The 250493-nt window shown below is 45.3% G+C and overlaps 2 protein-coding genes across 8 annotated transcripts; one reads left to right on the top strand and one right to left on the bottom strand.

The window, feature by feature from the left end:
- Positions 1 to 74780: 74780 nt before the first annotated feature.
- Positions 74781 to 206891, top strand: magi3a (membrane associated guanylate kinase, WW and PDZ domain containing 3a). Of its 4 annotated transcripts, none has more exons than XM_043716341.2 (22): positions 74781 to 75180; positions 146092 to 146208; positions 152973 to 153092; positions 162737 to 162943; positions 163687 to 163822; positions 164486 to 164565; positions 166340 to 166432; positions 174370 to 174427; positions 175700 to 175812; positions 178499 to 178681; positions 179322 to 179927; positions 180797 to 180828; positions 183826 to 183988; positions 185400 to 185491; positions 187391 to 187583; positions 190292 to 190501; positions 193628 to 193810; positions 195889 to 195997; positions 196309 to 196462; positions 198234 to 198377; positions 198795 to 198933; positions 203851 to 206891. In XM_043716341.2, the coding sequence occupies exons 1-22, from the start codon at positions 74904 to 74906 to the stop codon at positions 205032 to 205034; spliced, it is 4593 nt and encodes a 1530-aa protein (XP_043572276.2). In that variant the 5' UTR covers positions 74781 to 74903; the 3' UTR covers positions 205035 to 206891. The 4 variants fall into 4 exon arrangements, with proteins under 4 accessions (XP_043572276.2, XP_043572275.2, XP_043572277.2 ...); XM_043716340.2 differs by having other exon boundaries at positions 193625 to 193810; XM_043716342.2 differs by lacking the exon at positions 166340 to 166432 and having other exon boundaries at positions 193625 to 193810.
- Positions 206892 to 207472: 581 nt separating this feature from the next.
- LOC122563028 (protein PHTF1) lies at positions 207473 to 248643 on the bottom strand. Of its 4 annotated transcripts, XM_087973430.1 has the most exons (18): positions 248587 to 248643; positions 247618 to 247694; positions 243353 to 243409; positions 242772 to 242841; positions 237019 to 237177; positions 236755 to 236911; positions 235676 to 235748; positions 230753 to 230920; positions 228626 to 228715; positions 222036 to 222257; positions 216415 to 216543; positions 214711 to 214983; positions 212796 to 212927; positions 210433 to 210519; positions 209339 to 209494; positions 208886 to 208981; positions 208362 to 208487; positions 207473 to 208186 (listed from the first exon to the last, which is right to left on the bottom strand). In XM_087973430.1, the coding sequence occupies exons 2-18, from the start codon at positions 247675 to 247677 to the stop codon at positions 208169 to 208171; spliced, it is 2073 nt and encodes a 690-aa protein (XP_087829556.1). In that variant the 5' UTR covers positions 247678 to 247694; positions 248587 to 248643; the 3' UTR covers positions 207473 to 208168. The 4 variants fall into 4 exon arrangements, with proteins under 4 accessions (XP_087829556.1, XP_087829558.1, XP_087829559.1 ...); XM_087973432.1 differs by lacking the exon at positions 209339 to 209494; XM_087973433.1 differs by lacking the exon at positions 237019 to 237177.
- Positions 248644 to 250493: the final 1850 nt, after the last annotated feature.

Raw genomic sequence — 250493 nt, 5'->3', positions numbered from 1 at the left:
CCGGCACCTTCCCCTGCAACCGCAGGAGGTGCAATACTTGCGCCCACACCTCCCCCCTCACCTCCCTCCAAGGCCCCAAAGGAAACTTCCATATCCGCCACAGATTCACCTGCACCTTCACGCACATCATCTATTGCATCCTCTGCACCCGATGTGGCCTCCTCTATATTGGGGAGACAGGCTGCCTACTTGCGGAGCGTTTCAGAGAACACCTCTGGGACACCCGGACCAACCAGCCCTGTGGCTCAACACTTCAACTCCCCCTCCCACTCCACCAAGGATATGCACATCTTTGGACTCCTCTATCGCCAGACCACAACAACACGACGGTTGGAGTAAGAGCGCCTCATCTTCCGCCTAGGAACCCTCCAACCACAAGGGATGAACTCGGATTTCACCAGTTTCCTCATTTCCCCTCCCCCCACCATGTCTCAGTCAAATCCCTCGAACTCAGCACTGCCTTCCTAACCTGCAATCTTCTTCCTGACCTCTCCACCCCCACCCCAGTGTGACCTATCATCCTCACCTTGACCTCTTTCCACCTATCGCATTTTCCACGCCCGTCCCCCAAGTCCCTCCTCCCTACCTTTTATCTTAGCCTGCTGGACAAACTTTTCTCATTCCTGAAGAAGGGCTTATGCCCGAAACGTCGATTCTCCTGTTCCCTGGATGCTGCCTGACCTGCTGCGCTTTTCCAGCAACACATTTTCAGCTCTGATCTCCAACATCTGCAGTCCTCACTTTCTCCTCAAAGATTCTACAACTGGGGCATGGACTGCGAATTAGAGCCAGACCATTCAGGAGAGATAGTCATAGAGATGTACAGCATGGAAACAGACCCTTCGGTCCAACCCATCCATGCCGACCAGATATCCCAACCCAATCTAGTCCCACCTGCCACACCCGGCCCATATCCCTCCAACCCCTTCCTATTCATATACCCATCCAAATGCCTCTTAAATGTTGCAATTGTACCAGCCTCCACCACATCTTCTGGCAGCTCATTCCATACACATACCACTCTCTGCGTGGAAAAAGTTGCCCCTTAGGTCTCTTTTATATCTTTCCCCTCTCACCCTAAACCTATGCCCTCTAGTTCTGGACTCCCCGACCCAGGGAAAAGACTTTGTCTATTTATTCTATCCATGTCTCTCATAATTTTGTAAACCTCCATAAGGTTACCCCTCAGCCTCCGACGCTCCAGGGAAAACAGCCCCAGCCTGTTCAGCCTCTCCCTATAGCTCAGATCCTCCAACCCTGGCAACATCCTTGTAAATCTTTTCTGAACCCTTTCAAGTTTCACAACATCTTTCCAATAGGAAGGAGACCAGAATTGCACGCAATATTCCAACAGTGGCCTAACCAATGTCCTGTACAGCCACAACATGACCTCCCAACTCCTGTACTCAATACCCTGACCAATAAAGGAAAACATACCAAACGCCTTCTTCACTATCCTATCTACCTGCGACTCCACTTTCAAGGAGCTATGAGCCTGCACTCCAAGGTCTCTTTGTTCAGCAACACTCTCTAGGACCTTACCATTAAGTGTATAAATCCTGCTAAGATTTGCTTTCCCTAAATGCAGCACCTCGCATTTATCTGAATTAAACTCCATCTGCCACTTCTCAGCCCATTGGCCCATCTGGTCCAGATCCTGTTGTAATCTGAGATAACCCTCTTCGCTGTCCACTACACCTCCAATTTTGGTGTCATCTGCAAACTCACTAACTGTACCTCTTATGCTCGAATCCAAATCATTTATGTAAATGACAAAAAATAGAGGGCCCAGCACCAATCCTTGTGGCACTCCACTGGTCACAGGCCTCCAGTCTGAAAAACAACCCTCCACTACCACCCTCTGTCTTCTACCTTTGAGCCAGTTCTGTATCCAAATGGCTAGTTCTCCCTGTATTCCATGAGATCTAACCTTGCTAATCAGTCTCCCATGGGGAACCTTGTCAAAAGCCTTACTGAAGTCCATATAGATCACATCTACTGCTCTGCTCTCATCAATCTTCTTTGTTACTTTTTCAAAAAACTCAATCAAGTTTGTGAGACATGATTTCCCACGCACAAAGCCATGTTGACTATCCCTAATCAGTCCTTGCCTTTCCAAATACATGTACATCCTGTCCCTCAGGATTCCCTCCAACAACTTGCCCACCATTGAGGTCAGGCTCACTGGTCTATAGTTCCCTGGCTTGTCTTTACCGCCCTTCTTAAATAGTGGCACCACGTTTGCCAACCTCCAGTCTTCCGGCACCTCACCTGTGACTATCGATGATACAAATATCTCAGCAAGAGGCCCAGCAATCACTTCTGTAGCTTCCCACTGAGTTCTCGGCTACACCTGATCAGGTCCTGGGGATTTATCCACTTTTAACCGTTTCAAGACATCCAGCACTTCCTCCTCTGTAATCTGGACATTTTGCAAGATGTCGCCATCTATTTCCCTACAGTCTATATCTTCCATATCCTTTTCCACAGTAAATACTGATGCAAAATATTCATTTAGTATCTCCCCCATTTTTTGTGGCTCCACACAAAGGCCGCCTTGCTGATCTTTGGGGGTCTCTATTCTCTTCCCTAGTTACCCTTTTGTCCTTAATATATTTGTAAAGACCCTTTGGATTCTCCTTAATTCTATTTGCCAAAGCTATCTCATGTCCCTGTTTTGCCCTCCTGATTTCCCTCCTACTTTCTTTATACTCTTCTAAGGATTCACTCGATCTATCCTGTCTATACCTGATATATGCTTCCTTCTTTTAACAAAACCCTCAATTTCTTTAGTCATCCAGCATTCCCTATACCTACCAACCTTCCCTTTCACCCTGACAGGAATATACTTTCTCTGGATTCTTGTTATCTCATTTCTGAAGGCTTCCCATTTTCCTGCTGTCCCTTTACCTGCGAACATCTGCCTCCAATCAGCTTTCGAAAGTTCTTGCCTAATACCGTCAAAATTGGCCTTTCTCCAATTTAGAACTTCAACTTTTAGATCTGGTCTATCCTTTTCCATCACTATTTTAAAACGAATAGAATTATGGTCGCTGGCCCCAAAGTGCTCCCCCACTGACACCTCAATCACCTGCCCTGCCTTATTTCCCAAGAGTAGGTCAAGTTTTGCACCTTCTCTAGTAGGTACATCCACATACTGAATCAGAAAATTGTCTTGTACACACTTAAGAAATGCGTCTCCATCCACATCTTTAACACAATGGCAGTCCCAGTCAATGTTTGGAAAGTTAAAATCCCCTACCATAACCACCATATTATTCTTACAGATAGCTGAGATCTCCTTACAAGTTTGTTTCTCAATTTCCCTCTGACTACTGGGGGGTCTACAATACAATCCCAATAAGGTGATCATCCCTTTTTTTTCTCAGTTCTACCCAAATAACTTCCCTGGATGTATTTCTGGGAATATCCTCTCTCAGCACAGCTGTAATGCTAGTCCTTATCAAAAATGCCACTCCCCCTCCTCTCTTGCCTCCCTTTCTATCCTTCCTGTAGCATTTGTATCCTGGAACATAAAGCTGCCAGTCCTGCTCGTCCCTGAGCCATGTTTCTGTAATTGCTATGATATCCCAGTCCCATGTTCCTAACTATGCCCTGAGTTCATCTGTTAATTTTCCCAGATGCACTCCGATGTCCAGCGATACACGAATTCAAACAGCAAAGGCGGTAACTGTGCAGGTTCTCTCTCTCTCTCTTCCCCCCCCCCCCCCCCCCCCCCCCCCACCTGCACTGTCCTCACCATGTGCTTCCTTTGTCTGCTCTTCTCCCTTTTTAAAACTGCTGCTGTTTTGACTTTTTTTTTCCAAAGTTCCAAAACAATGCAACAGCATATAGAACAGGAATTGCTGCTCCTGGAATTTGAGGAAATCCCCTCGAACACCTAAAATACCTCAAAAAAAAGGAGCAGAATCTTCTACGTACTAAGGTGATAGAGGTTTGAAACTCTCTTCAATGAGTGGCGACTGATGCTGAATCAATTGTCAGTTTTAAGTCTGAGAGAGAGAACTTATTGTTAAGCAAAGGCTTAACAATTTGTATTCGGGCCACATATCACCTGCACTCAGTGAATGGCAGAACAGGGTCAAAGGGCTAAATGGCCAACTCCTGGGCGGCACGGTGGCACAGTGGTTAGCACTGCTGCCTCACAGCGCCAGAGACCCGGGTTCAATTCCCGCCTCAGGCGACTGACTGTGTGGAGTTTGCACATTCTCCCCGTGTCTGCGTGGGTTTCCTCCGGGTGCTCCGGTTTCCTCCCACAGTCCAAAGACAGGTGAATTGGCCATGCTAAATTGCCTGTAGTGTTAGGTAAGGGGTAAATGTAGGGGTATGGGTGGGTTGCACTTCGGCGGGTCGGTGTGGACTTGTTGGGCCGAAGGGCCTGTTTCCACACTGTAATGTAATCTAATGTAATCCTGTTCGTTTGTATTTATCTAATAATCTTTTGAGAGTTACTGTTAAATATATTTTCAGATCTCTCAGGCAGTGCATTCCAAATTATCACTTGTTGCGTGAACTGTTTAACTTTCCGCTGGCTATTTGATCAATTAATTTTAATTGGTGGTTCTCCTGCCACTGGACGTTTCCTCCTCAATTCTGAGTACTATTAAATCTTTCCCTTAGCCGCCTTTGTTCTGGCCCCTAAACATATCTGAAGTTGCTCATCTCTGGTGTCATTCTGATAAATGTCTGGGTTTGTTTGTGGGTAGTTTTTGGGTTCAGTGACAGTTGTTTTTAAATCCTTGCCATCTGCATTAACTGAACATGGATACCAGGCCAGAAAACTCTTGAATCCATTGTATCAACCTGAAAGGGCAAATTGCTCTCAAATACCCTACGTGTTTGTTTTCAAACCACAACTTTAGCTCAAAGCTGGTTATAAAGCAAGATCTTGCATTTGTGTTGCACAAGTTCTCAGAACACTTCGCACCTCAAAGAGTCATAGAGATGTACAGCACAGAAACAGACCCTTCGGTCCAACTCATCCATGCTGACTAGATATCCCAACCCAATCTAGTCCCATTTGCCAGCACTTGGCCCACGTCCCTCTAAGGAGAAAGTGAGGTCTGCAGATGCTGGAGATCAGAGCTGGAAATGTGTTGCTGGAAAAGCGCAGCAGGTCAGGCAGCATCTAGGGAACAGGAGAATCGACGTTTCGGGCATAAGCCCTTCTTCAGGAATGGGGAAAGTTTGTCCAGCAGGCTAAGATAAAAGGTAGGGAGGAAGGACTTGGGAGAGGGGCGTCGGAAATGTGATAGGTGGAAAGAGGTCAAGGTGAGGGTGATAGGTCAGACTGGGGTGGGGGCGGAGAGGTCGGGAAGAAGATCTCAGGTTAGGAAGGCGGTGCTGAATTTGATGGATTTGACTGAGACAGGGTGGGGGGAGGGGAAATGAGGAAACTGGTGAAATCCGAGTTCATCCCTTGTGGTTGGAGGGTTCCTAGCCGGAAGATGAGGCGTTCTTCCTCCAACCTTTGGACCCCTCCATCGTCAGACCACAACAAAACGACGGTTGGAGGAAGAACGCCTCATCGTCCGGCTAGGAACCCTCCAACCACAAGGGATGAACTCGGATTTCACCAGTTTCCTCATTTCCCCTCCCCCCACCCTGTCTCAGTCAAATCCATCAAATTCAGCACCGTCTTCCTAACCTGAGATCTTCTTCCCGACCTCTCCGCCCCCACCCCAGTCTGACCTATCACCCTCACCTTGACCTCTTTCCACCTATCACATTTCCGACGCCCCTCTCCCAAGTCCCTCCTCCCTACCTTTTATCTTAGCCTGCTGGACAAACTTTCCCCATTCCTGAAGAAGGGCTTATGCCCGAAACGTCGATTCTCCTGTTCCCTGGATGCTGCCTGACCTGCTGCGCTTTTCCAGCAACACATTTCCAACCACGTCCCTCTAAACCCATCCAAATACGTTTTACAAGTTGCAATTGTACCAGCCTCCACCAGTGCACCTGGTGAAATACATTGGAATAATGACCACCAATCAGATAGTTCTCTGTATCGTTCTGAATTAGGAAGCAGGCACTCGGACTAGTAAGAGTTTTGAAATTTAAGAGCAAAAACATTGTAAACATAAGTATGAATCAGTTTTGTCCAATAGTTCTCTAAATTGAAACTGAACTTTTATCAACAACCTGCCATTATATGCCTCCAGGATGACTGGAGGGTAGTGATTAGCAGTGAATGGAAGTTTCCTTTGTTCACACACTGTCATATGGTAGTGTGGAACTCATACATTGCTGGGAGAAAATATACACTCAGCTACGCTCTCAGTACATTCCAAATTGCCACCACCCTCTGGGCGGGAAAACATTTCCTCCAATGCCATCCAAATCTTCTGCCTTTCAGCTAACAATTATACCCCCTCATTATTGAGCCTTCAACTAAGGGAGGCAACTGCTTCCAATCCAACCTGTCCATGCCCCTCATAATCTTATACTTCTCACCCACCCAACCCTTCTCTACTCTAAAGAAAATAGCCCGAACTTATCCAGTCTCTCTTCATCACTGAAATGGTTTATCCCAGACCAGCATCCTGGTGAATCTTCTCTGCAGTCACTCCAATGCAATCACATCCTTCCTATAGTGTAGTGACCTGGATTACACACTATACTTCAGTTGTAACTGAAACAAAGTCCGGTACAGAAAACAACAAATGCTGGAGATCACAACGGGTCAGACAGCGTCCATGGCGAGCAAGAGCAAGCTAACATTTCAAATCTCGGAATGTTAGCTTGCTGTCTGACCCACTGTGATCTCCAGTATTTGTTGTTTTCGGTATATATTCCTGCATCTGAAGTAATTTGTGCCTACAGAATCCTGTACAGCTCCAACATAGCTTCCCTGCTCTTATTTATGCTGTGACTGATAAAGGCAAATACTCCATATGCCTCCACTGCCCGATAACCCGATAGCTGCCGTCAGGTATCTGTTGGCAAAGCCCTTCTACCCCTTTGAGCTTCCTAGTGTCCTGCCATTCGTGAAGTGCTCGCGTGGCTTGTTACTTCCAATGAGCATTGCCTCATAGTTATCAGGATTAAATTCCATTTGTCCAACCAGTTGAAATTTCTACAAACGTTTGCTCATAGCCAAACTTTTACAGTTCGAAGTTTAAGAATAGCTGCTTACTATTGAATCGTTTCCATGTTGTATTGGCCAAGGTTGGGGACACAAACAACTCATTGTTTTGTTGAGGCAGATTGTTGGATGGCTCTCGTGTCGGGTTTCTGGTGCAGAGAGGGAGACCGACTCTTGCCTCTGGGGAAACCATTGTCAAGGAATTTCTGTTTACTGTTGGAGATAAGTCTCTTGTGATGCTGCTTGAGATAAATACCGTCTGGTTTCAATACTTATTGAAGCCACAAAGGTAATCATTTGGTTCTGGGAACCATTTTATAAGATCCCCTGTGTATATTTTAAAGCCAAATTAACTTTTTATTTACAAAAAATGAGTGTCCATATGTTTAGCAAAATTATGGAAACACTGAAAGGGTATGTTGGCTAAATTCAGACTGATTTCAGTCCGGGTAACTGAGTAAATATGTTTTAATTCAGAAAGCACAATAACAAAATCAGGAAGAGTGGAGGTCCAGCTAGGTTTTGGGGTCCACGGTTACATACAAACAGGAACAAAAAGTCTGATGAAACGTTAAGACTTTGTACTATAGCCCCTAGTCCCAGGGGAGGCGGAACCTTTTCGGAGCGTTGTGTAACTTTGGAACACTCTGCCTCAGAAGACGATGGAGGCAGGGTCGTTGAACATAGTTAGGTGGGAGACAGATTCTCCTTAAACAGGAGAATTAAAGTCATCAGGGCTTGTTGGGATTGGAAACACAAGCAGATCAGCTATGATCTTATGGAATGCTGACGCAGGTTTGAGGGACCGAATGGTCTCCACTGCTCCCGATTCATATGTGACTACAGCAATTCAGTGGCTCCTCTGGACGTTGATTTGCTCCAGGTTCCCTGGCCCCAAAACCCTTTTTATATTCTTAGATTCTGAAAATATAAACAATCCCAGTTTTTAAATCATTTCATGGGAGTGTTCTACGCTTTTATCACCCTATTTGTGAGTGTTTCTTAAATTCTGTCTGGAATGATCTGGCTCTGATTTTAAGGTTATTATCCACTTGTCCTAGACCATTAACCATCTACATTCCAGGATACAGAGGCCCAATCTTAACTCTTACAGCCTTGGTGACGTTCTGTTGAATCTATGCTGTGTGTTTGCAGTGCCCAGGACTGTAATGTACACGGTGTTTTACGGGAACTAACCAGGTACTTGTATGTAGCTGAATCAAAACTACCTCCCTGTATGACTCAGGGGCTACAGTACAAAGTCTTAACATTTCCTTTGCCTTTTTTTATTCTTGATTACTACTGTTTCCATTTATCTGTGGGCCCCTAAATCTCAACGGACCTCCACCCTTCCTAGATTTTGTTATTGCGCTTATCTGGACTGAAATAGATGACCTCAGTTACCTACACCGAAATCCAGTTTAGCTGATACTCCATCAATGTCTCCATAATTTTGTGCTCTGGTTTGTACGCTATTGCCCACGCAGTGTTTAAAGTGACTTCCACAATTCCCTGTAGGAACGCTGTCTGCACTTAATCAAATGCAGGTGTAGACTGTCACCTGCTGTCAAAATTTATCCTTTTTAGCCCCAATTTGTCCTGTAGGCTATCTTGCCATTGAATAGCTAAGAATGTTATAAATTAGATTAGATTCCCTACAGTGTGGAAACAGCCCCTTCAGCCTCACAAGTCCGTGTCGACCCTCTGAAGAGTAACCCACCCCAGGCCCATTCCCCTACCTTTACCCCTGACTAATGTACCTAACAGGACAACAGGACCTAACACTATGGGCAATTTAGCATAGCCAATTCAACTAACCTAATCTTTGGATTGTGGGAGGAAACCCACACAGACACTGGGAGAATGTGCAAACTCCACACAGACAGTCACCCGAAACAGGAATTGAACCCGGGTCCCTGGTACTGTGAGGCAGCGGTGCTAACCACTGAGCCACCGTGCCACCCCTTTATCTGTGGACCCTTAAATCAGTTTGCAAATGTCAGTTTGTAACCTGACTTGCAGAAATAGAACAAGGGATTGCCTTGAAACATGGAGGAGGTAGGTTTAATTGAGACGTTTGAGAGGGTATTGGATTTTTTTTGGATTGTAATGGGAAATGAAGAATATGGGAAAAGAAAGAAAATTGACACAGGATAATAGAGCCAGACTAAATAAGGCCAGTGCAAGCACAATGGGCCAAATGGCCTACTTTTGCACTGTAATGATTTTGTGACTTTAGTAAAATGTTTTTCCCTTTACAGGGGGAAAGGATTGAGTGTTCCTGTTGTAGCATTTCCCTTTAAAATCTGCTCCAATTTGCATGGATTATCAGTCCAGTCCCTGTAATAAACTATTGCATTCAAATTCATATTCGTTCCCAGCTTCATATTAATCTTCCATAGACTAGGTTCATAATTCTGTCAATGTCAAGCATTGCTATTTCAAAATTCAGAAATTTACATTCTGTGAAATCTGGATAACTCAAAATGATGGCCTACTGGGAAGAATAGTTTGTGAGATGTCTTCTGTGAGAAGGAATTACAATCGTAGGAAAGAGGAGCCACAGTAGGCCATTCAGCCCGTTGAGCCATTGCTGTCAACAAGATTTTGATGGATATTCAAGTTTCAAATTCCACATTCCCATCTGTCCCGAATAACGTCTGATTCCCTTGTCCAGCAAAACTGTATATACCTAAATCCTCAGGTTACAGTAAGAGCACTTACCAGGGCATGTACAGCACAGAGTTAATTGCAGAGTAAGGCTAATAATAGGTATTTTTAATCAACCTATCCAGTGATGTAATTACACACATTTGGACAGGATGGGACTTGAACCCAGGCCTGCTAGCTCAGAGATAGGGATACTACTGCAGTACCACAAGAGTCTAGTCAGTACTTTGTTGTTTCAGGCTGGAGAGATGTCGGAGCCAGAAAGTCTGTATTAGTACATTAGAAACCTCACAATTCTGTTGTTTTTGAAGCTAAAGTTCTTCACAGCCGTTTGAAGTTGCTGCTGCAATGTCCGAAGCACAGCATTTACCTTGCACACAGCCTTCCAAACAACAATGAGATTCAGCAGGAGATCATTTGTAGGTGTTCATTCAGGTATGCATGTTGACGGACACTGAGACAAAATCCCCTTTGAAATACTGCCGGGGGATCAATTGTGTTCAACTGTCTAATAAAAAGGCAAACTGGGAAATTTATTCATAACTTCATCGACGAAAGGATAGAGGAAATAGAAGGAGATGGTTAGGGAGTCACAAGGAGGATAAGGCGAAACATAAGATTCAGAACAAAGGAAAGAAGTGTCTTCACATAATGCTTGGAGGTTGATTGCAAGATTGTGGTTGAGAAACAGACCATCAACATCCAAGATTAGATTCGACAGTGCAAATGTAAGAGCAGATAAATATGGTTAGTATTATTTGATTGTGAGAGGGGGAAGGGTTAACGAGTACTCTGTGGGACAAATGACCAGTTTTTCAACTGTTACTGTTCAGCGATTTTGTATTTAATTCTTGGAGTAGTTTTGAATCCCACGAGTGTTGTAACTTCAGTGGGGTAGAGCTAACACCAACCCCAAGCCATGGCCTGGCATTGATTTGAAAGCTGTTTTTGAGGTTTTACTGGCTGGACACCGGGTGAGGGAGAGTAAACATTGGACCATAAGCCTTGCCCACAGTGACACTGAACAGGACTTGTCTATTCCCCTTCATGTCCCATCACCCCCTGCTGTACCTTTGCTGTCTTGTGATACTGTGAGCATGTCCTGGGTTCAAGTCCCACATCAGATCTTGATAATCACAGAAGGTGGCTCATGACATGGATAAACAAATTCACCGTCAATCCAGAAACCTTCCTGTAGCAGGCGGTTTGACCTGAAACGTAAACTCTGATTTCTCTCCACAAATGCTGCCAAACCTGTTGAGCTTCTCCAGCAGTTTCTGTTTTTGAATCTGCCTCACTAACTTTCAACAAAGAGGGTCTGTATGGTGTGTCAGTATTTACAGGGGGTCCCTGGGGGAGTGTGTCAGTATTTACAGGGGGTCCTGGGGGGAGTGTGTCAGTATTTACAGGGGGGTCCCGGAGGTGGGGGGTGTCAGTATTTCCAGGGGTGTCCCTGGGTGTGTCGGTATTTACTGGGGGTGCCCAGTAGAGGGGGTGGGGGGAGCATGTCATTAATTACTTAGTGTCCCCCACCCCATCAGTAATTACAGAATGTCCCAGGGGAGTAGGGGAGCACGTCAGTATTTACCTCCCAAATGTTAGCTTGAAACCATATTTATGTTGAGAAGTGTGATGCTGGAAAAGCACAGCAGGTCAGGCAGCATCTGAGGTGCAGGAATGTTGGGGGGGGGGGTGCCCAAGGGGGCTGAGAGATAAATGGACGGGGATGGGCTGGCGGGGAAGGTAGCTGGGTAGGCGATAGGTGGATGCAGGTGTGGGATGATAGTGATAGGTCAGAGAGGAGGGTGGAGTGGATAGGTGTTAAGGACGATGGACAGGTAGGACAGTTCAAAAGGATGGTGTGAAGTTGGATGGTTGGATCTGGGACAAGGTGGGGGAAGGGGAGATGAGGAAACTGGTGAAATCGATGTTGATGCTTGTGGTTGGAGGTTCCCAAGGTGGAAGAATGAGGTGTTCTCCCTCCAGGCGTCGGGTGGCTTGGATTTGGTGATGGAGGAGTCTCAGGACTTACATGTCCTTGGTGGAGTGGGAGGGAGAGTTGAAGTGTCGGCCACAGATGTTTGGTGCATCTGTTCCCTGAAACATTCCGTGAGTTGGTGTCCTGTCTCCCAAATGTAGAGGAGACTACATGGAGAGCAACAAATACAGTAGAAAATATGTGGTGGTGCAGGAAAATCTCTAATCTCTGACAGATATGGAAAAATCCTTTGGGGCCTTGGACAGAGGTGAGGGTGGAGGTGTGGACGCAGATTTTGCGCCTCCTGCAGTGGCAGGGAGAAGGTACCAGGAGGGGAGGGTGGGTGGGTGGGGAATGTGGCCCTAACGAGAGAGTCGTGGAGGGGATGGTCTCTACGGAATCATGAAAAGGGTGGGAAGGGAAATATATCTCTGCTGGTGGGATCTGTTTGTAGGTGGCGGAAATTTTGGAAGATAATGCGATGTATCCAGAGGTTGGTGGGGTGGAAGGTGAGGACCAGGGGGGCTCTGTCCTTGTTGCGATTGGAGAGTTGGGGTTCAAGGACAGAGGTGTGGGGAGTGGAGGAGATGTGCTGGAGGGCATTGTTGATCATGTGGGAGAGGAAATTGCGGTCTTTGAAGTAGGAGGCCATCTGGGATATCCTGGAGTGGAATTGCTCCACCTGGGAGCAGATATGGAGGAGGTGGAGGAATTGGGAGTACAGGATAGTGTTTTTACAGTGGGGGGTGTGGTGGGAGGAGGTGGAGTCCGGTTAGCCGTGGGAGTCGTGTTGCCCTATCTTTGCTCTCTTTTCTCCAACCAATTAGTCATTAAAGGATCTGAGAATCTGTGCTGGGAATATCCCTGACCTGTATATTCACCCCAGCCATCGTAAATACTGGGTAGACAGGCAGGAGACTGGAAGAACACAGCAAGCCAGGCAGCATCAAGAGGTGGAGAAGTCAACGTTTCAGGTGTAACCCTTCTTCAGGACTAGGGGTGGGTGTAAAGGTAGCTGCAGATAAAGGGGTGGGGGAGGGTTTTGGCTGGGGAGGGGCTGGGCTATTGAGCTCGTAATAGGTGAACACAGGGCAAAAGTGAGGACTGCAGATGCTAGAGATGAGAGTCTAAACTAGAGTGTTGCTGGAAAAGCACAGCAGGGCAGGCAGCATCTGAGCAGCAGGAGAATCGATGTTTCAGGCAAAAGCCCTTCATCAGGAATGGAACACAGAAGTGAACACAGGTAGACGATACAGCCTGGTTGGTCAACGGGAGGAATAAATCAGGTTGGTAGCCGTACGGGTTGGTCAGCGGAATGGAAGGGAGGTGGAGGGGGTGGGAAGGAAGGTTATTTGAAATTGGAGAACTCAAACTTGAGTCTTCCGGACTCTAGGACTCAGGCAGAGGGTACGACCAGTAAATACTGAGCCAAATATTAGCATACAGTTGCACAAGCCCCCACAATCCTAACTCAGATCCAGCAACCCTGAGCATCCCAAACCAGAATTCTGATCCAATCTCACTGTCTGGGGTTGTTTGGAGTGGGGTATGATGATCTGAAACTGAGGAAAAAAGTCCCCATTGTGCCAGCCCACAGTCACACATTGTGCAGCTCAGTGACTGAGGGAGTGTGATCGCCACCTGCTGCTCTTTGTCTGAAACTGCACATCACCCACCAGGAACAATGAAGTTAATCAAAAAGCAGGTACAATATTGCAAATGAACAAATTCTGACAAAACAGGGAATGTGAGAATTACAGCAGGTCAGGCAGCCAAAGGAGGCAAGCAATTAATAACTTGAAAGGTCATATTGCAGAAAAATTGACAAAGTGGATCAAAATAAAATTTTCTTAATCATCATTCTTTTAAAAACTGAAATTTAGCCACACCTAAATGGTTCAGATTACCCATTCTGCTGTTAACCTTGGATAGTCTGGCATTGACCCCTGACTTTAAAAAGACTCAGTGATGCTGACACACTTCCACAGCTAGACAGCACTAACAGGCTCATCCACCAAAGAAATATTATTGGTCATTTATGTTTGTTTCTCAAAAGGTTTCCCAGGTCATAGGAACAGCCAGGAAAGGGATTTGATGTTACAGATCTGTCTGTCACATTATGTGAAAGTTACACGTTAACCTTTTGTAAAATGCTTAGAGGGTGGCACGACCACCTCTATGTCAGATGATCGTGAGCTTTAGTCCAGATAATTGACTTTTAAATCCCAGCTGATGATCCCACTGCAGTGCTAAGGGAATTTTGCACCTTCAGAGGGTCAGTGCTGAGGGAATGCTGTACGGTCAGAGAGTCATTACTGAGGGAGTGTTGCACTGTCGGATGGTCAGTGCTGAGGGAGTGGGCACTGTCGGAGGGTCATTACTGAGGGAGTGTTGCACTGTCGGATGGTCAGTGCTGAGGGAGTGGGCACTGTCAGAGGGTCAGTACTGAGGGAGTGCCGCACTGTCGGAGGGTCAGTGCTGAGGGAGTGACACACTGTCGGAGAGTCATTACTGAGGGATGCCACACTGTCGGAGGGTCAGTGCTAGAGGAGTGCCACACTGTCAGAGGGTCAATGCTGAGGGAGTGCCGCACTATCAGAGGGTCAGTGCTGAAGGAGTGCCGCACCGTCAGAGGGTCAGTGCTGAGGGAGTGCCACACTGTCAGAGGGTCAATGCTGAGGGAGTGCCGCACTGTCGGAGGGTCAGTGCTGAGGGAGTGACACACTGTCGGAGAGTCATTACTGAGGGATGCCACACTGTCGGAGGGTCAGTACTGAGGGAATGCCGCACTGTCAGAGGGTCAATACTGAGGGAGTGCCGCACTGTCAGAGGGTCAGTGCGGAGGGAGTGCCGCACTGTCAGAGGGTCAATGCTGAGGGAGTGCCACACTGTCAGAGGGTCAGTGCTGACGGAGTGCCACACTGTCAGAGGGTCAATGCTGAGGGAGTGCCGCACTGTCGGAGAGTCATTACTGAGGGATGCCACACTGTCGGAGGGTCAGTGCTAGAGGAGTGCCACACTGTCGGAGGGTCATTACTGAGGGAGTGCCACACTGTTGGAAGGTCAGTACTGAGGGAATGCCGCACTGTCAGAGGGTCAGTACTGAGGGAGTGCCGCACTGTCAGAGGGTCAGTGCTGAGGGAGTGCCGCACTGTCAGAGGGTCAATGCTGAGGGAGTGCCACACTGTCAGAGGGTCAGTACTGAGGGAGTGCCGCACTGTCAGAGGGTCAGTGCTGACGGAGTGCCACACTATCAGAGGGTCAATGCTGAGGGAGTGCCACACTGTCAGAGGGTCAGTGCTGAGGGAGTGCCACACTGTCGGAGGGTCAGTGCTGGGGGAGTGCCACACTGTCCGAGAGTCATTACTGAGGGATGCCACACTGTCGGAGGGTCAGTGCTGGGGGAGTGCCACACTGTCGAGAGTCATTACTGAGGGAGTGCCACACTGTCGGAGGGTCAGTACTGAGGGAATGCCGCACTGTCGGAGGGTCAGTACTGAGGGAGTGCCGCACTGTCAGAGGGTCAGTGCTGAGGGAGTGCCGCACTGTTGAGGGGTCAGAGTGAAGGAGTGCTGCACTGTCGGAGGGTCAGTACTGAGGGAGTGCCACACTGTCAGAGGGTCAATGCTGAGGGAGTGCCGCACTGTCAGAGGGTCAGTGCTGAGGGAGTGCCACACTGTCAGAGGGTCAGTGCTGAGGGAGTGCCGCACTGTTGAGGGGTCAGTAGTGAAGGAGTGCTGCACTGTCAGAGGTCTTGTCTTTCAGATAAAATGTTTAATTTAGGCTCCTTCTAATCTTTCTCATAGACATAAAAGATCCCATGGTACCTTAGTCGGGTGATGGTGTAGTGGTAATATCAGTGGACTTGTAATCCCCCGACCTGAAGATATTGTTCGAGACGTGAGTTTGAATCCCACCATTGCGATAGTGAAATTTGAATTCAGTAAAAATGGGAATAAAAGACTAATCTGCTGATGAACTCATAGCAATTTTTGTAAATTCCCATCTGGTTCACTAAGATCCTTACAGGAAAGAAACTTTCATCCTTACCTGGTCAGGCCTACATGTGACTCCAGACCAACAGCACTGCCCTCTGGGTAGTTCAGGGTGGGCAATAAATGCTGGACTTTTAAAATCAACTTGGGACTTGTCTTTAGCTAATTTTTTAACTCTCAACATCAAATATGCAAATCCATCAGGGACGTGAATTAGATATCACTGGTATCTTTGGATTTTACAGTTGTCTACACAAGAAAATGTGTATGTGAAAGTCACTGGATTGATTTTGATGCTTTCTGTAACAAAACAAAGAATTGGTGATCTGAAACAAACAAAAACTGAAATTGCAGGAGAAACTCAGCAGGTCAAGCAGCATCATGGACAGAAAAAGAGAGTTAACGTTTTGAGTCCAGTGACTCTGACATCTCTATCTCCCTCTCCACAGATGCCACAGACCCGCTGGGTTTCTCCAGCATTTTCTGTTTTTGTTTGTTTCAGAAGGCAGTTCAGAGTTATTGCTGTGTGTGAAGCCACCGCTAGTCCAAGCTACACAAAAAAGGGGTAGATTTCCCTCCCTAAAGGAAATTAGTGAACTCGTGTGGTACTTAGAACAATCCAACATTATCATTTCCACCAGATCAGCATTTTTATTGACATAGAGTCATAGAGATGTACAGCATGGAAACAGACCCTTCAGTCCAACCCAATCTAGTCCCACCTGCCAGCACCCGGCCCATATCCCTCCAAACCTTTCCTATTCATATACTCATCCAAATGCCTCTTAAATGTTGTAATTGTACCAGCCTCCACCACGTCCTCTGGCAGCTCATCCCATACACGTACCAACCTCTGTGTGAAAAAGTTGCCCCTTAGGTTTAGGGTGAGAGGGGGAACCTATGACCTCTAGTTCTGGACTCCCCGACCCCAGGGAAAAGACTTTGTCTATTTATCCTATCCATGCCCCTCATCATTTTGTAAACCTCTATAAGGTCTCCCCTCAGCCTCCGACGCTCCAGGGAAAACAAGCCCAGCCTGTTCAGCCTCTCCCTGTAGCTCAGATCCTCCAATCCTGGCAACATCCTTGTAAATCTTTTCTGAACCTTTCAAGTTTCACAACATCTTTCCGATAGGAAGGAGACCAGAATTGCACGCAATATTCCAACAGTGGCCTTACCAATGTCCTGTACAGCCGCAACATGACCTCCCAACTCCTGTACTCAATACTCTGACCAATAAAGGAAAGCATACCAAACGCCTTCTTCACTATCCTATCTACCTGCGACTCCACTTTCAAGGAGCTACGAACCTGAACTCCAAGGTCTCTTTGTTCAGCAACACTCCCTAGGACCTTACCATTAAGTGTATAAGTCCTGCTAAGATTTGCTTTCCCAAAATGCAGCACCTCGCATTTATCTGAATTAAACTCCATCTGCCACTTCTCAGCCCATTGGCCCATTTTTTAACATCACAATTCAAATATTTGGACAGTAGTGGTGGGATTTGTTTTCTGGATTTTTGGCTCAGTTCTCTGCGTTATTTTCCATAAAATACTTTTCCAGTAATGTTTATGGTGCTTTAAAAATTGTAATTATTTGTCTTCTTCTGATTTAACAGCAGGTGGGGCTATTGAGCCACAGGCTGAAAGCACGACTAGTTGCCAAATTAAATGAAAGCCTTTTTTATTCTGTGTATTCTTTGTGAAAGTTTTAATTACATTTGCCAGTCCACCTTCTCCCAAACCTTCAATGCTGTCTGAGAGGAAATAATGTGGAGGTGCAGGTGTTGGACTGGGGTGGACAAAGTTAAAAATCACACACCACCAGGTTATAGTCCAACAGATTTGGAAGCACTAGCTTTCAGAGCGCTGCTCCTTTGTCAGGTAACTAGTAGAAATGACAGTCAGTAAAATTTGTTGGGCTGGATTTTCACCCCATCAAATCCCTTCTTGATGAACTTGACACAACCCAGGACAAAGCAGCCAGTTTGATTGGCACCACATCCACAAAAGTTCACTCCCTCCACCACCGATGTTCAGTAGCAGCAGTGTGTACTATCTACACGTTGCACTGCAGAAATTCACCAAATATCCTCACACAGCGTCTTCCAATGCCATGGCCATTTGCATCTAGAAAGACAAGGGCAGCAGATATATGGGAACACCACCCCCTTCAAATTCCCCTCCAAGCCACTCACCATCCTGACTTGGAAGTATGTTCCCATTCTTTCAATGTCGCTGGGACAAAATCCTGGAAGTCCCTCCTTTAAAGCCTGCTTGTCTACCTGCAGCACATAGACTGCAGCGGTTCAAGAAGGCAGCTCATCCCCACCTTCTCAAGGACAATAAATGCTGGCCCAGGTAAATGCCCACATCTTGTGAATAATAAAACAATTTTATGATTTTTAAAATGATTCTTTCATAGGATGAGAGTGTGTTGTTTATTGCCTATCTCTATTTGCCCATGAGGAGGCAGTGGTGAGCTGCTGCAGTCTCTGTGATTACACAAATTCTCAGTGTATTCACATGCTCACACTTGGATTCTGGCACTTGAATCTCATGTACTCACTTTCACACGCACATGGACAAACATGGACTCTCACACATCTTCTCACAGCCACACCCCTGTGTGCGCGCACACATACATGCACTGAAGTACTCACACACATTCACCAACTCACACATTAATGCACATTGAAATGCAAATCCATAATGAATGTGTAGTGATTTTAACACGGTCAGCAAAGTGGACCTCATAGAATCTGGGTTCCGTGTTTGGGCTGTTAATCAGGGAGCCCTGGCTGACAGGTGGAAACAGGAGTGTCAGGGGTTCTGCTCACTCCAAGAGCTGGCTCTGGGGGAGCTGGATCAGGGTCTAGGACTGTGCCTCTGTAAGTAAAGGGGGACTTGGTGATGGGATACTAGCCTCTGTGCAGTTATTTCAGAATGCGGAGAAGGTAAAAAGCTTTGGTACAGAGTAGATGTTCATATGAAAAGAAGAAACAGACACAAGGGTGAAATGGTTTGAAGTTGTTGAACTCGTTGTTGACTCGATCAGGTTATGAAGTGACTAATGGGAAACTTAGTTACTAACAGTAGCCCTCTGTTTGCCTTCTGTTCTATGACACTCCAATTGTCCTCACCCTCTAACTTTCCCTGACCCGCCATTCCCATTCACTTGTTGCCTCACCATCATTTTCAATGGCATAAACCTGTCATTTTTCCAACTAAAACAGAAATTGCTGGAGAAACTCAGCAGGTCTGACAGCACTTGTGCAGAGAGAAAGCAGAATTAACATTTTGACCCAGTGATCTTTCTTCAGATGTTGGTCCGTCTGCTGAAAATGTTCAGGGGGGAGTTGGGGACGGTAAAGGAGTAATCAATAGGTGGAGATGGAGCCCAGGGAGAGAGAAAGACAGTGAGGCAGACAAAGGGATAGATGACAGTGAGCGAGGGAGAGCGAGGTGATGCTAATAGATACCATAAATACGTGAAGGAGAGTCACATTAGAATTGTGTAAATTGCAATGTCAAGTTGAGAGTCTACATCATTGCAATAATTGTCCTGGAATCTCTGGGAATGAAAGACTGGGTTCCAGGGCATTGCTGTTGGAAACAGCCGTGTGAGAAAACAATATGGGCACCATCAACCATGGCATACAGTTTCCTTATGTGCTCCATAATCAGACTGAAATCCGTGCTGTTCAGGTCACATTCAAGTAACCAATAACATTTATTTGCATAACATAAAATCTTCTTTGATTATTGCAACTGGGTAACAAAGCATCCTTGAATCATTTCTCATTTTTCTGTCCATTAGGGAATAGTCTCTGACATATTTAAGTGGTGGTAACGTGTCAGTTTAATTAATTCAGGGGAAATAGAGTTTATCACTGAAAATAATCAGGGTGTCCAGTCCATATCCCATGCGTAAACTGTTTAGAAAAGCTGAGAATGACTTTAAAAGACTACACGGAGCCATTTAGTAATTTTATGAGTACGTACTAATCAGTTGCTTAGCAAATCAAATAAATGCTAACACCTGTCAACCTGTGGAAATGAAGATAAATTGAAAACTTTCATGACAGAACGATTGACAGGATATCATACTCTAAATGGAAGCATGTCCAGTTTTGTGAGTGAATTAGAATAAAATTCACTGAAAACACAGAAAGGAACATTTCTTTATTATTCACACTTAATTTTCTACTGATTTATTTTGAGCCAGTTAAGCTGAGACAGATTGCCCAGTACAATAAGCTCTTGTTTATGATTTATTAAGATCCCACCTCAAAGGACCAAGAGAATAGATACGTAGGAGCAGCACCATCTGCAAACTGCCTCCCCCAAGCCCCTCACCATCCTGACTTCACCCAGAGAGTGCAAAGCCTGTGGAATCCTCTGCTGCAGACAGTGGGGTTTTTAAATTCATTTATGGGATGTGGGTGTCACTGGCTGGGTCAGTATTTTATTGCCCGTATCTAGTTGCCCCTTGAGAAGGTAGGGGTGAGCTGCCTTCTTGAACCGCTGCAGTCCCTGTGCTGGAGGTAGACACACAATGCCCTTAGGGAGGGAATTCCAGGATTTTGACCCAGCAACACTGAAGGAATAGCATTATATTTCCATATCAGGATGGTGAGTGGTTTGGGCGGGAACTTGTAAGTTGTGGTGATCCCTTGTCCTTCTCCAATGGAAGAGGTTATGGGTTTGGAAGGTACTGTAAGAGGATCTTTGGTGAATTTCTGCAGCGCATCTTGTGGGTATTACACACTGCAGCTACTGAGTATCATTGATGGAAGGACTGGTTAGCAAGGTTAGATCTCACGGAATACAGGGAGAACGAGCCATTTGTTTTTCAGTCTGGATTGGTACCACACCCACAAACATCCGGTCATAGAGTCATGGTCATAGAGATGTACAGACACAACTCGTCCATGCTGACCAGATATCCCAACCCAATCTAGTCCCACCTGCCAGCACCTGGCCCATATCCCTCCAAACCCTTCCTATTCATATACCCATCCAAATGCCTCTTAAATGTTGTAATTGTACCAACCTCCACCACATCTTCTGGCAGCTCATTCCATACACGTACCACCCTCTGCATGAAAACGTTGCCCCTTAGGTTTCTTTTATATCTTTCCCCTCTCCCCTAAACCTAGTTCTGGACTCCCCGACCCCAGGGAAAAGACTTTGTCTATTTATCCTATCCATGCCCCTCATACTTTTGTAAACCTCTATAAGGTCACTCCTCTGCTTCTGACACTTCAGGGAAAACAGCCCCAGCCTGTTCAGCCTCTCCCTGTAGCTCAGATCCTCCAACCCTGGCAACTTCCTTGTAAATCTTTTCTGAACCCTTTCAAGTTTCACAACATCTTTCTGATAGGAAGAGACCAGAATTGTACACAATATTCCAACAGTAGCCTAACCAATGTCCTGTACAGCCGCAACATGACCTCCCAACTCCTGTACTCAATACTCTGACCAATAAAGGAAAGCATACCAAACGCCTTCTTCACTATCCTATCTACCTGTGACTCCACTTTCAAGGAGCTATGAACCTGCACTCCAAGGTCTCTTTGTTCGGCAACACTCCCTAGGACCTTACCATTAAGTGTATAAGTCCTGCGAAGATTTGCTTTCCCAAAATGCAGCACCTCGCATTTATCTGAATTAAACTCCATCTGCCACTTCTCAGCCCATTGGCCCATCTGGCCCAGATCCTGTTGTAATCTGAGGTAACCCTCTTCGCTATCCACTAGACCTCCAATTTTGGTGTCATCTGCAAACTTACTAACTGTGCCTCTTATGCTCACATCCAAATCATTTATGTAAATGACAAAAAATAGAGGGCCCAGCACCGATCCTTGTGGCACTCCACTGGTCACAGGCCTCCAGTCTGAAAAACAACCCTCTACCACCACTCTCTGTCTTCTACCTTTAAGCCAGTTCTGTATCCAAATGGCTAGTTCTCCCTGTATTCCATGAGATCTAACCTTGCTAATCAGTCTCCCATGGGGAACTTTGTCGAACTCCTTACTGAAGTCCATATAGATCACATCTACTGCTCTGCCCTCATCAATCTTCTTTGTTACTTCTTTAAAAAACTCAATCAAGTTTGTGAGACATGATTTCCCACGCACAAAGCCATGTTGACTATTCAAGGTCGGATGGATTCAGTGACTGGTCCAGTCTTTACACAGATGTGCATCCAGAAAATGACAGGGATGAAGGGTTTATAATTAGCCCTGGGACCACAAGTAAACTAAACATAATCAGACGTAATTATAAGGTCAAATAGCATAACATTCAATTATGGCGCAGGTACAGAGTGATCGCAGGCAAAACTTTCAAACTTGTTCTCTCTTGAGTTTCTGACAGTCAGTGGGGGCGGGGGGGGGGGGTGCACAAATAATGCATCTGAATTCTGAACACATTGTAAATGAAAATGAAGGATATTTCACAGTTTCATACTTGACTGTTAATCCTCATTGTGGCTTCTTGTGAAGATTCCGATCGGCAAACCTTGTAGTGAAGGAGCTCCTGGGATTTCCCAGATTCCAGAAAGACAGAAGGTGTGGCTGATGAACGTCCAGCCTTGTGTTGCTCTGGTGGTGGAAATGCTTCACCAAGCCAGGGCACTGTCAGCTGTGCCATTTTGTCAGGGGAGTTTTTGAGTACAGGCTGAGTAACATTGTGGATATGATTCGGAGATGCCGGTGTTGGACTGGGGTGGACAAAGTTAAAAATCACACAACACCAGGTTATAGTCCAACAGGTTTAATTGGAAGCACACTAGCTTTCGGAGCGACGCTCCTTCATCAGGTGATTGTGGAGGGCTCGATCGTAACACAGAATTTATAGCAAAAATTTGCAGTGTGATGTAACTGAAATTATACATTGAAGAATTGATTGTCTGTTAAGTCTTTCATTTATTGGGGAAACCGAGCAAAGCCTACGACAACGGATGAATGGGCACCGCACAACAATCAACAGACAGGAGGGTTCCCTCCCAGTTGAGGAACACTTCAGTGGTCCAGGACATTCAGCCTCGGACCTTCGGGTGACCATCCTCCAAGGTGGACTTCGGGACAGGCAGCAGAGGAAAGTGGCCGAGCAGAGGCTGATAGCTAAGTTCGGTACCCATAGGGAAGGCCTCAACCGGGACCTTGGGTTCATGTCACATTACAGGTGATCAACATTGCACTACACACACACACAGATATTCCTACACACACACTCTCACATACACACAGACACAGATACACACAGACGCGCACGCAGACACCCACACACACCCTTATAGACACACAGACTCCCACACATGCACCCCCTCACAGACTTAAGACACTCTGCACTCACTACACACACACACACACTCACACTTTCTCACAACCCCCACCCCAGACAGACACACACACAGACAAAGACCCACATGCACACATATATATTGTGTGTGGTGAATTTTTTTGGTACAAAGTTACATTGTACTTTGCTCAAAAACCACATAGATTCATGTCGAACTCTGAGCTCAAAAACTGCATGAATTTATGTAAAACTCTGTTATCTCACTGTGTAGATTAGAATCAACCTAAACATCATAGACAGAGAATACAGGGGGCTAACACCTTCAACATATTGTCTAGCTATCACCATTGTTAACAGCTAACCCGAGAATGCAACTTTAAAAAAAAGGGTTTTGTGATTTACACATGAAAGAAGTGAAACTATCACTGTATTCTAACAGATGAAAAGCTTAACAGACAATCAATTCTTCAATGTATAATTTCAGTTACATCACACTGCAAATTTTTGCTATAAATTCTGTGTTATGATCGAGCCCTCCACAATCACCTGATGAAGGAGCGTCGCTCTGAAAGCTAGTGTGCTTCCAATTAAACCTGTTGGACTATAACCTGGTGTTGTGTGATTTTTAACTTTGTGGATATGGAAAGGGTTAATGTTGGAACTATGCTGAAGCTCCAACTCATGTATGAAATACGCAACTGGAAGAAGCTTCCGAAACTCCTGAGCTGTAGTTGGAGGGATGTGCTGCTTTCTATTCCTCGTTTTCTTCTGGTAGAAGGTTTAGCTGGGACATGAGGAATGTCTTTTACATCCAGAGGGCAGGGAGTGTCTGGAATTTGTTGTCTGATTTGGTGATTGGGGCAGAAACCCTCAACTCATTAAGAAGGGTCCTAGGTCTGTCTCTGATGCAGTGGAATCTGTGAGGCTCCAGATCACGGGCTGGGAAGTGGGATTTTTTGGTTTATTAATTTGTAGGATGTGACTGGGTTAATATAAATCACCCAACCCTAATTTCCCAGAATGCAAACACTGTGGGTCTGGAGTCACATGTAGGTCAGCACTTTCTGTCACTAAAGGACATTTAGGGAATGAATGGTTGGTTCTCCATCCCCATCAACAACAGTTTCATTGCCATCAGACACTTAATTCCAGCTTCCTATGGAATTCAAATTCCACCATCTGCCATAGCAGTGATTCAACCCCAGGTCCCCAGAACTTTACCCAGTGCTCTGGATTTATAATCTGGTAATAATGCCAACAGGCCTTTCACTTCCCCTAGAATGGGTGCCTGGTTTATTCAGCTAGTGTGGTTTATAAAATCATGAGGGGCATAGATAGGGTAAATAGGCATTTTTTTTTTAGCTGGGTGCGGGAGTCCAAAACTAGAGGGCACAGGTTTAGAGTGAGAGGGAAAAGATTTAAAAGGGACCTAAGGAGCAACTGTTTCACACAGATGGCTGTGGGTGTATAGAATTAACTGCCAGAGGAAGTTTGGTACAATTACAGCATTTAAAAGGCATCTGGATGGGTATATGAATAGAAAGGGTTTAGAGGGATATGGGCCGGGTGCTGGCAAATGGGACTAGATTGGGTCGGGATATCTGGTCGGCATGGATGAGTTGGACCAAAGGGTCTGTTTCCGTGCTGTACATCTCTATGACTCTATAATGGGCTGAATGGCCTCTTTCTGTGCTGTAACCTTTCTATGTTATCACCATGGGGTGGCAAGGTGGCTGAGTGGTTGGCACTGTTGCCTCACAGCACCAGGAACCCAGGTTCAATACCAGCCTCAGGTGACTCTGTAGAGTTTACACGTTCTCCCCGTGTCTGGGTGGGTTTCCTCCCACCGCCCAAAATTGTGCAGGCTGGGTGGATTAGCTACGGGGAATGCAGGGTTACTGGGATATGGGGAAGTGGGTTTAACTGGAATGCTCTTCAGAGAGTTGTTGCGGCTTCGATGGGCTGAATGGCCTACTCCTACACTGTAGGGGTTCTGTGATCAGTATAATGTAACCTGTTAAAAACAATGACTGCAGATGCTGGAAACCAGATTCTGGATTAGTGGTGCTGGAAGAGCACAGCAATTCAGGAAGCATCCGAAGACAGGCAAAATCGACGTTTCGGGCAAAAGCCCTTCATCAGGAATAAAGGCAGAGAGCCTGAAGCGTGGAGAGATAAGCTAGAGGAGGGTGGGGGTGGGGAGAGGATTGGGGAGACTGGGCGCCTCCTAGCAGAGCGCTTTAGGGAACATCTCCGAGACACCCGCACCAATCAACCAAATCGCCCAGTGGCTCAACATTTCAACTCCCCCTCCCACTCTGCCGAGGATATGGAGGTGCTGGGCCTCCTCCACCGCCGCTCCCTCACCACCAGACGCCTGGAGGAAGAATGCCTCATCTTCCGCCTCGGAACACTTCAACCCCAGGGCATCAATGTGGACTTCAACAGTTTCCTCATTTCCCCTTCCCCCACCTCATCCTAGTTTCAAATTTCCAGCTCCACACTGTCCCCTTGACCTGTCCGGACTTGTCCGACTTGCCTAGCTCCTTTTCCACCTAACCACTCCACCCTCTCCTCCCTGACCTATCACCTTAATCTCCTCCCCCACTCACCTATTGTACTCTATGCCACTCTCTCCCCACCCCCACCCTCCTCTAGCTTATCTCTCCACGCTTCAGGCTCTCTGCCTTTATTCCTGATGAAGGGCTTTTGCCCGAAACGTCGATTTTGCCTGTCCTCGCATAATGTAACCTGTATCTAGTTGCTAATCAACCTGATCTTGTTATCTAAGATAAAATCCTTTTCTTCTAATACTTAGCCATGGTCGATCCTTCACGGCCAACTATGAGAATGCCCTGAACCAGCATCAGAAAAAGGATTGGCTTCTCCCCAGGGTAGCTGAGCTATATCACTGCAATTATAAAGGGAGGCCATGGTGGAGTGGTTGTGTCACTGGGCTAGTAATCCAGAGACCCCAGGGTAATGTTCTGGGTCCAGGGTTTGAACTCTGAACTCAATAAAAATCTGGAATTAAACCTGGCCAAATGGTGACCACTTTGTTGTTGAAAACCCATCTGGGTCACTATTGCTGTACTGAATGAGGAGGTGCTGTACTCTCAGCGATAACAAGGGAAATCTACCATCCTTATTCAGTCTGTCCTACACGTGACTTCAGACCCATAGCAATATGGTTGGCTCTGAAACGGCCAGGTAAGACATTTAGATCAAGGATTGGACAACAAATGCTGGCCCAGCTAGTGACACCCACATCTCATTAGTGAATACAGGAAGCCTGACATTGCTGCATTTTAAATATTAATATTTAAATTTTAAATATGTAAGGACTACAGAATAGTCACCTGCTTGGCAAAGGTCAGTGAAAATCACTAGAATATTTCAATGACTTTCATATCATTTGCATGATAAAAGTAAACGTACCATTGATGTTGCTCCAATATGTGAAGGAGGAAGTTTAAATGTTAAGTTCCCTGAAGGCGATGCTATTGATCATAAATCTCCTCAATAATCACACCCATTGCCCAGTTTTGTGCATATGGAACGGAAGCAGATTCTTCTAACCAACCCGTACATGCTGACCAGGTTTCTAACCTAAACCAGCCCCATTTGCCAGCATTTGGCCCATATCCTTCTAAACCCTTCCTGTTAATGTACCTGTCCAAATATCTTTTAAATGTTGTTATTGTACCCACTTCCATCACTTCCTCTGCAGCTTGATCTAGACACACATTAACCTCTGTGTGAAAATGTTACCCGCCCCACCTCAATCCCTTTTACATTTTTCCCCTCTCACCTTAAATCGATGCCCTCTAGTTTTGGACTCCCCTTCCCTGGGAAAAAGGCTAATCAAGTTATCCATGCCCCTCATGATTTTATAAACCTCTATAAAGTCACCTCTCAGTCCAGGCTTATCCAGCTTCTCTTTATATCTCAAACCCCCCAGCGTCAATAACATCCTTCTAAATCTTTTCTGCAGCCTCTCCAATTTAATAATATCCTTCCTATAAACCTCACACCAGCTCTCCATCTGTGGCCCGTATGGTGTTCAGGAGAAAGTGACAGGCAGGGGTGACACGGTGGCTCAGTGGTTAGAACTGCTGCTTCACAGCACCAGGAACTTGGGTTCGATTCCAGCCTCAGGCGACTGTCTGTGTGGAGTTTGCACATTCTCCCAGTGTCTGCTTGGGTTTCCTCCCATAATCCAAAGATATGCAGGTCAGGTGAATTGGCCATAGTGTTAGGTGCATTTGATTAGATTACTTACATTTACCCCTTCACCTAACACTATGGGCAATTTAGCATGGCCGATTCACCTAACCTGCACATTTTTGGACTGTGGGAGGAAACCAGAGCACCCAGAGGAACCCATACAGACACAGGGAGAATGTGCAAACTCCACACAGACAGTTGCATGAGGTGGGAATTGAACCCGGGTCTCTGGCACTATGAGGCAGCAGTGCTCTCCACTGTGCCACCATCAGGGGTAAATACAGCATAGGGAATGGGTCTGGGTGGGTTATTCTTCAGAGGGTCAGTGTGGAATTGTGGGCTGAAGGGCCTGTTTTCATACTGTAGGGAATCTAATCTAATCAATAGCAGGGATTGAATCTGGGTTCGGCAGCCAGGGCTGAGAGTTTCGAGTTTACTCACACGTGCTCCAAGGATACAGTGGGAATGATGGAAGCAGCGACTGAAGAACTGGATTGCATTTGAAGGCTGAGGACAGATTGGTTGGATAGAGCTTCCAATGACAAACCATTTACCACCCGGTCAGTGAGCAGTCTTCTGCAGAATGGAGCCTGTAGCCAGCTCTCATTCCACAACAGAGTCTAGTATTTACACTTTTCACGAGAAGCTAGTCAATGTTGATGAGTATTCCCATGTGCGGTGCTGAGGGAAGAGGTGCTTCTGTCTCTGAAGTGACAAGGGAAATGGGAAGGCTAGTCTGCCCTTCATAGTGAAGATAGTTCCATGATCATTATTTGAAGAGGAGCTCTTTATAGTGTGTTGATTCACATCAATCCTCAAACAATCAATGCACTGACACTGCATTGTCACATTGCACTGAGACACTACACTGACACAGAGCTTGATCATAAGGAGCTTGTGAAGGCCATTCAGCCCCTTGCATCTTTTTCACCATTTAATACAATTGTGACTGATTTTATCTTGGCCTCAACTGCACTTTCCTGCCCGCCTACTACAACCTTTTAAGCTGTTATTAATTAAAAATCTGACCATCTCCTCTGTAACTTTACTCAATGTTCCAGCATCCACCGCACTCTGGGGGAGTGAATTCCACAGATTTTTTTGAGAGGAGTAACTTTTCCTCAACCCTGTTTTAAATCTGCTATCCTGATCACAAAACTATGATGTCTCATTCCAGTTTGCCACACATGAGGAAACAACCTCTTTACTAGGCGAAAGTGGGTACTACAGATGCTGGAGATCAGAGTCAAGATTAGAGTGGCATTCTGATTAGAATCCTAATGAAGGGCTTTTGATTTTCCTGCTCCTCAGATGCTGCCTCACCTGCTGTACTTCTCCAGCACCACTCTAATCTTAACATCCTCTCTACGTCTACTGTGTCAATCCCCTATAACATCTTATGTACGTTCTTTAGAACTCCTTTCGTTCTTCTCAATTCCAGACAGTATCGACCTTAACTGCTCAAGCTCTCTTTATAAGACAAGCTCTTCATCTCTGGAATTAATCTAGTGAATCTCTTCTGAACTTCACTGGTGCTGCCACAATGCTCTGCACTGTCAAACTACATTGGCATATTACAGTAACACTTGACAGTGGCACACTGCACTGTAACAATAACATAGTGTGTTGTATTGTTATTGCAGTTCACACAACACTGTCACACTGCCTTGTCACCCTGCAGTTGTACTGCACTGTCACTCCAGACTAACAGGTTATACTGATACACTGCATTGACATATTCTATCAGCACACTGTACTGTTGTATGGTATCAACATACTGTGTTGTTTCATTGCACTGATACAGTACATTTGCATATTTCACTGAAACGTTACGTTGACATGTTGCATTGTCACAATGCACTGTCACTGTACTGACACTGTACTTACACACTGCACTGACACTGTACTGACACTGTACTTACACACTGCACTGACACTGCACTTACACACTGCACTGACACTGCACTTACACATTGCACTCGCACACTGCACTTACACACTGCACTGACACACTGCACTTACACACTGCACTGACATTGCACTTACACACTGCACTTACACACTGCACTGACACACTGCACTTACACACTGCACTGACACTGCACTTACACACTGCACTTACACACTGTACTGACACACTGCACTTACACACTGCACTGACACTGTACTTACACACTGCACTGACACTGCACTTACACACTGCACTGACACTGCACTTACACATTGCACTGACACACTGCACTTACACACTGCACTGACACTGCACTTACACACTGCACTGACACTGTACTGACACTGCACTTACACACTGCACTGACACTGCACTTACACACTGCACTTACACACTGTACTGACACTGCACTTACACACTGCACTGACACTGCACTTACACACTGCACGTACACACTGTACTTACACACTGTTACTGACACTGCACTTACACACTGCACTGACACACTGCACTTACACACTGCACTGATACTGCACTTACACACTGCACTTACACACTGCACTGACACTGCAATTACACACTGCACCGACACTGCACTTACACACTGCATTTACACACTGCACTGACACTGCACTTACACACTGCACTTACACACTGTACTTACACACTGTTACTGACACTGCACTTACACACTGCACTGACACTGCACTGACACACTGCACTTACACACTGCACTGATACTGCACTTACACACTGCACTTACACACTGCACTGACACTGCACTTACACACTGCACTGACACTGCACTTACACACTGCATTTACACACTGCACTGACACTGCACTTACACTGCACTGACACTGCACTTACACACTGCACTGACACTGCACTTACACACTGCACTTACGCACTGTACTGACACTGCACTTACACACTGCACTGACACACTGCACTGACACTGTACTTACACACTGCACTGACACTGCACTTACACACTGCACTGACACTGCACTTACACATTGCACTGACACACTGCACTTACACACTGCACTGACACTGTAATGACACTGCACTTACACACTGCACTGACACTGCACTGACACACTGCACTTACACACTGCACTGACACTGCACTTACACACTGCACTGACACTGCACTGACACTGCACTTACACACTGCACTGACATACTGTACTTACACACTGTTACTGACACTGCACTTACACACTGCACTGACACTGCACTGACACACTGCACTTACACACTGCACTGACACACTGCACTTACACACTGCACTGACACTGCACTTACACACTGCACTGGCACTGCACTTACACACTGCACTTACACACTGCACTGACACTGCACTTACACACTGCACTTACACACTGCACTGACACTGCACTGACACTGCACTTACACACTTCACTTACACACTGCACTGACACTGCACTGACACACTGCACTTACACACTGTACTGACACTGTACTTACACACTGCACTGACACTGCATTTACACACTGCACTGAAACTGCACTTACACACTGCACTGACACTGCATTTACACACTGCACTGACACTGCACTTACACACTGCACTGACACTGCAATTACTCCCTGTACTGACACTGTACTTACACACTGCACTGACACTGCATTTACACACAGCACTGACACTGCACTGACACACTGTACTTACACACTGTACTGACACTGCACTTACACACTGCACTGACACTGGACGTACACACTGCACTTACACCCTGCACTGACACTGCACTTTCACTGCACTTACACACTGTACTGACACTGCACTTACACACTGCACTTACACACTGCACTGACACTGTACAGACACTGCACTGACACTGCACTTACACACTGCACTGGCCCTGCACTTACACACTACACTGACACTGCACTTACACACTGCACATACACACTGCACTGACACTGCACTTACACACTGCACTTACACACTGTACTTACACACTGCACTGACTCTGCACTTACACACTGCACTTGATCACTACACTGACACTGCACTTACACACTGCACTGACACTGCACTTACACACCACTTACACACTGCACTGATACTGCACTTACACACTGCACTTACACACTGCACTGACACTGCACTTACACAGTGAACTGATACTGCACTTACACACTGCACAGACACTGCACTTGCACACTGCACTTACACAGTGCACTGATACTGCACTTACACACTGCACTGACACACTGCACTGACACTGCACTTACACACTGCACTTACACAGTGCACTGACACTGCACTTACACACTGCACTTACACACTGCACTGACACTGCACTTACACACTGCACTGACACTGTACTGACACTGGACTTACACACTGCACTGACACTGCACTTACACACTGCACTTACACACTGTACTGACACTGCACTTACACACTGCACTTACACACTGCACTGACACTGCACTTACACACTGCACTGACACTGCACTTACACACTGCACTGACACTGTACCGACACTGCACTTACACACTGCAATGGCACTGCACGGACACACTGCACTTACACACTGCACTGACGCTGCACTTACACACTGCACTGACATACTGTACTTACACACTGTTACTGACACTGCACTTACACACTGCACTGACACTGCACTGACACACTGCACTTACACACTGCACTGACACTGCACTTACACACTGCACTGACACTGCAATTACACTCTGCACTGACACTGCACTTACACACTGCACTTACACACTGTACTGACACTGCACTTACACACTGCACTGACACTACACTTACACACTGTACTGACACTGCACTTACACACTGCACTGACACTGCACTTAAACACTGCACTGACACTGCACGTACACACTGCACTTACACACTGTACTGACACTGCACTTACACACTGCACGGACACTGCACTTACACACTGCACTTACACTGCACTTACAGACTGTACTTACACACTGCACTTGCCCTGCACTTACACACTGCACTTACACACTGCACTGACACTGCACTTACACACTGCACTGACACTGCACTTACACACTGCACTTAGACACTGCACTTACACACTGCACTGACACTGCATTTACACACAGCACTGACACAGCACTGACACTGCACTTACACACTGCACTGACACACTGTACTTACACACTGTACTGACACTGCACTTACACACTGCACTTACACACTGCACTGACACTGCACTTACACACTGCAATTACACTGCACTTACAGACTGTACTTACACACTGCACTTGCCCTGCACTTATTCACTGCACTGACACTGCACTTACACACTGTACTTACACACTGCACTGACTCTGCACTTACACACTGCACTTGATCACTACACTGACACTGCATTTACACACTGCACTGACACTGCACTTACACACCACTTACACACTGCACTGATACTGCACTTACACACTGCACTTACACACTGCACTGACACTGCACTTACACAGTGCACTGATACTGCACTTACACACTGCACTTACACACTGCACTGACACTGCACTTACACACTGCACTGATACTGCACTTACACACTGCACTTACACACTGCACTGACACTGCACTTACACACTGCACTTACACACTGCACTGACACTGCACTTACACACTGCACTGACACACTGTACTTAAACACTGTACTGACACTGCACTTACACACTGCACTGACACTGTACTGACACTGCACTTACACACTGCACTGACACTGCACTGACACACTGCACTTACACACTGCACTGACACTGCACTTACACACTGCACTGACACTGCAATTACACTCTGCACTGACACTGCACTTACACACTGCACTTACACACTGTACTGACACTGCACTTACACACTGCACTGACACTACACTTACACACTGTACTGACACTGCACTTACACACTGCACTGACACTGCACTTAAACACTGCACTGACACTGCACGTACACACTGCACTTACACACTGTACTGACACTGCACTTACACACTGCACTTACACACTGCACGGACACTGCACTTTCACTGCACTTACACACTGCACTTACACTGCACTTACAGACTGTACTTACACACTGCACTTGCCCTGCACTTACACACTGCACTTACACACTGCACTGACACTGCACTTACACACTGCACTGACACTGCACTTACACACTGCACTTAGACACTGCACTTACACACTGCACTGACACTGCATTTACACACAGCACTGACACAGCACTGACACTGCACTTACACACTGCACTGACACACTGTACTTACACACTGTACTGACACTGCACTTACACACTGCACTTACACACTGCACTGACACTGCACTTACACACTGCACTTACACTGCACTTACAGACTGTACTTACACACTGCACTTGCCCTGCACTTACACACTGCACTTATTCACTGCACTGACACTGCACTTACACACTGTACTTACACACTGCACTGACTCTGCACTTACACACTGCACTTGATCACTACACTGACACTGCATTTACACACTGCACTGACACTGCACTTACACACCACTTACACACTGCACTGATACTGCACTTACACACTGCACTTACACACTGCACTGACACTGCACTTACACAGTGCACTGATACTGCACTTACACACTGCACTTACACACTGCACTGACACTGTACTGACACTGCACTTACACACTGCACTGGCACTGCACTTACACACTGCACTTACACACTGCACTGACACTGTACTGACACTGCACTTACACACTGCACTTACACGCTGCACTTACACACTGCACTTACACACTGCACTGACACACTGCACTGACACTGCACTTACACACTGCACTTACACACTGCACTTACACACTGCACTGACACACTGCACTGACACTGCACTTACACACTGCACTTACACACTGCACTGACACACTGTACTTACACACTGTACTGACACTGCACTTACACACTGCACTTACACACTGCACTGACACTGCACATACACACTGCACTTTCACTGCACTTACACACTGCACTTACACTGCACTTACAGACTGTACTTACACACTGCACTTGCCCTGCACTTACACACTGCACTTATTCACTGCACTGACACTGCACTTACACACTGTACTTACACACTGCACTGATACTGCACTTACACACTGCACTTGATCACTACACTGACACTGCATTTACACACTGCACTGACACTGCACTTACACACCACTTACACACTGCACTGATACTGCACTTACACGCTGCACTTACACACTGCACTGACACTGCACTTACACAGTGCACTGATACTGCACTTACACTGCACTTACACAGTGCACTGATACTGCACTTACACACTGCACTTACACACTGCACTGACACTGCACTTACACACTGCACTTACACACTGCACTGACACTGCACTTACACACTGCACTGATACTGCACTTACACACTGCACTGACACACTGCACCGACACTGCACTTACACACTGCACTTACACACTGCACTGACACTGCACTTACACAGTGCACTGATACTGCACTTACACAGTGCACTGATACTGCACTTACACACTGCACTGGCACTGCACATACACTCTGCACTGACACTGCACTGACACTGCACTTACACACTGCACTTACACACTACACTGACACACTGCACTTACACACTGCACTGACACTGCACTTACACACTGCACTTACACACTGCACTGACACTGCACTTACACACTGCACTGACACTGTACTGACACTGCACTTACACACTGCACTGACACTGCACTTACACACTGCACTGACACTGTACGGACACTGCACTTACACACTGCACTGGCACTGTACGGACACTGCACTGACACTGCACTTACACACTGCACTTACACACTGTACTTACACACTGCACTGACTCTGCACTTACACACTGCACTTGATCACTACACTGACACTGCACTTACACACTGCACTGACACTGCACTTACACACTGCACTTACACACTGCACTGACACTGCACTTACACAGTGCACTGATACTGCACTTACACACTGCACAGACACTGCACTTACACAGTGCACTGATACTGCACTTACACACTGCACTGACACACTGCACTGACACTGCACTTACACACTGCACTTACACACTGCACTGACACTGCACTTACACACTGCACTTACACACTGCACTGACACTGCACTTACACACTGCACTGACACTGTACTGACACTGGACTTACACACTGCACTGACACTGCACTTACACACTGCACTTACACACTGTACTGACACTGCACTTACACACTGCACTTACACACTGCACTGACACTGCACTTACACACTGCACTGACACTGCACTTACACACTGCACTGACACTGTACCGACACTGCACTTACACACTGCAATGGCACTGCACGGACACACTGCACTTACACACTGCACTGACACTGCACTTACACACCACTTACACACTGCACTGATACTGCACTTACACACTGCACTTACACACTGCACTGACACTGCACTTACACAGTGCACTGATACTGCACTTACACTGCACTTACACAGTGCACTGATACTGCACTTACACACTGCACTTACACACTGCACTGACACTGCACTTACACACTGCACTTACACACTGCACTGACACTGCACTTACACACTGCACTGATACTGCACTTACACACTGCACTGACACACTGAACCGACACTGCACTTACACACTGCACTTACACACTGCACTGACACTGCACTTACACAGTGCACTGATACTGCACTTACACAGTGCACTGATACTGCACTTACACACTGCACTGGCACTGCACATACACTCTGTACTGACACTGCACTGACACTGCACTTACACACTGCACTTACACACTACACTGACACACTGCACTTACACACTGCACTGACACTGCACTTACACACTGCACTTACACACTGCACTGACACTGCACTTACACACTGCACTGACACTGTACTGACACTGCACTTACACACTGCACTGACACTGCACTTACACACTGCATTTACACACTGCACTGACACTGCACTTACACACCACTTACACACTGCACTGATACTGCACTTACACGCTGCACTTACACACTGCACTGACACTGCACTTACACAGTGCACTGATACTGCACTTACACTGCACTTACACAGTGCACTGATACTGCACTTACACACTGCACTTACACACTGCACTGACACTGCACTTACACACTGCACTTACACACTGCACTGACACTGCACTTACACACTGCACTGATACTGCACTTACACACTGCACTGACACACTGCACCGACACTGCACTTACACACTGCACTTACACACTGCACTGACACTGCACTTACACAGTGCACTGATACTGCACTTACACAGTGCACTGATACTGCACTTACACACTGCACTGGCACTGCACATACACTCTGCACTGACACTGCACTGACACTGCACTTACACACTGCACTTACACACTACACTGACACACTGCACTTACACACTGCACTGACACTGCACTTACACACTGCACTTACACACTGCACTGACACTGCACTTACACACTGCACTGACACTGTACTGACACTGCACTTACACACTGCACTGACACTGCACTTACACACTGCACTGACACTGTACGGACACTGCACTTACACACTGCACTGGCACTGTACGGACACTGCACTGACACTGCACTTACACACTGCACTTACACACTGTACTTACACACTGCACTGACTCTGCACTTACACACTGCACTTGATCACTACACTGACACTGCACTTACACACTGCACTGACACTGCACTTACACACTGCACTTACACACTGCACTGACACTGCACTTACACAGTGCACTGATACTGCACTTACACACTGCACAGACACTGCACTTACACAGTGCACTGATACTGCACTTACACACTGCACTGACACACTGCACTGACACTGCACTTACACACTGCACTTACACACTGCACTGACACTGCACTTACACACTGCACTTACACACTGCACTGACACTGCACTTACACACTGCACTGACACTGTACTGACACTGGACTTACACACTGCACTGACACTGCACTTACACACTGCACTTACACACTGTACTGACACTGCACTTACACACTGCACTTACACACTGCACTGACACTGCACTTACACACTGCACTGACACTGCACTTACACACTGCACTGACACTGTACCGACACTGCACTTACACACTGCAATGGCACTGCACGGACACACTGCACTTACACACTGCACTGACACTGCACTTACACACCACTTACACACTGCACTGATACTGCACTTACACACTGCACTTACACACTGCACTGACACTGCACTTACACAGTGCACTGATACTGCACTTACACTGCACTTACACAGTGCACTGATACTGCACTTACACACTGCACTTACACACTGCACTGACACTGCACTTACACACTGCACTTACACACTGCACTGACACTGCACTTACACACTGCACTGATACTGCACTTACACACTGCACTGACACACTGAACCGACACTGCACTTACACACTGCACTTACACACTGCACTGACACTGCACTTACACAGTGCACTGATACTGCACTTACACAGTGCACTGATACTGCACTTACACACTGCACTGGCACTGCACATACACTCTGTACTGACACTGCACTGACACTGCACTTACACACTGCACTTACACACTACACTGACACACTGCACTTACACACTGCACTGACACTGCACTTACACACTGCACTTACACACTGCACTGACACTGCACTTACACACTGCACTGACACTGTACTGACACTGCACTTACACACTGCACTGACACTGCACTTACACACTGCACTGACACTGTACTGACACTGCACTTACACACTGCACTGGCACTGTACGGACACTGCACTGACACTGCACTTACACACTGCACTTACACACTGTACTTACACACTGCACTGACTCTGCACTTACACACTGCACTTGATCACTACACTGACACTGCACTTACACACTGCACTTACACACTGCACTGACACTGCACTTACACAGTGCACTGATACTGCACTTACACACTGCACAGACACTGCACTTACACAGTGCACTGATACTGCACTTACACACTGCACTGACACACTGCACTGACACTGCACTTACACACTGCACTTACACACTGCACTGACACTGCACTTACACACTGCACTTACACACTGCACTGACACTGCACTTACACACTGCACTGACACTGTACTGACACTGGACTTACACACTGCACTGACACTGCACTTACACACTGCACTTACACACTGTACTGACACTGCACTTACACACTGCACTTACACACTGCACTGACACTGCACTTACACACTGCACTGACACTGCACTTACACACTGCACTGACACTGTACCGACACTGCACTTACACACTGCAATGGCACTGCACGGACACACTGCACTTACACACTGCACTGACGCTGCACTTACACACTGCACTGACATACTGTACTTACACGCTGTTACTGACACTGCACTTACACACTGCACTGACACTGCACTGACACACTGCACTTACACACTGCACTGACACTGCACTTACACACTGCACTGACACTGCAATTACACTCTGCACTGACACTGCACTTACACACTGCACTTACACACTGTACTGACACTGCACTTACACACTGCACTGACACTACACTTACACACTGTACTGACACTGCACTTACACACTGCACTGACACTGCACTTAAACACTGCACTGACACTGCACGTACACACTGCACTTACACACTGTACTGACACTGCACTTACACACTGCACTTACACACTGCACGGACACTGCACTTTCACTGCACTTACACACTGCACTTACACTGCACTTACAGACTGTACTTACACACTGCACTTGCCCTGCACTTACACACTGCACTTACACACTGCACTGACACTGCACTTACACACTGCACTGACACTGCACTTACAGACTGCACTTACACACTGCACTGACACACTGCACTGACACTGCATTTACACACAGCACTGACACAGCACTGACACTGCACTTACACACTGCACTGACACACTGTACTTACACACTGCACTGACACACTGTACTTACACACTGTACTGACACTGCACTTACACACTGCACTTACACACTGCACTGACACTGCACTTACACACTGCACTTACACTGCACTTACAGACTGTACTTACACACTGCACTTGCCCTGCACTTACACACTGCACTTATTCACTGCACTGACACTGCACTTACACACTGTACTTACACACTGCACTGACTCTGCACTTACACACCACTTACACACTGCACTGATACTGCACTTACACACTGCACTTACACACTGCACTGACACTGCACTTACACAGTGCACTGATACTGCACTTACACACTGCACTTACACACTGCACTGACACTGCACTTACACAGTGCACTGATACTGCACTTACAGACTGCACTTACACACTGCACTGACACTGCACTTACACACTGCACTGATACTGCACTTACACACTGCACTTACACACTGCACTGACACTGCACTTACACACTGCACTTACACACTGCACTGACACTGCACTTACACACTGCACTGACACACTGTACTTAAACACTGTACTGACACTGCACTTACACACTGCACTGACACTGTACTGACACTGCACTTACACACTGCACTTACACGCTGCACTTACACACTGCACTGACACTGTACTGACACTGCACTTACACACTGCACTGGCACTGCACTTACACACTGCACTTACACACTGCACTGACACTGCACTTACACACTGCACTGACACTGCACTTACAGACTGCACTTACACACTGCACTGACACACTGCACTGACACTGCATTTACACACAGCACTGACACAGCACTGACACTGCACTTACACACTGCACTGACACACTGTACTTACACACTGCACTGACACACTGTACTTACACACTGTACTGACACTGCACTTACACACTGCACTTACACACTGCACTGACACTGCACTTACACACTGCACTTACACTGCACTTACAGACTGTACTTACACACTGCACTTGCCCTGCACTTACACACTGCACTTATTCACTGCACTGACACTGCACTTACACACTGTACTTACACACTGCACTGACTCTGCACTTACACACCACTTACACACTGCACTGATACTGCACTTACACACTGCACTTACACACTGCACTGACACTGCACTTACACAGTGCACTGATACTGCACTTACACACTGCACTTACACTGCACTTACACAGTGCACTGATACTGCACTTACAGACTGCACTTACACACTGCACTGACACTGCACTTACACACTGCACTGATACTGCACTTACACACTGCACTTACACACTGCACTGACACTGCACTTACAGACTGTACTTACACACTGCACTTGCCCTGCACTTATTCACTGCACTGACACTGCACTTACACACTGTACTTACACACTGCACTGACTCTGCACTTACACACTGCACTTGATCACTACACTGACACTGCATTTACACACTGCACTGACACTGCACTTACACACCACTTACACACTGCACTGATACTGCACTTACACACTGCACTTACACACTGCACTGACACTGCACTTACACAGTGCACTGATACTGCACTTACACACTGCACTTACACACTGCACTGACACTGCACTTACACACTGCACTGATACTGCACTTACACACTGCACTTACACACTGCACTGACACTGCACTTACACACTGCACTTACACACTGCACTGACACTGCACTTACACACTGCACTGACACACTGTACTTAAACACTGTACTGACACTGCACTTACACACTGCACTGACACTGTACTGACACTGCACTTACACACTGCACTGACACTGCACTGACACACTGCACTTACACACTGCACTGACACTGCACTTACACACTGCACTGACACTGCAATTACACTCTGCACTGACACTGCACTTACACACTGCACTTACACACTGTACTGACACTGCACTTACACACTGCACTGACACTACACTTACACACTGTACTGACACTGCACTTACACACTGCACTGACACTGCACTTAAACACTGCACTGACACTGCACGTACACACTGCACTTACACACTGTACTGACACTGCACTTACACACTGCACTTACACACTGCACGGACACTGCACTTTCACTGCACTTACACACTGCACTTACACTGCACTTACAGACTGTACTTACACACTGCACTTGCCCTGCACTTACACACTGCACTTACACACTGCACTGACACTGCACTTACACACTGCACTGACACTGCACTTACACACTGCACTTAGACACTGCACTTACACACTGCACTGACACTGCATTTACACACAGCACTGACACAGCACTGACACTGCACTTACACACTGCACTGACACACTGTACTTACACACTGTACTGACACTGCACTTACACACTGCACTTACACACTGCACTGACACTGCACTTACACACTGCACTTACACTGCACTTACAGACTGTACTTACACACTGCACTTGCCCTGCACTTACACACTGCACTTATTCACTGCACTGACACTGCACTTACACACTGTACTTACACACTGCACTGACTCTGCACTTACACACTGCACTTGATCACTACACTGACACTGCATTTACACACTGCACTGACACTGCACTTACACACCACTTACACACTGCACTGATACTGCACTTACACACTGCACTTACACACTGCACTGACACTGCACTTACACAGTGCACTGATACTGCACTTACACACTGCACTTACACACTGCACTGACACTGTACTGACACTGCACTTACACACTGCACTGGCACTGCACTTACACACTGCACTTACACACTGCACTGACACTGTACTGACACTGCACTTACACACTGCACTTACACGCTGCACTTACACACTGCACTTACACACTGCACTGACACACTGCACTGACACTGCACTTACACACTGCACTTACACACTGCACTTACACACTGCACTGACACACTGCACTGACACTGCACTTACACACTGCACTTACACACTGCACTGACACACTGTACTTACACACTGTACTGACACTGCACTTACACACTGCACTTACACACTGCACTGACACTGCACATACACACTGCACTTTCACTGCACTTACACACTGCACTTACACTGCACTTACAGACTGTACTTACACACTGCACTTGCCCTGCACTTACACACTGCACTTATTCACTGCACTGACACTGCACTTACACACTGTACTTACACACTGCACTGATACTGCACTTACACACTGCACTTGATCACTACACTGACACTGCATTTACACACTGCACTGACACTGCACTTACACACCACTTACACACTGCACTGATACTGCACTTACACGCTGCACTTACACACTGCACTGACACTGCACTTACACAGTGCACTGATACTGCACTTACACTGCACTTACACAGTGCACTGATACTGCACTTACACACTGCACTTACACACTGCACTGACACTGCACTTACACACTGCACTTACACACTGCACTGACACTGCACTTACACACTGCACTGATACTGCACTTACACACTGCACTGACACACTGCACCGACACTGCACTTACACACTGCACTTACACACTGCACTGACACTGCACTTACACAGTGCACTGATACTGCACTTACACAGTGCACTGATACTGCACTTACACACTGCACTGGCACTGCACATACACTCTGCACTGACACTGCACTGACACTGCACTTACACACTGCACTTACACACTACACTGACACACTGCACTTACACACTGCACTGACACTGCACTTACACACTGCACTTACACACTGCACTGACACTGCACTTACACACTGCACTGACACTGTACTGACACTGCACTTACACACTGCACTGACACTGCACTTACACACTGCACTGACACTGTACTGACACTGCACTTACACACTGCACTGGCACTGTACGGACACTGCACTGACACTGCACTTACACACTGCACTTACACACTGTACTTACACACTGCACTGACTCTGCACTTACACACTGCACTTGATCACTACACTGACACTGCACTTACACACTGCACTGACACTGCACTTACACACTGCACTTACACACTGCACTGACACTGCACTTACACAGTGCACTGATACTGCACTTACACACTGCACAGACACTGCACTTACACAGTGCACTGATACTGCACTTACACACTGCACTGACACACTGCACTGACACTGCACTTACACACTGCACTTACACACTGCACTGACACTGCACTTACACACTGCACTTACACACTGCACTGACACTGCACTTACACACTGCACTGACACTGTACTGACACTGGACTTACACACTGCACTGACACTGCACTTACACACTGCACTTACACACTGTACTGACACTGCACTTACACACTGCACTTACACACTGCCCTGACACTGCACTTACACACTGCACTGACACTGCACTTACACACTGCACTGACACTGTACCGACACTGCACTTACACACTGCAATGGCACTGCACGGACACACTGCACTTACACACTGCACTGACACTGCACTTACACACCACTTACACACTGCACTGATACTGCACTTACACACTGCACTTACACACTGCACTGACACTGCACTTACACAGTGCACTGATACTGCACTTACACTGCACTTACACAGTGCACTGATACTGCACTTACACACTGCACTTACACACTGCACTGACACTGCACTTACACACTGCACTTACACACTGCACTGACACTGCACTTACACACTGCACTGATACTGCACTTACACACTGCACTGACACACTGAACCGACACTGCACTTACACACTGCACTTACACACTGCACTGACACTGCACTTACACAGTGCACTGATACTGCACTTACACAGTGCACTGATACTGCACTTACACACTGCACTGGCACTGCACATACACTCTGTACTGACACTGCACTGACACTGCACTTACACACTGCACTTACACACTACACTGACACACTGCACTTACACACTGCACTGACACTGCACTTACACACTGCACTTACACACTGCACTGACACTGCACTTACACACTGCACTGACACTGTACTGACACTGCACTTACACACTGCACTGACACTGCACTTACACACTGCACTGACACTGTACTGACACTGCACTTACACACTGCACTGGCACTGTACGGACACTGCACTGACACTGCACTTACACACTGCACTTACACACTGTACTTACACACTGCACTGACTCTGCACTTACACACTGCACTTGATCACTACACTGACACTGCACTTACACACTGCACTTACACACTGCACTGACACTGCACTTACACAGTGCACTGATACTGCACTTACACACTGCACAGACACTGCACTTACACAGTGCACTGATACTGCACTTACACACTGCACTGACACACTGCACTGACACTGCACTTACACACTGCACTTACACACTGCACTGACACTGCACTTACACACTGCACTTACACACTGCACTGACACTGCACTTACACACTGCACTGACACTGTACTGACACTGGACTTACACACTGCACTGACACTGCACTTACACACTGCACTTACACACTGTACTGACACTGCACTTACACACTGCACTTACACACTGCACTGACACTGCACTTACACACTGCACTGACACTGCACTTACACACTGCACTGACACTGTACCGACACTGCACTTACACACTGCAATGGCACTGCACGGACACACTGCACTTACACACTGCACTGACGCTGCACTTACACACTGCACTGACATACTGTACTTACACGCTGTTACTGACACTGCACTTACACACTGCACTGACACTGCACTGACACACTGCACTTACACACTGCACTGACACTGCACTTACACACTGCACTGACACTGCAATTACACTCTGCACTGACACTGCACTTACACACTGCACTTACACACTGTACTGACACTGCACTTACACACTGCACTGACACTACACTTACACACTGTACTGACACTGCACTTACACACTGCACTGACACTGCACTTAAACACTGCACTGACACTGCACGTACACACTGCACTTACACACTGTACTGACACTGCACTTACACACTGCACTTACACACTGCACGGACACTGCACTTTCACTGCACTTACACACTGCACTTACACTGCACTTACAGACTGTACTTACACACTGCACTTGCCCTGCACTTACACACTGCACTTACACACTGCACTGACACTGCACTTACACACTGCACTGACACTGCACTTACAGACTGCACTTACACACTGCACTGACACACTGCACTGACACTGCATTTACACACAGCACTGACACAGCACTGACACTGCACTTACACACTGCACTGACACACTGTACTTACACACTGCACTGACACACTGTACTTACACACTGTACTGACACTGCACTTACACACTGCACTTACACACTGCACTGACACTGCACTTACACACTGCACTTACACTGCACTTACAGACTGTACTTACACACTGCACTTGCCCTGCACTTACACACTGCACTTATTCACTGCACTGACACTGCACTTACACACTGTACTTACACACTGCACTGACTCTGCACTTACACACCACTTACACACTGCACTGATACTGCACTTACACACTGCACTTACACACTGCACTGACACTGCACTTACACAGTGCACTGATACTGCACTTACACACTGCACTTACACACTGCACTGACACTGCACTTACACAGTGCACTGATACTGCACTTACAGACTGCACTTACACACTGCACTGACACTGCACTTACACACTGCACTGATACTGCACTTACACACTGCACTTACACACTGCACTGACACTGCACTTACACACTGCACTTACACACTGCACTGACACTGCACTTACACACTGCACTGACACACTGTACTTAAACACTGTACTGACACTGCACTTACACACTGCACTGACACTGTACTGACACTGCACTTACACACTGCACTTACACGCTGCACTTACACACTGCACTGACACTGTACTGACACTGCACTTACACACTGCACTGGCACTGCACTTACACACTGCACTTACACACTGCACTGACACTGCACTTACACACTGCACTGACACTGCACTTACAGACTGCACTTACACACTGCACTGACACACTGCACTGACACTGCATTTACACACAGCACTGACACAGCACTGACACTGCACTTACACACTGCACTGACACACTGTACTTACACACTGCACTGACACACTGTACTTACACACTGTACTGACACTGCACTTACACACTGCACTTACACACTGCACTGACACTGCACTTACACACTGCACTTACACTGCACTTACAGACTGTACTTACACACTGCACTTGCCCTGCACTTACACACTGCACTTATTCACTGCACTGACACTGCACTTACACACTGTACTTACACACTGCACTGACTCTGCACTTACACACCACTTACACACTGCACTGATACTGCACTTACACACTGCACTTACACACTGCACTGACACTGCACTTACACAGTGCACTGATACTGCACTTACACACTGCACTTACACTGCACTTACACAGTGCACTGATACTGCACTTACAGACTGCACTTACACACTGCACTGACACTGCACTTACACACTGCACTGATACTGCACTTACACACTGCACTTACACACTGCACTGACACTGCACTTACACACTGCACTTACACACTGCACTGACACTGCACTTACACACTGCACTGACACACTGTACTTAAACACTGTACTGACACTGCACTTACACACTGCACTGACACTGTACTGACACTGCACTTACACACTGCACTTACACGCTGCACTTACACACTGCACTGACACTGTACTGACACTGCACTTACACACTGCACTGGCACTGCACTTACACACTGCACTTACACACTGCACTGACACTGTACTTACACACTGCACTGACACTACACATACACACTGCACTTACACACTGCACTGACACTGCACTTACACACTGCACTTACACACTGCACTGACACACTGCACTGACACTGCACTTACACACTGCACTTACACACTGCACTTACACACTGCACTGACACACTGCACTGACACTGCACTTACACACTGCACTTACACACTGCACTGACACACTGTACTTACACACTGTACTGACACTGCACTTACACACTGCACTTACACACTGCACTGACACTGCACTGACACTGCACATACACACTGCACTTTCACTGCACTTACACACTGCACTTACACTGCACTTACAGACTGTACTTACACACTGCACTTGCCCTGCACTTACACACTGCACTTATTCACTGCACTGACACTGCACTTACACACTGTACTTACACACTGCACTGATACTGCACTTACACACTGCACTTGATCACTACACTGACACTGCATTTACACACTGCACTGACACTGCACTTACACACCACTTACACACTGCACTGATACTGCACTTACACACTGCACTTACACACTGCACTGACACTGCACTTACACAGTGCACTGATACTGCACTTACACTGCACTTACACAGTGCACTGATACTGCACTTACACACTGCACTTACACACTGCACTGACACTGCACTTACACACTGCACTTACACACTGCACTGACACTGCACTTACACACTGCACTGATACTGCACTTACACACTGCACTGACACACTGCACCGACACTGCACTTACACACTGCACTTACACACTGCACTGACACTGCACTTACACAGTGCACTGATACTGCACTTACACAGTGCACTGATACTGCACTTACACACTGCACTGGCACTGCACATACACTCTGTACTGACACTGCACTTACACACTGCACTGACACTGCACTTACACACTGCACTTACACACTACACTGACACACTGCACTTACACACTGCACTGACACTGCACTTACACACTGCACTTACACACTGCACTGACACTGCACTTACACACTGCACTGACACTGTACTGACACTGCACTTACACACTGCACTGGCACTGCACTTACACACTGCACTGACACTGTACTGACACTGCACTTACACACTGCACTGGCACTGCACTTACACACTGCACTGACACTGTACTGACACTGCACTTACACACTGCACTGGCACTGCACTTACACACTGCACTGACACACTGTACTGACACTGCACTTACACACTGCACTGGCACTGCACGTACCCACTGCACTGACACTGCACTTACACACTGCACTGACACTGCACTTACACACTGTACTGACACTGTACTGACACTGCACTTCACACTGCACTGACACTGCACTTACACGCTGCGCTTACACACTGCACTGACACTGTACTGACACTGCACTTACACACTGTACTGACACTGTACTTACACACTGCAATGACACTGCATTTACACACTGTACTGACACTGTACTTACACACTGCACTGACACTGCATTTACACACAGCACTGACACTGCACTGACACACTGTACTTACACACTGTACTGACACTGCACTTACACACTGCACTGACACTGCACGTACACACTGCACTTCCACACTGCACTGACACTGCACTTTCACTGCACTTACACACTGTACTGACACTGCACTTACACACTGCACTTACACACTGCACTGACACTGTACTGACACTGCACTTACACACTGCACTGACACTGTACTGACACTGCACTTACACACTGCACTTACACACTGCACTGGCCCTGCACTTACACACTGCGCTGACACTGCACTTACACACTGCACTTACACACTGCACTTACACACTGCACTGACACTGTACGGACACTGCACTTACACACTGCACTGACACTGCACTTACACACTGCACTGGCCCTGCACTTACACACTGCACTGACACTGCACATACACACTGCACTGACACTGCACTTACACACTGCAGTTACACACTGCACTTACACACTGCACTGACACTGCACTTACACACTGCACTTACATACTGCACTTATACACTGCACTGGCACTGCACTTACACACTGCACTTACACACTGCACTGACACTGCACATACACACTGCACTTTCGCTGCACTTACACACTGCACTTGCCCTGCACTTATACACTGCACTGACACTGCACTTACACACTGCACTTACACACTGTACTTACACACTGCACTGACTCTGCACTTACACACTGCACTTGATCACTACACTGACACTGCACTTGCACACTGCACTGACACTGCACTTACACACCACTTACACACTGCACTGATACTGCACTTACACACTGCACTTACACTGCACTTACACAGTGCACTGATACTGCACTTACACACTGCACAGACACTGCACTTGCACACTGCACTTACACAGTGCACTGATACTGCACTTACACACTGCACTTACACACTGCACTGGCACTGCACGTACCCACTGCACTGACACTGCACTTACACACTGCACTGACAGTGCACTTACACACTGTACTGACACTGTACTGACACTGCACTTCACACTGCACTGACACTGCACTTACACGCTGCGCTTACACACTGCACTGACACTGTACTGACACTGCACTTACACACTGTACTGACACTGTACTTACACACTGCACTGACACTGCATTTACACACAGCACTGACACTGCACTGACACACTGTACTTACACACTGTACTGACACTGCACTTACACACTGCACTGACACTGCACGTACACACTGCACTTCCACACTGCACTGACACTGCACTTTCACTGCACTTACACACTGTACTGACACTGCACTTACACACTGCACTTACACACTGCACTGACACTGTACTGACACTGCACTTACACACTGCACTTACACACTGCACTGGCCCTGCACTTACACACTGCGCTGACACTGCACTTACACACTGCACTTACACACTGCACTTACACACTGTACTGACACTGTACTGACACTGCACTTCACACTGCACTGACACTGCACTTACACGCTGCGCTTACACACTGCACTGACACTGTACTGACACTGCACTTACACACTGTACTGACACTGTACTTACACACTGCAATGACACTGCATTTACACACTGTACTGACACTGTACTTACACACTGCACTGACACTGCATTTACACACAGCACTGACACTGCACTGACACACTGTACTTACACACTGTACTGACACTGCACTTACACACTGCACTGACACTGCACGTACACACTGCACTTCCACACTGCACTTTCACTGCACTTACACACTGTACTGACACTGCACTTACACACTGCACTTACACACTGCACTGACACTGTACTGACACTGCACTTACACACTGCACTGACACTGTACAGACACTGCACTTACACACTGCACTTACACACTGCACTGGCCCTGCACTTACACACTGCGCTGACACTGCACTTACACACTGCACTGACACTGTACGGACACTGCACTTACACACTGCACTGACACTGCACTTACACACTGCACTGGCCCTGCACTTACACACTGCACTGACACTGCACATACACACTGCACTGACACTGCACTTACACACTGCAGTTACACACTGCACTTACACACTGCACTGACACTGCACTTACACACTGCACTTACATACTGCACTTATACACTGCACTGGCACTGCACTTACACACTGCACTTACACACTGCACTGACACTGCACATACACACTGCACTTTCGCTGCACTTACACACTGCACTTGCCCTGCACTTATACACTGCACTGACACTGTACTTACACACTGCACTGACTCTGCACTTACACACTGCACTTGATCACTACACTGACACTGCACTTACACACTGCACTGACACTGCACTTACACACCACTTACACACTGCACTGATACTGCACTTACACACTGCACTTACACACTGCACTGACACTGCACTTACACAGTGCACTGATACTGCACTTACACACTGCACAGACACTGCACTTGCACACTGCACTTACACAGTGCACTGATACTGCACTTACACACTGCACTTACACACTGCACTGGCACTGCACGTACCCACTGCACTGACACTGCACTTACACACTGCACTGACACTGCACTTACACACTGTACTGACACTGTACTGACACTGCACTTCACACTGCACTGACACTGCACTTACACGCTGCGCTTACACACTGCACTGACACTGTACTGACACTGCACTTACACACTGTACTGACACTGTACTTACACACTGCACTGACACTGCATTTACACACAGCACTGACACTGCACTGACACACTGTACTTACACACTGTACTGACACTGCACTTACACACTGCACTGACACTGCACGTACACACTGCACGTCCACACTGCACTGACACTGCACTTTCACTGCACTTACACACTGTACTGACACTGCACTTACACACTGCACTTACACACTGCACTGACACTGTACTGACACTGCACTTACACACTGCACTTACACACTGCACTGGCCCTGCACTTACACACTGCGCTGACACTGCACTTACACACTGCACTTACACACTGCACTTACACACTGCACTGACACTGTACGGACACTGCACTTACACACTGCACTGACACTGCACTTACACACTGCACTGGCCCTGCACTTACACACTGCACTGACACTGCACTTACACACTGCACTGACACTGCACTTACACACTGCAGTTACACACTGCAGTTACACACTGCACTTACACACTGCACTTACACACTGCACTTACATACTGCACTTATACACTGCACTGGCACTGCACTTACACACTGCACTTACACACTGCACTTACACACTGTACTTACACACTGCACTGACTCTGCACTTACACACTGCACTTGATCACTACACTGACACTGCACTTACACACTGCACTGACACTGCACTTACACACCACTTACACACTGCACTTACACACCACTTACACACTGCACTGATACTGCACTTACACACTGCACTGACACTGCACTTACACAGTGCACTGATACTGCACTTACACACTGCACAGACACTGCACTTGCACACTGCACTTACACAGTGCACTGATACTGCACTTACACACTGCACTTACACACTGCACTGACACTGCACTTACACACTGTACTGACACTGTACTTACACACTGCACTGACACTGCATTTACACACAGCACTGACACTGCACTGACACACTGTACTTACACACTGTACTGACACTGCACTTACACACTGCACTGACACTGCACGTACACACTGCACTTCCACACTGCACTGACACTGCACTTTCACTGCACTTACACACTGTACTGACACTGCACTTACACACTGCACTTACACACTGCACTGACACTGTACTGACACTGCACTTACACACTGCACTTACACACTGCACTGGCCCTGCACTTACACACTGCGCTGACACTGCACTTACACACTGCACTTACACACTGCACTTACACACTGTACTGACACTGTACTGACACTGCACTTCACACTGCACTGACACTGCACTTACACGCTGCGCTTACACACTGCACTGACACTGTACTGACACTGCACTTACACACTGTACTGACACTGTACTTACACACTGCAATGACACTGCATTTACACACTGTACTGACACTGTACTTACACACTGCACTGACACTGCATTTACACACAGCACTGACACTGCACTGACACACTGTACTTACACACTGTACTGACACTGCACTTACACACTGCACTGACACTGCACGTACACACTGCACTTCCACACTGCACTGACACTGCACTTTCACTGCACTTACACACTGTACTGACACTGCACTTACACACTGCACTTACACACTGCACTGACACTGTACTGACACTGCACTTACACACTGCACTGACACTGTACTGACACTGCACTTACACACTGCACTTACACACTGCACTGGCCCTGCACTTACACACTGCGCTGACACTGCACTTACACACTGCACTGACACTGTACGGACACTGCACTTACACACTGCACTGACACTGCACTTACACACTGCACTGGCCCTGCACTTACACACTGCACTGACACTGCACATACACACTGCACTGACACTGCACTTACACACTGCAGTTACACACTGCACTTACACACTGCACTGACACTGCACTTACACACTGCACTTACATACTGCACTTATACACTGCACTGGCACTGCACTTACACACTGCACTTACACACTGCACTGACACTGCACATACACACTGCACTTTCGCTGCACTTACACACTGCACTTGCCCTGCACTTATACACTGCACTGACACTGCACTTACACACTGCACTTACACACTGTACTTACACACTGCACTGACTCTGCACTTACACACTGCACTTGATCACTACACTGACACTGCACTTACACACTGCACTGACACTGCACTTACACACCACTTACACACTGCACTGATACTGCACTTACACACTGCACTTACACACTGCACTGACACTGCACTTACACAGTGCACTGATACTGCACTTACACACTGCACAGACACTGCACTTGCACACTGCACTTACACACTGCACTGATACTGCACTTACACACTGCACTTACACACTGCACTGGCACTGCACGTACCCACTGCACTGACACTGCACTTACACACTGCACTGACACTGCACTTACACACTGTACTGACACTGTACTGACACTGCACTTCACACTGCACTGACACTGCACTTACACGCTGCGCTTACACACTGCACTGACACTGTACTGACACTGCACTTACACACTGTACTGACACTGTACTTACACACTGCACTGACACTGCATTTACACACAGCACTGACACTGCACTGACACACTGTACTTACACACTGTACTGACACTGCACTTACACACTGCACTGACACTGCACGTACACACTGCACTTCCACACTGCACTGACACTGCACTTTCACTGCACTTACACACTGCACTTACACACTGCACTGACACTGTACTGACACTGCACTTACACACTGCACTTACACACTGCACTGGCCCTGCACTTACACACTGCGCTGACACTGCACTTACACACTGCACTTACACACTGCACTTACACACTGCACTGACACTGTACGGACACTGCACTTACACACTGCACTGACACTGCACTTACACACTGCACTGGCCCTGCACTTACACACTGCACTGACACTGCACTTACACACTGCACTGACACTGCACTTACACACTGCAGTTACACACTGCACTTACACACTGCACTTACACACTGCACTTACACACTGCACTTACATACTGCACTTATACACTGCACTGGCACTGCACTTACACACTGCACTTACACACTGCACTTACACACTGTACTTACACACTGCACTGACTCTGCACTTACACACTGCACTTGATCACTACACTGACACTGCACTTACACACTGCACTGACACTGCACTTACACACCACTTACACACTGCACTGATACTGCACTTACACACTGCACTTACACACTGCACTGACACTGCACTTACACAGTGCACTGATACTGCACTTACACACTGCACAGACACTGCACTTGCACACTGCACTTACACAGTGCACTGATACTGCACTTACACACTGCACTTACACACTGCACTGACACTGCACTTACACACTGCACTTACACAGTGCACTGACACTGCACTTACACACTGCACTTACACACTGCACTGACACTGCACTTACACAATGCACTTACACTGTACTGACACTGCACTTACACACTGCACTGACACTGCACTTACACACTGCACTTACACACTGTACTGACACTGCACTTACACACTGCACTTACACACTGCACTGACACTGCACTTACACATTGCACTGACATACTGCACTTACACACTGCACTGACACTGCACTTACACACTGCACTGACTCTGTACCGACACTGCAATTACACACTGCACTGGCACTGCACGGACACACTGCACTTACACACTGCACTGACGCTGCACTTACACACTGCACTGACATACTGTACTTACACACTGTTACTGACACTGCACTTACACACTGCACTGACACTGCACTGACACACTGCACTTACACACTGCACTGACACTGCACTTACACACTGCACTGACACTGCAATTACACTCTGCACTGACACTGCACTTACACACTGTACTGACACTGCACTTACACACTGCACTGACACTACACTTACACACTGTACTGACACTGCACTTACACACTGCACTGACACTGCAGTTAAACACTGCACTGACACTGCACGTACACACTGCACTTACACACTGTACTGACACTGCACTTACACACTGCACTGACACTGCACATACACACTGCACTTTCACTGCACTTACACACTGCACTTACACTGCACTTACAGACTGTACTTACACACTGCACTTGCCCTGCACTTACACACTGCACTTACACACTGCACTGACACTGCACTTACACGCTGCACTGACACTGCACTTACACACTGCACTTACACACTGCACTGACACACTGCACTGACACTGCATTTACACACAGCACTGACACAGCACTGACACTGCACTTACACACTGCACTGACACACTGTACTTACACACTGTACTGACACTGCACTTACACACTGCACTTACACACTGCACTTACACACTGCACTTACACTGCACTTACAGACTGTACTTACACACTGCACTTGCCCTGCACTTACACACTGCACTTATTCACTGCACTGACACTGCACTTACACACTGCACTTACACACTGTACTTACACACTGCACTGACTCTGCACTTACACACTGCACTTGATCACTACACTGACACTGCATTTACACACTGCACTGACACTGCACTTACACACCACTTACACACTGCACTGATACTGCACTTACACACTGCACTTACACACTGCACTGACACTGCACTTACACAGTGCACTGATACTGCACTTACACACTGCACTTACACACTGCACTGACACTGCACTTACACAGTGCACTGATACTGCACTTACACACTGCACTTACACACTGCACTTACACACTGCACTGACACTGCACTTACACACTGCACTGACACACTGTACTTACACAGTGTACTGACACTGCACTTACACACTGCACTGACACTGTACTGACACTGCACTTACACACTGCACTTACACGCTGCACTTACACACTGCACTTTCACGCTGCACTTACACACTGCACTGACACTGTACTGACACTGCACTTACACACTGCACTGGCACTGCACTTACACACTGCACTTACACACTGCACTGACACTACACATACACACTGCACTTACACTACACATACACACTGCACTTACACACTGCACTGACACTGCACTTACACACTGCACTGACACTGCACTTACACACTGCACTTACACACTGCACTGACACACTGCACTGACACTGCATTTACACACTGCACTGACACAGCACTGACACTGCACTTACACACTGCACTGACACACTGTACTTACACACTGTACTGACACTGCACTTACACACTGCACTTATACACTGCACTGACACTGCACATACACACTGCACTTTCACTGCACTTACACACTGCACTTACACTGCACTTACAGACTGTACTTACACACTGCACTTGCCCTGCACTTACACACTGCACTTATTCACTGCACTGACACTGCACTTACACACTGCACTTACACACTGTACTTACACACTGCACTGACTCTGCACTTACACACTGCACTTGATCACTACACTGACACTGCATTTACACACTGCACTGACACTGCACTTACACACTGCACTTACACACTGCACTGATACTGCACTTACACACTGCACTTACACACTGCACTGACACTGCACTTACACAGTGCACTGATACTGCACTTACACTGCACTTACACAGTGCACTGATACTGCACTTACACACTGCACTTACACACTGCACTGACACTGCACTTACACACTGCACTTACACACTGCACTGACACCGCACTTACACACTGCACTGATACTGCACTTACACACTGCACTGACACTGCACTTACACACTGCACTTACACTGCACTTACACACCGCACTGATACTGCACTTACACACTGCACTTACACACTGCACTGACACTGCACTTACACAGTGCACTGATACTGCACTTACACACTGCACTTACACACTGCACTGACACTGCACTTACACACTGCACTGATACTGCACTTACACACTGCACTTACACACTGCACTTACACACTGCACTGACACTGCACTTACACACTGCACTGACACACTGTACTTACACACTGCACTGACACTGTACTGACACTGCACTTACACGCTGCACTTACACACTGCACTGACACTGTACTGACACTGCACTTACACACTGCACTGGCACTGCACTTACACACTGCACTTACACACTGCACTGACACTGTACTTACACACTGCACTGACACTACACATACACACTGCACTTACACACTGCACTGACACTGCACTTACACACTGCACTGACACTGCACTTACACACTGCATTTACACACTGCACTGACACACTGCACTGACACTGCATTTACACACTGCACTGACACAGCACTGACACTGCACTTACACACTGCACTGACACACTGTACTTACACACTGTACTGACACTGCACTTACACACTGCACTTACACACTGCACTGACACTGCACATACACACTGCACTTTCACTGCACTTACACACTGCACTTACACTGCACTTACAGACTGTACTTACACACTGCACTTGCCCTGCACTTACACACTGCACTTATTCACTGCACTGACACTGCACTTACACACTGCACTTACACACTGTACTTACACACTGCACTGACTCTGCACTTACACACTGCACTTGATCACTACACTGACACTGCATTTACACACTGCACTGACACTGCACTTACACACCACTTACACACTGCACTGATACTGCACTTACACACTGCACTTACACACTGCACTGACACTGCACTTACACAGTGCACTGATACTGCACTTACACTGCACTTACACAGTGCACTGATACTGCACTTACACACTGCACTTGATCACTACACTGACACTGCATTTACACACTACACTGACACTGCACTTACACACTGAACTTACACACTGCACTGACACTGCACTTACACACTGCACTGACACTGCACTTACACACTGCACTTACACACTGCACTTACACACTGCACTTACACACTGCACTGACACACTGCACTGACACTGCACTTACACACTGCACTTACACACTGCACTGACACACTGTACTTACACACTGTACTGACACTGCACTTACACACTGCACTTACACACTGCACTGACACTGCACATACACACTGCACTTTCACTGCACTTACACACTGCACTTACACTGCACTTACAGACTGTACTTACACACTGCACTTGCCCTGCACTTACACACTGCACTTATTCACTGCACTGAACTGCACTTACACACTGCACTTACACACTGTACTTACACACTGCACTGACTCTGCACTTACACACTGCACTTGATCACTACACTGACACTGCATTTACACACTACACTGACACTGCACTTACACACCACTTACACACTGCACTGATACTGCACTTACACACTGCACTTACACACTGCACTGACACTGCACTTACACAGTGCACTGATACTGCACTTACACTGCACTTACACAGTGCACTGATACTGCACTTACACACTGCACTTACTGCACTGACACTGCACTTACACACTGCACTTACACACTGCACTGACACACTGCACTGATACTGCACTTACACACTGCACTTACACACTGCACTGACACTGCACTTACACACTGCACTTACACACTGCACTGACACTGCACTTACACAGTGCACTGATACTGCACTTACACAGTGCACTGATACTGCACTTACACACTGCACTGGCACTGCACATACTCTCTGTACTGACACTGCACTTACACACTGCACTGACACTGCACTTACACACTGCACGTACACACTACACTGACACACTGCACTTACACACTGCACTGACACTGCACTTACACACTGCACTTACACACTGCACTTACACACTGCACTGACACTGCACTTACACACTGCACTGACACTGTACTGACACTGCACTTACACACTGCACTGACACTGCACTTACACACTGCACTGACACTGTACTGACACTGCACTTACACACTGCACTGGCACTGCACTTACACACTGCACTGACACACTGCACTGACACTGTACTGACACTGCACTTACACACTGCACTGGCACTGCACTTACACACTGCACTTACACACTGCACTGACACACTGTACTGACACTGCACTTACACACTGCACTGACACTGCACTTACACACTGTACTGACACTGTACTGACACTGCACTTCACACTGCACTGACACTGCACTTACACGCTGCGCTTACACACTGCACTGACACTGTACTGACACTGCACTTACACACTGCACTGACACTGCATTTACACACAGCACTGACACTGCACTGACACACTGTACTTACACACTGTACTGACACTGCACTTCCACACTGCACTGACACTGCACTTTCACTGCACTTACACACTGTACTGACACTGCACTTACACACTGCACTTACACACTGCACTGACACTGTACTGACACTGCACTTACACACTGCACTTACACACTGCACTGGCCCTGCACTTACACACTGCGCTGACACTGCACTTACACACTGCACTTACACACTGCACTAACACACTGCACTGACACTGTACGGACACTGCACTTACACACTGCACTGACACTGCACTTACACACTGCACTGGCCCTGCACTTACACACTGCACTGACACTGCACTTACACACTGCACTTACACACTGCACTGACACTGCACATACACACTGCACTGACACTGCACTTACACACTGCAGTTACACACTGCACTTACACACTGCACTGACACTGCACTTACACACTGCACTTACATACTGCACTTATACACTGCACTGGCACTGCACTTACACACTGCACTTACACACTGCACTGACACTGCACATACACACTGCACTTTTGCTGCACTTACACACTGCACTTGCCCTGCACTTACACACTGCACTTATACACTGCACTGACACTGCACTTACACACTGCACTTACACACTGTACTTACACACTGCACTGACTCTGCACTTACACACTGCACTTGATCACTACACTGACACTGCACTTACACACTGCACTGACACTGCACTTACACACCACTTACACACTGCACTGATACTGCACTTACACACTGCACTTACACACTGCACTGACACTGCACTTACACACTGCACTGATACTGCACTTACACACTGCACTTACACACTGCACTGACACTGCACTTACACAGTGCACTGATACTGCACTTACACACTGCACTGACACTGCACTTACACACTGCACTTACACACTGCACTGACACTGCACTTACACACTGCACTGACCCACTGTACTTACACACTGTACTGACACTGCACTTACACACTGCACTGACACTGTACTGACACTGCACTTACACACTGCACTTACACGCTGCACTTACACACTGCACTGACACTGTACTGACACTGCACTTACACACTGCACTGGCACTGCACTTACACACTGCACTTACACACTGCACTGACACTGTACTTACACACTGCACTGACACTACACATACACACTGCACTTACACACTGCACTGACACTGCACTTACACACTGCACTGACACTGCACTTACACACTGCACTTACACACTGCACTGACACACTGCACTGACACTGCATTTACACACTGCACTGACACAGCACTGACACTGCACTTACACACTGCACTGACACACTGTACTTACACACTGTACTGACACTGCACTTACACACTGCACTTACACACTGCACTGACACTGCACATACACACTGCACTTTCACTGCACTTACACACTGCACTTACACTGCACTTACAGACTGTACTTACACACTGCACTTGCCCTGCACTTACACACTGCACTTATTCACTGCACTGACACTGCACTTACACACTGCACTTACACACTGTACTTACACACTGCACTGACTCTGCACTTACACACTGCACTTGATCACTACACTGACACTGCATTTACACACTGCACTGACACTGCACTTACACACCACTTACACACTGCACTGATACTGCACTTACACACTGCACTTACACACTGCACTGACACTGCACTTACACAGTGCACTGATACTGCACTTACACTGCACTTACACAGTGCACTGATACTGCACTTACACACTGCACTTACACACTGCACTGACGCTGCACTTACACACTGCACTTACACACTGCACTGACACTGCACTTACACACTGCACTGATACTGCACTTACACACTGCACTTACACACTGCACTGACACTGCACTTACACACTGCACTTACACACTGCACTGACACTGCACTTACACAGTGCACTGATACTGCACTTACACAGTGCACTGATACTGCACTTACACACTGCACTGGCACTGCACATACTCTCTGTACTGACACTGCACTTACACACTGCACTGACACTGCAATTACACACTGCACTTACACACTACACTGACACAGTGCACTTACACACTGCACTGACACTGCACTTACACACTGCACTTACACACTGCACTTACACACTGCACTGACACTGCACTTACACACTGCACTGACACTGTACTGACACTGCACTTACACACTGCACTGACACTGCACTTACACACTGCACTGACACTGTACTGACACTGCACTTACACACTGCACTTACACACTGCACTGGCCCTGCACTTACACACTGCGCTGACACTGCACTTACACACTGCACTTACACACTGCACTGACACTGTACGGACACTGCACTTACACACTGCACTGACACTGCACTTACACACTGCACTTACACACTGCACTGACACTGCACTTACACACTGCACTTACACTGCACTTACAGACTGTACTTACACACTGCACTTGCCCTGCACTTACACACTGCACTTATTCACTGCACTGACACTGCACTTACACACTGCACTTACACACTGTACTTACACACTGCACTGACTCTGCACTTACACACTGCACTTGATCACTACACTGACACTGCATTTACACACTGCACTGACACTGCACTTACACACCACTTACACACTGCACTGATACTGCACTTACACACTGCACTTACACACTGCACTGACACTGCACTTACACAGTGCACTGATACTGCACTTACACACTGCACTGACACACTGTACTGACACTGCACTTACACACTGCACTGACACTGCACTTACACACTGTACTGACACTGTACTGACACTGCACTTCACACTGCACTGACACTGCACTTACACGCTGCGCTTACACACTGCACTGACACTGTACTGACACTGCACTTACACACTGCACTGACACTGCATTTACACACAGCACTGACACTGCACTGACACACTGTACTTACACACTGTACTGACACTGCACTTCCACACTGCACTGACACTGCACTTTCACTGCACTTACACACTGTACTGACACTGCACTTACACACTGCACTTACACACTGCACTGACACTGTACTGACACTGCACTTACACACTGCACTTACACACTGCACTGGCCCTGCACTTACACACTGCGCTGACACTGCACTTACACACTGCACTTACACACTGCACTAACACACTGCACTGACACTGTACGGACACTGCACTTACACACTGCACTGACACTGCACTTACACACTGCACTGGCCCTGCACTTACACACTGCACTGACACTGCACTTACACACTGCACTTACACACTGCACTGACACTGCACATACACACTGCACTGACACTGCACTTACACACTGCAGTTACACACTGCACTTACACACTGCACTGACACTGCACTTACACACTGCACTTACATACTGCACTTATACACTGCACTGGCACTGCACTTACACACTGCACTTACACACTGCACTGACACTGCACATACACACTGCACTTTCGCTGCACTTACACACTGCACTTGCCCTGCACTTACACACTGCACTTATACACTGCACTGACACTGCACTTACACACTGCACTTACACACTGTACTTACACACTGCACTGACTCTGCACTTACACACTGCACTTGATCACTACACTGACACTGCACTTACACACTGCACTGACACTGCACTTACACACCACTTACACACTGCACTGATACTGCACTTACACACTGCACTTACACACTGCACTGACACTGCACTTACACACTGCACTGATACTGCACTTACACACTGCACTTACACACTGCACTGACACTGCACTTACACAGTGCACTGATACTGCACTTACACACTGCACTGACACTGCACTTACACACTGCACTTACACACTGCACTGACACTGCACTTACACACTGCACTGACCCACTGTACTTACACACTGTACTGACACTGCACTTACACACTGCACTGACACTGTACTGACACTGCACTTACACACTGCACTTACACGCTGCACTTACACACTGCACTGACACTGTACTGACACTGCACTTACACACTGCACTGGCACTGCACTTACACACTGCACTTACACACTGCACTGACACTGTACTTACACACTGCACTGACACTACACATACACACTGCACTTACACACTGCACTGACACTGCACTTACACACTGCACTGACACTGCACTTACACACTGCACTTACACACTGCACTGACACACTGCACTGACACTGCATTTACACACTGCACTGACACAGCACTGACACTGCACTTACACACTGCACTGACACACTGTACTTACACACTGTACTGACACTGCACTTACACACTGCACTTACACACTGCACTGACACTGCACATACACACTGCACTTTCACTGCACTTACACACTGCACTTACACTGCACTTACAGACTGTACTTACACACTGCACTTGCCCTGCACTTACACACTGCACTTATTCACTGCACTGACACTGCACTTACACACTGCACTTACACACTGTACTTACACACTGCACTGACTCTGCACTTACACACTGCACTTGATCACTACACTGACACTGCATTTACACACTGCACTGACACTGCACTTACACACCACTTACACACTGCACTGATACTGCACTTACACACTGCACTTACACACTGCACTGACACTGCACTTACACAGTGCACTGATACTGCACTTACACTGCACTTACACAGTGCACTGATACTGCACTTACACACTGCACTTACACACTGCACTGACGCTGCACTTACACACTGCACTTACACACTGCACTGACACTGCACTTACACACTGCACTGATACTGCACTTACACACTGCACTTACACACTGCACTGACACTGCACTTACACACTGCACTTACACACTGCACTGACACTGCACTTACACAGTGCACTGATACTGCACTTACACAGTGCACTGATACTGCACTTACACACTGCACTGGCACTGCACATACTCTCTGTACTGACACTGCACTTACACACTGCACTGACACTGCAATTACACACTGCACTTACACACTACACTGACACAGTGCACTTACACACTGCACTGACACTGCACTTACACACTGCACTTACACACTGCACTTACACACTGCACTGACACTGCACTTACACACTGCACTGACACTGTACTGACACTGCACTTACACACTGCACTGACACTGCACTTACACACTGCACTGACACTGTACTGACACTGCACTTACACACTGCACTTACACACTGCACTGGCCCTGCACTTACACACTGCGCTGACACTGCACTTACACACTGCACTTACACACTGCACTGACACTGTACGGACACTGCACTTACACACTGCACTGACACTGCACTTACACACTGCACTTACACACTGCACTGACACTGCACTTACACACTGCACTTACACTGCACTTACAGACTGTACTTACACACTGCACTTGCCCTGCACTTACACACTGCACTTATTCACTGCACTGACACTGCACTTACACACTGCACTTACACACTGTACTTACACACTGCACTGACTCTGCACTTACACACTGCACTTGATCACTACACTGACACTGCATTTACACACTGCACTGACACTGCACTTACACACCACTTACACACTGCACTGATACTGCACTTACACACTGCACTTACACACTGCACTGACACTGCACTTACACAGTGCACTGATACTGCACTTACACACTGCACTTACACACTGCACTGACACTGCACTTACACACTGTACTGACACTGCACTTACACACTGCACTGGCACTGCACTTACACACTGTACTGACACTGCACTTCCACACTGCACTGACACTGCACTTACACACTGCACTTACATACTGCACTGACACTGCACTTACATACTGTACTGACACTGCACTTACATACTGTACTGACACTGCACTGACACTGCACTTACACACTGCATTTACACACTGCACTTACACACTGCACTTACACCCTTCACTGCTGTAATGCACTTTTTCAACTGCACTGGCACACATTGATCTTGATGAAAGTGTGTGTACCGACATTTACAATGCAGCCAGTTGTAAGCTGCCTGCCTCACCTGAGTGACATAAATAATTGAAACCGTCGCCAACAACAAAACACACAACAATTTGGGTGAAGTTGCTCATTGAATTTCCAAATCACAACAGTTGTTTACTCGCGTTTCTAACACTGGATCAAAGAGAGAGCCCTGCAAGTCTGAACATAATGCAATGGAGTACAGTAGGGAACAACCTGTTCAGTTTGAACTATGCACCGTTCAGTAATTATTAACCTGAGCATTGTGCTGGGTGCTATCAACGCTCATACACCTGCTCCTGCAGTCTCGTTATGTGTTTCTGTAATCTATGATTTCCTACATTTTGAACATAAATATTAAAACTGCATCAATTCGCTCTGATGGCTGAGTGTTGTGTAGTTTACTCAGTATAGTGCAGGTTATGTTCAGTATTCTTGTTTCCTGTCTCACTGTATGGACTTGTATCAGTAAGAAGCTGAATGCAGCCTAGTGTGATGTCACCACATTCAGATGGAAAACCAGTTTTGGAGGGGGCTAACATTATTAGAATGAGGCAAATGATTCTTGATGGGGATCAGGGTCACTTAGAATAAATGTGATTGCAGCTTTGGACAGAGGTAAACAATTTAGTAGCCCTTAGGAATGTGCAGGTGTGTTAGATACTTTTCTGTGTGTTATGTGCACCATTACATATTACGTGGAGGAAATAGTCTCAACCTCAACCTTGAGAAGACTCAAATCTTTTACCTCCTCACACCCTGCCTCCTGTAAAAATGCTATCTCTTTTTCCCAATTTCTCCGCCTCTGCCGCATCTATTCCCAGGAGGACGAATTCCACCACAGAACACACCAGATGGCCTCATTCTTCAAAGACGGCAATTTCCCCTCCCACGCAGTTGAAGATACCCTCCACCGCATCTCCTCCACTTCCTGCACCTCCGTCCTCGAACCCCACCCCACCAACCGCACAAGGACAGAACCCCTGTTTCAAAGACTCCCTGCAAGCTTCTCTCAAGAAACAAAACATAGTTGTCAGCAAGAGGAAATCTGGAAAGGAGGTAGGAAAAGGAATGCCAATGATTTCCAGGTGATCTCCAAGCCAAGAACCAGGTTCACCTTCTGGAAATACCTGATACATGTCACAGAGATGGCTCTCAAATTGGGCTCATTGGTCACGCAAGGACCTACAGAACCCATGACCACTGAGACAGAATTTCTAAAGACGATAATTATACTCATAGAGTCATAGAGATGTACAGCATGGACATAGACCCTTCGGTCCAACCGGTCTATGCGGACCAGATAACCCCACCGAGTCTAATCCCACCCGCCAGCACCCGGCCCATATCCCTCCAAACCCGTTCCTATTTATATACCCATCCAAATGCCTCTTAAATGTTGCAATTGTACCAGCCTCCACCACATCCTCTGTTAGCTCATTCCATACACGTACCACACTCTGCATGAAAACGTTGCCCCTTTGGTTTCTTTTATATCTTTTCCCCTCTATGCCTAAACCTATGCCCTCGAGTTCTGGACTCGCCGACACCAGGGAAAACACTTTGTCTATTTATCCTATCCATGCCCCTCATAATTTGGTAAACCTCTATAAGATCTCCCCTCAGCCTCTGATGCTCCAGGGAATACAGCCCCAGCCTGTTCAGCCTCTCCCTGTAGCTCAGATCGTCCAACCCTGGCAACATCCTTGTAAATCTTTTCTGAACCTTTTCAAGTTTCACAACATCTTTCCGATAGGAAGGAGACCAGAATTGCACGCAATATTCCAACAGTGGCCTAACCAATGTCCTGTACAGCTGCAACATGACTTCCCAACTCCTGTACTCAATACTCTGACCAATAAAGGAAAGCATACGAAGCGCCTTCTTCACTATCCTATCTACCTGCAACTCCACTTTCAAGGAGCTATGAACCTGCACTCCAAGGTCTCTTTGTTCAACAACACTCCCTAAGACCTTACCGTTAAGTGTATAAGTCCTGCTAAGATTTGCTTTCCCAAAATGCAGCACCTTGGATTTATCTGAATTAAACTCCATCTGCCACTTCTCAGCCCAATGGCCCATCTGGTCCAGATCCTGTTGTAATCTGAGGTAACCCTCTTCGCTGTCCACTACACCTCCAGTTTTGGTGTCATCTGCAAACTTACTAACTGTACCTCTTATGCTCGCATCCAAATCATTTATGCAAATGACAAAAAGTAGAGGGCCCGGCACCAATCCTTGTGGCACTCCACTGGTCACAGGCCTCCAGTCTGAAAAACAACCCTCCATCACCACCCTCTGTCTTCTACCTTTGAGCCAGTTCTGTATCCAAATGGTTAGTTCTCCCTGTATTCCATGAGATCGAACCTTGCTAATCAGTCTCCCATGGGGAACCTTGTCGAACACCTTACTAAAGTCCATATGGATCTCATCTACTGCTCTGCCTTCATCAATCTTCTTTGTTACTTCTTCAAAAAACTCAATCAAGTTTGTGAGACATGATTTCCCACGCACAGAGCCATGTTGACTATCCCGAATCAGTCCTTGCCTTTCCAAATACATGTACATCCTATCCTTCAGGATTCCCTCCAACTACTTGCCCACCACCGAGGTCAGGCTCGCCGGTCTATAGTTCCCTGGCTTGTCTTTACCACCCTTCTTAAACAGTGGCACCACGTTTGCCAACCTCCAGTCTTCCGGAACCTCACCTGTGACTATCAATGATACAAATATCTCAGCAAGAGTCCCAGCAATCACTTCTCTAGCTTCCCACTGAGTTCTTGGGTACACCTGATCAGGTCCTGGTGATTTATCCACCTTTAACCGTTTCAAGACATCCAGCACTTCCTCCTCTGTAATCTGGACATTTTGCAAGATGTCACCATCTATTTCCCTACAGTCTATATCTTCCATATCCTTTTCCACAGTAAATACTGATGCAAAATATTCATTTAGTATCTCCCCCATTTTCTGTGGCTCCACACAAAGGCCGCCTTGCTGATCTTTGAGGGGTGAAAATGTGTTGCTGGAAAAGCGCAGCAGGTCAGGCAGCATCCAAGGAACAGGAGAATCGACGTTTCGGGCATAAGCCCTTCTTCAGGAAGGGCTTATGCCCGAAACGTCGATTCTCCTGTTCCTTGGATGCTGCCTGACCTGCTGCGCTTTTCCAGCAACACATTTTCAGCTCTGATCTCCAGCATCTGCAGCCCCCTCTTTCTCTTGATCTTTGAGGGGCCCTATTCTCTCCCTAGTTATCCTTTTGTCCTTAATATATTTGTAAAATTCCTTTGGATTCTCCTTAATTCTATTTGCTAAAGCAATTTCATGTCCCTGTTTTGCCCTCCTGATTTCCCTCTTAAGTATACTCCTACTTTCTTTATACTCTTCTAAGGATTCACTCGATCTATCCTGTCTATACCTGACGTTTGCTTCCTTCTTTTTCTTAACCAAACCCTCAATTTCTTTAGTCATCCAGCATTCCCTATACCCACCAGCCTTCCCTTTCACCCTGACAGGAATATACTTTCTCTGGATTCTTGTTATCTCGTTTCTGAAGGCTTCCCATTTTCCAGCTGTCCCTTTACCTGCGAACATCTGCCTCCAATCAGCTTTCGAAAGTTCTTGTCTAATACCGTCAAAATTGGCCTTTCTCCAATTTAGAACTTCAACTTTTAGATCTGGTCTATCCTTTTCCATCACTATTTTAAAACGAATAGAATTATGGTTGCTGGCCCCAAAGTGCTCCCCCACTGACACCTCAGTCACCTGCCCTGCCTTATTTCCCAAGAGTAGGTCAAGTTTTGCACCTTCTCTAGTAGGTACATCCACATACTGAATCAGAAATTCGTCTCCATCTGAACCTTTAATACTATGGCAGCCCCAGTCGATGTTTGGAAAGTTAAAATCCCCTACCATAACCACCATATTATTCTTACAGATAGCTGAGATCTCCTTACAAGTTTGTTTCTCAATTTCCCTCTGACTATTAGGGGGTCTATAATACAATCCCAATAAGGTGATCATCCCTTACGTATTTCTCAGTTCCACCCAAATAACTTCCCTGAATGTATTTCTGGGAATATCCTCCCTCAGCACAGCTGTAATGCTGTCCCTTATCAAAAATGCCATTCCCCCTCCTCTCTTGCCTCCCTTTCTATCCTTCCTGTAGCATTTGTATCCTGGAACATTAAGCTGCCAGTCCTGCCCATCCCTGAGCCATGTTTCTCTAATTGCTATGATATCCCAGTCCCATGTTCCTAACCATGCCCTGAGTTCATCTGCCTTCCCTGTTAGGCCTCTTGCATTGAAATAAATGCAGTTTAATTTATTAGTCCTACCTTGCTCCTGCCTGCCCTGACTGACTCACTTCTGTTCTCAGCTGTACCCGTCTCAGATCGATCTCTTTCCTCACTACCTCCCTGGGTCCCACCCCACCACCTTACTAGTTTAAATCCTCCCAAGTAGTTCTAGCAAATTTTCCTGACAGTATATTAGTCCCCTTCCAATTTAGGTGCAGTCCGTCCAGTGGCTGCTCATGAGGACACCATTACGTTTTATACATATTTCTGTGTTTCATTTCTGTAAAACAGTCAATTTCCAATTCTATAACATTAGATTAGATTAGATTACTTATAGTGTGGAAACAGGCCCTTCGGCCCAACAAGTCCACACCGACCCGCCGAAGCGCACCCACCCAGACCCATTCCCCTACATATACCCCTGCACCTAACACTACGGGCAATTTAGCATGGCCAATTTACCTAACCTTCACATCTTTGGACTGTGGGAGTAAACTCACGCAGACACAGGGAGAACCTGCAAACTCCACACAGTCAGTCGCCTGAGGCGGGAATTGAACCCAGGTGTCTGGTGCTGTGAGGCAGCAGTGCTAACCACTGTGCCACCCAACTCTGCTGTTGCAATCCCAAGCCTTTCCTGATGAAGGGCTTTTGCCCAAAATATCAATTTTCCTGCTCCTCGGATGCTGCCTGACTTGCTGTACTTTTCCAGCCCCACTCTAATCTTACTCTAATCCCCAGCATCTGCAGTACCCACTTCTGCCCTGTTGCATTTCCAATCCTTGTCTTTGTTTACCTCCAGAGTTGACTAAGTGTTTCTTCTGTAACATGATAGTTGTGTTCCTGTGTGACCCCGTGCTAAACAAAAATCGTACAATGCAAATACCACATAAAGTGTTGGCGATATAATCATTGTTATAGCCGACACACACTTTAAAAGTCCACATTTTAGAAACAGCCTTCCCTATTTACCCAATCGCCTTACAGCCAATTTGTGTTAACAAAACATGTGTTATAGTAGAACTGACTGTATTTGAATGCAGTGCTCTGTAAAATTTGTCTTTCACATGTTACACATGTCTGAACTTAGTCCTACTCTGTGACCACTGACTTACAGCAGGTCTCTGTTGAGCAACGTTGTGATTTTAAAATTCTCATCCATGTTTTCAGATCCCTCCTTGGTCTCGTCCCTTCCTACCTCTGGCATCTTTTGTCCCAGACCCTGTAAGATTTCTATACTCCTCCAGCACTGGAATGTTGCACATTCCAGGTTTTAATTACTCTGCTTCTCGAATATGCAGCCCTCTTTAATACAGGCCTCCCTTAAACCAGCTTTTGCTCATTTGTCTTATTATCTAATTTTTTGTCTCAGTGTTGTAGTTTGTATACTAACAATTCCATGAAACACCTTTTACTGTGTTATTACATGACAGATGTAATATAAGTTTGTTGTGTATGTTCAATACATTTCTAGTTTATATAACTGTGTTCATTTTTGATATCGCTCTACATCTTGTATTCATCTATACTTCGTCATGTTCTATAATTCTCTGGATGTTAATGTGAATTGCATTCTTACAGACAGACTTCATTACTATAAGACTTTTAATTAATTACTCACAGCTTTGCCACAGTTTTTATCATGTGGCAGGTCAGGAGTGTTGGGAAAGGAGTGATGCTGAAAGTGTGACAGGCAAGTGTTATAAAAACTGAGACTGATATGGGTAACACGCTGTATACACACAAGTTTTAGCATGTGGGACTCTGATCATTTCGTCAGTGTTTTATTTATCCAATGGAGTTTAGGAGATGAAGGGCATTTCATTGAAAGTTACAGAATACTGAGAGGTCTGGATAGAGTGGACAGAGAGAAAATTTTTCCACTGGGACCTGAGGGCACAGCCTCAGAGTGGACCGTTTTAAACTGAGATGAGGAGGAATTTCTTCAGCCAGAGACTGGTAAATCTGTGGAACTCATTTCCATGGAACATTGTGGATGCCAAGTCATTGAGTGAACTTAAGACAGAGATAGGTTGATTCTTGATTGGAGTCATGGTCATAGAGTCATTGAGTCACACAGCATGGAAACAGACCCTTCAGTCCAACCAGTCCACAGCAAACATAATCCCAAACTAAACTAGTGCCACCTGCCTGCTCCTGACCCATAAATCTCTAAACCTTTCCTATTCATGTCCTTATCCAAATGTCTTTTGAATGTTGTAATTGTACCGACATTCACCACTTCCTTAGGAAGTTCATTCCACCTGTGAACTACCCTCTCTGTAAAATATTTGCCCTTCATGTCTTTTTTTAAATCTCTCTCCTCTCATTTTAAAAATGTACCCCCTAGTCTCAAAATCCCCCATCCTTGGGAAAACTACCACTAACTCTATCTATACCATCATTATTTTGTAAGCTTCTATCAGGTCATCTCTCAACCCCCTATGCTCTAGTGAAGAAAGTCCCAGCCTTTCTTATAATTCAAACATTGCATACCCACCAACATCCTGGTAAATCTCTTCTGAACCCTCTCCAGTTTGATATTATCCTTCCTATAAATTGGGTAACTAGACCTGGACACAGTATTCCAGAAGGGGCCTCACCAATGTCCTGTACAACCTCAACAACTGTTCGCCGAGCTGGAAATGTTTGTTGCAAACGTTTCATCCCCTGTCTAGGTGACATCCTCAGTGCTTGGGAGCCTCCTGTGAAGCGCTTCTGTGGTGTTTCTTCCGGCATTTATAGTGGCCTGTCCCTGCCGCTTCCGGTTGTCAGTTTCATCTGTCCGCTGTAGTGGCCAGTATATTGGGTCCAGGTCGATGTGTTTGTTGATGGAGTTTGTGGATGAGTGCCATGCTTCTAGGAATTCCCTGGCTGTTCTTTGTTTGGCTTGCCCTATAATGGTAGTGTTGTCCCAGTCGAATTCATGTTGCTTGTCGTCTGCGTGTGTGGCTACTAGGGATAGCTGGTCATGGCGTTTCGTGGCTAGTTGATGTTCATGGATGCGGATCGTTAGCTGTCTTCCTGTTTGTCCTATTTCGTGTTTTGTATACAACACACTGCAGCACACCAGAACTGCAAAAAGAGGAAGAGGAACACCCATACAAGGTATTCGCCAAAAACGGATACCCGCGCAATTTCATCAACAGATGCCTAAGAGAAAGACAACGGAACGAGGACATGCCGCAACCCAAAGGACTAGCCACACTGCCATACATCAGGAGCATTTCAGAACTGACAGCCAGATTACTGCGACCACTAGGACTTATAACAGCACACAAACCAACAGCCACCCTCAGACAACAACTCACCAGAACGAAGGACCCGATACCCAGCATGAGCAAAACTAATGTAGTGTACAAAATCCCATGCAAGGACTGCACAAAACACCATATAGGACAATGGGTAATAACCGTACTCCCGGTCCAGAGACACTGACTGTCCCACTCCCTGGTCAATGGGTAATAACCGTACTCCCGATCCAGAGACACTGACTGTCCCACTCCCTGGTCAATGGGTAATAACCGTACTCCCGATCCAGAGACACTGACTGTCCCACTCCCTGGTCAATGGGTAATAACCGTTATCCCGGTCCAGAGACACTGACTGTCCCACTCCCTGGTCAATGGGTAATAACCGTACTCCCGGTCCAGAGACACTGACTGTCCCACTCCCTGGTCAATGGGTAATAACCGTACTCCCGGTCCAGAGATACTGACTGTCCCACTCCCTGGTCAATGGGTAATAACCGTACTCCCGGTCCAGAGACACTGACTGTCCCACTCCCTGGTCAATGGGTAATAACCGTACTCCCGGTCCAGAGACACTGACTGTCCCACTCCCTGGTCAATGGGTAATAACTGTACTCCCGGTCCAGAGACACTGACTGTCCCACTCCCTGGTCAATGAGTAATAACCGTAATCCCGGTCCAGAGACACTGACTGTCCCGCTCCCTGGTCAATGGGTAATAACCGTACTCCCGGTCCAGAGACACTGACTGTCCCACTCCCTGGTCAATGGGTAATAACCGTACTCCCGGTCCAGAGACACTGACTGTCCCACTCCCTGGTCAATGAGTAATAACCGTAATCCCGGTCCAGAGACACTGACTGTCCCGCTCCCTGGTCAATGGGTAATAACCGTAATCCCGGTCCAGAGACACTGACTGTCCCGCTCCCTGGTCAATGGGTAATAACCGTACTCCCGGTCCAGAGACACTGACTGTCCCACTCCCTGGTCAATGGGTAATAACCGTACTCCCGGTCCAGAGACACTGACTGTCCCACTCCCTGGTCAATGGGTAATAACCGTACTCCCGGTCCAGAGACACTGACTGTCCCACTCCCTGGTCAATGGGTAATAACCGTACTCCCGGTCCAGAGACACTGACTGTCCCACTCCCTGGTCAATGGGCACTGACTCTGAGTGCAAGGGGAAAGGGGCGTGGCGGTCGGTGTTGGGCGGGGCCATGCCAATGGGCGGGACAGATGGTGGGAGCGGGGTGAGGCTAGCCATCTTTGATTGGTTGTGACATGCCCAGCCCCCACCCTGACGTCAGGGGCAGCGTGCGGACGCGATGACGCCATGACGCAGATGGCGGTCGCGGTGGTGGCTGGGCCCCACGGTCAGTGACAGCCCGGAGCCCGGAGCGGGAGCGGCCCTGGCCCCGGCCCCGCGCCGCACACACACCGTCACCGTCAGAGCAACCCCGGCAAGCAGACAGCGACCCAGCCCGGGCCGGGCCGGCTCGGCCCCGCCATGTCCAAGTCCCTCCGCCGGCGGCGGCACTGGCTGAGCCGGGCTCAGGAGGTGGCCGTGCCCGGGGACGCGCTGTCGCTGGGCGGCGGGGCCGAGTTCGGACAGTTCCCGGTCCTGGCGTCACCGCTCAGCGGCTCCGAGATCGGGCCCAGCCCCGGGCCCGGGGACATCCTGCTCGAGGTGAACGGGACCCCGGTGAGCGGCCTGACCCGCCGCGATGTCCGCGCCGTCATCAGGCACTTCCCCCAACCCGTCCGAGTGCGGACAGTGCGGCCAGGTGAGGGGGGAGGGGGCGTGGTGAGGGGGGAGGGGGGCGTGGTGGGGGAGGAGGGGGCGTGGTGAGGGGGGAGGAGGGGGCGTGGTGAGGGGGGAGGAGGGGGCGTGGTGAGGGAGGGGGGAGGCGTGGTGAGGGAGGAGGGAGGGCGTGGTGAGGGGGGAGGAGGGGGCGTGGTGAGGGGGGACGAGGGGCGTGGTGAGGGGGGAGGAGGGGGCGTGGTGAGGGGGGAGGAGGGGCGTGGTGAGGGGGGGGAGGGGGCGTGGTGAGGGGGGGGAGGGGGCGTGGTGAGGGGGGAAGGGGGCGTGGTGAGGGGGGGAGGGGGCGTAGGGAGGGGGGTGAGGGGGGGAAGGGGGCGTAGGGAGGGGAGGTGAGGGGGGGAAGGGGGCGTAGGGAGGGGGGGAAGGGGGCGTAGGGAGGGGAGGTGAGGGGGGGAAGGGGGCGTAGGGAGGGGAGGTGAGGGGGGGAAGGGGGCGTAGGGAGGGGAGTTGACGGGGGGAAGGGGGCGTAGGGAGGGGAGTTGACGGGGGAAGGGGGCGTAGGGAGGGGAGTTGACGGGGGGAAGGGGGCGTAGGGAGGGGAGTTGACGGGGGGAAGGGGGCGTAGGGAGGGGAGTTGACGGGGGAAGGGGGCGTAGGGAGGGGAGTTGATGGGGGAAGGGGGCGTAGGGAGGGGAGTTGACGGGGGAAGGGGGCGTAGGGAGGTGAGTTGACGGGGGAAGGGGGCGTAGGGAGGTGAGTTGACGGGGGGAAGGGGGCGTAGGGAGGTGAGTTGACGGGGGGAAGGGGGCGTAGGGAGTTGAGTTGACGGGGAAGGAGGCGTAGGGAGGGGAGTTGACGGGGAAGGGGGCGTAGGGAGGGGTGTTGACGGGGGGAAGGGGGCGTAGGGAGGGGTGTTGACGGGGGGGAAGGGGGCGTAGGGAGGGGTGTTGACGGGGGGGAAGGGGCCGTAGGGAGGGTGTTGACGGGGGGAAGGGGCCTGGGGAAGGGGCGTAGGGATGGGGGTTGACAGGGGAAGAGGGTTGATGGGGGGGAGGTGGCTTGACGGGTGGAAAAGGGCATAGGGAAGGGGGTTGACCGGGGAATGGGGCGTAGGGAGGGGGGTTGACGGGGGGGGAATGGGACGTAGGGAGGGGAGTTGATGGGGGGAAGTGGGCGTAAGGAGGGGAGAAGGGGGCGTAGGGAGGGGGTAAGGGGACGTAGGGTTGGGATTGACGGGTGGGAGGGGGCGTAGGGAGGGGGTTGACAGGGGGTGGTGGCGTAGGAAGGGGGGTTGACGGGGGGAAGGGGCGTAGGTAGGGGGGTTGACGGGGGAGGGGGCTTGACGGGTGGAAGGGGTCATAGGGAAGGGTGTTGATGGGGGAAGGGGGCATAGGGAGGGGAGTTGACGGGGGGGAAGGTGGCGTAGGGAGGGGAGTTGACGGGGTGAAGGGGCGTAGGGTGGGGAGTTGACAGGGGGAGGGGCGTAGGGAGGAGGGTTGACGGGGGTGGAAGGCGGCGTAGGGAGGGGAGTTGATGGGAAGGGGGCGTAGGGTTGGGGGGGTTAACGGGTGGAAGGGGGAGTAGGGAAGGGGGTTGACAGGAACAAGGGGGCGTAGGGAAGGGTGTTGACGGGGGCAAGTGGGCGTAGGGAAGGAGTTGACAGGGGCGTAGGGAATGGGGTTGACGGGGGCAGGGGGCGTAGGGAAGGGGGTTGACGGGGGAATGGGGTGTAGGGAGGGGGTTTGACGGAGGTGCAAGGGGACGTAGGGAGGGGAGTTGACGGGGAAAGGGGCGTAGGGAGGGGAGTTGACGGGGGGGAAGGGGGCCTAGGTAGGGGAGTTGACGGGGGGAATCGGGCGTAGGGAGGGGAGTTGACGGGGGGAAGGGGGCGTAGGGAGGGGAGTTGACGAGGGGAAGGGTGCGTAGGGAGGTGAGTTGACGGGGAAGGGGGCGTAGGGAGGGGAGTTGACGGGGGGAAGGGGGCGTAGGGAGGGGAGTTGATGGGAAGGGGGGTGTAGGGAGGGGGGTTGACGGGGTGAAGGGAGCGTGGAGGGTTGACGGGGGAAGGGGGAACGTAGGGAGGGGTGGGGGGGGCACAGGGAGGGGGGTGGATGGTGGGGAAGGGGGGCATAGGGAGGGGGGTTGACGGTGGGGAAGGGGGTTTGACGGGGAGGGATTTGACGGGGGAAGGGAGTGTAGAGAAGCTTGGTTGACGGGGGAGGGGGTTAACGGGTAAAGGGGGCATAGGGAAGCGGGGGTGACTGGGAAAGAGGGTGTAGGGAAGGACTGAGAGAAGTGGCTGTGGAATAATGACTAGTTGTGGCAAAGGCAGTGAGTAGTGTTAACTGGCTGGCAGGATTTTGAGAAAAAGTGAATGGGAATAAAGGACCACAGGATCTGGACAGTTGTGAGACACAAGATTATGTGGGAGGTAAATAGAATGGGGAAAACTATGAAATATTGGAGGCAGGGAATGTGGTTTCTAGGTATTTGAAATAACAGGATTTGTAAATGGAAGACAAACTGGGAGAGACAGAGAAGGGAGGTAAACAGAAGAGTTTGTATAGATAAAACAGTGAGCTGCTGATGTTGGAAATCTGAATCAAAAACAAAAATTGCTGGAAAAACTCACAGGTCTGGCAGAGTTAACGTTTTGGATCCAATGACCCTTCTGTATTCGGATCCCTGAACCTGAAGCATTAACTCTGCTTTATGTCCGCAGATGCTGCCAGACCTGAGTTTCTCCTGTGATTTCCATTTGTGTTCAGAGTTAGTGAAGAGACTGGGTTAGGGATGGGAGGAATGGACTAAGGATTGAGAACAGTGACCTGGGAAGAGACGTGGACTGACATCCACAGTTAGAAGGATTTGACAATGATTACTGATTACGTACATAGTGCATCAAACAAATGTTTTACATTGCTTGTGGCTGCCACTGTACCAATGAGGTGGTACTGGATTGACAAATTGAGATGTTGTGCTGGGTTTGCGGGGTTGAATTACTTCAGTGTGTCTTATCTCAACCAGTCTGTACGGCTGGATGTTGGGCCAGTACTTTTCTGCAGAAAGACCATGAGAGAACGATAAGAGAAAATCACCCTAGAATATATTCTTCACCTTATACTGAAGGGCGAATTAAATGATATAATTTCATTACTGTGTATTATGAGGGAGGGGAGATGAAGGCGTATTGGTAATGTTGCTAGACTTGTAATCCAGAGTTCCGGGCTAATGGCAGCATAGGCTCAGATCCCACAATAATGTTTGGTACAATTTGGATTACATCAATAAGTCTGGAATTGAAAGCTAGCCGCTGGAATAGTGATCATGAAGCTGTTATTGATTATTCTAACAGCTCATCTGGTCCATTAATATTCTTCAGGGAAGGAAATCTATCCTTACCCAGCCTTATCTCTATGTGACTTTAGTCCCTGAGCTAATTCACTTTGGGGCAATTAGGATGGATGCACTATAAATGCTGGCCTTGCCAGTAATAGGAGAAAGTGAGGGCTGCAGATGCTGGAGATCAGAGCTGAAAATGTGTTGCTGGAAAAGCGCAGCAGGTCAGGCAGCATCCAAGGAGCAGGAGAATCGATGTTTCGGGCATGAGCCCTTCTTCAGAAACAAAACGTTCTTGAAGAAGGGCTCATGCCCGAAACGTCGATTCTCCTGCTCCTTGGATGCTGCCTGACCTGCTGCGCTTTTCCAGCAACACATTTTCAGCTCTTGCCAGTAATAGCCATATTCCATGGGCAATAAAAAATATAGTCACTTCCTGAATTGTTGCTATGTTTAGGTAGTTGTTTATTATCTTATTATCAAAGTTTTGATTATTGTTTAAAAATCGTTATCAGAAAAAGGCTCTTTAACCAGGATACTAAGTTAAAATTCTAAGTGTTTGTCTGGTATGGATGGGATACAGCATAGACGCTTTAGTCTTGCTGGCTTACACTTTAGTTTTAAGATCAGCGAAGCTTGTGACAATGGGGTTAAAAAAAATCAAGATGTTGGGAATCCATCAAAAATTTCTGTTTTTGTTTATGACAATGGGGTAAATGTGCACTCGAGTAGTGGAGATCTATGCTTCTGTTAACAAGCTGCTAATCTCAAGCCAGTGCAATGTAAACCATTTCATACATTGTTCTTTAAACAGAATTGGGTTTTCAGTGTGTAATGAGTGTTGCCAATAATCATCTTAGTCTTTGAACTATCTTCCCTTGGGCTCAGACAGCTCTTTGAAATAAGCCATTCTGTCAGCCTATCGCTTACCTGTCTCATCTTTGCTGTAAAGGGATTATTCCCAATTTTCATTTTCTACTGTCCAGCTGGGAGAGTTCTGCTTTGTTTTCGATGTCCATGCTGAGTGCATGAAGTTAGTAACGCTTGTTTCTGCAGTCCTCCCCTCCCCACAGTATGTGAATAGAAGTGGGAGAGAACAAGGGTACAAGGAAGAAACCACCTCTATCTGATCATCCCTTTAGTAAACTGGTGGGTAGTGGTTTGATAATATTGGTTTTGTACATTGAGCACGTGGTGGGATCAGTTTGATTCTGCTGTCTGTCAGGAGAGTTAGTCACTTGTGTTGAACCTCTTAGCAGCACCTACAGCTAGCTGGAAACCACTGCCTGAGTCAAGGAATGAGAATAAATTCAGGAGTGATCATTTAATTTCTCACGGAAGATGTGAAGGTTGAGAGATGATGCTGTAGCATTCTGAGGGGATTGGATAATTTCCTCCAAAACAAACTGTTTCACCTTGGCTAGAGTAGAACCATGGTGCACTACCTGCACTTGATGTGTGAAAATTCCATATGAATCTGAGGAGTCAAGTTTTTGGGTGATTTAAGTGAACGATTGGTTATTCTGTTATAGCTCCCCGGGAAGACATCATCAATTGATACAGGTTAACTTAGTGTGCAGCTTAAAGATTTTTTTCAAAAAATGTTTTCGGATCCAGACTCTGAGTAATTTCAGATGTTTGGTTAGTGGAATGTACTCAAAAAGAAAGGATGACTTTCTGCAATGGTTTCTAACGCTGTCTTCCTTTGTAGGTTTCCTCAACTTGTATTTGGATCTGTTGTAGACTCATTGACTAATCAGTGATCATGTTCTGTCAGCAAACTCCAATGTTGTTTCATGTGTCTATGTCAAAGGCGAATTTGTTGAATCCTGGTCTTTCTTGCTTTGTAACTCGGACCTTCTTATTTGACCTCCCTAGCATTGCGTTTATCAATGCTAAGGTCCCTAATTGATCCACTAGCACATTGTGTGCCTCGTTTGATATATTTTCAGCATATATTAAGTATTCCCTCAGAGCCTTAGATGTTTTTAAAAATAATTGTAACTCTGTTAGCTGTGTGCTCTACCATTGTATGTTACTTGTTAGCAGAGCTGTTGTCTGTCTGTTTCGGCATCAGGTGATTTTATCATATATTTTTAGAGGTGCCATGATTTAGATGAGATCTATACTGCTATGGGAGGAGAGCTATTGAGATGCATTGATAGTGTCCTGACCTCTGAACCAGGAGATGTGTCATAACATCTCTCTCAACTGGCTGATTTAGAAAATATTTATATTGCTGTGGGATCGTCAACCTCCACAAAGTACAATTTGAGGAGCAGAGAAAGTGCCTGTCATATTATTGTTTGAATGCCATTGTTTAAACAGATCATCTGGTTTTTATCGCAATGCTATTTGTGGAAGTTTGCTGTGTACAAATTGGTGGTCATGTTTTTGTTTCTTTTACTTGGTCATAAACATGGGCATTGCTGGCTGTGTATTACCTATCCCTCAATGCCCTGGCGAAGGTATTGGTGAGGTGCTATCACGAACCCCTGCAGTCTTTGGAATGTAGGGGCATTCACAGTGCTACCAGGAATTTGATCCAGTGACAGCGAATGCACGGCAATATATTTGCACGTCAGGATCGTGAGTGGCTTGGAGAGGAACTTGCAGGTGATGGTGTTCTGTTGTCTTTATAGCTGGTGGGGGTTATGAGTTTTAAAGTACTGGCGAAGGAGCCTTGGTCAGTTGCTGTTGTACATATTGATGATGCACACTGCTGTCACTGTTCATCAGTGGTGTGTGAGGCACCAGTCCAGTCAGCTAATTTGCCCAGGGTGGTTCTTGTGTTGCTGGAGCTGCATTCATTCAGGCAAATTGAGAGCACTCTATCACAGTCCCAATGTCTACCTTTTGGATAGTAGACAGATGTTGGGAAGATGTAAGGAGAGGAACTCGTCTCAGTTAATTTGAACTGAGTACCATTGTAAGTAGCATTGACCTTTCTATTGTAGCAATGGTTTTGATATGGCTGATCCAGATTTCTGTTCATTGGTAATTTGCAAAGTACTTTTAAATTTTGTTCATGGTATCTGAGGATTACTGGTCAGGGCAGCATTTATAGTCCATCCTTAATTACCCTGGAGAAGATGGTGATGGTGAATATCAAGTGGAAATGGTTTGATTCTCTTGTTAGAGGTGCTTATTCCCATATACTTGTTAACACAAATCTGGAATTTGTCCTGGTCTCATTGCCTATGGACACAGGTTGCATCGATATCTGAGGTGACTCAGCGGTTAGCACTGCTACCTCACAGCACCAGGTACGCAGGTTCAATTTCAGCCTTGAGTGAGCGACTGTGTGGAGTTTGCACGTTCTCCTCGTGTCTGTGTGGCTTTCCTCCAGGTGCTATGGTTTTCTCCCACAGTCCGAAGATGTGCAGATTAGCTGGATTGACTATGATAAATTGTCTACAGTTTGCTGGTTAAGTGGGTTAGTCGATTTTATAATTCTGAGTTTAATGGTCCTGAATATTATGCAATCATCTGGAAATATCCCCACTCCTGATTTTTATGGTGAAGGTGTTTAGAACATTACCCTGAAGCACTAGAGCATTCTTGTGGTTCAATGCTAGTATCTGGGCAAAGGGTTTCAGGTTAAATTCCCACCTACACTAGCAGTGTGTCACAACATGTGCAGTCGCCTCCTTCATTTGAGTTAGTTGTCCACCTTTTATGACTGGAAGTGGCAAGACTGCAAAAATTCGATCTAATCTGCTCACTGTGGGCTCATTTAGCCCTGTCTATTTTGTGATACGCAAATAGTCCTGTGTTGCACTTTCTCTAGGTTAACTCCGCATTTTTAGGTCTGCCTGGTGCTGCTCCTTGCAGGCCCTATTGCACTGTTCATTGAACAAAGGTTGGTCCACTGACTTGGTAATGACTGGAGGAAATACTGGGTAACAGGGTTACAGGTTGTGGTTGAATAAAATTCTGCTAATGGCAATACAGAATACAGCACAGTGCAGGCCCTTCGGCCTTCTATTCTACTCTAAGGTCATGATTTGGCGATGCCGGTGTTGGACTGGGGTGTACAAAGTTAAAACTCTAAGGTCAGACTAACCTACATACTCCTCATTGTACTGACTTCTGTGTGCCTGTCCAAGAATCGCTTAAATGTCACAAATATAACTAACACCATGGAGCTGTAGCATAACCTTGCGCCTGTTAAACTCAATCCCCTGCTAATGAAAGCCAATGCACCATACGCCTTCTTAACAACCCTAATAACCTGGGTGGCAACTTTGAAAGATCTATGGACATGGACCCCAAGATCCTTCTGTTCCTTCACACTGCCAAGAATCCTGCCTCAACCCTGTATTCTGCATTCAAATTTGACCTTCCAGAATAAATCACTTCACACTTTTCCAGGTTGAACTCCATCTGCCACTTATCAGCCCAGTTCTGCATCCTGTCCATGTCCCATTGCAACCTACAACAGCCCTCCACACTATCCACAATTCCATCAACCTTTGTGTCATCGGCAAACTTACTAACCCACCATTCCACTTTCTCATTTAAGTCATTTATAAAAGTCACAAAGAGCAGAGGTCCCAGAACTGATCCCTGCGGAACAGCACTAGTCACTGTGCTCTAGGCTGAATACTTTACATCTACCACAACCCTCTGTCTTCTATGAGTCAGCTAATTCTATATCCAGGCAGATGGATTTCCCTGTATCTCATGCCTCCTTACTTTCTGAATGAACCTAACTTGGAGAACCTTGTCAGACATCTTGTTAAAGTCCATGTACACCATAATCACTGCTCTACCTCCTTTGTGTTGTCACATCCTCAAAGAATTCAATAAGGTTTGTGAGGCAAGACCTGTCCCTCCCAAAGCCATGCTGACTACCTCTAATCAAGGTATGGTTTTCCAAGTAATCATAAATTCTGTCTCTCAGAATCCTCTCTAATACTTTGTCCACCACAGATGTAAAATTGACTGGTCTTTGATCCCCAGGATTATCCCTATTCCCTTTCTTGACCAAGGAAATAACATTTGCCACCTTGCAATCATCTGGCAGTACTCCAGTAAACAGTGAGGATGCAAAGATCATCACCAAAGGCACAGCAATCTTCCTTCACTTCCTGTAGTAACCTAGGGTATATCCCGTCTGGCCCAGGGGATGATTTTCAGCACATCCTCCTTCCTAATATCAACCTGTTCTAGCATATCATTCTGTTTCATGCTGTCCTCAGAAACATCAAGGTCCCTTTCAGTAGTGAATACTGAAGCAAAATATTCATTAAGGACCTCCCCTACTTCCTCTGACTCCACGCTCTAGTTACCTCCCCTATCCCTTATTGGTCCTACCATCCTCTTGTAACTCACGTAAGTGTAGAATGCCTGAGGGTATTCCTTAATCCTAACCGCTGTTGTTTCCTAATTTATAACAATGACTGAACTTCAGAAGTACTTTATTGTCTATTGGTCATTCATGGATATTGGTTCCAGGACGATTGTACTTGTTCATTGGTTGCAGATGTATTAGTCTGCTAGACTTGGTAGTGAGAGTCAAAAAAACTGCAGATGCTGAAATCTGAAGCAGACGAAGAAAGAGGGAGAGGAACACAGCAAGCCAGGCTGCATCAGGAGGAGAGGAACACAACAAGCCAGGCTACATCAGGAGGCTGGAAGAACACCAAGGCAGGCAGCATCAGGAGGGAGAGGAAAACACAGCAAGCCAGGCAGCATCAGGAGGCTGGGGAAGTCAACATTTTGGTAGTGAAGCCTATCCATTACTGGCAAAATCTCATTCCCCGTAAAGTATTTGAAATGCACAAAGTAAGGAAGTGTGGTACATCGCACTGTGAGGAAATGAATGTCTGCTGTTCACTACGGACTTATGATTCATATAGTTTGGTCTGAGGTTTTGAGGGTTCAGGGAGGAGGCAGTACTGCTGCAGAGTAGTGTTCAGTTCGGATTCCTATTACTCCAGCTGTGGTGACAGGCCGCAATCGGTTGAAGCCGCAGAGCCTTCATGGTACAATTTTGTTTGCATGGATTCCAGATTGGTCGTGGCAAACTGTGCGCCTGCAACCTCTTGCGTTCCTACCTATATCCAGTCCATCTTTGAAATGTGTGTGTTATATGGAAGGTGATTATTAACCCTTCTTTCTCTGGCTGTTTTTTTTCTCACTTCTCACACTCTTGTTACCATCATATTCCCCCTCCTCCCTCTCGCACTGACAGTTAAGTATCTTGCTGTGCCTTTTAATTTCTTTCTCTTGCTTACTGCCTTTTTTTGTTGGACTCTTTTCCCAGTTACTTTTTCTCTCTCTTACAATCCGTCTCTCACTTTTATCCTCCATTTCCCCTCTGTCTCTCTGCCCCGCCTCCCCAATTCCTTGTTTTCCTATCTCGCTCTCTGCTTTTTTTTCCTGTAAGATTCTAGCAAATCTTTATCGTCAAATTATTTTCTCTCCTTTTTTTTAATGGAAAGCAGACCAGTGATCACCTCACTGACAGATGTGGGGCTTTATCCCAGCCTGATCTAGCTCAAGCTGGATTGTATATTCCCCCCCCCTCTCTGATGTTCCCTAGTTTTGTGAGAGGAATTGGGAGGTTGCCAGATGCGGAGGTTTAACTTCAGCCTTGGGGAATGGTAAAATGTGAATTAGTCTCTCGCTTTGCAATATGGAGGCTCTAATGCTGAGCACTAATATTTTCCCACTTCCCCGCTTCCTTTGTGTAAAACAGCAGCAGCGCGACTTACTGGAAATTGCTGATTAACACTTGCTGTTTGTGCTTAACTGGTTTAAAGCTGCACTAAAATCCAAAGTCTTTGGGAAATTGGGTATTTGTAGATTACTTAGCAGTATTTATTGGCAATGTGCGTCATCACTTGCCCAGTATACATGGAGTTCAGGGCATCATGAACTTAATGGGATGAATGAGCTGTGGTAAGTTTGACTGCATATGCCTTCCAGTTTTAATTGTTACCAAGCAAGGGATTGGCAGAGACTGGGTGCTGAGTATGGGATACTCCTAGTTAAGCAGTGTCTGTACAATCTGAGGAATGTTTTGATCTGGCTCAGCTCCAAGCTGCCCAACCCCTTGGAATTTGTTTCTATGTCCAGTCATCTCATTGCTTCAAGTATTTATGCTAAGATAACTCTGACTTTGACCACCTTTTTAAATGTTTATTGGTAATTGTTTTAATTCCTCCTGTGTATTCAGTATCCCATCTTCTGGATGACACCAGTGTTTAATTCCTCATTGAATGGCCAGTTTACTGTTTGTTTGTTGATTATGGCTAGTTCTTGAGCTGATTTTGGGGATCTGAATAAACGTCTCCAGTCCCTGCATCATTCTTTGTGCTCGCCAAATTCTGGCCCCTTAGCATCCCTGATTTCCTGGCTCTACCATTATATCGTCTGTACCTTTTGATAAGCATAGGAGGTTCAAGCGTGACCATATAGATGTTTATAAAATCAGGAGGGGCATAAATAAAGTGGGTCTTTTCTCTAGGGTGAGGGAGTCCAAAGCAAGGGGTCGTATTTTTAAGGTGTGAAGATAAAGTTTTAAAAAAGACATGAGGGGCAACTTCTTTTATACTGTGTTTTGTGTGTGAAATAAACTGCCAGAGGAAGTGGTGGATTCAGGCACAGTTATAACATTTAAAATACATTTGGATAAATAAATGAATAGGAAAGGTTTGGAAGGGTATGGACCAAATGAAGGCAAGTGGGACTAGCTTAGTCTGGGAGCATGGTTGGTCAGGACAAGTTGGACCGAAGGGTCTGTTTCCATGCTGTATAACTCAAATATCTTAATCTCTGGATTTCCTTGCATAACTCTTTTTCCTTGAAGACATTATTTAAAATTAGATATTTGATCACGTTGTTAGTTAGCTCTCCATATGTGGCTTGGTGTTATACTTGTTTTTGTGAGTTAACTTGCTATGTAAATGTAGTTGGAGTGTATTGAAATTGGGCTGGAAGTGTGACATCAGGCTATATTATACTGTAACATTGTGTGTCTTCGCAAATTGACTGCAGTGGTTCCAGAAGGACAACTTCTGAGGACAGATAGGGTTGGACCAGCCAGTGATATGAAAGAATCTATACTGATCCGTTATGAATGTTCATCTGTGAAATAGAACATTACAGCGCAGTACAGGCCTTACGGCCCTCAGTGTTGCGCTGATCTGTGAAACCAATTTGAAGCCCATCTAACCTACACTATTCCATTTTCATCTTTTTTTTAATCCAATGACCATTTAAAAACTATTAAAGTTGTGGAGTCTACTACTGTTGCAGGCAGTGCATTCTACTAGTCTCTGAGCAAAGAAACTACCTCTGACATCTGTCCGATATCTATCACCCCTCAATTTAAAGCTATGTCCCCTTGTGCTAGCCATCGCCATCTGAGGAAGAAGGCTCTCGCTGTGCACCCTCTGATTATCTTATTTGTCTCAATTAAGTCATCTCTCAACCACCTTCTCTGTAACAAAAACAGCCTCCAGTCCCTCAGCCTTTCCTTAAAGGATCTTCCCTCCATACTGGGCAATATCCTAGTAAATCTCCTCTGAACGCTTTCCAAAGCTACCACATCCTTCCTATAATACGGTGACCAGAACTGTACACAATATTGCAAGTGTGGCCGCACCAGAGTTTTCTACACCTGCAACATGACCTCATGGCTCCGAAACGCAATCCCTCTACCAATAAAAGTGAACACACTGTACACCTTCTTAACAACCCTATCAACTTGGGTGGCAACTTTCAGGGATCTATGTACATGGATGCTGAGATCTCTCTACTCATCTATACTACCAAGAATCATCCTATTAGCACACTACTCTGTATTCCTGTAGCTCCTTCTAAGTGCACCCAGGCACAAACTTAGCATCAATAGCCATGGATTCAGCAACTGGTTGGCAGGAATTACTGAGGCTGACAGTATGAGAGATAAGTTGCAATACAGTAGCAGCATTGTGACTGCAAAGTTAGTAAGCCCAACAATGTGAGGACGAGAATTTACGTACAACATTGAAATTCTTCTAAGGCAATGGTCATTCTTGGTGCCTGAGCAGTGTTTTTTTTCCTTGCAGAGTTGTAATATTTTTGGTTAACTGATACAAGTTTTAACACTTTTGGATAAAAGGAGACTGTGTAGTCTCCAGCAGTCAGCTTTGCAGGTGGAATTCTCTGACTAGCACAGTGTTAACTGATTTCACAGGTCAGAAGCTAAAAGTGTCTCCTGGAGCCACAGATATGATGAAGAGGCAAGTATTCTGAAAATAGATCTGCATTAGTGCCTATTTCTCACTTTTAATCAATTTCATCACTGAATGTTGTAGTGAGGAAATAGATTACAGGGATTACAGATTGATCAATTAAGCTTTGAATACTGCAGTCCATTCATAAAGAATAAAGAAAGACATGCATTTCTTTCACGCCTTTCAGGACCTGCAGATATCCCAGGATTCACCTGCAACTCTTTCACATTGTTATAGAGTTGTATAGCATGGAAATAGACCTTTTGGTCCAACTCGTCCATGCTGACCAGATATCCTAAATTAGTCTAGTCCCATTTGCCAGCATTTGGCCTATATCTCTCTAAACCCTTCCTATTCATTTACCCATCCAGATACTTTTTAAACATTGTAGTCATACTAGCCTCCATCACTTCCTCTGGCAGCTCATTCCACCCTTTGCATGAAAAAGTTGCCCCTGAGGTCCCTTTAAATCTTTCCCCCTCACCTTAAATCTATGCCCTCTAGTTTTAGACTCCCCTATGTTGGGGGAAAAGGCTTTGGCTATTCACTGTATTGAATTCTGTCATGATTTTATAAACTTCTATAAGATCACCCTCAATCTCCTCTCCTCTCAAAAAAATAGCCCAAGCCTATTTTGCCTGACCCTATAGCTCAAACTCTCCAAACCTGGCAACATCCCTGTAAATCTTCTGTGCACTCTTTCACCCTTTCTGCCATCCTTACCTGGTCTGACCTGCAAGTGACTCCATATTTGCAGCAATGGGATTGACTCTTAGCTACCCTCTGGGCACTTAGGGAAAGGCATTAAATGCTGGCCTAGCTAGCAACACCTACATCTCATTAATTAATTTTTAAAAAGCAAGAGCTGCCAGGAATGTTTTCCCCACTTCTCATGGCTTAAGTATGAGTTTGCTCGTGACTACTGTGTGTCCGCTGTACAGAATCTCCAGGTGATTTGACCAGGAATCCATGTCTTAGCTGATTCTTCATGTAGCAGAGTAGATTATGAGTCTCTGCCTGTTTGTGGGATGCCCTGTATGTGAATTGGCAGTATCTTTTGACAGGCTAATGGCTGGCAGCACCTTCAAGTGTACTTCATCGGCTGTTTAATCTCTTTGGGATAACCAGAGGAATTGTGGAAGTCGATACGTAAACAGTGTTTTGTTTTTTGAAATATTGGAACTTGGCAATAATGAGGGGCTCTAGCTGGCATCCCTGCTTGGAGGCTGAGTTTAGAATCTGTTGTAAAACTTCAGTGACATGAAAGAAACCTTTCCTCATTGAAATAATTGGTTGATGTCTGGAATGCACGACTTAAGAGTCTGGTGTAGACAAGTTCAATCAAAGCATTCTAAATTGAGATTATTTGAAAATTGAGACAGAGGAAGGAGGCCATTAAATTTGTCGGGCTGGAACATTGGGCAGTGAGACTGGATGAGTTTGTGGGGAGCCGGCAATGAGATCAGGGAACTGAATGGCTTCCACCTTGCAGTGTTGTGATTCTGTGATGACTGGAACCTCTGGCTTCTCAGTGTTGTTCAATCCTTCTATTTTCTAATGGGCGCCTTCTCTATATAAAATTACTCCATTAAGTTATTTACAGATTGGGAGATGATAGCTTGGTGAGTGAAGTGCCAGTCAATGTACAGAAATTCTGTGGACTTGTTAGGCAAGCTGAGGTGGCAATTAGTCACAGGGACTGCACAGTAATCAGATCTATAATTAGTTGTCAGGCAGGTTTTACTAAGGTGCAGGAGGGCATGCAGTTTTTAAAATGGCAGGCACTTCCATTCTACAAAGTCATATTTAGAATGAAAATTTTATCAGCAAACCGGGATGTCATAAAAGATTGCAAAGGCTGGTGCTTTTTATTTTCTCTGGAAAGAGAAGAAACTAAGTGGAGTCTTGAGTGGTTTTTAAAATTTGTTGCGTTCCCTGCAGAGATCTGTAAGTTTAGAAAGAGATTTGAACTTCTAGTCAATAGCTGAAAGAATGACGACAAGATTTTACGTCTTCAATTTTTTGCTTCAACAAATCATTGGAACCAATATTAGCTCAACACTTCTTGTATTGTAACATGAGAGAAATAACATCATTCCCTCTTATATTTGTTAACTAGTGAGCTCTTCACAGAATTGCAGTACTCCGATACTCCCAGCTTCCAATCTCTTTTTGTAGCACTATTTTGCTGACCTGTTAACTACTCTACAGTGAGCTTCTCCAGTGCTTTCCTCAATTTTTGTAGAGTTTCTTAATTTCACCACCAGACATAATGCATGTTCTATTCTCTTTTTCTCTCTGTTTTTCACATAGAACTCTACTGTCTGATATTGATTGATTTATAGGGAGGCCTGTGACCTGATCTCAAAATAGCTCCCTCTACCACCTCTGTGGCAAGATGAAACACATAAATCTTGTATTTAGGAAGAGATGCAGATTTGTTATTCTTGACCTTCTTGTTAAAAATAAATGAATAGTTTACAGCACAACTGTTTATAATCATGTACTTACAACATCTTTTCTAGTCTTTAGGAGACTGATAGTTCATTTCATGCAAATTTGGGTACTGGTGCCTTTGTTTCTGGGTGTCAAAACTTTGGACTTTGTTGGAGAGCAAAAACTTGTTTAATCAATCAAATTACCTAAATTTACTATCAGACAGACTGCAGAATAGTAACGTGTCCCCCTTTATTTAAAATTATTTGAATTTAAATCCCATTTCTGATATTAAGCTGGTGTACGTGGAGAGGAACTGTTTTCACCACCATGAATCTAGAACAAGGAGCATGAGTGTAAGACTGACACTAATAGCAAGTAAAGTTTAGGAACAAATTCTTGAAGGGGTGGAGATAATTTAGAAACTCATGGTCAGGTGAAATGGTTGAGATGAACAAGAGTGCATTTAAGAGGAGGTTTGTTGCATACCTGAGAGAGATGTGAATATCTGGCAGGTTGTTTAACCTTTGCAAGGATGCCTGCCTTGAACAAGTTTTCCTCCCCTCTGTACAAGAATCTCAGGGAGTCCCTCTCCCACTGCAACTCCCAGGTCATTTCCTCTGCCCTGAAGCTCTTCAACCATGTCCTGAAACAAACTTGCTACCACAGCCACATTTGCTTGCTCAGTGCCTGCCTCAATAACCAACTTATCCCACACGGACTCCGGACCACCTCTAAACCAGCAGAGTTCAGAGCCAAACAGGACAAACAGTACAGACTGCAGATTCAAAAACACCAGCAACAGTTCTCCTTCAGGATTCTCCGCTCCATGCTCACAGCCATGCGCCGGCACCTAACCTCTCTACAGTCAGCCCTTCCTCAGCTGAGGGCCACACTCTCTCAGAATTGCAAAGGACCTACTCTGTACTACATCCTCAGGAGAATTCATACTCTCAACAAACAGTATTTCAACTCCATCTCAAACATCAAAAACTGTAAGTACAACAAACTTTTATCTACCCATCTACATAACCAGCACTCCTCAAACATTCCAGTAGACTCCCCCAGCCTCTGGAACTGCTCGGATGCCATTAGCCATGTGGCTCGTGCAGCCACCATCCCCATGCTGATTGATGTCACTTCCGTCCCCATCGTGGCCGCTTCCACAGCCACTTCCGTCCCTCTCAATTCCTCATGCACCACACGTGACATCACGTCCGCCCCTCACATAATCGCTAATGTCACATGCTCAGTGACTTCCGCCCCGCCCCCACTGCCATGTTTGCCACCACTGCTGCCCCCACCAACGCCACTCACCTGCATTCTGCTGACACGTCCCACACAGATCACACTGTCACCATCCCTGCCCCCCAGAACCCTGAGAGGAACACCACCCCTGCTCATGACTCCACCCCCATTCCCCCCACCATCACACCCACTCCAGTTACAGGCTCCGCCCCCACTCCCAGCTCCACATCCACACCAGATCCCAACTCCCAGCCTGCTGAGTTTTCACCATTCCCCTGACCTCCCTCTCACTGAGGACGAATGATCAGTCCTCAGCAAAGGGCTCATCTTCATCCCCGTCCGCCCACGCATCAATGAATTTAATACACGCCATGACATCGAACACTTCTTCCTCCGCCTCCGAGCTTACTTTCACAATCAGGACTCCCGCCCACCTTCCGAGGACCCCTTCACCCACCTCCAACACATTGCATCCACCTGGACACCCCATGCTGGCCTATTACCCACCCTTGACCTCTTCATTTCCAACTGCTGCCGGGATATTAACCGCTTCAACCTGTCTACCCCCCTCCCCCACTCCAACCTTTCTTTCTCAACGCGCAGCTCTCCAATCCCTCTGCTCCAATCCAACCTCACCATCAAGCCAGCAGATAAAGGGGGCGCAATGGTAGTCTGGTGCTCTGAAGCCAAACGCTAACTCGAGGACACCTCTTCCTACCGCCCCCTCGACCATGACCCCACCCCCAATCACCAAACCATCTTTTCCCAGTCCATACAGAACTTCATCACCTCAGGAGATCTCCCACCCACAGCTTCCAACCTCATAGTCCGGGAACCCCGCACTGCCTGGTTCTATCTCCTTCCTAAGATCCACAAGCCTGACCACCCTGGCCGATCCGTTGTCTCAGCATGCTTCTGCCCCACTGAACTCATTTCTCCCTGCCTCGACACTGTCCTATCCCCCCTAGTCCAAGAACTACCCACATATGTTCGAGACACCACCCATGCCCTTCACCTCCTCCAAGACTTCCCTTTCCCGGCCCCCAACGCCTCATCTTCACCATAAATATCCAATCCCTCTACACCTCCATCCGCCATGACCAGGGCCTCCAAGCCCTCTGTTTCTTCCTCTCCCAGCGTCCCCAACAGTACCCTTCCACCGACACTCTCATTCGTTTGGCCGAACTGGTCCTCACCCTTAACAATTTCTCCTTCGAATCCTCCCACGTCCTCCAGACCAAAGGGGTAGCCATGGGCACCCGTATGGGCCCCAGCTATGCCTGTCTCTTTGTTGGCTACATAGAACAGTCCATCTTCCGTAATTACACCGGCACCACTCCCCACCTCTTCCTCCGCTACATTGATGACTGCATTGGCGCCACCTCGTGCTCCCGCGAGGAGGTTGAGCAATTCATCTACTTCACCAACACGTTCCACCTTGACCTTAAATTTACCTGGACCATCTCTGGCACCTCCCTCCCCTTCCTGGACCTCTCTATCTTCATTAATGACGACCGACTTGACACCGACATTTTTTACAAACCCATCGACTCCCACAGCTACCTGGATTACACCTCTTCCGACCCTACCTCCTGCAAAAATGCCTTTCCGTATTCCCAATTCCTCCGCCTCTGCCGTATCTGTTCCCAGGAGGACCAGTTCCACCACAGAACACACCAGGTGGCCTCTTTCTTTAGAGACCGCAATTTCCCTTCCCACGTGGTTAAAGATGCCCTCCAACGCATCTCGTCCACATCCCGCATCTCTCCTCAGATCCCACCCCTCCAACCGTAACAAGGACAGAATGCCCCTGGTACTCACCTTCCACCCTACCAACCTTCACATAAACCAAATCATCCGCCGACATTTCCGCCACCTCCAAACTGACCCCACCACCAGGGATATATTTCCCTCCCCACCCCTTTCCGCCTTCCGCAAAGACCGTTCCCTCCGTGACTACCTCGTCAGGTCCCCCCCCCCCCCCCCCCCACAACCCACCCCCCCCATCCTGGCACCTTCCCCTGCAACCGCAGGAATTGCAAAACCTACACCCACACCTCCTCCCTCACCTCCATCCAAGGCCCCAAAGGAGCCTTCCACCTCCATCAAAGTTTTACCTGCACATCCACCAATATTATTTATTGTATCCATTGCTCCCGATGCGGTCTCCTCTACATTGGGGAGACTGGACGCCTCCTAGCAGAGCGCTTCAGGGATAATCTCTGGGACACCCACACCAATCAACCACACCGCCCTGTGGCCCAACATTTCAACTCCCCCTCCTACTCTGCTGAGGGCATGGAGGTCCTGGGCCTCCTTCACCGCCGCTCCCTCACCACCAGACCCCTGGAGGAAGAACGCCTCATCTTCTGCCTTGGAACACTTCAACCCCAGGGCATCAATGTGGACTTCAGCAGTTCCCTCGTTTCCCCTTTGCCCACCTCACCCCAGTTGCAGACTTCCAGCTCACCACTGTCCCCATGACTTGTCCTACCTGCCTATCTTCTTTTCCACCTATCCACTCCACCCTCCCCCCGCCCCCAGACCTCTAACCTTCATCCCCTCCCCCACTCACCTATTGTACTCTATGCTACTTTCTCCTCACCCCCACCCTCCTCTCACTTATCTCTCCACCCTTCAGGCTCTCTGCCTGTATTCCTGATGAAGAGCTTTTGCCCGAAACGTCGATTTTCCTGCTCCTCGGATGCTGCCTGAAATGCTGTGCTTTTCCAGCACCACTCTAATCTAGACTCTGGTTTCCAGCATCTGCAGTCATTGTTTGAGGCAGCAGTGACTATGTTCTTCATCCCAGCTGTTTGGTAGTGCTTTGGTGAATATGTCAGTGATTGTAAGGCTGATCTGTGCCTGTGCTAAATATTATACGATACTGCAGTCAGGTGGAATTTGGCTCGAGTTGCTGCCTCAGATTTCTTTCTGATGCTGATGTATGCATGCTTTGAAGAAAGCTGTCATTCGGTTGTTATTTGACAGCAGTCCTGCATAAGCTTCCCCCTGGTTGTGAAGTTGCTATCAACACTGCTAAGTGTGAATAGTTTGAAGTGTCGTTGCAGCACACTCCAGACTTGTGCTCTACATGGGAGATTTAGTTTTGCTGAGAGTGTGTCAGGCGTTCTGATTCTTTGACCAGTTTCATGCGGTCGTCACTGTCTTGATGTGGTGAGGATGCCTGGCATGCCAATGTGGCTAAATGCACAAAATAGGAGAATGAGGGGAGGTGCACAACATTTGGCCCCTCAAGTCTGCTCTTGCATTCAGTATGATCATGGCCAATCAGTTTGCTTTGAATTCCACATTCAAAGGTTTTGGTCATGGGCTGGAACTTGGGTTTGATAAGCTTCCCTTGAGAGGGTTGATGCTTTACTTCAGCTTTCTTTGTACTGATTGTGAGCCTGAAATTGCCACATACATTGGAGGAAAGCGTCCACACTAAATTTCATGTTGAGCTCTGAACTGGCAGCTAGTGCAGTCAATGGGAAACCGGAAACTATGAAGTGTACCATAGAGACTTGATGCTGATTGTTTCAGATTAAGAAGCTACTCATCCTTGGGATATGTAAATTTTGTTGCCTGGATCACTGTCATGGAAAGCATTGAAGAACCTAGAGTAAAAGAAGGCAGCACAAGTGGGGAGCTCTGCTTAGCTATTGACTGGGAATACGCTAGACTCCCCAGCATCCAAGACCCCTGCAAGTATTCCACATGGGAATATTTAACTATTTGTCTGTGACTTTATGACTTTCACTGCTGATTGTTTCAAAGGACTTAGTCAGGTCATTAAACATAGTGTAGAGGGTCCATGTTCTGAACTTGGCATTCCACCTGGAGCTGTCTAACTGCATACACCACATCAGGGGCTCCTCGAGCTTTGCTGAAACTGTACTGACTCTTGACAGCAGATTCTGATTGAGATGCGGCACTGAGCAGTTTAGAAGGATTCTGGTGAATATGTTGCTGGCACTGGTCAGGAGTGAGGTTCATCTAGGGTTATCACAACATCTTAAAATTCTTTTCTGCATGTACAGGTGAACCAGTGAGACATTGGTTTATTTTTATCATAATTCCTTGCTTCCATGTGTTTGTGAAGGTAATTAGGGACAGGAGGTTAACATGAAGGAATATGCATTGTCTTAGAACAGGCTGAATGTTATGTTCTTGTGCATCAGATTTTATGATGCTGTATTGCTGATATCAGAGTTATGGATTTATCAGGGAAAGCTGTTTTCCTTTTGTGCGTCTCACTGTCAACACTTGAGATTATTCAAGTTCACTACCTGGCCTGAAATGGTTAGTAGTGGTGATATTTTGGTTCAAGAGTCTTTTCTCTGTTCTTTTCCATTTATAAATCCCCAGTCCCACCATCTCATTGCAATTGCTTGAGATTCATTGGTTTATTAATTTTCTTTAATATTGACCTCTAGCTCATTGTGGAAGCTCTTACGTCACTGCAAAGCCTGAAAAAATTAATTTGAAATGAATCAATGATTAATGTCTAGGAATTTGGTCTCATGCTGTAGTTGTTTTGTTTAGCATATTGTGCTTGTACTGGTTGCATGTAAAATGTGCTTTGCTTGGTCCCACCCCCTTTTTTTATGTCTATAGTCCTGTCACTTCCTTATCCAAGTTCCAGTACAACAACTTGTTAAAACTATTTATTGAGTCGGCTTTCATGACTTTTCCAGACTGTTCCAAACCCTGACAACAGGCAAAAAACCAGTCTTATCTCCCTTCTGAACCTGTTGCTAATGACTATGAATCAATGCCCTCTTTTTATCAATTCAGTAATCAAAGGAAACTACTTTTCTTGACTCCCCCATAAAACTGTGATAACTTCATATTTAATATTGAACTGCTTTTGAATAATTTTTATCAACGAAATCTAATCTAAAAAAATCAATCTCTTCTTGTTCCCAACATTTTAACTGAATGTTTCTCAAGACTGGCTGTTCTGGGGTTTTTGGTTTTTCTCTTTGCATTAAGCTGAATAGTGATGTGCATAGCAGGATTCTGCTCGAGTGAATTGAATTGTATTTCCCAGAGTTTGCCTGAATCCGTTCCTTTGGCGAGTGTGCGCTGGTGTGGCCCAAATTGTCACAGGCTGGGTACAGCACTGACCTACACATGCAAGCCTTCTCTGGCCACTGCACAGCATGTAGTGGAGTGGTAGTGTCCCTACCTCTGAACCAGAAGGCCAAGGTTCATGTCCCACCTGCTCCAGAACTGTGTCATAACACATGTTTACAGTTTGAGTACACATCTGTAGCATTGTGAGCAGCAAATGCCACTGCAGCCTCTGAACTGCCTGTCAGTGATAGGTGACTGGTGCTATATGTGTTGCACTGAAGAATGAGGATGGTTGTGTTCTCTTTATGTGCAGTCCTGACTAGTGCCTTAAAGATCTGAGAAAGATGCTGTATAAATACTGTTGGTGAGATCAAATAATTTACCAATGGCCAGGTTTACACTCAGGGCCTTCCAGTGCTCACATATATGGAAGAACATGAGTTTGTCTATCTTGGTTCCAATGTTTACTCAAAGCAGAGAAAGCAAGTAACGATTTTGGTAACAGAAATGGAAATTGCTGAATAAAGCATGTCTGGCCCTATCCGTAGTGACAAAGTAGAGTTAACGTTTTGAGTCCAGTGACCCATCTTCAGAACTCTTGTCACTACTTGAAATGTTAACTCTGTTTTCTCTCCCCACCTGCTGCCAGACCTGAATTATCTCCAGCAATTTGTTTCCTTTTCAAATTCCTGGCATCTGCGCTTATTTGTTTTATTTCACTGACTTCAGTGGATGTCAGAATGTATCTTCATGAGTGGTCCATGCAGTTTGAATTACGTGAAAATGATGTTGCGTATGTTCATGATCTCACTAGTTGCTCTCTGGAGCCTTCCGTCTGATTCCTGATGCAGTTTGAACTTGCGTAGTGCGTCAGTGGCATTGTAACAAGTAATGCTTGAAGCTGCTGCGGAGCTTTTAATCATTGGCCATTGGCCTCGTGGTGTTGCTGTCAGCAAAAAAGAACAATGTGGGGGTTGGGTGGCCATCGAGCGAAACCGTTATGAACTGAAAACTGATGGAATTTTTCAGCACTTCGGTGGAGCTGGATCATTACTCTGCCGAGGGATGTCGCTTGCAGAGTGATAGATTTCCGTTTGTAATTGATGTCTGCTTGACTTTGTGTCACTGGATGGGAGCACGCCAGTCTTTTATAAAATGTAGCATCATTGGTTTGCAGGCGGCTCTTATGTAACCACTATTTCATTCTCTGGGAACTTTTGCCACAAACGGCATCGCTTTCTATCCAGGCATCAGGCCCTGACTCATAATTGTAAAGGACATGTTGCAGAAATAAGTGCATTTACCTTGTGCTTCACAAGATTCCATGTATGGTGGACTCGTTGTCTGAAGGCGATAGCTAGCAAAGAATAAGCAAGCAAATCCATCTGGAAACATAACTGGAAATATAAAAGTACAAGGGCTTAACAATTAGATTCCTGCTGCAGTGCTTGTCCACAGGTGGTTTTATATCTAGAAAATCTTACCTGTGAATTTGAAGAATAAGGAATTTTTGTAGCATGTTTTGTGTCCTCGACATTCCAAAGCACTTCATAGCTAATAAAGCATTTATTCTAGTGTGGTCACTGAAAATGTAAGTAATAGAACAGTCAGTTTACACACAGTAAGATCCCAGAAATAGCAATGTGGTGATGACCATTCACTATTTTGTGAAGGTTTGTTGAGGTTTGATTGGTTGGGAGGTGCTGAGGAGACAGTTGCTGCTCTTTATTGATCTTTTACATGAACTTGTGGGTGCTGCCAAGACCTCAGATTAATGTGTCACCTAAAAGTATGCACTTTCAACAGTACAACGCTTCCTTACTACTATACTAGGCATGTCGGCCTAGATTTTATGCCGAAGTACCTGGATTTGAACTTGATTAGAATGTTGCTCAATGTGGCACATTCACCACTGGTATTAAAAACACCAAAATTCTGCTTGTGAATTGCTTATGTTCTAAACTGAACCAGCCAGGTTGATACTGTGGCTGCAGCAGAACATCTAGTGCTAGTAATTTTATCATGATTAAATTGCCTCCTGACTCCCTAAACCCATCTACAATGCACAAATCTTAAATGGATGAGTGTAACTTCAACAATACTAAAGAACCTTGTTACTATGGAATGCAGTTCTTTACTTGAAGGAGAGCATTCCACTTTATCTATTGTGTCTTCATTTCTGGAACCACTCCAATAAATATTCTCCTCGTCTTGCATCAAATCACCCATGTTTGAATCAGGATTTCAGATATTTACAGAGTGTGGGTTGAAGCACTGCAGTAGCACTGTACTGTCAGGTCTGTTTTTCAGATAAGACAATAAACAGACACTCTACCCAACCTCAAGTTGTAAAGGATCCCATACCATTATTTTGAATAGTGGAGATCTCCCCATTCGAGAGTGAGGTGCTGGAAAAGGACAGCAGGTCAGGCATCAATTTGGGCATCCTGATGAAGGGCTTATGCTCAAAACATCGATTCTCCTGCTCCTCGGATGCTGCCTGACCTGCTGTGTTTTTCCAGCACCACACCCTAGATTCTGATCTCCAGCATCTGCAGTTCTCACTTTCTTCTAGATCTCCCCAGTGTCCCATTGTGATATTTTAGCCTTGAACCAATTTCAGGCCTGTTTGTTATAATTTTGTTAGTGGAAGCTTGAGTGTGCAAATTGAGTGACAGCTGTTATGTAGAGATGTAAAGATATACCCTCATTGGTGCCTTCATGTTTGCTACAAATAGACACAGTCATAGAGATGTACGGCATGGAAACATACCCTTCGGTCCAACCCGTCCATGCCGACCAGATATCCCAACCCTATCTAGTCCAATCTTCGGACATTACTGATTGTCTCCTATCCCTTTGTATGCTTGCACAGTTTTGCACTGTGCCTTGGTGAATGCCATTTAGGGCGTCAAAATCTGTGGTTTCTCATTGTTAAACTATTTCTTTTCTTTGCCATTAAATAATTAGTGTGAGGCAGTTCTCAGACAGATGTGTGCAGCTGTATGTGGCTGTAATGGATTTCCTGGTGATTGACTCTGGTCAGATGTTGGCAGGTTTAGCTTGACTATTAAGAAAAAGGAGGCAGGGTTTTCAGCACTGAACTAGCTATGTGCAACTGGGAATTATAACTTTATAACTTGGTACATTTCTTGTGAATTGGTTTATTGAAAAGGTTGGATGAATGTTTTATTATATGTATTTTCTCTCATCAGTCAAAGGCATCTGGGTGATATTGTTCTTAGTTTGATTAGAATTCTGTGAGGAGAGTGAATAAATGTTCTGAAAATGAAAAAGTAAATGCCCTTAAAAATTGCTGGCAGCTTGCTGAGTCATTGTTTGAAGCAGAAGAGAGGGAATTCTTCATAAATTATTCATTCAAAATCTCAGTCTAAGAAAAGCTCATACTCCTATAATCCCAGTGAATTGATTCAACAATCTGCTCTTTGCTTTTAATTTTTTTCTTTAGCCTTGTCTCATCTTGGGGCCCTTCTCTCTGTGTGTGCACATACATTACTGCTTTCTTGTAGTGTACCCTTTACACATTGGAAATGTAGTCACTGTAATGATGTAGGAAGCACAGCTAGTCCCCCACATATAATAATGTGACAATCACCTGGCGATCTGTGTTCTTTTTTGGTGTTCGTTGAGGAATAAATATTGACCAGACACTTTAGAGCACTCCCTTTTCAAAGTTTTGGAATATTTTAGGCTTGCTGCAGAGGACGCAAGGGACCTCATTGTAATATGGCATCTGAAAGAGTTCAGTGCTTCCTCAGTATTACAGTGGATATGTCAGCCTAGATTATGTGCTTAATTCTGTCCATTTTCTTATGTCAAAGCAGAAATGAACAATCATAATAGTTAATGTGCCTATTTTTAAAGATGGATGGTCAATCTATATCTAATGGGGATACCATGAATGAAACTTCCATCGTTTTTTTTTGTTACCCGAGTTACTTTGTTCTGGTTTCCTCCTGAGCTGCTGTTTTGTGTTTGCCCCTCGCTACCCAATTTGTCTCCTAAAGGTTTGCAGTGTGTCTTAAGTAGAGGGCAGGAGAAATCTCAGGGGGTGAGCTCTCTGATTGTTCATTCAAGGAGATCTAATTCGGTATTCATAGAGCGGAAAAATCTCTGCTGCTGAGCTCAGAGTTAATTAAACTGTAGGTGACCTGAGAGACTGCTATTACTATAGACTTTCAATCTACTTTTTACTCTAGCAGTTAACTCTGTAAAGCTGGTACACACCCAGGAGCTGTGAATTCAGTGCCAGGAAGCAGCTGGGTCTGAGTGTGCCAGTCAGAATATTCGTTAATGACAACAGCTTGCATGTATATCAGTCTTTTAATGTAATGAAAATGTCTTAAGGCTCTTCACTGGAACATTCAGACAAAATTTGATGCCAACTGCATTAAAGATTAGGACAGGTAACTGAAAGCTCAGTCAGAGGCAAGAGCTAGAGAGGCAGACATTTTAATAAGAAAGAGAGCTTGGGGCCTGAGCGCAGCCACCAAGGATGGAGCAATAAAAATGTCAGAAGGTGATAGACTGAGGATTTAAAATTATGCTAACCCCTTAGATGTGGGATCGTACAGCTAGGTGTAAATCATTTTCCACTTTAAATGGCCCCTTTGGTTCATGGATTCGATCTTGATTCTGACTGTGTGGCAAATGCTGAGCATTTACATTTCTGTAGTGCCTTTCACACCCTAGTGTCCGAAATTTCATGAAGAGCCTTTTTAGTGCAGTCACTTGGAGGAAATGTTGGAAGGAAATTGTGTTGGGTGCATGATGTGGAGGGTCCGGTGTTGGACTGGGGTGGACAGAGTTAAAAATCTCACAACACCCCCAGACTATAGTGATGGAGACAGACAGCCTTGGTTTAATGTCTCATCCAAAGGTGGCACCTTCTATACTCCAGTGCTCCTTCAGTGCTGCACTGTGACTATCAGCCAGAGTTAGCAGCTAAATCATTCATTAAGGTCAAGTCTAACCATCCTGATTTTTGATCTGCTATGGCTCAGTGATGCTCATTCATGCTTCGAGTTGAGAGGTTGTAGGTTCACGCCACACTGCAGACACATGAACACAGAATCTAGCTTGACCCTCTCAGCATACCCCTGAGAACTAAACTGGCATAAATGTTATCTTTCAGATGACATGTTCAATTAAGTATCCTCTCAAAGATGCGAAAGACCAGGTGACGCTATTGGAAATAGATTGGGATTGTTCTCCATGGTATCCTGGCCCAAGTTGGTGGTAGTGTGTTTGGATCACTGATTCCTGCTATGTTTCACTGATTCTGGGTGTGGCTGTGTTCAAGTGCCTAATTGTCATGTGAATATTGTCATTCTACAGTTCATTTATTCTGGATATACTGCGTTTAAGGAGTGAACGTTTCAAAAAACAGTTTTTGGTCTTTGGTAGCATGGCAGAAAAGTAGCTGTGGATGGAAGTTAGCAGCAAAGCCTACTATAATTTGGATGTTTCTGTTTTGGTTATACCAGAAATTGAAAGTGTGTGCTATTAAGTTACAGACTACTAATTCAACAATTCAGTTTTGAAATTCACTGGTATTCATTTAAGTAACTTAAATTCCAGAGGTTTGACGTTCAGACATTCAGACTGATGCTCCTCCTCAATGTCCCAATGATGACTTGCTCTAAATTTCTTGCTTTTCCATTGTGTAGTGCTGTACCTGTTTGGTTAACCGCTGGTGATAGTGTGTGTATCAACTATCTACCTTTTCAGCACTTTCTCTCCTGATGGTAGACTGTAGGGAGAGGGGGTTGGAGTGGAATGGGTGTGGAGGTACTTTGAGCTGATATGTTCAGTGCATTGGGACAAACTGTATTTGAAGATTAATAAGTGTGAGCGATTGGACTGCTCTACTACTAATTGCGATTGATTTTTGTCAATTATACAGGCAGTTGTGATCAATATTCTATTAAATATTGATTCTGAATGAAGTTAATTGAGTTACCTGTTTATATGCAGCGTTGGATTCTTTAGAGGATGCAAGATGTTGATTTAAGAGATTGGCACAATTGCTGAATACTGGAACATTACAGACAGTGTCTTTCAGAATCCAAGGGCAGAGAAAGATCATAATTCACTTTGTATGGGGCAGATCATTACAAATGGAGAGAAGAAATAAGAAAATTTGTTTTTGGTAAGCTAACCGACTCTCTTAAATGACACAGTTCAGTTGGTGTTAGATTATGAATCAATGTTTTTAAATTCTAGCTGTCTTCTGTTTACTTTCAGTCTTTTGTTGAAAGAGGAGTAATTAAACATTGGAGTGTTCAGTATTTTCAACTGTGATTCATTTGACCTCATTCTTTCAGAATTCCCAACCTACCCTCCTAATGCCATCCTGCTGGTTTCTTAAATGAGTTCAGAGTCCTGGCCTCAACAATCCTTCCTGTCAGTGTGTTCATCTGTTGATCACGCTTGCTCCTTTTCTCACTCTTTGTAAAAACATTTGGTTTGGTTTTCATTTGTAATCCTAAAGCCATGTCCTTCTGGCCTATTTAAAAATGATTGTTTCTGTATTTAGTTTCTCTGTTCTGTTGAGTAGTTTGTGTCCCTTTAGGCACTCCTCCTAAAGATGTGACTATCTTTGAATTCCAAGAACAAGTTGTAGCTCTTGAAAAAAGTCAGCACTGTCCGTTGCATTATGAAAAGTCTGTTCAGATAAAAATTTTCTGTAGGATTGCTCTTAGGACACCTGGTACATTGTATCAAACAGTTGGAAAGGATTTTTTGCATGAGAATGGGTAGTTAGTCAGGGCTTTGTTTTAGCACTTTATCCAAAAGGGAGCACCTCTGTACAGCACTCCCACTTCTGCAATGGAGTGTCAGCTATATTCAATATTAGGGACCTCTGTTCACAAACCTTTGCTGAAGAGTATCATCCACTAAAGAGTTGTCAAGTCAGTTATAGGAGCTCTCTGTGAACAGTGCATTCTGTATTGTTTAATTAAAATTACGCTCCTACCTTTGGGATGGGATTGGGGTGTAAGGAGGAGAACTCCCTTGCTGTTATAATGTGCAAGACCACTGTCAGGAGAATTATACTAAGCCTTAAAGGATTACTTTGAAAACTTGTATAAATTTGGCTTGTATTCTCTTGAGTTCAGAAGATTGGGTAATCTAATCAGAGCACTGAAAGCAATAAAGTGGTTTTCGAGAACATTGAACAGAATTCCACTGAGTTTACTCCACTGAAACACAAAATTTGAGTTAACTGAAGACCAAAACAATGACAACAGGAGTAACACCCATTCTCCCCCCCCCCCCCCCCCCCCACCAAAAGGCAAATAACCATTGTGAATCATGACCATTTCCCCTACTGAGGAAATGATTTCAGGGAGGGTGTCATAGAAATTGACATCCACGCAAGAATTGTCAAAAGAGCATAAGATTTCCAGCGTTTCCACATTGTCTAAGTATTCAATATTACTGACACAGTCATGAAGCTGAAACTTACTGCACTGTGTGCCAGCAAGACAATTGTCCAGGTATGCCCTGTATAGAAAGCAAAAAAACAGGATAAATGCAATCACTGCCCTATACATCTCCTTAATTATCAAAGGTATTGTTAACAGTACTATCAAACAGCACTTAACAAAGCAATAACCCACTACTTACACCACATGGCCTACAGTGGTTCAAAGAGACCAGTCATTATCATCATTTCTGAGACAATTTAGACTTAGGAATAAATAAAAATACTGCTGGAAAAAACATAATAGGTCTGGCAGCATCTATAGCAAGAGAAACAGTTAACATTGAGCTAAGTATATTACTCTTCATATTCCAAAGGAGTGTCATATTGAACTTGAAATGTTAGCCCTTTCTCTCTATTGTTGGTGCTAGATCTGACTTTGTCGAGCACATTTTTTTCAGCTTACCAGCATACTATTCTGACGTGTAACAGAATAGTATATTATGTTTTGGGGAATAAATGGGGGCCTTGCCAATGATCCTCATACTTTGTGAATAAATGAAGTAAAGTATTTAACTTGCTATGAAGTGCTTTGGGCTGTCTGAAGATGTAAAATGTATGCTATATAAATGAGAGATATTACTTCAGAATCAATCTCTAAAAGTGTGCCATCTTGTATCTGCAACGTGGGCTCCTGTTTATTACCCTCCAGTCAGTGCAAAATACATCTGTGTACTCCTGGTATTGTCACTGGCGCTCATCCAGTGTCAATTGAGATGTGCTACAGTGTGATGAAACACCTTCGAAATTTAAAACCAGTTGTGCTACTTTACTGTTGATATTAAATTAGAACAAAAGCAGTCACCTTATGGAGAAATATTTAGCTTGATGGAGCCAAAAATGTGTAGGCCTATTGTTCATTGTGTGTATTATTCTTTGTTCTCTCACCGCTTTTGGCTTTATCTTGTTGTACACCTCCCTCTGCGCCATGCCCCCTTACATTGCATTTGTCCACTCTGTTTCTCAATTTCTGCATGTCCCCAAGTGCCTCAACACCAATAAAGTGCATTTGAACTGCAGTATCTATTTCAATGTAAGTAATTCAGCAACCAGTTTGCACCAGAGGAAGAACCTGCTAACATATGTGATAAATAACCCAGTAACCTGTTTTAACTGGTGCCCATTGAGGTATTAATATTGGTCAGGCCTCCAGGGAAATCCCCTCTTCCCTTTGAATAGGGCCATGGAATCATTTACATCCAGCTGAGAAGGCAGTCATGGTTTCGGTTCATGGTGCGTCAGAGAGATGGACTTCTACAACTGTAACATTGTTAGTACCCTCCCTGCACGAAATGGCAGGATCTCCTAAATTTATTGTGTTTTTTTAATCCTAAATGCTTATTTTGCCTAAGTTGGCACAAATTCTGTCCAACACCATTTTAAAAAAATTTGTTGCTGGTGTCAGGGTATCACTCGGTTGGCTTCATTTATTGTCCATCTATAATTGTACTGGAGAAGGGGGAACACCACTTTCTTGAACATTTGCAGTCATTGGGGTGTGGGGAGTTCCAGGAAGGGAGGAGAACTCCCTTGCTGTTAAGAAACAAGTTCCTGGATTTTGACCCAGTGAAAGAATGAAAGTCTGGTTTCAAGTTTGGATGGTGTGTGGCTTGGAGGGGAACTTGTGGGTTGTGGTGTTCCTAAACATCTGCTATCCTTGCCCTTCTAGTTGGTGGAGAGCATAGATTTGATAGCTGTTGTTGGAGGCGTTTTGGTGGTTTATTGTAGCACATCAGGTAGATGGCTGTTTGCATCCATCTCACTTAAAAATATTACATAAGTGATCTTCCTCGACTTTTCTAAAGGAACTCAGCATCACAGAGGCCAGTCTTTGACCAATTCGATTCAGACCATGTGATGTCGAGAAACCGATGACGTTAGATAGTACAAATTCAGGCTTCTGACAACATTCCAGCCCTATCTCTCTACACTTGATCGTGCAAACTAGTGCTAGCATGCAGTTCATGCAGAGGAATAATCTGCTTATTGATTCTCGCTTTGAATTTCACTAGGGCCATCTGACTCCTGACCTCTTTATAGCCTTGGTCGAAACATGTACAAAAGGACTGCCATAAACACTACATAGGACAAACAGGAAGAAAGTTAGCCACCAGGATACACGAACACCAGCTAGCCACAAAAAGACACGACCCTCTCCCTCATAGCCCTACACACGGATGAAAAAAAAACACCATTCGCACTGGGACAACACATCTATCCTGGGACAGGCTAAGCAAAGACATGCCAGAGAATTCCTAGAGGCCTGGCACTCCCAACCACAACACCATAAACAAACACACAGATCTAGATACCATCTATCAACCCCTCAGAAAACGAACAGGAAATGACATTACCACAAACCCCAGGAACCTCATCCAGGACAAACCTATAAATAGAAAGTAGGAGACAACAGCTTCGCTTCACTTGGAGGTCGCCACTGATGATGTTACCTAGCCAGGTAATGAAACGTCTGGATATCAAACCTACAGCTCAGCGAGCAAACCTACACCCTAAACCTCAACCTGAGCTACAAACCTTCACAAACAAAAGAGCTAAACTCCTAGAAGTAAGGTGACTATCCTTGAGATTAAGGCAACATTTGAATGAGAATGACATCAAAGAGCCCTAGCAAAACTGAAGTAAATGGCAACTAGGCCATAAGCTAATGGAAATTATACTTGGTACAAAGGAAAATATTTGTGATTGTTATAGGTCAATTATCATAATCCAAGGGCATCGTTGCAGGATTTCCTTGAGGCATTGTCCTAGGCCTCTAATCTTCCACTGGAAAAACTCTCTACGATTGTTTCTAGTATCAGTTGTTCTCCTTTTGACTGATATTAGTGTAACTTATGATCCCATTAACAGTATTGTGGTGTTTTACAGAACAGAAAGCCTGTTTAGCCTATTATGGCTGTGGGGTCTTTTTGGAGGAGCTATTGTCATTTTCTCTGCTCTTCCTTAGACTCTTAAATTTATTTGTATTTAAGCACTTTCTTTGCCGTATATTTTGAATTTCATAATTTAGGCATTTAAAATCAAATTAAATAAAAAGCAACCAAAACTCTCCATCTGAAGTGATAAATTGGCAGCCACTATTTATTAGTTTGCTGATCAGTTTAAAGTTTTTTTTTCAATTTTGAACACCTGCATCATATTTCCATTTCTAGGACCCTCTATTTCTCTTGCATCTCTTAATAACTAATGCCTCTCCACAGCCTCAATGCCCCCTGTAAACTGGGAAAGAAACTGGATCATGGTCTGTTTGATGGCATTGTGTTGAATGAGCGAACATTTTCCTCAATTTCATTTTACAGGCCAAAGTCACCTTGCTTGAAACCTTCCAAAAACATCCCAACAATGTCTGGCTCCCTTGTATTGAACAGTATTGTCTATCTTCACTCCTGAACTGAGCTTTTAATCCTGCCATGTCAAGATTATCAGTTTCCACTTCCATAGCAATTTCCCAACTCCATCCTTCACAGGGACTATTGGCTGAACCTAACATCCATGTCTTTGCCCCTCCTTATATTTATTGACTCCATTGGTCTCCTTGTATTCCTATTAGGTTTTCTAGAATTTCATCTGTTCCAAACTATCCAACCTTGTCCATTCCTCAGTCCTGTTTTCTTAGCCTGTAAAATAACTCTCAATCTGTCTAGTAAAATTAATTAACTTTAATCTATATTGCAACAATCATTATCATGGAATGCCTTAAAGTATAAGAAAGGCATCATGTGTCAGTGTAGCCTTCATACATTGAAGGACCTGTTGCTGTGCTGGATTATTTTTTGTTCTTTGCCTCGCATCTCATGAAGTGATTTTGAAATATGTTGATTTGATTTTCAAACAGGCTAAATAATTCTTTTGTCAGCTAAGTGTTCTTAACATTGTGAAGCTGTTATGAGTACACAGGCTGTGACCGACAGGTTTCTGAAGGATAGAGCACATTCTCCTGTCAGAGGTGAGGGCTTTGTTTTGCGTTAGGTGCTGGCCTGTCCAGGGATGGTTTGTCCTGTGTGCTTCAATGAACAGTGGTCAAACACTCTGCAGCTGATTCGGCTCTGATGCTTTCTTCCTATAGTTTCTGTTCACTAGATGTGCTATATTAAATCTTCTTTCACTGGATCTTAATTAGGTGGAACAGGCTGTCTGCTGAGAATCTAGAAAGGCTCAGTTGAGTAGTCATAGCTGAATGAGGCAGTTGCCTCATCTAGTAGCTTCATTAGTAACAGTCTCCTCTGAGTTTGGGGACTCCATCCCATTTCAGAAACTTGAGTACAAATGGGATGGAGTCCCATTTGTACTTAGTAGGCGGCATGGTGGCACAGTGGTTAGCACTGCTGCCTCACAGCGCCAGAGACCCGGGTTCAATTCCCGACTCAGGCGACTGACTGTGTGGAGTTTGCACATTCTCCCCTTGCCTGCGTGGGTTTCCTCCGGGTGCTCCGGTTTCCTCCCACAGTCCATAGATGTGCAGGTCAGGTGAATTGGCCATTCTAAAATTGCCCGTAGTGTTAGGTAAAGGGGTAAATGTAGGGGAATTGGTGGGTTACGCTTCGGCGGGTCGGTGTGGACTTGTTGGGCCGAAGGGCCTGTTTCCACGCTGTAAGTAATCTAATCTAATCTTAAAAAAAAATGTAGGCTGATAACAAACGAAAAGTTAATCAGAAGAAACAAATTAGAATGAGCGTTATCTATGGATGAAAAAAGTGGATAACAAGAGTTTCTACAATTTTTTAAAATGGAAAAACAAAGCATTGGCTCTCCAGAGACGGACAATGGGGAATTAATTAATAGAGACGAAGGAAGTGGCAGATGAAATGAACAAATATTTTGCTTCTGTTTTTATATAGAGGATCCAAACACATCCCAGTAATAGCTGTAAACCAGGAGGTGGAAGGAAGAGTTGGGACTTGGTGAAATTACCATCACCAGGAAGTGTTGTTTAGTAAACTGATGGAGCTATGACAAGTATCCGGGTTCAGATAAAATTCAGGCTAGTGTTTTAAGAGGTTGCTAATGAGGTAGTAGGTGCATTGGTGTAAATTTTTCAAAATTCTCTTGACTCAGGAAAGGTTCCTTCGGACTGTAAAGTAACAAATATAGCCGTTTTATTCAAGAAGGGATCGGCAGGAAGTTCTATGCTCCTGTCATGGGGAGGGTTCTAGAATTGGTCGTTATGGAGATTGTGTCTGCACATTCATGAAAACTCAAGGTAATCGGGGTGGTGGGGGGTGTCAATATGGGGGGTGTTAAAGGGAAATGGTGTTTAACCAATTTGTTAGATTTCTTTGAAGGAGTAACATGAGCTGTGGATAAAGGGGAACCTCGACATATCATGGATTTCCAGTAGGTATTTGATAAGGTGCCACATCACAGCTCTTGGAGAAAATAAGAGCTCATGGTGTACTAATGTATGTGGATAAATAGAAAATTGGCTGGCTAATAGCAAAGTATGCATAAAAGGGTCTTTGTGTGATCGGCAGGATGTGATGAGTGGAGTCCGATGCGGGTCTGTGCCTAAACTTTCTACGATTTACATCAATGACTTTGATGAGGGTTGTGACTGATTGGTAGCTAAATTTGCAGATGGCACGGAGATGGTTAGAAAAGTGTGTTAAGAAGAAGACATGAAGTTGCAGGCTGGTATCGGTTAAGTGAGTGGATAAAACTGTGGAGTATACATGGAACATAATGTGGGCAAATACAAAGTGGTTCACTTTGGCAGGATGAATATAAAATCAGTGCTAAATGGAGATTGGCTGGAATTCCAAAATGCAGAGGCATTCGGGTGTTCCACGACATGAAACCTGAAAAAATAGTGTTACATGCTGTACTTTATTTTGAGGGGAGTTGAATGTATAAAAATGTTATGCTTCAGTTAAGCAGAGCATTAGTGAGAGCATTCTTGAATATGGTGTACGTTTGGTCTCCATATTTAAAGATAGATGTTAATGTATTAGAGGCAGTTTGAAGGAAATTTAGTAGATTGAGCAGATTGTCTTCTGAGGTTAGTTGGACAGGCAGTGTTTGTTTTCACAGGAGTTTAGAGGGGTGACTTGTTTGAAGCATGTATGATCCTGAAAGGTCTTGACAAGATAGATGTTTCATCTATCGTGGGCAGCACGGTGGCATAGTGGTTAGCACTGCTGCCTCACAGCGCCAGGTGGTGAAGGCAAGATCACGGAATATTTTTAGGGTTGAAGTAATTGGATTCTTGTTAGGCAAGGGATTTGAAGGCGATTGGTGACGGATGGAATTTACCAGGTAAATAGATCAGCCGTGATCTTATTCAATAGCAGAGCAGGATTGAGGGATCAAATAGCCCTCTGCTAATCTGTGCTTTGAAGAATGTGATCTTTTGAATGAGACATTAAACAATAGCCCTGTTTGCTCACTCCTAGGAAAGATTCCACTGTTATTTTCAAAGAAGAGGGGCATTCAGCCTAATGTTCTATCCAGTGTATACCAATCAAACTGCCAGATTGTCACTGTCTATAGGAATTTATTATGTGCAAATATAGCTACTGAGATTACTACATCATAACCATTTTTATGCTTCCTAATAACTTCATTGACTGTGAATAACCTGGAGCTCCTTAGGCAAAGATAAATGCAAGTTTTATTTTTAATTTCTGTAAAAGCTGTCAGTCCCCCAATTGAATATGCAATGCCTTATTATTTTTCTCTCTACGCCACGACTGTTCTTGCTCATTCCATGCCTTGGATTCATGATATTCAAGAAAAACCTAGGAAACAGACGATAGGATCACTTGAGGGCAATGCTTTTATTTAAGACAACTGAAGTTAGACTTTGCATTTATTGAAGTCTAGTTTCATGATTAAATTTGCAGAGTTCATAATGTTCCTGTTTATGCGACAAATGCATTACCAGCAAATGGCTTGATCTTTCTGTGCATCACCTGAGGTGCAAATGCAGTACTGGGTTCTAATTGCTATTTACTGAAGTGTTTTTATGGAGAATCTCTGAAAGCATGGCCTAGCCTGATCTTAAAGGGTAAGCAGTATCAAAGTAGGGAGCATCTGGGCCAGTTTCATACCCAATGCACTAATTTGATGCACTGCAGCAGAGCCAGCTGTTATTGTAAACTATCATGATTCATGTTTTGCTTGCCTTGATACTTACAAATAACTGTTTAAAACAGCAGGATTCATTTCTCCCAGTTCCTAGTATTCAAAAGCTGAATAGGGATAGTTTAAGATCAAATACTATGTGGTCAATTCAAATTTGAGAAGACTCTGTGACCTGGCAAAAAGGATATGGTAATAAGAGGTTTCAGCATGGTAGATCCAGACATCAGAAACTCAGCCTTGCAGGAGGACAAGGATGTTGAGTCAAACTGGGAGGTGTTCTGTTCATGGAGTCTGATTAATGTTTGGAACAATCTTCTGTGACAGTGAAGAAGAGTACCTCCATGCGCTTTAAGGAATGGCCAGATGATGTACTGGGATATCTGAATGGATGAGATGATCATAATCACTGTCTCCTTTCTTCTCTTTACCTCCACACCTGATGGCAATTTGTCCCTAAACTTCCTAACAATTTGACGACTGTAGATAATTCATGCCTGCAGAAGTTAGTGTCAATGTGTATTATAATACTATCTTGCTGTTGTAGTTGTATAGGTCTCTCTTACTGCAGTTATAATACTTGATGAAGTGGGCGGGGTTGTATCTTGCTGTGTGAGGCGGTTGAGGGTTGGCCTCGCTTCAGAGCGGGTATGGGATTGTGTTGGGGCGGTACATTGTCCAACTATAGTTCTGGATTTGTTCCTTGCAGTGAGGGATACTGTGTCTTTTACTCTGTCCAGATCGCTCGGTATTCTGTAAGTTTTCGGTGAGATTCCCCCTCATCCTTCTAAACCCAGAGTCCTCAACCACTCCTTAGTGATAAGTTATTCATCCCTGGGATCATTTTTATAAACCCTCTCCAAGTTCAGCACATCTTCCTTAGAGGGCTGAAAACTGCTCTCAATATTCTAAATGCAGTCTGACCAGAGCTCTATACCACCTCCGTTCATCTCTGACCACGTACTCTAGCCCTCTTGAAGTGAATACTAACATTATATTTGACTTGCTCACCGCCAGCTGAACTTTCCTGTTAACGTTGAGAATCCTGAGCTAGTCTTTGTACTTCAGATTTCTGAAGCTTTTTCCTGTTTAGAAATTAGTTTAACCCTGTTTTCTTCCCATCAGTGTGCATAATCTCACACTTTTTCACATTATATTCAATCTGTCACTTCTTCGCCCACTTGACTAGCATGTTCAAATTCTCCTGCAGCCTCTCCACTTCCTCAACGCTGCCTGTCCCTCCACCTGTCTGAGTGTCATTTGCAAACTTAGCAACAATGCCTCAGTTCCTTCTTCCAGATCATTAATGTATAACATGAATAGTTGTGGTCCCAACACTGACCCCTGTGGAACTCCACCAGTCACTGGGTGTCATCCTGAAAAAGGTAACTTAATTCCAACTCTCTGCCTTCTGTAGTCAGCCAATCCACTATCAATGGACTCTTATCTTATTTAGCAGCCTCCTGTGTGGCACCTTGTCAAATGCGTGTTTGAAATCCAAATAGATCACATCCACTGACTCTTTTGTCTGATTTGCTTGTTAGCTCCTGAAAGAATTCTAATAGATTTGGCTGGCATGACCTCCCCGAGATGAAGCTATGCTGACCCTGCTGTGTTTTACCATGCACTACCAAGTACACCACCGCCACATCCTTAATAATGGACTCTTAAAATCTCAACATACACCAACCATAACTAATCTATAGTTTCCTGTCTTCTGTCTCCCTCCCTTCTTAAACAGGGGTGGTACATTAGCTATTTTCCAGTCCTCTGGGACCTTCCCTGACTCGTGATTCCTGAAAGGTCACCACCAATATCTCCACAGTCTCTTCAGTTAGCTCCTTCAGCCACCTGATGTGTAGTCAATCCAGTCCAACTGATTTACCTAGCTTCAGACCTTCCAGCTGGTCCTTACAGTTTTCTAGCACCTTCTCCTGAGTGGCTACTCCACTCACCTCTGCCCCCTGACACTCCATTCTTAATGCCTTTCACTGTGAAAACTGATGCAAAGTAACTGCTGAGTAACTATGCCCTTTCATCCCCATTTTTACTTCTCCAGCCTCATTTCCAGTGGTCCAATATCCACTCCTGCCCCTCTCTTGCTGGAAAAAAAAGCACTTGCAATCTTCTTTAATATTACTGGCTAGTTTACTCTTCTGTTTCTTCATCACCTATCATATTGTTGTTTCATTTAGAGTCATAGAGATGTACAGCATGGAAACAGACCCTTCAGTCCAATCCGTCCATGCCGACCAGATATCCCAACCCAATCTAGTCCCACCTGCCAGCACCCGACCCATATCCCTCCAAACCCTTCCTATTCATATACCCATCCAAATGCCTCTTAAATGTTGCAATCGTACCAGCTTCCACCACTTCCTCTGGCAGCTCATTCCATACATGTACCACCCTCTGTGTGAAAACGTTGCTCCTGAGGTCTCTTTTATATCTTTCCCCTCTCACCCTAAACCTATGCCCTCTAGTTCTGGACTCCCTGACCCCAGGGAAAAGACTTTGTCGATTTACCCTATCCATGCCACGCATAATTTTCTAAACTTCTATAAGGTCACCCCTCAGCCTCCGACGCTCCAGGGAAAACAGCCCCAGCCTGTTCAGCCTCTCTTTATAGCTCAAATACTTCAACCTGGCAACATCCTTGTAAATCATTTTGTGTGGATTTTAAAGGCTTCCCACTAATCATCTTCACATTGTCTACTTTATCTTTTATATTGTCCCTGGCTCCCTCTGTCAGCCATGGGTTGCCTCATCCTCCCCTCAGTATGTTTCTTCTTCCTTGGGGTTGATTTCTGCGCTGTCTCTCGAATTACCCCCAAAACTCCTGCCGTTGCTGCTCCACCATCTTCCTTGTTAGGCTCCCCTTCCAATCGACTCTGGCCAGATCCTCCCTCATGTCTTTGTAGTTACCTTTACTCAATTGTATTATCATTGCATCTGATTCAACCTTCCTTACTGTCAAACTGCAAGGCGATTTTTAAAAAAAAAATCATATTATGATGACTGTCCCCGAGGGATTCCATCACCTTTAGCTCCCCAATCAAGTCTACTTCATTACACATCACTAATTCAAGTTGCTTTAAATAGCCATCTCGTAGACATTCTATGAATTCCTTTTCTACAGACCTGCTACCAGCCTGATGCTTCCAGTCCACCTGCAAATTCAAGCACCCCCATGATTGGTGTAATAGTGCCTTTCAGACATGCCTTTTCAATCTCCTGTTTTATTTTCTTCCTCACATCCTGACTACTGCTAGATGGCATGTACGCAACTCCCATCAAGATCTTTTTTCCCCTTTGCGGTGCCTCAACTGTTCCCACACAGATTCTACGCCTTCCAACTCTACAGCACTTGCTATTGATTTAATTAAATTTCTTACAAACAAGGCAACCCTGCTCTCCCTCTCCCCATCTACCTGTCCTTTTGATATCTTTGTGTATCGTTGGATATTTAGTTCCTGGCCCTGATCCCCTTGCAATCACATTTCTGCGATACCCACAACACCATACCTGGCAATTTCAATCTGTGTTACAAGCTCCATTTACCACAGTTTCATATACTGTGTGTATTTAAGTACAATACCCTGAGTCTTGCGTTGACTGCCTTCCTTTTCACAGTTGTCCTCTTATGTGCTTTGCCTGAAGTTAGATTCTTGACCTCTCCATACTGTGTCCCGTTACTTATTCTGGAAACATCAACCGTTGCCGAATCCTACCCCTCCCTTTTAACTTTATTAATCATTTTCCATGCAACTGACATCTCCCCCCTCCACCCCCACCCCCCAAACCACCATCATGCATGCACTACTTAGTTTAACAAGCTATTCACAGCTGTGGTTTTGCGATTTATAAGGAGTCTAGTCCCAGCATGATTCAAGTGCAGCCTGCCCCGTCGGAACATCTGCCTCCTTCCCCAGTACTGATATCAGTGGTCCCGTGCAGTCAAACCCATTTCTCCCACTCCAATCTTTGAGCCACACATTTATCTCTTTAATCTTATTGACTCTGTGCCAATTTGCTTGTGGCTCAGGTAGTAATCCAGAAATCAGTACCTTTTTTGTTCTGCTTTTTATTTTAGCTCTTAGCTACTTATATTCCCTCAACAGAAACTCTCTTCTCTTTCTACATATATCATTGGTATCTATGTGAATCTTTCCCCTCCCACTCCAAATTCCTCTGCAGCCCAGATTTTGAACTTGCGCACTATGCAACACAACCTTCAGGACTCTCAATCCTGGCCACAGAGAAGTGTCTATTCTCATGACTATACTATCCCTGAGGCAGAGTGAGGACTGCAAAACGTCGATTTTTCCTGCTCCTTGGATGCTGCCTGACCTGTGCTTTTCTAGCACCACTCTAATCTATACTATCCCTGAATGCAACTGCATTTCTCTTTACTTCACCCCCCCACCCCCAACTTTGAATGGCTCTCTGTACCACCATGCTATGGACAGTTTGCCCATCCTCCCCACATCCTACTCTATTATCCACACAGGGGGGGAAAGAATGTCAAATCTGTTAGACTGAGGCTACTTCAGGGAGGTGAAAAATGTGTTGCTGGAAAAGCGCAGCAGGTCAAGCAGCATCCAAGGATCAGGAGAATCGACGTTTCGGGCATAAGCCCTTCTTCAGCGCTACTTACTGCCTGTGTTGCTGGTAGAGGCATGTCACACCCTCCTGACCCTGACCATTGACCTGAATTTAAGATAGTTAATCTGAGGGGTGCGACTGCTTTCTAAAACACAGCATCCAGGTAACTGTCCCCTCCCTGATGCGCCATAGCGTTTAAAGCTCAGACTCCTGCCCGTTAACTCTGAGCCGGAGTTCCTTAAGCAACCAACACTTGCTACAGATGTGGTCACTATGACCCACAATAGGGTCCACCAGCTCCCATATCATGCAGTTACAACACATCACCTGGCTTCCCTTACTTTGTTCTTAATTTGATTTTTTAAAGATTTGTCTTGGTCTTTTAGTTTGTAGCCAGTAAACATTTCCCCAATTTACTTTCAATCTGAGAGTAACCTATAATCAAATTAGTAGCTGTCACTAGCTAATACACTTACAGTTTACCTGCAATGCCACTGTTGTGCTGGACCCTTGTTCCTCAGCTTTGATTTACCCTATTAAAAAATAACCATACAAACTAGGAGCCAAAAAAAAGCAAGCAGAAAGCACCTCTTCCCTTTTGCATCGACTTCCTATGTTGCCTGTCAATTCCCTGAACTATATACTCACTCAATGTATCTCACTCTGGATGTGATCTCTCCTTCCTGTGTGAAGCTTACTGACTTCAGGACAGACAGGGTCTGTGAAGAAAAGAATTAATGTTTCAGGTCAAGCTGATCTTTCATTGGAAATGTTTTGGTGAAAAGTCACTTGACCTAACACTTTTTTTCTTTCCTTTTTCATGGGATTTTGTACTGCTGGCAAGGCTAGAGTTAGATGCCCATTGCTAATTGCCCTTGGTCTGAATGGCTTGCTCGGCCTGAGAGCATATCAACTACAGTGTTGTGGGCCTGGAGTTGTGTATAGATTGGACTGCTTAAGGATGGCAGATTTCCTTTCTTAAATGGCATGAGTGAAGCAGATGCCCTTTTATGACAGTCGGTGGTAGCTACATGGTCACCACTATGGAGACTAACTTTGTATTCCCTTGCTGGTATTAGCTGATGATATTCCTAGCTAGTATACCCACTGAACCACCGTCTCCACTTCAGCTGTCTGACCTGCTGAAGATGTTCAGCAGTTGTTTTGAAGTTTTGGTGCTAATGTGATGCCTTAGCAAATGTACAGAGTAGGTTTGTGTATAGATTTGTAGCTCGGGTGCCAGTTGTCGTAATTGTGGGCATGCTCGCCGAGCTGGGAAGTTGATTTGCATATGCTTCATCCCCTCCAAAGTGACATCTTCAGTGCTTTGGAGCCTCCTGTGGAGTGCTGCTGTACTGTCTCTTGGATTTATTTGGTTCTGTTCCTGCTGCTTCTGGTTGCTGGTTCCTGTTGATCATTGCAGTGCCCGGTATATCGGGTCTAGGTCAACGTGTTTGTTGATGGAGTTTGTGGATGACTGCTATGCTTCTAGAAATTCTTTGGCTGTCCTCTGTTTGGCTTGTCGAATATCGTTGTGTTGTCCCTGTCGAATCTGTGGTCCTTGTCATTTGTGTGTGTGGCTACTAGGGATAGCCGGTTGTGGCGTTTAGTGGCTAGTTGCTGTGTGTGGATTGCAAGTTGTCTGCCAGTTTGCCCTATATAGTATTTCCAATAGAATAAATAACAGTATGGAATCTACAAAAAACAGACTAATAAACAGGATTGACCTACAAAAGATGAAACCAGAAAGCAGCAACACCCCAAGAATTTATGGATTACCCAAGGTACATACCACTTAGACCCATTGTGGCATTTCAAGGCACTCCATCACATAAACTGGCCAAAGAACTTCAACAAAAACTAAAACTTCAGCGGATCCAAACACTCCATACAATCATCACAGGAATTCCTAGACAACATCAAGAACATAAACGTAGACAAAGATGAAGCAATGGTCTCATTTGACGTAACAGCACCTTTCACTTCAACTGACAAAATTCGAGCCAGAGAGACAATAGCCAACCTCCTGGATAGACAGAGCAGACAAAATGATGGGGAACCTATCAACGAGGACTGCATAATCAAACTACTAGACCTGTGCTTAACGACACACTTCACATTCAACAACCAAGTTTATGAACAGATCAATGGGGCACCCATGGGCTCAGCTATCTCTGCGCTGGTAGCAGAAGCAGTGATGCAAAGACTGGAACAAACAGCCCTCTCACATAAACAATCTAAACTCTGGATCAGATACATGGACGATACTTCTGTTATATTAAAAGAACAGAAATCAAGAACACGCACCAGATTATCAACACCATACTCACAGGGATCAGATTTACAAGAGAGTAGGAAACCAACAATCAACTCCCATTCCTGGATGTGATGGTAGAAAGAACATAGAACATAAATGCACTATAAAACTATACAGGAAAGCCACACACACCAACCAGGTCCTGATTAGATTACTTACAGTGTGGAAACAGCCCCTTCGGCCCAACAAGTCCACACCGACCCGCCGAAGCGCAACCCACCCATACCCCTACATTTACCCCTTACCTAACACGGGCAATTTAGCATGGCCAATTCATCTGACCTGCACATCTTTGGACTGTGGGAGGAAACCGGAGCACCCGGAGGAAACCCACGCAGACACGGGGAGAACGTGCAAACTCCACACAGTCAGTCGCCTGAGGCGGGAATTGAACCCGGGTCTCGGGCGCTGTGACGCAGCAGTGCTAACCACTGTGCCACTGTGCCGCCCACATCAATCTGTGTCCTGAACTACAACATCAACCACCCCAATGCACACAGGAGGAGCTGCATTAGGACCCTGTTCAAAAGGCTACAACACATTGCAGCACTCCCGACCTACAAAGCGAAGGAGAAGAACATCTCTACAGAGTGTTCACCAAGAACAGAACCCCCACAGATGCCTAACAAGCAGGCAATGCAATGAGGACATGCCACAACCTAACTCACTAGCTGCACTACCTTATATAAAAAAACGTTTCGGAACTGACCGCCAGACTTCTGTGACCACTGGGATTCATGACAGCCCATAAACCGCCAGCCATGTTCAGACAACAACTCTCCAGGGCAAAAGACCCAATACCCATCATGTGCAAGACAAATGTAATTTACAAGATTCCGTGCAAAGACGGCACAGAACTCAAAAAGGGCAAACTGGCAGGCAACTAGTAATCTGCATTCACAAACGCCAATTAGCCACTAAATGCCACGACCTGTTGTCCCTCGTAGCCACACATACAAATGACAAGGACCACAAATTCGACAGAGACAACGCAACGATCTTAGGACAAGCCAAACAGAGGACAGCCAGAGAATTTGTAGAAGCATGGCACTCATCCAAAAACTCCATCAACAAACCATTGACCTAGACATAATATACCGGCCACTACAACGAACAACCGGAAATGACAGGAAAAGAATCAAATAAATTCCAGAAGAGACCATACTTCACAGGACGCTCCAAAGCACTGAAGATGTCACCTAGGGGACAAAACATCTGCAACTCAACTTCCCAGCTCAGCGAACATATTCACAATCATGACAATGTGCAGAGAAATTAATCTCTCTTTTTCAATGGTTGATTAGAGTAGACTGTTCGCAAGTGAAAGGACATCTGACAAGGCATTCAAGAGTGTAATGACAGTTCAGAGGCATTTTGTTCCTGATGGAATGAAAGGTAATGATGATAAGATTAAGGAACAATGGATGAATAAAGATATTGAGGTTCTAATGAAGAATAAAAGAGTCTTATTTTAGGTATAGACAACTTAGTTCATTCAAATCTCTTAATATAAAGAGTGTAGGGACATTCTTGAGAGATCAGGAAGGCAAAGAGGCTATATGAGATAGCATTGGCCAATAAGGTTAAGGATAATCCAAAGAGTTTCCACAAATACATTAAGAGCAAGAGGATAACTAGAGAGTGGTTAGGGCCTCTTTAAGATCAAGGAGGTCGTCTTTGTGTTGAACCCCGAGAGATTGGAGAGATACCAAATGAATATTTTCAGTTTTTACTGTGGAGAAAGAAATGGAGTCTAGAGAATGCAGAGAAATAAACTTTGATACTTTAACAACAGTTCACATTATGAAGAGGAAGTTCGGGAGGTCTTAGAGAATTTAAAGATGGATAAATCTCTGGATGTGATCTACTGTTCCTTAGAATGAGAAGTGGGAAGTAAGAGAGGAAATTGAGACCCCTTGTAGAGATATTTGCATCATCTATAATCGCAGGTGAGGTGCATGATGACTGGATGGTGGCTAATGCTCTACCTTTGTTTAAGAAAGGTTGTAAGGAGAAACTGGGGAGCTAATGACTAGAGAGTGTTATTTCAGTCGTGAATTGTTGGAAGGGATTATAAAAGATGGGATTTATGCACATTTAGAGTCAAAAATTGATTAAGGATAGTTAGCATGGTTTTGTATGAGGAAAATTGTCTTAAAAAGTTGACTGAGCTTTTTTGAGGAAATTACGAAAAAGATTGATGATGGCAGAGGAGTGGACATTGTTTATTTGGATTTTGGTAAAGCCTTTGACAAGGTTACACATGGTAGACTAATTAGTAAAGTTAGGTCACATGGGATTCAGGGTAAACCTGCAAATTGCATACATAATTGGCTAAATAGCAAGAGACAGTAATGGTGGAGGGTTGCTTTTTGGACTGGAGGCCTGTGACCAGCGGTGTTCCACAGGGATCAGTTCTGCATTCTCTTTTGTTTATCATTTATATCCTCATCCAAATCATTTATATAAAAGGCATGGTTAGTAAGTTTGCAGAGAACACCAAAATTGACCATAGTAGACAGTGAAGAAGGTTTTCTAAGATTACAAAGGGATCTTGATCAAATGGGTCAATGAGTTTAAAAAATGGCAGATGGAGTTCAGTCTGGATAAATGCGAGGTATTGCATTTTGATACAACAAACAAGGCTAGCGCTTATACAATTAATGGTAGGGCCTTGGGTAGTGTTGTGACAGAAGGGTGCAGGTAATTCTTTGAAGTTTGTGCCACATATCGACTGGGAGTTGAAAAGGCGTTTGGCACGCTTGTCTTTATTGCTCTGTCTTTTGAGTATAGATGTTGGGATGTCACGTTGCGGTCGTACAGGACACTTGTGAGGCCTCTTCTGGAATACTGTGGCTAGTTCTGAAGAGACTTAAAGATTTAGAAGAGACTTACCAGGATGTTGCCGGGTATGGCAGGTTTGAGTTATAAAGAAAGGCTGGATAGGCTGGCACGTACTTCACTGGAGCATATAGATGGAGTTAATGGTAGTTGTCTTTCCCTCGCATCGTGGATTTCAAGACTAGTTAGCGCATTTTCAAGATTAGAGGAGACAGTTTAAAAAAAGATGTCAGGGGCAAATATTTTACATGGTATGAAATGAGCCTCCTGACAAAATGGTGGATGCGGGTACAATTACAATGTTTAAAAGACATTTGGTTAGATACATGATTAGGAAAAATTTGGAGATTTATGGGCCAGGAGCAGGTAGGTGGGACTAGCTTAGTTTGGGATTCGGTTCGGCATGGATTGGTTGGACCAAGGGTCTGTTTCCAAGCCATGTGACTCAGTGGAAGAGTTCAGAACAATGGAGCCAGGCCGCTTAGCACTTACGTTTGGGGCCAGTTGTTAACATGTTAGTGGAAATCTGGGACATTGGTTCCCATCATCCACAATTATTTTGGATCAGTTGAACTCCTTTTAATTTAAGGATTGCTGTACATTTGGGTCAGGTGATTTTCAGTTAGAGATTGACCGTGATCTGACTGCCGACTGTTTTGAGAGGCTGAATGGTCTCCTTGTTTTCCCAACTTCCTATGTCCTGATGTAGATTATAACTCGACTGTATCCCCTCACTCCTTGTGACCTATGGCCATGCAGTTCCCTGGTAGAAAGGGTGTTGAGGGTCGGTCTCAACAGTTAGAAACAGAGGGTTAGGTAAACAGACCCTGACTGTCCCCTCCTCCCAGAATTGCCTTGAATCAGGAAGACCCTTGTAAGCAGGCAAAATAAATCTTGTAGCAATATCATTTTATTTTTAATTATTAATTCTTAAAGGTGCCACTTTTTCCCCCAGCCATAAGAGTCATAGAGATGTACAGCACGGAAACAGACCCTTCGGTCCAACCCGTCCTTGCCAACCAGTTATCCCAACCCAATCTAGTCCCACCTGCCAGCACCCGGCGCGTATCCCTCCAAACCCTTCCTATTCATCTCCCCATCCAAATGTCTTTTAAATGTTGCACTTGTACCAGCCTCCACCACTTCCTCTGGCAGCTCTTTCCATACATGTACTACCCTCTGTGTGAAAAAGTTGCCCCTTAGGTCCCTTTTATATCTTTCCCCTCTCACCCTATACCTATGCCCTCTAGTTCTGGACTGTCCCAACCCAGGGAAAAGACTTTGTCTATTTATCCTATCCATGCCCCTCATGATTTTGTAGACCTCTATAAGGTCACCCCTAAGCCTCTGACACTTCAGGGAAAACAGCCCCAGCCTGTTCAGCCTCTCCCTATAGCTCAAATCCTCCAACCTTGGCAACATCCTTGTAAATCTTTTCTGAACCCTTTCAAGTTTCACAACATCTTGCCGATAGGAAGGAGACCACAATATTCCAACTGTGGCCTAACCAATGTTCTGTACAGCTGCAACATGACCTCCCAACTCCTGTACTCAATACTCTGACCAATAAAGGAAAGACTACCAAATGTCGTCTTCAATAAACTATCTACCTGCGACTCCACTTTCAAGGAGCTATGAACCTGCACTCCAAGGTCTTTTTGTTCAGCAACACTCCCTAGGACCTTCCCATTAAGTGTATAAGTCCTGCTAAGATTTGCTTTCCCAAAATGCAGCACCTCGGATTTATCTGAATTAAACTCCATCTGCCACTTCTCAGCCCATTGGCCCATCTGGTCCAGACCCTGTTGTAATCTGAGGTAACCTTCTTCGCTGTCCACTGCACTCCAATTTTGGTGTCATCTGCAAACTTACTAACTGTACCTCTTATGTTCGCATCCAAACCACTTATGTAAATGACAAAAAGTAGAGGGCCCAGCACCGATCCTTGTGGCACTCTACTGGTCACAGGCCTCCAGTCTGAAAAACAACCCTCCACCACCACCCTCTGTCTTCTACCTTTGAGCCAGTTCTGTATCCAAATAGCTAGTTCTCCCTGTATTCCATGAGATCTAACCTTGCTAATCAGTCACACCTGACTGAAGTCCATATAGATCACATCTACTCCTCTGCCCTCATCAATCTTCTTTGTTACTTCTTCAAAAAACTCAATCAAGTTTGTGAGACATGATTTCCCACGCACCAAGCCATGTTGACTATCCCTAATCAGTCCTTGCCTTTCCAAATACATGTTCATCCTGTCCCTCAGGATTCCCTCCAACAACATGCCCACCACCGATGTCAGGCTCATTGGTCTATAGTTCCCTGGCTTGTCTTTACCGCCCTTCTTAAACAATGGCACCACGTTTGCCGTTGAAACACTGAGCAAGATATGAATATGAAGCTGGTAATGTCCCAAGTGGGATCTGTTACTTTGCTGCAACAATAGCAGTCCTATCATTGGGACATTCTTTCACTTTGTATCATATTATATCTTAGGTCAATGATCCTTTTGAAAGGTCTCATTGTTTACTTTAATCATTTGACTGAATAACTCTGCTCTTGGATTCCAGGCATAGCACCAGGGAGCTGCTGCTTTTACCATTCTTGTAAATGTTCCTGGCAGCTCCCATTTTTCAGACTGCAGGGTTCCAAACAGTTTGGGGAAAAAAGTGATATTTGGCATTCATCCTAGTGCCCCAGATTTCACTTGCAGGCTTTGGCATCTGTCATAATGACTGAAGGTGTATTGAATTATAGTGCACCTTCTGAATGAGAAATCTGAGAAATTTGCTTTGCTGATATTTTGAGGAAGAACAGTAAAACGCTTCTGGAATCTTGATAAATAGATGTTTCCTTCTGAACTATAGGCTAGTGAGTTTGATGTGAACGTAGCAAAGGCATAGTGTGTTACATGAAGAATTACAGGCTTGAATCTAATCAAAGGGCTCACATTTCACCATAAATCACAAAAACAGTGTGGGTATCCTTGTCTATGAGTGTCAGGCTCGTGAGACTGTTTTGCACAGATTTTTATCTTAATATTTACCTGAATGTGTTATCTGTTGCTGCGTTTTATTGGTGAATGGACAATGAACGAGCAATGTTGTGTGATTAATAAAGAGGTGACGCGGTCTCTTTTTGTCACACTTGGTTAAATAGCAAAGTATCCAAAATCTAATCACTGGCAAGCAGCTGCTTATAACTTGGGTTCTCTCATGAGTCGTGGCCCCTCGATCTACTGAGGCTGAGTGGAAGTGCGCTATCACCTGAGTCAGGTTGTGGTTTCAAATTTCACTTGAATCTTGGACATGTGATCCAGTCTGAAACTCATACTTTAGTACGAGTGTGCGCTCCACTGCATCTGGTCTCATCTTTCAGGTGAGGTGCTAAATTAAGACCCTGTTTGCCCTCCATTCCATTGTCTTTAGACTCCCATCAACGTTACTAGCTGTCATCTCAAACCCAGTCTCACTCCAATGACATGAGACCATAATGCAGCTGACATTTCCACTGTATTCCTGAAGGGCAGTATTAACATGAGGCATTAACTGTAAATCCCTGCCTACTGCTTACTCCACGCTTTGTTTCTCATTGGTAGTGATTTGTTTATTTTCTCTGCTAGAACCTCTGGATCTCCCCCCGAAACCCTGCAGCTTCCCACTTAACTCTCAAAGGTCATTTTCTTGGTGTTTGCAGTATTTTTGAAAGGCTTGGAGATATTACTTTTAGATGAAAGTGGCAGAGAAATGGACCCCTGTCTATTGCCCCTTCGTGCTGCCTCTATTTCTGTCTTCCCTCTGACAATACAGTGCTCCAAGGGTTTGATGCTAGCTGAGTGAGTTGAGCTGGCAGTGAGAGCAGGCACTTTTAAAATGTCACACAGTGGTTGGTTGTTACAGTCTGTGTTGTTAATCTAAGTTAACTGCTATGTGTCTCAAATACTGACTCATTTCTATGTCATGCCACCTGTTGCTTATGGATTAATTCCTACTGGGTTTACTGGTCAGTTTTGATAAGGAAGCAAGTGTGGAGTTGCAGCAAAAACAGAAATTGCTGGAGAAACTCAGCAGGTCTGACAGTATCTGTGGATAACGTACAGCTAATATTGAGTGCAGTGACTCTTTGAGTTAGAAGCCAAATGGATTGTAAATCTTTTCTTTGAAGTTGTCACCGTTCATGAAGCGCAACTCAGTGTCCTACCCTACCCAGTAACTAAATCCCGTTTCTCACTGTTTAGGAGAACTCATGGATTGGGCTCCTCCTGCAGAATAAATCCACAGCAGGCAACATGAATGAACAATGTCTTGCCTGTAGCACCACATAAGGTAGCAGCTAATATTTGCTCCCTTGTCAAAAATGTTCCAGTGTTGGTGTGCGGGAGGCATTTGTAAAAGCTGAAATCTTTGTGTTGGTGTCCTATCTGTCTTTGATATCTTTCAAATGTAGCAGTGGGAGCATGTATAGTGCTGCTGATTTTTCTGGCTTGCCCCAGAATACTTAGGCATTGGAGTTTGTTCTTCACTGCTTGAAACAGCCTGAAAAATCTCAATCTTTGGTTTTTAAAAGATTGAATTTGAGTTGGGGGCATGGGAAGATGGGTGAGATTTGTTTGAGCAATATAGGGTTCATTTGCTTTCTGTCGGTGCAGGTGTGATGCATTGCAAAAGAAGGAGAAAAGGAAGCTGCATTTATACAGTGCCCTGTATAATCATGGGAAGCCCCAAAGTGCTTTCTAACCAATTAAATACTTCTAAGTGTGGTCACATTGTACTGCAGGAATTACAACCATCAATTTGCCCGTAGCAAGCTCCTACAAACAGTAGCCTGATAATGACCAGATCATTTGTCCTTATGTCACATTGAGATAAATATTGCTCTGGAAGCTAGGGATGTTACAGCTGATTGAGGGTGAGTGTGACAAGCCCCTTACAGTGGGAGGGGAGGGGAAGTTTGTGTGATACAGTTAAACATGTTTAGCGACTGAGGTTTGTGGTGGGTAATTTTATCTGTTGAATAAGGAATGCAGTTCTTTGCAATTTCCTCCTTTGCTCACAGCTCCTGATTAATGCTATAACTTCAGGCCTTCACCTGATTAGCATTCTGTGTTCCCCATATTCGTAAACCCAAGTTAGATTACTGAGAACAGGTCTGGACACCATTCCTTAGGAAGGATGTTTTAGCCCTGGATGGAGTTCAATGTAGACTTTCAAGGAGGATACTGAGCTTCGGTGTTTAAGTTATGAGGAGACATTATATAAATTAGCCTTTATTCTCTAGAATTTAAAGTGTTAAGGGGTGGTCTAATTGAGGTCTTTAGGATGGCAGGGCAGGTAAAGATAAACTATTTCCACTGGTTGAAGATTGCAGAAACAGGAGCATAATCTAAGAATTAGGGCTAGGCGATTCAGGAGATGTGTTAGAAAGCACTTGTACGTGCAAAGATTAGTGGAAGTTTGGAACACTTCTTCAATCAGCAGTCAATGCTAATTCAATTAAGTTTAAATTGGAGATAGACAAATGTTTATTAAGCAAGAGTATTTAGGGATTTGTGCCTGAGGCAGGTGGATGGAGTTAGGTTACTGCTCAACCATGATCCCATTGAATGGTGGAGCAGTGTCGAGGGGCTGAATGGCCTACTTTTCCTATATTGCAGGATGAGCAAAGTTTCTTAATGCAGTTTGTGTGGGGCCCGGTTTAAAGGCACATTAATGATCAGATACAGTGGAGTCGGCAATGACCCTCCCAGTGAGAATGCTGTTCCCACTGGATCCGTTTTCAGCACTGTGACTATAACATGAGAGTTCCATGCTATCCCCTTCAGGTTCTAGGCGCTTTTCTTTTTTTTGCTTGTGTAATGACTGCATTAAATTTCCTGTGACCATTAGGCTAATTGGTTTGTAGTTTCTTGAATCTACCCCTCTCTAATTTTTTTCCATTAAAATTGCATTAGTTATTCACTTTGGCACAATTCCCTTTTCTAATTAATTTTTTATGTGTGAGATGGTGCCACTGCTATTTCTTCCCTAACTTTTAACATCAGGTGTAATCTCTGGTTTATTCTTCTATGTTTGATTAATGTATCAATTATCTCTCACCTTTCTAGCATAAATATCTGTATATCCTTTTATTCTCATCCACTGTTAAGTCTACCTGTTTACTTTTCCCTGATACATGCTGAAGTGAAGACTTTTTCCTGTCATGACCTTTTGGGATTTTTTTCATGTATCTCTTAATGACACATCTCTACTTCAATTTGCTGATGGGATGTGAGGGTTGCTGATAAGGCCAGCATTTGTTGCCAACCCCTAATGGTCTTTTTGCAGATTGTGATGAACCCATCATTATGAAGCTGCTTCCTTGAGCAATCCACTTAGTGTGGAAAGAGAACAGTCCAATGGAAACCCTTTGGTATATTGTATCCATTTAGTCCCACTCCCCTGAGCTTTCTCCATGGCTCTGCAAGTGTTTGTAGTATTTATCCAGTTCCCTTTTCAAAACTATTTTTCAATTGCTTCTGTTGTCTTTTCAAGCAATGTACTGCAGATCATATCTCGGTGCAGTTAGGGAAGAAGTTCCAAGATGTGCACGTGGGTACAGTTACAACATTTAAGATACATTTAGTTAAGTACATGAGTAATAAATGTTTGGAGGGATATGGGCAAAGTACAGACAGGTGGGACTAGTTTAGTTTGGGATTATGTCAGCGTGGACTGAATGGACAAAGGGTCTGTTTCAATGCTGTACGGTTCTATGCTGACCCAGCCGCAGTGAAAGAGCAGTGGTATGGTGTGGTGTCGGGTTGATGGATAACTTAGAGGGGAGCTTGCACTTGGTGGTGTTCCCATGTATCTGCTGTCCTTGTTCTAGGTGGTAGAAATTGCCAGTTTATAAGCTGTCAGAAACACTACTAATCAAAGATTTTGTGAGTAGTCGTTGGGACTAATTTTGAATGCATTTGCTGAGCAGCTTTTCAGAGCAAGCAGATGTGAAATTGGAGCTGATGGGACTAGTTCAGATATCCACTGGATTATAACATTTTACTTTTGTGATTGTCATGCAAAGTTCAAGATCCTTCCCACCCAGCAAATTCATTAGAATTAGGTTCTATTGTCAAGGATTCAAGTACAAGGATACAGCAGTACAGTGAAAAGTGTACAAAGCCGCCATTTCCTGTGCTATCTTGAGTGCAAAGGTGCCTAGGTCCAAAATCTTAGGTATAACTTAGAAAAATAAAGAAAGTGTAGTTAAAAGTGTAGCAGTATAGTCATCTAAAGCACAGAAACAGAGGAAGAAAATAGCAGTTAGAGCAGACGAGCTTGCAATGGGCTCCACCTTGAGGCCAGGTGTCCACAACTGGGATTTGTTTGTTTCGTGATAATGTCAGCGGACATTAATCCAGATATTCTGGGTTCATCATGTAGGTAGGGCCCTAGTCATGACCAACCCATCTCCCAAACTTCAACTCTCATCCCTTTTCTTCCCTCCCACAATAGTGAGAGGGTACCCCTGTTCTCACTCACCACCCCACCAGTATCCATATCCAAAGATCATTAGCTGTCATTTGTGCCACTGTCAGGCACACATTCCCCCTCTCTCCCTTGTCAGCCTTCTGCAAGGACCATTCCCTCCAGGACACCTAGGTCCATTCCTCCACTCCCAACACCTCCCACAGCACCTTCCCATTCAATCATCTATCCATTTGCTTCCTCTTCCTGGCTTTCCAAGGCCCCAGACATATTTCAGGTGAAGCAGCAATTTGGCTTGAACTTCCCTCAAGCTAGTCTACAGTATTTGCTCACAATATGGTTTGCTGTACATTGGGGATGCAGACTGGGTGATCATTTTGCAGAATACCGATGTTCTGTCCAAAAAACTTATCCCTGAGCTTCCAGTTGCTTGCCACTTCGTTGCACCACCCTGTTCCCTGATCAGCATCTCTGTCTCAGGCTTGCTGCAATGCTCCAGTAAAGTTCAGCACAAGTTGGAAGAACAGCATCTCATTTTCCACTTGGGGACCCTGCGACCTTCAGGATACAATATCAAGTTCAATAATTTCAGGCCTTGAGCACCACCTCGTGTGTCCTTACCCCAGTCCTCACATGGGCTGCTACAACAACAATCCATTGTCAGCTACACATAGTCCCCATTAGCATCTATCTATTCTCCTAGGCTGACCTTTACCCACTCCTTTGTCTTTCCAATTGTTTCTCTCTCTGGGCTCCATCTCCACCTATCATTTACTCCTCCCCACCCCATCTTCAACATTTATATCAAAATTAACTAGCCAAAATTAACTTTGAAGAGGGTCACTGGATCCAAAATGTTAACTCTGCTTTCTCTCCACAGATGCTGCCAGACCTGAGTATTATCAGTAATTTATTTCCTCTGATATTCAGGCAACCTGGGTTCAAATCCCACTCTGACAGATGGTGGAATTAAAATCCCATTAAAATCTGGAATTGAAAGTGAGCTTCAGTAAATAGTGACCATGAATTGTCATAGAGGCCCATCTGTTTTGCCGTTGTCCCATAAGGAGGGGTTTTTTGCTTTTTTTTTTAGCAGTGTGGCTCACCTTTGAATCTGGATTTAAGTGGTGTGGCTGGCTTACAATTACCCTCCAAAATGGCCCTGCAAGAAATACTGGTCTTGCCCACATCCCATTTTTTAAAAAAGGTAAAGAAGAGGAGCAATAATTATTTGATTGGCTAATTAATGATGTCTTTGATTTCCGATGGTGTTATTATAGATATGAAGAATGTGTGGGTGACCAGTGGCAGAGGAATGGGGCTGGTGGCGGTTGGAGGATTTGATCAAATCACCTAGAATACAGCCAAACATGTTTGGTCACAGGGAGATTTGGGTGTTTTGACAAAGGCATGCAGCTTTCACACCAGTTAATCGCGTAGATTTCAGCTTTGAATCAGGAGCAGTCAAGTTTAAAGGCAGATGCAAAAGGATGGAGGTACTTCTGCTTCAGTGGTTGTACTCACCCACATCAGCAAGATATGGTTTTCAACTGCAAACGCAATCCTGAATCCTCAACAACAAAAACAGAAATTATTGGAAATGCTAAGCAAGTCTGACAGCATCTTTGGAGAGAAATCAGTTGATGTTTCAGGTCAAGTGACCCTTCTTTAGTGTCCTTCTGAACTTTTCCAGCAATTTCTGTTTTTGTTTCTGATTTACAGCATCTGCAGTTCTTTTGGTTTTTATTTAATATCCCAAATCTTCAGTCTTGTTCAGCTTTAGGGGCGTGCTGCACTGTTGGAGCAGCATAATTAAACTATTACTCAGAATGGATGAGTTTCTTACAAAGAAAGGTTAGATAGGCTATACCTATATCTGTTAGAGTCTCAAAGAGTCTCGATGTGACTTGTTTTAAACATACGCAATCCTGAGGAGTCTTGACAGGGTAGGAATGGAGAGTATATTTCCACTCATTGGAGACTCTAGAACTAGAGATCTCTGCTTAAAAATCAGAGAGCGATTATTTAAATTAGGTGATTTTCTTTTGAGGCTAGAGTGTCTTTGGAGCTCTCTTTGCAAAAAATCTTCATGAAATCAGATGCTTTCTAAGGCAGATGCTGGAGATTAGAGTCAGGATTAGAGTGGTGCTGGAAAAGCACAGAAGGTCAGGCAGCATCCGAGGAGCAGGAAAATCAATATTTCAGGCAGGAGCCCTTCATCAGGACCTTCCTGAAACATCGATTTTTCCTGCTCCTCGGATGCTGCCTGATTTGTTGTGCTTTGCCAGCACCACTCTAATTTTGACTCTAATCTCCAGCACCTGCAGTCCTCACTTTTGCCTTGCAGGTAGATTCATGTTAACGAAGGAGTTGGAAGGTTCTTGGTGATAGGTGGAAATGTGGATTTGAGTCCACGGTTGGATCGGTCATTACCTTATTCAATGAGCATGTTCGAGGGGCTGAAAGACTGACTTGTTTTGCTTCTAATTCATATGTAATTACGCAGCAGAGCATGGTTAGAGGTGAATGGAGCAGTGCACAGTCAGAAGGACTGGCAGTGACAGGACTTAGCTGAAGTGAGCTGACTGAACAAGTTCATTTGGATGTTTGTTCTGATCAAAATTGGGAGAGCGCTCGGTAATGTTTCTTCAACTGACTCCATCATGATGGATGAGCTTGGTGTTTTTGTGATTGCTGTTAATGGAGTCTTGCTGTGTATGAATTGCACCTTAAACTTGTTTTATTTAAAATTAAAAGCAATTGATCTCATTTGCAATGCATTTGTGAAACAGGGTCAATCTACCTGCAAGCCTTGTCCTCTTGTGTCTTGCTAGCCCATTTCGTAACCACTCAGGTTGTAGGCATTGCTGGCTGTGCCAGCATTTATTACCTATCCCTTACTTCCCTTGAGCTAAATGGCTTGGAAGGCTATTTCAGAGGATAGTTAAGAGTCAACCCCATTGCTCTGACTTGGAGTCATATATTGACCAAACTAGCTAAGAAAAGCCGATTCCCTTCCTTAGTGAGTGAATCACGTGGGGTTTTACGACACTGGTAATGGTTACGCAGTCACCGTGAGACCACATTTTAATTCTGAATATCTGTTAAGTTCAAATTTTACCAACTGCCATCAAATCAAACCCACACCCTCAGAACATTAGTCTGGGATCCTGGATTACTCATGCAGTGATATTACTATTAGGCCACTGCCTCCCCATGAAGGTGTTGGTATCTTGATGAAAATACAGTGCCTTTGCTTTCCTCTTGACTGTGTGATGCTCTTCACACATCAACAGTCCCCACTTCCTTTTGAAGATCTTTGTGTGACGCTTGGTAATTCAGTAAGGATGATTCAACATACAGCAAAGATATTGAAGGTCTGATGTGGCAACTGGAAACTAGGAACTATAAATTTGAGAGTCACAAATTAATCCGGTAGAAAATTCCGGGAAAACATCTTTACCCAGAGCTTGTGTAAGTATGGAACTTGCTACCATGTGGAGCAGTTCTGACGAATAACATAGATGTATTTAAGGAAATATAGGCAAATCCATGAGATAAAAAGGAATAGATGAATATATTAATATGAAATGAAATAGGCTGGGAGGGAGGTTCTTGGGGAACAGTGATACCTGTAATAACCAGCTATGTTGCATGTTTCTGTGATTTATTTCTGCACTGACTGCTGTTTGGAATGTACAATCATTTTTAAAATTGTACATTCCACACACACTCCCCACCCTCCTGAGCTGGATGATGTTTTATTTCCATGTTTAACAAAATGACAGCAACAACAACATTATTTAAACATGTTTTTATTGAAGCTATGTTGCTCAGCTCCAGTGTAGTTAATGTCACCTATTTTGAGTCCCAGCTGCTTCTCTCAGCCACTGCAAACAGTTATGATGACTGGTTTGCTATTTGAGTAAATGTGTGTATATATAGTGAGGAACTGGTCAGAGGAAAAATGGAATTTGCTTTCTCATTCCCGAGAATAGAGAAGATGGGTGTTTAAGGTAAAACTTGGAAGGTTTTGGAGCAATGAAAATGGTCGATGCTGTTAAAGCTATTGTCTTGTTGGCACGGTGCTCAGTGGTCAGCACTGATGCCTGACAGAGCCAGAGACCTGGATTCAATTCTCCTGGGACGACTGTCTGTGTGGAGTTTGCACATTCTCCTGGTGTCTGCTTGGGTTTCCTCTGGTTTCCTCCTGCAGTCCAAAGATATGCAGGTTAGGTGGACTGGTCATGCTAAATTCCCCTATACTTTGCAGGCTGGGTGAATTAGCTATGGGAAATGCAGTGTTACAGGGGCAGGGTGGTGACGGGGGCTGGTGGGGGTTCAGTGGGAGTGATGGGGTTCAGGGTTGGATTCTCTTTGGAGTGTCTGTGTTCATCCAATGGGCTGAATAGCCTGCTCCGACACTTTACAGCTTCTATGATTCATCCCTGTCTTAAATGGCTGACCCCTAATGATTGTCGCGAGTGATGGTTATTGCGCACTGTTCTTCCATGCAAAGTTCAATCATGGTATTCATTTGGAAGTCTTTTGCATATTGCTATCCTTTGTTCTGTGTGTCTTGGTAGCAGGTGCTCTCAGACAGTGGTGCCTATAATTTATATCTTGACTTCTAAGTTAGATGTCAGCTTTGGTACATTGGGGAGCTCTTTTTGCCCAGCATCTGAAATGCATAATCTGACTTCCTTAGTGTGGTGCAGAGAGGCATTGTCGAGCATGCTATCTTTCAGATGAGACAAACCAAGTCACCATCTGCTTTCAAGGGAGAATGTAAAGATTCCTAGGATACCGTTTGAAGGGAAGCAGCAATATCTTCCCGTTGCCCTGGCTAGTTTATCTCTTGACTGTCATTGTTCAGTCTGTTATCATGATCTGTTTGTGAAATTACCATGTGCAAATTGATGATTACAATGAAAGCACATGATGTCCTGAGATTGTGAAAAGGATTGTATAAGTATAAATGCAAGTTGTTCTCATCTTTCTCAAAATCCTAAACTGGTTCTCTAACCAGCCCTGAATATTGAGTCTAATTTGCAGGTGTTAATTTATACAGCATTATCATCATTGCACTTGAGCATGTTATACCTTTCTCTGGGGTCCTAAACCAGTTACTGGCTGAGTATTCTCTGGCTACCTGTGTATTGAGATTGTTCATCAGCGTGTGTGTGTGTGTGTGTGTAACTTACACAATCTCTAATTCTAAAGCGTAACGACTTCAGTTCCTGTAGTATGCCTTTTTGAAGAGAAATTCGCTGACCAACATTTTAAAACATTCAGGCAGACTGGATTGATGTAAAATGTTTAGACTTTGACTTTGAACTGATTTAAGACTGTTGCCTCATGCTAGTGTGGTTACTGGCACTCTGTGCCAATTTATGCAAACCAGCTGTGGCTGTAGAATCTGTAAATTATTGCCATCCTGCGTATACCTGCCATTGGTGTGAAATATTTTGGAGATTGGGGAAAGTTTGCACCAAAGGGTTATGTGTACCTGATCCATGACCCAGCAAACCCCTTTGGCTGAACAATTTCTTGAGTCCCCTTAAATGATGCAAAAACTTTTCTGGAAGTGATGTTTGGATTTATTTCCAGGAAATTGATCTTACTTGGGATGACAGTGATTGCCTCTCTTCTGGAACATTTAGATGTGCCTTGTTAGCTTCTGTGCCCCATATGCTGCTCCTAAGTGCTGTAAGCAGTTATTGCTCTGGCCAACCACTTTGCTTTCTTAATTCTCAGATTCTAACATGTTTGAAGTACTTAGAAATTGGAAAATTAATCCCTTTTACCATTGGATAGTCCTGTCAGGATTCCAACATGTTTTGGGGTGTTATTTAAAAGTACATTTTTAGAGCATGGTGGCTCAGTGGTTAGAACTGCTGCCTCACAGCACCAGGGTGCCAGGTTCGATTCTAGCCTCAGGTAACTGTGTGGAGTTTGCACATTCTCCCGTGCCTGCGTTGGTTTCCTCTGGGTGCTTTGGCTTCTTCCCACAGTCCAAAGACGTGCAAGTCAGGTGAATTGGCCATGCTAAATTGCCCATTGTGTTAGATGCATTAGTCAAAGGGAAATGGGTCTGGGTGGGTTACTCTGCGGAGGGTCGGTGTGGTCTGGTTGGGCCGAAGGGCCTGTTTCCACACTGTACGGAATCTAACCTTTTATGACCTTGGCTGTCCCATAGAGTTGTATGGCCAAAGGGTTATTTTTGTAATTAGGGAACACAACAGCTAGTTTATGCGCAGCGTACTTGCACAAATGATAGTAGTGGTAGTGACCAAGTTGTATATTTGGTGCTGGTGGTTAGTAGATAAACTTTGGTCAGGCAAGGGGTCAGTTGCCACAGTCTTACTAGATCATTGGGCTGCTGACTCATTAGAGAGAGACAACTGGTGGTGGTTTAACCTGAGGGCCATAATACCTCATGCAAGGGAGAGGTTGAGAAGAGTCCTTCATCGTAGCCTCAGTTACTGAGGGAATTGAATGCACACAGTTCGTATCACTCTGCTTTGCAAACCAACCACATAGACAACTGAGCTAAACCTATTCCCGGATAAGGAGTAAAATTACTCTCTAGCTTTTGAAATAGGGACCATGGGATCTCTCTCACGATGGTGAGTTTTACATCTCATCTGAAAGGCAGTGCATTCAATCATGCAGCACACCCTTGGATACTGACTTGGAGTGTTGACTGGACTTTGTGTTTGGGTTGGGGACACAAGGTGGATCTTGTGCCTGTGACCTTTTGTTTCCAGAGCAAGAGTGCCATCAACTGTTGGAATATTGCGTGCAATTCTGGTCTCCTTCCTATCGGGAAGATGTTGTGAAACTTGAAAGGGTTCAGAAAAGATTTACAAGGATGTTGCCAGGGTTGGAGGATTTGAGCTACAGGGAGAGGCTGAACAGGCTGAGGCTGTTTTCCCTGGAGCGTTGGAGGCTGAGGGGTGTCCTCATAGAGGTTTACAAAATTATGAGGGGCTTGGATAGGATAAATAGACAAAGTCTTTTCCCTGGGGTCGCGGAGTCCAGAACTAGAGGGTATAGGTTTAGGGTGAGAGGGGAAAGATATAAAAGAGACCTCAGGGGCAACCTTTTCACACAGAGGGTGGTGTGTGTATGGAATGAGCTGCCAGAGGATGTGGTGGAAGCTGGTACGATTGCAACATTTAAGAGGCACTTGGATGGGTTTATGAATAGGAAGAGTTTGGAGGGATATGGGCCAGGTGCTGGCAGGTGGGACTAGATTGGGTTGGGATATCTGGTCGGCATGGACAGGTTGGACCAAAGGGTCTATTTCCATGCTGTATGTCTCTATAACTGATCAGTGATTGACAGCTCTTAGTCTCTTTAACTTGCTTGTGTTATGATGTTTACCTTTTTTCCTCTTGATATCTGATTTGAAAAGCAGCAATTGCAGTTATAAAGGCACAAATACTCATTTTGTAAGCAATCGTGTGACTGATGTACGGAAATGCTAGGCTTGCTGTAGCTTGCAGTGCTGAAGAGACAAACCTATAATTTGTGTGTATTTAAAGCTGCCACTAAGTGATTCTGATGACTGGTACTTTTGTTGAGGTGTACATATTTAAATCAGTTCTTTTGGCTCGACTGCTGTTCTTTCTTTGAAAAGGGCCCTCTTTCCCCCTTCCCCAATTTATTTAAACCCTCTTTGAGCATCCTAAAATGAAGTTGGTCATTAACATAAAAGAAAGATACTGAAAATTTGAAATGTGAACTGAAAGTATTGAAGTGCTCAGCAGACTAGGCAATGTCTGAACTACTGAATATTTCCAGCATATTCCAGTTTTATGTTAAAGTTAATCTCACTCTGTTATCTCTGCATGAAAAAATTTCTTAGTATTTGTATGGATTTTTCTCCTCCCTGGTGCTGCCTGTTATCATCTCCATTTACAAGTGTCTTGCCAGTATTTACCATTCAATTGGCATCACCGAAGGCAGATGATGTTGTTACTTGTTTCATTACCATTTGTAGGAGCTTGCTATGTGTGAATTGACTACTGCATTTCCTACAATACATCACTAACTACACTTTAGAAATACTTCACTGACTCCGGCCAACATGCTATTATAAGCTAAAATAAAGAATTGCAGATGCTGGAGATCTGAAACAAAAACAAAAATTACTGGGGTTGCTCAGCAGATCTGGCAGCAGCAGTGGGAAGAAAGCAGAGTTAACACTTTGAGTCTGAACTCAAGTTCTTGATGTTAACTCTGTTTTCTTCCCACAAATGCTGGTAGATCTGTTGAGTTTCTCCAGGAACTTCCATTTTTGTGCTGTTATAAGTTGATCATGATAAAAGTGTGGAAAAATCTTTCTCATGGTGAGTAGCTAGGGTTGTGAACACACTGCCTGAATGTATATTAGAGATGGGTTGAATTGAGGCTTTCAAAGGCCGTTGAATGATTGGTTCTGTTCATGCAAACAGTGTGCATGATCCTCAGAAGATGCAGTGGAAGGGCATTAAATCATGCTGCTGAATAGCCACCTGCATTTTAACTGTTCTGTGATTCAAAGTATTGGTCCTCGTTGTTGATGAGAATAACCTTTATTTGCACCATGTGTTATAAGCAACCACAGCATTGTGTGAAGATGAATGGCTGGAAGTGAATGCTCGTATCAAATTATTGAGCAAATGAGGACAAACATTGAAGCTGTCTGCTGTTTGCTGTAATGGGTGCCCGGTTTTGGGCATGATGTTTGTGATATTTTGTGTGTAATTTTTTAAGTTGGTTTACTCTGAGATTAGTGTGTTGAGTTTTCTGATTCAGTCATTTCCTAAAAGTGGAAGTTTCATTATATAAGGGCAATTAGGGATGGGCAATAAATGTTGGCCCAGCCAGTGACATCCAAATCCCATGAAGGAATTAAAACAAAGCCATAATGAAGGCTGGAAACCATTGTAAAGGGTTGGTGATTCTATCCCAACAAGGCTGGGGAAATAATGAGGAGCCAGGGGGGCATGGGAGTTGAATAAATACTTTCCATCAGTACCGATAGTAGAAAACACCTAAAGCCTCCAGGAGCTACTCTCTCATAAGAGACAGACGACTGGTGTTCATTTAACTTGAGGGTCACCTTGCCTCAGGCCATAAGAGAGATTTGAGAAGGAGTGGTAACATCAGCTGGTTGTTTCTCCTACTTGGAGAGTCTGGGACCAGATGATATGTTCATAATAAGAAGTTGCATGTTTAAGATGCAGATAATGAGCAATTTATTCTCCGTATACTGAATCTGTGGAATTATTTACTGCAGATGTTTATTTGGTAAAGGAATCCAAGAGTATAGGGAAGAGACAAGAAAGTGGAGTTGAGGATTATCAGGTTATAGTCCAACAGGTTTAATTGGAAGCACTAACTTTCGGAGGTGATGAAGGAGCGTCGCTCCGAAAACTAATGCTTCCAATTAAACCTGTAATGCTGTAACCTGGTGTTGTGGGATTTTTAACTTTGTCCACCCCAGTCCAACATCGGTGTCTCCAAATCATGAGGATTATCAGGTCAGCCATAATCTCATTGAATGGTGGAGCAGATTTAATGGGCTGAATAGCCAACTTCTGCTCAGACATTTTATGGTCCTCTTCCTGGATGAATTTATAAATGTCATTGTGTGCGTCCAGAGCACAGATCGTAAAGTTTCTCAAATGCCTAGCTGACATATAAAAAAGGAAAAAGGGTGAGTGTCAGACTTATTCGACACCCTTGTGCCTGAATCTGAATGAGGGAGTACTAAACAAATCCTATTCAACAAATGTGATTTATTGCATAAGCATTCTTTGTATTGGCATTATCACAGTAACTACAGGTATGTGATTCTGTTAAAATGGTAACAAACAGGATGAAAACTAGAGAGGTTGAATAGACTGGGCGTTATTCCCTGGAGCGTCGAAGGCTGAGGGGTGACCTTTATAGAGGCTTATAAAATCATGAGGGGCATGGATAGGGTGAATAGCCACGGTCGTTTCCCCAGGGCAGGGCAATCCAAAACTAGAGGGCGCGGGTTTAAGCTGAGAGTGGAAAGATTTAAAAGAGAGCTAAGGGCCAATGTTTGCACACACAGGGCGGTGCATGTATGGAACAAGCTGCCAGAGGAAGTGGTAGAGGCCAGTTCAATTACGACATTTAAAGGCATCTGGGTGGGTGCATGAATAGGATGGGTTTAGAGGGATATGGGCCAAATGTTGGCAAATGGGACTAGATTAGTAAAGGATGTCTGGTCAGCATGGACAAGTTGGACCTAAGGGTCTGTATTTGTACTGTATAACTCTAAGACCCTTCATTTTAAAAAAAAATTAAAATCTAACCAATAGATCTGATTTCTGTCTGACGTGGTGAACCTCCCCACTGTGAATGGGGGAGTACATCTGTGTGGGTTTAAGCAATTAACCAAAGAGCTTTTAGTAACATATACCAGACTAACCGGTTGCATACCATGATGAAATGCGTTCTTCACATTGTCCTACTTGTCACTAGAGGGGAGTGCCACTAGTATGTGACACCACTATTTACCAAAATAAATCCTAGTAACCATTTACCTTTAGAAAAGTGTACACAGTGCTTAATGACAAACCTGACTCTGTGACCACACTGGCGCTGTGATTGTGCTCTAGGACAATGCATGTCTTGGTATCTGGCGGTCTGGGGTCATTCACCTCCATGAGGGTGTGAATGGATATCTATAATGGTGAGTGCCCCAGGCTTGTCAGTCTCTGACATTCCATACATCTGGTTGGTCAGAATCCAACACTGCCCATCTCCTTGAATTTGCAAAGCAGCCTCATGTCACTGTTTCTGTAGTAACCTCAGGTTCCTGTTACCTGCCTTCTGGTTAATGTTAAATCGTTGGCCTTGCTCCTTTAGGTGGATTCAAAAGATACGGTGACATAACTTTGAAGAAAGTAAAAGTCTGGGATCATGGCTATTGGACTGCACTTACTTTATCTTGAAGTATGAATGTGCTGACACATTCCTGCACATTCTTAGTTGACCCTGCAGAAGGCGCTACTGAGCTTCTTTGAATTGCTGCTGTCTGTGTGGTGAAGTTAGACCCACAGTGCTGATAGACTATATGCCAGGATTTTGATCCAGCCACAGTAAAGAAGCAGATTATATAACCAAGTCAGGGTGGTTTGCTGCTTGGTTGCAGGTGGTGCACGGTTGCAGGTTTGGAAGGTGGTAATGACACCATGATAAGTTCCTGTGCTACATGTGACTATATGAGCCACACTGAGGTAGTAAAAAGGAGAAAGTGAGGACTGCAGATGCTGGAGATTAGAACTGAAAATGTGTTGCTGGAAAAGCGCAGCAGGTCAGGCAGCATCCAAGGAGCAGGAGAATCGATGTTTCGGACATGAGCCTTTCCTGAAGAAGGGCTCATGCCCGAAACGTCGATTCTCCTGCTCCTTGGATGCTGCCTGACCTGCGCTTTTCCAGCAACACATTTTCAACACTGAGGTAGTGTCAGATTTCTGAGTGGACAGCTTAGAGCAGCTGGTATGACTTACATGATTTCTGAAAGTTTGCCTTTATTATAAAAAGATTGTGTGTCAACTATGTCTCACTGGGCAACAGGCTACGTTTTGAAGTGGAAGCGCATACATTCAGTGATTCGAGACCTGAGCACACAAATTGGGCTGACACTTGATCGCAGTATTGACGGGAGTGCGCGTTCAGTGGTCCCTTCATTCAGGTCAGTCATAAACAAAGGGCCTATCTGCTCTGTTTTTAAAAAAAAACTTCTATGACCCTATTACAAGTGCAGGCAGTTCTCTCTGGTATCCTGGTCAAACATATCTCTCAGCTAGCATCAAAACAGTTGATTATTTTGCTGTCATGTTGCTGTGTGAAGTTTGGTTATGTGTTTCTATGTACAGCAGTCAGAGCTGTCCTGAGGATACGGCTGACAGTGCCAGACCTTGTGCTTCGAGAGGGGTTGAGCTGTGACCATAAACACTGGAAGGGGTCGGGGTGACCTTTTGAATGGTAGAGCACAGCACAGTAGGATCTTTTGTTTCATTGCTGCCTTCAGACTAAACTGGAAATGTCATTAATGCACAGGAGCTGCAGATTGTGATTTTCCACAGGGTGGGGCTCTCTGCTTGGTTTTCCCTGGGTCCTGCCTCCCCACCCTCAAGGGTCTTCTCCAACAGCAGTGGCTGCACTTTATTGACTATGGACTGTCATGAGGTTGCAAAAGGCTCAAGAGACATGTCTCTTCCTTCAAATTTACAAGCAAGATTGAACTTAGACAAGATTCTGGCTCCTGGGGAAGCATTCGTTATTAGGTTATCGAATCTGGGACTACAGAGTGGCCGATGAAACAAAATGTATAACAATCCCTTCAACTTGTGCTTGTGTGTTTCACTTTATTCTCCAATTGAAAGGTGAAGTAAACACATGGGCATGATTGAGCACTTGGGTTGATAGCTACTCTTTCCACTTAGTTTTTCAGCCAAAATTTATTTCCAGAAAGTGCTGATTTCCTCTCCACTCACCTACCCTTTCATGACAGAGGTAAAAACAATGACTGCAGATGCTGGAAACCAGATTCTGGATTAGTGGTGCTGGAAGAGCACAGCAGTTCGAAGCTCCTTGGATGCTGCCTGAACTGTTGTGCTCTTCCAGCACCACTAATCCAGAACCTTTCATGACACTTCAGTTCCTGTGGTGTGGTTTTGCTCCAAGGACAGCCGCCTCAGAATACCTTCAAAAATCATCAGGAAGCTAAGTCTCAATGGCTGACTGACCCTTTGAAAGCTTCAGATAAGGCCATTTCTGCATCGGTTCAGTCTCCAGCTTATAATTGCTTCCGTGGCCAAATCAGAGAGAAATTGGCCACTCCCTTTGTGGATAGAGCGGGAAGCTGTTCCCCCCACCTTTGTCAGTACCCTCACATGCATCCTGTCGAATCAGAGAAGAAAACATGGTTAGAAGCGGGAAACTATTGAGATGCAGAGAGATTTAGGGGTCCACATATAAAAATTACTTCAATTTAATGAGCAGGTGACAAAGTAATTTGAAAATGCTAATGGGATTTTGCCCGTTACTGCAAGAGACTGAAAGACCAAGAGGTGGCAGATATATAAAGCTTGTGTTAGACTGTGTTGGGCTTTTAGTCAGGATCCCAGTCCAGAATCTCTGAGAATGGTTCTGGTATCCCAAGTATTTCTTTTGGTGACCTTGGAGTAACTGTCTTTGTACAGACACTTCATGAATGTGAAGTACCCTGTCCTTTAGTTTTTAATTGATTTGCATTATCTGATGTTACGAGGAAGCCTACATCTATGTAGGTGGAAGTTACCTGGGAGCTCAGCAGAATCCAGAAACGCTATGTAAACTGTTCAGAGGGAAGGAGGAACCAACACAAATTGGTGAAGGAGAGAGATGGAAACACAAATGATGGAGGGATAAATGCGTAGACTGGCAAGACCTTGGGAGCTGGAAATGTCAGCCTGCGATGTGCGAGATTGTTTGATGTGCTCTGTTCCAGTACTTGGGCAGCTCCGATGGTGCTCCTTAGGTTTGCAGCCTCATCTTGCTCATGCTGGACTTTAAGGATGACATACATGGGTCAGTAAATTGAATTAGGATGGTTTTGGTTTTATTTCCCTTTAACATGCTGTGCATTGTAAAAATTCAGAAAATTATATAAAATTCTTAGGGGTTACTTTCTCAGATTCAACAAATCGATTGAAGTTGAATTTTTTTGTTTGCAACTGATACTGCGGGTTTTTAAAAAATTCAAACATTACTGTTTCTTTGTACTTTCCTGATTTACAAGTTGTTTGGTTGATTGTTAAGCAAAAGAATGTGTAGCAGCATTCACCAGTGACAAGTGTAGTGAGGATAAATCTCTAGGACGAGTGGCAATGCTGATATTTTATGCAACTTATTCTCGAGAGCATTGTTGGCCAGGCCTGCATTTATTGCCCATGCCTTTAGTGATGATGGTGAGAGCCACAGCCATCATGTGGATCATGATTTTGTTGTAGCCTTTTACTTCTATTTTGACATGGCTGTTTGAGTGCATTGAACTGTCAGCCATATTGGGTCAGGGGTCAGCTATAAGCAAGAGTTGAAAAGGTGATATGTATCCTAGTTTCCCTAACCGCTTTGGTGGGATTTGAACTTTTAAACTGTCAATTATTAGTATCATAACTATTCTGTACAAACCCTTATGCATTGAATTCAAGGCACTGGACCTCCAGTAGCACATATTGCCCTTGGTAGGGAGAATGTGCAGCATCCATTCAACACCTAGGGGTGGGAAGGTTAAGTTGTGAAGACTTAGTGGCACATATTGCATTATGAAGTTTTAATCTGCTCAGGTGACTTTACCCATTTGGTGGGTAGTGGTGGGGCGGGGACGTGGGGGAGTGGGTGGGAAATGGGGAAGGATTTCACCATCACTATTTGTTACAGCGTGGTTGTGTGGCATTTGTTGTCACATTCTGTCAACCCCATTGATTTGAGCCGCAGTGCAAGGTAGGGGAAGGGTTTATCTATGATGCTGTATTTTGAGTAAGATGCAATCTTACACAAATTCACCTACACTAGATTTAATCATGTTGTCCACAACATCTGAATGGATGAGCTGGTTCCTTATGGGGGATGTTTTTAAATTCTTTGCTAGTTTTATGAGACAGTTTTCGCACTATGATATCTATACTTCTGCATCCTGTTCTAATTTCACAGTAATGTTGCCTGGTTTATGTGGCTTGCTGAGAAACCGATGGCCAAGACTGCAAGCTCACTGAGGATTACACTGGACTCCTGGCAGTGAGTAAAGCACTCCTGCCAATGGCAAGGTCACTGGGAACCTCTGACCTCTCATGTGCTGTGTAACCAAAAGCTGATGAGAAAATGCTGAGAATAGTTGAAGCACCTTTCAATGCTGGAGAGCATTCAATCCAGGGAGACTTCAAAATTGGTTTCACATGTTTTGAGTTTGCTTGACTCTGAGCACCACTCTAATCTTGACTCTGGCAACTTCAAATCAAACATCAGCTTTAGGCATACTCTGGTTTGTCCCAAATTAAGTGAGTGAGACTACAGTTGCATTTTAGAAACTAACATGAGATTGGAGAGGGCTTTTTGCAGAGAACTGTTCAACAGTACTGTTAAAATGGATGGGGTCACCTGAACCTCTTGTAGTACATCGCCTAAGGGCTTGTGTCTGTACTTTTTGGAGCACATTACTGGTTCCCTTTTTGCCTATGACTGTCCTGAAATTTGGAGGGAAACTTTGCACATAAAAGGAATGGAGTATCAAACCCAGAATGGTGAGGTAATCTTCAATTTCTTTTGATGTTACTGAGACAGCCTTTCTGTTGGTTGGTTTTATTTCAGAGCAATGCCTAATTGCCATTGATTCCTATTTCTCTGCACTCCAGCTGGCTTGGAGTAGTCAAGACACAGGGGGGAGGTTGGAGCCAAACATTGATCAGATTTTCTGGAGAGGATGTTGTGAAATTTGTTTCATTTCCTGCATGGTCTTTTGGACTCTTGACAATATGAGCTCCCTTGCAATGATTGCTCACCAAGCAGAGAGGCAGCTGTAGTCACTGAACCTTACATTGTAGATGCACACTGTTTGTTTTAAACTGAAGAGCACTGTTGGTGTACTTTATCTCTCAGACTCCTGTAGTTCAAGGAAAACACCCACCACACCTGAAGGGTAACTTGGAATGGTCAGTGACTTCGAGTCTTGCAGTGGAGTTGAGCAAGGAGAAAGAACATTTCTAAATTGGCCAATCCTGAGCTGTTGAAACGGGTGTGCTGAATGATAATTCCCATCCCAAACTCGCCCTCCCAGCTCCAAGCAGTAATTTGTAGGTAGGGAGCAGATGAGTAGTTTTGTACATAGTGGGGTAATATTTGAACCCTGAACTAATTAAATACTAAGACAGACTTGGACGACTGAATGGCCACTTTATTGCTATTTTCCTCTGAACTAGTATCACATGGTGTGCAAATAACAGGAATAATGGAGTTTGCAAGAAACAAAATTCCCTTCAGACTGTTTATACTCGTTTCCTTTTAGTGTTAGGTAATACCCTGTGGTGTTTCAGCACAGCAGTAATGCTTAGATAAAAGAGGTAATAATCAGAGGTAATAATCCTTAAACTTGGTATAAGGAGTAGAGTTATGAAAAGAGGAAAATGGAGCAATGGTTGTGTTTCAACAGAACTTTCTAGCAAAAGAAACTTGGGCAACTGGACAAAAGGGGAATGCCAAAAGCTCTGGAGGACCAGAAGTGAAGCGTTCTGGGTGTGATGTGGTTTTTACAGTTAGTTAGAAGTGGGAAGCAGCCAGTGTCACATGGAAAGAAGCCCGTAATTGAGGTGCTAGGGCACCGAGAGCTAGTAAAAGTCGGAATGCGGGATGCGTGCAACCAGGAGCATAGAGCTTTTTGTTGTGTGTAGCAAACTAGCATACAGACAAAATAAAAACAAATTGCTGGGAAAGCTCAACAGACCTGGCAGCATCTGTACAGAGAAATCAGAGTTTACGTTTCGGGTCTAGTGACTCTTCCTCAGAACTCCTCCATTCGGAGGAAAGGTCACTAGGTCCAAAATGTTAACTCTGATTTCTCTCCACGGATGATTAGATTCCCTACAGTGTGGAAACAGGCCCTTCGGCCCAACAAGTCCACGCCGACCCTCCAAAGACTAATCCACCCAGACCCCATTTCCCTCTGACTAATGCACCTAACACTATGGGAAATTTAGCATGGCCAATTCACCTGACCTGTATATCTTTGGACTGTGGAAGGATTCCAGAGCACCCGGAGGCAACCCATGCAGACACTGGGAGAATGTGCAAACTTCACACAGTTGCCTGAAGCAGGAATCGAACCCAGGTCCCTGGCGCAGTGAGGCAGCAGTGCTAGCCACTGTGCCACTCTGTGCTGAGCTTTCCCAGCAAATGCTCTTTTTGTCTCTGATTTCCAGCATCTGCAGTTCTTTTGGTTTTTATTTAGCATACAGACAGAATAGTTGACAGTTTTATCCTTGTTAAGTCCTTGTAAAACCCTTTATGAGCAGTATGAGGTGATTTTGAAGCCTCAGGATGTCCTGGAATTCTTCCGCTAAACCGTTCTGAAATTCTAACTTTCCTACCACTTCTAAATCCTCCTGAAAACTCATCTCCCTGACAATACCATAATATCTCCCCTTTGTTTTCATGTCCCTCTTTCTAACCATCGTTCTCTCTCTTCCCCAATTCTTGTTAAAGCCTCTGTTGAAACTGATCTTGTTGTGACTGAGATTGTGCACTCAGGCTAACATGTTAATATTGTATCAAAGTTGCCTCTTCACCATTCCTCCATTCCAACAATGAGATTTTCTTTCTACATCTGTAGGCTGTTTTAAGGAGTTAATGCATATAACTGAATATGTTATGATTGCTCCAGGGCAGTCTGGTCTGTCCTCTGTAATCGAATCCCATTACAGCCTGGCAGAGCTCAGTTTGACTTCTGTTCAATCCAGTGACATTATCGTGGAAGTATTTATTGCTTTTAGAAGCTCCTTTTAATGTTATAAATGGAATCATTTGCTCAATGTGTGAGATAAATCCAGTGACCCTGGTGATGGGTAATTCTGCACTAAAGCAAATTATTGTTGTCCTTGCTGCAAATTGTCCTTTCTGTGCCTTCTGGTGCTCCTTTTCACAGGCTGTGTTGATGGATGAGGTTGTAAAAAAAAATTAAACCATTGATTGCTTTTTACAGGCAGAATAATAAACAAGGAGCTTCGCCACTACCTCAGCCTGCAGTTCCAGAAGGGATCGGTGGACCACCAGCTACAACAGGTGATCCGTGACAATCTCTACCTGAGAACAATCCCATGTAAGTGCAGTCTACCATGCAGCAATGTGGATGGTGTGCCTGTGTCTATGTCTGTTGTATCAGTCGTAGTCTGGTCGCATCATACAGACAGAAACTGATGAGTTGGCTATGTGTCTCTCTCATTGCCTTGCAGCTGTCACATCACAGGAATGCAGCCAAATCAAGCTCTATGTTCTATAGTTTTGGCTGGAAAATTAAAGATTGGCTTTCCAACAAATGATTCTGGCTTTAAGTCCAAAAATATGGGCCATAACAAAGACAAATCAAGAGTAGTAAGATCGTGAAGCATGCCACACCAGGAGTAGTTGTGAATGGTACAGTGGCTTTTAAGAAGAGGCTGGATAAACACGAGGGAGAAAGGAATAAAGATTATGTTGATGGATGTGGCTGAAAGATGAGCACTAGCATGGTCCAGTTCGACTGAATGGCTTGTTTCTCTGCTATAAATTCCATTATAGCTTCATGAATAATTGAATTGGTGAGGCCAATGGTCTGAGAAACTATCATGGTTGCGAAGAGGAGTCGTTGGACTTGAAATGTCAATTCTGTTGCTGTCTTCACAGATCCTGCCAGACCTCCTGGCCTTTCCAACATTTAGTTTTTAATTTCAGGTTTCTAACATCTGAATAGTTAACTGATTTTATGGCACTGTGGGGCATTCCTGTTGGCCTTGGTGCCTGGAGGTCGGGGGGAGCGGCATTGTCCAGGTGACCCTGATCAAGGATGCACACCTAAAGGATACTTCTTGACACTGTCGTGTTGGAGGTTTCCTCAAGTCAACTGACCCAGTGTATTGTAAGTGTTGTGTATTTACTGACCTGCTCAAAGATCTTAGCCTGTGAAATCCTTCTCACTAGCAATTATCTCTTCAAGAATAAAAGAAAGCCCTTAATTTATATCTGCCAATAACAGGCAATGACATGTAAAAGCTAGCACATTTTTGGTCAATAAAATCCTTTTTTAAAAAAATCTCAGGTATTAATAGTTTTTGCCCAGAGTTTAGACCATAACCATGGTTTTTGAGAGTCAGGGGAAGATCCTGTTCATGTCTTTGATGTACAACACTGAAGTTGTCTTGATCCAATAAAGTTGTTTTCAGGGAACAGAAAGACACTTGTGTTGTTTTATTTAGATGCTTGACAACCTGACTTGGAATTATATCATTTATTCCTTGACTGTTGCCAGGTCAAATCCTGGAATTCCTAACATCACTGTGGAGACAGCTGTGCCACATGGATTATAAATGTTCAAGAAGCTGGCTTGCAACGATCACTTTTCAGGGCAATTAGGGATGGGCAATGAACGCTGGCCAAGCCAGAGGCACTTGCAACCTATCAATGAATTTAAAAGGAAGCACTGCTCCCCACATAATCCCAGCTGTTTTGTTTTTGAACTGAGAGCCCTGAGCCTTGAGAAACTTGCAAATTATTTATCATAAAATGCAATATTCATTGCATGAATGAATTAGTAAGTAAAATGGGAAAAAAAGCCTTAGATGTGTAATAATATGAAGACCACTGGAACCTAAAAAAAAAATTTCATCAGTAAAATGTAGCACAGATTTACAACATTCACTGCTCCAAGAACTTTCTGATTCATTATGTGGTTGTATCTACTAAAGAAGGTGCAAAACTTGACCTACTCTTGGGAAATAAAGCAGGGCAGGTGACTGAGGTGTCAGTGAGGGACTACTGTGGGACCAGTGACCATAATTCTATTAGTTTTAAAATTGTGATAGAAAAGGATAGACCAGATCTAAAAGTTGAAGTACTAAATTGGAGAAAGACCAATTTTGACGGTATTAGGCAAGAACTTTCGAAAGCTAATTGGGGGCAGATGTTCGCAGGTAAAGAGATGGCTGGAAAATGGGAAGCCTTCAGAAATGAGATAATGAAAGTGCAGAGACAGTATATTCTTGTAGGGTGAAAGGAAAGGCTGGTAGGTATAGGGAATGCTGGATGATTAGAGAAATTGAGGGTTTAGTTAAGAAAAAGAAGGAAGCACATGTCAGGTGTAGACAGGATAGATCGAGTGGATCCTTAGAGTATAAAGGCAGTAGGAGTATACTTGAGGGAAATCAGGAGAGCAAAAAAGGGACATGAGATAGCTTTGGCAAATATGATTAAGGAGAATCCAAAGGGTTTTTACAAATACATTAAGAACAAAAGGGTAACTAGGGAGAGAATAAGGCCCCTCGAAGATCAGCAAGGCGACCTTTGGGTGGAGCTGCAGGAGATGGGGGATATACTAAATGAGTATTTACTGTGAAAAAGGAAATGGAAGATATAGAATGGGAAAATAGATGGTGACATCTTGAAAAATGTCCATATTACAGAGGAGGAAGTGCTGGATATATTGAAATGCATAAAGGTAGATAAATCCCCAGGACCTGATCAAGTGTACCCTAGAACTCTGTGGGAAGCTAGAGAAGTGATTGCTGGGCCTCTTGCTGAGAGATTTGTATTATCGATAGTCGCAAGTGAGGTGCCAGAAGACTGGAGATTGGCTAACGTGGTGCCACTGTTTAAGAAATGTGATAAGGACAAGCCAAGGAACTATAGACTGGTGAGCCTGACGTCGGTGGTGCGCAAGGTGTTGGAGGGAATCCTGAGGGACAAGATCAATACATATTAGGAAAGACAAGGACTGATTAGGGATTGTTAAAATGGCTTTCTGTGTGGGAAATTGTGTCTTCGAACTTGATTGAGTTTTTGAAGGAGTAACAAAGAGGATTGATGAGGGCAGAGTGCTGTGCGGGATCTCTATGGACTTCAGTAAGGCGTTCGACAAGGTTCCCCATGGGAGACTGGTTAGCAAGGTTCGATCTCATGGAATACAGGGAGAACTAGCCATTTGGATACAGAACTGGCTCAAAGGTAGAAGACAGAGGGTGGAGGTGGAGGGTTGTTTTTTAGACTGGAGGCCTGTGACCAGTGGAGTGCCACAAGGATCGGTGCTGGGTCCACTACTTTTCATCATTTATATAAATGATTTGAATGTGAGCATAAGAGGTATAGTTAGTAAGATTACAGATGACACCAAAATTGGAGGTGTAGTGGACAGCAGAGAAGGTTACCTCGATTACAATGGGATCTTGATCAGATGAGCTAATGGACTGAGGAGTGGCAGATAGAGTTTAATTTAGATAAATATAACGTGCTGCATTTTGGGAATGCAAATCGTAGCAGGTCTTGTACATTAGGAGAAAGTGAGGACTGCAGATGCTGGAGATCAGAGTCGAGAGTGTGGTGCTGGAAAAGCACAGCAGGTCAGGCAGCATCCAAGAAGCAGAAGAACCGATGTTTCTGGCATAAACCTTTCATCAGGAAAGGCTTGTGGGTTGGGGCTGAGAGATAAATGGGAGGGGGGGTGGGGCTGTATGGAGGTAGCTGGGAAAGCGAGAGTGGATGAAGGTGAGGGAGAAAGTGATAGGTCAGAGGGGGCAGTGATGGACGGGTCCGGAGGGCAGTGATGGACGGGTCCGGAGGGCAGTGCTGAGTTGGAGGCTTGGGACTGGGATAATGTTGCGGGAGGGGAAATGAGGAAGCTATTGAAATCCAAGTTTATCCCGTGTGGTTGCAAGGTCCCAAGGCGGAATATGAGGTGTTCCTCTTCAAGGCGTCCAGTTTGGTGGTGGAGGCAGCCCAGGACCTGCACCTCCTTCAGAGTAGGAGGGGGAGTTGAAGTGTTCAGCCTCGGAGCGGTAGGGTTGGTCGCTGCAGATGTCCCAGAGATGTTATCTGAAATGATCAGCAAGAAGACATCCTGTCTTCCCAATGTAGAGGAGACCACACAGGGTGCAACGGATGCAGTAGATGACATTGGTAGAGTTGCAGGTGAATTTCTGATGGATGTGGAAGGATCCCTTGGGGCCTTGGACGTAGATGAGGGGCATGATGTTGGTGCAGGTTTTGCACTTCCTCTGGTGTCAGGGAAAGGTGCCAGGTGTGGGGTGTGGGCTGATGGGGGGGGGGTGTGGACATGATGAGGGAGTCGTGGAGGGAATGGTCTTTTCGGAATGCTGATAGGGGTGGGGAGGGCAATCTATCTCCGGTGGTGGTATCCATTTGGAGGTGGCGGACGTGGTGGAGGAGGGCGCATTGTATGCGGAGGTTGGTGGGGTGGAAGGTGAGGACCAGGGGTTCTATCCTTGTTGCGTTGAGAGCCGTGGGGTTCAAGGGGGGTGGTGCGTGAAGTGGAGGAGATGTAGTGGAGGGCATCGTCAACCACGTGGGAAGGGAAGTTGCAATCATGAAAGGAGGAGGCCATCTGGGACTTTGAGGTGAAATTGATCATTCCTGGGAACAGATGCGGCGGAGGTGGAGGAATTGGGAATAAGGGATGACATTTTTACAGGAAATAAGGTGGGAGGAGGTGTAATCCTGGTAGCTGTGGGAGTCGGTGGGTGTGTAGTAGATGTCTGTGGTTAATTGGTCACCAGATACTGTGATGGCTAGGTCCAGGTGAATTTGAGGTTGGGGTGGAAGGTGTTGGTAAAATTGATGAACTGTTCAACCTCCTTGTTGGAACACGAGGCAGCGCTGATACAGTCATCGATGTTGCGGAGGAACAGGTGGGGCGTGGTGCCGGTGTAACTGCGGAAGGTGGACTGTTCCACATATCTGACTAACAGGCAAGCATAGCTGGGTCCCATGCGGGTGCCCATGGCTCCCCCTTTGGTTTGGAGGAAGTGGGAGGATTGGAAGGAAAAGTTGTTGAGGGTGAGGACCAGTTCAGCCAGGTGGATGAGGGTGTCAGTGGAAGGGTACTGGTTGGGACGGGCATGAGAGGAAGAAATGGAGGGCTTGGAGGCCTTAATTGTGGCGGATCGATGTGGACAGGGATTGGATGTCCATGGTGAAGATGAGGCATTGGAGGCCAGGGAAATGAAAATCTTGGAGGAGGTGAAGGGTGTGGGTGGTGTCCCGATCGTAGGTGGGGGGTTCCTGGACTAAGGGGGACAGGATGATGTCAAGGTAGGAAGAGATGAGTTCAGTGGGACAGGCATAGGCTGTGATAATGGGTCGATTGGGGCAGTCAGATTTGGGAATCTTAGGAAGGAGGTAGAATCAGGTGATGTGGGGTTCACAGACTGAGAGGTTGGAGGCTGTGGATGGGAGATCCTTATACACTTAATGGTAAGGACCTAGGGAGTGTTGCTAAACAAAGAGAGATCTTGGAGTGCAGATTCATAGTTCCTTGAAAGTAGAGTTGCAGGTAGATAGGATAGTGAAGAAGGTGTTTGGTATGCTTCCCTTTATTGGTCAGTGATGAGTATAGGAGTTGGGAGGTCATGTTGTGGCTGTTCAGGACATTGGTTGGGCCACTGTGCAATTCTGGTCTACTTCCTCTCGGAAAGATGTTGTGAAACTTGAAAGGGTTCAGAAAAGATTTACAAGGATGTTGCCAGGGTTTGAGGATTTCAGCTATAGGGGCAGGTTAAATAGGCTGGGGCTGGTTTCCCTGGAATATCGGAGGCTGAGGGGTGACCTTATAGAGGTTTATAAAATCGTGAGGAGCATGGCTAGGGTAAATAGAGAAGGTCTCTTCCCTGGGAGAGTCCAGAACTAGAGGGCATAGGTTTAGGGTGAGAGGGGAAAGAGAACTGAGGGGCTATTTTTTCATGCAGAGGGTGGTGCGTGTTTAGAATGAGTTGCCAGAGGAAGTGGTGGAGGCTAGTACAATCGCAACATTTAAAAGGCATCTGGATGGGTATAGGGTTTGGAGGGATGTTGACTGGGTGCTTGCAAGTGGGACTAGATTAGGTTGGGATACCTGGTCAGTATGGACGAATTGGACCGATGAGTCTGTTTCCGTGCTGTACATCTCTATGACTCTGTGACTCTAATAGCCCCTGTTTTTAAACTATTAAGTTTCTTGAGCTCTTTGATCCGAGAGAATGGGAGGTTCTTGTGGACATCAAGGGGAGTGGGCAAATGCTGATCCTTCCTCAACACCAGCTTTATGATGAGGGATGTTGGTTCTTTCCATATCTCCTACATTTCTCCTATATAAATCAATGTCCTTTTTTCCCTAAATAATTGGCCTGAAGCTCTATGCCTTTGCATAAATGTATATGTTTTACAGCTCAGGATATAACAAAGTTCTTTACAGCATATTTGAGCTGAACCAGTGCTGGATCCTCCGAGCTCCCTGCTTCAATCATTGCTTTCATTCACCATGTCCCATCTCAACCAATGCTCCAGCGCACTCACTTTGAGTAAAACGTTTTCCTTGATGTACAGCCTTGTGTTTAAGATGTAAGGAATAAGAGCAGGAGAAGGCCACGTGTCTCCTCAAAACCAGTGAGAATCATATTCCAAACAAGCTGTTAAACTGAGTCCAGGTCTGCCCTCCTGCCTGGGCATCTGGAGCAATATTAATTTTTCAGCCAACACCTATAAATAAATTGTCTTTATCACCTTGCTGTTTTGAAGGAACTTGCTGTGTGGAAATTGGTTGCTACAGCTTCCCAGACTATAACAGTGACTGTATGTCAAAAGGGTTTAATTAGCTCAAACCATGATTGGTTGGTTCTGTATAAATACAAGTCTGTTTCTCAGTGTTCCTCAAGTACTCGTCCAATTTAGTTTTAAATGGTTGTCTAATCTCTGTTCTTATTGATCCTCGGTGAAAGCTTTTTTCTTTCATCCAGATTCTACACTTACTCATCAAAATATCTTTCTGCTCTCAACAAACAAACTCTTACTGAATGGTAACAAACTGGAATCTGATTGCTTGAATTTTTTTTGGTTTTGTTTCAGGCACTACAAGGCCACCCCGTGAAGGTGAAGTGCCAGGGGTTGATTACAACTTCATTTCTCTAGAGGAGTTTAAAACCCTCGAGGAGAGCGGAGCCCTTCTGGAAAGTGGAACCTTTGACGGTGAGTTACTGAATCCTTGCCTTTATCTCACTTGCCTCCTATTACAGCTGCTTTCCTCAAGAATTGTTGTGCCAGATGCTGGGAGGCAAGGGGGCACTCACAATGACACTCTTATCCTTAGGGTCACTTCTGCTCCCCTATATTCAAAACGCTTCTGAAATCACCAAAACCAGCTGGTATTTATCTAGTGCCTGTTATCATTGTTAAACATAACAAAACACTTCATAAAAGTCTTGTCGAACAAAGTTGTGTCCAGTATTGGAGCTATTCAGAAGTAATCAAAAGTTTGGTTCACGTGGTAGTAATCTAGGCATTTCTTAGAAATGTGGAGTGGTTTAGGGAGAAAATTGTAAAGTTTTATAGAGGACCAGAACTAAAAGGAACTGGAAAGTTATAAGGCTGGAGGAGATTATAGTGATAGAACAGAGGGGGTTGGTGCAAGACCATGGGGTTTTGAAACTGAGGATGAGAAAGACCTGGAGCTGGCAATGGTCAGTGAGCACAGAGGTGATGTGAGTCAGATTCAGTATAATTCAGGGTTTAGTGTATCCTTTACGTAGCTGCAGCAGTAACTTAGCATGTGAATATTGTGTTTAAAAAGTAAACTTTGCAGAATAGTAATCCGTGAACAGTGTCCCATCTGGCGTCTATGGCAATGCCACTTTTCAGTGCCAAAGTGCATGTTTAGGCTTATGCTCAGCCTATAACAGATATTCCCATATTTGTAGCTAATAAATGCATTTTTAGATTTTTTTTGCATGTTAGGAGTTGGCAGTGATTTTTCAGCTCAAATGCCTGTCTACTGTTAAATTGTATTGATTGCATAAGTTGCCACATTGGATAAGGTGAGTGATGCAAGCCTTATTATCTCGAAGAACGCATGGAAGTTTAAGACACCTCCTCACAAGCAGCTTGTTTGCAACCAACAAGCAAAAGATAAATTGACTTGTACCAACACCAGTTTATATTTAATCGACATGTTGGTCCCCGTTTTCAAAGGAATTTTCAACATTTCAAAGTCAATTTATGTACAGTGATCAATGGCAACCAAAAATGTCCAGATGAGAATGAGTTCCACCTGACTGTGAGGCTGCCAATATTCTGCCTTTCACTGAAGTTTTCCCTACTAGTGACTCTGAAGGAAGAAATTTCTGAATGGGAGGCTCCTTTATTTTTAAGCTCTGTCCTTTGGTTGTTTAATGTTTTACCTACTTCAGCCCATATTGTGTGGTTCTGGTGTTCTGTACAAGGGTGAAACTGCTCATCATGGTTAAAATTATCTGGTCTCTTGACAGTCCTAAGTACAAGTGTTTGTTGACTCTCAATACCATTTCTCCTCATCAAATTCCTCTCTCCCATTGTCAGTTTTGATTGCTCTCTTCTGTATTCTTCCATTAACTGCAATCACCTTCCTACACTAAGGTGACCAGAACTGTACATAATATTCTAAGTGCTGTCACGCCAATGATTTAGGAACTGTTAGAATTGCCTTACTTTCAGCAGAGTATTGACCTTCTGATGCATCTCAACATCTGATGATTCACTGCCACTAAGCATTGTTGTGGTAGTTTCAATTTGTCAGTCACTAGCCTTTCATTTTCCATGCATACTGTTCTTTCCAGTTTAAGAAATCATCTATCCATATTTCTATAATTTCCTCAACCTTTCAATCCTCTGATTAAGAGCTACTTTTTTACTTCTTTAAAATTGATTTCTGACCTTTATGCAGCTTTTCTGCTACTCAAACTCATATTGCTACCTCCAAACCTGACCATTCCATTGGAGTCAAGGCTGTTCTATCCTGCAGAAACTTGAGGTCACCCAGAACTCTACTGCCTCATCTTAAATTGCGCCAAAGTTCTGTTCATCCCTGATTTTTGTGCTTCCTATCTACATTGGTTTCCTCGAACCCATGATTAAAGTTAAAAACCATACAACACCAGGTTATAGACAAACAGGTTTATTTCGAGTACAAACAGCTCCAACCTTGAGTTGCTTGTACTTTCGAAATAAACCTGTTGGACTATAACCTGGTGTTGTGTGGTTTTTAACTTTGTCCACCCCAGTCCAACACCCACTCCTCCACAACTCATGAGAGTATAAGAACCAGGAGCAGGATCACACCATTCAGACTATTGAGTCTGCCTCATTCAGTAAGTCATAGCTAATCTGATTGTGATTTTAACTTCACTCTCCTTTCTGTCTCTCCTGTAGATCAAAAATATGTCTGACTTAGTGTTGAATATATTCTATAAGCCATAACTAATTCAGTAATTAGTATCCTTTAAAAAAGAAAATCTGCAGTCCTTAGCTGGTCTGGCATATGTGTGAATTCAGAAATACAGCAATGTGATTGACTCCTAACTATCCTCTGGGCAATTAGGGACAGACAAGAAATGTTGAGGTAGCCAGCAAAGCCCTCATTCCATGAACAAATTTTTAAAATCTTGCCTCTAATACTGTTCATTGAATTCTAAAGACAAAGTATCCTTTGAGAGAAGAAATTCCTTCACCTGTCTGTCTGAAATCGGGACCTCTTTATTTTTAAACCAAATCTTGATGTTACCAGAACTTATACTAGGTTCCCCAGTTTGTTAGGATTCCATATTGGATATCTCAAGCTGTTGTAGTCCTGTGAGAGGATGTTGAACTGGTTCCCCTTCTTTATTTACCCACCCCCTCTTCATCCTAACTCCATTCTTTTAAACTGGTGTGCAGCACTTATTTAGAGCCAGTCTTTACCTCCAATACAGAGTAACTAGGGAATAGTTCTTCAACTGTAATTTCACTGCTGGCTAATGCTTGAACCCTGCCTAGTATACGCAGACACTCAGTCACACTCGCACACTCCGGTAGAGTTGCAACTGGCTTTGTAACCCCTATCAAAGGGAAAAATGCATAATGTGTCTGCATTTGGGACATAATCTTCAGAGTAATTTGCTGTTATGTAGAATTGTCAGATAATTGTAATCTTTGTAGTCACAAGATCATCATCCAGACTGCTTGAAGTTTCTTTGACATCTTTAGGTGTTACATTCCATTGGTCCGACACAAGTTTTTTTTTCTTACTCTTGTAATTGTCTGTCTAGCTGTTCTTTTTTGCTTTTTTTTTAAAAAAACCACACATATTGGAAATAAGGGAAAAAAACTGTCCGCAGAACTTTGGGGTTCTGACCTGTGGTCATGTCAGCCCCCTTGTTCTAGAACCCCCCAACAGGGGGGAATTTATTCTCAGCATCCACCAGATCCAACTCCCTCAAATCTGAAAAACATTTTAATCAGGACAGCTCTTGTTCTTCTAAACCTCCAATGGATAGAAGTCTAACCTTCTCAACCTTTCCTCGTAAGATAAGCCCTTCATCTCAGGAATTAGCTTGGTGAAGCTTCTCTGAATGTTTCCAGTTAAGCAACATCATCTCAGTTTTAAAATCCTCATCCTTGTCTTAAATCTCAATCTTTTCTTGCCTTTCCCAATTTCTGTAACTCTTTCCAGCCCCACAGTTTCCAGTTCCTTCATCCCCATTTTGATTGCTGCACCATTTGTGGCTGTACCTAAAGACTCTTTGTTCTCCTTGAAGGTGGCTCACAGTTAAATGTGTTTTGTTAGCGCTTTTTGTTCCAAATTTAGAATGTTTTAGTATATTAAGCATGCTTGCTGAAGGCATGTGGTTAAGTGTAAACTGCCAGCGATGGGGCCAGTCTTGGGTAAGAACTTGTTCATGTGCTTCTGCAGCATAGTGATTATCACAGCCATTTTCCACGTGAAGGATCCCTCATTTGAAACAAGGCAGGAACATTAGGGATGCTGATTTTAATTCAGTTGCGGGGAGGCATTGCTCTGAAAATCTAAAGGTTCAGGCCTGGAATTAAGCAGCTCTTACTCACTGCTTTTCACTGTTTCAGAAATTTTTGAAGGTGGTGTTTTATAGGGTGATGAGCTATATATATATGACTCTCTGCTCTCAAACTGAATAGAGATTGACTTCTGGATTCCACCTTCTGAACCAACTGGCTTTCATGAGAATAAAGCAGGGTGTTGTGATGATTCCTTTCCTCCTTGAAGTTCTCGTCTCTTCATGAAGCACTTCCAATTTCTCAGTGATAGAACCAACACACAGTGACCTTTGCATCTTAGGTGGTCAGTTTCCATTATAAATTTGTATATGGGTAGTCCCAGTGGTCAAACAACAAGGTCAGAACATATAACTGGAAAATAAGAATGGAATTCTGTCACTGCTGTCATCTAGTTATCCTTTGTTCTCTGATTTTAATTTACTTTAATACCATACTTGCAATTTCACAATGTGAACTAACATGAGTATCCTTACATTCCATGATGACTGACATTATTGTGACCATTAACCATTTTCTCAAGTTTGACAAATCCCAAGTTAAGGAACTAGATAATGAAGTCAGCGTGACTAAGGGGAAGAATAGGCAGAGAGCAGATGATGAATGCAAATGGACAGGTGGTCTGAGGTGCATTTGTTTTAATGCAAGAAGTGTAGTAAGGGTAAGGCAAATGAACTTAGGCCTTGGATTAGTACCTGGGAGTATGATGTTATTACTATTACAGAGACTTGGTTGAGGGAAGGGTGTGATTGGCAACTAAGTATCCCAGGATAGTGATGCTTTAGGTGGGATGGAGAGGGAGGTAAAAGGGTGGAGGCGTTGCATAACTGGTCTGGGAAGATATCACACCTATGCTGAAGGAGGGGACAATAGAGGACTGGAGCAGTGAGGCAATGTGGACAGAGCTCAGAAATAGGAAGGATGCGGTCTCAATGTTGGGACTGCAGTACAGACCTCCCAATAGTGAGCGTGAGACAGAGGTACAAATATGTAAACAGATTATGGACAGATGTAGGAGCAACAGAGTGGTGATGAGAGGAGATTTTAATTTTCCCAACATTGACTGGGATTCAATTAGTGTTAGAGGTCTAGATGGAGCAGAATTTGTAAGAAATGTCCAGGAGGGTTTTCTAGAGCAGTATTTAAAGAGTCCAACTCTAGAAAGGTCCATACTGGACTTGGTGTTGGGGAGTGAGCCCGGCCAGGTGGTTGAAGTTTCAGTAGGGGATTACTTATGGAATAGTGATCACAATTCGATAAGTTTTAGAATACTCATGACAAAGATAAGAGTGGTCCTGCAGGAAGAGTACTAAATTGGGGGAAGGCCAATTATAGCAAAATTCGGCAGGAGCTGGGGAATGTGGATTGGGAGCAGCTGTTTGAAGGGAAATCCACATTTGATATATGGGAGGCTTTTAAAGAGACGATGACTAGAATGCAGGAGAGATATGTTCCTGTGAAAATGAGGGATAGAAAGGGCAAGATTAGGGAACATGGATGACAGGTGAAATTGAGAGACTAGTTAAGAGGAAAAAGGAAGCACTCGTAAGATCTAGGTGACTGAAGACTGATGAAGCTTTGGAATAATATCGGGAAAGTAGGACCAATCTGAAACAAGGAATTAAGAGGGCCATAAGAAGTCATGAGATAACTTTAACAAAGAGGCTTAAGGAAAATCTCAAAACCTTTTATTCATTTATTAGGAGCAAGAGGGTAACTAGAGAAATGGTTGGGCCACTCAAGCACAAAGGAGGAAAGTTATGAGTGGAGTCAGAGAAAATGGGTGAGATTCTTAATGAGTACTTTGCATCAGTATTCGCCGAGGAGAGGAACATGATGGATGTTGAGGTTAGGATAGGGGTTTGATTACTCTAGGTCAAATCAGCATAAGGAGGGAGGAAGTGTTAGGTATTCTAAAAGGCATTAAGGTGGACCAGTCCCTGAATGGGATCTATCCCAGATTACTGAGGGAAGTGAGAGAGGAAATAGCTGGGTCCTCAACAGATATCTTTGCAGCATCCTTGAACATCAATGAGGTCTTGGAGGACTGGAGACTTGCTAATATTGTCCCCTTATTTAAGAAGAGTAGCAGGGATAATCCAGGTAATTATAGACTGGTGAACCTGACGGCAATGTCAGGGAAGATGCTGAGGGATAGAATCTATTCCCATTTGGAAGAAAATAGGCTTATCAGTGATCAGCAACATGGTTTTGTGCATGGAAGGTCATGTCTTACCAACTTAATATAATTAAAAACCTCTCAACACCAGGTTGTAGTCCAACAGGTCTATTTGGAAGCACTAGTTTTCGGAGCGCTCCAAAAGCTAGTGCTTCCAAATAAACCTGTTGGACTATAACCTGGTGTTGTGTGATTTTTAACTTTGTACACCCCAGTCCAACACTGGCATCTCCAAATCGCAATTTAACAGAATTCTTTGAGGAAGTGACAAAGTTGATAGATGAGGGGAAGGACTGTAGATGTCATATACATGGACTTCAGTAAGCCATTTGATAAGGTTCCCAATCATAGGGTGATGGAGAAGGTGAAGTCGCATGGGGTCCAGGGTGTACTAGCTAGATGGATGAAGAACTGGCTGGGCAACAGGGGTCAGTAGTAGTGGAAGGGAGTTTCTCAAAATGGAGAACTGTGACTAGTGGTGTTGGGGCCACTGTTGTTTGTGATATACATAAATGATTTGTAGGAAGATATAGGTGATCTGACTAGCAAGTTTGCAGATGACGCTAACATTGGTGGAGTAGCAGACAGTGAAGGGGACTGTGAGAGAACACAGCAGAAGATAGGTAGATTGGAGAGTTTGGCAGAGAAATGGCAGATGGAGTTCAATCCGGGCAAATGTCAGGTGATGTATTTTGGAGGATCCAATTCAAGATTGAACTACACAGTGAATAGTTAAGTCCTTGGGAAAATTGTTGTACAGAGAGATCTGGGTGTTCAGGTCTATTGTACCCTGAAGTTGGCAACACCGTCAATAGAGTGGTCAAGAGGCATATGGCATGCTTTCCTTCATTGGACAGGGTATTGAGTACAAGAGTTGGCAAGTCATCTTACAGTCCTTTAAGACTTTGGTTTGGCCACATTTGGCATACTGTGTATAGTTCTGGTCGCCACATTACGAAAAGGATGTGGATGCTTTGGAGAGGGTGCAGAGGAGGTTCACCAGGATGTTGCCTGGTATGGAGGGCGCTAGCTATGAAGAGAGATTATGTAGATTAGGATTATTTTCACTAGAAAGATGGAAGTTGAGGGGTGACCTGACAGGTCTCCAAAATCATGAGAGGTGTAGACATGGTGGATAGCAAGGAGCTTTTTCCCAGAGTGGGGGATTCAATTACAAGGGGTTACAAGTTCAAGGTGAAAGGGGAGAAGTTTAGTGAAGATATCCGTGGAAAGTTCTTTATGCAGAGGGTGGTGGGTGACTGGAATGCTTTGCCAGCGGAGGTGGTAAAAGCAGGCACAATAGCATCATTTTAAGATTTATCTAGATAGATACGTGAAGGGACAGGAAGCAGAGGGATTCAGATCCTTAGAAAATAGGCGACAGGTTTAGATGATCTGAATTGGCGCAGGCTTGGAGGGCTGAAGGACATGTTCCTGTACTGTAATTTTCTTTGTTCTTATCTGCAGTACTGGGTAGTGGTGGCATAGTGACAGTAGCACTGTATTAGTAAGCCAGAAGCCAAGGCTAATGTTCTCAAGTCAGGTTCAAATGCTACCACAGCAGATGGTGAAATTACAATTCACGTTAAATTCAGAAAATTTAAATTTGAATTCAATTTATCAGCATTTAATGACCATAAAACCATTGGTTTCTGTTGTAAAAATCAAATTGGTTCACTAATGTCCTTTAGGCAATGAAATTTGCTGTCCTCACCTGGTTACTTATGTGTGACTCCAGACCCATAACAATGTGATTGATTCTTAAATGTCTTCTGAAATGGCCCGAGTAAGCCACTGCGAAGACTAAGAGAAGGAAGTAGGTAGTTAGCTGTGTTTCTTTTTGGTGGTACAGACTTGATGGGCTGAAGACCTTTTTCTGTACTCCCTAATTCTGACTGAAACTGATGGAGGCAACAACAGATTCAGCCCTTGGATCCTGCAAAGTCACTGAAGTTGGAAAGGGTGCGATATGTAATCAAGGTGGGGTACTTCATGCCATGGCATATGCCCCAATTCTACCATTGCTTTCAAGGTGGGGCACCGGCCTTACTTCAATGGACAGTGTAGGAGGGCATTGCCAGGAGCAGCTGTAGCTGTCAACCTGCAGAAGCTGTACAGGACTGCTTACATATCAAACAGTGAAAGCAGTATGCATAGACTCGGCTTAAACTCTCACAGCTAACTGATCGGACTTAACCTCTACAGTTCTGCTGCATTCACTCATGGATGGTGATTGGCATTTAAATAACTAACAAGTGTAGAAGGCAGCCCACCCTTAACGATGGGGGAGCTTACTGCATCAATGCAAAGGTTGAGTTAAAGTATTTGCCCATCTTCATGACGTGCTGAGTGCATGATCCATCACTACCTCCTGAGATTTCCAGCATCAAAGATTCCAGTGTCTTCGACTAATTCCATTCATTCCGTGTGATATCAAGAAATATCTGACAGCACTGATTACTGCAATGTCCTGATGGCATTCTGGCAATCATGTTGAACTCATGCTCTAGAACTAGTTAAGCTGTTCAAGTGCAGCTACATCACTAGCATCTACCCAACATTGTGAAAAATTGCCCGTATTTGTTCTTCGTTATTACTATTTCACAATGCTGGAACTTTGTTGCTAACAGCAATGCTTGTCCCTACACCCCAAAGACTGGAATCGTTCAAGAAACAGTTCACCATCTCCTTCTCAAAGGCAATTAGGAATGGGTAATAAACACTACCCCATGCAATGACAAGCTCATCCCTTCAACACTTTTTAAAAAGAATTCAATATACTTTTGCTCCATGTCACCTCCTTTCACCTTTCCTCATCTAACTTTATCATATTCTTCTGTTCCTTTAACATTCTTATCTATCTTGTCCTCAGTTATATCTGCACTGCCAGCCCCTCCACTTTTTGCACTTTCATTACTCTCTCGATAAAGAGCTTTCTTCTGAATTCTCTGCTGAATTTATTTGTGACCCTTATGGTTGCTAGTTTTGAACTCCCCCACAGATCAAAACTTCTCTTTGTACGTGCACTACCAAACTCTTTATATTAGCGAGTTTTGAGAAGGTTTGTAGCTCAGGTTGAGGTTCTGGATGGAGGTTTGCCTGCTGAGCTCAGCGAGCAAACCTACATCTCTTTATATTTTTGTATCTATGGAATCATTCAAGAGCAAACTGTTTTTGCAATCCATCCACACCCATCTCCATTCAAAAAAAAAAGAAACCCTCCTATCAAGCAAGATAAAATGAAAGTGTTCTGGATGAATTCCACTTCATCTTGAACTCAAACACTTCCAGCCAAGGTTAGTATTACTGTCTGCTGTATGAGTCTTGGTTGGTTTTGAACTTCTGTTGCTCATCTCAACTGTTAAATCTGATTTCTCTCCACAGATGCTGTCAGACCCGCTGAGTTTATCCAGCAATTTCTAGTTTTATATCTCACCTGGTGATCTGGTTTTACGCTAAAGGGAAGCTTTAGCTTTGCAAAATTTTTGACGTGGGAAATATGCAACTGAATGATACAGTTTTATTTCTGAACTTTGATTGAGAACTGAGTATCGGTAAAGTGGTGTGAAGTTGAGAACCTCACTTGTTCTTTGTGCTGCCCTGAACTCAACAGGTAATTTCTACGGGACACCGAAACCTCCTGCAGAGCCTGGCCCCTTTCAGCAGGATGTGGTTGATCAGGTTGTTCTGGACGATGGGTCAGAGGAGGCACAGAGGAAACGAACAACATCTGTGAGCATGATGCAGCGAGCCGACACCATGGTCCCAGATGAAGAGGAAGATGATGAAAGACCCACTGCCAATGGGACCAGTTACCCAGGTGAGGCAGAGTGGGATCACAGGCATGTTCGGACATTAGGAGAAAGTGAGGACTGCTGATGCTGGCGATCAGAGTTTAAAAATGTGTTGCTGGAAAAGCGCAGCAGGTCAGGCAGCATCCAAGGAGAAGGAGAATCGACGTTTCGGGCATATTTCTGAAGAAGGGCTTATGCCCGAAACGTCGATTCTCCTGCTCCTTGGATGCTGCCTGACTTGCTGCGCTTTTCCAACAACACATTTTTATGTTCTGACATTGTCTGGTATTGATGTTGCTGTGACTGTGTTTCTTTTTACTGTGCTTGCACTTTTGCTTAGAATGTTATGTGGTAATCCATCACTAAGGGAAGGTTTGCTGATGTTCATCTTGCTGTCACACTTTCCTTTACGAACAAACAAGGTGAGAAAAGCAATTAATTGAAGTAGTTGCAGTCACCGAGTCAGAGAGCTGGAACTGAATGTGATATTCCACATGGGCTGTATTTAGCTTCTTGTACAAGACTGCTCCTCGTGCCTTTCTTCTTGTACTTGTCATAGCTAACTATACATCCAAGCATTTCACTGCATATTTTACAAAGCGTAACCAGCACAGACACTTGTATTCACTAGCTGCGTGATATTTTATCCCAGGCCAACATAAATCTGTCAAGGTTGAATTTAACTATTCAGTCTTGTGCAATCCGTCTTGCGTGGCTTTCACTTTTCAGTCTCAAGAGTGTAATCAAGGGACTTTTTTTCATTCTGAAGGACCAGGGCCCAGCCACACCGAGGGCGTAACAGAGTTCAGGTACTTGGATCCGGTTACCAGGGAAGACTTAGTCGAGCCATTGCCAAACAATTGGGAGATGGCCTACACTGACAGTGGGATGATTTACTTCATCGAGTGAGTATCTGTCACTGAATGTGTCAGGGTCTTTGTAAAATTGAGATTGATTGTTTTGACCTTTAGTAATATATAGTAACAACAATTCACATTCATATAGCGCATTTAACAAAAGAACATCCAAATTGCTTCTCAGCTGTGTTAAGTGAAAATTTGTCATGGTGCTATTTTCGGGAGGATTAGCACAGATGACCAAAAGCTTAGTCCAAGAGGTGAGCTTTAAATGCACCTTACACAAAATAGGATGGGTGCAGAGTTTTCTGAGGGAATTCACACTGAGCTACGTGATCGGCTGTAATCGTAGGGAATGCAATTCCATTTTATTGTCCGCAGCAAACTGCCAAACTCAGTTACTCCTCTTGTACCCAGTCCAGCCAGATATCGATTAATAACCTGACATGTTCTTAGCAGGCATTGGGAAGATGTTAAAGGTGTGCAGCCTTGTCTGACATTTAGATGTTTGCAGATACTTCCTCCTCTTTACTTCTGGATTCCTCCTCAGCCCCTGGTACTATATCATTGTGTTTCAGTAACCTTACACAGTCTTTCTGTAATCCAGCTCCCTTTCCTATGCTCTCGCTCTCATGCATCTATAGATAGATAAGGAGAGGTTTCTTGCATCACTGTTATTGTTTGAATTGTAATTTTTCTCTCCTTTCACAGTCATAACACTAAGACAACTACTTGGCTGGATCCCCGTCTTGCAAAGAAAGCAAAGCCCCCAGAGGAGTGTGGTGAAGGGGGTAAGTAGATGTGGCATGATTTGCTCTTCAGGCATAAGTATTTTTAATCAAGGATACAAAACTGTTTCCATTTAGTTTTTCCATTGAGAGTGCAATTTGACATTGAAGCACACTCCTCTTGTACTGTACTGGGGAAAAAAAACATGTCTCTGAAGGTAGCCTCACTTTTCAAGTCATCCAAAATGGTGTAACCACTTTGTTTTTGTTTTGGGCTGTAGATTTTGTATAAATAATTGTTAGTGATTCTGTTTTCTATGTTGCGCATGTACCCTACTTTGTTAACTTGTTCCAGCTATGTTGCATTGTGTATTTACATGTGTTTATACAGAAACCTCTCCATGTAACAGGAAATCCAGGGGGGGGGGGGGTAGAAATTCAGTAATTCTGGTGTTAAAACTGAGTGCTGAATACACACAGCAGACCAGTCAGCATCTGTAGCAAGGGATGAGACAGGTTATCACTGCTGTGCAATGTTTGTGGGAACAGCAATACACTGATCACGCTGCACACTGTTCAAACCTTTTCCTTACTACCATTCGCTCAATAGGTTTTGACATGTGGCTGGCAAAGATGCCTTTTATGGCGAAGTTGGCATTTAGATGATATCCTTTCTCTTAATCCTGAAGTTCCAGATGTATCAAGGTGGTCAGACAGGTCAATTACATCACATAAAAAAGCTGTATCCTATTAGTTTCTTGGTTTCCTCAAGATTCTGTAGGTTATTTATTGCATGTTTCTTTGTAAATCTGATAGCTGTTTCTCGTTGCTAGTGATCAGTAACTGCTATCATCTGTGTGACACCTTTTGTTGTCAAGTAGGCTCAGGTGGAGCATGAGCACCAATATTGATCAGTTGGACTAAATGGGCATGCTGTTAATATAAAGGAATAGGAAGAGAAGCTGTGCACAAACTACAAATTGGACAGGTAAGAGTGGGTCAAAATGAGTTTCTTGCTCTGAAGTGAAAGTGTTGAAGGATTATTACCCCTGCTGTGTGGAGAGAAGCAAAGAATATTTACATTAGTTTGGAAGAGGCTGCCATTCTCCCTTCAGGGCAAAGGAATCGAGCAAATCTTATGAGTTGGAGTTTAGGAGTTATCAATATCTGTAGCCAGCAAAGAATAACCTTGCCATGGGTTTATGGTGACATGTTCCTTTTGATAGATGCTGACTAGATACCCTGTGCATCAATTATCTCAGTCTCCTCAAAGTTTCCTTTTTGCTTCATGCAGGTTGTTGGTGAATTTATCTACAGTCAGACTGCAAGACGCTCTCTTGTGTAGACTGCTACTCAAATTAACAAAATGTTACATGGAGAGTCTGATATTAGCTGAGAGCATCAGTGGCTGTCATTTGATTGAGGGGTTCTAACAATATTCCAAACTGGCAGAATGAAGCCCTAGACTAGGGGATTCTGCACCTCATTGGACACCTATTTTTCTGTGCATTTTATCTTGACTCCCAAAATAAACCTAAAAAAAACCCCATAACTTGGTCAGAGGTTGTGGTGCCACAAACTTCTGACCTTTTTTCAGTGTACACTTTGCTGTGTGAGGTATTTGTGCATTTGGCATAAGGTGTCACGTTGAGAGATGTGTGGGTATGGGAAATTATTACATAGGGAAATTTCACTGAGGCAATGCAAATCACGAGGGTAAAGTTTGAGCAGCGACTGACCTGCAGGTGAACCCTGAGATTACATCACAGCCTGAAGCTGCTCCCTCGTGTCTATTTTGTTCCTTTTTCCACCAGTTTTCTCTCTTCCTCTCCTGAAGGCGCTGACCCCATGCTGGGGCAAGGTTCCACGGGCACCGGTTGCCCTCCAGCACCTCGCCCAACTGGCCAGTCTACATCTATAAGCCTATACGGTGAGTTTTGACAGCCTGTTCAACCCTGGAGGCTTCACGGATGAGTCCGTCCTGGATTCTATCCTCATGTTGATGTCCACACAATCATGCTTGGCTGCCGTGTGGAATCTTGACCCCTCCTTAGGATGTCAGCAGTTTATTCGGGCGGGTAGAGCTATACAGGCACAGAGTGGGGCACTGAACCCTGAGATTTCCTCAACTGTATCTGTGACCTTGGACATCCGAAAGACCCATATATGTCTATTTTTAAAGAAGTAAAGAATGCATTCCTGTATATAGTGCTTTGCACAGTATCAGTTCATCTCAAGGTATGTTGCAGACTGGGTAATGTACTGACATAATTTAAATTCAGGTTTTTGGATCTGGTTTCTTTGACTGATTTGGCATTCACACTGGAGTATTCACCATTGCTTGAAACTTTAAATACAGATTAAAGAGAGAGAGAGTTTAGAGGTGAGAAGAATGATACGGGCATGTGTATTAGGAACAGGAAGTAGTCACCTGGCCCCTCGAACATGCTCTGCCATTCAGTAAGATCATGATTGACCTGCTTGATCCAGGTCCCTACAAACCCCACTAAGCTTACAAACAATCTGCCTACCTCTGCTTTAAAAATATTCAAAGACTGCTTCCACCATCTTTTGATGAAGTATTTGAAGAACGCAAAAGTAAAAACTCAAATCGCAAGCAATAAATTCAATCAGTATAACTGTACAAAGATGTATTTACTATTTTGCTATATAGCCAAAGGTGTTAGGAATTGCAAGCACTTGAGTCTATACAGCATTTCCTGTTCTTGTGACGTGCTAGGTCTATTGAATTTTCAAGATTGCAATCAATAGATTTTTGTTGGGTGAAGGTATTGAGGAATATAAAGAGAAGGCGAGTAATTTAAAGTATTGATTAGATGTTACCAAATAGAATGATGGAACAGCTTCGATTGAATGGTCTCCCCCCACCATTCCAAAGTATTTCACCATCAGTTCAGTACTGCTGTCCCCTCTTTACTTATGTAAAAGGGATGCAGCAGCCAGTTTGCACGCATCAACTTCCCATAAACTGATAGTCCAATTGGTGAGTTAACCTGTTCCTTGCATTCTTGGTTGAGGAGTGAATGGTGGTCAGAATCTTTTACATCACCTCAAACGAGGAAATGAGGTCTTGGATTAAGATCTCTTCCAAATGGCAGCAGAAATGACAGCATTCCCTCTGCTCTGTGATAAGGATTCAGACTAGATTTTGCACTGGAGGTCCTGAACCCTGATGTTCTGATTCGGAAGTGAGTGTGCACTCTCTAATGTAATGTAGATAATAATGGAGCTGTACATACTTTCAGGGATTATGGGCATGCGCTCATCCTAAAAAATAGGACTGAACTCAGCAACAGGATATTCGGCAATAGTGAAGTAATGAAAGATATCATACACGTAGCACTTATCACTGAAAGCTTTTAGAGTGCTTGAAACAATTAATTTTACAGTGACAGGATAAAAGCAAATACAAATGCTCTATGCCAGTAAACAGCAATGAGAAGAATGAGCGATGGATTTATTTTTGGTTGTGTTTTAAGTGAAATGTTGGCTGGCACATCAGGAGCATATCCTGCTCTTTACTGCCATGGGATCTTCAGTACTTGTCTGGCATGCCAGAGAGATGGGATCTTGGCTTTTGCCTCTTTGGTTGCAATGCCAATGTTTAGACCTGTAGACCTTTACACTTTGAGAAAGGAATGATTTGCACTGAACCAACCTGGGATTGAGAGGTGGCTGTGTGTGTGCGTGTGTTCAAGGTATCTTGAAAAGTCATGAGGCTGAACTAATGGCATCCATCATATGAAATAGTTTGGTTGGAGTTGTGTGCAGGAGTAATTCTGTGGATGGAGGTTTTTGTCATGTTTTTGATAGCATGTGGATGTCACTGGTGTGGCCAACGTATGTTGCCTGTTCCTAAGTGCCCTTGAACTTGGCTTGCCAGGCTATTTCAAAGGGCTGCTTAGAGCCAACTACGTTGCGATACAGGCACCATTGCGATGTGTCTGGAGTCATATGTAGGCCAGGATACATAAGGATGGTATATTGCCTTCAAGTTTTCTTGAGCAGTTATGGCTGACTTCAATCCAACCTGAAGTGGAAGTGAGTGAAAATGAAACAACAGAGGCAGAAACAGTGGGATTGTTTCCTGACTCACCCTGTTATAGACACGACTTGGAATCAGTTGTGTCTTGAACTCATTTTTCTGTGAGCAGTTAAACTCCGGTGTAGGACTGGAGAAGCATTGGACAAGTGACAGCACCATTCATTCAACAAGCCATAAAGGAATAAGAAATGGCCTTGAAAATTCCCGTTGAAGAAAAAGCCTGAATGTAACCAAGGGTAATAAAGATAAATTGAGCAAAATGCTCAAATATGAATAAGATAAATCAAAAAATTAAATGGGATTGGAGAACTGGAGACATTGCCTGAAACAAATCAGAAGAGCGTTGGCATTGATTTTTTAAAAAATGAAACCGAGAGATGATTGCAACTTTAGACTATGGAGCTTGGAGTGCATTCATGGAGTCTGTTTCTGTACTCACTCTTCAATTAGAAATGCCTGCCTTATACCCGCTCCCCTACGTTCTTCCTGTTCAAATAGTTAGCATTTGCTCAATAGAGGATTAACCGACAGGAGGATTGTATTTGGCATGGACACTGATATTCTGGAAATCAGGTCATGAAATCAAAGCAAGACAGTTGAAATGCTGAATTAAAATTCTCTATGAAGAATGCCTCAATGTCACTGATGTGACCAGCTTCTGTGGCACATGGCACATTCAAGAGAATTTTGAAGTCAGTATAGTACAACCACATAAATTAAAGGTTCTTTATTCAATTTTCCCAACCACATTGCTTACATCCTGTGGTCTCTGAATATTTTCCCTTGGAGGGAAGGATGCTTTAGGGAACAATCTCTCATTCATAAAGGATCTTTCATGTTGTCGGAGCATTTCAAACTGTTGTACATTCGTGGACCTTTGTAGTGTGTAAGCAAATGTGACAATGAATTTAAAGATCTCTTGGGTAATATGGGATAAGTGAGAAGTAAATTTGTTTTGGCTGTGTTGGCTGAGGGTTTATGTTGGCAGGACATCAGGGTGGATCCCTCTGCTGTTCTTTAATGCCATGGGGTTTTATTTCACCTTTGTTTCAAATCTCCTTTGAAAGACTGAAAATGCTTCATGCTGGCAGGGCTCTCTGTGGCACATTCTCTTTACTGCGATGATGACAGCCTGGATTATTTCCTTCGATGGATCTTGAATCCACAATTCTTTAACATAGCTGAGGAAGACAGCAACTTACTTAATGCAGTGTAATGTCTAACACACTCCATCTGAACATAAGGAAAAAAAATTGACACTAATCCCTATGATGTACTCAGGCAAATGACCAAAAGCTTGGTTAAAAAGTTTGCTTTTGAAGAGTGTCTTTGTGAGGGAATAAAGAGCTTGCGGTGCATGGAGCTGAAAACATCTTTACCAGTGGGGTTGAATTTAAAACTGGGATGCTGAAGAGGCTAGATTTGGAGCAGCTCAGATTTCGGGGAGATTAGAGGAGAAGGATTGTGGAGAAACCTGAAATGAAGGATGATGATTTTAAAAAAGGAACATTTTACTGGGAGCCATTGTGGGTACAGAAGATGGGTCAATGGGACTTTGTGCATGTTAAGGTAGGATACAGGCAGCAAAAGTTTAAATGAACTTAGGTTTATTGGGTAAAACATTGGAAGATGTCCAGGAGTGTACAGTAGTGGTCAAGGGCTCAGATGAGAGAGCAGCAACTAACAGAATCAACTTTGTGTATTCTGAGGTTTTGAGGGAGATTTTATAGGTACCTCTCATAAGGGTTTGGCTGTGGAGCAATCTGAGCATGAAGCATGGTATCCATTAGTTGAATGTCAATGAACTTGAATTGTAACTAGCAGTTGGCATTGAGTTACCAGAGGAAAGTTCTGCTTGACAAATGTTGCTGCTTTTGTTACAGATTGAGCACCCCCTATAAATAGTGAAAGATCCTGCAGTGATGTAGGTCCTTCATGTCATCTTCCTGCTCAGTAGTCTGATTAGTTGTCAGACCCAATTTGTGTGCAGCAATTTGCTACAAATAACAATAGGATTACTAACTTTTTGGTGGACAATTAAAAATACTTCTCAATACCAAGGGTAAATTTTCCCAATAGTACCAAAGGTGTTGTATGCACATTCACCAACAGTGGATGTGGAATCTTTATTTAATACCTTATTTGGAAGATATCTTACACAGTGCAACGATCCATCAGAAGTGCACTGGAATTTTGTCGCATATCAGAGTGGGGTGTGAATCCAAATTAGTGTGTGATCACCAAATCAAACAGACACTTGGTATATGTTAAATGTGGCATTTACAAAAGCTTTGTTCCACGTTGAAGATTTTTAATCAGATTAATAGCCACTGGAATTCATAGTGGTTTGCATAGACCTGATTTTTAAAAAAAAAACAAGGAGTATCTATCTGATCCTGAGGTGTTGGCAGGCTGTGCTTGGACCTACATTTTTTTCTTTCTGGATGAGAGCCCTCCAATTCAACAACTAGGAAAATAATTATCTAAGGTGTGTGGTACCTTGTCAACTTGTCTCTGTTTATCAGAAGTGCTGAAGTTCCCATGATTCTGCTCACTGTTAGTCAAGGTCAATCTTCCTTACCAGTACAGCACAATGTGTTGGCTGTGTGTAATTCAGTGTCTCTAAGGCCACAAGGTGTGTGTTGTGATTTGCTCGATTTTTTTTGCAAGCTGATTGATCTTGGCAGATGCTCAAGTCCGGAAGAGTATTTTAGAATTTGTTCTTGGGAAATAGGAGATTGTGGTAAAACTGTGTTTACTTCATATCCTGAGGGCAATAACGGCTGTTTATTGTGAGGTTGACTTCAAATGTAACTTGACAGAATAAAATCAGTAGATTCTCTTTTCTTAACAAACAGTAGTGAACCATTTAGATTTTATACAGCTTTCTAGCCTGTTTTATCTGTTGTTGAATTATCACGTTGTTGAATCTAGTTTCAAAGATTGCTATGATTGGATTTGAATTCGACCTCCAGTTACTCGAGCTAGGAGCAAAGTATCGAGGTGCTTATTTTATCATTTCTGTGCTGATTTGGAAGCATCATTGTGTAACATCTTAGGCATAACAGATGTATGCTTACATTTTCATATGTTTAAAAAAAATCTTTCAACTGTGGATGCTATTTGCAGCAATTTTTCCTCTTGTAGAATCTGTGTGGGTAACAGTACAAAAGGAGGCCGTTCAGCCCCTTGAATACACACTAGATATTTGCAAGAGCAAGTTAAGCTAGTTCCTCTCCTTTGCCTTTTCCCTATAGCCTGCAACATTCCCCTGTCCTGGTGCTCAAACAATTTCCATTAGAAAGCCACAACTGAACCTGTCTCCTCTGCGTGCTTTCAGGAAATGCATTCCAGACTGTAATGATTGCTGCATGAAGTTTTTCCCTTGTGTTACTTTTGATTCTTTGGTTAATTGTAATCATTTAAATTACAAAGACCACATATTATACTGGGAGCTACCTTATCAACTTGTTATTTTATCATCGCCTTTCACTGGCAGAGAATGTAATTTCACCAAAACTGTACTGAAACATCTCAAGATATTTTCTAAATAAGGACATTGAAGTTTATAATGAAAATATGCATTCACAGAATGTAGAAATTCAAATTGGGCACCGAATACATACATGTACTTTGGTCCAATTATCCTGAATCATCGGATTTTGGAATAGGGCATTCAGACACTCTGACCTACTCTTCCACTCAAATAGAATATGGTACATTTGTAGCTTGACTCGACTTTTCTGACTTCTTGTTCCACGTCTTTTGAGATCTTCAAAGAAAATCTAATGACCTTGTTCCAAAGTACCTTCGTTGACTACCAGGCTCAACTGTTTTTGAGAAACAAGTTCCAGATTTCCATTGTCCTTTTTGATTCTTGGTTAGAATGGTGCTGGAAAAGCACAGCAGTTCAGGCAGCATCCAAGGAGCAGGAAAATTGACATTTCGGGCAAAAGCCCTTCATCAGGAATAGAGGCAGAGTGCCTACAGGATGGAGAGCTAAGTATTCCTGATGAAGGGCTTTTGCCCGAAACGTCAATTTTTCTGCTCCTTGGATGCTGCCTGACCTGCTGTGCTTTTCCAGCACCATTCTAACCAAGAATCAAAAAGGACAATGGAAATCTGGAATCTAATTCTAATCTAGAATCTGGTTTCCAGCATCTGCAGTCCTTGTTTTTACCTTTTTGATTCTTGATTAGTCTGGTTCAGCTTTTAAAGATGTGTCCCCTTAATATGGCTTCCCCCAGAGCAGTATATTGCTTTAAAAAAACCAAAGGACTGTGGATGTTGGTAATATTGGTTTTTCAGTTTCCCTGCAATGTTTTGGAAATCTTGATCAGATTATTTCAAACCTATTGAATTGAAGGGTCTACGGGTCAAGTTTATGAAATCTGTCATCTTAATTTAGCTTGCTGTCCTGCTGCACCCTCTCCAAAGGCTCACGTATCATTTTATTTGTGGTATCCAAACTGAACAGAGTGCTTCAGATGGAGTCTGACCAAAGCTGGACAATTGAAACATTTCCTCAGTTGTGTTCCAACCCCAGTGAGTTAAAGCATTTTGAGCACTAGGGTGTTTTCCAAGCCACACAATAGGTTTACAGTAACTTGTGCACGTGGATGTTAAAATTCCTTTGCTCCTCAACAACTCCTAACCTCTCAGCATTAAGAAAAATTGGTTTGTCCCTTTTGAATCTAAAGTAGCCGGCCCCACATTGTCCTTCACCTTTCTTAATTTTGCATATACAGTGTATTCAAATTCCTTTCCTATCCACACAACTTACTGAGCTCTCTAATGACATAGCTTGCTTTTTGGCCATTAGATTATTTTTGCTTTAGACCTAACAGAATCATTGAATTGTTATAGCGTAGAAGGAGGACATTTGATCATTGCATTTGTCCTGGCCCATATAAGGAGAAATTCATGTGCTCAGTCATGTACCCTCCATCCCTACCAAACACCCTCCTCATTCCCCCTCTTCAGATATTTAGAAAAACTGACAGCGCACAAGGAGGCCACTCTGCCCATCACATCTGAGCTAACTAAAACACCCAACTTAATTCCATTTTCCAACGTTTGGTCTGTCTCCTTGGAAGTTTCAGGAGTTGCGGTGTATCCCCAAGCACATTTTTAAATGAGTTAAGGGTTTGTGCCTTGAACAGCCTTTCAGGCAGTGTATTCTGAATCCGTATCACCCTCTGGGTGAGAAAGCAACTTTGTTTGTCTCCCCTCTAATTCTTCAACCAGTCATTGACAGGCCTACTAAGGGAAAAATGTCCTTTCCATTCACTTTGTCCAATCTTGTACACCTCAATCAAATCTCTCTTCAGCTAACTCTGTCTAAGGGCAACAATACCAACCCATCTCTGCATCTCTGCAGTTTTCCATTTTTAATCTCTTGTCTGTGACCTTCAAAACAAATTTTAGTTCATGTTAAAAGCTTTTCTCCAACGTCATAAGCTATAATTTTTGCAAATCTCTTATTTGGAACTTCAAATAAATGCTCTGAGGTTTAGACAGCATCCTTTGGTAGCTGCTTCTGCTCCTCATGCTTGTGACCTCGGTGATTGCACTGGATTAGTCCAGGATGACCTCTGCTCCTCTTGTCGTCTTGCTCTTTGATCTAATGCTACCTTCTTGAGGACCAGGAGTGTAAGAGGGTGAGGGAATGTTTCCATTTGTAGCAGGGGACTTGATGTGTCCTTGCTGTGTTGCTGTAAACATTTTACAATTGTCTGGTAGTTAATGCTGAGTTATTGTTGTGGTATTGATCAGAATGTTTTTAATTTTTAAACTTGTAGAGCTTCCATATGGCTGGGAAAAGATCAGCGATCCAGTTTATGGTTTCTACTACATTGAGTAAGTTCCTGGAGAGTAAAGGTAAAATGAGATCTCTTTACAGCAGGGTTTATCCCAATGTTTTCAGCATCAAATGTTCTGCTGGTGGTCTCCTCTGCTGTTGTGCTGCTGGTAACATCACTAGAAGTGAATGTGCTATTTACCCAAGTTGGTCAATAACTTGCTGCTGGACTTCTCCAGTCAGTAATTCTCTTCAAACCCTCAAATTTTTAGATAGCTCTAGAATGTTAGACCCTTTGTGTTTCATTGACTGTTATCGGTCTGTTCGTGTGGTGCTGGAAAAGCACAGCTAGTCAGGCAGCATCCGAGGCGCAGGAGAGTTAACATTTCAAGCATAAGCTGTTCATCAGGAACCTTCCTGGTCCTCATCTTCCACCCCGCCAACGTCTGGTTACAGCGCATCATCCTCCGCCATTTCTGCCACCCTCCAGCATATCTTACCTACTTCCCATGCATCTGCCCTTGTGCCCCACCCCTCCAATCACAACAAAGACAGAACCCCCCCCCCCGGACCTCACTTTTCACCCCACCAATCTCCAGATACAACATATCATCCTCTGCCATTTCTGCCACAACATTCCTGATGAAGAGCTTACGCTCTAAACTTCAACTCTTCTGCTCCTCGAATGCTGCCTGACTGGCTGTGCTTTTCCAGTGTCACACTTTTTGACTCTGATCTCCAGCATCTGCTTTCTCCAGTATCAGCCAGTTCCCAAGTGACAGACAGAAATGGCTCATGCCTCAGAAAAATCCATCTTTCCTCTTTCCTTTTCCACTCCTTAACACTGTTCTTCTATTGTGTCGATTCCATAACCTTTCCTGTACCCCTTACTTGAACTCTGAAGTAAGCACCTTGAGCCACCACCGTTTGGTACCTTGCCCAACTAACCAAGTGCCTTCTGTTTTCTTAGTCTATTTGGGAGTAGATAGATAAACCTGGAGTACGATACTGGTTGGTTGCAAATTAACCTTGAACCTTTTAATCCCAGTACAAGCCACCCAGGTAGCTGAGGCAATAACTTGGACGGGATTCCAGCAGTTGGATGGGAGAGTGAGGGAGAAATGAGTGAACGTGAATGATGTTGCTCAAGTAAAATTAATTCTTTTTCTTTATCACTCTGCTCCTGCTCTCTCCCCCCCCCCCCCGACCCCCTCTTCCCTGCCCGTGTCCCCGCTCCCTCCTTCTCTGCTCCCTTTCTGTCTGTCTGCGTCTCTCCCTTTCCTTCCACTGATCCCCCTCCTCCACATTCTCTCTCTATCGTTTCTCTTTAGCCACATAAACCAGAGGACACAGTTCGAGAATCCTGTTGTTGAAGCAAAGCGGAAGAAGCAGTTAGTTCTTCAGCGGGACAGTCAGCGAGGAGTGCATGGGGACCAGCGGCCAGGTACTGCAACTCGCATTCACAAATGGAGAACTTGCGTTTCTTTGGTGTTTCATTACCTGAAGCACGTCTAAAATATAGGATAGTTAATGAAGTACCTTTGAAGTGTAATCGCTTATTTAATATGGTCAATCCCCAGGCTTGGGCTGATAAGTAGCAAATAAAATACATGCCATACAAATGCCAAGCAATGATCATCTCCAACAAGGGAGAGCATAACTGTCACTACTTGACATTCAGTGGCAATATCTCTGAATACTCCACTGTCAACATCCTGTGGGTTCCCACTGACCAGAAACTGATCACTTATCTAAATGCTGTGGTTACCAGTGCAAGTCAGAGGCTGGGAATTGTGTGGTGAGTAACTCACCACCTGTCTTCTCAGACTTGCATTATCTACAAGGCGCAAGTCAGGAGCAGCATTTTGCTGCACAGCCGTTGACAAGCTCCATGGATGCCGAATGGTGTGCTGACACATCACTTGCACTTCTGGAAGCTGCTGCCTCTGAAGTCCATGGCGAGGGGAAATAGAGGGAGAGTTGGTCATGAATATGTTAATATACTCTCTGCTTGGATAAGTGTGGCTTTCTCAACACTTGAGAAGCTCAACCCCATCCAGGAAAAGGCTGCTGTATTGACCAGTACCCCATCCACCACCTGCAACGTTCTCTCCATTAACTACCAGTCCACAGTGGAAGAAGTGTACATTATCTGCACGATGCACTACAGCAACTCAGCCAGGCTCCTCCGATAGCACCCTCCAAATCCGCAACAGGTACAACACAAAGACAAAGGGAGCAGATGTACATGAACAGCACCTTCAAGTTACCCTCCAAATCTGACGGCATCCTGACCTGATTGGTAGTACCCAATCCTTCGCTGTCACTGGGTCAAATTCCTGGACGTCCCACCCTAAAAGCATTGTGGTATCCTTACACCACGGGTAATGAGAAAGATGGCTCACCACCTTCTCAGGCCATTGGTAATGGGCAAATAACTCTGGCCTAGTCAGTGAGGTCCATATCCTATGACCTAATATATATCAAGAAACACAGTTTTTGCAATGTGTATGTTGTTTTAATTTGCAATCAAGCTCCCACAAGGGATAGTAAAGTAAATGATCAAAGTTTCTTTTTGTTAATCAAGGTACTCAACTTCAGAAAGTTCAGAATGTTTGCTGGTATCTGGCCAATATTTATCCTTCAGCTAGTTTAATGGTCACTTATTTATTCATAAGATTTTTCACTAGTGGGATTTGAACTGCTCACCTCTGGATTGCCTTATTCCAGTACCAAAACCAATTCACGACTGCATTTAGAACGGGAACTCTTCAGAGCGGACGCATTATTTAATGTTTACAGCTACAACACCTGCAATAAACAAAAGTTAAACATCAACTTTAGTGCTGATGCAATGCTGATAAGTTTGGTTTCCTCCGAACTGGAAATCTGCAAAGGGACCTATACTCATCCAGCTAATCTCTTTCCCATTTCTGTCCTGCTTTTCCAAAACTTGTTTCAATGAATAATGTAGTGTAATCTCCTGTTTCTTTCTGCCTTTACATTTCACTTTATAAATGCCTGTTTTTCAGTTTTTGCTAACGGCAAACATGAGTAGTGACTCCTCACTCCCGGTTTCTGTGCATTATGTGTACCCTTGCCTTTTCTTTACAATTCAAAAAGCCCTTCCTTCACAAACCGAAACTGCAGTCAGGCAGGTTGTTATGTGAGATATCAGGTCCGTTATGGTTTTGTAAACAGTAGGGGCCTTGTGCTATCTCCTGTGTTTCAGGCAGAACAAATCGGAATACTGCTAAATATTTGCTTTATGTTAACCACTTACCTGTGAATCCAGAAAGCTGCCTCCCTGATCTGCGTTCGCACTTAACTCTCCTTCCTTTTTCCCCACACTCTGCTGTTGCTGTTGCTGTTCTGGGTAAGATTGAGTACAGATTAACATTTGAAGTTTAGCTCAGGAGTAATCTGTTCAGCTTTTCTCTAGGAGAAAGTGAGGACTGCAGATGCTGGAGACCAGAGTTGAAAAATGTGATGCTGGAAAAACACAGCAGGCCAGGCAGCATCTGAGGAGCAGGAGAATCGATGTTTCAGGCATAAGCCCTCCTGAAGAAGGGCTTATGCCCAAAACGTCGATTCTCCTGCTCCTCGGATGCTGCCTGGCCTGCTGTGTTTTTCCAGCATCACATTTTTCAACTCGGCTCTTCTCTAACCTCTTCAATCAATTAGAATGTGACCTGTATCTTGGCTGTATCCTTTACCCTTACCCAACCAATCTATCCATCTCTAATTAATTCCTGATGTCTACAGAGTTTTGGTAGAGTGTTCCAAATTCTCACTGTCTTGTGAAGAAGTGATTCCTGGTTTCACACTTGAACAGTTTGCCTCTAATTTTAACGTTATGTAACTCTTCCCAGAAGCCAAAATAATGAGAAATAGTTTTTTTCTCTCTCTCTCCCTCTATCCTGTCCAATCACTTAAAGATTTTACTAACCTTCTTTTGATCACACAGCCAAGAAATACAAACCAAATTAACAACTTTGTGATCTTTGAACATCTTGGACACTTTGACAGATGATTTTGGATTTGAGTAATTGGTCAAGTCACCATATTTCAAATCTGTCTCTTTCTTCTCCCTCTCCCCGTTCCCCTCCCCTCCACTCCTTCCGTTGCAGAGAGGCCAATGTTTACTCGGGACCCCTCCCATCTTCAAGGGATGCTCATTAGGACCACTCTGCAGAAGAGCACCATGGGATTTGGTTTCACAATAATTGGAGGGGACAGCCCAGATGAGTTTCTGCAGGTGAAGAATGTGATTCCGGATGGCCCTGCAGCTCAGGATGGCAACATGCTGGCAGGCAAGTGACTTGTTTCCTCTTTAAGGCTGTTGGGCACTTGGAGATTTAACATTCACAGAACCTTCCATTCCCCACCATCTCCCTGTACACAGCATATTGGGGAGGGGGTTGGTTCAGGATGAATGGCACTGGAGAATAACCAACATGTCTGACACATCCACAGAGAGAGAGAGACAGAGACAGTTAACATTTTTGAGTCCAGCTGAAGGGTCACATTGGACTCAATGTTAAGTCTGTTCCTGTTTGCGCAGATGTTACCAGATCTGCTGAGTTTCAGCATCTTGTGTTTGTTTCCAGTTCCCAAATTCTGCAGTATTTTGTTTTTATTTATAGAGAATAATAAATCAAGAAAAGGGTGTTTGGAGAACAACGCCAAGGTGCTGGGACTGGAGCTTCTGAGTGGGGTAGAACAATAGGACAAAGCTTGGAAGACTGATGCCAGTGAGTGGGTGGGTGTGTGCCAGGGTCAGGCATATTTCTTAGCTGGTTTCCATGAGTTTATTAAATCAGTTTGATAGTTATTTTTGAACAGGTAAAGCTTGGCATTGTACGCGTCCATAGTGAGGTTAAATTTGAATGAGCCTGGCTCTGATCATGGCCTCAAATGGTTAACGTGTATGCTGTGCAATCTTATCTACAGGTGATGTAATAGTATATGTGAACAGCACCTGCGTCCTTGGGCAGACTCATGCTGATGTAGTGCAGCTTTTCCAGTCCGTTCCCATCAACCAGACAGTGAAGCTGATCCTGTGCCGTGGTTACCCCCTTCCCACGGAGCCCCAGGTGCCAGCTGTCGATGTTGTGACTGCCACTCCCATTCTGGATGGATTGCCTGTAGTGGGGAAGCAAGCCTCGACTGGACAGAGCCTGCAGACAACTCCAGGGCCTGCTGAGCAGAATGGGAATGAGGTTTCTGCTGGTGGCGTCGAGCGTTTAAATGGACCGTACTTGGGCCTGACTGAAGACCGCTCTTCAATGACTTCGTCAGCTGGTTCGCAGCCAGAGGTGCTGACTGTCCCTCTGCTGAAGGGGCCAAAGGGCTTTGGCTTTGCTATAGCAGACTGTCCAGCTGGACAGAAGGTGAAGATGATCCTGGACAGTCAATGGTGCAAAGGACTACAGAAAGGTGACGTTATCAAGGAGATCAACCACCAGAGCATGCAACAGCTGAGCCACGCCCAGGTGGTGGAGATACTGAAGGATTGTCCTGTGGGGAGTGAAATATCGTTACTGGTACAGAGAGGAGGTTTGTCCTCATGTAGTTATTATCTTTTAATTGCCTTTAGCTCACGCTGTTTCATTGCACTTGTCTTGATGTTGCAGAATAAAGAAGGGCGCATTAGAGAGAATGCAGTAAAATGCTGACAACAGAATCGAAAGGAGAGGGGTTATAACTATCAGAAAAGACTGAACAAGCTGGGACTCCTTTCTGCCTAAAGGCGAACTGAGGGGTCACTTAATGCATGGGTTTAAGATTGCAAAAGAATTTGATTGCCTGCATATAGGATTGATGTTTCCACTTGAGACAAGACCAAGACTATTGACCATCAGTATATGTAATCAATCCACTAGGGCATTCAAAAAAAAACCTCTTGTTGAGATAGTGAAAGTACAGGGAATACTTCAGGTGGCTTATATGAATGCATGATAGACACGTGATAATAGAACAAATCTGGGTGATTTAAGGGTGGGAGTTTGCATTAACACTCCCAGTGTGTGACTGGGGGAGGTTCTGTACTAGAAATTCTATACAATTTCTCTGGCCTCTGATTGCAGCCCAGCACTTTCCCTTCACCATTATATTGTGAATTTGGCATCTTCAACCAGCACTTGTGTCCAAAAGTGGAAAAGCCTCAGAGACCATTGAGAGAAATTCTGTTGACTGTGTCGGAAGAGTGGAGTTGAGTTAAAATGTGGTTAGGGTTCTAGAATCCAATGTTGCTTTTCTAATGCTAAACTATACATTAATCCTTATTGTGAAGCACCCACAATAGTGTTGATGAAAGCTGTACTGTATAGTCCTGGATTCAATTTGTGGAGCAGATTGTGGCTTCAGAAGGTATTTTCCTAGTGACCTTTGTTTCATGTATTGTAATGAATTTTCTTTTTTAACAGGTCCTCCTTCACCTGCTAAAACTATAAAAACCGTAAGTTTCAGAATTTGTTTTGCTAACAGTGGGCCTTAGTGTTTGGACGTGTTCCTTCCAGTTGGATTTAACTGGAGTGTTATTTGTGTAGTTAACAGTCTCTGCATGCATAGGATTTCGCAACTAACCAAAGCCATTCTAAAAAGCAAATTAAAAATGGTAGCTGAGTTGTGTGTATGTAATCAAGTGAAGTGCTGGCCACAGTTCTTGCCTCGGATCAGAAGATTGTGTGTCGATGCTTCCAGGTTCAAGATTAAGTACAAAATACAAACTGAGAATCAGACTAGGATCCGTAATGTGACATGAAGAAAGAGCAAATTTAGGGTTAACCTTGGGCAGTTTTTTGCTAAGGAGGTGTGGCCAGTGTATAGACTGAACTTGGGTAGCTAGGTGGAGGCAGTAACCATGGAATTATTTCATTAACAGTCGAGTTAGTTTATCTTTCTGAATGAGTTAGATTGTGTCTGTCTTTGGCATGTGCAATACTGTACATGATTTCATTGTATTTTTGGCTAGATTTCAAACCAGATTCTCAAGATGATAATTCGAATGTTTTTGGCTGGCAATAAACTAAAAACTTACATTTATGTGAAAGTGAAGGACTTTGGTTTCTGGAACCATGAAGAGAAAAACAACAACATTCTAGAAAACTCCTCCATTTGTGGAGGGAGCAAGAGTTGTGTTGTAGGTCAATGATCTATTGTCAGAACTGGAAGACTTGTTGGTCTTAACTTCTTTAAAAAAACACTGAAGGAGGAAGGTCCACAGCTATCATGGAAGGCAACAGTTATTATAAAAAGGATTCTGGTGAAAGGCACAATCGTGATGGTAATAGGACAGTAACAAAATATGGGTGCAGGTCGCTGCCATATAATCAGGGTGAGGGTGGAAAAGCTATTGTGTGAATTTGGAATGTGGCAGTTAAATTAGCTCTCCTTCAATCTGTAGTAATGTTGCAGTATTTAAAGAATCTTGAAAGATAACCACCAATTCATCCACTATTTTTAAGGCAACTTCCTTAAGGACTCTGGTCAGGCCCTTTAATCCCATCAGTTTCTCCAGCACTATTACTCTACTCATACAGATTTGCTTAAGTTACTTCCTCTCACTAAACCCTGTGTTCCTGATCATTTCTGGTACGCTATCTGTGTCTTTTGTGAAGACAAAAGTGGAATATGAATTTAGTTTATCAACCATTTCTTTCTTCTCCATTATAAATATCCCCATTTATGACTGTAAAAGGCATGCATTAGTTTTCACCAAACTTTTTTCTCTTTACAGACGTATAGAAACTTGTATAGTCAGTTCTTGTATTCCCTGCAAGCTTACTCTGATACTTGATTTTCCCTTTCTGAATCAATCTCTTCTCCTCCTCCTCAGCTGACTTTTAAACTGTTCCCTATTCTCAGGTGTTTTGTCTTGACAATTTGTATGCCTTTTTTTTGCATCTAGTATGATCTATAACTTCTCTTGTAAGCCATGGCTTGGCCATCTTGTACTATTTCATTACACAGGAATAAACAGTTTTTGTTCTTCACCCAGTTGCTCTTGGAATGTTTGCCGTGGTGTATCCATTGTCATTCATTTCAGTAACATTTCCCAATCCATCACGACTAACTCACACCTCATAATCTCATAGTTTGCTTTATTAAGACTCCTGGCCATAGTCTCAGAATCTATGATCTCACTCTTCACCTTGATGACGATTTCTATCATATTATGGTTGCATATCACCAAGGGCTGTCTCACAATTACATTACGGTTTATTTGTTTCTCACTGCATAATACCCAGCCTACCTGGCCTGATCTCTAATTGGTTCCTCCTCATATTAGTCCAGAAAACCATCCCATATACACTCCAGGAATTCCTCCCTACACTGTTGTGACACCCATTTGATTCACCCAATCTATATTCAGATTAACATCATCCATAATCACAATATTCTTTACTGCATGCATTTCTAATTTCTACTTTAATGCCATTCCCAGCATCACCACTACAGTTTAATGATTTATATATCACTCCTACTAATGCTTTTTGACCCTTGGTATTTATCAGTTCTACCTGCACATATTCTGCATTGTTAGAGCTAATATCTTTCCTCAATATTTTGTTTATATCCTCTTTAACAAGTAATGTAACTCCACTGCGTTTTCCACTTTGTCCTTCCTAAGTACTGAATACTCCCAGATGTTCAGTTCCCGTCGCTAGTCACCGTGCAGCCATGTCTCCATCTGTTACCCCAACTAAATCATACCACTTTACACCTACTTGCAAGATTAATTCATCCACTTTATTTCAAATGTTCTCAGCATTCAGGTGCAAAACCTTAAGACTCATCTTTTTAGCATTTCTTGTCCCGTTCCCATTCTTTTATTTAAACACGGCTATTTTCAATTCTGGCCTTTAGTTCCTCTGCCTATCGCTTCTTTTGTTCCCCTTCTATCTGTTGGTCTTACCCTTGATTTCTGTCTCCTTGCATAAATTTCTATCCCCTGCCAATTTAGTTTAAACCCTCCCCAACCACACTAGCAAATAAACTCTCAGGGCATCTGACCCATTATGACCCATCCTCCATCTTGTTCATTCACTTAATCTGTCCATGTATCTTTGCAGCTTCTTTATGTCCTTACCTCAGCTTACCTTTCTACCTAGCCTTGTATCATCAGCAACCTAAGGTTAGTCTTTCTTTTCTGGAACTTTCTTCTGGAACTTTCATCTGGAGAAGTTGCTGATTCTTGAGACAGCAGTTAGGTTGAAGATTGAGGCTTTTGCAGCATCACCACTAAAAGGTCAGGAATTTGGGGTGAGGTGTTGACTGCTCTTTCAAGAGATAGGCTAAATAATTTACATCTGTCCTATAAGATGGTGAAATGCGGGGAGATCCTTTGACATGGGTTTACATAATTTCTCTGCATTATTTGTATTTATATAACTCCCTTGTATTTTGTAAACTTTATTAAAAACCTTTTCTATTCTCCGACTTTTCTTCCCAGACTTTAGAGCAAGAGGACAACCAACCAGGCTCTCAGAATCTCTCCCCAAGTGTTCCCATCCCTCAGCCAATGCCGTTCCCACCCAATGCTGTAAGGCCTTCCTCGCCCAAGCGTGACCCAACTGAAGTGTATGTGCAGTCCAAGACCATGTTTGACAGCAAACGTAAGTGACACGGAGTGCAGGCCATTGTGTTCTTGGTAGGAAATGGTGGTTTTGGAAATCCTTTGCTGCTGACCATCAGCAGTGTAGTCGTTTAATTGAAAAATGTCACCGGGAGATTGATGGGAATTTGTCCTATTCAATAATTATAAACTCGATCAGGTGAAACAGGTTGATGAGGAGGGATGTCTATGGCAGCTCATGTTGAGAAGCAGCAAGGTCAAATCAAATAATTAAACATTAGAATTGAAAAAGAATTGTGCACAGATGTGCTAGTGTCCAACTTGGAAATATATCACTGTTTCCCCTTAGCATCATTGGGTTAAAAACATGTAACTCCCTCCCTAAGGACATTGTGGATCTACCTACAGTACATGGATGGCAGTGGTTTAAGAAGGCAACTCACCCCCACTTTCACAAGGGCAACAAGGAACTGGCAATACATGCTAGTCAGCCAGCAACTCCCATGTGCCTTTAGTGAAAAGAAACAAAAGTCAGATTTATTCAGTTCAGTTTCCTGGGCTTTGAACTTATGCCCTGATGGTCACTGGTGCAATACTTGTGTCATTAGGTTACTGTGTGCAGTGAACTGGAAAATGCCAGGTCATAGTAATTCACCAAATGGCCTGTCTGCTTCATCTTGACTTGTTTTCAGAATATGACTTTCCAGTAACAGAGATCTGACTTTGCTTCCTTGATGCAAAATGTATTCAATAGTTGTACCACACAGACTCAGGAACATTCCAGCTTTCCCTACTAGACAATGCTGCGTTCTCCCATTGAGCAGTGTGCTAGAGGTTTGCAGCAATTGAACTGGATGTCCATCAGTTTGAAGACTAATCCTGGTCCCAATCCAGTGACTGATGATAATGCCAAAAAAACATGCTGATGCTGCCATCTAGGATCAATATTTAGACAACTAATCTGTCCAAGTGGAGAGTCAGGAGAGAAGGAAAGGAAGTAAAAACACCGATCGTTCTGAGTTAATCAGCAAACAGTCCAATTTATTGATTCTCCCCTCCAAACCAATTAAGTTTTAAATGGGCTCTGCTTTCTCTATTTGTATGTTTGTTCTCAGTGAGTTGACCATAACTAAAGGTCATGGTTTCACAGAACTCTGCCTGGTCATCTTGTGATCTGAGGACCGAGCAAATTTGCCACTAAAGCAGAGCACGGTTTTGACAGATACGTATCTTTTCTGCTGGAGCAGACTGTGCGTTCACAGTCAGCTGTGAATCCAGGCTGCAAGTGCTACACTGTCTGTGGTTCAGCGGCACGTCCTGGAAAGTGGATTCTAAGAAGCAAAAGTAATTTCTGGGTTGGTTGTGCTACATAAATATTAATTGTTTTGCACACACCTTGGGGCTCGCCGCTACACCATCTCTGACTCTCATCCCTGTTTATTGTCCTTCAGCCCCAAACACAAAGGACATTGACATCTTCCTGCGTAAGCTGGAGAGTGGGTTCGGATTCCGAGTGCTGGGTGGAGATGGGCCAGATACACCTGTAAGTTCCCTGCAACTCTCGAGTGTTTGCTCTTGATTTCATGTTGCTTCTAGTGCAAATTCTTGTTAATAGTGAGTGACAATAGGCTGTGGGAGGTGGCGAACCTGCACATAGATTGATACTTTTGTTGAGTTAACTGTGCTTGTGGAAATAAATGTAAAGTGCACCCGTGCTACAGTAGTTGGTGTGAGTGTTTCATAAGGACAGGAAATCTGAGTTGGAATAGATATTATGGCCCATCGAGTGGCACCCCGAATCAGTATGATCATGACTGATTGTGGGCTTCACCTCTACTTTTTCTGCTATCTTTCCATGTCCCTTGATTTGCTGAGAGACTAAAAGACAGTCTGTCACAAGTATAAGTATATTCATTGATGATGCCTCTGAGTTAGAGATGTCCAAATATTTCCACCTATTATTTAACTGGAGAGAGACTGCAAAAGTGGTGCCATACAGAGGAATCTGGCTGTTCTGGTGCAGGGAGTCCAAAACATTAGTATACAGATGCAGCTCATAACTAAGAAGACAAATTAAATTTTGGCCTTAAATCCAAGGGGTTGGGGTTGGTGTTTAAAAATAGGCAAGTCTTATAGTAACTGTGAAGAGGCCACACCTGGGTTATCGCATACAGTTTGGACTTCCTATTTAAGAAGGGGCAGTTTCGAAAAGGTGCACTAGGTTGGTTCCCTGGGATGAACAGATATAGAATCCCTACAGTGTGGAAACAGGCCCTTCGGCCCAACAAGTCCACACCGATCCTCCAAAGAGTAACCCACCCAGACCCATTCCCCTACATCTACTCCAGACTAATACACCAAACCTACACATCCCTGAACTCTATGTGCAATTTAGCATGGCCAATTTACCTAATTGCACATCTTTGGACTGTGGGAGGAAACTGGAACACCCAGAGGAAACCCTCGCAGACGCGGAGAATGTGCAAACACCACACAGTCAGTCACCCACGATGGGAATCAAACCCAGGTCCTAGCATGCTGAGGCAACAGTACTAACCACTGAGCCACCATGCTGCCCCAATCCTTGACTAATCAGCGATTGCTAAACTGGTTGTGCCTTTATTCAATAGAGTTGAGAAGAATGAGGGGTGATCTTCTTGAAATAAACAAGATTCTGAGGGGGCTTGAAAGGTTAGATGGGAAGATGTTTCCAATACTGCAGGAATCTTGAGCTAAAGACCATAGTTCAGAATATGGGAATTTCATCTTTGAGGTGAGTAAATGTCTGGAAGACTATCCCAGGAAATTGTGGAGGCTAGATCACAAAGTATTTAGAGAGGAGATTGAATTTTGGAATAAAGGAATTGAGGGCTGTGAAGAGCAAGCATGAAAGAGGAGTTGAGGTCAGGGTTGGGGGTTGGGGGTTGGGGGATGAGGGTGTGGTAGCGGTGATGCAATTAGCTAATCGCAAAGTTGAAACTGACGGATTTTTGTAGAGGAGGGTATTATTGATAAGGTTCTGAGAGGTGTACTCTAAGTTAAGATACAATCTGGCCATCCACCTTAACTACACAGCAAGCTTGGGGGGGCTCTGTTCCTGTGTGTTAGCAAACGGTATAGCCAGTCAGCTATTGCTTTCGTCACTTGTTATGTAACCGGTAGGTTAGTTCATCTAGTGACACGTACTCCACAGTAAGGATTGCGTGACTTAAGCGAGAGTGAGATTGACACAAGGGAATAAGGACCTGAAGTAGTGCGTGACTCCTGTTATTGTAATGAACTTTCTCAGTGAAAGTGTTAGAATCTCTCAGATGCTGCAATCTATTTACACCTTGCCTGTTGAATAATAAATATCTTTCACCAAGGTTTGGTTGATGCCATGTAGAATCTGAGTTAACATGAGCCTCCTTTTTTCTGCACCACCCTCATCTCACCATTTCAGGTTTTGATTGGAGCAATAATCCCACTGGGGGCAGCAGAACGTGATGGCCGCCTGCGTGTAGCTGATGAGCTGCTTTGTGTCGACGGTGTCTCTGTTAAGGGGCGATCTCATCGCTTTGTGTTGGATTTGATGCAAAATGCAACTCGAAATGGTCAGGTGTTGCTGTCAGTGAGGAGGAAGGTGCTGCCCTCTGGTGAGTGTGACCACACGGTTGATTCCCAGTTGGTGTGAACGTGGCCAGGACCTTTTCAAAACCCTTGCTGTTCCCAGGAATTTCAATTAATTCATGGGGTGAGGGCATTGTTGGCTGTCTGACATTTATTGCCCATTCCTAATTGCCCAGAGGGTAGTTGAGAGTCAACCACATTGCTGTGGGTCTGGAGTCACACGTAGACCAGACCAGGTAAGGATGTCAGTTTTCTTCTCTGAACCAGAAGAGTTATTTTTTTCTGACAACTGACAATGGATTCATGGTCATCATTAGATTCTTAATTCCAGATTTATATTGAATTCAAATTCCACCATTTGGATAGATTAGATTAAATTAGATTCCCTACAGTATGGAAACAGGCCTTTCAGCCCAACAAGTCCACACCGACCCTCTGAAGAGTAACCCACCCAGACACATTCACAAACCCTATATTTCCCCCTGACTAATGCATCTAACACTATGGGCAATTTAGCGTGGCCAATTCACCTGACCTGCACATCTTTTGGATAGTGGGAGGAAACTGGAGGATCCGGAGGAAACCCACGCAGACACTGGGAGAATGTGCAAACTCCACACACACAGTCACCCAAGGCAGGAATTGAACCCGAGTCCCTGGTGCTGTGAGGCAGCAGTGCTAACCATTGAGCCACCGTGCCACCCGTGCTATGGTGGGATTCACACCCAGGTCCCCAGAAAATTATTTGGATTTCTGGATTAATAATCTGGTGATAGCATTACCAGCTGTCGTCTACTCTGGAGGAGTGTCCCTGTTTCAAGGGGCAACCTGAGGCTTTCATTGTACAGAATGAGTCTCTCCAACTAACGTCTGGTGATTTAGTCATAGAGATGGACAGCACGGAAACGGACCCTTCAGTCCAACTCATCCATGCCAACCAAATATCCCAAATTAATCTAGTCCTATTAGCCAGTGTTTGGCCCATATCTCTCTCAACTCTTCCTATCCATGTACCAATCCAATTCCTTTTAAACATTGTAATTGTACCAGCCTCCACTACTTCCTTTGGCAGCTCATTCCATACACGGATCACCCTCTGTGAAAATGTTGCCCTTGGGTCCCTTTTAAATCTTTCCCCTCTTACCTTAAACCTACGCCCTCTAGTTTTGGACTCCCCTATCCTGGGGAAAAGATCTTGACTATTCACCCTATCCATGCCCCACATGATTTTATAAATCTCTATAAGGTCATCCCTCAGCCTCTGATGCTCCAGGGAAAACTGCCCCAGCCTAATCAGCCTCTCCCTATTGCTCAAACCCTCCAACCCTGGGAAATCCTCATAAATCTTTTCTGAACCCTTTCAAGTTTCACAACTCCTTTCTGTATGCATGCAGTGCTCCAAAACTGGCTGAACCAATGTCCTCTACAGCAGCAACGTGACCTCCCCACTCCTATACTCAGTGCAATGACCAATAAAGGAAAGCATACCAAGTGCTTTCTTCACTATCCTATCCACCTGAGACTCCACTTTCAAGAAACTATGAACCTGCTCTCCAAGGTCTCTTTATTCAGCAACACTCCCCAGGGCCTTACCATTAAGTGTGTAAGTTCTGCCCTGATTTGCCTTTCTAAAATGCAACACCTCACATTTATCTAAATTAAGTTCTTACTGCCACTTCTCAGCCCATTGGCCCATCTGATCAAGATCCCATTGTAATCTGAGATTACCTCGTTCAGTATCCACTACATCTCCAATTTTGGTGTCATCTGCAAACATTCTAACTAAATCTCCTAAGTTCACATCCAAGTCATTTATATAAGTGACAAAAAGCAGTGGACCCAGCAATGGTCCTTGTGGCATATCACTAGTCATCGGCCTAAGGCAACCCTCTGCCACCACCCTCTGATTTCTATCTTCGAGCCAGTTCTGTATCCAAATGGTTAGTTCTCCCTGAATTCCATGAGATCTAACTCGCCAACAAGTCTGCCATGAGCAATCTTGTTGAAAGCCTTACTGAAGTGATCAATAAACACGTAGAAATTAATCTCCACCCTGAAGTAAGATTAAGTGATCTGAGCTTCCGTTAAGCACCATGAGCTTGACATGATTTAAACACACAACCTTCTGATGTAGAGTCAGATGCAGTACTGTTGTGCCACAAGCTCATCCCTAAGTTGAAAAGGTTTGAATCATGGAATTGTGCAACTCAGGATCTGCCAGGTGTGCCAAGTCCGACTTCTTTGCTCTAAATCAGTAGAATCATTATGGTCACCAAGTCCTCCCTCATACAGTATTCAACTTGGAAATTTACCAACCTTAACCTTGCAATTGCTGGCTCAAAACTCTAGAATCCTGTCCCCATCACTTCAGGATGAGACCCATCACTGTTTCTAGGCAGTGAAAAGTGGTATTAAAGCAAGCAGGTGAAAATAATGACTTTCAAAAAGGGGTTGGGTATTTAGTTGAAAGGGAAATGATTGGAGTAAAGAGTAAGGGAGAGGGTCTAACAAACTCGTACAGCGCTACCCAACGATTCAACAAAATGTTTATTTGTGATGTGTGTATCCTGAGAATGAATAGTAGACATAAAAGACATTTCAGCTGAGTGTGAATGAGCCATGTTGGTCAGATGCAGACTGCATTGTACTAGCCCGGGATGAAGGAAGCTTTCCCCTTTTTGGGGAAATTTTGGGGCCATCCTCTCTCTCTAACTCTCCTGTCTTTGTGTGACAGAGGACCTTCGTGACTCCAGTCGGGATGAGAATGCAGAAGCTGCAGAGAATGGCCCATCTGGGATAAATCACACTGAGCTTGTGAACAAGCCCCTACAGGGTCACACCCCAGCAGAGTCCCCACAATCATATGACATTGTCCTACAGCGGAAGGAGACGGAGGGTTTTGGATTTGTCATCATCACCTCGAAGAACAGACACCCCACTGTGGGTGAGTAAGTTGATGGTTGCTAAGGGAGACAGGCAGTGAGGATGACATAGACCACACAGGTCTGCTCAGCACAAAATAGCATCAATTCCTTGGGTTTTGCAGCTCACTGGGCTACGAGTTGTGACCTCCAATGCTAGTCTAACGCCTCTCCTTCATGTTTGAAACTATTCTCTCATTGGCTATTTAGGCTTGTAGGTGTTACAATGAAAACCCAATTCTGTCATTACGTGCAATCGATGTCCAGCAGATGTCAGTGGCAGGTTACCAGGCGTAAGAACCTAATTGATCTATATGGTTCATTGTTGCCTCACACGATCTCATCTACATCTAAGGAGGTAGTTGCAGGTTAGTTAAATGGAGTAAATAACTGCAGATGTTGGAGTCTGTACTGAAAACAACAAAAAGCTGTTGGGTTGTGCAACAATTAATAAAACAGTTGTCCAGTCACTTCCTGCATAAAGGTTCCAACAAAATAGCAGTGATTAATTGAAAAGACACATCATGGTCAGATATTTGAGCATCTGAATTGGGAGCTGAAGTAGACTATTCAGCCCCTTCAACCTGCTCTCCCATTCAGTAAAATCGGAATTTCCTTATTCTTACTTACTTCCAATACTCTTAGATCCTTGTTGGGAAGGGAATCAGTTTACTTCCAACTCTAAAATATTCAATGACTTTGCCTCCTCTACCTATTAAGTCATTTATTCCAAAGTTACGCAGAAGTTTAAGAGAACCTTCTGCTAATCTATCTTGAAAGAATGGTCCCTAATCTTAACACACGGTCACCTCATCGTGAACTAACCCACAAGAGGAAACATGCTTTGCCGCATGCACCTTGTCGAAACCATTCAGTATCTGTGACTCCTGCTCTGTCCCCATCCTTTTAAAATTGTTTTATCACCACCTGCGACCCCCTCCCCCCCCAAACTCAGTTTATTACCCCACACTCGTGGGGAGTGACAAGGAGGAAGAAACTCAGCACTGTCTCTCCCTACTCCTTGTGGGACATAGCAGGCAAGTCCCCAGGCATGACCATCAGATGTCAGATTAACTGAAAACTCATCAGAGGGGAAAAATGTTCACAATCTACAGATATAGTTGTCTATGAGTGAAAGTAAAAAGACTGGACTAAATGCACAGAGCAAAGTAACAGCAACCTTGGAGTCAACAACACAAACAGGAGTTGATGGAAAAACTCAAGTCTGACAGCATCTGTGGGGAGAGAACAGACTTAATGTTTTCAGGTCCAGTGACGCTCCTTTAGAACTGATTTTTTTTTTAGTGCAGATGATAGGGTGAGGGAAGGGGGTACAGAGTAGATGATAGTTGAATATAGAGCCAAAAGAGAGACAAGAACAGTTGGACAAGAGAGTGGACAGCGATCAGCCTGGGAGAGTGAATAGCTGCTGGTTGGGATTGTTCGTGGCTAGCAGTGGGTAGTGTGTAATAGCTGATCATGTGATAACAAGGTCTGGTGTGTGAGGTTTGGGCAAAGAATATGAGAAGATGCCTCAAGCCCTTAATATTGAGTTCAGAAGGCTGTAGTGTTCCCAACTGGAAAATGAAGTGCTGTTTTTCCAGCCTGTGCTGATCTTCACTGGAGTACTGCAGCAAGCCTGGGACAGAGATGTTGGCCAGGGAACACAGTGGTGTATTGAATTGGCAGGCAACTGGAAGCTCAGGGTCTTTATTGCAGGCAGAATGTACATGTTCAGCAAAGCGGTCACCCAGTCTACACTTTATTTCCGCAGTGTAAAGGAGACCACATTGTGAGCAGAGGATGCCTTGGACTAGATTGAGGGCAGTGCAGGTAAAGCGCTGCTTCGCCTGGAAGGTGTGTCTCGGTCCTTGGCAACTGAGGAGGGAGGAAGTAAATGGGCAAGTGTTAGACCTTCTGCAGTTGCAGGCGAAAGTGCAGGGCAAGGAGAGTGGGGGAATGGATGTATATGTATGTGGGGGGAGATGGGGGTGGAATGTGGACGTGAGGAGTGGGAGGGAACGGTCCTTGCGGAAGAGGAGGGGCTTATCCGTTGAGTGGTGGCATTCTGCTGGAGATGGAAGTGGTGGTGGCTAATGATCCTCTGGATGTGGATGCTGGTGGGATGGTAGGTGAGGACAAGAGGATTCCTATCATTATTGCAGGAGGGAAGAGAAGAGGGAAGGGCTGAAGTGCGGGAGATGGATCAGGCTCGACTGAGAGTCCTGCCAACTATATGGTGCTGAGGAGTCCTTGGTTGAGGAAGAAGGTGATCACTTCAGAGGCCTCTTTGACAAAGTTAGCATCATCAGAACAGCTGCAACAGAGGAACTGAGAGAATGGAGTCTTTACAGGAAACAGGATTTATAGTCAAGGTAACTGTGGGAGTCGTTTGGTTTGTAGTGGATATTGGTGACCAGCATATTCCCAGCAATGGAAACAGAGATGTCGAGGAAGGGAGAAGTCAGAGATGGACCAATGAAGGTGAGAGCAAATTGGAAGCAAAATTGATAAACTTTTCCAATTCTGCACGAGGAAGGGTAGTAGCACTGATGGTATCATCGATATACCAGAGAAAGAGTAGCGGGTTTGGGCTGGAATTGGACTGGAACAGGAATGTTCTACGTTCCCCACAAAGAGTCTGTCATAATTCTGTCCCATGCAGATACCCATAGCCAGCCCTATGACCTGAACAGCCTTTGAGTAATCAATAAAAATAACCAAAACGGAACAAATAATCACTATGATGATTGTTGGCACAGAACTACAGATGATTGAAGTCCAGATGGAGACTTGTAAAAATGTTCATGCAGCTCCCTCACACTGTCACTCAACAGCAGGACTTGTGTTACTGACTGAGCAGCAGCAGAAATATAGTCATGTCTTTGTGACCTCTAAACTCAGGTGTGCCAATGCAATCCTGGCAGGTCTCCCACAAGCTTTCTCTTCAATTCCCACCACCCCCTCTCCCGCCTCTCCTCTCTTTCTCCCCCCGCCCTTCCAAAGAACCTTTGAAAGAGGAAATGTTCTCAGAGTTCTCATCAAAATGATCTGGGTTTAATTTTATGGTTTTGTCCCTAATTCTGGATCCTTAAATCTCTGCTCTGAATCTCATTAACCCGCTCCTGTTACTACTTTGTCCACAGCAGTGCCACATAAAATTGGCCGCATTATTGAGGGGAGTCCGGCTGATCGCTGTGGGAAGCTGAAGGTGACTGACAGAATCTCAGCAGTGAACGGCCAGTCCATCGTCCAGATGCCCCACCATGACATTGTGCAGCTGATCAAGGACGCGGGTCAGACGGTCACGCTCACCGTCACTCCTGAAGAAGGTACTCATCCAGAAGTTGTAAGGCACATCTCACCTTAAGATGGTCTGGGGCCTGTTGTGATCCTTGTGATTTGTGTGACACACAGCCTGTCTCAGCTAATCTGCGAGTACCTGCTATTGCTGAAACCATGGCATCACGGGCCCTGAGTTGGGGGTCATCCACCAGTGAGAGGACAGCACAAAGTCCCTTTCCTAAAACCCAGGCCCTGTGTAATTGAAATGGGACAAATCAGTGAGTGAGAAATGCCCAAATGCATGGGGCGGAGTTCCTTTGGGTTTTGGCCCTGGATTATTGATTTAATGATAACTAACTCTAGAAAGTTAAAAATCACACAACACCAGGTTATAGTCAAACAGGTTTAATTGGAAGCACTAGCCTTCAGAGCTGCTCCTTCATCAGGTGGTTGTGCACAAGGAGCAGCGCTCCGAAAGCTACTGCTTCCAATTAAACCTGTTGGACTATAACCTGGTGTTGTGTGATTTTTAACTTTGTACGTCCCAGTCCAACACCGGCATCTCCAAATCAGTTCTAGAAAGAGTCACTTTCATTACCTAATCTTTCAAAACAAGATAATGTAACCTTGACATGTTTTAATTCGGCAAAAGCTGTAAAGAGCTTGAAACACATTTAATTGTAAATAAAGACTGGAAAACAATTGATAACATTTCAGGGTTGGATTCCAAGGGCTAAGTTACAGTCACAGGTCTGATTGTAACTGTTTTCTAGTTTGTGTTTATCAAGATCATGTGATAGTATTTTGAACTTTGGACACAATAGGTTGTTTTGCTCACTCTAGTCATGGTTGGCAGAGGTTGGGTGTGGCCTATGGCTCTGACGGTGCTTCTGCCAGCTCTATCCTTTTAAAGAGTCTTGCTGAGGCATTGTGACCAGTCTCGTTTTTCCCTACACAATGTAAGCATTGCAATTTGCAAAGCTAGCTTTTCATGGTGCCCCTCGGGTTTTGAGGAATGTTGGTGCCTGGAGAGTAAACAACATTGTCTAGATGCCAAATCAAGGTTACCACAACCAGAGGCAAGAAAGAAACATAATGTTCTGTTGAGGGGATGTGTTTGACATGCTCAAAGTATTGTAAACTAGCTGATGGCCAGTGATGCACTTTTAAAATACAGAAGACATGGAATGTAATTTGGGGACAGCACTGTCCTCTGGACAGAAGGCAATATATAACAGGTAATCTGTCTTTTGTGATGTTGGTGGAGGGTGAAATATTGTCCAGGAGACAAAGTAACTTCCAGCACATCTCTGAACAGTTGCTGTGGGATTGTTTGTTAATGTCTGCCTGAGAAGGCTTCTGTTTAACATGCATTCAAGTCAGCAAGTCCAGAAGAAAAGCACTTCCTCAGCACTGCTTTGAAATGTCAACCAGGGTGATGTGCTGAAATTTCTGGATTGACATTTGAATTTAAACCTTCACAGAAAATTCCCAAGCGTGCAACCTCAGCTCCACATCTGAGTACTGGCTGATGTTGAGGCATTGTTCCCGTAATGTGTGCTGACCATCTTTAGCTCTGTCTGAGTGACACTGCCTATTTGGGATCGGATTGAATTGAATATTTTATTGCCACGGGTTTTGCTGTAAAGTGAAGTGAAAGGTTTATGCAGTCGCCATGCATCAGCGCAATTCTCAATAACTTAAAATAAAAAGATTTTTGCTGGTTTAAAAACTGGAATGAGGTGTCATCATCACAGGGGTCTTGGAACCAGGCAGAGGCACCCCTTCGTTCTCAGTGGGACGAGAATCAGGTTCCTGGGGTGACAAGCTGGTGCCTTAGCCAGTTTAACCTGATGAGCCACCAGAATGAAGCATGGTTCTGTAGTGCAGTGCAGCTTGTTGAGAATTGATACCCTTCTGCTGAGAGAAGCCATGGCTTATTCCCTGGATTGTAACCTGGGTTTGGGACGTGGGGCTTTTCACTGACCAGACTCCGACCCTTCCTGGCAGGTGTGCAAACTCCTGACCACTGCCTTCTATTGTTACGAGGCACTGAGCCCCAAGCCTATGCTGCTCAGAGGAGCTGTCAATCGTTCAACTTGTTGATTTTTATCTTTCCTTTGAGATGTGACTGGCCCCCCCTCAGGAGACAGCTCGGCGCGACAGAGCCCAGCCCTACAGCACAAATCCATGGCACGGACCCCAGCAGTATCCAGTCCAACGGCTGACAACAGGTGAGCACACAAGGTGGCTATAAGGATGTGCTAACTGGGTGCTGGTAAAGGCCAAGAAGAACAAAGGGTTTGATGGTGGTGAGGGAGGAATGGGGATGCACGGGGGTGGGGGCTGATGCTGGGAGAAAGCCTTCAGACACTATTTTACTGAAGCAGAAGTTGGGTAAATGAGGCTCGTCTCTAATGTCTCCTGTGATTGTCCTTTCCATTTCCCTGGTAATGGGGGGGCGCGGGTACGAAACAGGAAATTGTTGATGCCGTGGTAAATGTGTGTGGGAAAGGAAGGGCCTCATAAGCGCTTTGTTTAACAGTAAGACGGATGGAGATGAAAAGAGCAGTGGACAGACTGCAGGATGTGACTATGTGAAGCCTCCAGCTTTGGACTACAGACAGACTCCATCTGAGCAATACCATCAGCCAACAGCTGACAGAGAGACGCGGGCTGCAGGCAGCAGGCTCTCCCAGGTACGGCTAAAATTGTTTGCTGTAATGCAGGTGAATGAGGGAAGTTTTTTCAATGTTTGAGGCCTCTGTAATATTAAGCACTTCCTTCCAAATTCTATTTGCCCATGACCTCCCCAAGCTCTTCTGCTCAGAACATAGGTAACTGCATCTGGGTTGGCACGGTGGCTCAGCGGTTAGCATTGCTGCCTCTCAGTGCCCGGGTCCCAGGTTCAATTCCAGCCTTTGCTGACCAGCTGTGTGAAGTTGGCACATTATCCCCGTGTCTGCATGGGTTTCCTCCAGGTTGCTCCAGCTTCCTCCCATAGTTCAAAGATGTGCGGGTTGTGTGGATTGGTAAATGCAGGGTCAGCTCTGGGTAGGATGCCCTTTGGGGGGTCAGCGTGGCCTCAATGGGCCAAATAGCCTGTTTCCACACTTAGGGATTCTATGAATTCATCACTTTTGGTATATTCAAGCCTCCAAGTCCTTTATTTTGCATTGTGCAAATATGATTCTTCATTGAAATTGCCCAAAGGTTCAAAAGAAAGGAAGTTACATAAATTCTTAAATCCCTGGTTAGTTCCCAGTTGGAGTATTGAGGTAATTCTTGGCTCCATACTTTAGGAATGATTGGAAAGGTGCAGAGGAGATTTTATTTGAAGGGTGCAGTGATTCTGTGGGCATGTTTGTATGTTTCCTCTTGGAGGAGAGAAGGTGAAAGGGTTTACAGAGAATGTTCAAATCATGAAGTAATTTCTAAAGAATTTTAAATAAGGGAAGCTATTTCCACTGGAGGGAGAAAACAGAATTAGTGGAATTGGTTAAAAAATTGTAGTGAGTCATCGTGTCTTGGAAAGTACTGCATGTAAGGATGATTGTGAATTATATTATTCAAAAGGAATCAGGATAAATGTTTTCTTTCAAGGGGAAAGAGCAGAGAAGCTGCACTAATTGAATAACGCTCTTGAAGACAATGGGCTTTAAGATTAGAATAGATTAGATTCCCTACAGTGTGGAAACAGGCGCTTCAGCTCAACCAGTCCACATCGACCCTCCGAAGAGTAACCCACCCAGGTCCATTTCCCTCTGACTAATGCACCTAACACTATGGGCAATTTAGCATGGCCAGTTCACCTGACCAGTACATTTTTGGACTTTGTGTGGGAAAAAACTGGACCACCCGGAGGAAACCCATGCAGACACGGGGAGAATGTGCCAACTCCACACAGCTCGTCGCCAAAGGCTGGAATCGAACCTGGGACCCTGGTGCTGTGAGGCGATAGTGCTAACCACTGAGTCACTGCCACCCCAATCACCTTGTGCTCTTAAATTCTATTTTAACCACGATGCAATATTTAATGAGAACTTGTTAGCACTGGAACAATATTTAGAACATTAAATTCAAATGCCAAACACTACTTATAATTTAATTTTACTTTTGAAAGTTTTTCTCCTTAAATCAAGTTGTCAAAGCGATTGTGAAGCTGTCAGATTGTCATAAAATCCACTACTTCCCTAATATTTAAAGAAAGGAAATCCACTGGCCTTGCCTACTCCTGGCATTACATGTGATTCCTGTGCCTCGCCTGAGGTGTTTGACGTGTAACTGCACTCTCAAACGGCCTAATGGGCAGTAACTGCCACTGATAGCCATGTTCTGAGGGTGTTATAGTATTTTAGTCTGTGTTTTAGCTGCACTGGCACCACCCAGTGAATTACTCCTACTCCAGGGTTTCAAGACCTTGTTATTTGTTTTCATCCTCTCTCTAATCTTTTGTGTGTTTCCAAATAGAACTCTGATTGCTTCTCTGTGGAACTGGAGAGGGGTCCCCGAGGGTTTGGCTTCAGTGTTCGTGGAGGCAAGGAATACAGCATGGGCCTCTTTATACTCCGCCTGGCAGAAGGTGGTGCTGCATTACTCGATGGCAGGATCCATGTAAGTGTCCCCTTGTTAGTCTGGCCTAGTAATGGAGGAGTGGGGTAGGTCATCATGCCACTTGCTGTGTTTTGTGGCAATGGCATTTTATGGTAGTCCATTCATTGAGATGGTTTTACTATGGGATGGGAAGAGAAACAGATCACACCCCTCATCACGTGAACAAAGATGGGGTTTGGTGTGAGGAGACATGAGGAAGATGGCATAAAGGGAATCAAAGTGTGAAAAATGATTTGTTTTTTTAATGGGACGTTTGCAGCGCGCCCTGCCTCACTGTCTAGCAATCTCCTTCTCCCACCTCGACTGAGCTGCCCCTCCGTTCCCTTGATGCCTCTCCCTTTTCTTGCCCCCATTCACAACAGCCCCCAGTTGCCACAGTCCAAGATGTGATTGTTTTTTCTCCTCCTTCTCTTGCAGGTCGGTGACCAGATTGTTGAAATTAATGGCGAATCTACTCAAGGGATCACACACAAACGAGCCATCGAGTTGATTCAGTCTGGAGGGAGGAGAGTGCACCTCGTGCTGAAGCCAGGCATAGGTCAGGTGCCTGACTTTGGTGGGTTTCCCTATGAATCTTAATTTTTCAGACCAAATTCCTGTAATGTGTTAAGTGATGGGCATTGGGAGTGGTGAAGAGAGTAATAGTGAAGCAGTAATTGTGCCCCTTTTGCAATTCAAACCCAGTTCCTGAAACGGGGCTGAATGCTGTTTCCTCTATGGCAGTAATTTCTATAAAATTCTGTTTGAGACCTCTCTGAATCACTGCCCTCCCTCTACCCCTTCCCCGCCCCGGTCTGCGTGTCTGTCCGTCTCTTCAACCTACTCTTGGCCACTGGCTTTGCAGAAATGTAATCTTCTGTGGAACTTATTTTTTATTCTCATAGTTACATTTAGTCCTAGGCTTCTCCCTCCTCCCCCTCTCTAGGAATGGCACCTTGCAGCCTCTCCACCTGTACGACACACGAGCAGCGTTGAGGCTTCCCATCTCCTCTCGTCTCTCCTGGGACCTGGTAAATCTGCATGTCTTTTACTTGGTTTTATTCAGACTTTCAAAACCTTATTTTTGCAATTTTGATTCAGTCATGAACCTTGCTCTTTTTCCCTCCCTCCCTGACACCTTTTTGGAGGGGGTGGGGGGATGTGGGTTTTCGATGGTGACAAGCAGCTCTCACCAATTGTGCAGCTTTGAATTTAACCACAATTTCAGGATTTAATATGAGCACTGGCCAACTTGGAAATTCTGAAATTGTGGCTTGAGGTTTCATATTGTGTCAGGTCAGTGACTGTGAGATGAATCTGAACTGTGGATCTGTCAAAACCACCATCCCTAACCCCTCATTTTCCTTTTTATTCTTTCACTTGTTTTCCCTTGCATGCCTCTCACTGTTTCTCTCTTTCTTTGCCTGTGCTCATGGTCACTCTGCTTCTCTTTCTTGCTTGCTTGGGCTCCTCTTCTCCCTCATCCCCACAGCTTTCTAGTGGAGCTCTGCTGATCAGTTTGAAACTCCCGAGCTGATGATTTCTAGTGTCATAGTTCAGAACTCCAGTCAACAATCTAACTTGGCTAGAGTACAATTCGCACATTATGGACCACACCCTGACCCCTGGATGTCCCAAAGTACTTTGCAACCAGTAGAAGACACTTTCTTGAAGAGTGATCAATGTAGTAATTCAGGAAATGCATCAGCCAGTTGTGTATAATACGGTCCCACAATGTTTTTAGTGATGTTAACTGAGAAATAAATGGTAGTCAGGGTTGACCTGTTCTTCAAAGCAATGATGTGGCATTTTATCTCCGTTGAAACCAAAGTGGCAGCAGCCAGAGTAGATGGAAAGATGTTTCCACTTTGGGAGGCAAGACCTCAGCAAAAAATACAAGTTAGTCACTAACCAATCTGTTTGGGAATCTAGAAGAAGAACTCCTTTATCCAGTGAGTGGTTAGACTATAAAATGTAGAAGTAGGCCATTCAGCCCATTGATTCTGCTCCAACACGGTGGCACAGTGGTTAGCACTGCTGCCTCACAGCGCCAGAGACCCGGGTTCAATTCCCGCCTTAGGCGACTGACTGTGTGGAGTTTGCACGTTCTCCCCGTGTCTACGTGGGTTTCCTCTGGGTGCTCCGGTTTCCTCCCACAGTCCAAAGATGTGCAGGGTCAGGTGAATTGGCCATACTAAATTGCCTGTAGTGTTAGGTAAGGGGTAAATGTAGGGGTATGAGTGGGTTTCGCTTCGGCGGGTCGGTGTGGACTTGTTGGGCCGAAGGGCCTGTTTCCACACTGTAATCTAATCTAAATCTAAATCTATGTCATGGTTGATCTGATTAATCCTCAGCTCCACTTTCCCTCCTTTTCCCTACAACTCTTGATTCCTTTGCAACTTGAAAACTTCTGTCAGCTGTGAATGTACTTTATGATCCAGGTAAAGAATTCCACAGATTAACTCTGAGAAAAAAAATTCTCATCTTTCTTAACTGGGTGACCCATTACTCTGCAGTAATGCCCTCTGGGTGACCCTTCACTCTGCGATCATGCCCTCTGGGTGACCCTTCACTCTGCGATCATGCCCTCTGGGTGACCCTTCACTCTGCGATCATGCCCTCTGGGTGACCCTTCACTCTGCGATCATGCCCTCTGGGTGACCCTTCACTCTGCGATCATGCCCTCTGGGTGACCCTTCACTCTGCGATCATGCCCTCTGGGTGACCCTTCACTCTGCGATCGTGCCCTCTGGGTGACCCTTTAGTCTGCGATCGTGCCCTCTGGGTGACCCTTTAGTCTGCGATCGTGCCCTCTGGGTGACCCTTCACTCTGCGATCATGCCCTCTGGGTGACCCTTCACTCTGCGATCATGCCCTCTGGGTGACCCTTCACTCTGCGATCGTGCCCTCTGGGTGACCCTTTAGTCTGCGATCGTGCCCTCTGGGTGACCCTTCACTCTGCGATCGTGCCCTCTGGGTGACCCTTTAGTCTGCGATCGTGCCCTCTGGGTGACCCTTTAGTTTGTGGTCATGCCCTCTGGGTGACCCTTTACTCTGTGGTAATGCCCTCTGGTCCTAGCTTCTCCCACAACAGGAAACAACCCCTCCACATCTAGCCTGTGAATCTTGTGTGTTTCAAAGGATGTAACATGTTCTTCTTTACTCCTGTGAGTACAGGCCTGATCTGTTCAATCTCTCCTCCTGTGAGTGTTAGCATTGGAATCTCATTACCAAAAGGTGTGGCTGAAGTAATTACAAATACTTCATTTAAGGGGAACTATATAAGCCAGGAAGGGTGAAGAGTGTAGAAGGACATGCTGAAGGGTGAGTTGGGAAGGGATAGATAGAGGCTGCTGTGCGGCATGAGACCAAATGACCTGACCCTGTGCTGGAAACATACAGTGAGCAGATTGATCATCTGTAGTTGGGACTGACTGGCATCCAGCCTCATTCACACCGAAACATCAAACCATGTCTACGCACAACACTGCCTTCATTATTGTGAATTGACAGACGCAGGGTAGCCTGTATGTAAGCCTGTCCTGATGATAGGAAACTACTTGAGAGAATTAAAGTAAATAAAAGCTGTAGCATGACCTGGTAATCTAATAAGAGGTGCCCCATCAAGGGAGGTTATTAGAGGGCGACAGTCACTCTCCCCTTCCTTTAGAGCAAGAAGTCAGTGAGATAACTTGACCCTGTTACTGCTGCTCTGTCACAGTCAGCCTTGGCTATCCCCCATACTCTCAATGATCCTCACAACTTACACCCTATAAACTTGAAATTATCCATAACTCGTGCCAAGACACATACTCCCCTCATCTGTTAAACTCACTGAACTGCACTTACTGCTGGCCTGACAGTACCCCAGTTTTAAATTCATTTTAAATCCCTTAACAGACCTGTCCTTCCTATCTCTATAACTTGTACACCATCCCTTCAACTGTATTAAATTACTGTATCTCTGACCTCAGCCTTTGGCTTGGGCCTTAGGTCTGGAATTACTTTCTACCCCTCTCTCTGTCTTGCCTTTAAGACCAATCAAAATTCTGTCACTTTTCCTGATATTTCCTTACGTGGCTAGTGACTAATTTCACCTGATAAAGTCCCTGTTGAAGAGCTTGGGACATTTTACTGCTTTAAAGGCACGATATAAATGTGACTTGTTTAGCCTCCAGCAGGTAGGATCGGTAGAAGGCAAACTAAATAAACCAGAAGTCTAAGACTTGAGTTGCTAATTTGAGATTTGCATTTGTACTTAATTCCTGAGGAAACCTGCTCCCAGCAGCCTACATTCTAACAAGGCAGTTATTGTTTACTGCTGAATTAACATGATCAGGTACATTGCAACTCTGAGAGAATCCTTTGTCCTGATGTGTGATTTTCCCAACTCTCCAAACCCCCTTGTTTTCAGCCGGTTCTCGTTGTAGGTGCTGTTGAAGTCTACTTGAATGATCGTTGTTTCACCGTACGCTGGCTGGATAGGACTGTTCAGTACATGCTTTAATGGGCCAATCTATTAAACATTGTAGCAGAAGACCATTCATTGACTCAAGCCTGTTGTGCCACTGTCAGTCCTGGCTGATCATCTACCTCAATGTCACTTTCCTAGACTCTCCCTGTTTCTTTGATGTCATTTGTTTCCTATTGATTTCCACCTTGAACATTCTCAATGATTGATCTGGGGTAGAGAATTCTGAATATTCACCACTATCTGAGTGAAGCAGTTCCTCCTCTTCTCAGTCCTAAATGGCTTGTTTTTTATTCTGAGACAGACCCTGGTCCCACCCACAGACAGGGGAAACCTTCCTTGCAGCCACTCTGTTGAACTCTGAGTTTTCAGTGTCCATGAGTTTCACCTCTCATTCTGTTCAACTCCAGACCATGCAGGCCCAGCCTCTTTAACCTCTCAAAGGCCAGTCCTGTGATGTGGGAGTTTGGCTACTGTGGAACACTGCCTCATACAGCTAGTCTCCTCTCTCTGATTGGGTTCATGAACCAATTGGTTAAAACATTTTGCCACCCTTTTCTGGTGTCAGTCGTGCGCTATATGTAGAAGTAAGATTCATCCATTTAATTTCCATCAAGTGGGATTGAAATACTTGATATGTGGAACCTCAGAGCCAAGCACCTCACCCATATAAACCATAGAATCTGTGATCTGCTCTCCTCCCTCTCCCCCTTCTCTCTCTCTCTCCCCTCACCCCCTTTCTCCCCATCTCCCTCTTTCATTCTCTCTCGCTCTCTGGCTCGCTCGCTCGCTCTCTCTATCTCTCTCGCTCGCTTTCTCTTCCCCCTCGCCTCCTCTCTGACTGAGGAGGGGTGCACTGTGTGAGGTAGGAAGGGGTTTGATATGCATGCTGAGATGTAGGGTGTATGGGATTATGCATCATGCAGGAGGGAAATGGGATGTGTGTAGTTTTTTATTCTTTATAGTTGATCATATTTGTTTTCTGTCTAGTGTGGAATAATAAATGCTTTGCTTATTTTCCAGACAATTGGGATACCCAGAGCACCCCATATACCAGCCTCCAGGAACTAAACACAGCTGCTGAAAACCAGCCATTGCCATCCAATCCACATCCCAGTCCCAACCCTCATCTCACTGACCCTGCAGAGACTTTTAAACATGAGAAGATATGGAGAGATCATGACTCGCCCACCAGTGCCCAGTGGGCACCCAGACCCCTGGCTGCCGACCCGCACTGGACACCGGCTAGAACTGCGAACCTCACAGGTGGTCAGAATGCTGAGGAAGGAGACGAGTCGGAAATTGTGAAGGACGGGGCAACAAAACCAGATGGAGAGAGTGGGCACAGTCCGAGGCAAGAGCGACTGGCCAGGAATGACGAGGTGTTGGCCACTGGCATCGAAAGCAGGGCCCTGAGCCCTCACAAACATGGCAAGAAGCAAGCTGCTGGGTACCGGGAGCAGTCAGCTAGCCCCAAAAAAAACAAGCAGCAAAGGAGACAGACACCAGATGCATCAGGAAGCCCAAGGAGGGGAAAGTTTAAAGAACAGTCGGAAAGCAACCAGGGCAGCTTCCGGGAAGTCGAAGCAAAGGAAAGGCCAGTAGGCGGTATGACTAGGTCACGGAGTCCAAGAAAGGCCAGCAGGAAGGATAGAGAAGGAAGTAGAGAGGAATTGGACAGTGTGACTCTGGGAGAGAGAGCTGAGAGCAGAGATGATGGGTCCAGCCTAGTTAAAGTGGCTCATTCTAAACAGGTGACTGACCAATCTGAGAGCCCAAACCACAGACACTGCAACAGGAGATATGCTCACCCACCCTCTAGCACTGTGGAGCATTTGGCTAGTGCCTCACTCCAGTGCACTGAGGGGTCCGGAAATACCAGTGACAGGCCTCAAAGAAAGAGACCCACCTCACATGTTGGGGGGCAGGAAACATTGCAACCTCCTGACCTTGGTCAGGGAGCAGGCAGAACCATGCAGGACAGCTCCCACTCTACAGCGATCGAACAACCTAGCGCCTTCAGCAAGAGTGATGATCAGTCAAAGAGCCTGGAACAAAGGAATGCAGAGCATGATATGGAGAGGCATGGTGAGGAAGTCCCCTCCATACAACACTCCAGCCCTGTGCCCAGAACTGGACCTGCTCCAAGAAAAACACAAATAACCCCTGGACCCTGGAAGAAACCAGATGCTCAGAGACCCATGTAACCAAAAGCAAACTTCGTTATATATGTTAAATTATTTTTATAAACTTTTGATTTCTGTTAAGTGTCAATTGCATCTTATTTAAATTTGAGTAGTGCAGTCAGTTTTTTGCATTGAAACATTTTAGTTGAAGTGAAGGATTTTTCAATTTGCTCCATTGTTTGGACAAACTTGTCTGCCTCATAATGGCAATACAGGCTGTGAGACACTCCTGTTTTTATGAACAGATGTTGATTGTGTGCAGTTTACACTTTGTACAACAGTGACCCATTCCTCATACTCTGGCACATTGTCTTTCCAATCACAGCGGTGGTTTCATAGTCCATACTCCCCGTCAGTGCCAGCTTGAACATCTCAACCATAGAGCCAGTGAGTCTTATGGCGTGTGAGCTATCAGAAATTTACTGTCACCAAATCTCTGCCTTTGAAATGAGTTATCACTAACTGGATGTGACGCTGTTGACTAGCGAGTGTTACACTATTTCTGTACAGGTTTGCAATCAACACAGGTTAATGAACTGAACACCTTGGACACCACCCCCATGGCCACTATTTTTTGTGTTACATGGGCCTTTAGCTTTTATTGTCTGTGAATGCCTTTGTGTTCAAAAGCCTGTCTCACATGCTGTGTCTGCTCTCAAACAGCTCACTGTCACACTGTGCATGCATTGCTCTTTGATGTTTTCTAATACTGTACACAAGAAATTTCTTGCAGTTAATCTGGTGCAGTATTCTGACCACCAGAGATTTAGGACTCCTGTCTCCTCTTTGAGTTCTGTAATGTTATCGGGTTCTTCAAGTCCAGATTATAAACTGCTATTCATTGGGTTCTGTAACTTGTTTTGTGTATGTTTCATTAGACTACCAATCAGTGTAAAATATTTTGTTTTTCAGTGATTTTGATGCAGTTTATAAACATCTTCAGTATTTTGAACAAATTCAGTTTTTTAAAAATTATTTTTATTCATATTTTGCATTTCCTGTGCCATTGTGTGTTGGCGTCTCATCATGTTCCTGTTTTGTTTGATTTATGTCTTTTCTGTTCTCCACTGAAATCAGTGTTGTGGGAAACTCTCGACCTTAACTCATTGTCAATAGCAGCAATGGAATATTCTGGAAATGAGCAAGTCAGGTGATAGAATGGATTTCTTGTTTGTCACTTCCCTGTCTCTCTGAATACTTTGTGAAGCCTCTTGAATTTGCCTCATTTCCCAGCTTTCGTTCTGCAAGGTGCTCTCTCCAACCTCGAATCATGTTGCCATTTTTTATACCTTTACCAAGTCACTTAGACTGTCATCCAGGAATGTGCATTGGCCAAAACTGTATTCCATTACCCTGTGAACTGTCAACCCGCCAACCCTTTTTCTAAGAGTGTGTAGGAGATGGAACGGAGACCCTGGACTGTGTGTGGTGAAGGTGGAGTCTTGTGACTATTTTACTGCTGTATTTCATATTCTGTTCATGCCAAGAGTTGAACATTGGAGTCCACGCGAAGGTGGTTTGAAATTCCTCACAATTCATACACTGCTCAGCTCCAGTTTCCACCCCCACACTGTTGATGTCTCATTTTATTTCTTTGTTGGTGCAGTAGACTAACACACATTGCTCCCTCCCCAACATCAGTAATGTTCACAACATCTTGTAGACTGTACAGTACTCATGGCATGGATGCAGTCTTTGAGTAAAGCTGAACAAGCCTTGAGTGTGTTGGTTGTAAATTTTTATACTGTACAGTCTCTATAAATACTGTCATTAGGGCGAGATCTGTAAACCCTCATATTTTTTTAATGTATGACATGAGAAATGCAAATCCTTTGTCATGGTGTTGCACTGTAAAATAAACCTTAACTTTCAATCTCAGCACGTGTTTCAAAACTTTTGGTCAAGATGATGAATAATTATCTCTGCTACAGTATGCTGCATTTCCCACTCTAGTGGGACCATTACATGGCCTGTTTTGTTGTGTTAAAAACTCTATGTAAATGCAAGCTGTTTGAAACCCATGTGACTTGGTAAATTGAGTCAGAGTACTGCACCTTCCGTTCATTCTCCTAGTTGGGTCAGGGACGTTGTTAATAGCCTTGAGTCAGATTAATGTGAAAATCAAGTCTAGCAGAGGTAATTGAGCTTCACGTTCCTCTGTTCCCAAGTCCTCTGTTGTACTGTCTCAGTCCTCAAGTATCAGCTATGGGCTCCGCAAGGGACATTCAAAAAGTTCGAATCTCGCTCCAGCACAAAATCCAGGTTAGAGATTGATTTCGTTCAGTCCAAAATCGGTTTGCTTTCTGGAACACTTATTTCCATGGTTGAACTGGCCAATCACTCTGGGTCTTTTTTTTTAAAAAGAAAAAAAGTGCTGTTGGTTGTTTTGGGTCACTGGTGATGATGCTATATGTAAATTCAAATTCTTTCTTCACATTACAATGAAAAACTAAAATGAATGAATTGGATGTAAGCTTTATTTGGAAATAAATTATACAGTTAAATACAGCAGAAAAATAAATTGATCTAAAGAGTGCATACTGATCTAACTCCCTGATAAAATACATGATTTTAGCAGCAACATGGATATTATATTTTATTTTATAATGTCAGTCTTAAATTCCAGCTTTGCAGATGAGCATGGTAATCAGACCTGACCTGTACCTGGATAAGAGTTACAAGTTGAGGAAAGAGTTGGGTGATATTTTTAAAAAAAACAAAACGCTGGAAATCAAGTCGTCAGGTACCAGCAAGGAGCAGAGAAAAGCTGTTCATGATTCAGGTTGAGACCATCTTTCATCAGAACCAGAGAAAAGACTGAAATATAATCGAATTTAAACAACTGAGAGATGTTCTGCAACCACATTCATTTACTCTGATCTGTTGCAATTGTTTCTGTGTTACTGTTTGTAGCATCTGCTAGGGAGAAGGCTGGTGACAGTAGAAGAAGAAAAAAATACTAAATGGCTCCCTTGAGCTTACTTGACTGTTCCTGCCCTGGTGTCTCCCTCTCTGTTGTCCAGGGGGCCATGACCCATGCAGTTCAATAGGAGAACCTCCCCATTCCACACTCCCCAGCAGATTTGACAGTCTCCCATCTGTATGCACACATTTCTTCAGCCTCCTTTTCTTGTGACTCCAGTCAAAGCCCAAGGTCATTTAATCTTCCACAGCTGGGGAAAAGGAAAGAAATAGAGTGTAATTCACAAGTACTCAAAGAATCAGCAGCAACTGAGTGGGTGAGGAACTGGAGGGCTAAATGCCTTGCAGTCTAAGGGAATGGGGGCAGGAGAGAGCACCTGGAGAGGGTGGTCTGTGTTGACATTTGTTTGGGATGGGGTAACTCACCCTGAGGTTGAAGCCCAGCAGGTCACTGATGACTCCAGACACTGCTGACAGAATGACGACCCGTGTAATGTTGTACAGCAGAGGGTTCATAGTCAGTCCGTACACCCGGAATGGAGAGTCCAACTCCTGTGGGGGAAGGGAGAAGCACAGCACTGACCTGGTGGTGATAATGCTCCCAATTCCATCTGCACATCTCACCCAGACTTCTTGTAGAGAAACAGCATCCTCAGACACTTCCTGTAGCAGTCCATTATTCTGGTGAGCCAGTGAAAGCTAAACTACTGTTCAACTGTGTAAAGAATGACAGTATATTCGGCACTGTTCTTAACTAGGTAATTAATACTGGTGCTATCTGTCCTGGACAGCAAGTCCCCTCACAAATACCACCTCTGACAATGTGGTACCCACTCAGTATTACTCTTCCCCTCCCACCCCCCGGCAGTGTGGCATTCTGTCAAGTGAATGAGGGAGATGAAATGGAAGAAGTAATGTAGGAGAAAGTTTGAAAAATGGGACTTGCTCACCTTCAGTAATTTTGTGGCAAGTTTTAGCACATTGTTCACGATGGAGAGCTGTTCCTTCTTGTTGGGTTTCATTTCCATTTTTAAATACAAGTTGATCTATTGAAGGGAAGACGAGGCATTGATAAGAATTTACTGCAGACTGCCAATACAGCCCCATCCCTCAGAGCAAAGCCAATTTTGTTACCTTTCTGAACACTCGCAGCAAACCTGCTGAAATTATATAAACAATTCCTGCATGTCTCTATGACTCTGTGAGAAACAGTTGAGCTGAGCGGTATTAGATGGTCTAAGAAACAGGTAAAAATCCAAATAACTGCAGGTGTTGGCAATCCGAAACAAAAACCAAAATCGCTGGAAAAACTCAGCTGTGCAGAGAAATCAGTTAATGTTTCGGGTCTAGCTAACAGTCTCCCCATTAACAGGTTCTGCTGAATAAAAACATTAGGTACATACCTGTTCTGTGAGCAAGATGGAGACATTATTGTATTTCCTGCTGATCTCTGAGCCCAGTGTGACCAACCTTAGCAGGAAAATGGCCAGGGCTGCTCCCCAGATCAGTAGCTCCCAGTTATACAGAGAATCCAGAAAGCTCATGTGGCCATGAAGGATCTTGGAAATGAAGGAAAGAATTTTTGTGTTACGGAAATTGATTCTAATAAACCAATCGCTTCCCCACAAGTCAGGAATGTGACGGAATATTTTCCACTTGTCTGGCTGAGCACAGCTCCACCGCCGCAAGCAGCTCAAAACAGCCTGCTTGATTTATCTAAAAACGAAGGATGCTGGAAATTGGAAACAAAATCAAGTTGCTGGAAACACTCAGCAGGTCTGGCAGCATCTGTGGAGAGAAATCAAAGTTAATGTTTTGGGTCTGATGACCCTTCAGAACTGATGGTAGCGAGGGAAAAGGTTAGTATTCATGCATAAGATGTCACTGGACCTGAAATGTTAACTCTGATTTCTCTCCACAGATGTTGCCAGACCTGCTGAGCTTTTCCAGCAATTTCTACCCTTGATTTACACCCCACCCACAGAAATTTGCTCCTTCTGCCATTCATGCTTAGTAGTAGCAGTGTATAAGGTGCACTGCAGAAATTCACCAAAGATCCTTCACAGTTTCCAAACCTGTGACCGGTTTCACCTAGAAGGACAAGTGCAACAGATAGCGGCACCTGCGAGTTCCCCTCGAAGCCATTGTCGGTGATCACCTGAGAGGGTAGTCGGGGCTTTAATATATTTATCTTAACAATAGTAACTTCCGATAGTGGAGCAAAGCCTCAGTCCTCATCTTCTGCCAGTGCAGCGCTCCCTTGGCACTGCACTGTGGTCATAAATAAAAGCTCCTTCTTGCAATACATTCAGCACAACCTCTCATTAAGGCAACGTACTGGTGCTGCTGGTAATTTGGGCAGGAACTGGGTGCTTGGGGATAGTGAGATTAACGAAGGAGAGAGTGGTTACAAGAATGCAATGAAACAATTCAAGTGAAATCAGAAATGATGATGTTCTCTCTTCTTCAATAAATGGAAGGACATTCTGAATCTTACCTGGGCACAGCAGATGAAAGCGATGGACAGAGTGAGTAAGAACGCTGATGAAACAATGACATCAACCGAGCGTTGTGGGCCCCGCCTCTGTGAGAGTGAGAATGAAGTAAAAGGAGAAAAAGAGAAATAGAAAGAGTTTAGATTACTTACAGTGTGGAAACAGGCCCTTCGCCCAACAAATCCACACCGACCCTCCAAAGCGTAACCCACCCAGACCCATTCCCCTACATTTACTAGTTCACCTAACACTACGGGCAATTTAGCATGGCCAATTCATCTCACCTGCACCGGAGCATCCGGAGGAAACCCACGCAGACACAGGGAGAATGTGCAAACTGCACACAGTCAGTCGCCTGACCTGAACCTGGGTCTCTGGCACTGTGAGGCAGCAGTGCTAACCACTGTACCACCGTGCCGTTCCATCAGACGAGGAAGATGAAGTGTCAGAATGAGCAGAACAGTAAGTGGTAGAAAAGAGTTGGAGAGAGAAAGAGGGATGTTAATTATAGAATCCCTGCAGCATGCAAGCAGACAGTTCAGAACCAAGTCTGCACTGACCCTCCAAACAGCATCCCATCTAGACCTACCCATACCTTATCCCTGTAACCCTGCATTTCCCTGCCAATCCACCTAACCTACAAATCTTTGGACTGTGGAAGGAAACTGGAGCACCCCAGGGGAGATTGTAAGGAGAATGTACAAATTCCACACACTGTTGTCCGAGGGTGGCACTGAACCTGGGTCCCTGGCGTTGTGAGGCAGCAGTCTAACCACTGAGCCACCGTACCATATGTTGTTGACAAGACTGGTACAGATTAAGGTTTATGCGATGATTGCCCAAGAATTTCTTCGGAGTGGCTTTCTTACTACAGACACATATAAGTTATTTTAACCAGAACATGGAAATTCAGCTTCTCCTCCTGGTTTTACTTTCTATAATTCAAACTCTGACCATTACTTTTCTGATGGAGCCAGAGTGGCGTCAGTTGTGAGGGGACGACTTGCTTCTATGAACAGCACATTTGATCACTTTGCAGCTTCCCAGATATACACCTAAGGGACTATTGCTGTCCTCCCAATTGTCAAATTCTCACTCTCCAGGAAGATTCTATCCTGCCTCCAACTCTCTGACTTCCTAATCCATTCTTTTACTCTCATATCTCCATTCCTCAGGCATCTCCCCTCCCCACCCCTCAAATAGTTAGCTCCTCTTTCTCTACACGGCGTCAGGAAGGTTTGGTGTGAAAGGAGCTGAGGGAAATGGGGACTTGGGTCATAAATAACCAGAAAAATTAATTCATCTGGAAATAAAGCTCACATAATCTCCTCTCTCCCGTCTACTATCCATTAACTGAGACAGTTTCAATTAACCTGCTGTTCCAGTCTGTTATATGTGGCTCATTCAATGCTAAAGGCAATTGCGTTTTGACAGTACTCTGTATAATCATTAACCCAATGTAGAAAATAAGAGGTGATGATTCATTATTGAGACTGAGTCCATTGATCAACTTCACCCCAGTCAGTGTGTGTGTACCTGGTCGTTGGTTTGCAACCTTTTCAATTATTTCAATCTGAGCCACTGGGCTCTAGAATGATCTCCGGAACCTTGAGATTCATTCGACAGGGAGCAGGCCTGAGCCGCTTGAATCCAAGGCTGGTCACCTCACTTTGATTTGCTTCAGGCTCTTTCCTCGCTGGCCGAATGGCCACGGGGAATCCTCCAATCCCTTCTCCAGCCTTGACCGATGGATCTGGTGCACCTCCTCTATGGGTATTTGCTTGGTCCTTGCCTGTTACCCTCCTCACAGACTCACAGTGCTGTTGGTGAATCAGTGACAGTTCCCACCACCACCTCGAGGGGTAATTCGGGATGGGTAATAACGTTTGTTAGTGAATCTCACAACTCAAAAGCAAACTGAAAAGAATAATTAATTGCAGACTATTGTGGTGATACAGACACACCTACAGCACACAAATCGAATAATAGAAGCAGACAAAATGGGCTGAATGGTCTTAACAGAATTAAATCTCAGGCCATTCAGCCCATCATGCCTGTGCCTACTTTTTAGTACAGACATTCAATTAATTCTACTTTGCTGTTCTTATTCAATACCTTTATTAATATATTCCATTTGAAGGTTAATCCAATTCACTTTGAAAGTTATTGAATTAGATTCCGCTGCCCTTTCAAACAGTGAGTTACAGATCACGATGACTTCCTAGGTCAAATAATGCTCCTATATCATTTCTGGTTAATTTGCCAATCACCTGAAATCCAAATGTTCTGAATGCCCATCTCCTGCCAGCCGAGCCTGATTTAACAAACTGTGTGTATCGTACGATTCGATGAGTTCCACACTTACCTTCAGGTAGGAACGCAGTGACAGCCACATCTTAATGTTCTGCACCTTCTTCAGCCTAAAATGAGGGATCTCAGACTTACGAGCCTTCCTCGCTGATGTCAGATGGCTGAAGAGCTTGGCAAATAGGAATCGCTATAGAGACAGTGATGAACAAATTAAGGGTTTGACCTTACCTCAGAGTAGGCATAGAAGTACCAGCATTCAATGGTGTTACCATCACTGAATCCCCCACTGTCAACATCCTGGGAGTTACCACTGACCGAAAACTCAACTGCATTAGCCACACACAGTAACTACAAGAGCAAGTCGGACACTAGGAATCCTATGGTGAGTAAGGCTCTTCCTAACATCCCAAAGCCTGTCCACCATCTACAAAGCACAAGTCAGGAGTGTGATGGAATACTCCCCACTTGTCTGGATGGGGACAGCTCCAACAACACTCAAGAAGCTTAATACCATCCAGGAAAAAGCAGCCGTTTGATTAGCACCACATTCACACACATCCCCTTCCTCCACCACCAATACTCTCTATCCATAATTCGCAGAGTCATACAGCTTCGAAACAGACCATTAAGTCCAACCAGTCCATGCCAAACATAATCCCAAACTGAGCTAGTCCCACCTGCCTGCTCCTGGCCCATATCCCTGCAACCCTTTCTTATTCATGTACCTATTCAAATGATTTTTAAATGTTGTAATTGTACCCACATCCACCACTTCCTCAGGAAGTTCATTCCACACACGAACCATCTTCCGTGCAAACAATTTGCCCCTCATGTCTTTTTTAAATCTCTCTCCTCTCACCTTAAATGTATGTCCCATACTCTGGAAATCCCCCATCCTCGAGAAAAGACAACTGCCTATCTATACCCCTCATGGTTTGAAAACTTCTATCGGGACACCTTTCAATCTCCTACACTCCAGTGAAAAAAGTCCCAGCCTGTCAAGCCTTTCTTTATAGTTCAAACCTTTCACATGCTGATAAATCTCTTCTGAACTCTCTCCAGTTTAATAATTTCTTTTCTATAACTGAGCAACCAGAACTGCACAATTTTCTAGAAGAGGCCTTACCAATGTCCAGTACAACCTCAATGTAACTTCCCAACTCCTATACTCAAAAGACTGAGCAATGAAGGCTAAATGTCTTTTTTAACCATCCTGTCTATATATGATGCAAACTTTACAGAATTATGTGCCCGCACCCCAAGGTCGCTCTGTTCTCCATTAATTGTATAAGCCCTACCTTTGTTTGTTGTACCAAACTGCAATACCTCGAATTTATCCAGATTGAACTCCATCTGCCATTTTTCAGCCCATTGACCAATTTGATCAAGATCGCTTTGTAATCTCAGAAAACCTTCTTCACTGTCCACTATGCCACCAATTTTGGTGTCATCCCCAAACGTATTAACCATGCCTTTTAAATCCTCATCCAAATCATTTATATAAATGACAAACAAAAGAGGACCCAGAACTGAGCCTCCGACAATGCCGTCCAAACCCTCAACCACTCCCATCTAGAAGGACAAGGATCAGCAGATACATGGGAACACCACCCATGGTGTTCCTCTCCAAGCCACTCACTGTTACTGGGTCAAAATCCTGGAAATCCCTCCCCAGTGGCATTGTGGGTCTACCCAAACCGCACGAACGACAATAAAGGCAACAAGCAATAGGAACAGGAGGAGGCCATTTGGCCGCATGAGCCTGTGACACCATTCAATAGGGGACCTGATACAGGTGTATAGGAATGATCTGACATTCCTCATGTCCACATTCCCCATAATAAGGTTCAAGAAGAGAGTCCGCCAACCCCCTTGTCAAGGAGTAACTAGGGTCAGACAATAAATACTGGCCTCACCTACATCCCATGATCGGAAAATAAACGTTACAGAGAGAGTGTGCTGTCACTCACCTGTTTGTATGTTTTCTCTGCCACGCAGAGAATGAAGAAAACCATCCATGTCAGACAGAACCGTTCCATAACATTAATGAGCACCAGGCTGAGCAGCAGTCCATCAGGACTTGTACCACAGGCAACTGTCAGGAACTCCGAGACAGAAGACGACGCCAGCTGCTCAACGTCCTTGTGTTGGAAAAGGCGGAATGCGAAGGGCAGCAAGGTAAGGATCGTTGTCACCAAATATCCCAGGATGCGGTAACCATTCTCCTGCTCAAAGGTACTGGCCTGGAGAGAAGTCAGGAAAACAGCTGCCTGTTACAAAGCAGTGCAAGGCTGGGAAAGTGCGAATAGAAAATAATGTAGGGAAGGGTGCAGAGGAAATTTACCAGAATGGTGTTTGGGATGGAGCAGTTTAACAATGAGGAGAGGCTGGGTAAACTTGGATTTTTTTTTAGATCAGACAGCTGAGAGGAGACCTGATAGAGGTGTGTAAGGTCATGAGGAGCATGGACAGGGTAGATAGAAGCAGCCGGTCCCCTTAGCTGCAGGGTCAATAACAAAGGGGGTATAAGTTTAAGATGAAGGGGAAAAGGGTTAGAAGGGATTTGAGAATTAAGGTTTTCACCCAGAAGGTGGTGGAGGTCTGTCTGTGGGGGGGGGGCGGGGTGTGGGATGCGGTTAAAGCAGGAAACTTCATAATCTTTAAAAAGTACTTGGATGAGCACATGAAAGGCTTTCAGCCAAGTTCTGGAAAGTGGGATTAGTGCAGATAGGTCAGCACAGCCTTGGTGGATCGAAGGGCCTCTTCTGTGGCGTGTGACTATGATTCACACCGTATTACCTTCCCTGGGTCAGCATCCCTTATAGCCCACCAACCACATCAAAAGTCATCCTTAAAACCCCATAAGAGGTAGGAGCAAAATTAGGCCATTCGTCCCATCGTTTGCTCCACCATTTGAGCCTCCCCACTTTGCCAATACGACCTGTCCACCCACCTATCATCTGCAAACTTAACAACAATGCCCTCAGTTCCTTCATCTAGATTGTCAATGTATAATGTGGATAGTTGTGGTCCCAACACTGACCCCTGTGGAACTGCACTCGGCATGGGCTGAATGTAACACTGTATTCTGCATTCGGTTTGGTTACCCTGATGTACCAATGTAAGATATGATTTGTCTGCTGAGCATGCAAAACAATACTTTTCACTGTGTCTTGGTACAATCTCGCAACAATCATAAATCAAATCAAATCCTGAAAAAAGCCTCTTTATCTCCACTCTCTGCCTTTTGCCAGTCAGCCAATCCTCTATCCATGCCAGGACCATGGGGCTCTTAGGGAATAATCCGATGTATATCCAGCCTGGCTTCATCGCTGAAACTCTCCATCCCAGGTGACATCCTGGTGAATCTCTTCTGCACCTTTCCTCCTACTTTGGACCTTTCCCGAAAACCTACTCCATCTACTTTGCCCTTTCCATGTTTCCTGGAACCTTCCGGCTCCTATCCTCCCCTCCGCTTTCGCCCACTCTCCTCAGCTCTTTCCCCAACTCAACCATGACCATCCTCCAGCATGAGTCTTTACACCTCCCACCACCCCACCACCCCACTCTGAGTTCTCCCAGTTCTGGATTTGTCCTGAACAAATTACACTCCAAGCTAATTTCACTCCCGCGTCACAGTCCGCACCAATGTTGTCTTGCCTCGGAAAACGCACCTTCTTCATAATCATTTCACTGATCTCCAGAACTGACATATCAAACTTTTTACAGTCGTTCCCTTCCCAGACGATAGCACTGACCCGCTGGGAGGCTGTGCTGCTGCTGTACAGCCATTGTAAGTGGTTCTGGAAATAAAACACAGCAATTTTAGTTATGACAACTTTTAAAATTTATTCACAGGGTGTAAGTGTCGCTGGCTGTGACAGCATTTATTGCACATCCCTAATTACCCAGAGGGTAGTTCAAGGTTAACTACATTGCTGTGGGTCTGGAGTCACGTGTCGGCCAGATCAGGTAAGGATGGCAGTTTCCTTCTCTAAAGGACATTAATGACCCTAAAGGAAACATTTTATTTTCCCAAATAATGTTCAGCTTCTAGATTTTTACTGAATTCAAAGATCACCATCTGTATCTCTGGAACATTTGTTGGGTCTCTGGATTAACAGTCCAGTGATAACACCACCAGCCATCACCTCCCATCTCTGAAACTGTTACTGTCCAACTCTCTGAAATAAAGCAGGAACCTTCGTCAGTGGATAGGGAACGGTGCACAGGCTGGAGGAGGTGACAGAAATAGGGAAGGAGGTGTAGGGGTCAGAGGAGGGTATAGGGATAGGGAAGGAGGTGTAGGGGTCAGAGGAGGGTATAGGGATAGGGAAGGAGGTGTAGGGGTCAGAGGAGGGTATAGGGATAGGGAAGGAGGTGTAGGGGTCAGAGGAGGGTATAGGGATAGGGAAGGAGGTTTAGGGGTCAGAGGAGGGTATAGGGATAGGGAAGGAGGTGTAGGGGTCAGAGGAGGGTATAGGGATAGGGAAGGAGGTGTAGGGGTCAGAGGAGGGTATAGGGATAGGGAAGGAGGTGTAGGGGTCAGAGGAGGGTATAGGGATAGGGAAGGAGGTGTAGGGGTCAGAGGAGGGTATAGGGATAGGGAAGGAGGTGTAGGGGTCAGAGGAGGGTATAGGGATAGGGAAGGAGGTGTAGGGGTCAGAGGAGGGTATAGGGATAGGGAAGGAGGTGTAGGGGTCAGAGGAGGGTATAGGGATAGGGAAGGAGGTGTAGGGGTCAGAGGAGGATATAGGGATAGGGAAGGAGGTGTAGGGGTCAGAGGAGGGTATAGGGATAGGGAAGGAGGTGTAGGGGTCAGAGGAGGATATAGGGATAGGGAAGGAGGTGTAGGGGTCAGAGGAGGGTATAGGGATAGGGAGGGGGGAGTAGGGGCTGGAGAAGGGGACAGGGATAGTAAGGGGTGTAGGGGCTAGAGGAGGGGACAGGGATAGGGAGGGGTGTAGAAGGCTGGGGGTGTTGACAGAGATCGGGAGGGGTGTAGGGGCTGGAGGAGGTTACAGAGATGGGGGGGTATGGGGCTGGAAGAGATGATAGAGATAGGGAGGGGTGTAGGAGCACGGAAGTTTACACACTGTCGGGAATCTGGTGTCTAATCTACATCAACCATAAACCTATCGAGTGTAGAGACTGTTAAATTATATCATGATGATGCAGTGACCCAGTTCTGGAAAAGGGCAATGGATCAAATTTGGATTAACGCGAGATTCGGTTTTGTCCAAAAATCATCCCTTCCCAGTGGGATAACGGGAAATTTTAAAGGAAGACTTTGTTGGTTGCTCCGTGCTTAGTCAAATCTGCAGCTTGTATCTGACCATCACTTGTCATCTGACTGTGCCATCCATTGACAGAGTTAGAACACAGCAAGGTTGAATTCAGGCCTAGCTATGCCTCACCACTGGAGTTCCCGTTAAAACGATGTGAAACACCTGTGAACATAGCTAATAGATTAGATGCCCTACAGTGTGGAAACAGGCCCTTCGGCCCAACCAGTCCACACTGACCCTCTGAAGAGTAACCCACCCAGATCCATTTCCCTCTGACTAATGCACCTAGCATTATGAGCAATTTAACATGGCCAATTCACCTGCCCTGCACATCTTTGGACTGTGGGAGGAAACTGGAGCACCTGGAGGCGAATGTTGTTTCTCTTTTCAAGAAGGGTAATAGGGAAATCCCTGGCAATTACAGACCAGTCAGTCTCACGTCTGTGGTCAGCAAAGTTTTGGAAACAATTCTGAGAGATAGGATTTATGACTATTTGTCAAAGCATAGTGTGATTAAAGGCAGTCAGCATGGCTTTGTGAGGCTCAGGTCATGTCTCACAAATCTTATTGAGTTCTTTGAGGAGGTGTCAAGACAGGTCGACGATGGTCGAGCAGTGGATGTGGTGTATATGGATTTCAGCAAGGCATTTGATAGGGTTCCCCATGGTAGGCTCATTCATAAAGCCAGGGGATATGGGATACAGGGAGATTTGGCTAGCTGGATTCAGAATTGGCTGACTGACAGAAGGCAGAAGGTGGAAAGTATTCTGCCTGGAGGTCAGTGTTGAGTGGGGTCCCGCAGAGCTCTGTTCTTGGGCCTTTGCTCTTTGTAGTTTTTACAAATGACTTGGATGAGGAGGTTGAGGGGTGGGTTAGTAAATTTGCAGATGACACAAAGGTTGGAGGTGTCGTCGATAGTATAGAGGGCTACTGCAGGCAGCAGCGTGACATTGACAGGATGCAGAGCTGGCTGAGAAATGGCAGATGGAGTTCAACCTGGATAAATGCGAAGTGATGCATTTTGGAAGGTCGAACTCGAATGCTGAATATAGGATTAAAGACAGGATTCTTGGCAGTGTGGAGGAACAGAGGGATCTGGGTATGCAAGTACATAGATCCCTCAAAGTTGCCACCCAAGTGGATAGGGTTGTTAAGAAAGCATATGGTATTTTGGCTTTCATTAACAGGGGTATCAAGTTTAAGACCCGCAAGGTTTTGTTGCAGCTCTACAAGTCCCCGGTGAGACCACACTTGGAATAATGTGTCCAGTTCTGGTCGCCCAATTATAGGAAAGATACAGAGGCTTTGGAGAGGGTGCAAAGAAGGTTTACCAGGATGGTGCCTGGACTGGAGGGCTTGCCTTATGAAGAGAGATTGACTAAGCTCGGACTTTTCTCTCTGGAGAGAAGGAGGAAGAGAGGTGACCTGATCGAGGTGTACAAATAATGAGAGGAATAGATAGAGTCAATAGCCAGAGACTTTTCCCCAGGGCAGGATTGACTGGTATGAGAAGTCATAGTTTGAAGGTATTAGGAGGAAGGTGTAAAGGAGACAGAGGTAGGTTCTTTACGCAGAGAGGAGAAAGTGAGGACTGCAGATGCTGGAGATCAGAGATCCTCCAAACGGACCCCACCACCAGGTATATATTTCCCACCTCTCCCCTATCAGCGTTCCGAAAAGACCACTCCCTCCGTGACTCCCTCGTCAGGTCCACACCCGCCACTAACCCAACCTCTACTCCCGGCACCTTCCCCTGCAACCGCAAGAAATGCAAAACTTGTGCCCACACCTTCCCCCTTACTTCCCTCCAAGGCCCCAAGGGATACTTCCATATCCGCCACAAATTCACCTGCACCTCCACACACATCATCTATTGCATCCGCTGCATCCGATGTGGCCTCCTCTATATTGGGGAGACAGGCCGCCTACTTGCGGAACGTTTCAGAGAACACCTCTGGGACACCCGGACCAACCAACCCAACCACCCTGTGGCTCAACACTTCAACTCCCCCTCCCACTCCACCAATGACATGCAGGTCCTTGGACTCCTCCATCGCCAGACCATGGCAACACGACGGTTGGAGGAAGAGCGCCTCATCTTCCGCCTAGGAACCCTCCAACCACAAGGGATGAACTCGGATTTCTCCAGTTTCCTCATTTCCCCTCCCCCCATCTTGTCTCAATCAAATCCGTCGAACTCAGCACCACCTTCCTAACCTGCAATCTTCTTCCTGACCTCTCCGCCCCCACCCCACTCCGGCCTATCACCCTCACCTTGACCTCCTTCCACCTATCGCATTTCCAACGCCCCTCCCCCAAGTCCCTCCTCCCTACTTTTTATCTTAGCCTGCTGGACACACCTTCCTCATTCCTGAAGAAGGGCTTGTGCCTGAAACGTCGATTCTCCTGTTCCTTGGATGCTGCCTGACCTGCTGCGCTTTTCCAGCAACACATTTTCAGCTCTTTACGCAGAGAGTTGTGAATGCATGGAATGTGTTGCCAGCTGTGGTGGTGGAAGCAGAGTCATTGGGGACATTTAAGCGACTGCTGGACATGGATAGCAGTGAGTTGAGGGGTGCGTAGGTTAAGTTACTATATTTTACATTAGGATTAAGTCACGGCACAACATCATGGGCCTATTCTGCACTGTATGTTTCTATGTTCTGTGAAACCCACGCTGACATGGGGAGAATGTGCAAACTCCACATAGACAGTCGCCCGAGTCTAGAATCAAATCTGGGACCATGGTGCTGTGAAGCAGCAGTGCTAATCACTGAGCTACCGTGCCATACTGCAGGAAAGTTAAAAGTGTGTTTGATGGAAGCTAACCCAGTGACTGAGAGATTATGGTGAGAAATGGACATTAATAACAAGCAGGAGATTTCCCCATTGGATTTTTCAGCCATTCTGAAACATGAGACAAACAACTGAGCACAGTTCTGCTTGTTTAATCGCAGTGGTTAAAATCCAGCCACATTCCTGGTGCTGGATAAAGAAGTTATATCATAAAGTCTATTCACAACATTGACTTTTTTCTGTCTTATATAAAAATATCTAAATAAAACTATATATATATATATATATACCACAGGTGAAAGGAAAAAAAGAATAAACTCCAGCCACTAGCCTCTAGTCTGAACTCTATCCTGTGTCATTACCCTCCCTCTGAGCCAGGAGGGTCAGGTCCCACCTGCTCCTGAAGTGGGGGCGGTAACACACACCAATTACTGGCTCCCTGCTTCCACCTGGTCTCAGACATTCCTACCAATTCCATTTGATTATAACATTCCCTGTGGAAAGGTAGAGGTGAGAATGCCTATCCCACGCATTGAAGAATTTTTGATAACGTGGTGCGAGCAGCTCAAGTAGAGAATATTCCCATTTCTGATCGAATCTTGTAGGAAAGGGGGCATGGAGCAAGTGTGTGGGCAAATCAGGTTAGGCAGTGACATCAATTCCGGAAAAGGGTCACGGCACTCCGAGTGGCTCAGTGGTTAGCGCTGCTGCCTCACAGCGCCAGGGACCCGGGTTTGATTCCAGCCTCGGGTGACTGTCTGTGTGGAGTTTACACATTCTCCCCATGCCTACGGTGATGGGGACCACAAAACGACTTGACTGTCATCAAATCTGCCCGTTTAATATTGCCCATCACTGCAGCAAAGCTGTCACCCTTACCTGGTCTGGTCTACATGTGACTCCAGACCCTGAGCTGCCATTCTGAAAAAATCCTGGAAGGTCACTTCGTTGCATTCAAAGCAGTTACTCACCCCCACCATCTCGAGGAGAACCAGAGGTGGGCAGTAAATGCTGGCTTTGCAAGACCCACCCGCAATCCTGTGAATGAATTTAAAATTATACACACCGCAGGCAGCCATTCGCCTTTCTGACTGGTGCTAGCTCCTTGATTGATAATGTTATGGGGTGTTCTACAACGTTAAGGAAGTCTGCACCAATACAAAAGGTTATTGAAAGAGCTGGACAGTTGCTCTCCAGCCAGGAGGACCCACCTGTTGGTTTGCCTCCTCTGTTGGGGTCTTCTTGGACCGAGTCGGTCTGTGTACGCCCTCACACTCACTCTCACTGGAGTAAGAGGAATGGCACCGGGGTCCATTGAGGAGGTCATCCCACAACATGTCCTCTGTCTCGGAACCGTGCTGGCTACTCTCCGATGCTGGCTGTGACCTGTCACAGGTCAGGGAGCTGAAGGTCATGTAGGACTTGGAACTGTTCTGAAAGACATGGAAGCATTTTAATGATAAAGCATTTAGCAAACAAGAGGCTTTCTGTACACACACCTGCTGCACAACAAAATCCTGTCAACACATCAGCCAGAGGTGGAGCTAATCACCGTAAAAGTTAACTCCAGCATCGTCAGAGAAAGAACAATGTTGATTACCTACCAATGCACAGTTTATACAAATCCAGCTCTCACCAAGTGTAGGAACGACAAGCTGTTTAACATCTGTTAATGCTGAGAATGTTGGCAATAAAGGAGAAAGCAAGATTCTCTTCACTAATGTGGAGACAGTAAGGATGGCAGATGCTGGAAGCCAGAGTCAATAGACGTGAAACTGGAAAGGCACAGCAGGTCAGGCAGCACCCGAGGAGCAGCAATGTTAATATTTGAAAGGGTTTGGGACTAAAACCTGCCACTCAAGTTGAGATAGGGTTGTTAAGAAGGTGGATGGTGTTTTGGCTTTCATTAACAGGGGGATTGAGTTTAAGAGCTGCAAAGTTTTGCTGCAGCTCCATAAAACCTTGGTTAGACCACACTTGGAATACTGTGTCCAGTTCTGGTCGCCTCATTATAGGAAGGATATAAATGCCTTAGAGAGGATGCAGAGGAGCTTTACCAGGATGCTGCCTGGATTGGAGGGCTTGTTTTATGAAAAGAGATTGAGTGAGCTCGGGCTTTTCACACTGGAGAGAAGAAGGAAGAGAGGTGACTTGATAAAGGTGTACAAGGTAATGAGAGGCATAGGGACAGTAGATAGCCAGAGACTTTTCCCCAGGGCAGAAATGGCTGTCATGAGGGATTATAATTTTAAGGTGATTGTAGGAAGGTTTGGGGGATTTGTCAGAGGGAGGTTCTTTACACAGAGAGTGGTGGGTGTGTGGAATGCACTGCCAGTGGTCGGAGTAGAGTCAGAGATGTTAGGGACATTTAAGCAATTGCTGGTCAAGCACTTGGACGGCAGTAAATTGAGGGGTGTGGGGGTGTGTAGGTTAGGTTGATCTTAGATTAAGATAAATGCTTGGCACAACATTGTGGGCCGAAGGGCCTGTACTGTGCTGTACTGCTCTATGTTCTATGAAACATTGACTCTCCTGCTCCTCAGATGCCTGCTGTGCTTTTCCAGCTTCACATCTATTGACCCTTCCCTTCAGTAACATTTTGACCAAGGAATTTATCAACTCAGCCAAGGAGTGATATACACTCCAACCAGTTCACATTTGACAGAAGTAAACATCACTCCATACTGTGTGGTTCAACAGCAAAAGTATTATCTCAGAAATGAAATTACAGATGATAGACAGCAAGAGAGAATAAGCTCCTGTTATCTCGATTGGTCAACGCAAAAATGTCTTGTTCTCAGCACAGCCCACTGCTGGCAGATTCTCTAAGTGCACAGCAGCATCAGATCCTCACCCTGATTGGATAATCCTCCACACAGCGTGGAGGTGCAGGTGCTGGACTGGGGTGGACAAGGTCAGAAGCCACACGACACCAGGTTATAGTCCAACAGGTTTATTTGAAAGCACCAGCTTTTGGAGCGCTGCTCCTTCGTCTGGTGCAGTGAGAGAGATGCTCGCAGACAGAGAATTTATAGGCAGAGATCAATGGGCAGAGCGATCAAAAGATCATATAAATGTGTGAGTGGAGTGTCAACAGACTGGATAATAAGTCTCTGCAGATGATCGAGAGTGTCAGACAGTGTGAGTAAAGTAAGTGACAGTGAGTACAGCAGATGCTGCAGATCAGAGTCAAGATTAGAGTGGTGCTGGAAAAAAGCACTTCCTGGGCTTCCTGACGAAGGGCTTTTGCCCAAAATGTCGATTTTCCTGCCCCTCGGATGCTGCCTGATGTGCTGTGCTTTTCCAGCACGACTTTAATCTTGGTAGGAGTAAAGTGTCAACAGCTGAATAGCAAGGGAAGGGATGGCCTGTAATCTGATTAATTGAGGCAGAGAGATAATTACAAAAAATTAAAAATAATGTGGTGCTGGAAACAAACCAAATGGCTGGAATAGCATGATAGGTATAAGAGTCACATGCCGAGAGTCAAACCAAAGTAACAAATAATGTAAAACAGTACAAACTAATTACGGGAGAGAGACCATAACAGGTAATCAAGGTGATGGTAGACGAGTGTGAGGACTGCAGATGCTGGTGATCAGAGTCTACATTAGAGTGGTGCTGGAAAAGCACAACAGGTCAGACAGCATCCGAGGAGCAGGAAAATCGACTTTTTGGGCAAAAGTCCTTCATCAGGATTTTCCTACTGCTCAGATGCTGCCTGACCTGCTATCAAGGAGATGGTGTCAAGAAGGGACAGGAAGGAAGGTTTTACACTAAACAGTGTGGTGAGGTTACGTCCTCCACACTGACACTGAGCCGGATTGAGGGAACGGCACTGATAGTGTGAGGGGAGAAGGCACAGCAGCTCTGGGTCCAGGTTCCAATCCAGGGACTTGAGCACATTCTCCAGGCAAACACATCTGTACAGAGGGAGTGCTGCACTGTTAGAGGGTCAGTACTGAGGGAGTGTGCACTGTCAGAGGGTCAGTACTGAGGGAGTGCTGCACAGTCAGAGAGTCAGTGCTGAGGGAGTGCGGCACTGTTAGAGGGTCAGTACTGAGGGAGTGCTGCCCTGTTAGAGGGTCAGTACAGAGGGAGTGCTGCACTGTTAGAGGGTCAGTACTGAGGGAGTTCTGTACTGTCAGAGGGTCAATACTGAGGGAGTGCTGCACTGTTAGAGGGTCAGTACAGAGGGAGTGCTGCACCGTCAGAGGGTCAGTGCTGAGGGAGTGCTGCACTGTCGGAGGATCAATACTGATGGAGTGCCGCACTGTCGGAGGGTCGGTACTGAGGGAGTGCTGCACTGTCAGAGGGTCAGTACTGAGGAAGTGCTGCACTACAAGAGGGTCATTACAAAGGGAGTGCTGTGCTGTCAGAGGGTCAGTACTGAGGGACTGATGCACTCTTAGGGGGTCAGTACAGAGGGAGTGCCGCTTTGCTAGAGGGTCAGTACTGACGGAATGCTGCACTGTCAGAGGGTCAGTGCTGAGGGTGTGCTGCACTGTCAGAGGGTCAGTACAGACGGAGTGCCGCACTGTTAAGGGGTCAGTACAGACGGAGTGCCGCACTGTTAAGGGGTCAATACAGAGGGAGTAATGCACTGTTACAGGGTCAGTACAGAGGACGTGCTGCACTGTCAGAGGGTCAGTACTGAGGGAGTGCTACACTGTTAGAAGGTCAGTACTGAGGGGGTGCTGTACTGTCAGAGGGTCAGTACAGACGGAATGCTGCACTGTCAGAGGGTCAGTACAGTGGGAGTGCTGCACTGTCAGAGGGTCAGTACAGAGGGAGTGCTGCATTGTCAGAGGGTCAGTACAGAGGGAGTATTGCACTGTTAGATAGTCAGTACAGAGGGAGTGCTGCATTGTCAGCGGGTCAGTACTGAGGGAGTGTTGCACTGTTAGAGAGTCAGTACTGAGGGAGTGCCTCACTGTTAGAGGGTCAGTGCTGAGGGAGTGCTGCACTGTCAGAGGGTCAGTACTATATTACATTATTTACAGTGTGGAAACAGGCCCTTCGGCCCAACAAGTCCACACCGACCCGCTGAAGCGCAACCCTCCCAGACCCATTCCCCTACATTTACCCCTTCACCTAACACTACGGGCAATTTAGCATGGCCAATTCACCTAACCTGCACAGTTTTGGACTGTGGGAGGAAACCAGAGCACCCGGAGGAAACCCACGCAGACACTGGGATAATGTGCAAACTCCACACAGTTGCCTGAGGCAGGAATTGCACCCGGGTCTCTGGCGCTGTGAGACAGCAGTGCTAACCACTGTGCCACCGTGCAGAGGGAGTGCTGCACTGTCAGAGGGTCAGTACAGAGGAAGTGCTGCACTGTTCGAAGTACCAGCTTTTTTACTGAAATGTTAAACCAAAGGCCCATCTAATCTTTGCTGGATATGAAAAATCCCATACTACAGGGAGTTATTCCCGGGATTCTGACCAATCAGCCTTCCTTGGCGTCACAAGAACAGTTTCCTGGATCACTGTCACGTGGCTCTTCATGGGATCCTGCTGTGCTAAAATTGACTGCTGTGATCCCTACCTTAAAGCAGTAATGACTCTCCGAAAGGGCAGCACGGTGGCACTGTGGTTAGCACTGCTGCCTCACAGCACCAGGACCTGGGTTCGATTCCAGCCTCAGGCGACTGTCTGTGTGGAGTTTGCACATTCTCCATGTGTCTGCGTGGGTTTCCTCCCACACTCCAGGGATGCTCAGGCGAGGTGGATTGACCATGGGGAAATACAGGGTTATAGAGAGGGGGGAATGGGGGGGGGGGGGGGGGTTATCTGGGTGGGATGCTCTTCAGAGGGTCGCCCTGGACTTGATGAGCCAAATGACTTGCTTCCACACTGTAGGGACGTGAATAAAAAGTACTTCACTTGATGTAAAACGGAGTCTGAGGGGTGGAAAAGGAATACTAAACCCAACTTTCTCTCAGCATCATCCCAACTTGCACCTGAACTTATTCTCCTTTCTAAACCCCAGTGAATATAGTCCTAACTGACCCGGTCAGTCACGCTGGATAAACATGAAGGAGAGAGGGATCGAGAGCTGTGCTAAAGAGGTGAGGGTGAGGAACAGACTTGTGGGGAGTATGAGTGCTAGAGTAGATCAGTTGGGCTGAATGGCCTGTTTCTTCACTCGGAACCTTTGCCTGTTCTCTCGGGCTGCTGAACAAATCTGCTTCAAGCTGGTATAAAAACAGAAAGTGCTGGAGAAATTCAGCAGGTCTGGCAGCATCAACCAGCTGTATCCCTCACTGTCACTTTCTCTCTATCTTCACATATCTGCTCATTCCTTCCCTCCTCCCATCACCCCACTCCTGTCTTCAGCATATACACCATCTTTTTCCAGCTCGTACCAGTTCTGAAGAAGTCATGCCAGACCCGAAACACTAACTCTGTTTCTCTCTCCATGGATGCTGCCAGACCTGCTGAATTTCTCCAGCACTTTCAGTTTTTATACCAGCTTGAAGCAGATTTGTCACACAGCCCGAGAGAACAGGCAAAGGTTCCGAGTGAAGAAACAAGCCATTCAGCACAACCGCTCTACTCTAGCACTCATACTCCACACAAGACTTCCTCACCCTCACATCTTCAGCACAGTTCTCAATCCCTCTCTCCTTCATGTTTATTCAGCGTGACTGACTGGGGTTTAGAAGGTTGGTGGGGGTGGGGGTGTGGAGGTGTGTGTCTGTTGGGCTGGGTCCCTTAGACTAGGACCAGGCAGACTAAATTCAGAAAGGATGACCGCGGAGTCTCCAGGGCTCACAGGGCAGGCCATTTAGGACTGAGGTGAGGAGAAATGTCTTCACCCAGAGGGTGGGGAGCCTGTGGAATTCACTGCCACAGAAAGTGGTTGAGGCCAAAGCATTGAATGTTTTCAAGGAGTTAGATACAGTTCTTCGGGCTAAAGAGAACTAACAATATGGGCAGAAAGCTGGAACCGGAGACTGAACTGGATGATCAGCTGTGATCATATTGACATGGCAGAGTAGGTTTGAAGGGCCGAATGGTCTACTGCTGCTCCTATTCTATATGTTCCCTTTAAATGGGTGGATATTACTCACCTCGGCACTCCTTGTGTGAGTGAGTTCCACAGTCTCTCTGGTTAAAGGAGATTCTTCTGTATTCCCAATTAGATTTCTCAGTGAATATTTGATATTGATGGCTGTGAAGGCCATTTTCTCTGTGGCTATGCAATCAAACATTTCCCCGATTTCTAGAGAAAAAGCCCCCTCCCCATCCCTGCTCCTGATGACCAATCCCCTTCACTGACAGTAATTAGAAACAGAACCAAGAGCGATATGAGGAACATCTAAAGTCACACAGCAAGTGATTTGGGTCCAGCAATGCACTGCCTGGGGATGTGCTGGAGGCAGCTTCAATTAAGGCAGAATTAAACTGTAACCTGCAAAGGAGGAAGGTGCAGGGGCGTGGGAAACAGCTAGGAGAGTGACCCAGATAGGTGAGAGCTGGTGTAGACACAATAGGACACATGGCTTCCTTCTGTGCTTTGTAACAGTTTTGTGATTCACTCCAGGAGCCCCCTGAGTTAGGGGTGAAGCACATTACTCTCACACCTTGGCACCTGCCAACTGGTTTCATCCAGTGATGTAAATAGTGCACTTCCTTCTCACTGAATTAGTACCATTCCCCCCAGCTCCTACCCACTGCCAGAGAGTAGGCCAGGAGCAATGAAAACTCACTCTTGTCTAAGATTCAGGGTCAAGTTGACCCAGCCCTAAGCCAGTGTCAAGTATTTGTTAAATTCACTGGAGCTATTCATACCTGAGTCGGGGCTGTCGATTCAACCTCAGAGTCCACTAAACTGTCCGAGTCTCGTCTTGGAATCTCCCATCTTGGAATGATTTCTCCACTCTGTAAGTTGATGGAAAAGGGAGATGGTTGTAACAGAGGTGGTGCTCAGTTTAAATTACTGTGCTTTATTTCATATTCATTCAGAGGAAGTGGGCAGTGTTGGCTGCCCGTCCCTAGTTGCCCCTTGAGAAGGAGGTGGTGAGCTGACTTCTTGAACCACTGCAGTCCACCTGCTGTGAGTTGACCCTCAATGCCCTTAGGGAGGGAATTCCAGGATTCTGACCCAACCTCACTGAAGGAATGCCAACATATTTCCAAGTCAGGATGGTGAGTGACTTGGAGAAAGTGGGCACTGCAGATGCTGGAGATCAGAGTCTAGATTACAGTAGTGCTGGAAAAGCACAGCTGGTCAGGCAGCATCTGAGGAGCAGGAGAATCGACATTTTGGGCATAAGCAACTTGGAGGGGAACTTGCAGGGGGTTGTGTTCCTATGTATCTGCTGCCCTTGTCCTTCTAGATGGAAGTGGTCATGGGTTTGGAAGGTATTGCCTGAGAAGCCCTGGTTAGTTCCTGCAGTGCATCTTGTAGTACACACTGCTGTTACTGAATGTCAGTCGTGGAGGAAGTAAATATTTAAGGTGATAGTTGGGGTGATGATCAAGCAGGCTGCTGTGTCCTGGATGGTGTCAAGCTTCTTGAGAGTTGTTGAAGCTGCCCCCATCCAGGCAAGTGGGGAGGATTCCATCACACTCCTGACTTGTGCCTTGTCAATGGTGGACAGGCTTTGCGGAATCAGGAGATGAGTTACTTGCCGCAGTATTCCCGGCCTCTGATCTGCTCTTGTAGCCGCTGTATTTTTATGGCTAGTCCAGCTGAGTTTCTGAACAATGATAACCTCCAAGCTGCTGTTTGGTAAAGGGGTCAGTGACAATAAGGTCACAAGAAATTCATGATAACAAAAACTGAAACACAGTCTGGTGAAGAGTCACTGAACTCAAAACATTAACTCTGCCTTCTCCCTACAGCTGCTAGACCTGCTGAGTTTTGCCAACAATTTCTGTTTTGTTTCACATCTCCAGCATCTGTAGTTTTTTATTTTTATTGACACCTGTGTGGTTGGGGTCTTCCAGAGGAGACTGACGTGGATTCTCCACAACACTTCTGGCTGCAATTGTTGCAAATATGCCAGCCTTATCTTTTGCACCAATGGGTTAGGCTCCGCCCTCAACAAGGATGGGGATATTGGTGGAGATTTTTCCTCCAATGAGTTCTTTAATTATCCACCACCACTCACTACTGGATGTGGCAGGACTGCAGAGCTTCGATCTGATCTGTTGGTTATGGGATTGCTTAGCTCTGCCTGTCATTTGCTGCTTGTGCTGTTTGGTGTGCAGGTAATCCTGTTTGATGGCTTCACCAGGTTGATACCTCATTTTCAGGTGCTGCTGCTGGCATGCCCTCCTACACTCTCCATTGGCTTGATGGTAATGGTTGAGTGGGGGATACAGATTGTGCTGGAGTACAGTTCTGCTGCTGTTGATGGCCTACAGTGCATCATCGATCCCCAGTCTATTTAAAAGAGATCTATTTAAAATCTATGATGTTTAGCACGGTCATAGTGCAATACAACATCATGCAGAGTATTCTCAATGTGAAAATGGGACTTCATCTCCACACATGGATATCTGCAGCCAGCAGACTGGTGAGGATTGGATTAAGTCTGTTTTTCCCCTTTGTTGCCATGGTTAATCTATTCGGAGGTGACTAGCTCAGACAGTAGTGCAGCTGATGAGCCGTTCTTGGTGATGCACAGGGTGGTCCCCCACCAGTCTCCACTCTGTCATCCCTCAGTGTTTCCTCCATGCAGTGTTCAGCAGGAAGGAGAGGAGGGCTGGACAGAAGATCCACTCCAGCCCCAAACCCCAATGGGATGGACCCTTTTCCTATCCATCTTAACCAGTTACGTATTTCAGAGAACTCGGCAACACCCTCCAGTGTGACCCTCCAATGTGATCCTCCAGTGTGCAATTCTAATTTGGATAGAAATGGGATTACAGGGGAGAGAGTAAACGAGAGAGGCGAAGTCTCTAGGTTACCTTTGCTGTCCCCAGAGTTTGGACCTGGGTTTTCTTTCTGAGGTGTAAAGTGAAGTTGTTCAAAGTGACTTCTCTGCTTTGCTGAAGTAATAGCCGTCGTGACTGGCTCTCCGTATCCTCACTGGAATTCTCATCAGAGACACGGCTCCTCGTTCGACAGTGAGCACCCTGTAAGCATTGCACAGCTTTTCAAACTCAGCTCATACCCATTGCTAACGTCAGAAACAGGCAACCTCTCTCAAGAATTACATTTTTGATTTTTTTCTTAAAAGAGATTAAAACATGAGTGAGCAGGCCACACCAATGAATCCCATGCCTTTTTAACCCATTCACTGGTTATCCAAGTATCAGTAAACAATCTATCTGATAATTTAGTAGATTAGCCAATCTAGCAGTTGTTTAGCACATTACTAACAGATCTCCCAGGTAACCAACGTGCCATTCTGCAAACTTCACACCATCCGATCTACAGTACAATATTCAGGACAGGAAACAAAGGGAGGGTCAAAGGAGTTGAGGTATACAATTACATCACCCCCCTCAGCAGGGGGGGGGTGGAGCCTGTGGTGTAGTTCCAGTCAACAGGAGGATGAGAGTAGGGAGGACAGGGACAGGATTTCATGGTCACAGGAATGTGCTGGCAGACAGCAAGCTGGTTTGAAGTGTGTCTACTTCAATGCCAGGAGTATTTGGAATAAGGTAGGTGAGCTTGCAGCATGGATAGGTGCCTGGGACTTCAATGTTGTGGCCATTTCAGAGACATGGATAGAGCAGGGTCAGGAATGGATGATGCAGGTTCCACGGTTTAGATCTTTCATTAAGAACAGGGAAGGTGGTAAAAGAGGGAGAGGTGTGGCTTTGTTAGTCAAGGATAGTATAATGGTGGCTGAAAGAACTTTTGAATGAGGACTCATCTACTGAAGTGGTATGGGCTGAGGTTAGAAACAGGAGAGGTCACACTGCTGGGAGTTTTTTATAGACCTCTGCTGAATTCCAGGGATGTGAAGGAGTAGATTGGAAAATCAATTCTGGGTCGGAGTGAAAGGAACAGGGTGAATATTATGGGGAACTTTAACTTCCCCAACGTTGACTGGAAATGCTATAACTCGAGTAAGTCGGATGGATCAGTTTTTGTCCAATGTGTACAGGAGGGTTTCCTGACACAGTATGTCGAAGGGCCAACAAGAGGGGAGGCCACACTGGATCTGGTACTTGGTAATGATCCAGGCCAGGTGTTTGATTTAGTAGTAGGTGAGCACTTTGGAGAGAGTGACCATAATTCAGTTACGTTTAGCTTAGCGATGGAAAAAGATAGGTACATGCCACAGGGCAAGAGTTATAGATGGGGAAAGGGCAAGTATAATGTGATTAGGCAAGATTTAGGAGGCATGGAATGGGGCAGCAAAATGCAGGGGATGGAAACAATGGAAATGTGGAGCTGGTTTAAGGAACAGATATTGTGTGTCTTTAATAGGTATATCCTTGTCAGGCAGGGAGGAAGTGATAAGGTAAGGGAACCGTGTTTGCAATTTGGATTAGAAACTGGCTTTCTATAAGAAGGCAGCGAGTAATGGTTGATGGAAAATATTCAGCCTGGAGTCCAGTTACTAGTGGTGTGCCACAAGGATCTGTCTTGGGACCACTGATATTTGGCATTTTTATGAATGACTTAGATGCAGGTGTAGGTGGATGGGTTAGTAAGTTTGCAGACGACACTAAAGTCGGTGGAGTAGTGGACAGTGTGGAAGAATATTGCAGGTTTCAGAGAGACTTGGATAAACGGCAGAACAGGGCTGAAAGGTGGCAAATGGAGTTCAATGCAGATAAATGTGAGGTGATTCACTTTGGGAAGAATAACAGGAAGACAGAATACTGGGTCAGTGGAAAGACTCTTGGTAGTGTCGATGTGCAGAAAGATCTTGCTGTCCATGTACATAGATCCCTGAAAGTTGCCACCCAGGTTGATAGTGCTATTAAGAAGGTATACGGTGTGTTAGGTTTTATTGGTAGAGGGATTGAGTTCTGGAGCCGCAATGACATGCTGTAACTATACAAAACACTAGTACTCATTTGGAGTACTGTGTGCAGTTCTGGTCACCCCATTACAGGAAGGATGTGGAAACATTGGAAAAGGTCCAGAGGCAATTTACCAGGACGTTGCCTGGTCTGGAGGGAAGGTCTTATGAGGAAAGGCTGAGGGACTTATGTCTGTTCTCATTAGAGAGAAGGCTAAGAGGCGATTTAATAGAGACATATAAGATGATCAGAGGATTAGATAGGGTGGACAGCGAGAATCCTTTTCCTAGGATGGTGACATCAGCTCGTACGAGGGGGCGTAACTACAAATTGAGGGGTGATAGATTTAAGACAGATGTCAGAGGCAGGTTCTTTACTCAAGAGAGCGGTAAGGGCATGGAATGCCCTACCTGCCAATGTAGTTAACTCAGCCATTAGGGAGATTTAAACAATCCTTGGATAAGCACATGGATGATGATGGGATAGTGTAGGGGGCTGGGCTTAGATTAGTTCACAGGTTGGCGCAACATCGAGGGCCAAAGGGCCTGTTCTGCATTGTATTGTTCTATGTTCTAACTAAATGCCAGAAATTCATCAAAGGAGCAGAATGGCTTCCTCATTCTGCTTTTATGCATTCACAGGGCATGGACATCGCTGGCAATCCCAGCATTTATTGCCCGTCCTTACTTGCCCTTTGAAAAGGTGGTGATGAGCTGCCTTCTTGAACCGCTGCAGTCCATTTCCTGTGAGTGAACCCACAATGCCATTGGGGAGGAAATTCCAGGATTTTGACCCAGCGACACTGAAGGAACAAGTCAGGATGGTGGAATTGATGTTCCTACATATTTATTCCCCTTGTCCTTCTAGATGGAAGTGGTTGTGGGTTTGGAAAGCCATGTCTAAGGAGCCCTGATGAGTTGCTGCAGTGCACGTTGTACATGGTACACACTGCTGCTACTGAGTGTCAGTGTTAAAGGGAGAGGATGTTTGTGGATGTAGTGCCAATGAAAGAGGGCTGCCGTTCTGACCTGCTGTTGCAACCACTGTATTTATGTGGCGAGTCACTTCAGTTTCCAGTCAATTGCAACCCCCACTTTGTTGGTAGTGGAGGTATCAGTGATGGTAACACCATCAAATGTCAAGAGATGGTCATTGCCTGGCATTTATGTGCCACTTACATTACTTGCCACTACTCATCCCATGTCTGGATATTGTCCAGGTCTTGCTGCATTTGAACATGGACTGCTTTAGTATTTGAGAAGCTGCGAATGGTGCTGAACATCACACAAACATTAGCAAATGTCTCCACTTCTGACCTCACGAAGGTCATTTATGAAGCACCTGGAGAAGGCTGGGCCTAGGACACGACCCTGAGAAACTCCTGCAGGGATGTCCTCATTTGAATCCAAAAATTCAAAACAGGTGCTGGGTCCACTTCTTTTCATCATTTATATAAATAATTTGGATGTGAGCATAAGAGGTACAGTTACTAAGTTTGCAGATGACACCAAAATTGGAGGTGTAGTGGACAGCGAAGAAGGTTACCTCAGATTACAATGGGATCTTGACCATGGAGACAATGGGCTGAGAAGTGGCAGATAAGAGTTTAATTCAGATAAATGCGAGGTGCTGGATTTTGGAAAAGCAAATCTTAGCAGGATTCATACATTTAATGGTAAGGTCCTAGGGAGTGTTGCTGAACAAAGAGACCTTGGAGTGCAGGTTCATAGCTCCTTGAAAGTGGAGTCGCAGGTAGATAGGATAGTGAAGAAGGCATTTGGTATGCTTTCATTTATTGGTCAGAGTATTGAGTACAGGAGTTGGGAGGTCATGTTGCGGCTGTACAGGACATTGGTTAGGCCACTGTTGGAAAATTGTGTGCAATTCTGGACTCCTTCCTATCGGAAAAATGTTGTGAAACTTGAAAGGGTTCAGAAAAGATTTACAAGGATGTTGCCAGGATTGGAGGATTTGAGCTACAGGGAGAGGCTGAACAGGCTGGGGCTGTTTTCCCTGGAGCGTCGGGGGCTGAAGGGTGACCTTATAGAGGTTTACAAGATTATGAGGGGTATGGATAGAGTAAATAGGCAAAGTCTTTTTCCTGGGATGGGGAGTCCAGAACTAGAGGGGTGAGAGGGGAAAGATATAAAAGAGACCTAAGTGGCAATTGTTTCACTCAGAGGGTGATACGTGTATGGAAAGAGCTGCCAGAGGAAGTGCTGGGAGGCTGGTACAATTGCAACATTTAAGAGGTATTTGGACGGGTATATGAATAGGAAGGGGTTAGAGGGATATGGGTCGGGTGGTGGCAGGTGGGACTAGATTGGGTTGGGATATCTGGTCGGCATGGACAGGTTGGACCAAAGGGTCTGTTTCCATGCTGTACATCTCTATAACTCTATTAACTGCTTCTCTCTCCACAGATGATTGCAGTTTCTCCAACATTTTCTGTTTTAATTTCAAACTTCTAAAATCCGCAGTATTTTCTTTTATTAATGTCTTTCTTTGTCCCAGGTATGACTCCAATCAGTGGTGAGTTTGCCCCCTGATACCCATTGATTCCAGTTTAGCCAGAACTCCTTGATGTCACACTCGGTCGAATGCAGCCTTGATGTTAAGGGCTGTCCCTCTCCCCTCCCCTCTGGAATTCAGCTCTTTTGTCCATGTTTGACCCAAGGCTGTAATGAGGTCAGGAGCTGAGTGGCGCTGGGGGAACCCAAACTGGGCGTCACTGAGCAGGTTATTGCTGAGCAGGTGCTGCCTGATAGTGCTGTTACTGACACCGTCCATCACTTTACTGATGATCGAGGGTAGACTGATGGGGAAGATGTGCCCTGACTTTTGTGTACAGGACATTCATGGACTGTTTAAGCATCAAACCTTGACAGAATCACTGAGGAGACTTACTCTCCCAGGGTTGGACCCAGAGCCTGAGTTGCAACGTCCAACTTTCCTCGATAGGGTTCTTGCCTGCGTTGCCCTGAGGAAGAAGTAAATGACACAATCAAATCCATAATCTTCAGGGAATAATCTTGGGGAGCTGCATGGTCAAACTCCAGATGGATCTAATTCCAATCAGATCCCCACCTTGAACGCAGGGTCCAGTAGTTTTTTTAATTCATTCACGGGACATGGGCATCACTGGCTGGGCCAGCATTTATTGCCCATCCCTAATTGCCCAGAGGGCAAGTAAGAGTCAACCACATTGCTGTGGGTCTGGAGTCACATGTAGGCCAAATTGGGTAAGAATGGCAATTTCCTTCCATAAAGGACATTGATGAACCAGATGGGTTTTTCTGACAATCAACTCATGGTCATCATTAGACTCTTAATTCCAGATGTTTTATTGGATTCGAGTCCTACCACCTGCCAAGGGGGATTCAAACCCGGGTCCCCAGACCATTACCTAGGTATCTGGATTATCAGTTCAGTGAGAGTACCACTAGGTCATTGCCTCCCCTCCTGAGTTCCATTCAAACCCTCATTTTGAGCATTGGATCCAGTTCTAGACATTGAAAAATAAATGGCATACTCAGGCCCCAGGCGCAGTGGGAAAAGGAGCACAAAGCCAATCCCAACTTGAAAAGATTACATTAGAAAGAGGAGAGTAATGGCCAACATTAATAAAGCCAAAGTCACATTGACTATGATTTGGAGACAACCACCTGCTGAAGAAGCAGCGCTCCAAAAGCTAGTGCTTCCAAATAAACGTATTGGACTATAACCTGGAGTTGTGTGATTTTTAACCCATTGACTATGGACTTGCTGACCTGCCCATCTTTCCCTCAATGTCTTCCATTGAAATCTCACAACTTCATCTCTCCACGGTCTTGTCAACCAAATTGGTGAGAGGTAATGGGAAAATGCTGACATGCAATTGTGCACTGATGTAAGATTGTTAATACATCGAAATCGGAGAATCACAGTGTGTGTTCACTTTCCGTTACCGGGTCTCGGTTATTGAGTTCTCCCAGCTCAGGGCTCACCTCCTGCATCTGCTTCCGTTTGTGGGTGATGGGGTGTTTCGCTGTGTGGAGACGATCTGGCAGTGAACAGTCCCCAGCAGCAGCATCAGAACCATCGGGCTCACAATCTCACTGAGATACAAGACAGGCACCAGCAAATACAGACCAATCGACATCACTGAGAACACAAACAAAGGCAATGGAATCAACATCCATTCTGGCACAATAACTTAGAAATGAAATTGCAATGGCTGGTGAATGATCAAGAAAGTTCTTGTAAAGCACCTTCCAAGAGGTAGAGAGCCAGTAGCCATGTGAAGGTACCCAGTGAGGTTACCTGGATCCACCATCGATAGAAAAATGGGAAAAACAAAACTCGCACTATTCCCTTCCGAGTGAGAGAGGTCCAGGGACTCTCTGGTTTGGCTTTGACGAATGTTGACCCTGGACAATGAAGGGAAGCCAGTTAGTAATGATAGAGAGGCAATGGATAAGGCATGAATCATCTTTAGAAGGGCAACAACAGGACAGAGGGGTGCAGGGAATTGATACGTTTGAGGTGAAGCTGGATAAACCCACCAAGTAGGAAGAAGCTGACAGATGTGGAGCAGGTTGGCTCGGGGGTTTATGTGGGGTATGCACCATTTGGGCAGAAAATCCTGAAATTCTATGCATATATATAATTTGCTCAGAACACAAACAAAATACAGCTGTTTTATTCCAACAAATGATGTTTCAGACTGCCGTGCATCATACTCTACCCTGAAGCCTCATGGAGCTCTCAATGAAGGGGGAATGTAAGGCGAGTACCACTGGAACAGGAATAGGCCGTTCAGCCCCTCGGGCCTGTTCCACCATTGATCAAGGTCATGTGTGATCTCTGGTCTAACTCCACAGACCTGCTTTTGGCACATATCCCTTTGCTTAATGGAAACTTAGTTATCTCAGATTTAAACTGAACAACTGATTCAGCATCCACTGCTGTTTGTGGAAAGCGAGTTTCAAACCTCTCCTACCCTTTGTGGATACCCAGTGAACTCTTCCTCAGGGACAACATAATCGGATCAGAACAGAAGGGGCCCTCTGACGTTCCCAGCATCTGTCTGCTCAAAGCTACAGGAACATAAGAAATAAGAGCAGGGGTAGGCCATTCAGCCCATCAAGCCTGTTGCTGTCATTCCATTACATCTTAGCTGCTCTGCCGCAGGCTTTAACTCCCTTTTGTGCCAGGTCTCCAATATTTCAAAAATCTACCTAACACCTCTTTAAGCACTTCCAGTGACGTAGCCTCCACTACTCCCAGTTGGCAGAGAATTCCAACATTCACAACTCTCAGGGAGATTAAATTCCTTCACATTTCCCAATGGGATTGTACAACATAGACACTGTACACTCATGTAAACCACTACATGGACTACATAGTATCTGTGAGTTTTTCACACAATTAATTACAACTGAGGGTAATAATTGATTGGTTGGCCATTTGTCCTCACTATCCACTCTTAGTCCCCACCAAAGCAAGGAACACAGGACAGTGTGACATGTTTACATTGGCAGGTTCCATTGTAAATGTAAATGGATGGAGTTGAGATCAGGCACAATTTAATTAAACAGGGGACAGGCTCAGATGCCTGAATGGTCTTAAGACCATAAGATATCATAGAATTAAGCCATTCGGCCCATCAGGTCTGGTCTGCCATTCGATCCTGGTTGCTATGTTTCTGAACCCCATTCAATAACCTTTAATCCCCTTACCAATCAAGAACCAATCTATCTCTGTCTTAACTAGACCCAATGAGTTGGCTTCCACAGCCTTCTGTGGCAAGGAGTTCCACAAATTCACCACCCGCTGAAGAAATTCCTCCTCATCTCAGTTCGTTGAGTACAGATTGAGAGTCCTGATTAGATACAGGGCCCAAAACTGCTCTCAATATACCAAACGCAGTCTGACCAGAGCCTTACATCACCTCAGGAATACATCCCTGCTCTTGTATTCTAGTCCTCTTGAAATGAATGCTAACATTGCATTTGCTTTACTAACTGCCAACTGAACCTGCATGTTAACCTTAAGAGAATCCTGAACTAGGACTGCTGAAGCCTTTCCCCATTTAGAAAATAATCTACACCTCTATTCTTCCTATCAAATTACATAATCTCACACTTTCCCACATTATATTCCATCTCCCACTTCTTTGTCCACTCTCCCAGCCTGTCCAAGTCCTTCTGCAGCCTTCCCACTTCCTCAACCCTATCTGCCCTCCACCTATCTTTGTGACATCGGCAAATGTAGCAATAATGTCCTCAGTTCCTTTATCCAGATCGTTAATGTATAACGTGAATAGTTGTGGTCCCAACACTGCCCCCTCCATTAGACACCAGCTATCATCCTGAGACCCCTTTATCCCCACTCTCTGTCTTCTGCCTGTTAGCCAATCCTCTAGCCATGCCAGCACGTTGCCCCTAACACCATGGGCTCTTATCTTATTTAGCAGCCTTCTGTGTGGCACCTTGTCAAACGCCTTCTGGAAATCCAAATAGATCACATCCACTGGCTCTCCTTTATCTAATCTGCTCATTACCTCCTCCAAGAATTCTAACAGATTGGTCAGGCATGACCTCTCTTGACAAATCTGTGCTGACTCAGCCCTATTTTATCAAGTACTCCGTAATCTCATCCTTTATAATGAACTCTAAAATCTTACCAATGACTGAGGTCACGTTAACCAACCTATAACTTCCTGTCTTCTATCTGTCTCCTCTTTTAAACTATGGACATTACATTAGCTATTTTCCAGTCTCCTGGGACCTTACCTGACTCAAGTGATTCCTGAAAAATTACCACCAATGCCTCCGCAATCTCCTCCACTCCCTCGTTCAGAACCCTGAGTTAGTCCATCCAGCCCAGGTGATTTATCCACCTTCAGACCTTTCAGCTTCCCCAGCACTTTCTCCTTAGCCATTACACTCACCTCTGCTCCCTGACTAACTTAATGTTCTGCTATGCTGCTGGTGTTTTCCACTGTGAAAACTGAGGTAGAGTACCTATTCAGTTCCTCTGCCATTTCTTTGTTCCCCATTACTACATCTCCAGCCTCATTTTCCAGTGCTCCAATGTCCACTCTTGCCTCTCTCTAATCTTATATATGTCTAAAAATTCTTGCAATCTTCTTTAATATGACTAGTTAGTTTACTCTCATATTTCATCTTCTTCCCTCCTTATTACTTTTATAGTTTTTTTGTGCTGATCTTTAAAGGCTTCCCAATCCTCTGGCTTCACCACATTGAATACTTTCTTTTTCATTTTTTTGCCGTGCCTGACTTCCCCTGTCAGTTACGGTTCCCCCACCCTCCCCTTAGTACGATTCTGCTTCTTTGGGATGAATTTCTGCTGTGCCTCCTGAATTACCCCAGAAACTCCTGTCATTGCTGCTCCCCATTTTCTCTCTAGGTTCCCCTTCCAATCAACTCAGGCCAGCTCCTCCCTCATGTCTTTGTGGTTAGCTTTACTCAACTGTAATACCATTACATCTGATTCCAGCTTCTCCCTTTCAAACTGCAGGGTGAATTCTCTCATATTATGGTCACTGCCCCCTGGGGGTTCATTCACCTTAAGCTCCCTAATCAAGTCTGCCTCATTATACATCACCAAATCCAGAATTGCCTGCTCCCTAGTGAGTTCTACCACAAGCTGCTCCATAAACCATCTCATAGACATTCCATGAAGTGGGCGGCACGGTGGCACAGTGGTTAGCACTGCTGCCTCACAGCGCCAGAGACCCGGGTTCAATTCCCGACTCAGGCGACTGACTGTGTGGAGTTTGCACATTCTCCCCGTGTCTGGTTTGGTTAAAAGAAGGAAGCATATGTCAGGTACAGACAGGATAGATTGAGTGAATCCTTAGGAGAGTATAAAGAAAGTAGGAGTATACTTAAGAGGGAAATCAGGAGGGCAAAAAGGGGACATGAGATAGCTTTGGCAAATAGAATTAAGGAGAATCCAAAGGGTTTTTACAAATACATTAAGGACAAAAGGGCAACTAGGGAGAGAATAGGGCCCCTCAAAGATCAGCAAGGCGGCCTTTGTGTGGAGCCACAGAAAATGGGGGAGATACTAAATGAATATTTTGCATCAGTATTTACTGAGAAAAAGGATGTGGAAGATATAGACTGTAGGGAAATAGATGGTGACATCTTGCAAAATGTCCAGATTACAGAGGAGCAAGTGCTGGATGTCTTGAAACACATAAAGGTGGATAAATCCCCAGGACCTGATCAGGTGTACCCGAGAACTCAGTGGGAAGCTAGAGAAGTGATTGCTGGGCCTCTTGCTGAGATATTTGTATCATCGATAGTCACAGGTGAAGTGCCGGAAGACTGGAGGTTGGCAAACGTGGTGCCACTGTTTAAGAAGGGTGGTAAGGAAAAGCCAGGGAACTATACACCAGTGAGCCTGACCTCAGTGGTGGGCAAGTTGTTGGAGAGAATCCTGAGGGACAGGATGTACATGTATTTGGAAAGACAAGGACTGATTCGGGATAGTCAACATGGCTTTGTGTGTGGGAAATCATGTCTCACAAACTTGATTGAGTTTTTATGAAGAAGTAACAAAGAAGATTGATGAGGGCAGAGCAGTAGACGTGATCTATATGGACTTCAGTAAGGCGTTCGACAAGGTTCCCCATGGGAGACTGATTAGCAAGGTTAGATCTCATGGAATACAGGGAGAACTAGCCATTTGGATACAGAACTGGCTCAAAGATAGAAGACAGAGGGTGGTGGTGGAAGGTTGTTTCTCAGACTGGAGACCTGTGACCAGTGGAGTGCCACAAGGATCGGTGCTGGACCCTCTACTTTTTGTCATTTACATAAATGATTTGGATGCGAGCATAAGAGGTACAGTTAGTAAGTTTGCAGATGACACCAAAATTGGAGGTGTAGTGGACAGCGAAGAGGGTTACCTCAGATTACAACAGGCCGTTGACCAGATGGGCCAATGGGCTGAGAAGTGGCAGATGGAGTTTAATTCAGATAAATGCGAGGTGCTGCATTTTGGAAAAGCAAATCTTAGCAGGATTCATACACTTAATGGTAAGGTGCTAGGGAGTGTTGCTGAACAAAGAGACCTTGGAGTGCAGGTTCATAGCTCCTTGAAAGTTGAGAAGCAGGTAGATAGGATAGTGAAGAAGATGTTTGATATGCTTTCCTTTATTGGTCAGAGTATTGAGTACAGGAGTTGGGAGGTCATGTTGCGGCTGTACAGGACATTGGTTAGGCCACTGTTGGAAAATTGCGTGCAATTCTGGACTCCTTCCTATCGGAAAGATGTTGTGAAACTTGAAAGGGTTCAGAAAAGATTTACAAGGATGTTGCCAGGGTTGGAGGATCTGAGCTACAGGGAGAGGCTGAACAGGCTGGGGCTGTTTTCCCTGGAGCGTCGGAGGCTGACGGGTGATCTTATAGAGGTTTACAAGATTATGAGGGGCATGGATAGGATAAATAGACAAAGTCTTTTCCCTGGGGTTGGGGAGTCCAGAACTAGAGGGCATAGGTTTAGGGTGAGAGGGGAAAGATATAAAAGAGACCTAAGGGGCAACTTTTTCACGCAGAGGGTGTTACGTGTATGGAATGAGCTGCCAGAGGATGTAGTGGAGGCTGGTACAATTGCAACATTTAAGAGGCATTTGGATGGGTATATGAATAGGAAGGGTTTGAAGGGATATGGGCCGGGTGCTGGCAGGTGAGACTAGATTGGGTTGGGACATCTGGCCGGCATGGACGGGTTGGACCGAAGGGTCTGTTTCCATGCTGTACATCTCTATGACTCTATGAGTTTTCCTCATATCGGCTGTGCCTGAAGTTAGATTCCTGACCCTCTCCATATGATCTGACCTGTTACTGTTCAGAAGCAGTGTGTGTGTGTGTGTGTGTGTGTGCGCGCGCGTGCATCGGGATGAGGTGATGTTGTGGCTATTTGCTGTTTGACTGAGCTGGATGATACGTGATTAATAAATGCCGAGAACTCCCCTCGCCGCTCTCACCTCTGACAAGGTCGACATCTATCAGGTCAACCTTTATCCGGCCTGTTTTCTTTGGCCGGCTTCGCAGTCCCTGCAAATAAGCATTGACAGATTCACCTGGTCAGTGTGAGAAAGATAGGTCCGACAGGACATTGTTTGTATCCACGTCTTGTACAAGTGGAACCTACTGCACACAGTCCAGTTTACACTCAAAATAAGCAAATTAATGGCACTCATTTTAAAAGCACGCACTCTCTCTCTCTCTCTCTCTCTCTGGGAGCAGAACAATTACTATTTTCAAATTTCACCTCTTATCTAAAAATAATCTCCAGAATCAGAAACGGTGGGAATCGTTTGCACCTTTCTGGTTTACTGAAAACAAATCCGTGATTGTTTATGAAAAATTGTAGGGCCACGTTTTAACAATGCGCCAACATTAATGATTCCCATTAACTCACACTGCACCCACACCGTCGCAACCAGGCACACCATCCTCCCTGCCCCAACATTTGGGGAACACTCCAAAGAGACACAGAGAGTCTCTAAACCAGGAGTGAGATGCATGGAACATTTTAAATGGTGACATTATTCATACAGCTCACCTTAATCTCAGTTTGCTCAATGGACCTTTCCCAGATCTGCTGATCATATGCTCCAATCTGAAACAGAACAATTCCAATCAGGCAGGTTATTAGATGAAAGCCAGGTGGAACACTCCACCTTGTTCTGTTTGTTGCAGCCCATCATATTAGGACTGCGGACATATTGCCAAAACATAACTCACAATAGAAAAATAGTCTGTGATTTTGGAGAAGAGTTGTAGCTCAGGTTGTGGATCAGGTTGTAAGTTTGCTCCCTGAGCTGGTAGATTTGATCTCAGATGTTTCGTCACCATGCCAGATAACATCATCAGTGAGCCTCTGGTGAAGCGCTGGTGTTCTGTCCCGCTTTCCATTTATGTGTCTTGGTCTGTTGTGGTGGGTGATATCATTTCCGTTCTGTTTCTGAGAGGTTGGTAAATGGGGTCCAAATCGATGTGTTTATTGATGGAGTTCCAGTTTGAATGCCAGGCCTCTAGGAATTCTTGTACGGGTCTTTGTTTAGCCTGTCCCCGGATGGATGTATTGTCCCTGTCGAAGTGGTATCCCTCTTCATCTGTGTATAAGAATACTAGCGATAGTTGGTCATGTCTTTTGGTGGCTTATTGGTGCTTACATATCCTGGTGGCTAGTTTCCTGCCCGTCTATCCAATGTAATGTTTGTTGCGGTCGTTGCAGGGTATTTTGTAAATGATGTCCGTTTAAATTCATCAGCAGCTGTTTCAGGATGGTGGTGAGTTTGTGGGCTCTTATGATGCCTAAGGGCCAGAGTAATCTGGTCGTCATCTCCGAGATATCTTTGATGTGTGGCAAGGTGGCTAGAGTCTCTGGGCGTGTTGTGTCTTCCTGTTTAGGTCGGTTGTGTAGGAATCGGCAGACTGCACCTATCGTGTATCCGTTCTTCATGAATACATCGTACAGGTGTTTTTCCTCAGCTTCTCATAGTTTCGGGTGCTGCAGTGTGTTGTGGCTCATTTAAGTAATGTTCTGATGCAGCTCCATTTGTGGGTGTTGGGATGATTGCTCCTGTATTTGAGTCTCTAGTCAATGTGTGTGGCTTTCTGTAAACGCTGGTCTGTACCTCTCAATTGGCTATGCGTTCCACCATGATATTGAGGAAGGAGAGTATGCTGCCTGGTATGGAGACAAGGTATTATGAGGAAAGAATGAGGGATTTGAGGCTGTTTTCATTAGAGAGAAGGTTGAGAGGTGACTTAATTGAGACAGATAAGATATTTAGAGGGTTAGACAGGGTGCATAGTGAGAGTCTTTTTCCTTGGATGGTGATGGCTAGTACAAGGGGACATAGCTTTAAATTGAGGGGTGATAGATATAGGACAGATGTCAGAGGTGGTGTCTTTACTCAGAGCGCAGTAGGGGTGTGGAACGCCCTGCCCGCAACTGTAGTAGACTCGCCAACTTTAAGGGCATTTAAATGGTCATTGGCTAAAAGTCCTGACATTGGTGATCCCACGGGCATCCCGTTGATTTATTTGTAGGTCTTGTCATTGAAGGTGAAGTGGGTTGTGAGACACAGGTCTACTAGTTTGAGGATGCTGTCGTTGCTGATGGAGTTGGTGCTGTCAGGTGTTTCTGTCCTTGGTTCGTCTGGCAGTGAGGCCAGTTTTTCTTTGACCAGGGTGATGTTTACTGATGTGAATAGGGCTGTTACGTCAAAGGAAACCATGACCTCATTGTCCTCTAACTTGGTGTCTTTGATCTTAAGGAATTCCTGGGTAGAGTGAGTGGAGTGGCTTGAGTCTTCTCCCAAGTGTTTCAGCTGCCTTCTTGTACCGCTGCAGTCCATGTGCTGTAGGTAGACCCACAACGCCCTTAGGGAAGGAATTCCAGGATGTTGACCTAATGACACTGAAGGAACAATGATATATTTCCAAGTCAGGACGGTGAGTTCCAGATGGTGGTATTCCATGTATCTGTTATTCTTGTCCTTCTAGATAGAAGTGATCATGGGTTCAGAAGGTGCTTTCTAAGGAACCTGAGCGAATATGGTGGTCAGGGTGTATGGGTAGCTATGTGCATGAGGGAGTGACTGGAATGCAAGTGTCTGTGTGTGTGAACGAGGACCAAGTTGAAAACAGACAATAAAATCTTATAGCTACATTCAATGTTGTAAACCTCAGGGGCAGAATTCCTGCCCAATATATTGCTGTTCAAACTGATCAAAACCACATGGGGAACTGCTACAGTTTCTGCTAATTCATCAAAACAGTTAATCAAAACAAATAAGGACCACGAAACACAAAACAACAAAAATGTTATAAATTAATCATTTTGAACCAAATTAGAGTCACTGAATTATAACCGTAAGGAAAGACCTCAGTCTCAAAGTGAAGGGATGACCGAATAAAGGTCTTTAAAATTATGATTTGGAGATGCCGGTGTTGGACTGGGGTGTTCAAAGTTAAAAATCACACAACACCAGGTTATAATCCAACAGGTTTATTTGGAAGCACTAGCTTTCGTAGCGCAGCTCCTTCATCAGGCCAACCATCTTAAGGAGCGTCGCTCCGAAAGCTAGTGCTTCCAAATAAGCCTGTTGGACTATAACCTGGTGCTGTGTGATTTTTATCTTTAAAATTAGTTCTATTATTTGCTCGCCTTGGACCTGGAGTGTGGATGAGTAAAATGCAATTTAATGGAAATAGATAAGATTTTGAGGAGACTTGTCAGGATGATGTAAAAAGGAAGCTTCCTCTCCTGGGAGAATCTAGAACGAGGGGTTGCTGTTTGAAAATAAAGGATCCAGCATTTAAGACAGAGAAAAGGAGAATGTTTTCTCAGTGTCATCAATCACAGAGTTCTTGCCCAAAAGGCAGTGGAATTACAATCTTTGAGTATTTCTAAAGTCGAATGGATTGGTGAGACTGCAGCTGGAGAACTGTGTACAGTTTTGGTCACTATAGTTAAGGAAGTGGCAATGGAGGCTGTTCAAAAGGGATTCATCTGGATTTGATTCCTGGGATAAAGGGATTGGTTCATCAAAAATAGCTAAACAGGTTAGGCCTCTATTCATTAGTAGAAAGTGAGGACTGCAGATGCTGGAAATCTGAGTCAAAAGGTGTGGTGCTGGAAAAGCACAGCATGTCGTGCAGCATCTGAGGGGCAGGAGAATCGATGTTTCAGGCATAAACCCTTCATCAGAAATGTAGGTGACTTAAGCGCAAAACGTGGATTCTCCTGCCCCTCAGATGTTGCCTGACCTGCTGTGCTTTTCCAGTGCCACACTTTCCAACTCTATTCATTTGTGTTTGGAAGAATGAGGGTGATCTTATTGAAGTATACGAGATTCTGAGGGGGCTTGACAAGGATAGATGTTGAGAAGATGCGTCCACTAGTGGGGGAATTTCAAACTAGGGATATAGTTACGGAGTAAGGGGACACTCATTTAAAACTGAGGTGAGAAGCTATTTCTTCTCTCAGTGGGTGGTGAATGTCTGGAGTTCTCTACCCCTGAGAGTTGTGGAGGCTAGATCACTGAAAATATTTAAAGAGGAAGTGGTTAGCTTTTAGGAAATATCAGGAAATTAAGGATGACAAGAAGCTAGTGTGAACGATCCGAGGCTGGGGACAGATTAGCCATGATCTCTTAAATAGCAGGATGGAGGAGCCAAATGGCCTTCTCCTGTATCTGATGTTGGGGAGATTAGAAACTCAGAGCCATAAACAAAAGGTAGTCACTTATAAATCCAATACAGAATTCAGGAGAAACCTCGTTATCCACAGTGTAGACAGAATGAGAAACCTCCACAAGGAGTAGTTTTCTGATAATATCACGCTGACATCACGTCTCCTAAAAAGCATTGATACGTGATATATCCACAGGTGGAGGAAGGGTGGAGCAGCACGGTGTCACAGTGGTTAGCACTGCTGCCTCACAGTGCCAGGGACCTGGGTTCAATTCCACCCTTGTGTGACTGTGTAAAGTTTACATATTCTCCCAGTGTCTGTGTGGGTTTCCTCCCATAGTCCAAAGGTTAGGGTGAATTGGTCATGGGAAATTGCCCCATTGTGGCTAGGGATGTGCTGGTTAGGTGGGTTAGCCTTGGGAATTATGAAGTTATCGGGATAGGGTGGGGTGCTGGATCTGGTGGAGTGCTCTTCAGAAGGTCAGTGCAGAAATGATGGGCAAAATGGCCTCTTACCGCAGTGTAGATATTCTAAGTATGGGAACTGGTTCATGTGGAACCTAATACCAGCATAGGTTAGGTGGGTGGAATGGCCGTCATCTCCAAATATCAGGTACATACCTTTCTCTGGTACCACGTTATGGTGTCAGTTGTTTTCGAGGCCATTTGGTGCTGAGTCATCAGGGGCTCATCTTATCCTCAAAAGAGAATTGAAAACAGCAGCTCAGTTTGGGGTTTGTGACATTACTGATTTTAACTCAATGACAACAAAAATATTCCCCAACCCCAAAACCTTCAGCTATAGAGTTCAAGCACAGCTCCCTCCCCAATGTCCATCCACCAGAAATACCTCCTCACCAACTCCCATCATCCTCTCACCAACTCCCAACACCTCCGCCAGGTTACTCATATCCTCCCTCAGAACCTTCAGATCAGAGACCCATCCAACATCTGGGACCCCCAAGGCTCCCCAAAAATCCAGATCTCCCCTACCCCTCCCACCCCGAGACTGGGGACCACCTCCCTCTGGGACTCTGAAAGAGACTCCCCAACCCAATGCTGGAGCAATATTATGTGACCGTCCCCACCCCCTCATATCCTCCTCTGAAATATACCCTTGCCCCCAGACTCCCGCCTAGTGTTCCCCCACCCCCATGCTATTGCCCAGCCCCTTTCTCCTTCATTGCTGCCCCTTCCTCCTGGTGTTTGCACCCCCCCCTCCCTCCCTCCCTCTTGATGGTTCCCGTCCTCCCAGTATTTTCCATTCCTCTGTATATACCCCCTCCCCCGGTATTTACCCCCTCTCCTGTGTATTTACTTTCTTCTCCCGGTGTTTACCCTCTTCCAAAGTGTATAGCCCCTTCCCCGGGTATTTACACACTCTCCCCCGGGTATTTACCCCCCTCCCCCGGGTATTTACACACTCTCCCCCGGGTATTTACCCCCCTCCCCCGGGTATTTACCCCCCTCCCCCGGGTATTTACACACTCTCCCCCGGGTATTTACCCCCCTCCCCCGGGTATTTACCCCCCTCCCCCGGGTATTTACACACTCTCCCCCGGGTATTTACCCCCCTCCCCCGGTAATCACCCCCTGTCCCTGGGTCCTGTTCTCACTCGGGCCCAGAATCTCCATCGCGGAAACGGCAACGCTCATGAATATTCATCATGGTATTAATATTCGATTAGGCTGCATACATAATAAGGTGGTGTATCATTTTGCTCCTGCATATTTAATGATGCTGGCTCCGCCCTCTGGAACGGGCCCCTACGTCATGCAGAGGGCACAGCAGGATCCCGGTTAACCATTTCTGTGCCGCGCTCCCGCTCAGCCTCAGGCTTCACTTTGGTCACAATTCCCTCAATTTACGTTCAATCCGGAAAGCACCGGCCTCAGACCGGCCCCCACCCCCCCCCCCACACACCCCCACCCCCACACACACCCCCACACACACCCCCCCCCACACACACACCCCCACACACCCCCCCCCACACACACACACACCCCCCACACACACCCCCACACACACACACCCCCACACCCCCCCCACACACCCCCCACACCCCCACCCCCACACACCCCCCCCACACCCCCCCACACACCCCCCACCCCCCCCCACACACACACACTCCCCCACACACACACCCCCACACACCCCCCACACCCACACCCCCCCCCCACACCCCCCCACACACCCCCCACCCCCCCCCAGACACACACACTCCCCCACACACACCCCCCACACCCCCACACACACCCCACCCCCACACACACCCCCCACCCCCCCCACACACACACACTCCCCCACACACACCCCCCACACCCCCACACACACCCCACCCACACACACCCCCCCCACCCCCACCCCCCACACACCCCCCCCACACACACACCCCCCACACACCCCCCCCACACACACACACCCCCACCCCCCCCACACACACCCCCCACCCCCACCCCCACACACCCCCCCCCACACACACCCCCCCACACCCCCACCCACACACACCCCCCCACACACACACCCACACACACACCCCCACACACACCCCCCCACACCCCCCCCCACACACCCCCCCCACACACACACACCCCCACACACACCCCCCCCACACACCCCCACACACACCCCCACCCCCCACACACACACACACCCCCACACACACCCCCACCCCCCACACCCCCCCCACCCCCCCCCACACACACCCCCACCCCCCCACACACACCCCACCCCCCACACACACACACACCCCCACACACCCCCCCACACACACCCCCACCCCCCACACACCCCCCCCACACACCCCCCCCCACACACACCCCCACCCCACACACCCCCACCCCCACCCACACACACCCCCACCCCCACACACACCCCCACACACACACCCCCACACACACACCCCCACCCCCACACACACCTCCACACACACCCCCCACACACACAGCCCCACCCCCCACACACCCCCCACACACACACCCCCCACCCACACACACACCCCCACCACACCCACCCCCCCCCCACACACACACACCCCACACACACACCCCACCACCCCCACACACCCCCCCACCACACCCACCCCCACCACACACACACCCCCCACCACCCCCACACACACCCCACACCCCCCACACACACCCCCACCCCCACACACACCCACCCCCCCCACACACACACCCCCCCCCACACACACACACCCCCCACCACACACACACACACCCACCCCCCCACACACACCCCCACCACCCCCACACACACCCCCCACCCCCCACACACACCCCCACCCCCACACACACCCCCACACACACCCCCCACCACCCCCACACACACCCCCACCCCCACACACCCCACCCATACACACACCCCCCCACCCCCCACACACACCACCCACACACCCCCCCCCCACACCCCACACCCCCCCCACACACCCCCCACCCCCCACACACACCCCCACCCCCCACACACACCCCCACCCACACACACCCCCACCCAC

This window comes from Chiloscyllium plagiosum, unplaced genomic scaffold, assembly GCF_037043375.1.
Source record: "Chiloscyllium plagiosum isolate Xiang-an unplaced genomic scaffold, Cpla_swu_hap1 HiC_scaffold_26, whole genome shotgun sequence".
NCBI classification, from domain to species: domain Eukaryota; kingdom Metazoa; phylum Chordata; class Chondrichthyes; order Orectolobiformes; family Hemiscylliidae; genus Chiloscyllium; species Chiloscyllium plagiosum.
Note: the sequence above shows the minus strand (reverse complement) of the source record. Positions and strands in the feature narration are given on the sequence as shown.

Coding starts and splice junctions, on each gene's coding strand:
- magi3a (XM_043716340.2), top strand. CDS start 74,904: ATGTCCAAGTCCCTCCGCCGGCGGCGGCACTGGCTGAGCCGGGCTCAG. Junction 163,823..164,485: donor GGGATGATTTACTTCATCGA/GTGAGTATCTGT, acceptor CTCCTTTCACAG/TCATAACACTAAGACAACTA. Junction 195,998..196,308: donor AGTCCAACGGCTGACAACAG/GTGAGCACACAA, acceptor TTTGTTTAACAG/TAAGACGGATGGAGATGAAA.
- LOC122563028 (XM_087973430.1), bottom strand. CDS start 247,677: ATGACTCAGCACCAAATGGCCTCGAAAACAACTGACACCATAACGTGG. Junction 214,984..216,414: donor GTGAAATGATTATGAAGAAG/GTGCGTTTTCCG, acceptor ACTTCTCTCCAG/GCCAGTACCTTTGAGCAGGA. Junction 208,982..209,338: donor CCATCTTGCTCACAGAACAG/GTATGTACCTAA, acceptor TCCCTTCAATAG/ATCAACTTGTATTTAAAAAT.